Source organism: Suillus paluster (genome assembly GCF_016628075.1).
Source record: "Suillus paluster strain FC165 chromosome Unknown EDB91scaffold_23, whole genome shotgun sequence".
NCBI classification, from domain to species: domain Eukaryota; kingdom Fungi; phylum Basidiomycota; class Agaricomycetes; order Boletales; family Suillaceae; genus Suillus; species Suillus paluster.
Window position 1 is genome coordinate 346,908 of NW_024537583.1, and position 212,002 is coordinate 558,909.

General features: G+C 48.1%; 68 protein-coding genes and 3 non-coding genes across 71 annotated transcripts; 32 read left to right on the plus strand and 39 right to left on the minus strand.

Moving 5' to 3' along the window:
- Positions 1–1,113: 1,113 nt before the first annotated feature.
- Positions 1,114–2,932, minus strand: EDB91DRAFT_1130844 (membrane bound O-acyl transferase family-domain-containing protein). The gene is made up of 5 exons (XM_041318624.1): positions 2,319–2,932; positions 2,075–2,263; positions 1,931–2,025; positions 1,852–1,879; positions 1,114–1,782 (listed from the first exon to the last, which is right to left on the minus strand). Exons 1-5 carry the CDS (start codon positions 2,685–2,687, stop codon positions 1,303–1,305), a joined length of 1,161 nt encoding a protein of 386 aa, XP_041177637.1. The 5' UTR covers positions 2,688–2,932; the 3' UTR covers positions 1,114–1,302.
- Positions 2,933–8,694: 5,762 nt separating this feature from the next.
- On the minus strand, positions 8,695–11,223 carry EDB91DRAFT_1130851 (general substrate transporter). The gene is made up of 10 exons (XM_041318625.1): positions 10,911–11,223; positions 10,827–10,853; positions 10,697–10,774; positions 10,596–10,625; positions 10,373–10,537; positions 10,014–10,321; positions 9,739–9,963; positions 9,583–9,683; positions 9,388–9,525; positions 8,695–9,328 (listed from the first exon to the last, which is right to left on the minus strand). Exons 1-10 carry the CDS (start codon positions 10,920–10,922, stop codon positions 8,871–8,873), a joined length of 1,542 nt encoding a protein of 513 aa, XP_041177638.1. The 5' UTR covers positions 10,923–11,223; the 3' UTR covers positions 8,695–8,870.
- Positions 11,224–12,467: 1,244 nt separating this feature from the next.
- On the minus strand, positions 12,468–15,040 carry EDB91DRAFT_1237155 (uncharacterized protein; the record flags this gene model as incomplete). The annotated part of the gene is made up of 10 exons (XM_041321551.1): positions 12,468–12,498; positions 12,527–12,628; positions 12,700–13,007; positions 13,064–13,683; positions 13,737–13,826; positions 13,877–13,941; positions 13,991–14,126; positions 14,176–14,269; positions 14,322–14,656; positions 14,710–15,040. 10 exons carry the CDS (start codon positions 15,038–15,040, stop codon positions 12,468–12,470), a joined length of 2,112 nt encoding a protein of 703 aa, XP_041177639.1.
- Positions 15,041–15,335: 295 nt separating this feature from the next.
- On the minus strand, positions 15,336–16,515 carry EDB91DRAFT_1130859 (class I glutamine amidotransferase-like protein). Its single transcript, XM_041318626.1, has 7 exons — positions 16,346–16,515; positions 16,118–16,289; positions 15,917–16,052; positions 15,773–15,853; positions 15,648–15,717; positions 15,582–15,592; positions 15,336–15,526 (listed from the first exon to the last, which is right to left on the minus strand). Exons 1-7 carry the CDS (start codon positions 16,393–16,395, stop codon positions 15,414–15,416), a joined length of 633 nt encoding a protein of 210 aa, XP_041177640.1. The 5' UTR covers positions 16,396–16,515; the 3' UTR covers positions 15,336–15,413.
- Positions 16,516–16,708: 193 nt separating this feature from the next.
- EDB91DRAFT_1035948 (uncharacterized protein) lies at positions 16,709–17,068 on the minus strand (the record flags this gene model as incomplete). Its single annotated transcript, XM_041312806.1, has 1 exon — positions 16,709–17,068. A coding segment is annotated over one exon (360 nt), but the record flags the coding sequence as incomplete, so codon positions are not given.
- A 1,142-nt stretch (positions 17,069–18,210) lies between these two features.
- EDB91DRAFT_332418 (Alpha/Beta hydrolase protein) lies at positions 18,211–20,650 on the plus strand. The gene is made up of 13 exons (XM_041326887.1): positions 18,211–18,505; positions 18,560–18,747; positions 18,803–18,867; positions 18,920–18,960; positions 19,024–19,098; positions 19,159–19,166; positions 19,220–19,285; positions 19,341–19,410; positions 19,460–19,727; positions 19,777–19,934; positions 19,987–20,234; positions 20,283–20,320; positions 20,380–20,650. The coding sequence occupies exons 1-13, from the start codon at positions 18,339–18,341 to the stop codon at positions 20,620–20,622; spliced, it is 1,635 nt and encodes a 544-aa protein (XP_041177642.1). The 5' UTR covers positions 18,211–18,338; the 3' UTR covers positions 20,623–20,650.
- A 437-nt stretch (positions 20,651–21,087) lies between these two features.
- Positions 21,088–21,791, minus strand: EDB91DRAFT_1201836 (uncharacterized protein; the record flags this gene model as incomplete). Its single annotated transcript, XM_041320668.1, has 3 exons — positions 21,447–21,791; positions 21,272–21,397; positions 21,088–21,221 (listed from the first exon to the last, which is right to left on the minus strand). Coding segments are annotated over exons 1-3 (264 nt in total), but the record flags the coding sequence as incomplete, so codon positions are not given.
- On the minus strand, positions 21,301–22,106 carry EDB91DRAFT_1222426 (uncharacterized protein; the record flags this gene model as incomplete). The annotated part of the gene is made up of 2 exons (XM_041320923.1): positions 21,301–21,397; positions 21,447–22,106. The coding sequence occupies one exon, from the start codon at positions 22,104–22,106 to the stop codon at positions 21,717–21,719; it is 390 nt and encodes a 129-aa protein (XP_041177644.1). The 3' UTR covers positions 21,301–21,397; positions 21,447–21,716.
- Positions 22,107–22,516: 410 nt separating this feature from the next.
- On the minus strand, positions 22,517–26,745 carry EDB91DRAFT_1201839 (tRNA synthetases class I-domain-containing protein). The gene is made up of 18 exons (XM_041320669.1): positions 26,454–26,745; positions 26,322–26,394; positions 26,203–26,272; positions 26,093–26,156; positions 25,896–26,040; positions 25,790–25,843; positions 25,495–25,730; positions 24,889–25,442; positions 24,746–24,834; positions 24,134–24,693; positions 23,863–24,081; positions 23,728–23,809; positions 23,547–23,677; positions 23,358–23,489; positions 23,199–23,299; positions 23,051–23,145; positions 22,890–23,000; positions 22,517–22,838 (listed from the first exon to the last, which is right to left on the minus strand). Exons 1-18 carry the CDS (start codon positions 26,724–26,726, stop codon positions 22,705–22,707), a joined length of 3,123 nt encoding a protein of 1,040 aa, XP_041177645.1. The 5' UTR covers positions 26,727–26,745; the 3' UTR covers positions 22,517–22,704.
- Positions 26,746–26,847: 102 nt separating this feature from the next.
- Positions 26,848–29,061, plus strand: EDB91DRAFT_1130893 (acid protease). Its single transcript, XM_041318627.1, has 8 exons — positions 26,848–27,577; positions 27,635–27,729; positions 27,786–28,040; positions 28,093–28,130; positions 28,184–28,328; positions 28,385–28,692; positions 28,745–28,785; positions 28,839–29,061. The coding sequence occupies exons 1-8, from the start codon at positions 27,294–27,296 to the stop codon at positions 28,957–28,959; spliced, it is 1,287 nt and encodes a 428-aa protein (XP_041177646.1). The 5' UTR covers positions 26,848–27,293; the 3' UTR covers positions 28,960–29,061.
- Positions 29,062–29,099: 38 nt separating this feature from the next.
- On the minus strand, positions 29,100–30,334 carry EDB91DRAFT_1130896 (uncharacterized protein). Its single transcript, XM_041318628.1, has 8 exons — positions 30,196–30,334; positions 30,067–30,143; positions 29,961–30,018; positions 29,823–29,900; positions 29,651–29,761; positions 29,550–29,599; positions 29,476–29,495; positions 29,100–29,421 (listed from the first exon to the last, which is right to left on the minus strand). Exons 1-8 carry the CDS (start codon positions 30,224–30,226, stop codon positions 29,265–29,267), a joined length of 582 nt encoding a protein of 193 aa, XP_041177647.1. The 5' UTR covers positions 30,227–30,334; the 3' UTR covers positions 29,100–29,264.
- Positions 30,169–31,091, minus strand: EDB91DRAFT_332770 (uncharacterized protein). The gene is made up of 7 exons (XM_041326888.1): positions 31,090–31,091; positions 30,840–31,032; positions 30,774–30,783; positions 30,703–30,722; positions 30,617–30,649; positions 30,464–30,560; positions 30,169–30,410 (listed from the first exon to the last, which is right to left on the minus strand). The coding sequence occupies exons 2-7, from the start codon at positions 30,951–30,953 to the stop codon at positions 30,337–30,339; spliced, it is 348 nt and encodes a 115-aa protein (XP_041177648.1). The 5' UTR covers positions 30,954–31,032; positions 31,090–31,091; the 3' UTR covers positions 30,169–30,336.
- A 1,125-nt stretch (positions 31,092–32,216) lies between these two features.
- EDB91DRAFT_1130907 (uncharacterized protein) lies at positions 32,217–34,099 on the plus strand. The gene is made up of 4 exons (XM_041318629.1): positions 32,217–32,470; positions 32,525–32,970; positions 33,029–33,251; positions 33,315–34,099. Exons 1-4 carry the CDS (start codon positions 32,336–32,338, stop codon positions 33,948–33,950), a joined length of 1,440 nt encoding a protein of 479 aa, XP_041177649.1. The 5' UTR covers positions 32,217–32,335; the 3' UTR covers positions 33,951–34,099.
- Positions 34,100–35,193: 1,094 nt separating this feature from the next.
- Positions 35,194–37,724, minus strand: EDB91DRAFT_332805 (Aspartate/glutamate/uridylate kinase). The gene is made up of 7 exons (XM_041326889.1): positions 37,404–37,724; positions 36,912–37,350; positions 36,744–36,839; positions 36,279–36,692; positions 35,817–36,227; positions 35,526–35,769; positions 35,194–35,472 (listed from the first exon to the last, which is right to left on the minus strand). Exons 1-7 carry the CDS (start codon positions 37,571–37,573, stop codon positions 35,453–35,455), a joined length of 1,794 nt encoding a protein of 597 aa, XP_041177650.1. The 5' UTR covers positions 37,574–37,724; the 3' UTR covers positions 35,194–35,452.
- A 2,276-nt stretch (positions 37,725–40,000) lies between these two features.
- On the plus strand, positions 40,001–42,055 carry EDB91DRAFT_1052546 (G-alpha-domain-containing protein; the record flags this gene model as incomplete). The annotated part of the gene is made up of 11 exons (XM_041313685.1): positions 40,001–40,223; positions 40,278–40,298; positions 40,360–40,930; positions 40,986–41,038; positions 41,093–41,224; positions 41,339–41,365; positions 41,419–41,495; positions 41,549–41,729; positions 41,778–41,860; positions 41,918–41,951; positions 42,006–42,055. The coding sequence occupies 11 exons, from the start codon at positions 40,001–40,003 to the stop codon at positions 42,053–42,055; spliced, it is 1,452 nt and encodes a 483-aa protein (XP_041177651.1).
- Positions 42,056–42,839: 784 nt separating this feature from the next.
- EDB91DRAFT_1346847 (kinase-like domain-containing protein) lies at positions 42,840–44,410 on the minus strand. Its single transcript, XM_041325898.1, has 5 exons — positions 43,957–44,410; positions 43,858–43,898; positions 43,708–43,791; positions 43,420–43,651; positions 42,840–43,372 (listed from the first exon to the last, which is right to left on the minus strand). The coding sequence occupies exons 1-5, from the start codon at positions 44,300–44,302 to the stop codon at positions 42,945–42,947; spliced, it is 1,131 nt and encodes a 376-aa protein (XP_041177652.1). The 5' UTR covers positions 44,303–44,410; the 3' UTR covers positions 42,840–42,944.
- An 8,442-nt stretch (positions 44,411–52,852) lies between these two features.
- EDB91DRAFT_1030826 (uncharacterized protein) lies at positions 52,853–53,179 on the minus strand (the record flags this gene model as incomplete). The annotated part of the gene is made up of 1 exon (XM_041312710.1): positions 52,853–53,179. A coding segment is annotated over one exon (327 nt), but the record flags the coding sequence as incomplete, so codon positions are not given.
- A 1,016-nt stretch (positions 53,180–54,195) lies between these two features.
- Positions 54,196–57,326, minus strand: EDB91DRAFT_1052678 (peptidase M24, structural domain-containing protein; the record flags this gene model as incomplete). Its single annotated transcript, XM_041313692.1, has 23 exons — positions 54,196–54,357; positions 54,414–54,535; positions 54,582–54,626; positions 54,677–54,703; positions 54,753–54,827; positions 54,910–54,950; positions 55,009–55,018; positions 55,075–55,174; positions 55,232–55,272; positions 55,324–55,345; positions 55,394–55,449; positions 55,496–55,557; positions 55,605–55,804; positions 55,852–55,905; positions 55,961–56,136; positions 56,191–56,331; positions 56,377–56,523; positions 56,572–56,623; positions 56,676–56,707; positions 56,761–56,792; positions 56,844–56,925; positions 56,977–57,045; positions 57,101–57,326. The coding sequence occupies 23 exons, from the start codon at positions 57,324–57,326 to the stop codon at positions 54,196–54,198; spliced, it is 1,974 nt and encodes a 657-aa protein (XP_041177654.1).
- A 114-nt stretch (positions 57,327–57,440) lies between these two features.
- On the minus strand, positions 57,441–59,209 carry EDB91DRAFT_1130951 (magnesium transporter NIPA-domain-containing protein). The gene is made up of 7 exons (XM_041318630.1): positions 59,021–59,209; positions 58,865–58,964; positions 58,795–58,809; positions 58,670–58,745; positions 58,462–58,622; positions 58,123–58,414; positions 57,441–58,073 (listed from the first exon to the last, which is right to left on the minus strand). The coding sequence occupies exons 1-7, from the start codon at positions 59,102–59,104 to the stop codon at positions 57,512–57,514; spliced, it is 1,290 nt and encodes a 429-aa protein (XP_041177655.1). The 5' UTR covers positions 59,105–59,209; the 3' UTR covers positions 57,441–57,511.
- Positions 59,210–59,239: 30 nt separating this feature from the next.
- On the minus strand, positions 59,240–63,251 carry EDB91DRAFT_1130956 (RNA helicase). Its single transcript, XM_041318631.1, has 9 exons — positions 62,177–63,251; positions 61,643–62,125; positions 61,533–61,595; positions 61,439–61,485; positions 60,421–61,387; positions 60,086–60,369; positions 59,915–60,033; positions 59,758–59,863; positions 59,240–59,708 (listed from the first exon to the last, which is right to left on the minus strand). The coding sequence occupies exons 1-9, from the start codon at positions 62,794–62,796 to the stop codon at positions 59,383–59,385; spliced, it is 3,015 nt and encodes a 1,004-aa protein (XP_041177656.1). The 5' UTR covers positions 62,797–63,251; the 3' UTR covers positions 59,240–59,382.
- A 971-nt stretch (positions 63,252–64,222) lies between these two features.
- EDB91DRAFT_1328892 (uncharacterized protein) lies at positions 64,223–66,234 on the plus strand. Its single transcript, XM_041325297.1, is given in 9 exon segments — positions 64,223–64,477; positions 64,591–64,709; positions 64,761–64,806; positions 64,859–64,881; positions 64,901–65,002; positions 65,050–65,445; positions 65,501–65,535; positions 65,582–65,821; positions 65,877–66,234. The coding sequence occupies 9 exon segments, from the start codon at positions 64,426–64,428 to the stop codon at positions 66,001–66,003; spliced, it is 1,140 nt and encodes a 379-aa protein (XP_041177657.1). The 5' UTR covers positions 64,223–64,425; the 3' UTR covers positions 66,004–66,234.
- A 1,108-nt stretch (positions 66,235–67,342) lies between these two features.
- On the plus strand, positions 67,343–68,119 carry EDB91DRAFT_1130965 (uncharacterized protein). Its single transcript, XM_041318632.1, has 4 exons — positions 67,343–67,659; positions 67,718–67,814; positions 67,864–67,883; positions 67,943–68,119. Exons 1-2 carry the CDS (start codon positions 67,472–67,474, stop codon positions 67,764–67,766), a joined length of 237 nt encoding a protein of 78 aa, XP_041177658.1. The 5' UTR covers positions 67,343–67,471; the 3' UTR covers positions 67,767–67,814; positions 67,864–67,883; positions 67,943–68,119.
- On the plus strand, positions 67,343–68,474 carry EDB91DRAFT_1130966 (uncharacterized protein; the record flags this gene model as incomplete). The annotated part of the gene is made up of 4 exons (XM_041318633.1): positions 67,343–67,424; positions 67,489–67,659; positions 67,718–68,355; positions 68,411–68,474. A coding segment is annotated over exon 3 (380 nt), but the record flags the coding sequence as incomplete, so codon positions are not given.
- Positions 68,461–69,946, minus strand: EDB91DRAFT_1081800 (Asp-domain-containing protein; the record flags this gene model as incomplete). The annotated part of the gene is made up of 6 exons (XM_041315412.1): positions 68,461–68,537; positions 68,588–68,854; positions 68,907–69,205; positions 69,260–69,505; positions 69,553–69,631; positions 69,682–69,946. 6 exons carry the CDS (start codon positions 69,944–69,946, stop codon positions 68,461–68,463), a joined length of 1,233 nt encoding a protein of 410 aa, XP_041177660.1.
- An 861-nt stretch (positions 69,947–70,807) lies between these two features.
- On the minus strand, positions 70,808–71,384 carry EDB91DRAFT_1130980 (uncharacterized protein). The gene has a single exon (XM_041318634.1). It carries the CDS (start codon positions 71,334–71,336, stop codon positions 70,878–70,880), a length of 459 nt encoding a protein of 152 aa, XP_041177661.1. The 5' UTR covers positions 71,337–71,384; the 3' UTR covers positions 70,808–70,877.
- EDB91DRAFT_333493 (putative aspartyl-proteinase) lies at positions 71,338–72,356 on the minus strand. Its single transcript, XM_041326891.1, has 4 exons — positions 71,883–72,356; positions 71,754–71,832; positions 71,461–71,706; positions 71,338–71,406 (listed from the first exon to the last, which is right to left on the minus strand). The coding sequence occupies exons 1-3, from the start codon at positions 72,151–72,153 to the stop codon at positions 71,550–71,552; spliced, it is 507 nt and encodes a 168-aa protein (XP_041177662.1). The 5' UTR covers positions 72,154–72,356; the 3' UTR covers positions 71,338–71,406; positions 71,461–71,549.
- A 628-nt stretch (positions 72,357–72,984) lies between these two features.
- On the minus strand, positions 72,985–73,312 carry EDB91DRAFT_1052765 (uncharacterized protein; the record flags this gene model as incomplete). Its single annotated transcript, XM_041313695.1, has 2 exons — positions 72,985–73,102; positions 73,158–73,312. The coding sequence occupies 2 exons, from the start codon at positions 73,310–73,312 to the stop codon at positions 72,985–72,987; spliced, it is 273 nt and encodes a 90-aa protein (XP_041177663.1).
- A 450-nt stretch (positions 73,313–73,762) lies between these two features.
- Positions 73,763–75,485, plus strand: EDB91DRAFT_1130985 (uncharacterized protein). Its single transcript, XM_041318635.1, is given in 4 exon segments — positions 73,763–73,807; positions 73,819–74,050; positions 74,109–74,344; positions 74,399–75,485. The coding sequence occupies 3 exon segments, from the start codon at positions 74,032–74,034 to the stop codon at positions 75,356–75,358; spliced, it is 1,215 nt and encodes a 404-aa protein (XP_041177664.1). The 5' UTR covers positions 73,763–73,807; positions 73,819–74,031; the 3' UTR covers positions 75,359–75,485.
- Positions 75,486–76,676: 1,191 nt separating this feature from the next.
- On the minus strand, positions 76,677–78,565 carry EDB91DRAFT_333527 (P-loop containing nucleoside triphosphate hydrolase protein). Its single transcript, XM_041326892.1, has 6 exons — positions 78,292–78,565; positions 78,117–78,236; positions 77,459–78,064; positions 77,292–77,401; positions 77,144–77,237; positions 76,677–77,092 (listed from the first exon to the last, which is right to left on the minus strand). The coding sequence occupies exons 1-6, from the start codon at positions 78,437–78,439 to the stop codon at positions 76,971–76,973; spliced, it is 1,200 nt and encodes a 399-aa protein (XP_041177665.1). The 5' UTR covers positions 78,440–78,565; the 3' UTR covers positions 76,677–76,970.
- Positions 78,566–79,548: 983 nt separating this feature from the next.
- On the minus strand, positions 79,549–80,574 carry EDB91DRAFT_1130993 (uncharacterized protein). The gene is made up of 5 exons (XM_041318636.1): positions 80,414–80,574; positions 80,252–80,361; positions 80,161–80,200; positions 79,976–80,103; positions 79,549–79,925 (listed from the first exon to the last, which is right to left on the minus strand). Exons 1-5 carry the CDS (start codon positions 80,540–80,542, stop codon positions 79,760–79,762), a joined length of 573 nt encoding a protein of 190 aa, XP_041177666.1. The 5' UTR covers positions 80,543–80,574; the 3' UTR covers positions 79,549–79,759.
- A 651-nt stretch (positions 80,575–81,225) lies between these two features.
- On the plus strand, positions 81,226–83,413 carry EDB91DRAFT_333582 (cora-domain-containing protein). The gene is made up of 12 exons (XM_041326893.1): positions 81,226–81,613; positions 81,667–81,687; positions 81,747–81,952; positions 82,005–82,115; positions 82,166–82,209; positions 82,261–82,438; positions 82,500–82,533; positions 82,586–82,728; positions 82,784–82,864; positions 82,913–82,975; positions 83,025–83,122; positions 83,181–83,413. The coding sequence occupies exons 1-12, from the start codon at positions 81,295–81,297 to the stop codon at positions 83,293–83,295; spliced, it is 1,413 nt and encodes a 470-aa protein (XP_041177667.1). The 5' UTR covers positions 81,226–81,294; the 3' UTR covers positions 83,296–83,413.
- Positions 83,414–83,895: 482 nt separating this feature from the next.
- On the minus strand, positions 83,896–85,966 carry EDB91DRAFT_333709 (uncharacterized protein). The gene is made up of 2 exons (XM_041326894.1): positions 85,649–85,966; positions 83,896–85,602 (listed from the first exon to the last, which is right to left on the minus strand). Exon 2 carries the CDS (start codon positions 85,593–85,595, stop codon positions 84,012–84,014), a length of 1,584 nt encoding a protein of 527 aa, XP_041177668.1. The 5' UTR covers positions 85,596–85,602; positions 85,649–85,966; the 3' UTR covers positions 83,896–84,011.
- Positions 85,967–86,055: 89 nt separating this feature from the next.
- EDB91DRAFT_t62 lies at positions 86,056–86,128 on the plus strand. Its single transcript has one exon. It is a non-coding gene; the product is annotated as a tRNA-Val (tRNA).
- Positions 86,129–89,035: 2,907 nt separating this feature from the next.
- Positions 89,036–90,196, plus strand: EDB91DRAFT_333994 (uncharacterized protein). Its single transcript, XM_041326895.1, has 4 exons — positions 89,036–89,164; positions 89,212–89,421; positions 89,476–89,607; positions 89,672–90,196. The coding sequence occupies exons 2-4, from the start codon at positions 89,367–89,369 to the stop codon at positions 90,133–90,135; spliced, it is 651 nt and encodes a 216-aa protein (XP_041177669.1). The 5' UTR covers positions 89,036–89,164; positions 89,212–89,366; the 3' UTR covers positions 90,136–90,196.
- Positions 90,197–91,191, minus strand: EDB91DRAFT_333995 (metallophosphoesterase domain-containing protein 1). Its single transcript, XM_041326896.1, has one exon. The coding sequence runs from the start codon at positions 91,157–91,159 to the stop codon at positions 90,257–90,259; it is 903 nt and encodes a 300-aa protein (XP_041177670.1). The 5' UTR covers positions 91,160–91,191; the 3' UTR covers positions 90,197–90,256.
- Positions 91,192–91,432: 241 nt separating this feature from the next.
- Positions 91,433–92,140, plus strand: EDB91DRAFT_1081807 (uncharacterized protein; the record flags this gene model as incomplete). Its single annotated transcript, XM_041315413.1, has 2 exons — positions 91,433–91,455; positions 91,501–92,140. 2 exons carry the CDS (start codon positions 91,433–91,435, stop codon positions 92,138–92,140), a joined length of 663 nt encoding a protein of 220 aa, XP_041177671.1.
- A 3,399-nt stretch (positions 92,141–95,539) lies between these two features.
- On the plus strand, positions 95,540–98,052 carry EDB91DRAFT_1052608 (MFS general substrate transporter; the record flags this gene model as incomplete). Its single annotated transcript, XM_041313690.1, has 16 exons — positions 95,540–95,676; positions 95,731–95,772; positions 95,884–95,937; positions 95,991–96,017; positions 96,129–96,218; positions 96,270–96,451; positions 96,503–96,520; positions 96,576–96,744; positions 96,801–96,883; positions 96,926–96,974; positions 97,037–97,334; positions 97,399–97,426; positions 97,473–97,546; positions 97,601–97,686; positions 97,749–97,938; positions 97,999–98,052. 16 exons carry the CDS (start codon positions 95,540–95,542, stop codon positions 98,050–98,052), a joined length of 1,581 nt encoding a protein of 526 aa, XP_041177672.1.
- A 1,539-nt stretch (positions 98,053–99,591) lies between these two features.
- Positions 99,592–100,670, plus strand: EDB91DRAFT_1237175 (uncharacterized protein; the record flags this gene model as incomplete). The annotated part of the gene is made up of 3 exons (XM_041321552.1): positions 99,592–99,968; positions 100,040–100,298; positions 100,350–100,670. The coding sequence occupies 3 exons, from the start codon at positions 99,592–99,594 to the stop codon at positions 100,668–100,670; spliced, it is 957 nt and encodes a 318-aa protein (XP_041177673.1).
- Positions 100,671–105,549: 4,879 nt separating this feature from the next.
- On the plus strand, positions 105,550–107,866 carry EDB91DRAFT_1131081 (uncharacterized protein). The gene is made up of 7 exons (XM_041318637.1): positions 105,550–105,870; positions 105,927–106,013; positions 106,075–106,153; positions 106,206–106,462; positions 106,518–106,881; positions 106,944–107,380; positions 107,451–107,866. The coding sequence occupies exons 1-7, from the start codon at positions 105,698–105,700 to the stop codon at positions 107,578–107,580; spliced, it is 1,527 nt and encodes a 508-aa protein (XP_041177674.1). The 5' UTR covers positions 105,550–105,697; the 3' UTR covers positions 107,581–107,866.
- Positions 107,867–108,388: 522 nt separating this feature from the next.
- EDB91DRAFT_334282 (uncharacterized protein) lies at positions 108,389–108,927 on the plus strand. Its single transcript, XM_041326897.1, has one exon. The coding sequence runs from the start codon at positions 108,474–108,476 to the stop codon at positions 108,786–108,788; it is 315 nt and encodes a 104-aa protein (XP_041177675.1). The 5' UTR covers positions 108,389–108,473; the 3' UTR covers positions 108,789–108,927.
- A 3,935-nt stretch (positions 108,928–112,862) lies between these two features.
- EDB91DRAFT_1131092 (uncharacterized protein) lies at positions 112,863–114,247 on the minus strand. Its single transcript, XM_041318638.1, has 5 exons — positions 113,961–114,247; positions 113,695–113,870; positions 113,452–113,640; positions 113,302–113,398; positions 112,863–113,247 (listed from the first exon to the last, which is right to left on the minus strand). The coding sequence occupies exons 1-5, from the start codon at positions 114,085–114,087 to the stop codon at positions 113,105–113,107; spliced, it is 732 nt and encodes a 243-aa protein (XP_041177676.1). The 5' UTR covers positions 114,088–114,247; the 3' UTR covers positions 112,863–113,104.
- Positions 114,248–114,391: 144 nt separating this feature from the next.
- Positions 114,392–115,417, plus strand: EDB91DRAFT_1131097 (uncharacterized protein). Its single transcript, XM_041318639.1, has 3 exons — positions 114,392–114,612; positions 114,682–115,051; positions 115,109–115,417. Exons 2-3 carry the CDS (start codon positions 114,719–114,721, stop codon positions 115,283–115,285), a joined length of 510 nt encoding a protein of 169 aa, XP_041177677.1. The 5' UTR covers positions 114,392–114,612; positions 114,682–114,718; the 3' UTR covers positions 115,286–115,417.
- A 773-nt stretch (positions 115,418–116,190) lies between these two features.
- On the plus strand, positions 116,191–121,407 carry EDB91DRAFT_1081813 (RecF/RecN/SMC; the record flags this gene model as incomplete). The annotated part of the gene is made up of 26 exons (XM_041315414.1): positions 116,191–116,234; positions 116,307–116,627; positions 116,685–117,045; positions 117,099–117,332; positions 117,380–117,551; positions 117,606–117,675; positions 117,708–117,903; positions 117,957–118,045; positions 118,101–118,371; positions 118,427–118,664; positions 118,717–118,818; positions 118,866–119,005; positions 119,068–119,157; positions 119,206–119,338; positions 119,392–119,414; positions 119,442–119,756; positions 119,806–119,922; positions 119,978–120,097; positions 120,145–120,242; positions 120,291–120,398; positions 120,447–120,573; positions 120,629–120,753; positions 120,809–121,025; positions 121,204–121,231; positions 121,254–121,270; positions 121,354–121,407. 26 exons carry the CDS (start codon positions 116,191–116,193, stop codon positions 121,405–121,407), a joined length of 3,810 nt encoding a protein of 1,269 aa, XP_041177678.1.
- An 899-nt stretch (positions 121,408–122,306) lies between these two features.
- Positions 122,307–123,057, minus strand: EDB91DRAFT_1131103 (uncharacterized protein). The gene is made up of 4 exons (XM_041318640.1): positions 122,892–123,057; positions 122,742–122,838; positions 122,605–122,684; positions 122,307–122,509 (listed from the first exon to the last, which is right to left on the minus strand). The coding sequence occupies exons 1-4, from the start codon at positions 122,970–122,972 to the stop codon at positions 122,480–122,482; spliced, it is 288 nt and encodes a 95-aa protein (XP_041177679.1). The 5' UTR covers positions 122,973–123,057; the 3' UTR covers positions 122,307–122,479.
- Positions 123,058–123,497: 440 nt separating this feature from the next.
- Positions 123,498–124,198, plus strand: EDB91DRAFT_1131104 (uncharacterized protein). The gene is made up of 3 exons (XM_041318641.1): positions 123,498–123,686; positions 123,740–123,836; positions 123,894–124,198. The coding sequence occupies exons 1-3, from the start codon at positions 123,606–123,608 to the stop codon at positions 124,025–124,027; spliced, it is 312 nt and encodes a 103-aa protein (XP_041177680.1). The 5' UTR covers positions 123,498–123,605; the 3' UTR covers positions 124,028–124,198.
- A 1,021-nt stretch (positions 124,199–125,219) lies between these two features.
- EDB91DRAFT_t63 lies at positions 125,220–125,292 on the plus strand. Its single transcript has one exon. It is a non-coding gene; the product is annotated as a tRNA-Val (tRNA).
- A 7-nt stretch (positions 125,293–125,299) lies between these two features.
- Positions 125,300–127,268, plus strand: EDB91DRAFT_334521 (glycosyltransferase family 4 protein). Its single transcript, XM_041326898.1, has 9 exons — positions 125,300–125,421; positions 125,472–125,562; positions 125,630–125,997; positions 126,056–126,204; positions 126,260–126,367; positions 126,417–126,523; positions 126,582–126,750; positions 126,813–126,993; positions 127,039–127,268. Exons 1-9 carry the CDS (start codon positions 125,396–125,398, stop codon positions 127,127–127,129), a joined length of 1,290 nt encoding a protein of 429 aa, XP_041177681.1. The 5' UTR covers positions 125,300–125,395; the 3' UTR covers positions 127,130–127,268.
- On the minus strand, positions 127,166–129,515 carry EDB91DRAFT_1131120 (uncharacterized protein). Its single transcript, XM_041318642.1, has 6 exons — positions 129,141–129,515; positions 128,993–129,090; positions 128,657–128,941; positions 128,519–128,605; positions 128,373–128,468; positions 127,166–128,321 (listed from the first exon to the last, which is right to left on the minus strand). Exons 1-6 carry the CDS (start codon positions 129,304–129,306, stop codon positions 127,407–127,409), a joined length of 1,647 nt encoding a protein of 548 aa, XP_041177682.1. The 5' UTR covers positions 129,307–129,515; the 3' UTR covers positions 127,166–127,406.
- On the minus strand, positions 128,874–131,664 carry EDB91DRAFT_334598 (uncharacterized protein). Its single transcript, XM_041326899.1, has 4 exons — positions 130,317–131,664; positions 129,141–130,198; positions 128,993–129,090; positions 128,874–128,941 (listed from the first exon to the last, which is right to left on the minus strand). Exons 1-2 carry the CDS (start codon positions 131,476–131,478, stop codon positions 129,354–129,356), a joined length of 2,007 nt encoding a protein of 668 aa, XP_041177683.1. The 5' UTR covers positions 131,479–131,664; the 3' UTR covers positions 128,874–128,941; positions 128,993–129,090; positions 129,141–129,353.
- Positions 131,665–133,065: 1,401 nt separating this feature from the next.
- On the minus strand, positions 133,066–136,275 carry EDB91DRAFT_1248103 (uncharacterized protein; the record flags this gene model as incomplete). The annotated part of the gene is made up of 10 exons (XM_041322887.1): positions 133,066–133,208; positions 133,263–133,506; positions 133,558–133,752; positions 133,899–134,316; positions 134,377–134,677; positions 134,712–134,995; positions 135,057–135,678; positions 135,731–135,995; positions 136,051–136,148; positions 136,197–136,275. The coding sequence occupies 10 exons, from the start codon at positions 136,273–136,275 to the stop codon at positions 133,066–133,068; spliced, it is 2,649 nt and encodes an 882-aa protein (XP_041177684.1).
- A 760-nt stretch (positions 136,276–137,035) lies between these two features.
- Positions 137,036–138,412, plus strand: EDB91DRAFT_1131129 (UNC-50). The gene is made up of 8 exons (XM_041318643.1): positions 137,036–137,276; positions 137,328–137,383; positions 137,438–137,463; positions 137,514–137,579; positions 137,639–137,759; positions 137,817–138,026; positions 138,085–138,125; positions 138,176–138,412. The coding sequence occupies exons 1-8, from the start codon at positions 137,157–137,159 to the stop codon at positions 138,301–138,303; spliced, it is 768 nt and encodes a 255-aa protein (XP_041177685.1). The 5' UTR covers positions 137,036–137,156; the 3' UTR covers positions 138,304–138,412.
- A 23-nt stretch (positions 138,413–138,435) lies between these two features.
- On the plus strand, positions 138,436–141,329 carry EDB91DRAFT_1131135 (Metallo-dependent phosphatase-like protein). Its single transcript, XM_041318644.1, has 13 exons — positions 138,436–138,667; positions 138,724–138,928; positions 139,000–139,025; positions 139,079–139,177; positions 139,229–139,340; positions 139,391–139,536; positions 139,592–139,731; positions 139,782–139,859; positions 139,911–140,131; positions 140,187–140,364; positions 140,416–140,535; positions 140,589–140,980; positions 141,050–141,329. Exons 1-13 carry the CDS (start codon positions 138,530–138,532, stop codon positions 141,064–141,066), a joined length of 1,872 nt encoding a protein of 623 aa, XP_041177686.1. The 5' UTR covers positions 138,436–138,529; the 3' UTR covers positions 141,067–141,329.
- A 7-nt stretch (positions 141,330–141,336) lies between these two features.
- Positions 141,337–141,908, minus strand: EDB91DRAFT_1131136 (uncharacterized protein). Its single transcript, XM_041318645.1, has 2 exons — positions 141,634–141,908; positions 141,337–141,488 (listed from the first exon to the last, which is right to left on the minus strand). Exons 1-2 carry the CDS (start codon positions 141,769–141,771, stop codon positions 141,402–141,404), a joined length of 225 nt encoding a protein of 74 aa, XP_041177687.1. The 5' UTR covers positions 141,772–141,908; the 3' UTR covers positions 141,337–141,401.
- Positions 141,909–142,468: 560 nt separating this feature from the next.
- On the minus strand, positions 142,469–144,159 carry EDB91DRAFT_334748 (phospholipase C/P1 nuclease domain-containing protein). The gene is made up of 3 exons (XM_041326901.1): positions 143,930–144,159; positions 143,416–143,880; positions 142,469–143,360 (listed from the first exon to the last, which is right to left on the minus strand). Exons 1-3 carry the CDS (start codon positions 144,006–144,008, stop codon positions 142,687–142,689), a joined length of 1,218 nt encoding a protein of 405 aa, XP_041177688.1. The 5' UTR covers positions 144,009–144,159; the 3' UTR covers positions 142,469–142,686.
- Positions 144,160–144,205: 46 nt separating this feature from the next.
- EDB91DRAFT_1131145 (uncharacterized protein) lies at positions 144,206–145,544 on the plus strand. The gene is made up of 4 exons (XM_041318646.1): positions 144,206–144,391; positions 144,451–144,771; positions 144,821–144,971; positions 145,023–145,544. The coding sequence occupies exons 1-4, from the start codon at positions 144,245–144,247 to the stop codon at positions 145,484–145,486; spliced, it is 1,083 nt and encodes a 360-aa protein (XP_041177689.1). The 5' UTR covers positions 144,206–144,244; the 3' UTR covers positions 145,487–145,544.
- Positions 145,545–145,684: 140 nt separating this feature from the next.
- EDB91DRAFT_t64 lies at positions 145,685–145,768 on the minus strand. Its single transcript has one exon. It is a non-coding gene; the product is annotated as a tRNA-Ala (tRNA).
- A 158-nt stretch (positions 145,769–145,926) lies between these two features.
- On the minus strand, positions 145,927–146,379 carry EDB91DRAFT_1052550 (uncharacterized protein; the record flags this gene model as incomplete). Its single annotated transcript, XM_041313686.1, has 1 exon — positions 145,927–146,379. The coding sequence occupies one exon, from the start codon at positions 146,377–146,379 to the stop codon at positions 145,927–145,929; it is 453 nt and encodes a 150-aa protein (XP_041177690.1).
- A 792-nt stretch (positions 146,380–147,171) lies between these two features.
- On the plus strand, positions 147,172–148,176 carry EDB91DRAFT_1131159 (uncharacterized protein). The gene is made up of 4 exons (XM_041318647.1): positions 147,172–147,311; positions 147,360–147,859; positions 147,901–147,918; positions 147,964–148,176. Exon 2 carries the CDS (start codon positions 147,365–147,367, stop codon positions 147,731–147,733), a length of 369 nt encoding a protein of 122 aa, XP_041177691.1. The 5' UTR covers positions 147,172–147,311; positions 147,360–147,364; the 3' UTR covers positions 147,734–147,859; positions 147,901–147,918; positions 147,964–148,176.
- Positions 148,016–150,493, minus strand: EDB91DRAFT_334825 (GH3 auxin-responsive promoter). The gene is made up of 8 exons (XM_041326902.1): positions 149,765–150,493; positions 149,468–149,709; positions 149,270–149,416; positions 149,031–149,216; positions 148,834–148,979; positions 148,605–148,777; positions 148,282–148,550; positions 148,016–148,229 (listed from the first exon to the last, which is right to left on the minus strand). The coding sequence occupies exons 1-7, from the start codon at positions 150,369–150,371 to the stop codon at positions 148,297–148,299; spliced, it is 1,755 nt and encodes a 584-aa protein (XP_041177692.1). The 5' UTR covers positions 150,372–150,493; the 3' UTR covers positions 148,016–148,229; positions 148,282–148,296.
- A 1,686-nt stretch (positions 150,494–152,179) lies between these two features.
- Positions 152,180–156,143, plus strand: EDB91DRAFT_1248111 (uncharacterized protein; the record flags this gene model as incomplete). The annotated part of the gene is made up of 14 exons (XM_041322888.1): positions 152,180–152,210; positions 152,265–152,274; positions 152,330–152,504; positions 152,537–152,885; positions 152,965–153,512; positions 153,830–153,848; positions 153,903–154,088; positions 154,144–154,332; positions 154,382–154,533; positions 154,583–155,191; positions 155,248–155,401; positions 155,453–155,840; positions 155,907–156,057; positions 156,111–156,143. The coding sequence occupies 14 exons, from the start codon at positions 152,180–152,182 to the stop codon at positions 156,141–156,143; spliced, it is 2,994 nt and encodes a 997-aa protein (XP_041177693.1).
- Positions 156,144–160,309: 4,166 nt separating this feature from the next.
- On the plus strand, positions 160,310–162,733 carry EDB91DRAFT_334902 (GH3 auxin-responsive promoter). Its single transcript, XM_041326903.1, has 7 exons — positions 160,310–161,017; positions 161,073–161,314; positions 161,366–161,512; positions 161,566–161,751; positions 161,803–161,948; positions 162,005–162,177; positions 162,232–162,733. The coding sequence occupies exons 1-7, from the start codon at positions 160,411–160,413 to the stop codon at positions 162,483–162,485; spliced, it is 1,755 nt and encodes a 584-aa protein (XP_041177694.1). The 5' UTR covers positions 160,310–160,410; the 3' UTR covers positions 162,486–162,733.
- Positions 162,734–164,360: 1,627 nt separating this feature from the next.
- On the plus strand, positions 164,361–166,174 carry EDB91DRAFT_1081826 (uncharacterized protein; the record flags this gene model as incomplete). The annotated part of the gene is made up of 10 exons (XM_041315415.1): positions 164,361–164,488; positions 164,609–164,631; positions 164,658–164,725; positions 165,087–165,206; positions 165,383–165,429; positions 165,494–165,532; positions 165,603–165,664; positions 165,746–165,802; positions 165,833–166,136; positions 166,159–166,174. The coding sequence occupies 10 exons, from the start codon at positions 164,361–164,363 to the stop codon at positions 166,172–166,174; spliced, it is 864 nt and encodes a 287-aa protein (XP_041177695.1).
- A 9,845-nt stretch (positions 166,175–176,019) lies between these two features.
- EDB91DRAFT_1081827 (uncharacterized protein) lies at positions 176,020–177,043 on the minus strand (the record flags this gene model as incomplete). Its single annotated transcript, XM_041315416.1, has 4 exons — positions 176,020–176,433; positions 176,485–176,637; positions 176,702–176,736; positions 176,818–177,043. The coding sequence occupies 4 exons, from the start codon at positions 177,041–177,043 to the stop codon at positions 176,020–176,022; spliced, it is 828 nt and encodes a 275-aa protein (XP_041177696.1).
- A 140-nt stretch (positions 177,044–177,183) lies between these two features.
- EDB91DRAFT_335040 (kinase-like domain-containing protein) lies at positions 177,184–178,320 on the minus strand. Its single transcript, XM_041326905.1, has 3 exons — positions 177,619–178,320; positions 177,342–177,567; positions 177,184–177,292 (listed from the first exon to the last, which is right to left on the minus strand). The coding sequence occupies exons 1-2, from the start codon at positions 178,018–178,020 to the stop codon at positions 177,373–177,375; spliced, it is 597 nt and encodes a 198-aa protein (XP_041177697.1). The 5' UTR covers positions 178,021–178,320; the 3' UTR covers positions 177,184–177,292; positions 177,342–177,372.
- Positions 178,136–181,169, plus strand: EDB91DRAFT_334997 (Chs5p-Arf1p-binding proteins-domain-containing protein). The gene is made up of 12 exons (XM_041326904.1): positions 178,136–178,297; positions 178,347–178,389; positions 178,444–178,517; positions 178,568–178,716; positions 178,769–178,861; positions 178,917–179,092; positions 179,146–179,331; positions 179,387–179,604; positions 179,653–179,799; positions 179,846–180,472; positions 180,528–180,821; positions 180,871–181,169. The coding sequence occupies exons 1-12, from the start codon at positions 178,250–178,252 to the stop codon at positions 181,036–181,038; spliced, it is 2,223 nt and encodes a 740-aa protein (XP_041177698.1). The 5' UTR covers positions 178,136–178,249; the 3' UTR covers positions 181,039–181,169.
- Positions 181,170–181,321: 152 nt separating this feature from the next.
- On the plus strand, positions 181,322–184,228 carry EDB91DRAFT_1237184 (uncharacterized protein; the record flags this gene model as incomplete). Its single annotated transcript, XM_041321553.1, has 7 exons — positions 181,322–181,456; positions 181,513–181,845; positions 181,906–182,572; positions 183,144–183,356; positions 183,393–183,720; positions 183,773–184,067; positions 184,121–184,228. 7 exons carry the CDS (start codon positions 181,322–181,324, stop codon positions 184,226–184,228), a joined length of 2,079 nt encoding a protein of 692 aa, XP_041177699.1.
- Positions 184,229–185,610: 1,382 nt separating this feature from the next.
- On the minus strand, positions 185,611–188,088 carry EDB91DRAFT_335111 (cytochrome P450). Its single transcript, XM_041326906.1, has 13 exons — positions 187,731–188,088; positions 187,576–187,672; positions 187,390–187,523; positions 187,205–187,330; positions 186,902–187,151; positions 186,724–186,849; positions 186,570–186,672; positions 186,430–186,516; positions 186,340–186,374; positions 186,237–186,283; positions 186,055–186,177; positions 185,976–186,005; positions 185,611–185,922 (listed from the first exon to the last, which is right to left on the minus strand). Exons 1-13 carry the CDS (start codon positions 187,910–187,912, stop codon positions 185,733–185,735), a joined length of 1,530 nt encoding a protein of 509 aa, XP_041177700.1. The 5' UTR covers positions 187,913–188,088; the 3' UTR covers positions 185,611–185,732.
- A 2,750-nt stretch (positions 188,089–190,838) lies between these two features.
- EDB91DRAFT_1346884 (GH3 auxin-responsive promoter) lies at positions 190,839–191,600 on the plus strand (the record flags this gene model as incomplete). Its single annotated transcript, XM_041325899.1, has 5 exons — positions 190,839–190,858; positions 190,924–191,077; positions 191,129–191,311; positions 191,376–191,521; positions 191,578–191,600. 4 exons carry the CDS (start codon positions 190,839–190,841, stop codon positions 191,517–191,519), a joined length of 501 nt encoding a protein of 166 aa, XP_041177701.1. The 3' UTR covers positions 191,520–191,521; positions 191,578–191,600.
- Positions 191,601–194,885: 3,285 nt separating this feature from the next.
- On the minus strand, positions 194,886–197,045 carry EDB91DRAFT_1081832 (uncharacterized protein; the record flags this gene model as incomplete). The annotated part of the gene is made up of 9 exons (XM_041315417.1): positions 194,886–194,935; positions 194,963–195,229; positions 195,283–195,301; positions 195,344–195,419; positions 195,521–195,666; positions 195,750–196,094; positions 196,144–196,239; positions 196,292–196,386; positions 196,439–197,045. 9 exons carry the CDS (start codon positions 197,043–197,045, stop codon positions 194,886–194,888), a joined length of 1,701 nt encoding a protein of 566 aa, XP_041177702.1.
- A 2,443-nt stretch (positions 197,046–199,488) lies between these two features.
- On the minus strand, positions 199,489–202,262 carry EDB91DRAFT_1346886 (GH3 auxin-responsive promoter). Its single transcript, XM_041325900.1, has 10 exons — positions 202,046–202,262; positions 201,365–201,969; positions 201,178–201,310; positions 200,881–201,122; positions 200,683–200,829; positions 200,453–200,632; positions 200,256–200,401; positions 200,027–200,199; positions 199,708–199,973; positions 199,489–199,655 (listed from the first exon to the last, which is right to left on the minus strand). The coding sequence occupies exons 2-9, from the start codon at positions 201,818–201,820 to the stop codon at positions 199,717–199,719; spliced, it is 1,734 nt and encodes a 577-aa protein (XP_041177703.1). The 5' UTR covers positions 201,821–201,969; positions 202,046–202,262; the 3' UTR covers positions 199,489–199,655; positions 199,708–199,716.
- Positions 202,263–204,975: 2,713 nt separating this feature from the next.
- EDB91DRAFT_335401 (uncharacterized protein) lies at positions 204,976–205,583 on the plus strand. The gene is made up of 3 exons (XM_041326907.1): positions 204,976–205,158; positions 205,209–205,429; positions 205,484–205,583. Exons 1-3 carry the CDS (start codon positions 205,108–205,110, stop codon positions 205,500–205,502), a joined length of 291 nt encoding a protein of 96 aa, XP_041177704.1. The 5' UTR covers positions 204,976–205,107; the 3' UTR covers positions 205,503–205,583.
- The last annotated feature ends 6,419 nt before the right edge of the window (positions 205,584–212,002 follow it).

Here is a 212,002-nt window from a genome sequence, read left to right on the forward strand (position 1 = left end):
TCATGTGTTTGAATCCAGAACGCAAACTACTCATACTCACGCATCCATAGTTAGGAACGCAGCCTCGGCAGCTTCTAGAATGCCTGCAAAAGACAGGACATTTCTCACTGGCAGCGTCACTGGCAGATATTGATGCTGTCAAAGCAGCAGCAACGGCGAGGACAAAGGAGAAGCGCATTGTTTGTGAGGATGTAATATGGGATCAAATAAATCTGCAGTAGGAAGACGGCTTGCTTTTATGTGCTGGATATTGTTCTTCATGGCGATGCAGGAAAAACCTTCTTAACCTGAAATCCTCTTTCGAACAGATGGTATCTGCAATGCCAGCGTGCCACTAATCAAGATATTGTAAACTTAGCTCTTACAGACGGTCCGACCATCACCCTGGGAAGTCAGGTCTACTGGTAATTTGGCATGGAACAAAATAACACCTTGCGATACAAGGTCAATGCCAACTCGAATCCGTTGTCGGGAGCCGACAAGAAGAGTGTATAAAATGCTACGTTGATGAGATCTGACAAGGTTTAGGTGATAATCAGCCATTGTATATTGTTTGCTTTTTTCGTCAGTAAAACTATGATTCACAGTGACTTCTGTGCCGACTTCTGCCAATAGCCTCCGACCTACTGTCAGCAATTTCCAGCTCCCATTGCCAGCAGAGGCATTCTGCCAGCAACACGTTGCTGTCAGTTGACTCATCTTCACCTCGTCATTTCCATTGCACGGAACACGGGGATTCTTGTGATAGAAAGCTCGAGGCTTGAAGCTTGAGCACGCGCGGCTATAGCCTCCTTGTTTTGCTTGGCAGAAGATTGTTCGTCACTCGTGCGTCATGTACCAAGCAAAACGTAGAAGGCTGACCATCATTGGACCATCATCGATCATCATCTAGCCTGCCAGACATTACGGCTTGAGGCCATTATCACCGGACCCAGATCCAGCCACGCCTATCATTTCTGCTTTCTAGTTCAGGAGGAAACTCATAATGAGCACTAGTAGGATTAACAATGCTCCGCGCTGAGAGCGCCAACTTGAGCATAAATCTTAATAATTGCAGCAAGGCTAGTGGAGTACGCTGTACTGACAATGTTGTGGTGATCACAGACGAGCGAGAGCGCGGAGAGAGCTGTTAAGACAAATATATTATCTAGTCTTCGATAAGAACTCGACGTTTATCTAGCTTGCAGTATGCCTGGCAACTTTTGCTCTTCTAAGTACCAGCAAGACCATTGCAGACGTGTGCAGGGCGTTCAACGTTCAGAAGCGGTAAACAGAGTTATGAACTCGGCCTTTCATCTCAGTTCATGCCCCAAACCAAGACTGAGCAAACTCTCTGAGATCAAATCCAAAAAATCCCGCCATCGCTTGCACCAAATTAGGGCCCATATCATTCTCATCAACTCCATTGGTAGATTTCCTTATTCCCCCGCCCGCCCTGATCATGTTCTCGACCAATTCAGGTACGCACCACCCAAACCATGCTGCAACCCAGACATACCCCAAGGCTCTTGTCCAGATACTATCCTTGACTCCCAGGTGTCTTGCGATCCTGATGAACGTGTCTTCAAGAGTAATAATGACTGCCTGCGAGAGAAAGAATGACATTGAGAAAAACGTCCGTGATGTAGTGGAGGTGGAAGATCCGGATAGCACGATATCCCCTCCCGTGTGTACGATTCCCGAGAAGAAGAACGCAGTATAGAGCTGTGCATACGATGATCCTGATGTACCGGACTTGTACCCAAGGACAGACGACGTCGCTTTGCCAAGAGGGGCAAGGAACTGTGGCCATGAATAGAATACGAGACGCTTTCAGCTAAGTTATGCGCAGACTTGGTCAAGTGCACTCACCCCTTTCAAGGTCTGATGCCATGTCCTCCTACGTAGAATATCAGGAATGCCGAAACGAACAAGCTTCTTATTTACTTACCCCCAGAGTCGTCGAACAGTATACGCATCTAGCCAAGCCCCGAATAGGTCTGGCCACATTCTCGGTTCATACAATCCTAAGCGCAACACTCCCCGCTGCCATCGCGAAGTAGATGGCGTTCAAGGCAAAGCATGTCAGCCCGACGAATACAGCGGTGTCAGCGCACCGCACAACGTAGGATCGCGTCCTGATCGTAGCAGATGAAAACACAGGGTTGTACCAAACATACAGCCACGCGATTTCAAAGAGGACCGCGTGGCAGGCGGCAAGGAAGGAGGACCGGAGGATGAACAAGTGTCTGGGTTGTCGTGGGGCGGCGGGGATGTTCTTTACCTGAAAATCGAGCATGATCTAAGCCAATCCAACAGTAAGTATTGGAAACACGCACTTGATAATTCCATCCGACCCCTCGTGGGGAGTGTATGACATACACGACGTCGAGGAACCTTTTCCACCAAACTTTGTGCCCTTTTTCGTTCTCCTTCTCTACGAACTTGTAATTCTTTAATGGCCTCCCCAGCAAGAGTAAATAAAAGCCATGCACAGCACAGCTCGCGGTGGCGCATCCAAGCATGTAGTCTACATACCCGACGCCAGTGTCAATGTTCAAGTTCACGAATACGCTCGGGCTGATGATGAAGGAGCAGACTAAGGCGAGGGCGAGGGCACCGAATAAGCTCCATGGAGGTGATGGGTCGAGGAAGACCAAAATCTGCAAGGTAAGGAAGGGAAGTTGTATGTGTGTCGGTAAACGCATTTTCTAATAGGTTGGATGTCGGACAAGAGTACTACTTGTTGTATTATGACATCATTATGTGATAGCAACTCGCCACTCGTGATCATGATCGTACTTCATCTAAAAAGCTGAAGTTCCTCTCAAAGGCAGTTTGTAGTGCCCTGTTAGCATTCCGACGTAGATCGGCTCCCAACAGGGTGGGAAACACAAGTCACTGAATGCATCAATTACATCAGTGGCATCACCGCTCGGTAAGCATATTTCCTCGTCATTCTTAAGTCCAAGTTCACCGCCCTCGCGCATACCCATTCTGCGCTGTTCTGCCACGTTCGCATCACTCCCTTAAACGTCCAGCGCCGAGCTACCCGACCAACACTCGATATCGACATCCCCGACTTCAACTCCCACAGGTGCTACCAGCTCTGACGCCGCCAACAGAAACCACCGCTGCTGCCCCAAACCCCTCCGTGCACTTTCGCTTTCTACAGCCTACGGACATCAGTACCGACGGATAGACCTCGACTGGAGTCACCGCACCGACGCTTATGATTGAGCGCATTCCTTTGGGCAGCGCTTCCCCATACACCGATTAGAGGAGTGATGCCATCAAGTACTCCTCTCAAAGTGCTTTTGAGCAGTTCGCTTTGGTTAGTTCAGGTTTGCGTTCGTAAGCACACATTTTTGGTTATGTGTTCAGCATCTCCACCAATCGCATGAGTGCGCTACTGAAGTCACAAGCGTTCATTTCAGTGGTTTTGCAGTCTCCCATGGGCAGACCCAATTGTAGAAGGAAGATATTCGTTCTTAATTAGTTGTTGGACTCGCGGTCTCGGAGATCTGAGCTAACAATATTAGTGCTGGCCCCTGGGGCGGAATTATTTGCGGGCAAGTCAAAATTGTGACGGCATAACCGGCAGAAGTGGCAGAATCGCTGATCGACTCAGCAACAAATTACTAGTAACTCGCGCCATAAACCATACTGCACCGATGCGAAAGCAGAAACATAACTCACCACACTATGCGTTATCGCAAAAGAACAAGAGCTACCACGCTGGTCAGTCACGTGTTTGAATCCAGAACGCAAACTACTCATACTCACGCATCCATAGTTAGGGGACGCAGCCTCGGCAGCTTCTAGAATGCCTGCAAAAGAAAGGACATTTCTCACTGGCAGCGTCACTGGCAGATATTGATGCTGTCAAAGCAGCAGCAACGGCGAGGACAAAGGAGAAGCGCATTGTTTGTGAGGATGTAATATGGGATCAAATAAATCTGAAGGGGACAGTAGGAAGACGGCTTGCTTTTATGTGCTGGATATTGTTCTTCATGGCGATGCAGGAAAAACCTTCCTAACCTGAAATCCTCTTTCGAACAGATGGTATCTGCAATGCCAGCGTGCCACTAATCAAGATATTGTAAACTTAGTTCTTACAGACGGTCCGACCATCACCCTGGGAAGTCAGGTCTACTGGTAATTTGGCATGGAACAAAATAACTACCTTGCGAAACAAGGTCAATGCCAGCTCGAATCTGTTCGTCGGGAGCCGACGAGAAGAGTGTATAATATACTACGTTGATGAGATCTAACAAGGTTTAGGTCCATCGTATATTGTTTGCTTTTTTCGTCAGTAAAACTATGATTCACGGATGACTTCTGTGCCGACTTCTGCCAATAGCCTCCGACCTACTGCCAGCAATTTCCGGCTCCCATTGCCAGCAGAGGCATTCTGCCAGCAACACGTTGCTGCCAGTTGGACTCATCTTCACCTCGACATTTCCATTGCACGGAACACGGGGATTCTTGTGATAGGAAGCTCTGTTTTGTTTGGCAGAAGATTTTTCGTCACTCGTGCGTCATGTACCAAGCAAAACGTAGAAGGCTGACCATCATTGGACCATCATCGATCATTATCTAGCCTGCCAGACATTACAGTAGGATTACGAATGTGGGCGTTGATTCTCACTCCAAACGCCTGCTACGAGGTACCAATAGCGACAACTAGACACATATATCTTCACGCAAGTAAGGAAGCCCTTGAACCTCTGGCCTATCATAATACCCCTCCCCATAGACCAATGCCTTGCAAGAAGCATCGTCCAATACTATCCGTCCTCAAACATCGCAACAAAAACACAGGATTCCATTTCCTTCTCATGCTCTCACCCAAGAGAGAAACGCGTAACGCTTCCGTCCACGACTGCCACATCTATCACACCATCTCCACCGATCGCATGAGTGCGCTGCTGAAGTCGTAAGCGTTCATTTCAGTGGTTTTACAGATGTTCAGGTTACTCCTAATCTCCCATGGGCAGACCCAATTGTAGAAGGAAGATATTCGTTCTTAATTAGTTATTGGACTCGTGATCTCGGAGATCTGAGCTAACAATATTAGTGCTGGCCCATGGGGTGGAAATATTCGCGGGCAAGTCAAAATTGTGACGGCAGAATCGCCACTTCTACCGCTTGGCAAAACTTTTCAGGCGCTACAAGACTAGTAGATCATAATGTAAGGTAAGGATCAGTAGGAAACACCATTAGACGACATCAGAATATCCACATCCCAGTGTCCCTCATCTTGAGAGGTGTGATCTACTACTATGATCTCGTCGTCAACAGATTTCGGTGCAAGTCCTTGATCAACATGCACCAATTCTGCGAAATCATAAACTGCGCCTTGCAAAACCTTATTTCCATCAACCGTCACTCGTTCCATGGCTTCTTTCTCGCACTCCAGCAGCGCAAATGCTGCATCGATCTCGTCGAGTGATATACATTCCGGACCTGCAAGATCATCGTCGATGTTCTGTGTCTGAGGTGCGAGTGGTGGCGACCAAGCAAATTTAGCTTCTTGATCGGCGGCTACATCGACATCGATGCCTGTCTGGGCAGTGGTGTCCATGTGTGCATGACGTCGACGAACTGGCTTGCCATCAGCTACGGCTCGCTGATGACTATGGTAGCGAAGATTCGCTCGAATCTTCGCCAGTGTTTCAAAGGTATCTACCGAGATTGCAGCGCTTTGGGGACTGAGTACTACCCACATCCGAGAAGAGGCGTTCGACGTCGGCGGCGTGGGGAACGATGGACAACAGGGTGGTTGCAAGGGCCTTCAAAGGATGACCGTCGGCACTGACTGCGAGGCTTTCCCACCATGCCAATCCGTCAGCCTGTCCACCTGCAAATGGTGCACGGCACAGGTTGTATGCTTTGAGGTCATCAACGAGCATTTTAGCCCTTTTCTCCCCCCATCGCCATCGTTTAGCGACGGCCAGTGCAGTTTTAACCATAAACTCGAATGGTCTTCCTTTCGAGGCATCCGTCACAGCAAGTTTGCGACACATTGGATGGAGGAAGAGAGCGAAAGAATGGAGATCAGTGTTGATCGCGTGGAACCGGCGGTTGAAAACAGATTTTGCATGCATCCAGAAACCAATATCATCATGCTCGGGATCGACTTTCAGCTGGAACATCTGCCGTGCGCAACGGATAAGCTCCAACATGCAGTCGGCAAGTGTGACTTCACGCGACTCCAAGTTTTCGATTGCATCAACAAGAAATTTAACCGTCTTCACGAGCTGGTTGAGCTGTTGCCAGTACTGAGCATCATGGAGTACTGTCGAAACCACTACCGCAGCAACTGGTGGCTGATTGTTGGTTCTGTTCTGGGCATCGGGACGCAAACATGTGTGCATCAGTGGACCCCTGTAATTTTTGTAAAGATACAGAGATCGAGTTTTAACCATATAAAATCCACTGACCGGTAGGCAAGAACAGTCATGCTCTGTAACACAAGTGCATAAAATCGAGACTCGCAGTTCTGTTTCATCTTCCGATTGATACCCTGCTTCTTCGCCTCGCCATTGAGTTGCCCACCCCAGTAGTGAGACGAATTGAAAAAGTTCACGATGCGTATTGACTTGGATATAATTTGCTTCATCATCGGGAAGGAGCATATCTCGCCAATGAGGGTATTAAGGCTGTGAAGAAAACACGGGAATGTCTGGATTAATGACACATCAATACACGACGAAGTTTGTAGGCAGAACTTGACCCACGAGAACCCAAAAATAAGATTCCTGGAATTTTCGGCGGAAGGCCTGCATGACGGTCGGATTGTCTGTCGTCACAGCAATTATACGTTTTCCGTCATCTATCTCCAAAGTCTTCATCGCTTTTTTTGATGCAACAAGCAGGTTGTCTGCAGTACCTCGGTTGCCAGTCATGTCCTCAAGAGCGAGGACCACAGGAAGTTGCTTCACCTCAACTGCAACAGACCCGTACAGACTTCTCTTCAGCGAGTCTTCCCAGCCATGAAGCAGAAGCGTGAGCCGCTTTCGCACTTTGAGCCGGTCAATTTCTTCTTGCTGGACTCGCACGGCTTCAGTGTCTAACAGCGTGTGCGACAGCATATATCGGGAAGGCGCAGTATACGAGGGTCGAATCTCGTCAAGAAACTGAAGCAAGTATTCATTCTCGCCCGCAGAAAAAGCAATATTAGCATCGATGATGAACCTAAAACCAATTTTCTAAACTTGAGTAGATCGACTTATAGAGGCCATCATAGTACGTACTGCAACAGCTTGACATTTGCACGAGAATGCTGTTCCTTTGTCAGGGGGCAATCTACAAAACCACTCAAAGCGCGCTTCTTGCGTTTACCAGGCGTGACTAGTTCAGAAATGCCTTCTGCAGTAGAAGAAGAAGCATCAATCTTATCAGAATTAATGAATTCTACGGCATCTGGTCCACCGCCCTTGTCCATGACAAATGTGCGCGCCTGTTTTCGTATCTCCGACGGACATTTTTTACACTTGTAGATAAGGTGGTTTGGGAGTTGGTTATCGCGACCTTGGATGCGAGGAGCATTCGGACAGTGTTTGCACGACCAGTAGTAGCGTCCAGATTTGTTGTCGACCTTGCTGCCACGATTAAAGTTGTCAGTTATGAAGGATGAAACAGGGCGTCCGGCAGATGTAGTAGACATGGTGGCGGCTATGGTGAATGTAGCTGTACAAGTTCAACTGAAAATCGTTTCTGAACTTCGTACTCTACAAGGTGTGGTAGTACAGTTGCTCTGAATCGCAATGAATAAGCCTCGAGAAAGGTTACTTTGAGGTCAAATAAGGTGAAGAAGCGGCTATCAGAAGTTCTTTCGCCCCTGCAGTTTGATATTCTGCCGGATTCTGCTCATATAATTCTACGGGCAGAACCGGTTCTGCCAAGAAGGTTGGCAGAATTGCAGACTTCTGCCTAACTTGAAGCTTGACTCGAGCCCCACAAGTTTTCGTTCGAACCCCTGGCAGTGGGCCATAACAGCCTGACATGCCATTGTACGAGTCACTTCCCAGGTTTCCATCTACCCCACATGCCTGCTTATCACAATTTCCGATCCTTGACTTACGCCCATCCATTCACGAGAGTTTCCGACGACTAGATGAGTACAGGATCGGACTGGTGAGTGTCTGACAGGAACGAACCAGGATGAAACCTACGAGCAAGACGGCATTCAGATGTTCAGATGTTGAAGACATACTGCAGCGAACGGTTCATATGATGATCATTCCAAGAGTACTTATTCACTAGTCACTTGCCACTGACAGGTGAACGTTAACCTTGAAATTACCAACGTCCGAATCCATGCGTCGTGGGGCTAGTGCTATGAAACGTGACAAAACAGATACCGCGTGGCTTTCAGTGTCCATGCGGGAGCATATTGATGGTATCTGTAAATAGGAGGGTAGCCTTCGAACTTGGACGCGATCACGATTGTACCGGTCCACTGCCGCCGGATTGGTAAACTGATGGACCAGCGTGGCAGGGCAATCGAATCACAGGACGGAGGATGAGAGTTTTCCCCTTGTTCGTTTTTCGGAAGTACTTCTGGAATCTGGATGGTAACGTGCACGATGGCCAGTGGATGACTTCCTACAGCCTGATCTGGAATATTTGAATGTGCGGTCAACGGACGCCAAGACTAAGGGGGAGGAGGACACCGAAGCTCGAGAGAAATCATTGCGCACTCGGGCACACGAAATCTGGGGGTCGGGATTCACGTCACTCGCATACGCGCCGTATCTTCGTGAATTGCTCATGATGGTGCTACATGCTTATGCTAATAGCAGTGCGTGACAAGTACAGTAAACTATTAATCATTACCAAGAGTCAGAAAAAATGAGCTGAAATTCAAAAATGCATTTGCCCCCTTAAACATGTTCCTTGTCAATCGATTCCTTTTCATCCGACTTTGCAATTACGTCGGTCAAGTTCTTCTTGCCCACGGATCGCGACACAGCCCAGGCGCTGTACTCGTGGCCCTGTGCGAACACATCCTCGATCTCCTCCAGCGAGCGCTGAGCAGTCTCAGGGAAGCAGAAGAAGAAGTGGATGCAGGCTGCGAAGTTGAACGTCCCGAACACGAAGTATGTCTTCCACTGGATGTGTTGCAACATCGGAGGTGCAGCCCACGCCAATGCGAAGTTGAACAACCAGTTCGTAGCTGTGGAGAGAGAGACGGCCTTGGCGCGTACACGCATGGGGAAGATCTCTGCAGGGTAAGTCCAGGAAGCGGGACCCATCGTAATGGCGAAGGAGGACACGAAACAGTAGGAGCATACAATGATGGCTTTTGTAGCGGCGCCATTGTTTACGACGACCCATGTAGCTGATTAGGAAAAAGGTGGGCATGCCAGCGAGTTACAAAGATTGATATTAGGACATTACCAGCACCGTTGAGAGTTCCCCATTCACCGAAGCGGGCCTGGAGACCACCGACAAGGTAGAGCCAGAAGCCCATGATGAGACAGCCGTAAATAAGCATCGGGCGGCGTCCCCATCTGTCGATGTAGATGATCGCAGGGACTGAAATTCAAAACAGCATTACAATCATCGTCACTGATCAAAGTGAACCAATCTCACCAGTGAAGCTGACGTTAAGGACATATTGCACAGAGTCTGCTATAAGATTCGCGCGACGACCAGTAAGACCAGCACCCTCGAAGACGTAAACGACGTAGTACCTGTTTAGGGGTGTGAATACGAAGCGAGTGACCAAAGGCTAGACAGGGAACTCACATCATTACATTCATACCGGTAAGCTGAGACCACATTTGGAGAGAAGAGCCAAGTACGACACGGCGCAACACACCAGGCTTGAGCAGGTCTGACCAGGCCTTGGCGCCTTCCGTTCGCTCGAAGTAAACTTGTTGCTTGATTTCTTCGAACTCGAGAAGGACGAGCTCGTCCTGCTCGTTACCTCCACCGTGTAGGTCAGCAAGAATTTCCAAAGCCTCTGCCTCGCTGTAAGAAGTATGAGACTGATTTTAGGTATATATAAAGAGAATGCGCACCGGTCGTGATCGACGAGCCAACGGGGGGACTCGGGGAACGCGAGCATACCAAGGGAAAGGATGATGGCGGGGATCATCTGGAGACCCCATGGGATACGGAATGAAGCAGTACCATTGATGTACGAACAACCGAACTGAACGAAGTACTGGAACAAGATACCCCAAGTGATGGACCATTGTTGGAAGGAGACCAGGCGACCGCGGATAGCAGGTGCAGCAATTTCGGATTGATAGACAGGGACAACGGTCGAAGCGAGGCCGACGGCGTAACCAGAGATGATACGGCCAACACAGAGCATACCACGGTCCTGGAGCGACTTATGAGCGGAAAACAATGACACATAAGATGATGCACTTACGACCGACGCGCACTGAAGAATAGAACCAATGACCCAGAAGAGACCAGAAATGATGACCGTCTTTTTGCGCCCAAGCTTGTCACCAAGGTAAGTGACAGAAAGGGCTCCCACTAGAGACCCAGCGGGCATAGAAGCGACGATAGCACCCTGTGCATTGCTACCAGGCTACATGAAAACCGTGTCAATCACGTGCAAAAGGTCCATGTCAAAAAATTAAGCGCACATTGTTGAAAGTGTTCGCGTATGCGGGGTTCTATCCATGGTCAACATATAAGTCATCAGCATCAGTCGGAATGAATTCAGGCAGTGAATGATGATGCTCACGTTCAACACTGTAGACATGGAGGAGATATCCAGGCCGAAGAGGCCTCCGCCGATACATGCGAATGTACCGACGATATACTACAAGAAGATCAGAATTCCGTCCAAGCATCAACACTTTTGGACTACTCACTGGATTCGAGGCGATACGTGCGTTGTACTGTCGAACACATTTAGCACCCAATGCTCAAGGATTTCAAAACAAAGCACAACTTACACCTTTGCCCATGGTGACGGAGAAGGGAGAGGACAAGTGCAATCACTCGAGAGGTCTGTCGGGATGCTGTATTATATAGCGTTAGGCACCGACCGCATGGATCTTGTGGGGCTCAATTTGAACGGCAAATTTTGGAACGTGGGTTCATGAGACCGTAATAATGCTAACGCCATCAACGTGTAGTCACCTGTCAAGGAGGTAACTTGGCATCAAGCATGAACTCAACGAACTAGCGCTCATCAATATACCAATTCGGCCAAATGAATGGTGCGACACCATATGGTACATACCACAGTGCCTCATGAACCGTTGTTCCAAACAATTGTATAAGTAAACACGTCTCCGTCCAGGGCCGGTGACTGTAGCCGAGAGTATCCGGCACCTAAGATATAATGAGATGCGGAGAATGCGGGGTGAGCTGGGGTGAGCCAGAAAAGTTACTGACAGGTTAGTGAAATTTGATGAATTGATGATATGGAGTGCATGGCATGTGCCCTGATTCCAGATCGATGGAATGCAAGCGGTAGAGGCAAATTTAGCCTCCATGCAGCCTGATACTCAGCGTCTCGGGATTAGTACTCGGAACTCAGAATTGGTAGTTGAAAATTTATGCCTTGGCAGTTGTTTGCTGGCCTTCCCATGCAAAATGAGTCATTCTAAATTTGAACCATGGGATCGGACCGTCTCATGGTCAATGGACACTTGGTCACCGCCAGTACTGCCTCGAAGTCATATGCATTCATCATTAATTGCAAGAACAAAAGGTTTACTTCCCGGGACCCGACGCGGAGCCAATTTGCCTCCGTCACGCGTGCTGGCTGTCGGGTGCTTCACCACTGATCCTGTCACGGCTCGGAATAGTACCTAAACGTTACCTCCTCGAAGGCTTCATCTCATTGCCCTTATCGTAGGGCGCGCTTGTTCATTGAATTGTTGATTTAGAAGCTCTAAGGTATCAGAGCGGAAATTACATAGCATAGGAAAAGCGATCGTCCGTTGCCTTGGTTGTCGCACCGAGTGGTCCTATTAAACTTCTTGCTCCGCGCCGCAATCAGATACGAGCAGCGCAGTGATCATCGTGTTGCCCGCATACAGCTAGTCTCCATTGCTTACCCAATTCTCGTATAAGACAATCGATAATGGCCGGTTATTCCCTGATTCCTTGATTTCATTTCAAACTGCCTAGACTGACTGCGAAGTTGGTCTGGTATGCAAAGCATCGCCTTTATCATAAAATTGATGTGTGATACTTTGAACATGCGCAATGATGCATGAAGCCGCATATCCCCAAACGGAAGTCACCAGACCTCCAGTTAATGCCAAACTTGAGACTGAGTACAATGTCACCCTAGTTCTAAGTTTTCCACCTCCAGCGATTGCCAGCAGTTAATACATCACCGTGGGCTCAGTGATTCGATAATTAGCCACAATCTACCACATTGAACCGCCCATTTCCGAAGCGTTTAGGCGAAGTGAAAGAGCAGACAAACCTCTTCGCGCAATTCCATTCTCACGTATTCCAACGATAGAACAACCTACACCATGTAATAATGCCTTTTAATAGGATCTCCCAAACATGGTCCAATCGCTTTGCCTCTTGTCCACAGCCAACGCACTTCGTTTCTCCCGCCTTGAGAGGGGAGAATCGCTCCTGGTCGAACGGAATAGCAAGGGATTTGGCTCCGGCGGACGGAGCACGCTCATCCTGCGGTTCCGCCCTGTAAAAATATGTTAGATGCCGTTCCCAAGAGGTTGGTCGTCCGGATCAGAGCCTGCATAAAACACTCACGCTCTACCACTCCGTTCCTTGATGTCATCCTCGCACGCCTCACGCTCGCACCACGGGATGACGGCGATGCACTTGCTATCCAGTGTGGGGACAAAGTCCTCCCATCGCGTGACTTCTTTTAGGTGTGCATTGTACTCAGCGAGAGCGCGCTGGAACATGTCGTTCTGGATGGTCTCGAGCATCTTCGGGATCGTGGTAACAAGGTCAGCGAGAGCAACGGGGACCTTTGCACCGGTGTCGCGGCGCACAGTCAACGTCTGCTGCTTCGCAAGGTCATTCGGTCCTATCTCCAGACGAAGGGGGACACCCTGATCAGGAACGTGTGTCAGAGGTAAGCGATGGTAGCAGATCGTGGAGAACAAACCTTTTGTTCCCAGTCGTTGAATTTATATCCAGGGGTATAACCCTCTCTAAGATCTGCCTTCGCCCGGACGCCCCCATCTATCAGCGATTTTGCGAGGTCATCGCAGGCATTATTGATCTTCGCTCTGTCTTCGTCGCTCGTTTTTGCAGTAACACCGCACGGAACTACGATAGCCTGGACAGACGCAACTCGCGGAGGAAGAACTAAGCCTTGGTTGTCGCCATGAACCATAGTCATCACACCAATCGTCCGCGTCGACAATCCCCAAGAGTTTTGCCATGCATAAGTCTTTCCTTGACCAGACAGATCGTTCGGGTCCTCCACCATAATGTTGAACATTTCCGGGCGCGAGAAGTTCTGGCCCAGGCAGTGCGACGTAGCAGCCTGGATACCACGGCCCGAGGAAGGAACAAAGCCTTCAATCGTGGTGGTATAGAGAGCGCCGGCGAACTTCTCTTTCTCGGACTTGATGCCAGGAATGACAGGGACGGCAAGAAGTTCCTCATACACGCGGCGGTACAATTCGAGGATCTCTCGGACTTCCTTATCAGCCTCGGCCTTGGTAAGATGGGCGGTATGGCCCTCCTGCCACAGGAACTCGCGAGTACGGAGGAACGGTTCTGAGTAAAAATGAGAAACGACAAACTGACGGGGTTCGAGCACATGAACTCACGCGGATGCTTGAACTCCCATCGGACGACGTTGTTCCATTGGTTCAATTTGAGCGGCAAGTCTCGATGACTCTTTATCCATTTGGCATAATCTGCGAGCAATGTGAGATTCCCTCTCTACGACGGTAGAAGATGGGCTTACAAGGATACATAACAGTCTCAGATGTCGGGCGAATAGCCACCGGCTCCTCAAGATCAGAGCTCCCACTGTCACGTCATTAATATTGAAGGTCCATTCACTGCTTGATTCACTTACGCTCTCGTGACCCATGCGACTTCCGGAGAGAAACCCTCAATGTGATCTTTCTCGCGTTCGAGCACCTTTTGCGACACAAGCATAGGGAAGTATACGTTCTGAACGCCCATGGCCCTGATTTTCTTGTTGAACCAGTCTTTGTCACGCCTTAGCATTCTGAATCAGTCGGGAAATATAGTGCACACCTTGGATCTCCTCCCAGATACTGTACGACCACGGCCTCAAAATATAGCATCCGCTAACACTGTAGTACTCGAGCATTTCTGCTTTTATTAAGACCTAAAACACACGAGTGAGCGCTAGATCGGGGCAATCGGATAAAGATACATACGCTCTGATACCACGTGGAAAAATCAACTTCCTTCTTGACACCGATGGCGATCTGAACGGCACCGTCAATTTTCGCGTCCTCCTTTGCTTTTGCAGCAGGTTTTGAAGGAGCCGCAGCGACGTCAGCCTTTAGGGAAGTGAAGTCGATTTCTTGGACTTTCACGTCATCAGTTTCGAGCTTTCGGAGGTAAGAGATGATATCCTGTCCGGACAAGAAGACAGTTGCACTCGAGGACATTGCGTGTAGCGCAAACGATGATGAGGAGGACGCGATCGATGCATCGATCACAGTAACAACCTTTGGAAATGTCTCACTGGTCAATGAAAGTAGCGACACTGAACGTCCAGGTAAATCAGATTATTTATGCCGCGTCATAAGAAATACGTACAAGAGTTCTTATCGAGCGCGAAAAAATCAGCAAGTAGATCCTCCGATGCCAGCCTCAGCTCCTTCAGGTTGAGCTTCTTGCCGAGCGCTGATGAGCTCGTCTCGGTCTCTTCGCGAGCGATGACAATAACAGGCACTGTAGTTGCAGTCTTTGCAGTCTTTGGCTTGTATACGAGCGTTTTGATCAGCTCGAATGATTTAGGCGCAGATGAGGTTGCAAGCAGCGTTTCTCGCCATGATGCCGGGGAATTTGTTTCAGCATGCGTTATGCTAGCGGACGGGGTGATTGACAGCCCAGCAAGAGACTGGGCTACAGACTCTAGAGAATTCATAGATGCAGATGTGTGATGGCGAGAAGTGGTGGTTAAGGGTCTTTTGACCAATGTGTGGTTTGGGTATGACTCGATAAGATTGGGCCCATACGTTATCCGAGTCAGATGCGAGTCACCCCAGTAACGCGGCTGGACGGCTTTTCTATAGTAAAGTCCATGAATTCGCTGCACGCCGTGCAAGAGAGCTCGCATGCGACAACTAAAAAAATTTACTGGCGGATTGAGAGTAAGAAATGCGCCGTAATCGCCTCTTCAACACTCTCAAGCGACTACGTAACGCGTCTGCGCAAAGTCTTCGACAACTCATAAATTGAACAAGGTCGACTTCAACTACACTACTGCATTTTTTTCCTGGGACTTGGAACCATACCAACTAGAACGGATACCCGGTGTTGGACGGGAAAATCATAGGTCCAATGACTTCGTCACGCTTTTCTTTCCCGCACAAGAGCTCGATCAGCGTGAACGCGAACGTGAACGCCGTTCCTATTCAACATCAAAAAGAGGCAACAAACACACATAGCAGAAGCCTCCAACTCACCTGGTCCGCGGCTGAAGATCAGGACTCAGCAGAGTTGCCAACTAATAAATTATGGTATGGACTCACCTTGTGACAAGTGTCGCCTTGCCTGGGACAGCATCTGACACGACCACACTTTGCTCCTTGTAGTCAAAATCTATTGCAACAGAAAAGCTATACCGATCATCCTAGTCAATTTTCCCGCAACTTACGGTCTGGAAATTCGCTCTGGACGGATGGGTGCGACGTGATCGGTTGACCAGGAAGCTTTGCTGTGATCGCGACCTTGGAACCTTGCAAAACATACATACGTTTCATAAACCATGAATACGATCCAAACAAAATGAAAAGTATACCTGCGCATATCATGCCAACAATCCGTTTCTCTGGGTGGTTGTAGTAAGAACGAACGAGATTTTGCACTTCTGTCGATCCTGCCATCGTCACGGCGCCACCCATGCCACCAGGGATGACGAGAGCATCGTACTTATCCTAAAGAAGTATGCTGCTATCAGCTTTACCTCGGACATGCATCAAGACAGATTGGAAATGCCCACCGGACCGGCATCGAGGGGGTCGAGGGTGACATCAGGAAGGATCTTCACTTGCCTCGAGCAGACTGCAAGTGGAGGACTTGTATCCGAAGATCCGTACATTGAGAGACCCCTGGGGACAAATGCGGATGTGCACTCTATTCCTGCACGGACGAGCGTATCATATGTAATCGTGCTACATGTACGCCCGCCTGATCAATAGCGTTCTAGTTAGGGGATGATGCGTCTTACAACTCCATTTCTTCCGTTCCATCTGCGATGAGGATCAGAGCCTTGACCATGGTTGGCTCAAGTTCGGTACTAGTACGTTAGTGGGAGGTCGCTTGGATTAGTAGCTACTAAGTGCTGCCTGAGCTGTTTTGTGGGTTGAGCTAAGGTGGAGATGACGTATTTGGCTTCGTTGCTGCATAACATAAACGTTCTACTTGTACGGTACACCATTAATATTGCTAGGTAGTCTACATATGCCTGAATTTTGTTGAGGGGGGACGAGTTGAGTGTAGCGGAATTCAAGTCTGTCTTAGGCGTTCTCAGGCGTTGAAGAAAGCGAGGGCACATGCCCTGTAGCGTGGTCAAGTCTCCCTCTGTGAATCGGACATCCAGGTTATACTCCTCAGGCACCAGTATACCTTTGCGGGAACTGTCATCCACCTGGTCAAACCTGATATCTCCCGTGCCACCTTCTCTGTCCATTATCTGGCTAAACAACTGTCTCAACAACGCATAGTTCGGCTTATCTTCGAACTTCAAATCACGGCAGTGGTCAAAGTACGTTGTGAATTCCGCAGGTGAGCGTGCAAGCAGGTCACGGAATGCTGAACCAGCTTTCATCTCGCCAATTCGAAGTAGCTTGGCCTCTTTGTTTGGTGCGTAGATGCCTTGCCAAGGCAGACGTCCATACAAAAGATACAGTAGGACGTTGCCTAATGCTTCAAGATTGTCTCGCTGAGCTAGGATTAGAGCTATGCACGGAGACAAAGCCTAAATCGGACTGTGACCAGGTACAGGCTAAGAATAGCCCATTAGTAATGGCCCATGGCCCATGGGGCACACAAGTGACATACCACTATGGTTTTCTGGGCGAGCCGAGGTACGAGGCGGCGTAGAATTTAGTCTATGTGTTAGTAAGCGATGTGGGCGCAGCGCTCTTTGCTCCCGTCCACATCCGCGGTACCGCTTCGACTCGGCTTGCAGTCTGTACACGCCGCAAAGCCTCGTTCTTGTTTGCACCCGCCCGCCACTCCCTCTCTCAGGGTGCAGACAAATGCTTCGTAGTTCTGTTACTTAATCCAACTACTTACATTCGTCCGACGCACTGCACTCGACACTTGCAATGTCGGTGACTTGATCGGAGCCCGCCCGCCCCGTCACAGCTCACCTTGCTACCCAGTTCGGGTGCATGTTTTGGGCCGAAAAACCCTCCGGGTTTTTTCCCAAAAACTTTCACTAACTTCTGACTGCACTGGTCACGAGTGCACGCCACTTACTTCGTATGAAAAATTGACGGTCCTTTTGGTGGGGTTTGCAGTCCTGGATGTACAGTCCTGAGATGGGTGAAAAGATATATTCATGAAGTATCTCGACTCAATAAAATGTGTCTCGGAGGTCAGGATGACCCGAAGCTGCAGCTGTCAGAATTTCGCGGAGAACCGCACGCTTTGTGCGCGTGGGATCAGCACGTTCGGACTGGAAAATTGACGGTCCTCAGGTGAGAAATTTGCAGTCCTTTCGAATCCCGCTCGGCAACGCTTACCAGGACTCCGCACGGTGGCGAAACGTCGTGCAAGCTCTCTGCTGCGCGATCGCACCGCAGGAGACGCTTCGGAAGCTCAGCGAAACTACATTTTCGACCGCTCTACCTACGCCGACCGTCCCCAGAATTTTCCGTCCACAGCTCGTCCCAGACGCGACTCCTTCGAACCACCACCTCCGCCAGACGCGCCTCCTCCGCTTTTGGCAACGCTTAGGTAATCCAGTGCTGGACCGTCAATTTGCTCGTGATCAGCTCTGCTTCTCGTGCGGCACTTAGCGCCGACACGCATAGACTGCGCTTTGGGTGATATATCATTGCCCTGTGCTTTAACTCAAAGGCAGTGATATATCACGGATTTGATTTGATCGCAGTAATATGATATATATATCATATTGACAGTTTATCCGAAGTGCTGAAATATATAATGACATGGTTCTCAACTGAGATACATATCCTCTCGAGTCATTCATCATGATGTTGCGGCTTTCTCTGTTGTTAACAACCTGCTGGGCTTTTGTGGCCGCCAGCACATCAAACAACCCTGCGACGCCGACAGTGACTCTAGACAACGCTACTATCACAGGTATTGCGTCAGATTCGGTGAATATGTGGTTGGGAATACCCTTCGCACTGCCCCCGTAGGTGCTTAGCGGTCACATTTCGAGATAGCTAATGTAGGTTTCTTTATTCAGGACTGGCAATCTCCGGTTCCAGCTACCTCAACCTATCCCCCCGTATAACACGAACTATTCAGCGACGGCCTATGGGTTGGCTTGTCCTCAACAGGCTCTGACAATACCTAATGTTCAAGGCTTGCCTGCCGAGACCCTTGCCTATTTTGCAGCCGCCACCGACACTAACTATTCCAGTTCCGAAGATTGTACGTCTGATGCTACAGCGGATGTACCAGCATTGAATGGCTTTGTTTTTAAAAGGCTTGACTCTGAACGTCTTCGCACCCGCGGATGCAACTCCACAATCGGGCCTCCCTGTTGTAATAGTGAGTTGAATTTTTGTTAGGATCTTTAGTGCAGATTATGACAGCCGTCTAGTGGATCTTTGGAGGAGGTTTCCAGATAGGTGGTACCAGTACGTCAGTGAAAATTCCTCGCTGTCAGAAGGCTGCGACGGAAAATTCTAATTGTTCCTTATGTAGTTATAATGGATCTGTCATCGTCAATGCATCCATTACCCTGAACGTACCTGCAGTGTACGTGAGCATAAATTACCGGTGAGCCTCAGACTGTATGCGAGTTTCCTGTCAACATGTGTTTGACCGAGGACCATTCAGCTTGACAGGTGAGTGGTCTGGAATCGAGATACGATCATGATGATTGACTAAAGACTGTCAGCTTTTGGATTCCTTGCCTCTCAAGAAGTCAAAGACGCGGGAGTAGGAAACCTCGGACTGCAAGATCGTGAGTGTAATGCGATGTATTTGTGCCAGAGTCCTCATGCAACATCGAATTACAGAGCGACAGGCAATGCGATGGGTCCAAAAGTATATCAGTGCTTTCGGTGGTGATCCCACGAAGGTCACTATGTATGTCGTGTCCTCTCATCACACAAGGATACTAATGACATCACTTCAGTTGGGGCCAAAGCTCCGGCTCCATGTCTGTTGCCCTTCATATGGTCACCAACGGGGGAAACACCGAGGGACTGTTTCGCGCTGCATTCATGGAAAGTGGATCGCCACTTCCAGTCGGCGATATCACTCACGGACAGGGTTACTACGACTTTCTTGTGGACCAAACCGGATGCGCGAACTCTTCAGACACGCTGCAATGTCTGCGAGAGGTTCCCTATAGCGCACTCATGGACGCCATCAACCAGACACCAAATATCTTTTCGTACCCGGTAAGTAAGCTCATGGAAAGTAACACACGACACTGACCTCGGTATGCAGGGCATGTTCCTCATCTGGTTACCTCGAGTGGATGGAGTCTTTTTGACGGCCGATCCACAAGACCTAGTCTTGCAAGGTTCAGTCGCGGATATCCCTTTTATCACAGGGGATTGTGATGACGAAGGAACGCTGTTTTCATTCTCTAGCCTCAATGTCACGTCAGCCTACCGTTATTTCATTCTAATTCACGCTAATCTCCTCAATTTACAGCACGGACTCTCAGTTCGAAGAGTATATTCAGTACTGGTTCCCCGATGCTCCGTCCGCTACAATACAGCAGTTGATGGAGTATTACCCTGGAAATATTACTCAAGGCTCCCCATTTGATACGGGAGATTTAAACGCCTTGACTCCGCAGTTCAAGCGCGTTGCAGCATTCCAGGGTGACATGTCATTCCACGCCCGCCGCCGCTTTTTCCTGGAACAACGCTCCAGCAACCAGAACACTTGGGCATTCCGTGAGTTATATTTGACACCTTCCGCGTAATTTCTTACGTCCTATAAAGTGAGCAAGCGTTTGAAGACGGTTCCTTACTTGGGATCGGTGAGTTGTGGTGGAACGCTCGCTTCTATTTTGTGACGTTGACGTGCTTCGTATCCCAGTTCCACGCATCTGATCTACTCAATATTTACACTGGAGGCGACGTGGTGTCACGTCTCGTTCGCTTTGTGGCTAACCTAGACCCGAATGGTGTAGGAGACCTTGAGTGGCCAATGTGGACTTCATACTCACCAAACCTCCTTACTTTCCTTGACGGCTCGGTCCCTCAGGAGATTACGCAGGATACATACCGTGCTGAGGCAATAGCCTGCATGATTAAATTGGGCCTGGAATACCCAATTTGAAAGGGTACCTTCCATCGTATCAATTATTTTGAAACGAAGATGATCAGTGACGTCTCTATATGATAATCGGTGTAGGCGAAATACATTGAGGTATAATGGAGGTTATATCTAATGTGGATCGATGGATTGCTCTACACGTGCTGTCTGATAGAGACTTTAGCTGTATTCTGCTCATGTAACTGATTATATCATACAACTCTGCACACAAAGAAGTTGCTCGAAATGAGTGGTACAAGATAACCGTGTAGTTTAGCTCACTGGTGATGTGCCCCCAAGTAAGACGAAAAAAGAGAAAGATAGACGGGTCTTTCACCATATACGCCTTACACTCCATTTCGGAAAACATCTACAAGTCCTAAATGGATGTGAGAACGTGGTGAAATATTGCAAGGGAAGACAGCAGAGGAGCTAAAACGATGAAACTGTTAGTGACGGAAGGATGAAAAGACACAAGGAAACCAAGTACTGAGTGAGTCCTGTCGTGAATTCGGGGGTGAAGTCGATCACATTGCCCTGGTCATCTTTGGCGGAAGAAAAATCCACCGTAGCCAACATGGTCGCAATAGCAGACCATATAGGGGCATTAGCAATATACCGGCCTAATTAAAGAGTGTATTGGCTCATATGGCAATGAAATCACTTAACCCACCTAGACATCCACGCCGACCTAAGTCGGAGATGTATCCCGCAGGGTCGTCGTCCGTCAACGCGCCGTTGACATCGATGAACCGCTCTGGCATAAAGCAAGATGCATTAGGGTACCGCTTTTCGTCCCACCTGTAAGATAAGGTCAACATCTCGAAAGCCGAGGAGAAGCTATCTGACCATCTAAACTGGGACAACTTACTGCTTATACAGTAATAAATGGATGGCGGTTCGACAGCGGACAAGTCGAAATTCTGTGGCTCCAGGTGTTCGAAAAAGTAACCGCTTCGTTCATCCCGATGCTCCCTTTGTGACTAGCCACTCCATGTATCCCATTCGTCCCCTACCGGATCGCTCCCACCGGACGAGCGATCATCCTTTGAGTACTTTATTGGACAAACTCGTAATCATCCAAGACCGAACGACAGAAGGTGAGGTAACTATATTCGTCAAGTTGATGCGGGAGATGCAGGTGGAGTGAATGCAGGCGAGTAGCTGAATTTAAATTCCCGATCCTCGAGAAGACTAGGAAATGTGTGGACGTAGAGAGTGCCCCCTTCTGGACACAAGAAGGGTTCAACGTGCAATATCTTCTTACCTTCGTCCAGTGATGATCCCAGGGTGATATAGCATCCGTCATTCACCCCACCTGGCTTCTGGGGTGAGATGACAAACAGGAGTTGACTTTTATCGTCGGATCCAATGTCGCTTCGCGAAATACGCAGTACTAGAAAAGAGCGAGTTGTCAAGGAAGTGGCTTTTTCGACCCAATAATACGATGTCCAAGAAGTCGAACGCCCTTGGGGAATGAATTTTGCAATGACAAAAGAGTGAAGCATTTGACGGAATAACGGAGTCCTAGGATGAGAATTATGACCGGAGATCGTATCTCCCCTATTCCAGGTTTCCAATCTATACGACCTGTTTTTTACTCGAGTATGATGCATGATGCACACACTCTGTACGATTTGTCAACAAGTACTAGCCATGAACCGCCTCCAGATGCGCCGATGTATCCTCACTCATAACCGAGTCGAGTCTGATATGAGGTCCGCCGGGCCCAAAATGTTAACTTTGCTCCTCAAACCCAGTTCCGTGTGGGCTTTGATTGTGACCAAGTACTGCCATGCTGGGCTACTTTTGCGCTAAGGTGGACGCCGACGAATGACGAGTCGGCTGAGCTTTCCAAGTTCAAACTTATTACCGGCGTAAACCGGAATGTCCCAGCGCTCAAGCGCCCAACTTGGCGCTCATGCGACGAATTTAAGTATTACTTAAGTAAGTACTGTTCGGTAGAATTAGTGTACGTCCCAAACGCCATGCTGTTCGCGAAGAACGTTCAACGTACCCAAGTGTCAATCGAGTGAGTGCGAGTGCGAGAGTTGGGATTAGTGGAGTATTATAATCTACATATCTAGTTGTATCTCCGCTAACAATCTAATCCGCACGTCTGACAACATCCTCACAGCGGAGACATAGATCATGATTCTCTTCACGTGTATACGTCCAGCACCGCGGGCACTTACTGGAGGATACGGGTCTCACGCGAATCGCCAGCTCCAAGTCCGAGTCTGTCCAGAAGAAATAAGGTAAATACCAGGCGCAGGTTTCATAAATCATACCGGGTATGTCCATTGAAGAGATATAAGACCATGCAAATGAACTGGTGCCGAGAGAGCCTTCGTCTGTGATGTTGGCATCAGAGACGATGAAAAGGGTCTTCAGAAACGTCTCTGCGAGCAATACCGTTGAGCCACGAAAAAGGGAAGACTGAAGTGCTCACCTTCGCGTTCAATCAACTGTAGAAAGTACGGTTGCACAGATATATCATTGGGCAAGATGATATCAACTTCAGCTTCGAGAGAGCTCTTCAGATGTCTACAACAAAGCACGCTCAAGCTATATCAACACAAAAAGAATAGAGCACTTACTTGTCTCCTCGAGCCTTTTCCAACAAAGATAACACGACGCTGCGCATCCTCAGCAAACTAGCCATGTCTTGTTCAGCTTGAGGGTCATTCCACTCGGCGCTCTACGTTGTTCAAGAGAATGTCAGGGAAAGTCCATGCAGCTCCGACAACAACACTCACGACGGGAGCCCACTTCTTCGTAAATACAGATAGCTGGGACACAGTTTCATCACCGTCATGAAGAGTATTGTGGATTTCCTCCGCCAAATAAGGGAGCACTGGGGCCATTACGGGCGTCATAGAGTCGAGGACCTAGTAGTAACATTAGTTAACTGTAAACACAAGTACATCTCGCTGAATTGCTCTCACTCTGGCTAGGGTAGTCACAACCGCTCGCCTCTCGACACTTTGTATATCATTGGCGTAGAGGCAGTCCTTCGTGATGTCAAAGTAGAGCGATGACAAAGTGATGTTCGCAAAGTTGGTCAGGGAATTCATGACTATTCAAGAGTATGAAGCTTTAAATTCCGTGAACGAGATGAGTTCTCACCTTTCGGGAAATTGAAGTTTGCATATCCCTCTGCAGCAGTCTGGTCAAGCTTGTACAGCTCGTTCATCACAAAGCGCTCTGCCTGTGACAGCAATCAGATTTAGCATGAGATATCTATTGAATGCGTGGACTGACCAAGCCTAGTTCGTTGTGTTCTACCGGAACGAAGTGTTTCCGCTGAGCGGTTGTACCAATATTCCCAAGAATAAACCGAGCAGAGTTACGTATCCTCCTCATGGATTCCGCACACTGGGCAAGAACCGTAGGTCCAATGGACATATCTCGCCAGTACTCAACAGTTGCAACCCATAAACGAAGGACATCGGTACCATACACAGGTTCCTTCTTCTTATCCTATCAACCGCAAACTTCAGCAAACCGTATATACAAAATGGCGATGACCAACCTTGCCACCGTGGATGATGGTCATGGGGCTGACGATGTTCCCGAGGGATTTGCTCATTTTCTTACCCGACTCATCGAGCACCATACCATGCGTAATCAGCGTTCCGTACGGGCTCACCGGCCTTGCATCACTTTGTCCGGAGCCAACGCCCACTGATGTTAACAACTGGCTCTGGAACCACCCGCGATGCTGATCTGTGCCCTCGAGACATACATCTGCGCGATGTTTTCTCCCGCCCGTGGGAGCGCTCAGCGTACTCCAATTCGACCCGCTATCAAACCAGACGTCCATTGTGTCCGTGCCTTTGCGCCAAGCCTCAGGCCCTCCTTCGAACTGGGCCAGTAACTCTGGGGTGAGGAAGTCTTCGACTGGAGCTTCCCACCAATGAGCCACACCTCGCTCAGATAAGACACGTAGAATGTGAGTGAGTGATTCGGATGTGAGGACGGCGGTATCCGTTGGGGTGTGGTATAAAGCCGGGATTGGGACACCCCATACTCGCTGACGAGAGATGCACCATTCGGAACGCGAACGAACGAACGACTCGAGTCGATTGCGAGCTGTGATCAAACAAACTCAATGTATAATCCCAAGGAAAGAAGGGAAACATACACGATGGCGGATAAAACTGGACATCCTTGAGTGCGTTAAGTGCATCATCCTTGATGCCATCCAGGTTAGCAAACCATTGTGAGGTGGCCCTGTTGGTCCATGTAAGCGTTGAAGTGAACCACCTTCCGACAAGTGCCACTCACGTTACAATGATAGGCTCGCCAGTTTTCCAATCATATGGATAACGATGCTTGATCCTCTGCACTTTCAGAAGGTGCCCGGTGGACTCCAGTAGCTTGACAATAGCTTTACCTCCACCCTTGAGAACCTCTTGTCCCACCAGTGTTTGCGCAGCTTCTTCGCCTACGACATGGGCAACATCAGGAGAAAATTTACCGGCGTCGTCAACATGACAAACGATATCCGTGGAGCCTTGCAGAAGACCAAGCGCTCGGAATGCCAGGTAATCCTCTGCGCCATGTGCAGGGGCACAATGCACCAGACCAGATCCAGACTCCGATGTGACATGAGATGCTGCAATGATCTGGGCGCGCATTGATGCTGAAGGATGGATCGGGGAGAAGACTGAGCGGAATCGCCCACCCACCAGATCTGTGCCCTTGATTTCAGCAATAACCTCGTAGGATCCGATGACATGTTCCAACGCGGCAAGGCGATCTTTAGCAACGACGAGGGCATCCTCCTTGACAGATGAGCGCACGAGACTGTAAGTCAATTCGGGATGAACAGCAATGCCCTATCGAAGGATGTCTGTGAGCATGCTCGAATAGAAAGGAAATTGTTCATACCATGTTTGCTGTGAGGGTCCAAGGTGTAGTTGTCCAAACTAACAGGTTTGCCGAAGGTGCCTTGGCTAAGGCTTCTCGGAGAGCAGTGCTTTTGATTTCAGTCTGTGAGTCCAACGGAAAGGTCACATAGACTGAATGCGAAACATGTTCATCATTATAGACAAGCTCTGCTTCCGCAAGAGCGGAATGCGATGAGGGAGAGTAATGTACCGGTCGGTAGTGCCGGTAAATAAGACCTACGTGGTATACGAAACATTGAATAAACCTGGATGTCAGGAGACAAAACAACACGCACCTTGCTCAACCATTCGTTGAAATACCTGAAGCTGACGAATTTCATAGTCGTGGTCTTCAGGAAGAGGTCTGTCAGTCCGAACGTAGCCATAAATATCCAGTCGTACCAAGTGTGCGGAAAGTCGTTTCTGAACTCCAATCAGCCATTATGCAAAACTGCTCGAATTCTTCCTGCTGCGTCTTCATTTCACGCTCTGCTGTCTCTTTGGCTGCTGCACGTATGACATTTGGGGGCAATGAGAGGGCATCTTTCTAGATTTCATACTTATTCGACGCGAGACTCTAGGAGGAACAGACGACGCGCCTTTAACTCTTGTAGAGCCTTATTTTCGATGGGAAGACCATGGCAGTCCCAGCCAGGGTGATAGCTTCGACGAATGAGCGATACTAATTGACAATAAGAAGACAACTCACTGTACTCGATGACCTGTCAAGACATGGTACCTGTTGATGATGTCTTTTATAATTTTATTTAAAGCATGTCCTGGAAATAAGGTGTTGATATGGCAATCTGTATATATTGCTGCACGTACCCATGTGAAGGTGGCCATTTGCATAAGGAGGGCCATCGAGCAGAACAAAGAGCGGTCCGTCCACGTTCTGAGCCTACATACCCGCTGCGTCTGAATCCCAACAGGAAGTAGTGATGACTGTGAGCAACTCACCTGCCGTCGATACAGCTCTTCGCAAGTCTTCCTTTTGAACAACGACTCGGATTTTGCTGAGTCTACCCAGAGCGGAAATGAAGTTTTGGGTAAGAGGAGAGTCTTTGAATAGGCTTTGGAGTCTTCGCTAACATTCTTCAAAGATTGTGAGACATGGCAAGTAGAGAATCCGCGACTTCTGGATAAGTTGAACAGACGGTGGCGAACTGGCCTCGTGGCGATTGGTCCAACCACCAGACACATGAAGCTAGGACCGCCGGTCACTTCAAACATCGGAAAAATAATGGTAAACCCTAACCCTACAACGAGTCTCCAAGGCTGGAAGCAGTTACATAAACTTGACCTTGCGTCCAAGCTTTCTGGACAACGATGATCATGATCAAAAAGAAAATACTTAAAAAGTCTGAATCTGAGTGCTCTGAGTGCTCATATTATCCGATCTCTTGAGCGTCCAGAACCCTGCAGCATTGCTTCGTTGATATCCGCCTATTATTGACTGCGAACATGGCAGGTCTTCTTGATTGTCAATGCATCCGGCGTCGGCTCCGAGCTCGTCTTAATCCATCATTTTGTGGGATGCATCATGCTGGTGCGTTGCTTGCATTTTTGTGTTGGGACTGTAAATCCTATGTTCAGTCAGCTTCCTTCCCCTTTGTGATGAACAAGCTCTGTTGTGAGTTCACATTCCACAGCGGAGTTGTTTTCTGGGACAAGTCGTCTCGCCCTTTATGATGTGGTGTACGTACAGGGTTACCATGTTAGCGCACTGCAGCTCGTCTTTGAGCGCTAATATCGCTTTAAAACTCCTGAACTTGATGGTCTCATGTTCCGCATGCCATCATGAGCTACCTTATACGTTTGCTTATTTTATCTGAAATTTTCTTCTCGTCACCCTCCGCCTCTGCAGTATCTGTTCTCAGTTTTCCCTTGACCAAAGTTGATATCAGACCCACTGACTCGAGAGGCTCGTACGATGTTGTGTCGACTTTAAAGCGCGGCGCTTTCACGAACGTCTCTGTTACCAACATGGGCTACTCTCAGTATGTCATGAACGTCGGTGTCGGGGATCCTCCAACGTATTATTCGCTAGTGGTCGACACAGGCAGCTCTATAACATTCGTCGGGTATCTATGTGCTCAATTGGTCAAGTTAAGTAAGCGGTAGACTAAACATCCCCACAGGAGAAGCAAACCGTACAACAAAACGTCTACTAGTATTGCGACGGGCCAGAACGTGGAGGTGACTTATGGTCTGGGATATCTGGCTGGACCAGAGTGTGCGGTCTTTCCCATTTTTCTCGGAGCATTGTCTAATTGGAGCATGGTATCGCAGACTACGATACGGTTACACTGGCACCCGATATTGTCATCACCAACCAGTCTATCGGGAACGTAGTCGCCTATACTGACTGGCCTGGTGTAGATGGCGTTTTGGGAGTCGGTCCAGTTAACCTTACTGTGGGGTCGTTGTCTCCAAATATCACATCAATTGTCCCTACCGTTATGGACAACGCCCGACTACAGGGTTTGATTCAGCAACAGATTATGAGTGTATCGTTCGCTCCAGCATCCACTGACAATGACACAAGTGAGGACAGTCCCTCTTTTCAGTATGATATCAATTCCAAATCATTTCTCAGACGGAGTCGTCATGTTTGGAGGCGTCGATTCATCATTAGTAAGTCGACAGGGTTTCTTGTTCAATGTCGTTCACTATTTGATGTTATCTAGTTCGTTGGTAATATTACATATGTCCCTGTCACAAGCACCTATCCCGCAGCGTTGTCTTGGGGGATCAATGTAACGAGTTGCTTTTACGGCGAAACGATTATTTTTTTGACTTCGACTGCTGGAACTGTTGATACTGGAAATTCACGTATGTCCTTCCCATGCAAGCAAACTTATGATTTGTCTAAAGCCTACTCCCTCTAGTCGTAGCGCTTGCTGATGACTTTTTTGCCACATACATGGCTGCCATTCCTGGTTCGTATTATGACAACCAGTCATCATTCATTGTTATCCCGTCATCATCAATCGGGAACATGCAACCGCTGAACCTTACGATTGGCGGTGCTGTGTTTACAATGGACGTTGCTGCGCAGCTTGTCCCAATTGGCCAGGACTCTGCTTGGGATGGAAATCCTGGAGTACAGTATGGTACGGTCGGACCCTTGGGACGCCAAAGCGGCCAGGGCTGGGATTTCGTCCTCGGTCAGAAGTTTCTAGAAAGATATTACGCCGTCAGTAATTTTTCGGACATTTCTGCTCGGTCAGACCTGATGCTCTATGTAGGTCTTTGATGGCGAAAAGAACCGTGTGGGTTTAGCATATACGTGAGTGTTGTTGAGTCCGTGTATTACGTCCAAAGTGATCAGGCTGTTCTTAGAAACTACTCCACATCACCTCCGCCCGAAACTTCAAGCGCTTCATCAAATACATTTGGATTCTCTCTACTAGCATTACTATCAATAATTACCCAAGCCTATACCCTGCAACTCATGTTTTGATTTTAACATATCTGGAGGCACGTACATTCACTAGGACTTATATATATAGCATGTATATAGCGTATGTAATCAATACATCGACATGGTAGCGTGTGCACACCGTCCATCCAAAGCACCGACGCAGGATATACTTACTACTGCGACCTGGTCGTTGTTTACCAAGCAATACTATCATTGAAAGCAGTGCCGATGGCGCAGAACTCCAGAAGGGGGTAGCTATACACTGGAGAAGTTGACAGATATTATGTTGCACAGTAGTATAAGTGAAATAGTAATGCCCTGTAAATGATTTACGCTCAACCCCATCACGTACTCACCTCAGGCTCCTGCATGGTATCGCGTCTGTCAGCAAATTCCAAAGATGTCATCTCGTCCGTCGGTGAATTACTCCGTCCGCCGACAGTTTTCCAGAGATGAATTTGCATTCGGGTAGCAAGTAACGCTTGTAGGATGACCTGTGTTCTGAGAGAAGCGCAGTCAAATTTGTAGTAGAGTCAACCTCAAGGAGCGTCTTACACTTCTATCATCGCACGATCCTAATTGTGGTCAATGGTCAATGCTGACCACCAGTTCATTAAAAAGACCCTTACATTGATTGCCATTACTCCGACCGCACTTATCATGTTGATGGCGTTCAATGCTAAAGAAGTCCATTAGATCGTGTCCATCAGCAGTATCCTGCGAAATGCACCAAGACAAGCGGCGAAATATCCAACATTGTGCTGCACAAATAAAACTGCTAGTGTTCCTTCACTTGCACGGTACATTTTGAACGCCTTATAAACAGAAAGCACGAAAACTTCTGATAATGCAAGGAAGACCGAGTCACCGTGCAGTTGGAATGCAGTAGGTATGTAACTTGCCTATCTCTAGTGCGACCAGAAGTATATACCCTGCCATCAGAGGCTGTTGCGTATATGCCGGTAACTCACAGCCTCCGACTGTTAGCATAACATTTTTGGTTTAGTTTGGCGAAGCAACATCGCTCGGGCTGAACTCACACGTCTCAATAGCGACTCCATATAGTGCGTCGCAACTGAATGCCCCTGCAAGAACTATCTGGGGCCTATGTCAGCAGGACGATAATGCAGATGGTGACAAACACACCAGGTAGCTCCCAGTCAGAAAGTAAAGGATCCGTCTCGTTCGACCCCACAACACATATGCTCGAATGATAAATATAGCTAGCATTCTCTGTGAGACAGGATTAAATGGAATTTAGTATGGGGGTCTCACACTCAGCACACACGAGCGCCATAATAAGCATCCCTAGATAATGAGGTTTCAAGCGGAAGTACTTCAGCGCCGGTCATAAGAATACGAAATAGCACATACAGAGATCAATCTGATCAATGATCGTGCATTCCTGAACGAATTCTACAATAGGCATGTAGAATATTGACGCTGACTCACCATTTTATCGAGTTTCTCCATGATAGGGATGAAAACAACTGCAGAGGTTGTCGTGAATACACCGCGGCCATGAAGAGATGAATTGACTTGCTCGGGATTCGGACGCAGCATGTGATAAGGGAGGGTGCACGGCATAACACGTATAATACTTTTGTGAACGACATTTTTTGGCTTGCCCAATAGTCAATCTGGATGCCATTAACAAGTCAGCCTCCCACACTTGTTCCAAATTGATAGAGCCTGCCTCGTTGCTAAGATGGGTCAGAAAGTCATAAACCTGTACTTTTGTGATAAGAATATCACAGATACGTTGCACAATATCTCGCGCACCAAGACCACCATTGTGGCAACTGGATCAGGAGATCATGGGGGTTCTTTGTTCATAGAGGTGATCTACTCACGAAAGATATACTCCAGATCAGATGAAATAAGTCCCGGATTTAGATGCGTATGATAGAAGTACTTACAGTTCCATTGAGAAAACCTATGTACGTTGAAGACGGGAACATAATGGAAGTGCTGGTCATTGTGCAAGGATGCTGATTTACGCATGTCTGGTTGCTGCATCTATTCTTCACCATAGAGACTATGTTGCACTAGTTGACGTGGCACCGGAGCGTCTGGATCATGTGCCACGCAGCAAGTCCTCTTCAAGCGTTTCTAAAATGGGCGCCTGGACGTTTGCATTTCCCCCTTCGTGAAGGGGCGACAACATGCCTTTAAATTGGAATTTTGAGCTGTTGTTATTAGGGTGTGGGGTTGATAACTTGACGATTAAAAAGGGAAGGATGAACCTGTCCATCAAAATGTAGGACGGGGCAGGCCAGGTAAGCGAAACTGACACCGAATCGACCCAGCCAGAATCGAAGGTGGCTCAGTCAACTCCAATTTAGTTGGTATCAGGGGCAATGGTGAAGGTGCAACCTGCAGCCAACTTCCAGACGTACTACTCCTCATCATTATTTTGAGATGGCCTGCACAAATTCTGCAATCAGGTAATCGGGGTAGTAACTGACATTACTAAGTCGACCAACAGGGACAGGAGCTGAGTGCCTCCATGAAACGCTGAGTAATGTTGGCACGTGTTAGAAAGTACACATGATTTGAGGATGCGTACGAAATTTCGTGCCAGACTTGGCGTATCATATCATAGTACCTAGGCGGTTGACCAAATCGGCTTTGGTGTCATACCAATACCATCAGAGAAGAACTTGTTCTCCTTTTCCGGGGTGATGTGCATTGTGTATACAAAGTTCCTTCTCAGTGTCGAACGAGGGTCCATCAAGGAGGCATAGCAAATTTTGTGGAGGGTAGTATCAGAGCCGTTCGAGCCTTACCCGTGCTGCTCTCAGCGGCAGTCTGATCAAGTGCCCTGTGTCTCTTGTCTTGTCGCTTGTGTGATATCTTGCATCTCAATATTCTTGAGCAGAAATTTGGGCGCAGATGTGCTGAACGAGTGAAAGCCCCCACACGCCTACGCCCTCCTCGTTCTCACGCCCACGTTCTCAGCTTGGATTTGTCTAGTTCTTCGTCTTCTTTTTTGCTATCGCCAGATAAGCCGAAAAGACTTTAGTGACTGAGAAGTTCCGCGCCCTCGTAGATTATGTTAGAGTTTGGTTAGAGTCAAGACGTCAAGGGACACTGAGAGGGCAGATCAGACTTTGCTTCGACTATACTACATAGTTCAAGTCCACAGTAAAGTCGCGATTTCGAGAATTTCGAGACCCTCTGGTCAATACTATGATCATGCCTCTTGGTTGCCTCCGAGGATATTGTTTAGGTCAATATGGTTAGAGCAAGCGCTTAACCCGACGCCCCACGTCTTATATATATGTAAGCTCATCTTTGTGAAACATCCACTTGCACTGAAGTCTCGATCAACAATAGGATTTACATACCGTAGTCCCATCTAGTGTTCACTCAAGTCTCATGATACACAACTGCTCCAGCTGGAACTACGGGCATGCCGCACAGGTTGACACGACTTTCCACCCAAAATTCCCTTGCTCCTACGAAAAACATACATCATCTACCTGATGAAGTTCTTTTCATCATTCTCGAGTTCGTCGACGTGCTGGATGTGGTGGTTCTGTACAAGGTGACGTGTCACCTGACATCAGTTCTCTCAGGACACGACTCAACTTGAGATTAGGTGTCAAAATTATTCCACAGGCTTTTGCACGATGAGTGGTATTGGAGAACATCATATAAAAGAAGGCGCATACCCCGTCCCCCTGGACCGTTTGAAGGACAGTCAACAACCTACCTTCGTGAAATCCTCGTACGAAGCGCCAGAGTACAGCACAACTGGCCGCCATTCGCACGGTCGCCAAATCCGACTTCTCGAGTTACATTACAATCTGCGAAGCAGAATCTCAGCATTATCCAAGGACGATGGCTTATCACAGGGGATTCTCCTCTTCTATTGTGCTATGACACTTGTAGCAGCGACCCTGATTGGGATACCTCTCCCCAGGTATTCTACCAGCCACACCTGCAAGCGAATTTCTTTCGCTGTGTTTCGGTGACCGCGGAAGACGGACAAGAGCTGATTTTCGCTGTCAGTGATACGCAGGTTGGAACTGTTCGGCGCAAACTGTGAGTTTTTACACTTGATGAGGATTGGTTTGCAAGTTATCAAAAGAACCTTTGGCAGCAATCTATTTACAATCGAGATAGTTCCTGGCTATGGACCATTTATCTCTGGTCATGTGTTCACGCTCGATCTGCAGCCTCGTTACTCAGGAGTGTGGACTGTCACTACAGGTCCTCGCCTTCTAGTCATTTCTGCCAAGGGTCCTGAGCAGGAAGACCCTCCCGTCATTGTGGATGTCAAGACATTCCAGAGATTTCATGCCGTAATACCTCCGCTTCCTCGAGTAAGTTTTGGGTAGCGAGATCATTGTTTGAATGCTCTAAGTGCTAGATAACCTTCATTGCAGGGTCACCTTGGGATGTTCACATCTTTCATCTCTACTTCATCGCATTTACTCGTGGCACGCCTCCTCAATGGATCGGAGACCTTGCTGCAAGTATTTCCCATTTCCCAGACACAATCAGAGTGGAGCACTGATGACGTGCGAGTGTTGTATCCCTCACATGTCATGAGAACTCCTGAGCTTAGATTTCGTACGTGGCATGTCTTAAGAGGTCCCAAGTACGAGACCTTGACAGCCGGGATACGCATCGCCCTCATGTTGAGTGTCTTCGCGCCAACTTCGGTCGACGTGGCGTCTCTCGATATTGTTGATCTCCTGCTGGACGCTGGAGGGAGCATATCATTCACTTCAGAGATGCTGTGGGCTTTGCCACGCGATGCCACAGTGCTCGCAGATTCCTCACATGACGGCTGCATTCGGGGGTTAATATGCAGCAGGAACGAGAGGCAGTCGATGCCGTTCATGATTGACGACCAGGACAAAAACAGCACAGGCTATGGGCTGTTCATGAGCGACAACAACGACCGCCTGTCTTCCAGGCCAGACCCAGTTTTATTCGATGGGTACAGAGGTGTTTTGTGTTCAGTGGTGGTGACGGAGAGGAGACGTAGTTTCATTGAAGTTATGCGTTTCGGTTAAATTGAGGCCTATGTTACTAGAATTTCATGTTTATATCATATACACCGATCCATGAAGGGACAGCCATATCGAATCCTGGCCCTTCTACTTACTGTGGGCGTGGTGGGAAGAGTACACACGATGAATCCTAACAGAACTTCGTTACGAAGATGGAAGCCAGGCAAGACGCACAGCGACAAATTAGCAATCCCGAAAACCGGGGTTGGTCAGTGATAGCCAGTGCTGCAGGCTTCATCCATGCGTTTACCCCATCAATTTTCCCCGTCTCAGCTGTGCTGTACCATCTCGCCGTTCTCAAGTGGTTTCACAGCACCTAGTAATTCGGAACCCTTCTATCTACTCCTACTCGACTCGATCCTGCAAATTCGAACAAAGAGGGAGAACTACAACTTCAAAATGAATCAGGTATGTTCAACGGATAAGAATTAAAACTGATGATGCACCTTCAAATGCTCATTCGATGTCTGAATCGCTTTCGCAGCTTGCTTCCATTTGCTGCCGAGAGCGGAGCTCCAAAACATCACGCTCGAGACTTGCGATACGGTCCTCCGATGCCTTCATCCGTTTCATATTCTCTTGGGTTGTTGCCCACAGCTCATTGTTCATGTCTGACAGCTCCTCAATCCTGTCTGACAGCCGCTGAACCTCTACAATGAGCTGAGGAAGAGCCGTATGAAGACTCGGGCCTTGATAATCCATCAGCAAGAGGTCATTGTGCCGAAAACTCGACTGAGCCGCCGTCTGTTGATTAAAGGTATTCGGTACTGAATAAACGGCTGATAAGCATCGTGCGAAGTGGTGCCCTTACCACTCTGGATTGCTCTCGGAACTGAATGCCTAGGTGACCGGGTGCGAATTCATCACCGTGCGCAGGCAGCCCGTTGTTTCCGAGGCCAATGAGAGGCGATGGCTGGGGCTGTGAAGCTCTCTGGTTTTGGCCTTCGTAAGCTTCGCCCATGTCTTGCGGCACGTTCTCTTGGCTCATTCGTGCTTGATTGAATACGACGACGACACCGCTTGGTCGTTTCTGGGGCGGGGAGAGGATGATGTGAACGAGGGGGAAAGGCCTGCAGGATGTGGAGAATCCCTAGGATCATACTTCTACCCGCTTCGTGCCCGTGTCGCAATCAAAATCATATCTATTTATACTCAAAACGCGAATCTTCCAATCAGCAACAAAACCGAAGTCTGCTTAAATACCAAGGAAACAAACTCACTTCTGAAAATTTTTCGTGATTCACAGTCGGATTCAAGTAGGATTTGCATCTTGTCCGGCTCGGTGCTGCGCTTTCGCGACTTAGTTGATCGACATCCCCCGGATCTTCGTAGGTGCGCTCTGCATTGTTTTGTGTTATATTGAAGTTATTTCTTTCCAGAATCGTGTAATATGTCCGACGTGCATATATCGTTCGGTATGCTTAAGAGATACTCTACGAAGCTAAGGTCCTATCAACGGTGTTGAACCGGATCACGTAGGACTCTATAGCATTCTACGTCCCGAGCTAGAAAAGCCATGGGCCGACTACCGAATCACGTCAATCTTAGAACGAACATCAAGAATCGAAGCAAACTAACCTCGCCCTCTCGGCCCCTCGGGCTTGATTTGCAAACAACTTTGATGTATGAGATTGAGTGCCTTAGCAGCGTCACGGCTTTCAATCACACATGATATATTGATCTCGCTGGCACCTTGGCTAATCATCTCGATGTTCACATTACCCTGGCCAAGAGAAGTAAACATGCGTCCAGAGATACCAACCAGGTTGCGCATCTGTTGGCCAACAAGGGAGAGGATGGCCATGTCACGATGGACGGACACCTGGGACTCGTGTTAATGGTATATTATCATGGGTATCGGGTACTCACGGTTCCACTCTTTCTTAGTTCCCCCACCAGTCGCTCCATGGTTGTTTTGGACAGATTGTCCTCGATAGCCATACTGACATGCACCTCACTAGTGCTGATGAGGTCTACGACCACTCCAAACCGATCAAGGGTTCCAAATATCCCAGCCAGGAAGCCGTGAGACACGCTCTTTCGATTCGAATTAACGTTGAGCACAACAATGCGTTCTTTGATTGTGACGGCGGTTGGTAGTCGCTTGTTCCTGCGCAATTCGTCGTTGGCCAGAGATTGGTCGAGGAGCGTTGCTATTGGCAGTTCACGGAAACCATTGTCGAGGGGTACCTCAATGTCTGGATCAGGATGAATGACTGTGCCACTTCCCAGGGGGTTCTCCACGTTTTTGATTCTTATTGGAATTTTTCGACGGATAACCTGCAATTTGAGGGTAAGCATAAACTGAGATCACATGAAGGTCCTGCTGACCTGCTCCATCGTGAATGGATGTACGACTTCACTGCCATAATAAGTCAGTTCAGCGGCTTCGTCGGGCGATATAATAGGTATCAATCGTGCCGTCGGCACTTTTCGAGGATCCGCTGTAAATATCCCATCAACCTCCTTCCATATCTGCAATTCTGATGCTTCGAGGCCGACAGCCAGAAGAGCAGAGAGCAAATCTGTGTATCCTCGGCCGACTTGCCGGAGAAGCGAACCCGGTACGGGGCCAAAGAAGCCGGTGACAACGGGTACGCGAGGCATGCATCTTTTGATGCGTTCACCGACAGCGGTGGTCACGCTGTCATAAAAGGCCTGATCGAGGGAGCCTTCCGGGACACTGTCGCCATCCTCGGATACAGGGATGATGTCTTCTAGTGATACATACTCCGCGTCGATCCCCTGTAGACTACAGATCGGTCTCATGGAAGTAATAATGATACCAAAACCTACTCGGTCGCGGAGAACGGCTGTCATCAGTTTACAACCCAATCGCTCGCCAAAACCTATAATGCTATCCCGCGAACGTGGTGATATTTCATCGATCACCTGGTAACCACAGACACACCCACGTTAGGTTAGAAATTGAGCGGCAGCGCAGTCAAATGAAAACGAACGCACCTGAGCGGCAAACAAGAAACTACGTAGCCAGTCGCAGTCTTGATCTATTTCAGCCTCGAGTTCTTGGAGAATCTCTGGATTTTTGATCGATGCTTTAGCAGCACTCATATGCTCCGACCGTATCAGGTCTACGGTGACATTGAATTCCGGTTGAATCTGACCCGTCTGGGGTGCTATCAATTGTATCAATGCACCCGTGGCCGGAGACGAAGGGGATGACGAAGAACTGCGCATCGGAGGGGTGGTGGGGGCAGTTCCTGATAAACTTCCGAAGATACTATTTGTCGACGGAGTCGTGGTACCAATACCATTGAAGAACTTGTGTCGTTGCCGTGCCTCTGAGGCTGCTTTGAGCAGGAGATTAGTGGTTCCCAGAGCTTTGGCGGATCCAGATCGCGCAGAGCAGACGACAGCTATTTTGTGCTGGTCAATATAGCTCCTAGTAAAAGGCCAAGTCGAGATATCCGAAAGTGCAGCATAACGATGACTTACGACACAATATCTCGAGCAATATTGACTGCAAATTTGCCCACACTAGTACCTCCAAACTTCTGGACTATCCATTTCGCTTCTTGATCGGTGTTGTTCTGAAGCAACGCTAGGGGATGCGTAGATGAAGAGGAGGAAGGGAGAGTGACCAGATCTAATTCTAATCCCGGCATCACACGTCAACCCCGAGATAGTCTACGACCACGCGGTGCGAGCACAAGTATAGACCGCTCGAGAGGATGAACACAACAAGCCAAAGATGAAACGTTTCCAGATCCTGGTTATATGGACGATGCCAACGTACAGTTACTTGCTGGCAAAATTTCTCCGTTGAGAAACCAATTTTGCAATTGACTCATTGCACTTGGACCCCTGTCACCCGAGGCTATCAGCCATTATACTGGCAGAACGGCCGCCTTTCAAGTTGTTTTAAATGAAGTACATTCCGTCGTTCAATAATACTTGTACTAGAAGACTATAAGCCTATGAATATGATGACGACAAACGCGATACTTGTACATGCTGTATACTACATACGTTACTTAGTAAGTCCAAAATCACCACTTCAAATTAATGCCAATCCTCTTTCACCATGACATTGCCTGTGCACATCGACATGTCAGGAGGAGGCGCCCTTGTGATCCGATGCAGCTTGACTCAATAGTGGCTTGTACCGTGGAGCCAGTACGGTCTTCCCAACGGCCAATGCAGGTCAAGACTCGCTTAATTTTAAGCCAAGAAAGGGTCGGCCATTCGCGGCGCAGCAAGCACGGCAGAGCAGTCAGTGTAACGTATCACTAGGTCATTCTAAGAATGTTCTGTTTCACCTAATCCGAGGCGCCAGGAACTATATGAAGATAAATGAAGTTGTGTCCCTGGCGCGATGGTTAGCGATAAGCTCAGAAGGAATGATTCGAATCGAGGTGTGTTTCATGTTACTTACCTAAATTTCCGATCTAAGTACGATGGCACTGCCTCACTGGCTGTTGCTACTAGTCAAAAACAGTATGAAGCCTTGTGAAGCCTGCCCACAGCTGCCCACACGATACAGCTATTTCTGGTCAGTCATTTCTGGAACGTCGAAAATTTCGCCAACATATTAGATAACCGCCAGCAGGATGTTGAAGAACGGAAAGAACTAATCGCGGGAGGGGTGCTCGATCTAAGTTGGGCCTTAGAAGCCCTGAATGTTTGAAGTCATGAATCAGAGTTGTACCTGAGAATGATGCCATGGCTGAAGCAATTCAATTGTAGGGCCCAGAAAATAAGGGCTGGGATCTTATATATAAGGTCCAGAGGTACGTCAGGTCTGATTCGAAAGAGCGAACAATCACACTGATCACAAGATGACGGAGCGATGGATCGCCATCGAAAACAATGACAATCAGGACTTGCGCCCTGATAACGTGGAGACCCCCTCGAGGCCCGGACAGCCAAGGTTATTTAATTTGGAATCTCAGAGAATTCCGGTCCGGGATGTGGGGAGAACTGCCCGATGGGTCATAGCAGATCATGGCCTGCTGGACCGGCGGAGATGAGGAGCATGGATGCTGTTTAATGCTGCGGGACCTAAAGCATTGGATATGCCTTTTACGAGGCACGGGATAGTTCATTACCATCCATATCTCATGACTTTGCTTTTGAGCGGTAATCCGACCAAAAAGGGAGTGTTCAAGCGCTCTTACGACGTTGCGGTAGCTTTCAGGGAGGACTCCTATCGAAAGAGTGAGAAGAAACTAGTTAGCTTTACCCACGTTCAGGAACCGGAGAAACAAGGAGCCTCCCTCACCGAGTAAGGTTCTTACAGAGCGGACAATGTGAGATTGCCGTTCAGCTTTCAGCCTTTGACGTCGTGGCACCTTTATACGACAAGGCCCCCTTGGCATGATGGCATTGAAGGAGGTGCCGATAACAGGATGTCAGGGTATGCTAGTTGGGCACCCAATAGTGCACGAGTTGCCTTGTGCAAGGTATGTGCCTTGAAGTATCTGCCTCGCGTTCGGAGACAAACCTATTCCTGGAGGATGATCAGGTACTAAAAGCTCTGCAAAAGCCGCAGTCCTATCAGAAAGTACTCACGAATTGGGAGGATACAGCATATTCAGTTGAGCCGTATGGATTTGCAAGTGGATGGGGGAGAGTCACAGTCGGATGGATCAGCATGATACGATAACGGTAGTGGCAAGTGACTAGTGAGAATCGGATATGAAAGAGCAGGAAAAGGCATGGCCGTGATGCGTTGATGGTAATGCCGCGATAGTCAAGAGCTCAGGGAACCTGCAAGGAACCTGTTACTAGTAGCTGATACGGTTGTTCACGTGTAACATCAAAGCTGAGAAACAGGTACAAAGCTGGTATTTGTCTGGTCCGGTGATTTCTCGATTGGTAGACTATAATAATCCACAGAAGGTACCAACTGCTGGCAAAAGGAGTATGTCCGGCGTCAACCTCCGCCAAGGGTTATAATTTCCAGTACGTCTTGTGCCTGGCAAATTACTGCATTGCTGCCGGACCCAGCTTGCCCAGAGAAACCCTCTTGTTACCACCTTTCATCACTCGCTTTCGTACTCTGGCATCCCTCGGTTTCGTACCAGTTCGCCATGTCTGGGGCAGCCATAAAATCTGCGCATGACTTCGACCCTTTAGACGAAGCTCTCAGGCCACCAATAAACGAGACAGAGGAGGATCGTGTTATCAGACAAGCTCAAGAAGCAGAGGCACGCAGGGTGAGCCAGGCAATAGACGATTCAATAAGAGCGGAGAAGCAGGCGCAGAAGAAGAAGGGTATCGTCAGGCTCTTATTGTTGGGTCAAAGTGAATCTGGTATGTCCGACCTGGTCAATGTCATTTACATTCACTTCAACAATTGGGCGGTAGGTAAATCAACAACACTAAGACGTGCGTCTGAATAGCTCCACCACGGTGGGTGTTTGTCGAGAAACTGAGTAATTCTCCTTAGACTTCCAAAAACTATACACTCCCACTGCCTTTCATGAAGAGCGCATACTCTGGCGCAGCGTCATACAGCTGAACATTGTGCGGTCTGTCCGTACAATCCTCGACGCTTTATCCGACCTTCGACTCCCTCACCTTGATAGTGGAGGTGAAGACAGCGATGACAGCGGAGCCAATTTACCCCAGGAGCTCGAGATGTTACAGATGCGCCTCACTCCATTGCGCCATATTGAGGCGCTACTCATTGCAAAGCTAATACCTCCAAGCGAAGATGAGGCCACTTCTATCATCGGAAGCAGTGCTATAAGCGCATACCACTCTCATCGCAGCCGGAGTAGTGAGCATTCACGGACTCAAGAAGTCTTTGTACGCCCTGGAGCCACATGGAAGGGAGCGCTAGCGAAGACTACTCGTACTCGACCAATCTCATTAGGGAATACGGGCATGCAAACCCGAGACGAAGCTCAAGAAGTTATCCATTCGTGCAGTTATGACATCATGGTTCTCTGGAATGACAGGCTTGTTCGGGAAGTATTGCGACGAAGAAAAATTCGCCTCGAAGAATCCTCCGGCTTGTAAGCATTCAGTCTCATCTCAGGTCCAGTGCTGCTTGAAACATTGTCGTTCTAGCTTCCTCAACGACTTGGACCGAGTCACAGCCCTAAATTACACCCCAAGCGATGGTGAAATACTCTCATGTTTGGCAATGAAGGGACCTGAGTTGACCGTTGATATAGACGATGTACTCCGAGCGCGCCTGAAGACAGTTGGCGTCTCGGAGTATCGGTGTGAAATGGAAGCCGTGGCTGGACGTGAAAGTGGTACTGAATGGAGGATAGTTGACGTTGGCGGTTCCCGGTCGCAGGTACGTACTCTTTGCTTCTCTCATCTCACGCTCAGTCTTCCGACATGTGCTACCCTTCAGAGAGGTGAGAAGTTTATTGGTATTCATTGTTATCTGATACTGAATCCCTTCTTTTTAGCAACATGGGTACCTTTCTTTGATGACGGTTCGTCCTCAGCTTTCTTCACTTGCAGTCTGCTTAATACCTATGACACCTAGTCGACGCCATCATCTTCCTCGCGCCAATATCTAGTTTTGATCAAGTTCTTGCTGAGGATCGCAGCGTGAACCGACTTGTCAGTCACCTGTCATGATATCATTCTTCTTTGAGCTTACTATTTCTGTACAGGAGGACAGCGTGCTATTATGGAAAGCTGTTTGTTCGAACAAACTGCTCGCGAACGTTGATCTTGTTCTGTTCCTGAACAAGTGCGACATACTTGATTCGAAACTCGCGTCAGGAATAAGGTTATCGAAATACGTTCGCAGCTACGGGGACCGTCCTAACGATATGGAGACAGCCTCAAAATGTTAGCCGAACATCTTTACTCGACTCAGCCACTGATCCTTGTTCGCAGACTTCCGAAGCAAGTTTAGCGCGATACATCGAGAATATTCACCGCTCCCACGGAAATTTTATGGATTTTGTACGACTGTTACAGTATGCACATTCATCTTCATTCTATCCATGGTTCCTAAATTTGGCTCTATAACGCAGGACACGACTACGACTGCTGGTATTCTTGCTAGTGGTAAGTCCGGCGTGGTGCTTCCAATCATATTTGCTGACATCACGATGACACTAGTGCGAGACATGGTTGTACGCAGGCACCTCAAGCAATCTAGGCTGCTATAGTAGCATTCATTGGCTTGATCCTAACGACCAGGCTTCTAGAAGAGTCGCCTGAGGCAACTGTTGCCGTGTCCTCTGTTTGCTACCTGCTACCTGCCTCTACGCTTGAAACCACATCACACACATTCCATCCCAATACCCAGATACGCCGCAACATGGCCATCCCCCTTTGCTAACGAAACAGTACCGGCATTTACGCCTATCCACGATTCACGACATTATCTCTTCCCTCCCTCCATCATTTTGCCTGCTCTGGAAGGAGCAGCATCTAGTTTTCACAGCAGCTGTAGCACATAGTTCAGGAGATCCCGCTATCCACTCATCTCACTTTATTTCTGTCCTCGATTTACGTGTTTATCCATTGGTTAGTCCTACTGCACTCATGTTCTCTGGATTTTCAAGGCACCTGTGGATCTGCCCCATAGTTACCACGCATTCGGCATACCTGTTTACTTCGCGGGGGCGAGCGCGTATATGCTCATTCTGTACTGTAAAATTGTACAACTGATGTGCTACCACTCCTCATATACATAACTGTTAAACGTTAAACCTGAATCCCTGCGCGTGGACAACCAAGTGATCCGCAAAATCTTGGCAGATCGTTCGCAGTTCCCCTACCACTTTCTTTCGCGAAATTGCACTTTGGGCGGATTTTTAAAGCAATGTGTTGTGTCAGAGGAAAGCAGAGAAAAGTCAGGGCTGTATGCCTACTCGAAGGCTAGACCCCATTCGCAACGGTAACTTCGATCGAAATCGGTTCTGGATTATTTGTATTCGCGCAAGGTTCCTCTCACAGCTTCGAGATCAAAAGAAAACGGTCTACTTATACAGTACAAGGTAGTCTACATATGCCTGAATTATGTTGATTTGGGCGACTTGAGTGTAGGGGGATTCAAACGGCGTTGAAGGAAGCGAGGCGAATGCCCTGTAGCGTGGTCAAATCTCCCCCTGTGAATCGGACATCTGAGATATATTCATCAGGCACCAGTGTACCTTTGCGGGAACTTTCATCCGCCTGGTCAAACCTGGTATCTCCCATGCCTCCTTCCCTGTCCGTTATCTGGCTGAAAAGCTGTCTCAACAATGCATAGCTCGGCTTTTCTTCAGACTTCAAACCACGGCAGTGGTCGAAGTACGTTGTGAATTCCGTAGATGAGCGCGCAAGCAGGTCACGGAACGCTGAACCGGCTTTCATCTCCCCGATTCGAAGTAGTTTGGCCTCGACACTTGGCGGGTAGATGCCTTGCCAAGGCAGATGTCCATGCAAAAGATATAGTAGGACGTTGCCCAATATCTCAAGGTCGTCTCGCCGTCCTTGTTCTGCCCCTCACTCGTTAGTACCGAGCAAAAATTAGATTAGTGTTCACGAACCTCGTCCAAGATGTGCATATAGCTCATATACCTCGCGGTCCCCACTGGAACGCGGCCTTCACGGAATGTTATATGTGCTCCTGTCGATGGGTCGACGTAAACCTTCGCTAGACCAAAGTCGAATAAGTAGACGATGTGAGACTTCTCCCCGATGCCCATCGCAAAATTTTCAGGCTTGACATCACGCAGGACGACTCCTCGTGAATGTGCGAATTCAATTCTATCCAACTGACAAGAAGCGCACAAATCAATATCAAACTGGCGCAGACATTCAACACACTTACCATTTGCAATCCGAGCATAAATACCTTCTTCAAAGAAAGCTCACCCCTGCATAGTCTTCGGAGCTGTTCGAGATTCGCATACAGCTTCGTAAGGCAGTGCGAAGGGTGTCTGGTGGGACATCCCTATGCAGTCTCCGATTTAATTGCAACCTTCGAGCCGGTGAGAACATGGAAAGTACTCGACACATTTCCTGGTAGGTCATAACACATCAGCGAGTTCGAGACAGAACAGTACGCATGTAAACACACCAAAGCCTCCCATTCCAAGTATGCTTGTCACCTGATATATGCCATAGACGCGGATTTGCAATTGGAAACTCATAGCTTGCTTCAGTGGTGAAGGACAAAGGACAGACGATGACTGTTGTAGCTTCATTGCTAGAGCTTGTAATCCGTCGACCAGTAGGGTGGGATCACATGTCCCGAGGTCAACTTCCGATCCCAAGCATCCAGGACGTTGAACCAGAACGGTTGGGAAACCCGCGATGCTTGCCGGTTCCATCACTCGGTAATGACTAGATGCCACTACAAGAACTTCGCTTTCTTCGACAGTACTGCATGCTAAATGAAAGCGATCCAAGAGGTGTGAAAACATGAAAGAGTTTGGGCCGAAGAGTTCTGAAAGGGGAGCATGTTGATCGGACCGGTTGAAAGTCGGGGAAGCGAAAAGGATTCCGCGTCCGGGATTGAAAGACCGACCAGCAGATAACCCTGTTCGATAAGCATCCTCACAGTCGCTTCTGCATCGTCGTATAAAGCAGGCTGTAGGATAGTCCGGACAGCTTCGCGGAGTACCACTTCACTCGGCAGCGCTCCTAAAGAAGTGCAGACATCTTCCAAAGCGCGCCGCACAATGTCAGGATAAGGTGCGTCAGCGTTGTCTCTGTCTCATGAGTTCGCATTAGAGATACACTTCAGACAGTTAGCGTCTTGTCGCGGATAGCAGACGCATAGCGTTGTTTACAGCACCGTCACGATCCTCATTGCGGGTGAGCAGTTCGAGCGTGTGTGCCAAGACTCGATATCAAACCTGTTCTTGACACGCATTCTCCTGGAGCGCAATGTGGGTTTTCGACACACGCAGGGCTAGAAAAGGGCGGGTTGTCAAAGAAGTCGCATTTTCGACCCCATACTGTGATGTCTAAGAAGCCGTGCGCTGTGGAATAAATTTTGCTATCACGAAAGAGTGAGGCATTTGACGAAACTGCCGCGAATTATGAGTCTGACCAGAACAAGACCAGCAGAACAGTACATCATTGATCCATTACGTAAATTGATGCCCATTGCACGTGAATATTTGAATACTGGTCGCCAATGATCAATCTGCCATGAATTCACGCACCCATACGAGCTAGTTCATGATTAAATCGAAAGATTGCCTGATTTTCAGCAACTCAGCGAGGCAAATTTGGTGTGTGTTGTTTCCAAGTTGTTTCACCCTGGCTAGTCCAAGCGCGTGCTTAATGGCATCACTAATTATCAGGGGAGTAAGAGTGCATGTAAGTGCGAGATGTTGGTCTCGAACTGACATTTTGGGAATTCGGCAAGACGCACAACGCTTCCTAGAACAGCTGTACTTAGAGAGACGAGGAGTGTCAGTGACACCCAGATTTGTCGCAACATATATGATGGCCCTTTCCTTTGCTAAGGACATCAGTGTGTCAAAGTACCGGTATTTACGCCTATCCTCTAACTACTAAGCACTGTAGTGTTTCGTCTCCCACATCAAACAACATGTCTACTTGTTCAGCTCATGTCTATAGGTAATCTACATACGGCTGAATCTTGAAGTGGGTGAGGTGGGTGCAGCACTCAAGTACTTGGCCCGTTGTTACGGTTCTCTTTTCCTTATCTCACCTGCTTACTAAGCAGCTTACTAAGCCTTCTATAACATTCCATCACATTCTATTGTACGATACTCTTTCTCTTTTCTCATTGGCTTATCATATTCCAACTCCACTTTAACTATTCAAACTCCGTTTCAATACTCTTATTTAAACCTTGTCTCTACCACTTGTATTCTTTAACTTGACCTACGCAGACCAGGGCCTGCAATTCTACTGCTTAACTCGCACAACTCGATACTAGGGTATCGCTAGACTTTCGACCGATTGTTTACTAAGACATTTAACCAACGCCAAGCGTAACAAAAGGTCAAGTTAATCTTCAGACCCACCTCTTCTCACAGACAGCAACCTACCAGACCCAGAATGATCTCTAGTTTGAAAGTCAAACTAGACATCACGACCACATAGTCAAGACAGCTACCCACGGAAAGCAGTATCCTGGTTTCACCTGGGACGCACTACTAGAAACTTGGACTGCACCAGATACTGAAGGCAACATATTCACTGTCCATCAGTGGAGAACTTTCAGAAACAGCAAAGCCAAGAAAGGAACGCATTGGGACTTTGACACCCAATCCTACGTCGACAACGACTTCCCAGAAACACCACTCATATCACCTCTCCTCGCACATGCACCACTTCCCCCAGCTCAACAGCCTCCCTTAGAAGAAGAACCCAACCCAGGACCAGAACCAGACTCAGATGACGACGAAGACATGCCCAAACTAATCGGCAACACCCCCTCCATCTTCAACGGTGACACCCACGCCGCTCAAGGATGGCTCCTTCAGGTAGAAGCCTACCTCGATATCAACTCCACCATATACATGATCGACAAACAGAAAATCATCTTCATCCTATCCCTCATGACCAAAGGAGAAGCTGCTAAATGGGCGGAAGGTCAATTCAAAGACGCAGCTGCTACAAAGAATATGGCACCTACGAAAACTTCATTGTTCTTTTCAAGAAGACGTTTCACCCAAAGAACGTTGTGGACACAACTATTTGACGCATCTCCACCTTGAAACAGACGGGTAGTGTACCTGCCTATACATCCATATTCCGCACCATTCTAGCAGACACGGGGATTACCGAAGAAAGTATGAAGATCATGTTCTTCAGGAACGGGTTGAAGAGAGAGATTGTAAATACTATATTAGCCTTTGAAAACTTACCTACTACCATAGACGACTGGCTTATGAAGGCATTAGAAGTAGAATCACGACGTCTCATCATAGCCCCTACCAACTACAGATCCAAAGATCCCTATGCTATGGACATAGATAGGACAGAAGTAGAAGGAGAAGAAGAGGAGCAGCAAGTGAAGAAAGCATACTTGACCCCACAGGAAAGAGAACGCAGGCACAAGAACGGCCTTTGCTTCAAATGCAGCAAGAAAGGCCTCATTAAAGATTGCCCCAACCATCCGGCATTCACTCCTTGCGCTCAAACCACCGCTAAGAAAACTAGCAAGGACGATGACGACAAATATAAGGAGTTCTTAGAGTGGAAGGCGTTTAAAGCGCACCAGGCAAAGAAGTCTGAGGAGAAGGATTTTGCTTAGAGGAGACTGAACTGGCATCAGTATCTCCTAGAATCGGACTAGTAGTACAATCGATTGGTGACTCTAATTCTATGCGTTTGCCTCTGACGTTTGACTCTAGCATTGCCGAAGCCGCAGCACTAATCGACTGTGGAGCAGAAGGGGAATTTATTGATTGGATGTTCATACGACAGAACTCCATCCCCACAGAAAAACTTAGAAAACCAATAAAAGTTAGAAATGTTGACGGGACACTCAACAAACAAGGTCAGATCACACACGCTTGCAACCTATCATTCCGAATCAAAGGAATTCACATGGAAAGACACTTCCTTATAACCTCTTTAGGAGGAGAGGACGTCATCCTGGGAATCTCCTGGCTAAAGAAAGAAAACCCACAGATCAACTGGACAAAAGAAGAAGTAACCTTACGAGAACAAAGTGCATACATAGAAGAGGTCGAAGAAGAAGATCCCTTCTTCGATGCACAGGAAATCCTAGAAGATGAATGGGACCCTGCCATGGAAAGTATTCCGTATTCCTCCGAAATCCCTAAACTCCTTGACCCTGAACCCGCTGATGAAACAGAAGAAGAATTAGACCCTGACGAATTTTTGATCGCCTACTGCAAAGGCAATCACGTCATAGGAACCTATGAAACTTTTGAATCTCCTCTTACTAACGAACATATCCCCACCAACCACAGATATTTCTCGATCCATGGAACCTTAGTCAGGAAAGCCGACAACATCTCTCAAACCCTAGCCCAAGACGCCGCTAAACCAAAGAAAACCTTTGAAGAACTCGTACCCGAGATCTTCTGAAAGTATAAAGACGTATTCGGAGAAGTAGCTAACAGAACCCTCCCCCAGAATGCAAGTTTGATCATAAAATTGATCTCAAAGACACCTTCGAACCACGCAAATGTAAAATCTACCTGCTTAACCCCGCGGAAGAGAAGGCTATGAACGACTTCATTGATGAAAACCTTGCTAAAGGCACCATTATTCCCTCCAAATCACCGCAATCATCTCCATTCTTCTTCGTCGGTAAGAAAGATGGCTCCCTAAGACCCTGTCAAGACTATCGCTATCTAAACGAACACACAGTTAAGAACAATTACCCGCTTCCGCTAATCTCAGACCTTATAGATAAGCTAAAGAACACGAAGATCTTTACCAAGATGGACATCCGATGGGGATACAATAATGTCAGACTCAAGAAAACCGACCAATGGAAAGCTGTGTTCACCACAGCAAGAGGACTCTTTGAACCTATGGTAATGTTCTTCGGCATGTGTAATTCTCCTGCCACCTTCCAATCTATGATGAACGATATGTTCGGAGATATGATCCAAGAAGGATGGCTCATCATTTACATGGACAATATACTAATCTTCTCCGACAACTTCGACACCCATCAGAAACGAACTCACTGTGTCCTAGAAAGACTCCGTGAACACCGCCTATACCTCAAACCAGAGAAATGCACGTTCAACGTAGAAGAAATAGAATACCTCAGCATGATCATCAAACCAGGATCAGTAGCTATGGACCCGGCTAAACTAAAGGGAATCTCCAAATGGGAAACCCTGAAGAAAGTCAAGGAAGTCCGCTCTTTCCTCAGATTCGCTAACTTCTACTGCTGCTTCATCGCTGATTGTTCCACAATCGCTCGTCCCCTGATAGATCTCACAAAGAAAGATATGCCGTTTGAATGGAACGAAGAACGCGACTCTGCGTTTTGAAGATTGAAATCCATCTTCACGTCAGCTCCCATCCTCCAAATCCCTGATCGCTTTTCCCCATTTGCCATCGCCACTGACACCTCCTTATATGCTACCGGTGCAGTACTTCTTCAGAAAGATCCCAACGGCAAATGGCTTCCCTGCTCATATCTCTCCCAATCCTTTGCCCCTGCTGAATGAAACTATCAGATTTATGACCGAGAACTCCTCACCGTCATCCGAGTGCTCAAAGCTTGGTGCCATTATCTTTTAGGATCTCCCTTCCCGGTTGAAGTCCAAACCAACCATAAAAATCTTACCTATTTCCAAGACATACAAGACCTCAATAGATGCCAAGCACACTGGCAAACCTTCCTATCCCAGTTTGATATTCGTTTCAAATTCGTACCAGGCAAAGACCTAACTATTCCAGATGCCCTTTCTCGTAGATCAGATCACTTTCCAGACGATAGTGTCAAAAAGGACAATACTAGTATCCAACTCCTCCCTGATTTCATGTTCATCAACTCTGCTTCTCTTTCTGAACAATTACGTATCTCTTCTTCCATTGACCCAGTAGTACAAATAGCACTTGACGTGCTCCAGAATCCTACTATCCCTCCTCCTATTCATTCCTCTTTAGCTGACTGGAAACTCACAGATGGTATTTTTACTTATAAAGGACTTACTTACATACCCCCAGGCAACCTTCATCGTAGCATTACCTCCCTTCATCATGACTCCCCTACCGCCGGCCATCCAGGATGATATAAAACCCAGGAACTTCTCTCACGAGATTACTGGTGGCCGGGCCTTTCCACCTTTGTCAAGAATTTCGTAGACGGCTGCAGTATCTGCCAACAAAACAAAGTTAACACGCACCCGTCATCTCCCCCTCTATGTCCTATCCCCACCCCTATATCTAACCGACCCTTCGCTTACTGTTCCGCCGACCTCATCACCAACCTACCACCTTCTAACAGCTACGATAGCATCATGGTCGTGGTAGACCATGGCCTTTTGAAGGGGGTAATTCTCACTCCATGTAACAAAATGATAGATGCTGAAGGCATAGCAAACATTTTCTTTTCCAAAGTATTTTCCAGATGTGGACTTTACGATAAGATTATCTCTGACCACGGACCCCAATTTGCCTCTAGATTCCAGATTGAACTCGGAAAACTCCTCGGATACAAGAACTCCCTTTCCACTGCGTTCCATCCCCAAAGTGATGGAGAGACCGAACGAGTCAACCAAGAGCTCGAAGTCTACCTCCAGATCTTCTGTGCTAATGACGCGACTGGCTGGGCATCTATGCTCCCTCTCACCGAATTCATTCATAATTCTTGTCACCACTCCGCTCGCGGTACTTCACCATTCTACCTCATGATGGGATACCACCCTAAACATCTTCCCGACCTCCACCCCAAGAGCGATATCTCAAATGTCGAACAACAACTCATCATTCTCAATAAAGCACGTGATGAAGCATTAGCCGCTCATGAACTAGCGCGCAATACCATGAGACAACAAATCTCATCCAAGTTCACCCCATTCTCCAAAGGCGATAAAGTCTGGCTCGAATCCAAAAACCTTCATCTTGGTTATCCCAATTGTAAACTTGCACCTAAACGAGAAGGACCATTTACCATTTCCGATGTCCTATCCCCAGTCACCTATCACCTTTTACTTCCCGTGCAATGGCGCATTCACCCCGTCTTCCACGCCGCCCTCCTATCTCCCTATAAAGAGAACGATACCCACGGTCCTAACTTCGTCGCACCACCACCTGACCTTGTCAACGGCAAAGAAGAACAAGAGATACAGTGGCTCAAAAAACTGTCCACATGTTTGTGCTATTTTCACTATTTACATTATTGTATATGAATGAACAGGTAGACTGGGGATATGCCAGTGGGGTACTCTGTAGTACTCCTTTGGGGCATGAATTTGAGCCCTTGCCTGTGGGAATTTATGGTAATGTGGTGGCACTATAAGCCTTACAAAATGATGACTCATGTGGACAGTTTTTTGACCCTAGATTAAAATTATATAAATCATTAGTTATGACACCATAAAGTCATGCCACTATTAAATAAATTATGAAGTGGTGTCATTATGACATTATTAAACCTATCTCTAAGTATATAATGAAGTGTGTCCCATATATCATAGTCATAATCACCATGAAAACCATCTCCTCTGCTCAAAGGGATAATATCCTTTCTCTGTCTACTACTGGCCTCTCTACTCGTCAAATAGCCTCTAGAACTGGTTTATGTAAGTCTACTGTAGCTAACCTCATCAAAGAATGTCACCCAGACAAGGAAAACTCCAGTGGAGGTCGTCCATCCAAACTCACCTCTACTGATAGGAGGGTTATTATTTAACATATCACCACAGGAAAGGCTGATAATGCCGTCCAAGTCACTCATCATATCAATTCCATCATTCCTACTCCAGTTTCTTCACAAACAGTGAGGAATGTCCTCAAGGAAGCCAATCTTAGGGTCGTAACAAAGAAGAAAAAGCCTCTTCTTTCCATCACTCATAGGAAGAGAAGACTAGCCTTTGCCCTAGCTCATCAAAACTGGACTGTAGAGGACTGGAAGCAGGTCATATGGTCAGATGAGACTAAAATCAATAGAATTGGGTCAGATGGGAAGGTACATGTGTGGAAAAAGAAGGGGGGCCCTCTTACAGACAGAGAGATTAATGGAACTCTCAAGTTTGGAGGAGGTTCTTTAATGGTATGGGGATGTATGGTGTGGAACTTCTGGTGTGAGAATGCTTGCAGAAGTTGAGGGGAGGATGGATGCTGAGCAGTATATGGATATCCTCCATTATCAGCCTTTCCTGTGGTGATATGTTAAATAATAACCCTCCTATCAGTAGAGGTGAGTTTGGATGGACGACCTCCACTGGAGTTTTCCTTGTCTGGGTGACATTCTTTGATGAGGTTAGCTACAGTAGACTTACATAAACCAGTTCTAGAGGCTATTTGACGAGTAGAGAGGCCAGTAGTAGACAGAGAAAGGATATTATCCCTTTGAGCAGAGGAGATGGTTTTCATGGTGATTATGACTATGATATATGGGACACACTTCATTATATACTTAGAGATAGGTTTAATAATGTCATAATGACACCACTTCATAATTTATTTAATAGTGGCATGACTTTATGGTGTCATAACTAATGATTTATATAATTTTAATCTAGGGTCAAAAAACTGTCCACATGAGTCATCATTTTGTAAGGCTTATAGTGCCACCACATTACCATAAATTCCCACGGGCAAGGGCTCAAATTCATGCCCCAAAGGAGTACTACAGAGTACCCCACTGGCATATCCCCAGTCTACCTGTTCATTCATATACAATAATGTAAATAGTGAAAATAGCACAAACATGTGGACAGTTTTTTGAGCCACTGTAGAGGCCATCGTCGGTCATCGAGGCTCTGCCTCACGCAGATATTATAATGTTAAATGGAAAGGATTCCCGAGTTCTGAGAACGAATGGATGACTGAGAGACAAATGGGTAACACTTCTGACATTCTTACTTCTTATAAAAATGCACATCGCCTTTAAAATTCCTCTTTTTCATTGGTAGTATTCATGGATTACTACCCTTAAAACGGGGGTAATGTTACAGTTCTCTTTTCCTTATCTCACCTGCTTACTAAGCAGCTTACTAAGCCTTCTATAACATTCCATCACATTCTATTGTACGATACTCTTTCTCTTTTCTCATTGGCTTATCATATTCAAACTCCACTTTAACTATTCAAACTCCATTTCAATACTCTTATTTAAACCTCGTCTCTACCACTTGTATTCTTTAACTTGACCTATGCAGACCAGGGCCTGCAATTCTACTGCTTAACTCGCACAACTCAATACTAGGGTATCGCTAGACTTTCGACCGATTGTTTACTAAGACATTTAACCAACGCTGAGCGTAACACCCATAGTGAACGTAAAGGCCCACATACTGCAGCATGGACACATCTCCCGCTGTGAATCGGATATCCAAGTGATAGTTCTTAGGCACCAGTGTACCGTTTTGGGAACTTCCATCCACCCAGTCAAACCTGCTCTCATCCATACACCCTTCCCTTTCCATTATCTGGCTGAACAGCTGTTTCAGCATTGCATAGTTCTCCTTGTCTTCGAACTTCAAACTGCGGCAGTGATCGAAGTACGTCGTGAATTCCACAGGCGAGCACGCAAGCAGGTCACGGAATGCTGAGCCAGCTTTCATCTCCCCTATTCGAAGTAGTTTGGTCTCGATGCTTGGTGCGTAGATGCCTTGCCAAGGCAGGCGTCCATGCAAAAGATATAATAGGAGATAATTAATATCGGACCCATATTGACCCAAAATGCAGATGGTCGAACGCTGGTGGCACCCTGTACATTTTGCCAACACTATAGGCATTCAGATACCTCGAGATGGTCTCGCACGTCAGGCAATCACCGTCATTTTTAACCCCTATGTTCCGAAGCCGGCGTTCATGCCACATTTCAAGCCAAGTTATCTGTGAGTTGCAGATGCCGGAGAATTTGTACCCTTAAATGAGCAACTAGAGTGGGCGAACAATTACTTGAGAATTGATAAGCTGCAACTAGACGTGGTGCGCTCGTGGTGGAGCTATTGTGCGTCTTTTTTTTTGGCTGATGGGCACCAGCTGATAGTATTTGATGATGATTTTTTTAGGTGCCAAACACTGTCCTGCTCCATGGAAGACAATTTCTGAGCCGTAATATATACACTACGAACGGCGGGAAATTCATGGATGAATTGTAACGTGTGCGCTTGAGCCATTTGCTTGTGCTAGTGTCCAGCCGAGCGCTGTGCCGACAACAACCCCCAGTACCCGCTGCAAGGATCCGTCTCCAAGGATGGGGACTCGGAGAGACGGATAAGCAGCGGTTTCGAACCAACATTTCTCAGATCACCCCGACCGCTTCTCTGTACAGGAATGACTACTATCAAAAAACAACCAATAGAAGTGAAAGATATATATTATATGTGCAAATGATACAGGGCCAACAGACTCGAGACTCACAAGCAGAGTAGGATACTGGGGCACGTTAGTGAGCAAACGGAGACTTTCTTCAGGAACCTTCAATTATTGGATATAGGGAGATGCTAGCGCCTTTGAATCCTCAAATATTCCGCTCATTTCATACATGTGCTAATAAGTTACATAGTTTTCCACTCGCTCGTTCTATCTCATGGATAGCTTTCCCCCACTAGTGATAAGTTCCGACTCAGATCGCCCAATCGCCTATCATGAGAGCGTTGATCTACAAAATTGTTTTGGAAGCATTCTTAAAGAGAACGACTGCAATCTGTGAGATGATCTTCTACACAGGAGAGCACTCTCGTTCTAGCCACTGAAGAGCACGCGGGTCGTTGCGGAGCAAAGGTCCTACTTTCTCCAGCGTCTCCGCATGATAGGCATTGAGCCACTCCCTTTCCTGCGCAGTCAGCACTGAGAAATCAATCATCTTCGTTTGAATAGGACACTAGTGCAGCGTTAGCCTATCGAAACCCGCAATTTATCTCATCCAAAGGCGCTCACCATCGTCACACGTTCAAAACAAAGGTACCCATTCCCAAAGTTGTTTGGTGTTTTAGCCTCTCGAACGATAACGATGCTCTCGATGCGGATCCCGTAACATCCGTCGGAGTAGTAGCCCGGTTCTAGCACAAATGTTGGTTCGTTCCTTGCATTATTCAGTCCGCTCACCATTCGACACGGTCATGCCCGCTTTCAAAGAGGTGCTGTTGTACGCTAGGGGTATGAATGAGCAGAATAATCAGGGAGTGCAGCACGAAGCACACCTATGCGGGTGCCGATGCCGTGCGGGCCTTGGCAGCACGTTAATATCTTACGTTCTCTTAAAAGAGTTCATCTTACCTTCATGAACGTTCAGGAAGTGACCTACGCCATGGCCGGTTCCATGCCTACAATCGAGCATCATTGTAACGACGACTATGACTTAAGCGATGAGGAGGTACCTGTAATCTGCAAATTCGATAAGGACATTGTCACAAGGCTGGTCAAACGAACTCACCCCATCCCTCTTGCCATAGAGCTCGTCTCGCAAATGAGTCACTGAGGTAGGGTCAACATGAGCAATATGGTCTGACGGTGCCAGAAGTAGCTCATTTACATAATGTAACCTAAACGGCACATTGTAAGGGAGGCCGAATGGAAGGGAAACGGGAAGCAGCCTCACCTGACGTGCCGGTTGGGAAAACAGCCGTATCGATTGAGATATGACCTTGCAAAACACGCGTGAAAGCTCGTTTCTCCTCCTCAGTAGGAGTGCCAAAATGCTGTGAGGAATTGTTGAGACAAAAACCCTTCTCCTTACCATCGTTGGATAGGCTCACCAATGTCCGTGTTACATCAGTCGTTCCGTCAAGATATTGCCCTGATGATGGTACCGTTAAAAGGGTACAATTATGAACAGGAAGTATCCCACCTCCAGAATCACATAAATACACCTAACGTTCTGTGTAAGAGCATGATTCACATCAATTTGGACAGCATACCTGATCCTTTTTGATGATCGCGCAGTTATCACGTTCCGGTGAATAATGTATGATGGCTGTACGATGATCAATACGTGTTCAGTCTCACCCGAGTTCACGCACCAGCATTGGGTCCAGTAGATGAAATTGTTGTGAATGATAATCCGCGGAACAATTGAAGTTCACTACTAGAAGGTGAGCTGCATGAATGTCACATATCCTCCACACTGACGATCTGAATTCTTCGAGCTTATCTGCGGCTTGACTTTCGTTCAGTTCAACACCGCTATTGAGTTGTTCCTCCAACCAGGCGAAGTAACGGGTTAGGGCGGCACCGTCACGGATGTGACATTGTCGGAAGCCCTCGATCTCTGTCTCGTTCTTTATCGCCTTCATGGCAGCTACAGGTGACGGGACGAGAGAAGCATTGTCCTGTATTTGGTCAGAGCAAAGTTACTGAATATCGCTAGGTGCCGTACTTGTCCAATTGCTTCAACCACAGCGAGACTAGTCTTATCTCCCAGTAACATGGGCTGCGGCGGATAAGATCAGAATCGCTTTGAAGTATACACGTACTAAATGACTCACTTTCTCTTTGCTGGCTCCAAGTGACGTAGTGAGTTGCTTCAAAGATGGCAGGAAAGATTCATATGAACGAATCTCAACATCAGAGCCCAAGAACGTCTTGACACTGTCTTGAAGTTGTGCGCCATTGATGAAGAGCAATGCCTCCGTTGGGGTCACGACAGCATACGCAAAGAAGACTAAAGAACGTTCTTTGAGAGACTAAATCAGCGTGAAAAAGTATCTAAAATTACCGGGGTTGAAGTCGATATCTGTACCACGAAGGTTGAAAAGCCATGCGACTTCGTCAAGAAGCGTAACGACCGAAGCAACGGCATTTTTCTTCGTGATCTCTTCACGTAAGCGCTTCAACTTGCTCTGGGATGTCTCTCCTGCTCGACGTGTTAGTCTCAAACTATGCATGGGCATGCCATGCTAACCGGCGTATTTGACGTCCAAAGGGAAGACACTGTTCTGAGGACGTGTGGGTCGGTCCTTGCCCCAGACGACGTCGACAGGATTTTGCTGGAGAGATACAAGTTCAGAACCCCTAGGCTCAAGAGATTCCTTGAGGCTTTCGGCATCCACTGTCGTCATGTTAGTTAAACAACGAAGCAAACTGGTGACACCCGTACCAGCTGAAATCAATGTCGGATCGATGCCAATTCGAGTTCCTTGCTCGAGGTGCTGCCATCACATTCCGTTAGCGCAGGGTTTCGCAAGGACAGGAAGGACTCACTTTAGAGAGAAAATCCTGCCAAGTAGGCACCTCTTCCTCCGAAGTCAGTCAAAAAAATAGCAACACGATGAACGAACAACTATACCTGGCAGGCCCTGTTTCATAAGCTTCCAGTTGCTGATGACATCTCTTGTGAGAACTCGTAGAATGGAATGAGCTAGACAGTACCTATCAAGCTGCTGGGAGGCTTGCAAGAAGTACCTCCCATCTGTGAAGAGGTAAGCATCCCTGAGGGTGATGATAGCACACCCTACATCTCCCATATCAGATAACGGCGTCACAGATCATAGCATTTTCTCACCGGCTGAACCATTGAAGCCTGAAATAAATCCCCTACGCTCGTCCGAGTGTGCGGGATATTCGCTAAAGTCTTTAAAACAAGGATGGTTCAACCTAGTTCTCCTGAACATGTTCTGTGTGCTTACGCTGGTCCTCGCTAGGAACGACGAAAGCCTTGACGTTGTTCTCCGGCTTCTTCAACAGCTCTCGTAGCTTTGCCAGCCGCTCGGTAGTGTCGACAGTGCGAGTCCCAATTGCGCCCATGGTCGTGGTTGTACCAGAAGAGAATCGGACGGTCTGAGCAAATGCAGGGGTGGTCAGGAGATATCGATGCTCATGTGCACGCAAGGCCCCGAGACATCGAGACCACATGTGTTCGAATTCTACAAGATCTTTCCAGTAAGCCACCTGAACCAGGAACTTATTCTCACATGCCTTGATGAGCGCCTCACTGTTCGGCTTCAGAAGTTCACTCAAGTCTTCAACTTTTCAGGTCCACAAGAAATTGTCATCTATTAAGTATGATAGTCCGTTTAGAGGGTATAACTAAGTTAGTTTCATGATGGTCGAGGAGAATTTCGTGCGCTGCCCTGCAGTACCGGGGAATTGCTATGACTTCGAGAGACACTCGGTCGTATCCGGTGCTCTGAATGCAATCGAGTCCGTTCATCTACATCACTATCATACTCGGACTCTTCTTCACTCTCCCGCAACTGAGATAGCGGCATGTTATCAGCTGTCTCCTCCCCCTCAAAGGCATTGAACAACGTGGTGCTCTGTGAGCGATAGAGCGAAGAACGACGTCCGTGGCCAGAGGACTGCAGGGCCCCATCTGGTCGTACATCAGATACACCACCCCACCCATCAAGAGACATGCGACCCTGCAGGCTGATGCGGGGATTCATGAGACCGCTTTCTAGCGTGGAGTGACCGTTTGGCATGCTCGGGGGCTCAGGTTTCCGTGAGAGATTCAAGAGGTGAACGCCGAGGAAGGTAACAATGAAGCCGGCGAGGAGTGTAACGGTGTTCGTGCCATCTGTCGTATTAAATCCTTGGAACAGTATAAGCGACGCCACTATCGTCGCCGTGGAAAATCCAACGTAGTACATGGGGTTTACACTGCGAAATGGTAAGCGATCTACTGAGAACGACATGCAGGAGGACGTACACATTGGTTGAGAATGTGTCCAATGCTTTATTGAAGAAGTTCATCTGCACGATGATGCACCCAACAACGACGATGCCAAATGCATATGTGCTCGGATGGGTGAACTGGTTATTCCCACCAAATGTGAGCTTAACGGCTACACCAAAACCCTTGATGGCCATGATAGACACGGAACCAACTAAGGAGCATATAGATATGTAAACGAGAGGGTTGGATCGCCCGTAGCGCGGGGCAACGCCGAATATCATCACGAGCGAGAAGACGAAGACCGTGAAACAATACAGCATGAATCCTACAAACCAGTCAGCGTCACACTAATAAGAGAGGAGGAAGACCAACCGGGTTGTATAGCGTATTGCAAAATCTCATCCACGGTCTGAACCTCTTTGTCTGGTGGTGCGTGGAGAACAATGATCAAAGAACCAATAAGGCACAGGGCACATCCCGTCCGTCCCAAGTGCCCAAGCTCCTCGTCGAGTAGGAATGATGCCAGTATGGCACTGAAGATTGTCAGCTGATGGAGTTGTAGCACCTACAACATGCTTACCCGATTAACACGCTAAGTGCGCCTAATGGTGTCACTAATATCGGGGGAGCAAAAGTGTAAGCAGCGAAGTTTGCGACTATAGACGTCATTATCAGCTGGACGGATAAGAAAAAGATGATTATCACTTTCTCCAAGCACCACTATACAACGGTTGAGATGAATTGATATTTCGAAAGCTCGATTAACAAGACTCACGAGTTGAAATCCCGGCCCACCATATTGGATTCCGGAGGTAAGCATAATCATCGGAGGCGGATGCATACGAGGATTTTCGTGCCGCTGCATCAGTAAGTCCCTGTGGCCAAGACCACTGAGTTTCTAGAAAATGCAACCAAGCTCAACGTAGACAACCTTCTTTGTGATGATGAAACTCGTTCCGATGGCTAATGAACTAGAGACTGCCAGAGCCAACCCGATGTACTTGTCTTCAACCATAATGTGTCAGAAGAACCTGAAATTGAAAGAGAGGAGACACGGTCCTGCCTGGCTTCACGAAAAAAGGTCAATGTTGAAGAATTTCAGGTTCAGCCCCACCACGACGACAGGCTGCACGGGACAAAATATCCCAATTCGGTGTAACACCGCCGCATGCACAGGAACGTGAGACAATAGAGTATCATATGTAGAACCTATCTTGCACACCGAATAAACAAGAAACAAACCATTGCAGCAAATTACTATTACAACCATGTAAGTATAAACGTTAAGAAAGTCTACTCCAGCTCCCTCCATGGTCTGTCAAAGTTTGCATCGTCGTCGTCATTACCGTCATTGGTTGCACCAGTCTGCACACTCTCCGCCACGATCCCCTGAATCCTCTGAGCAAGAAGGCTCATATCCATCAACGCAGCCGTTCGAATATGTTGATCGTATTCGCCACTCTCATCCACTATCTCCGTCGTGTCCCATGTTGGTTCAGGACCGGCCCACCCGTCGTTCAAGTGAATATAATTCAGGAACGACCGCCAGAGGGGATCGAGGGACAAGACATTTGGGTCTCCGATCACGATGAGCAGTGCTTGTGCTCGGGTTACAGCCACTGAGAGAGATATGAACATCATGTGTGCAAAAGGCGACGATCGACTAACCATTGAAGCGCCTCGGGTTCGCAACGAAACCAAGGGTGTGTCTGAGGTCAAACTCAATGAAGTTTCGACTACTCCTGACCGTCGAAATAATAATGACTCGTCGTTCCTAGTAGCTAAGGTTGGTCACAGAATGACACACGCATTGAAATTTGCTCACCTGGCCCTGGAACTCTTCCACACTGCCAACTTTGACATCCTCAGCCACGGCCTTGAGCATCTTGCGAATCTTTTGACACTGAGCGTGATAGGGAGCGATCACGCCAATCTCATTGTGAGCTGTTGTGTCGTTGTAAATTGTTAATAGCATCGAGTTCGTGTGTTTACTTACCAACTCTGATCTGTCGATCGTCTCGGAGGAGCTGGATGTATTTGCGAACTTGAGAAACCTCGTCAATGTTGAAAAACGAGGGCGATGAAGCCTCGCGGTCATCCTTGCCAGATATCGAGTGGAAGATAATCGGGAATTTCTTCGAAGGGAGCTTGCTCCAACCTTCGAATGCGCGTATGACATTCTTGCTGCCACACGGCTCAAGTTCATTCGCATAGAATCGCTCGTTAGGAAACTTCAAAATTGCGGGATGCGACCGGAAGTTTTTCACAAGCTTGACGACGCTGCTCACAAGTTAGTGACCTGAACGAAGCAGATAGATAAATTATGATCACCTGAGCCCGTAACCACTTTGGGCTTCATATGCCTCCATCAACATCAGACGTTCGAGGTAGCTTCGCTCCAGCCCAAGCTCCCTTGCAATATTGGACCGGATGATAGGTCCCAACTGCCTCGGATCTCCCGCCAAGACGATGTTAGTCGCGTTGTCAGCCATCGTTTTGATGCCGATCATGACTTCCGGTTCAGTTGCCTGACCAGCTTCGTCGACGAAAATATGGGTGAAATGTCCGCGCGCAATGCCAATACCATACGGAATCGATGCGGAGACACATGTGCACACAATCACTTTATAGCGCTTAAGGATCGGGATGGGTGGAACGGAGAAGCAGCCCTTGAGTTCCCCTTCCGGCGTCTTTCTAAATGTGTAGCGTTGCAACTCATCTGGGACCTGGTCGACGTGCCTTGAGGGTGCATAAAGTCTAAAAAGTTCGTCAGGTCCGAGGGTAGACGCGAGTCGGGAGGCAATGATGTCGGCAGCGGAGTTACTGGGTGCCGTAGCAAGAATGCGCGTATTCGGTTTATGCTTGAGCAGTTGCTTCATAGCTTCTACTATTGTTATAGTCTTGCCAGTGCCCGGGGGACCGAAAACGATAAATGGTGCCGAACCCGGTTGCTGAAAAAGGATAGATGTTACGGCTTGAAGTTGAGGTGGGTTCGTAGCGATCAACGAATTGAATGGTATAATAGGACCCATGCCAGGACGAGCGCCAAGCGGTAGAATGTGCGCTCTTTGAGGGAACAAAAATTTATCAAATGCAAATGCGGTATCGAGGGCCTGGTGTTGACGCTTCATGGGAATGCGGTTGAGCTTGAAACGTACGGTATACCGTTGCTGCGGAGACCAGCCACGAAATGACCTGTCGAATCGCAACCCAACCGACGCCTGTTGAACAACATGGACGTTGCCTTCGTACCAATGGCCTTCAACAGCCCCATGTTTTTGGACAAGGAAACGATCCCCTGAGAGAACGAGTGAATGATGGCAAGAACAAAATTGGTAGACGTCCAAACCTATTAAAACACTTGGGCGTTTTTCCGCCAATCCAGGAACTTCCAAACTAAAACAAAATGAGTGTGAAGTTGCGAGAATCATCAATGTGCTCACTGATAATACTGTTGGTGATATACTAGCTGAGCATCAGAAATGTCATAGTGTTCCAAATCACGCCTTGGAAGCTCATAAGAAGACATAAATGAATATGAAACGCTACTCACTCCATGCGGTGCTCCTCAGTCCAAAGCAGTGTCTTAAAGTAGCGCGAATACGTCGAAGAATCGAAAATCTTTGGGAGGAAGACTCTCCTGAGGTTATCTAGCGCCTTTCCAGACGATGTTTCCGATAATGCGGCTGAAAGTGACTCCGACGGCGTCGCTCTAGGCAGTTTCATGATGTACGGTATGACGTTGTTGGAAGGTGGAGGGACGCCTGGCACTACTTCTGTCTCAGGCTGCGTACGACTTCGCTGGCGAGGTTGGAAGGGAGCGATTGGTTTCAACAACTCATAATCGGCTTGGCTGCCCACAATGGCCTTCAGGACCCTAGCGATGACGAAGGTTACGTGCAGTACTGTGTCTTCGAAGAGAATCTCGAGGCGACTATCCATGCGCCCAGAGTGGGGTGTTAAAAACCGTACCCCAACTGCAGTAGGGCGACGATATGCCAATATTGCCCCCTCCACTGCAGTCGTAATAGCAAAGCTACCAACGAAGTCATTAACATCAAATCGACGAAAAAAGCAAAGAACTCACGGAGTTTTCCCGCCCATGAACGAGGATAAAGATGCCTTCTTAATGGTCACTCGCGATGAGGGCACCGTGGTCTCTATTGTCAGAGTTCGCAATACTCCCCGCGCAGCGTCGGCACTTTCCACAATGCCAAAATCTAGTCCTTCCGAGATAAGGATGCCATGTTTGTCCTTCTCAGCTTCCTCGAGGGCAATTTTGAACGCCATGTAGCCCGCCTTCCTGCGATGTTCGAATGATCGAGGATGGGAATCCCACAAGGCTTGTGAGATCTGACTGTCACATACGCCACAGAATTGGCCAGGGAGCGCCTCAGGAATAGCGGGAGCTACCTCAGCCGATACACCTTTGTTTTCCGCATTTCTGCGGTGCCGTGTGCCTTGGACATGTTGGCCCCAAGACTTCTGACCGAAAATGTGAGTGGCACAAATAGTGCAATGGTACTGACGTCCATCATGACCAGCCAATTTACGGCGATGATTTTTGCTGGCGAGATGCGCTTCGTACCACTTAGTGGATGCGCAGAAAACACCACATAGCTCGCAGAGGTGGACATCATGGTACCCTGTGCACAGGGGATTTGTGCAAGCTCCGTGGGCTTCCAACTGCGGGCAAATTTTGACCATAGCGAGCAACAGGACGACTTGAAGAAGAGAGCGCACGACAAAGGACTTATTCCGGGTCTGCTTGATGATGGCTTTCTTGTATCAGAGCAACGAGGCGAACACGAGGCTAATTAGTGCGAAAAGGGTGCTTCGAGCCTCGAGGATGAGAAGCGCTCGACTAGGTCCAGATAAGTCCAGGCGCCGAGCTTTAAGTCGATACGGAGAACACGGGAATGTTGTAAGCGTGTATAGAGTATAACAGTAGAGTTTCACGAGTCGAAGTGATAGGAATGCGATAATGGTAAAGAACATGGCGAAACTACTCTCTCTTAAATACTGTAACAAAAAGTGTAACAAAGGAACGAGCGGACAAAGGCATCGCAGCCAAGACTGCACCAGCGGCGCGACCCTTGAATGAAATTTAAGGTTGCGAAGACGACAAAGTTCAAATATGTGTGATAAGATAACAGTGTGAATGATCAAAGGAGTGGAAAATGACGCCGTCGTGACGCGGCTGCGCCTGGGTTTGCCTAGGCTTGGGTGGTCATGTGTCTAGGCCTATACATCACCTACCTCTATCACACCACACATAAGGTTTTGTGGTATGTTTTTTCGAATATCTGGTGTTCTTCAGCTGCGATATTGCGTCCAGAGGCGATATATAGTGTATAGAAACGATACACAAGCAAAAAGGAACCATGTACTATGTGTTAAGATACATAAACACAAGAAAAAAGCGGTCATGGTTGTTTTTCTGAGAGACTGTCGTAAAATATATAAAACCCCTGCAATAGCGATTTTATACACTCATATATATTGCAGAAATATTATATACACAGTCTCTGGCTATCATATGTTCGCATTGTTCAATGTTTTCTTATTTTACTATATTTTGTCACAAATTGATGCCCATGAGTATATAAGCGGTCAAAGTCTCTCAAATACTCTCTAGTACATGTTATAAATCATACCAGACTGAAGGATACACCATAGAGGCATGTAAATCTTCCCTTTTTCTCTTGTATGTGAGATACAAAGTACTATGGCTACTATACTCTCCCCCTGGTGACTGGTAGTAAATACAGTGGTCTGGTATGTTCTATGAGGTGTATCATAGCTAAGCTACATTGTATATACAAGCCTACTACACATGCAAGAACAAGGTGAGGCTTGGGGAGGCTAGGAAACATTGATATCGTAGAACTTCCAAATTAGGTTATATTTTGGGCGGTAGTGCTCTGCAATTGCAATTACTGCTTTCGGGCTATAAAATAATATTATACGTGTATAGCTTATATAACAGTAATGTCTTGAGACTTGAAGTACTTGGAGAATGTTTGGGGCAATGTTTAATGCTGGTGTTGGGTATTTTCGTAACTAAGCCTTATAATACTTGGCGAGGTGGATGATCACCCAGTATTGTAAGGCTTACTTATTGGGCAACCCAGGTGCGACACAACTTGCACGTTAAACCTGACGTGTCACAGTGGCCACGTCAGTGCAGCTTCAGGGCTGCGTCAGTGCCACATCACGGCCGCGGGCAGGACCGCATAATAACCATGCCCAAAGGTATTACGAAGGCAGTCCGGCCTTCCTTACACCTCATCCTCCAACTGCTTGGAACCTCCTCAAGAGTAAGTTACTGTAAGTATGGCGCAACCTAACGGTGATAAGCTCAAGGAGATCATCGTTATTGGTGCAGGTGGGTTAATTTATATGTCACTGAAACAATGCGTCTTAAAATACGCTCGGGAAACCGCGTGGGCGCCCCTAGTAGATAGCAAATCAATTGCAAGGACTGACTTTTATGTGTAGGTGTCATCGGCCTCACCACCGCTTTAAAAATACAGGCGCAAGGAGCTTACCGTGTCACGATCGTTTCCGAGACCTTCCCCACAGATCCAAAGTCAAGCAAGTACACCAGTCATTGGGCAGTAAGCAATTATCTTATACCGGACACTGGTTTGCGGCTGATCCACCCATAGGGTGCACAACATGTCAGTGATACTTGCAAGGATCAAAGACAACAAAGTATGTTGCTTCCTGACTGCCTAAACATACGTGTCACACCCTAGTCATCTAGAACTTGATCGAGATACCTTCGATGTATTATGGCAACTGTCAGAACCAGGTGGTGCAGCCGAAGGGTTGTTTCTTGCGACACACTCACATCGAATATCACGAAGAAAATCTCGCTAATGCCGAATGGCTTCATTATACGCCAGATGTATGACACCGACTCAGATTCATGACCGTCATTCTAACTTGTATCAGTTCAAATATCTGGAGATTAACGAACTCCGTGGTCCAGCAAAGATGGGCTTCTCATTCAGCACCGTCAGCATGAACACTCCGGTCTACCTTAATTGGCTTCTGTCCTCATTCCTTGCGAAGAACGGGATCATCGTGCGTGCGTCCCTGCAGCACATCAGTCAGCTTCTCGAGCGAGGAACCAGTCCTTTCACGGGTGCCCAGTTGCATCGTGACGTTGACGCTCTTGTCGTCTGTGCTGGTATTGGCGCCCGTACACTGGGAGGCGTTGAAGATAAGGACGTATTTCCGATTCGTGGGCAAACTGTGCTACTCAGAGCTCCCTGGGTCAAATTCGGGAGGGCCCTGAATGAGGCTAACGGGACGCGCACCTATACGATACCAAGAAGCAATGGCGATGTGCGCTTGCTCAGAAACGTACACGATCAACCCTCTAATTGTTTTACTTATGTAGGTGTTGTGCGGTGGCACAAGAGAGTCCAATGACTGGTATTTTTATCGATTTATCCTGTCGTCGCATTCTCAGTTATTACAGGTACCCAGTTACTCGTCCGGAAACAACTGAGGATATCCTTGTGCGGATCCTGCAGCTTGCACCGGAGCTTGCACCCCCACAGACACGGATTGATCGTGACCCCACTGTCGAAGACCTTCGCCCTATCATTATTGAGACAGGTTGTGGCCTGCGCCCCGGGCGAAAGGGTGGCATCAGGCTCGAAGTTGAGTGGTTGGACGTGCCCACGCGAGGCAAGGTGCCCGTAGTGCACAACTACGGGTGAGTAAAATCGTAGTTGTTCACTGCTGCCCTAACAGTGTGTGTGTGTATCTAGACATGCTGGTTATGGCTTCTTGTCGTCGTGGGGCTCAGCAGACATGGTCCTGGATTTGTTAGAAAGTGCCTTCAAGGCGGGAGCTCCAGCGGATGCGACACCCGCATCTGGTGCTAATTGTATCTGAGAATCCGTGTTGTAAATCGTAAAGGAGCAGATGTAGGTTAGGTATCACCGGAGTCACAAGGGAAGGAATGAATGGAGTTGTAACGAATGACTATGTACGTGAGAGAAGCATGTAAATAATATTGACGATGTGAAGACGTGTCATCTTCTTTGTAGCTGATACAAGTCCATGAAGCAATTCATCATCATATCGCGAATGAATAGTTGACTAAGTCTTATACAAGGCAATGACCATGCGTGGAATCCGCTACTTCGACTCGGAGGGAAGGAATAAGAGCAACGTATTCTGCGCGCTGCTCATGCGTCCCCATCTCTTCAGCACCGGAAATCAAGCTCTGCAGGGGAAAATTTGACCATGCCAAGAATGCCTTGAGCTGCTCATGAGGCCATGTTCGAATACCACAAGCTTCGAGTACCCATAAATTGGGCAGTGAGAGCATCCAACAGGTCAAGTAATTGATGTCTCATAACACGGCAATCAGTGACAGTGATGAACAAGGATTGAAGATTCGTCCAAGAAAAATGCACGAATGATGTACACTCGTCCGGTGGAAACGATCTAGTAGAGAACGGTTGGGGGCACGTCACAGAAGGAGTATCTGAATCCACGAGGCGGTCATATTTTCGAATATTTGAAACCAGAGAGTTTCAACCTGTCTGCTGTTCAACCGACACTGATGTCGACCTCGACTTCGTCCCAGACTACATGCCTCCGGTGTCCGCTCCATCCACCAGAGTTATTGCCTTTGACATCTTTGGCACTATCGTTTGGTGAGTTTGGATATTCGTGCCTCACACACGCTTGAGTGGCTCACCCACAATCAGGATAGTGACGATGCTGTAAATGATGCTATGCGTTTGCTATCACCTACGCATCTTGATAGACGCCGACTCTCTGAAGTATATCTCGAATATGAACTTCTGAGATACAGAGACAACGCCGACATGCTGTATACTGAAATCGTGCGGCATGCTTTATAGGATGTCTGCACAGTCGCGTAAAGGAATTCCGCGTTTCTGACGTGTATCAGGTGACGAATTTGCTTGGACAGGGCAGCTTTGGTATATTTACATACATCCTCTGCTGTGTATAAAACTGGCTGATGCGCTTTCACGTGGCAGGAGATGTGTCGAGTGCTTTTCACGTTCTCGCCGGCTGGGAGGTTGCACCGTTGCAGTCAAAACGAAGACCCCGTCGAACACGAACGCGCCTGTCGTGCTCCCTTAAGAAGCTCTGGTGTATATCCTACTGCATGGATACCTAGGCATACCATCGTGCAAATGGAGTGGTATAAAAGGAGGAGCGTATTTCCTGGTACTCGATCAAGTACTGTCCCTTTGTGTATGGAGGCTTGGTTGCGTTGCTAGTGTAGAATATGTCACACAAACGCACATTTTTTCTATGTCTGCTAAGTTGAAATCCTGCTCCTCCGCAAAACCAAATTTGAGCCAATGCACTCCAACATATCATGTCGACAGTACCTACTATATGCGTTAAATATCGTCCTCTGTCCATGGTGTACGTGAATATATCACGAGGAGTTATCCTGCGGGATATCAAGCCTGAAAATTTCGCGATGGGCATCGGGGAGAAGTCTGACATCGTGCATTTATTCGACCTCGGTTTGGCGAAGATCCATCCACAGGAGTACGCGTCCTGTTCCGTGAAGGCCGCGTTGGACTGAAAACCCCGCGCTACGTGAGCTATAACGTACATTTTGGACGGGGTTGGTGCGGCGCAATCTAATTCCTGCTCGAGGCTGACGAGGAGCAGAAGGACGGCGAGACGATCTTGAAGCACTGCGAATCGTCCTACTATATCTCTTGCATGGTTGTCTGCCTTGGCAAGGCATATACTCACCAAGCATCGAGGCCAAGCTACTTCGAATTAGTGAGACTCAAAGCTGGTTCAGCATTCCGAGACTTGCTTGTACGCTCACCTGTGGAACTCACGACGTACTTCGATCACTGCCGCGGTTTGAAGTTCGAAGACAAGCCGAATTACGCAATGCTGAGACAGTTGTTCGGTCAGATAATGGATAGGGAAGGGTACACCAGGGATACCAGGTTCGACTGGGTGGATGGAAGTTCCCAAAACGGTATACACTGGTGCCTGAGAACTATCACTGGGACATCCGATTCACAGAGGGAGATGTGTCCATGCTACAGTACCTGGAACCTTACTTTTATTGACCGCAAAGTACTTGAATGCTGCACAAATGTCGCCCACTTCGAGGTCCTGGCATTATGCAGACTACCTAGAAATGATGTGCTATATAAGTAGGTCAATTTCTTTGAGGTGAGAGACGAAATATCGGTGACCAATTTGCAACCTTGCATGAACGCAAATCATCTAGATTTCAAAGATCCTGTAGAGGAACCTTGTACATATATACGCAGTGCCGTACCTCGTGGTATACATACCGCTTCGCAATGGTATCAGGTTGCTTTGTAGCCCTCATACAGCTTTGGCGAACCCAACAGCGTTCTGACCGAGGTCATAAACTGTGTAGTATCGGCGGAGGAACACATCACCTGAAGGCACTCAATCAACAGCAAACCCGGGTAACAAATTGATCACATACCAATAATCCACAATGAACCTCCTCCAGGGGATTCGACATCCATACCCTCGAGCGAAGATATGCACGTGCCCTGATTCTCTGCCACATAATCGCTTCCCCTCAGTGTGAAGGGCTTGCCGCCGAAATAGAACGTCAGTTCGGGAAGGGATTGGACTGTGGCACAGTTGACTTGGTAATAGTATCGACCGTGCAAGGATTGTCGGGTGGCGCCAATTTTGGCGTTGAACTTTGCAGCAATGTTGGTGGGGAGTCCAATGACGGAGGCGCCTGTAGGTGATTGGTGAGAAGTTGGAGTCGATCAAAAAAAGAGGGAACTTACCAGTGTCGATAGCAGCGCCTGTCATCTCAAGCTTTAGCTCATCGTCTCCCAATGCGACCTTTTCGAGCTCAACTTCCCAGTGTGCCTTGCTGCGCACAGGGACGTAGGTGATATTACCAGTGTATGCGCTGTAGTTTGTACCACCAAATGTGACTTCACCACCGTCAGCCGCGGAACTACCGAGGCGAAAGGAGAAGACGGGCTCGTCGAGGAGACCTTGGTTGATCATGTTGTAGAAGGGAGGAGTAATGTGGTTGATGGAGATCGAAGTGTAGGCAAGGCCGAGGATACCGTCGAACCTAGTTCACGTGTTAATCGCGGTGCGTTAATGCAATGGAGCGAAATGCACATACTTGCCATGAACAAAAGGGAGGTCGGGCTCTTTGGTGGCCTCTGCAAAGTCTTGGCTACGGACAGAGAGGTCTCCGATGCGGAGGACGTCTTGGGAGACGTAGCCCTCAATAGGGCCACTACCGTACAGGATGGAGAAATCAGAGCCATTCGCCTGGTGGGTGGAGGAAGCGCTGGAGTCGTACTGGGCGTGACGTTCGCACGCGACATATATGCACTCGGAGCTGGGAACCCAGAGGTTACTTGACCTAGACACGGGTGAATCCTCGGTGTGCAACAAAGGCAATTTCCTTACCCAGTATCGAGGATAACCTTGAATACTTGAGGTGGAGTACCAAGTTCGATCTCGGTGTAATATTGAGCATTCTTGAAGTCTGGGAAGTGTGAATACAGCAGTACTGAGGAATGATAGGATGGTACATACTAGCGAGGGGGACACTGTAGCCACCGTTGATGAACTCCGCTTCCTCGATTGGTGCACGAAAGTTACGTCCAGCGCCACCAGCACCCATCAAAGGGTGTTGCTGGTAAGAAGTCTGTGCACCATACTTCTCGACTAAGTAAGCGGTCTCAAGCACATGACCAGACGAGACTTGTGGGGACTTGTTCAGCTTTAGTTTGTGAACACCCGCTGAGGCGAACGGGAGGAAAAGGAGAGTGGTGGTGAGCTTGAACGTGGAGAGCAACATCGTTAAAGAGAAAACAGACACGACAGCAACAGCATCTTAAACGAGGGAAGTATCGAGTGCCCTGGCCCCTGGTCCAACTCGGAGTTTTCCTGGTTCCGACATGTCATAGGTAGGGTCAGTTTCGGGCTCTAGCATGGGGGGAGGAGAGAGGGAGCGTCAAAAAGCCATCCCAGAGACGAGGGGACTCATGGGTAACAAGGGAGACAGGGAGGCGCCAGTAGTTCTAGCGACCGTAAGTACGATGGAAGAGTCAACGACCAAGGGTTTGCTCTTGGCGGGTGGTGCCTTCGGATGTCGTAAAAAGTTTTCATGGCATTCGTAGGGACACCCACCGATGCGGCAATTCAGTCACTTTCAGGTCCTGAGGCGGGAAATCTCAGCGGGGGACCGACAAGCATTGGCCCATCGGGATTCGGGACAGTAGTGTCTGTAAGCGAAGCTTGAGAACTGAGTCAAGGTCGGTCAGTGATAAATAGCTGGGTTTAAACCTTGTTACCCGCTAGTAAGCAAACTTGAACATGTGAGGCAGCGAACGCACAAAGCAGTCTGCGCTCAGAAGACCAAGTCTACATACACGGCGATAGCGGGCGCATTTTGGTTATGTTCTGTGGCCCGCCAGTACTACTGGTGTAAATGACATATTAGATCATCATCATGATAGTCTTAATAAGGCCCCTCTTTCGCCTTGACTCTTGAGTTATGCATATGTAGATCCACTTTTTAATGCTTCGTAGCTAAAGAGAGACGAAATAATGGTGACATATTTGCAACGTGCCTGGCATGAACGCAAATAATAGATTTCAAAGATCCTGCAGAGATATTGGTTCAAATGAGTGGATGGAAGTGCGCTCAGTGCTCGCTGTCCACAATAATATACATAGATTAACGCATCAAGGATTAATTTGACTTTCACGCGCGGGTGTTGTCAGCCTCACAGAACGTATAATACCATGTCATAATTTCTGCCGAGACCTTTCCTGTCGTTCCCAAGTCTAGTCGATACAACAGTCACTGGGTGGTGAGCAGATATCTTGCCTCTAGATAAGTTTGCTGCTGAGCCCACCTGGACCCATAGGCTTATAACGATCAAAGACGGCAGAGTATGCTGTTCCTCCACCTCCAGCCCACTTTGGATTAAATTTATAAAATCACTAAGGGGACCTTGTACATATGTACGCAGTGCCGTACCTAGTGGTATGTATACCCGCTTGTCGTCAACCTTCTCAAGCTTGACTTCCCAGTATGCCTTACGGCTTACAGGGACGTAGGAAATATTGCCAGTGTAGGCCTCGTGGTCGATACCGCCAAATGTGACTTCACCACCGTCAGCCTCGCTGCCACCGAGGCGGAAGGAGAAGACGGGCTCGTCGATGAGACTTTGGTTGATCATGTTGTAGAAGGGAGGAATGATGTGGTTGACGGAGATGGTATTGTAGGCAAGGCCGAGGATACCATCGAACCTAGTTCACGTGTTAATCGCGGTGCGCTAATGCAATGGAGCGAAATACACATACTTGCCGTGAACAAAAGCGAGGCCGGGCTCTTTGGTGGCCTCTGCAAAGTCCTAGCTCCGGACAGAGAGGTCTCCGATGCGGAGGACGTCTTAGGACATGTAACCATCCATGGAGCCACTGCCGTATTGGATGGAGAACTCAGAGCCATTCGCCTTGTAGGTGGAGGAAGCATTGGAGTCGTACTTAGCGTGAGATTCGCACGCGACAGATGTGCACTCGGAGCTGGGGACCCAGAGGTTACTTGACCTAGGGGCGGGTGAATCCTCAGTGTACGGCAAAGGTAATTTTCTTACCCAGTGTCGAGGATAACCTTGAATGATTGAGGTGGGGTACCGAGCTCGATCTCAGTATAATATTGAGCATTCATGAAGTCTGGGAAGTGTGAATACGGCAGTTCTGAGGAAGGATAGGATGGTACATACGAGTGAGGGGGACACTGTGGCCACCGTTAATGGACTCCGCTTCCTCGATTGGTGCACGAAAGTTACGTCCAGCGCCACCAACACCCATCAAAGGGAGTTGTTGAGTCTGTGCACCGTACTTCTTGGCTAGATAAGCCTCAAGCACATGCCCAGGCGAGACTTGTGGAAGTTTGTTGGGCTTTAATTTGTGGACACCCGCTGAGGCGAACGGGATGAGGACAAGAGTGGTGGCGAACGCGGAGAGCAACATCGTTAAAGAGAAAAAAGACATGGCAGTAACAACATCTTATTCCTTCTTAAATGGGGGAAGTATGCGTGCCCTATTCCGACTCGGAGCCTTGCTTGGTTCCGGCATTAGGTCCAATTTTGGTCTCTGGTATGGGGTGCTGGGGGCGGGAGAGAAAGGAGAGGGAGCGTCAGAAAGCCATCCCAGAGGATCATGGATAACAGGCGTGACAGGCGTAGCCAAGACCGGTGAGCGCCACGGGAAGGCCGAAAGGCAAAGGGGCCGAGAATGCACCCTAACAGAAGGTGAAGCCCCAGCCCAAAACACGTCATAGGTTCTCAACATGAAGAGGAGACTGCATCAAGAATCAAGATGTCATCCACAAGCCACGAATGACCTTCCTAGAGGACTTACTTCTCCGAGCCGTAATCGACCCAGAAGGTTGATGCTTGTGATGTTTGAGGATTCGCAGGACACCTCGGATATCATAAGGATCCGCACCTACTAAGGTTAGAGCGCGGTGCATGGTTTGATGTCCAGTCCAATACTCGTCGGAGCCAGGTTCGGCCAACGTGATGCGAGACAGCGACGCAGGTGCAGGTACTCAGTACTCACTAGCAAGACAGCCACGAGCGTGAAGACCCGCTGTATCTCTGTCGCAGAAAAAAAGACCGAGAAAATTCATTTCAATTTCTTCTTCACCACCTACTACTTACGTAGCGGCATGAAGCTCCCAATTGCATGTCTCGATAACACTTGCATTATTATTCGGAATGAGGAACACCATGCATGCTGCTGCCCAGCGCTGGTTCGTTCTGGCCATGTCCAGTTTTCACTGGGCATGATGCTTGGATAAAAGATTCGGAAGACAATTCACTAGAGGGATCTCAATAATGATATTTTTTTGAATGTCAGAGTACCCACCCCAGTTGTTACTTCTGCGCTGGCTCCCCCATCCGACTCGGGACTGAGTTCGGCGGCGACGGTCATAAATCTGAGTATATAGGATAGATCATAAATCAAATGCGAGAACACAAATCGGCACCTACTGTGCAGCATGTGTACCAGCAAGAACTCTCATTGCGTCCAAGTCTGTCTGAAGTTGTTCAAAGAGGTCTGCTGTCTGCCCGACTGCACGCGACATATTCTTGAGATTGGCTGCAAGTTGGCCATATAGTCTGTCTTTTGCTTGAGTAGCATTCATTTAGATACAATTGGCAAGATCTATTTCGCCAGCTTACAACTTCAATACCTGGGCCGCATACACTGGCACATCACATGACCTAGCGTGACATTTCGCTGAATTTACATCTAATTCATTGTACATGAAGTCTTAGTGAAATTCGGCTTATTATGTTGTGCGGAGAGTCTGCAGCAAGCTACACATGCAATTTGGAGAACTGAGAATGAGTAGGCATATAATATAGTAGTGTTTACAATTTCAAAGTGAAGGTGTCACCAGTCACAGATGTGTCACAATAGTAAATTTGCCACGAAAACGCCTACTCCTCCTTCAATTGGCCGAGAGTTAATATTCTGAGTAGACTAGTTTGACACTATAGCACATGCTTACAGGACTATAGAACAGACTTCGCTAATTCTAATCCAAAACAGAGTAACGAGCACAAACGATGTGTTCTGACCTCAAGTCATGTGATGAGCCGGTGTATGAACGCGGCCTATGAGTGACAGCGTGTTGTTCAAATGCCAACGATGATGGCGGGTGTAGAAAATTGGCACAAGATCTTGAATGACTATTCTTAGTTATTCTACATACTACTGGCTACTACTTACTCCGAGTCTTTCCATCATCGTGACGTGTTTTTGATATGATATGTGCTCCAATCGATTGCATGTGGCGTATACGATCCAAAAACTTGGCAAGGGCGTTTTCGGTTCCCATGACACACTAGACTGATACGTATGAACGCTGCACTGCATGGTTTGTTCTTCCGCCTCGTAGTCTCCTCCCTTGAGTGACATGACATTATCCTTGCCAGACCGCCTGCGTCTCCCAACAGCTAGGACACCGCTCACGACAGAGAACTTCGTTTCTGATGTTATTCCGCCAGTCCTATGTTACCTCGTCACAGCTTTTCTTGTCCTGCTGCCCCGAACGCAGCCGGTCCGCATTGCGCTATGGCCCATCACGGCGTTCCTTGCATTCCGCGCTGCTGGATCGTTAGATATGTCAACGGGGAGACCAAAACTTGCGTTCATGAACATCGACCTTCAAGTAAGCTGCCATCGTACCCGCATCAATTGCTACAGCGTTGACCTCGTCCTTCAGTTGTCCATGTTCAGTATTGCAGCGCGCACCCTTGAATGGACGGTACAAACGAAACCTTTTATTCGTACGGCTCAGCGATCGGCAACAGATGTACCAAAGCGAAACTCTATGCTTGACATGCTTGATTTGGCATGCAACCTTCGAGGCTATGGCTGGGACTGGTCCAAGGGGCTCTACGTCCCACCCGAGACGCTCCCTACATCCTCACGACTGGCCTTTGCCACGTCTACCCTCATCTCTGGTCTACAGCACACATTTCTTTGTGGCGCGATTCACTCTGCCGTACAGGCTTTCTCACCACATACCTTTGGCTCTGTGGATGGCGGTACCATCTTCGACGACTCCCTTCCCCCACACCTCCGTTATCTACGATCGAGCATGGTAGCCACGCTATGTGCGTTCGGCGTCTATTCAGTACTCCAAGCCGGCTATGAGCTCACCGCAGGTCTCTGCGTATTGCTATTTAGGCATCATCCAGACCAATGGCCCCCCTCATTCGACTCCCCCTGGGGTTCCACCTCTCTTAGAGAATTCTGGAGCCGACGCTGGCACCAGTGGTTCCGCCGGTCATTCATCTTCCTCGGTGGACGTCCACTTTCCCTGCTCTTCGGGCGCATTGGGGGCGTTATAGGCGCCTTCCTCGCCTCCGGGTTCTTTCACCACCTCGCACTACTCGCCATCGACCCATCCTCGGAGATGTGGCGCATGCTGCTGCCGTTTGGAATGATGGGCACTGGGGTGATTCTCGAGCATGCTGTTGCGGGGAATAAGACGGGTGGCTGGATGGGATGGATGTGGACTATGTGTTGGCTGGTGTTGTGGGGGAACGTGATGGTGGACGGGTGGGCGAGAGCTGGGATGCTTGGGGGGTCGAGCTTTTTGGATAGTGTGACGCCTGTGAGGCAACCGATTGAACGGCTGGTCAGGACGTTTGATGAGTATTTACATGCACGTTGGTAGAAAATTGCAGCGGTAGAAGTATGCGGATATTTATCGAGGTTCTCGGAGGGCTGAACAGCTGATACTAAAATACAACTTGAAGCGCAGCTCGTTATGGGCGTTCCGAGGGGAATGTCCATCAAAATTCCTCATGCGAATGGCAGTATTCGTCAGGCTGTCTAAATCATCTCTGCTCTGGCACACCTCGTAGCGTCAAGGGTAGCAGGTTTAACTTTTAAGCCCATTCGCCCCTTTTTTGAACAACTTTATCATGTCCATCGAATCAGAGTTCCGACAGTTCTTACATTTTAATTATTTTTGCGGAGCTGAACGGCTTCGATGAACATCAATATGCGTAAGCTACATAGCTCAAAGAACGCAGAGCAGGCATCCGCTTAAGGAGCTGTTCGTAGAATGACAAGTCTCTGGATACCCCACAAATGGTTGCATCTGTCACGCTCTCAAGACGAAGTAGGTTGTTAGATGCATCACAAAACGCATTGATGCCTTGGGAGACCTCCATCTCGGCCAGCCGTGTGACTACTGGCGGCGAGCGTAACGTCACAGCCTCCGGTCGTAAACTGATGAAGAGTCGCTGTAGTTTGTGCAGCTGCGCTTTAATCTCTGTTGCATTTTGTGAGAGCAGAATAGAGACAGCCGCGAGGAGGAGAGAGAGCTCGGTTAGGTCCGTGTTCGAGTGGCAAATGAGTGAGTGCCTTCACGCAGGGAGCTCTTATTTACTAAAGCAGGTGAGAGGAGTGCCATACGTGCCCCATTAGCTTGATACTAGTTAGACAGGGCAGGTTGATGATGGGAAAATTAGAAAAGGCAGCGAAAATATGCAGTGAAAGAGTTCGCAGGGATGTCGATTCCTGGAGAATATCGGGGTGATGGCACGCCACTGGCGGCATACTTGGCTGATGGCCCTGATATCGCACATATGTTGTGCTTCGCTGTGGACATAACGCAAGTCATACAGGTCTAGTGGGCGGTTGAGTATACGGAAGATGTGCTCCACAATTGCTGTTGGTAAGGACACAGCAAACTCTGTCTGGCAGTGTGGCGCACTGTCCTAACATTGTTGCGCTGCTGGTTAAAATGCAGTTTATTTTCATTGCTAAGCCTAATTATCCAACATCAGTCAAGGAGGGTAGACTTACATATAGACTGGCCAGCAAACGCTACTTGTAAGTAGACCGACGGAAAATTCCCTTTTCAAAATCGGTCACAGGGCTGTCACGTGCTCGTGGACCTGCTGAACTCGGCGAGTGGGGCCCTGTGGGGCCTCGGCGAGGCGGGTCTCTTTTTCGTCTCTCATGACCCCAAAACATAGAACTCGAATATGTCAGCGATCCGGGCAAGCGTAGCGCTCCGTCTTCAGACCGTACAATTCATGATCGAGTTGTTGATCAATGAACTGTTGATCCATGAATTGATCTGCGTCATGGCAAGAACCCGCGATCCGCTAGCAGATATAGCCGTACCGTGACGACAGGATGGCCGGATGACTGACTGACGGCGCGCAATCGTCGATCATCAATCAACTCGAATCACATACCGCTCCCGAGTCTCAAAAGCCAATCAAGAAGCGCGGATGGAAAAATGGATCATGCAAATACCAAACGCAATACAATCATGAGAACAGCTTATTGACCGACGTATTACCCTCCTGGTTCTTTTTGAGCACCTTCGCAATAGCGAACTCAAAGTCTTCTTGTGTAACATGCTGCCGCCGCTCCCGAAGCGCGTACATACCTGTTTCCCTGATTACAAAACACGTATTCCAAAGACGATCAGAGGACGCACCTGCTTCTGTACATATACCGCGCACTTCAGCGCCCGAGCACTGACCCATTTTCTCGGCAAGTGCTTTGAGGTCAATACCGCGTTGCAGCGACATCTAAGAATCAACATATTTTGAGAATGTGTTAGATCCAGCAAGCTGACAATTCACCTTGCGAGAGTGGATTTTAAGAATGCTGACGCGAGCCTCCGGGCCAGGGGGAGGAAATTCGATTTTTCGGTCAATACGCCCAGGACGAAGCAGTGCAGAATCCAGAATATCTACGGCAGGCACCTTGAGTAACCATCTATGCCTTACGAGAACCCACAAACCTATACGATTCGTAGCCATGATAACCTTGATATTCTTCGTGGCCTCGAAACCATCCAACTGATTGAGAAGCTCCAGCATAGTGCGTTGCACTTCCGAATCGCCACCTCCCGAACCACTGTCTCCTCGCGAACTGCCGATAGAATCGATCTCGTCCATGAAGATGATACTAGGTGCATGCTCCCTGGCCATGACGAACAGCTCCCGGACCATTCTGCTTCCTTCACCAATGTATTTCTGAACAAGCTCGGAGCCTGAAACACGAATGAACTTGCAGTCGGTGTGGTGTGCTACAGCGCGAGCAAGGAGGGTCTTTCCAGTCCCAGGAGGACCATAGAGAAGAACACCCTTGGGTTGGGCGATGCCGAGAGACTCGAAGAGCTCGGGGTGTTTGACGGGTAACTCGATAACTTCCTTGATTTCCTTGATTTGCTTATCCAAGCCTCCAACCATTTCGTACGTGCTGTCTGGGACTTTCTCTACCATCATGAGGGAGACAAGCGGGTCGACTTTGTTCGGCAGTATCTTGTGGATCGTATAAGAGTCGGAACGGAGAGCCACGCGCAGGGAAGCAGAAAGTTGGGACAGCTCAATTGATGGGTCGAAATCAACAACTATGAAATGCATGAGCGAAGCTAGGAGCGTCATTCGAGGCCCAGCACATACTATATTTGCCTTCAGGTTGTACCTTGACGAGAACTTTCTTCTTCCCCATAACTTTGACAATCTCACCAACATAGCTTCCAGGTTCGTGTAAGAGCTGAAGCTCCTCTCGTAGCAGCCGCACTGTGATACCGTCCCATAAAAACCCCCCTTTAGAATCAGAACGATCCAGACGCACCTCGTGCATTCAGTGCATTTCGCTGAGCCTCCAATCGACGCAAGTTCTGCGTTTTCTGATTGATCAGAAGTTCCGCAGCCTCAATCTTGGCCTGGTAGTATGACTGGATACCACCAGGTGTCTTGGTTGTTTGAACGGCGGTAGGCATCGTGAAGGGGAATGACAAGGATCACTTGCAGCTCGCGAACGTATTACGCGTCTTGAGCGTGACACAGGCGCGTCACAGTAACGCTGTCATGGTATCAATCTCTCACGTTTTGATGTTTTTCTTCCGTTCATTCGCTGTCCTTTTGTCAGAAAATCATTATTGTATGGATTTTTTTATATTTCAATTATGATGGAGGCAAATGGCCCTGTTCCTGCAGGCTGCGACACTCCTGCCTATCATTACCGCTCAAATGCCATTGCAATGCTAAGTAGTTTTGAATTGACTTCGCGTTTCGCACCCCTTCATGTCAGACGTTAATTCCAATGCTACACCAGCTTTCATTCATTATCCCCTTTAATAATCGTTCAATTTCTGATAGAACCCCGCAATCGAAACACCAAGGTCGGGTATGGTCGGGTCTATCCCTTCTCCATTCCAGGCTCACAAAAATCGGACATTACATCGATTGCACAAACATCAGCCGATACCATTCGGCTGAATGCGTGAGAGATAGACGATACTATCTCAAAGTTCCAGATTGTATATTCTTCGGCTTGGAGGGTGAAGCCCGGTTACCTGTTCTACCTGTTCTCTGGTTGTTCCCTGGTGATCGATACTGTCGAAGTCCTTCATATATCTCCGCGATTTTGTTACCAATCACCATTCCGACTTTGTGGGGTTAGTATACACATGGTGCGCTGGACCACCGGCCCAGGTCAATGTTCACTCTCCCGCAGATACGATAACGTGAGAAGCCAACAGCCTTCGCGGGCGGAGTGATCCTTTGCTTCGTTGTGACCCATGACTTTAGCAACCTACGACGGGTACAACAACCGTTAAATTCAAATTATGGAGCGTGAACTGCAAGAACCACTGGACAAACCTTGGAAGCGTACGCAATCGCTATCATTCTATTGCCTGAATATCTACACCGCTCCACCGAGGACTTCATAGGCTGCACCTACCCTGAATTACAGCCCCATAGACTAGTTAAGATACCGTCGCTCCTGCCGCCAGCAGAAATTCCCTTACTTGCCGAGAACCGCAGTGCCGCAATCAAACATGAGCGAGTGTACGACGTATGTATGATATCATGGACGAACCAGTTGGTCAGTCTTACGGGAGCAGAAAACTCTGAAAATTGTGTGGCCGCAAGACCAGAATGGACTCAGCGACATAACCGCGTGGAATTGTGCGATTCCGAAGGTACATTACAACATGCTGCACTTCTGGGTGAAAAGCCCCTACCCCTTTGGACCCATTTTGCAATTAGTATTAATCCGATAGGCGCACATTCTGACTCGTGCTTCCCCGGCGCCCTCACAAACCATATTTTCTTTTCAGCGCTGCCCAGGATAGAGCCGCAGGGCGATGGCAAGTTACGAAGTGGTTCATATCTTGCTCAGGAACGCGATTGATATCCAATCGATTCCAGTAACGACACAATGCGTAAATGATATCTTGAGCATCACGGTCTGAACCGCGTCTGTGGAGAGTAAGTTGAATCTACCAAACTGTGGGACAGTAGTTACTTGCATTGTCCAAGCCTTTAGTTTTGCCCGAACAAACTCGGACAGAGTTAGAAAGGGGATGCCTTGTAATTGCATGATAGTGGAACTATCTAGTCGTCGGGGTCCATGCTCGCCAGCGGGCAGGATCTCAATCTCCAATGCCGCCGTCATTAACAACGTCGTCGAAAAACGCGTGAAAGACAGGCTCACCTCGATAGCTGGGATGAGCCGACGATACGTGGCATGGAGGCTAGATAGACTCGGTTACAAGAGGGACCATATTAGTAGGAGACTCCTGTACCGGTTGCTCCACGGCGAATGTGTGGTTGTGAAGTGTTCACTCCCCACAACGGCTTGCCTGACTCGACGGAAGGGGTGTGTGGAACCACCCTCAACGATACAGAATATTTCCTGGAGGGACGTCACTATGAAGGCGTGTGGGCACAAGACGTAGTTCACTCACATCGCAACGGGGATTGTCAGCGAGCACGGCAGTGACAATGCTACCATGGAAGGCGTGAGCAATGGAGTGCTGACGCAGAAGGAGAGAAAGCGCGTTTGCTGCTTCCAAAAGCCTACGGGAATCAGACATAATGGTGCGGGGTGGGTGGGTGGGTAATAGAATGGGGTATCAGAGGGAGACCATGGTATAAAATATAGAGGCGAAAACAGAGGCGAGGCAAAGGCAAACCGAATGGGTATGTAATAGATCCGTGACCCAAGAGAAATCCTGAAAAAGAACAACAGATGACGGTCTGATCTTCATCTGATTTGTGCTGCCTCATCTCAAGGTGATGTGGGACTGTGCGATCTGCCCAGAATGGCGAGAGCACATGTCGAGAATAAGTTTGCACGATGATTTAGAGGCCACTCGGTAGGTCTGAAATAACCTGAAGCAGACCCAGGAAAACGTAAAAGACTATAGGACGTCAGGTACCTGGACGTGGTCGATCGGTTAATTTTGTTTAAAACAGAGTTGATCTACTGGTCTTGAACTCGCAACAAAAATGTCTGCAAATAATGCGACGGTACTGGCGCATCTCAATAGTGAAATATTCACGGAAAATGGGTCAACCTGGGGCAAGAATGCGGGGTCAAATATTGGGGTCAGATGGGGGAAACCTGCAGGGGGCCCCGGACCTGACTAGTGACCAAATTTGTCAGAGCTTGTTGTCACATTTGGCGTGACTGAAGAACGTTGTAAAATTTCAAATTGACATCAAATTATAATAATGTAAATATCTAATTGATTATCGGACAAATTTCTTTATGACTATTTTGTCTGAATCCGTTTCTAGGTCTTTGACACAAATCTGCACTCGTCTCCTCCAATTGCGTCTGTGAATGCATACAGCTCTTAGGCGTGTGCACACCAGCAATGTGATGCTATTGAGCCGAACATCTCCTCATACAAAGCTCATTCCTCCTCGATGCGGAGGGTACGCGCTCTTAGGCTCCACTTATCCTTCTCCATCACAGCAGCGGTCAATTCCTACCTCACTTTTACGCGTCAGACATTTTCATCTCGCGTCATGGAAGAATTTCTTTCGGCAGAAAGATAATGAGTCGTCTGGAATGTCCGACACTCAGGAGGAAATAGCCAAAGCTGCCATCCTCGAGAAAGTCATGAAAGGCAGGCAGCTTACAGACCTTATGCTACGCTGTACGTTCTCCTGCATTCAATTATCTGTTTTTTTGCGGCTTACAGAAGCACAGGCACTATCCTGGATCACGCGGGTAACCTTGTCATTTTCTCAGCTCATCCTTCCGATTCATGCCCACATTTATCGCTTTAGGCAATATCAAGAACATTTCTGGTCAATTCAAACGGTCTGACCTGTGCAACGAGCATCGCTTAAACGTAAGGAGGATTATGTCTGCAGCCTGGGATTCGGGTTGGACCCTTGCTGAAACTTTAATGAAGCCTCGTGATTTACGGAAGATTGATTCACGAATACCCAACCTTGTTCCTACAATTCTCATTCGCAAAGGAGCTGTTCTAGTGCGTCGCTACGTGTACATATCTGTGACCTGGTTATAACATCGACGTCTAGATCAATATGCTCCATATACGGGCGTTAGTCAAGGCTGATACTGTGGTATTGTTTGATTCTTATGGGTCCAACGATTCCCGTCTTCACTCTGTGTTTCTGTACCATCTCGAGGTGAATGTCTTCCATCAGATATTTTACGTGTATTGACTGACCCCATTCAGCATAACCTGAAAGCCCGAGGTAGCGGCGCTCCTTACGAATTTAGGTAGGCTGCTCGCACCTTCGTCATTTCCGCGCTGCATCCAGGGTTTCATAGAGCAATCGAGTCCATTCTTCTCTCCGTTCTCAGCGCATTAGAAGCCGAGATGGTGTTCATCCGTAACCTCGTTGGCGGTCTCTTGGCAGAGCTCGAGGACGATATCAATCATGACAAATTCAAACGCCTGCTACACTACTCAAGACGTCTGGTAGCGTTCAAAAATCGCGCTAAGCTGGTATGATTTTTTCAAATTTATTGGTCGTCCCCATGGGATCTTTGTTTTATTCCCATGCTAGGTCCAAGAGGCGCTGGAAGAAGTGCTCGAACAAGGTTAGCACTTGGACTATTGTAATAGTTTGAGGGTTTGAACTCGTCATTCAAGACGATGATTTGGATGCTATGTATCTCACTGACAAGAAAAATGGTGTTGCGCGCAACATGCATGAACATGAGGAACTTGAGGTGCTTCTGGAGTTTTTCTCCAAACAAGTAGAAGAAATCGCCAATGAAGCTGAAAACATTGAGGTGGATTTCATTTTTGGCGCATACCTTTGAGTGAAAACCTCACCGTCCTCAACAGGCCAACGTTCAATCCACTCAAGAGATTGTTGAACTCATCTTAGACTCGAACCGTAACGCACTTCTCGCGTTGGACCTTAAAGTGAGCATTTTCGTCCCATCCGAGTGATGTGAAGCTGAGATATGTCAGGTATCCATCGGAACTATGGGAATTGGTACGGGAGCTCTGATAGCAGGTTTATTCGGTATGAACGTCAGTCACTCGTCACAAGATCCCTCATACCCGCATTGACAAGACTCAGTTGAAAAGCCACATGGAAGAGATGCCCTATGCCTTCATGACGTTGTGCACCCTCTCATCAGCTGTTGCACTGTTCGTAGCATGGGCCGGCCTTAGAAGGTATCGTATCCGATCGCTGTTGCGGACCGCAATTGACCTTCGTTCTGACATCATTCAGACTCGCTCAGATACGAAAAGTCGGACTTTCTAATCCCAAACGAGTACAAGATTTGGAAGTGCGTCCACGAATACCACTGCCCTTGCGCCGGCGAAGCTCGAATGGATGGTCATGATGATCAACGAAACCCATAGAATGCTATCGACGCTATCGCTGCCTCGCGCACAACTACCATAGACGCATCAACACTAGCCGTTCAAGATGCCCGCATTTGAAGGATCAAACCGTAAATTAATCTATCTACATCATGTCGCCCATCTCCGTACCTGCGTGTTTGCGCCACATACCTAGACGACGTCATCTATGTATGTCTTGTGATTAGATTATAGAACCCAAAGAAATTTCGGGGTACTAATCCTCTTGCCACTGAGTCCGATGCCTCGATGCAAACCATCCCGGTGATCTCACAGTTCTTTTGCCTGATTCCGCAAATCTTATCGGTTGTTCCCAGCCCGTGTTCCTATTGAAACCCTGGTGACATCAGCAACCCATTCTGCACGCATCGAGGATAGCAAAATGCCCTCATCCCTTCCTCCCGATAAGTGACGTCGAAGCCAACATGAATATTGGCCCTGGTCGGGCGGTAAGATTAGCAACATACATCCATACAACCTGTAGATCGGGCAATTGAAATTAAAGATAACGACGTAACATCCTAGATCTCGAAGCGGCAAAACACAGCTACATCATCCCCCAGGTGTATGCGTACATGAAGTGTCCCGCGTAACATGTGTGTGATAGATAGGCGATGCGGCTGCGTCCGTGAAGTATATGCAAATTCTACATACTTGGAAAACGAAAGATGACGCATGCGAATGGGAGAGGCACAGCCTACTCCTGCTCATTACTTGGTGGGGGCATGTCAGGGATCAGATAATGCATGCGGCGAGGGCTTCCAAAGCTAGCATCATGAGACAGCCCTGGGATGCCATGTGGTGGGGGCAGTGGCTCTGTGCTGTGCGAATGGGACGATCCACCGGCGGTGAACGTTGACTGCGTGTCTACCGCGCTGCGATAGTCATCGCGAAGCTCCGACGGATCATAGTGCGGCACCGGTTTGCGAGAGGTGCGGTGAGTGTTGGACGAAGCACCTGCCGAGGGCTCACGCCCGCTGGAGGTTGCAGCTTCAGGTGAAGGTGGGTACTCGTCCCGCCCTCGGGTTGCAAACGTGGGTGTTCGCGGAGTGGTGGGGGTAACTATAACCGGCATTGACAAGCGCTCGGCACGCAGGTACATGGAAGTTTCCATGGATGAACGTATTCTAGCTGCTTGCGACTCGAGGTTTTGTTCGGAGTTGCGCACAGAGGTGACACGGGCGCGACTAACGTCGCTACGGAATGACGGATCTTGATAGGAGTAAACAGACGTGCGGCGATTGTAGTGTGACAAAGGGGTGTCAAGAGGATCCAAAGGGATCACTTCCCTGGGCGAGTGAGGGGGTACTACTTTCTCCTCCCCATGGTATTCGTCTGAACCAGGTGTTGTGGTGGTTTCTGACGATTTGCCACTATCAGCGACAACGAGTATTTCACCCGTCGACTCCGAATGACCGTGGGAGTGGGAAGCGAGGTCACAAGCATTGCTTCCTGCCAGTGACCTGGCAGCTTCAGAGTCATTGGATTTCAACGAACCCCACCTCCTCCCTACTTTCTGCTTAGGCTGGCGCTTTCCGCCACGAGAGCGACGTCGGCGGTGAAGGTAATATAGGACAAGCGAGCCAAGAATAATCAGTCCTGCTACACCACCGACCACAATCCCCACGATTTCACCGATACTGGGTGACTTTGTGTAGTTTTCGACTGCGGTCAATGAAGATGAGGGCAAGCAAGATGTGTCGGATCCGTTGCTAATGAAAAACGATGTGGAAGGAACGTTGAAGCCAGCTACGGAGCACTGTAGGTTATACCATCCCTGTGACTGATTCACTTTAGGCCACGTCCAGGAGTGTAAGGTGGCACTAATGTTCGCCAGAGTTACAGAGACGTTCTGCCCAGCGCTGTTTTGACGGCGGGAGAGATGCTGTGTATAGGGATCAAAGACGTTGATGTTCGTGATAGAGAGCAAGAGATCAGCCGATGGACCGGTGTAGGTCCAGGTGATGATGCCTGGAGTACACGTTGTCATGTTGTTGACGACATTGATTGAAAACAGGCTTGAGGTTGAAGAAGGGGTCACTGCGCTAGCCATCGATGTCATAACATGTGAAGAGGTAGACGAGGACGAATTGGACAAGGTTGAACTTGTATGCGATGAAGTGGACTGCAAAGATAGAATGGAGCCTACGATCTGGCGAGGATCCGGATGTGTAAGTGGCGATACTTGCCGTTCGGCATGCTGAGCAGACTCAGCGATAACACCTGCCCACTGAGCTGCGATGGCGTAGAGCCAGCAGAGCACCAGCACAGTTGACAGCATTCTTGCACTTGTGAGAACATACGAATATGAGATAGTCGGTCCGAAGTACTCACCAGCTGATGATGGAGGCTTTTATGCACTAGTACTTGATCCTGGCACGAGATTAGCAACAGGACGATCTGAACAGGCTGCACTACGAAGCCCTCGTCTGGGGCTCTTGAGAGGAACAGAATGAGTGGGGCCGCTTGAGACGTACAACGTGGAGATTGTTGCCGAGTTCTACACAATAAAATTTGCCTGGGATAGATTCGGGTCCGTCCACGGGGATACCAGTGTAATGGTGGTTCCCTTTTTCTCAAGCGGATCTGTGTCTCCGTTCCAACGGGTCTAATATATAAGGACACCCCTGGACCTGCAGATGCCCACACGCCGTCGTTCTTAAAAGACTACGCTGAATAGTGCTCAATGATTTATCAAAGTCATTAACTACTTGAAGGCGTTCCTTCGCTCTATGTTCGTCGGTTCAATGGTCTAGTGGTTATGATTTCTGTCTTACACACAGAAGGTCCTGAGTTCGACCCTCAGTTGAACCATCATTTTTGTCAGAAAGTCTCACGACTGAGTTTTTCGCCCCACAAGTCACGCACCGTTATTTTTTCGGTGAAATACTAGACTAGTCGTGGACAAGTAGACCAAGGAGAACTCTCGTTTGGGTGGTCACTTTTTCATTCAAGAAACTCTGCTACTTATAATTACGAAGGGCAGTCTGCCGCGGCCGCATGTTTAGAAGGTGGAACAGCCAAAATAGATTCAAAAAGTATATACACTATACGAGACATCATTTATCTTTGCGTTTGGTCAAGCATACAGACTTGCCATACTGCTGTGCCAGCCCATTCGATTTGGACCAAACTCAGGTTACCTAGGCGAGTATGTACTTATAAATTACAAAGCGAAATGTCCCGCCTGGGATAAACTTCGGCTTACGATGCCTCCCGCGAACCACATACACGAGTTCCAGACTTCGGGCGTCGTTCTCACCCAAAGTTTCTCACCCCCTGACTGTCGCTATTCAGTTGGGATGCCGAAGTTTGACTACCGCGGAGAGTTTGGCCTTTGACATTGACATGCGCAGCGTTTTTGGTGACATGCTTATCCTGAAAGGGAGTAGTGAGTGAATTGTAATCCTCGATGGGGATGACAGGGTAAGGGGAGAATTTTACTGCTCACATGGTCACGGAGCCAAGGAGAACTTTATGCGGCAATAATGTCAGGCAATAGTGCTACCCATAATTGAAGAGTATAAGGGAACTTGACATATTCGTTGATGAGATGGACATCGTTATCACATCAGCTGGCATACTTGTCGTTCACGGGACCGCGGAAGAAGCATCGATGTGTGCATGAAATATGTGAATATTCTAGCGCCCCGGTCCCTCTCGCAAGGAAGGTGATTATGAATGCGGTCCGAGTTTCAGTGGAACGGAACCAGACAAAGCCCAGTCATGGCCAAGGTTTCATCCCAGACATAGAATGACGGCGTCTGGGGAATTTCAATGGTCCCAACACGAGAGCACTGAAAACAGCAAGGTCAGTAGGGAATTAACGAGGTGAACGAATGACATGAATAGCACGTGCCTGAGACCAGCGCAAAATCTAGTATCGCAAATTGCAAATCAAATGAACGTCATTGTACATCTATCTGGGTTCGAAGGTCGTTTCGAGGATTAACCGTCATCGTGGAGTCCTTGCTTACACTCTGCCCAACTGAGAGTTTCCAGAGGGAGCCGAGATGAGGCCCTTGATGCTCCCGTGGTGTTTCCCACCGCTTGAGACTAATCCTGAGGACCGTTTTTCTGCATTGTCCGTTCGAATTGCAAATCCATTAATACCCTGCGCTGGGCGCGAAGGTCGGATCCTAGTGGACAAGGATGGGCGTTGCCACGTTTATCTGCACGGTGTATGATTCAAGGAGTAGATCATCCATAACTAGAAAAATGGTCTGTAATTGGAAACTTGATGTGGCCATACTGTGGAAACTCTAAACCATCATCAAGGTACGATGACGACCTCGTTGTAAATGACAATACTCACTGCAAGATCATCTACAAGGTGAGTCAAACGAGGCTCAGATCGGCGACTGGGTTGCGCTGATGAGAAATCAGTAGTACAGTAGGTCGGAATCGTCCACAGCGGTCACCTTGTGATCAAGCCACAATTGATACCGAAAAAGTATGAGTCGCCGTTCGTATTTCAATTATGTTCGATCATAAACCTCCGACACTGCCGCCAGAGACGGAGAGAAGACGTATCCCCACATGGGGAGAGAAAGTTTTAAAGTGTCTCGTGAGCTGCGAGAAGGCCTGGGCATGGAAGAAAGACTACTTTCCTTGTATATTCTAGTCTGCACGACAAGCCTAACCAAAAATTTGCACACACCCAAGGAAGCACGCATCTCGTGACAGGTTGAATTCAGCTGGCAACCTCACAAAAGAAACGACCGTTTCCCTCCCGAGTTCTACATTAGTCCACCTACAGGAAATTAGTTTACAACACGCGTGAGTGCATAATCCTCCCGTCTTAGGTTGTGCTCAAAAGTTTCACTCACCACAATTCCATGTCACAACTGAACGTTGAACGTTCAATCACCGCACACTCAAGAGCCCTTGGTCACGACTAAGAACGACGCTGAAGTGAAGAACTTTGTTCCATGCACTGTGCCCCCACAGCGCAGTGCTTGCGACAGAGCTTTCACGGGTGCTCGAGAGTTGCCAAGAGACTTCAAGTTTGGATGCCACGTGCACGTTTTCTACCACTGCCCGAACGAAGCCTCCGGGGATGCGACTCTTTTCCACGGAGTAGAATCTTGTGATCTACGTACACGATAAAGAATCGCATCCTCACTGGACGGCAGAGCACTCCGTAATAATGCTCCTTCCATCTCATCACTACTGTGACACGCTCGTCAGACAGCAAAATGACAGTGCGTCAAACATCCTAGATGTGGTCAGTTAAACCTTCGCAAAAGCTCATGACGAACTTGAACGTCGTTCCTCTGGTCTTCCGTTCGATGATTAGGTCGCTCCATCGAAATCTGCTGGTATCATCACCGACTTCTTTAAAATAAAACATTAGTCCCTATACAAGCATTACTTGTGAGCTCAATAGCTTTTCGCCCACCGTGAAAGCTCGAAAGCAGAATCGCCGACAGATAGGCTCATGGCGTCGAATCGCTCCGATTAGGTTATCGAATGTGGCGGAGATGCCCAGCTATCGGTATTGGCGCCTCGGGTTTGACGAGCACAATGAGGATAGCCAAATCGGTGACATCGTCATGCACATTCTTCAAGCCCAGAATTGAGTGAATACACGCAGTATTTGTCGAGATAAAATTCAAAACTGTCGAAAGTTGAAACACTGGAAAGGCGCTGTGAATCAATATGTTGCAAACAACAATAAATATAGTAAACATACCTTAACAATCAACAACAACGCGCACCCCTTAGTGTTACCACAGGCTGAATATTGCAACTGAACTTTGAAGTAACTTTAATGGTCAGATTATCTCGATCTCTCGAGTCGACATGCCCTGTAGTTGTAAAGGATTTGAGGCATGCATTGACAGAAAGGTGCGGCATGATTGAATCACTCTGCATCCTTATTCAATTGTAATCAGCATTCCAGTTCTACTTAGGGTAGGCAGGCGCCTCGCACCATCCCTTCTCAGAACCATATATATATGAAGGGTACTCCACACCCTCGCCTTTGAAATTTGAGCGCTCAAAGACATCTATCTTGCTCTTCAAATATATTCCACCGAATCCAATCACAATGGGCCAGTGTTTCAGCGACACAGCAAGTCTCACCGATTTCGTCAACAGGCCAGGTTAGAAATATATTATATGACGTACCTCACGAGAGATCAAACAATACTCGTCAGGTGAGGAAGACAAGCAACTCACGGCTCAGGATCTTGAGCGTGGCTTCAACCTAACGGCCGAGGCGCTCAAGAAGGAGAAGAAACAGATCACTATCGTTGCTGTTGGGGGCGCTATCAATACGATGTTCCTCCGTGCGTATTCGGTGGTCTCCCTATATCCCATTGACATAATAATGCAATTGAATATCTCGCTCAGGCTCCCGCGCCTCTACAGGAGATGTAGATTTCTTTAGCGTTGATAGGACAAACCACAAGGTCTTGCAAGGTGCAATCGAAAGCACCGCCAAGACCATGCAGCTTGGTAAAGGCTGGATGAACAACCACACCGCCATTTTCATCCCCGCCGACACTATGAACAACATTTATAATGAAGCGATTCGCAATAATGTAGTCGTCTTCAATAAGCCTGGGCTCAAGGTGGTCGCCGCGCCCTGGATGTACTGTCTGGTAGCGAAACTGGAGAAAGCCGGGAAGGCTGGGAATTCGAAGAGCTATGATATGTCGGATGCAGCACAGTACCTGATGCAAGAATCCAGGAGGTGCAATGCAAAAATAAAGGTGGCAAACATTCACGCCAAGGCGGTAGAGTATGGAGTCAAAATACAGGCAGCAAAGGTGGTCGAGTTAAAGGCTATGTGTGGAGCGTACATGGAAGGATGAGTCGGGGTAGTATGGTAGTATAAGACATGTATGATATTGTTTGACCAAAACTCGTGAGTGGGTATCGCTGCAACATAAGTGTGCTTTTAGTATGAGATAGTGCGAAATACGTCGAGATATCTTATATATCAACGACTACAGGAGGCCGTACATCTCGGTCTCGCGGACCTCCTATCACAGAGGCATTGACAGCAACTGTCCTCACACGGCTATTCTGGCCACCCCAAAGCATCGCCCATAGCAAACGCATGGTATAGAGCCAGCCCCCTGTTTTGCGCACAACGTCCTCCCAAATTGACTGAGCCGGGTTCCAATGCATATTCTCGATCCCACGACCACCGTGGATGTGTCCAAATACATGAAGCGCTGGGGGCTGTCTCCTACAAAGTTCCCACATACGTGCAAGTAGGGCTCTGCAACCAAGACCGTTGAGGTCGAGATGACCGTGTGGAGGACCGTGAGTGACAAGAATGTCTGTGTCATCGGGAATGACAGACCAACGGCTGGGACTGTCAGTGGTACCGGTACGTGGGTATTGGAAGGCACCATTGCCGTGCTTCGGAGTGAACGGACTACCAAAGATTTTGAATATGCGACTGCGCACTTGAATGGTGTGTGCCTCGTCCTCCAGATAAATAATTCCACGCTCTCGCCATGATTGAGCCCATGAGCGACCTTCTTCTGTCTGTAGGAATGTATCGTGATTACCGGCTATGACGATTTTGTGCTCGTGTGGAAGGGAGACTAGCCAGTCGAAGGTGACTTGGAGCTCACGAGGAGTGCCAGAATGGGTAAGATCACCTGCGTGAATGAGGATATCACCAGGTGGTATCAGGGAAGATATGTCGGTATTGTGAGTGTCTGAGATGCATATGGTTCGGACGGAAGAAAATGAACATGGCGGACTTGGTTGTCGGCTGAGACGGCTATATAGCTTGGAGGCCAGATAAAGGCTAGGGTTCGACTTGAACAGCTCCCATGTACTTGGAGCCTTGCGATAAATGATTTCATCCAAGCTAGACATGAACAAGTCAGTACTGCAATCAAGTACTGCGTAGGAACTAACAATAAGCGCTCTGAATCAGACTCTAAATTCCCAACCCACGTTACATAACCGCCCGACACCTTGGTCTCTTCTGAATTCGACGTCTCAACGTTCAACGTTCAATACCTAGTGAGTAGTTCATGATGCTGGCGTAACGTTGCAGGCACTTTAGCCTAGTTCTTCCATCAAATAGGAGATTCGACACGTGTAATTTGCTCGAATCCGACCGGCTTCAGAAGTTCAGCTTCATCCATGCCACACGAACAGATACAGAGGTAGGTCAATCGATTCACTTCAATAAACATTAAATTTATGTTCAGTCTGCGCGAACCTATCCCTCCAACCCCTTCAAAACTCCTCGCAGATCGCACCGCAGTTCTCCAGAAATATCCACTTCGAAGACCCATGTCATGGCGACACTCCCTCATTCCTCGACCTCTTGTTCACCGACTTTTCCCACTCATTTCTCCTTTACCTAGCGATACACCATCTGCGTCTTTCTATCGCCTTTATCAATTCTTCGTCATAGACTGGACAGTCCAATTCCGCAACGAGCTCGAATATTTCTGGACGCAGTCTCAACCCGATTGGGCGCTCTCAGCTCTACCCGATCCATATCCCCATAATAAATCCACCACAGGCTTTGCAACTGACGCAGACGAGGCACTTCAATACGCCATCATGGCTGGATTATGTTATATCATGGAGAAGGCATACAACCGCCTGATTATGAAAGGGCTACCCCGCGATGCACCTGCTGTTGTGGATGACTTTGAGGAGCTGCGGACACGCCCGAAACACCCAGAGAAGGTCCCAGCATGGGCAGAAGCGGTCGTTCCACTCGGTGAGATTATGGATATCCCTGACTCGGAGGGGAACGTGCCTACGGATGAGGATGCTGATGAAGATTTTCTCCGTTTTGGAGTACGGGTGGCGACGCCTCATTGGGTTTTTGTTTGAATGGTGATCGATGTTTTGGAGGTGTCATGGAGGTGCGTTCATGGTCATAGCAACTTTATCAGACACTAGTACCTCCTGATGTCTGTCCTTCACGATTCAGCATGACTCGGTTTTCATTTCATGGCAGTGTATGTCTCGTCGAAAAGTTCGACATTCATTGGGTGCCGTCTGTTTAATATCTCTAGGTCGTACACGACTGATGTACCTGACTCCAGTAAGGGCTTATCGGAGTCCGTCACCTCAATCGTGTGCGACAATTTTTGATGTGACTCCCTTGCGTGCTACCTTTCACATACCGCTATCATTTGGCTTGTTATGACCTGGGACTTTCGAACCTCTGAAACTTTCTCCCAACCACCTGCCTAGCCTCACAGGTGTTGTGTCTTTATTTGAGTCTTGTATCTTCTAAGACTCATTTGAGGATTTTCTCTGCCGTTGGCGGGATCCCAACCCGCGTCGAGCAAACAACCTCCCTCGAAACGTCCCGTTTGCGCATTCCCCGCACCCAATCCACTCGCGTCCTAGTACGCTACTTGGTAACTTTATAATGGGGAAATTTCGCGCCTACGCGTACAAAAACGGTGGGAGGCCACCTTCGGAAATATTAATGTTACATGTCCGCAAGTTCAATGGAAGTTGGAGCGGGACTAGAGAAACCAGTGCTTTCAACTTTGGAGCGTAGAATTCAAACAGTCCCAGTCAACGATGCAACAGCGATGAGTAGTTGTAATGAGACAATAGCACAGGACCGATACCGTGCTCATGAACATAGGACGGCACAAACTGTGAGATACTCCGCAAGCGAGAGGGAAGAGAGAAATTAATGAGTGACAGAGAGCCTGCTAGATGACCACGTGGCTCCCGAGGAGGAGAACGACGACGACCGCAGAAAAATCCACAGCAGCTCACTCCTTCATAGACAACTTCTCCTGCCCCGTCAGTCGCGCCTTGTGGTAGCCCTTGTGAACCTTGTAACCCCACTGCAGGGTGAACTGGTTGCGTTGAACTGTCGGGCTCGTTGCCATCCAGACGTCGCATAGCTGCAGCCGCTTCCGCGTCAGATTCAGGGGCAATACCATATCTCTTCAACTATATTTCAATAATATCAGATGAACAATGGGGAACCACTTACATCTTCATCGCGACAAGGAGCAATATTTACGGGATGCGTGGATATTCCTACAGGAAATAAGCTGAAATTCCGACCCCGGGGCTGGAGCGGTATTGATTATAGCGTATTTACAAGTCTGGCGCTGAAACGCAGAAAACTGAACAAACTGCAGGAGATGACGGGCTCTGGAGCGGAGCGGAGCCGCACGGTGAGGCGTGCGGTTTGTATCGTTGCCCCAGAAATCATCGCTTTGTATCAGCGTCAGGCTAGGAGTTCAGGAACGAAAAGCTATACTGAAAAGCCTCTGTTGTTGACCTGCAGTTTAAAAAGAAGACGGACGTTAAAGATCTAACGAGATAAATGAGTAAATGATGAGGTTACTCACACCAGATTGATGCACGCCTCTAGACGGAGCTGCACGCTCCTGGAAAAGAAGTGAGATGTAGTGTGAACGAGAAGCAGAGATTATTTGCCTGGGGCTTCGTGTCGAGCTTTGCATCCTTGTCATGCGCCTAAACGACAACTACATTCCTTAGACAATAAACCAACAACAGCAGTGTGCATACGCACGCCAATCTGCTGTTGGAGCACTGCCTCCATGCTCCATACATAAACATTTGCGTCCTATCCAGCACTAGCAATGTATTTTCCATGAGGTAACATGGCCACAGTGAAGACTTCGTCGTCGTGCAAGAGTGGGTCACCGACTGGCTGATTGGTTTAGAGGTCCCAGATGCGAACTGAGTAATCCCACGACGCGCTGACAAGATGACATTCATCCGGAGAGAGACAGAATGATTTGACGCCAATGGCATGACCCCTAAGAACGACGAGCTCCTCCCCATCAATCAACCGCCATTCTCGGATGGTGCTATCGAACGACGAGGACAAGATGTGGGCGCCGTCATTGAACCAAGATAACGACGTCACGTCGCGGTCATGTCCCTTGATCTCGACGAGCAAGGTCCATCCTATCTCCCAACGTGTGGACGTACAGGTCGAACGTCCTGAACGGATCACTCTCTGAGGTGAATATGACAGGGAAGCTCGGTGCCGATACCGCAGCATATCAGTCTCAGCTGGGCGTTATGGTGCGAAACTAGCTTCGACAAGGGCTCTGAACGCCTCGAGGATTGTGAGCGTTTCTGAGCCATCATCGTCTTCTCTAGGTTCAGGGAGTAAGGGGAAGCGAACATTTGCGGAGACTTGGTGAATGATGCATGGAAGGGCTACCACTCATAGTTGGATTGGGAGGGGAGAGTCGAACGGTTCAAAGTAGGCAATGACGCTGGGCCGGGGAACGTACGAGTGAATATTTTGACCGAGAGACGGACGCCGGGAGGGACATTGATCGAAGATAACGATAATTTGCACGAGTGGATTAGATGATAGTACTCAAGTTCGAAAAAATCAATTTACATAATAACACTGACGTCCGGTATGTGACTGTATATACTGACCAGCGCGAACTCCTGGCGCCAAACTCCGGGCGATAATACTGGGTGTGGACGAGGTTTATAAGTTGTCCAGGTTGTTCTTCTGCTCGGGGTTCCACAGACAGGGACCACACACTCGGGGTCTCCACGGCCCTTTCCATAGCTTAGGTCAGCATGTAGAGTAGATTCCAGTGTGTCCGTAGAGTAGCACCATCACCATTCGAGGCTGTTGCCATTGCTCTAGGCTGAGACCGCCGGCCCTGCTCCAACGGACTTGACTTTCTTTTGATAACTTGGCTTGGATAAGTCTTCAGATAAGTAAGGGAAGTACGAGGTGCAGGGACTTTGATTCACCCATAACTTGCACCCATGGGAATTTGTAACAAAACCTTGCTTATATCCGCTATAGAACCGAAATTCGAGTAACACACAAACCGCTGTTCTTGAAGCGCTTTGAAGGAGATGAAGAATATTGTCAAAGCCGCATCTCATTATCTCCCAATGACCGCATCTCAAGGCATCATCCGTCAAGACAGCGTGACTTTGGCCTATCGGACCACCCCTCCCACTCAACACCAGCCACGGGAATACAACCCGCCGTGCGCACTCCGAACGGATAAACGAAATTGCTATCGTGTAGGTTTGCTCTCGCTGCATCCTTTTAGGCAGATTTAATTCGGTCAGAATCACTACTATCACCAGCACGGTGCACCGGTCCTAGTACATAGCTGTGGAATTCTTATCGGTCCGCAAGATGCGTAAGAAGACGATATAAAAGAGGCGAATTAACTGCACCTGCAACTTGAAGTTGCAAGAACTAGACGCTTCTACACCTCTTCACGTCCTCTCAGAATGAGTTTGAGATCCGTTGTACTCAGGGACGAGAAACATACAGGGGTCCTTTTGTCGACCAAGGACGTCGACGCTGGCGCTCAGCTCGTGGCTGGTTCAACTTCAGCTCTTGATCCAGATGAGGCTTTGAAAATAAGGTGCGCTGTGAAAATTGCACACACATCAACATTGTTCGGAAGCTTTCGTTTCAGGAGGAAGATCGATAGACATATCATGCCTCTCATGTGTGGTGAGTCGACCGCTGTACTCGATCATTTAAATCTATCACGTCTGAGGATCACCGTTCAGTTGTTTACTGGTAGGTAGACTGTATTCACCACAAATCAGTGCTTACATGCGCATAGTATCCAAGCTATGGACAAGACAACCTTGGGTTCTGCGGCCATACTTGGAATTCAGTAAGGATTGTATGTCGAAACCAGCCAAAACCGGTACTGACGCGTGTCGTCAGGCAGGCGACGCACCTGACCACGAATGAGTAAGCTGTTCTCGTTCTTGTTCCTGGTGTTCAAATTCTGAAGGTCAACTTTAGGTACAATTGGTGAGAATATATATATTACTCGAGCTGTATATTCATACTATCTTCGAGGCTTGGCACAGTGTTCTATCTCGGTTTTTTTGTCTTCGAGTATCCCCAGAACCTTGCCCTTCAGAGATTCCCGGTCGGGAAATGGATGAGGTAGGCCTTACAGGCATTATCAATTTGAATATCGATCACAGCATCTATCAGTATCAATATCTTCGTCTGGGCAATTGCACTTGCATGTCATGCAGCATGCAAAAGCTTTACTGGGCTTGTTGTTGTGCGCTTCTTGCTGGGCGCATGCGAGGGGTCGGTCACTGCTGGATTCTTGATTGTTAGCTCCATGTTCTACACACGGACGGAACAGACACTGCGGGTTGGTTATTGGTGTAAGGTCCAGTTCGCAAATGATCGGCGAAGTCGACTAATTAAAAACCCAGTTCTGATGATTGGCACTGGTGCGCTTACTGAAATACGATGCTTGATGTTGCCGCCTAAGCCAGCGAACTCTAGGACAAATCATCTCTGGTTTCATCAGCTTCGGTACTTTGCACATGAATACCAAAGGGTTCGAACCATGGCAATGGTCTGACATTTATTTATGTTACTCCATATTCTCAATAGATCGCAGGCTCATGATCATAACCGGTGTAATGACGTTGATCATTGCCGTCTCATTCTGGTGAGTCCATTCCAAGTGCCTAGTATCATTAACCAAGAGATCTCCGCGTGATGGAGGTTATTTTTCCCCGATTCACCTACGAACGCTTGGTTCCTCACTCCCAATGAGCGGGTCAAAGCTGTACAGCGCATCAAGGCGCGTCTGTCAAAATAACTGATATCATTTGTTATCTTACAATTAGTACAGGAAAACCAAACAGGTGTAGAAAACAAACACTTTAAGACGGAACAGTACGTATCAGATGCATTTCTTCTTCTTTTCTTTTCATTCTTCCTCACATACTCATCTCTAGGATGGTCGAAGCCTTGACTGATCCCAAGACATGGCTCTTCGCCCTCTTCTCGGCTCTAATCAATGTGGTTAACTCACTGACAATCCAGCAATCTCTCATCATCGCTTCGTTCGGATTCACTGATGTACAGACGACTCTCTTGTCTTGTGTTATTGGCGTGGTTTTTATCTTGGCAATCTTCACTGCTATTAGGCTTGCTACACGATGGCCTAATTCCAGAGCATATATTGGCGCTATTTCATTCATCCCGGCGTGGTCGGGCATCCTGCTGGTAAACCTACTTCCTTGGTCAGATCGGGTATGTGGCTTGCTTCTGCAAGTCTACCGAGTCGTCTTTAATATCACATATCTCACGGTATTAGGCTGGACTCCTTGTCGGCCAGTACATGAGTACGTGTGATGCCCACAGTGTGCTTGTATGCTCATTGCTCCATAGTCGCTATCTCCGTAGCTTCATTTGCACTGGCGTTGTCGTGGCTTAATAACGTGACTGCTGGCCACACGAAAAGGGTAGGTACTCAGCCAGTTATTAACGTCGCTTCTCAAGTGAACATCGACCTCCAGATTGTTACTAACGCCATCATGCTTTCATCTTCCTGCATAGGAAACCTAGCTGGCCCCTTCTTGTGGAAGGCACAATACAAACCCCGGTAGGTCATTCTTCGGCTGACTCTAGGAAGGAAAGTTCGAAGTAATTATGATTTATGTGCAGTTACCACATCCCATGGGCTGTCATCGGCGCATGTACCATCACCTGTTCGATACTTCTCCTTGTCATCCGTGTCGTTCTCGCCCGAGAGAACCGAATCCGCGACACAGAGCATCTTGATGTTATTGAAGAAGAATACATTATTGAGCGAATCACAGAGGATGGGAGGCGTGTAGAAGTTAAGGTCGAGAAGGTGCGTCCTTCCAATAGATGGTTTCTTTTCGTGTGCGATATCAATATTTCACCTGCATAGGGATTCCTGGATTTGACAGATAGGGTGAACAGGGACTTCAGATATGTTTTGTAACATTAAGCATACCCGATGCTTACTCCGATTCGTATTGCCACATGACAATCATCGTGTTCACTGATGACATGACCTATGTAGCTGTTACTGTGAAAGTACACAGTTATGTATCGATGTAATGTTGTACAGGAGTTTTTGCACGAATAGTATCCACCTGTGGCGAAGTCTGAGTCAAGGTTGATCTAGAGCGAAAGACTGCACAAAAAATCTAGCGTGCATCAAATGTGTAGTGCCGAAGCCGTAAGTCACATTTTTGGAAAATCGCGATTAATGTGGCTGAGGCGCTGACATTTCACCTTTCAAAGGGCCTTTCTTCTGAAGTTCCCCTCTGTGTACCAAACCTGTTCTCGTTTCTGCTCCACGGTACACAGCGAGAAATATTTTTGTTTGCCTATTGTAGTTTAAAACCAGCCTTCACTGAGGCTACATGATAGTATATCTCGCACATAAATGCGTAGTGGCAAATTTCTGACCTGAAACTATTGTGTAGAATATCTGTCCATCAACTTTCGCCCGCAAATACTTGATGTGAAGGTCTCTTCTCTGGTACACAGCGTCTGGTTTATTCACGATGTTGATGTCCAACGTGTGGCTGGCTTATATAAGCATCATGGTTTGTTAGCGAGCATTGCCCACCACCCTGTTGTACAGGACAATTCTTCTTGATGTCACACCCTTGCATGCTACCTGTCGCATGCCTTCTCTGTTTTGGAGTACGGGTACCGGTGGCGACGCCTCATCGAGTTTTTGTTTGAATGGTGATCGATGTTTTGGAGGAGCTGCGGGAGGCTACGTTGTAGCCAGAACATCCTCATCGACACTTGCTGATTTCACGATCTCAGCATGACCCATCCTATGTCTCGCAAAGCGTGGTCTCGTCAACAACTTCGAAATCGGTTTATATTCGTTGGGGTGATGTCGTTCAATGTCTCTAGGTCGTAGCAACAGTGGCACAGGACCTGTCCCAGCGTCGCGATGCGCTGCTACGAGTCCAGTTCCACTCTTGCGTACGACAATTCTTTTTGACGGACTCCCTTGCATGCTACCTTTCACATGGCTTCTCCATTTTGGAGTACGCTGATGGTTTTTGTTGAATGGTGATCGATCTTTTGAAGTTGTGGAGGTGCGTTCATTGTCAGAGCATCTATATCGACGCTGCTGACGTGTCCTTCCGATTCCTTTCATTCATGGCAGTGTTACACGGAAATCCTAGGTCTCATCAAAAAGTTCGAAATCGGATTATATTATATTCCTTGTGTACAATATTTTCAGGTCGTATACGACAGACATACTAGATTGCATGAATTCATATCATGATATCTAGTATCTCTGTCGTGTACGATGATACTCCCTTGCATGCTACCTTTCACATATCCACTATCATTTAGCTCGTTATTCATACGTACCTAGTTCTACAATAGCCATCTTAGCATGAGTGTTGTATGTACCGCGAAACACTAGTGTTAGCATCTGTCGCATCCGAATTCCGAACTGCTTCCGACGAAAGCGCGTGTTGTTGAGCACTTGTCAAAACTTGTAATGAGTCTCTTGAATCCTGCTATCGATACACTCTTGTTCACGTCCCTCCTCATAGCTATAGGATGGCTCATCGTATACCACCAATTTCATGACCTATACAAACGCGCCTCCGCAAGCTTCTTCCCAGGCGTCGTGCTCCTACACTCATTGTACTCTCTGTACGGTCTCATCCAGCGTTCACCCAACCTTTTCACGCGCCTAGGAATCCCTCTCACTCTCCCCGTTGAGCGTATCCATGCGTTACTATTATCAGAGGCTGGATTTGGGGCGGGTGGAGGAGGAGACGGAGGACTTGCTGTGCCAGTGCCAATGCCACCTGATCTTGAACTTTTACTAAGTCGACTTAGGACTGATGAATCGAGGGGATGGTTTGTACGGTGCGTTTATTTCCATCACGTATCGATATTGCAAAGTCTAACCACTTCTCATCTACGTTCTATATATACAGGTTTGGTCAAAGGGCACTCCAGACCTGCGCCCCATGCACCTCCGCGAGTGATTACGCACTCTTTGTCTTTGCAAGCGCGATTCTCGCGTATATCCGTACTGCGGCGGCGTTGTTGTTGCTTACATCCAGCGCAAATGGGAGGGATAGATGGAGGGGGTATGTTTTAGGCGTGTTAGTGTGTGCAGCCCTTGCGGAAGGTTATGTCGTGACGAGCGCGAGTGCGATGCCGCTTCCCAGGGATGGAATGAGGGTGTTCATGGTACTTATTTCTCGTTTCCAGTGTAATAGTGGACTAAGTTTGTATGAATAGTGGCACGACAATATCCAGTCCGCACGCCAAGCACTGTTCCTCTTACTCCCGCTTCTTACACAGTTCCTTCCTGTATCACAGCAGCCAGGACCACCCAGTACATCCCTCGCACCCGCTCTCGCACACCTCGAGCGTTCCCTCCCACGCGCACACCTACTGAATTCCACGCGCGCTGCCATTATGCGCCAGCCTGAGCTGCGGGAGCGGGCGGTGCGGTGGTGGGCGCAGGAAAAGATGGAAGGGGATGCAGGGAGGGAAGATGAGGGGGTGCGGAAAGCGGCGGAGAAGATGGGGCTTGGGTATGCGGATGGGGGATGGTGAGGAGGGGAAGTTGAGAATGAGCGCGAGGATAGCGATCGAGTCTATAAAGGGGTTGTATGTTACTCCTGTGGGTCCATGATGAGAATATGAGTTTCTGTTTTGGATTAGGGTGTTGCTTTGCACTGCTGGATGGCGTCCGCGCGGTTTGTGGTATTGGTGGGTCCCGTTTCTGGTGTCTTTATTCAGCTGACGCAGTGGTTCCAGGTGAGTTAGCATGATGCAGGTGTTCTTGGTATCTAGCCTGAGTGATATAACGTTGCTCCAACACTCTTAGAATACGACCTCAAACTTAAGGCCTGTCATATTGCAAATACCACTTCACTGGGCGTCATAGGGCATCAATGAACTGCGCTTCCATCCTCGAACAAAATTTCTGATGGAGAATTTCTAGAACATGTGGGGACCCTCTTCTCCATGTTGTAAACAGGTGTTTATACATGAGCTCAACCCATCGATCACTTTGGACAGGGTAATGTGATATTGATAGTCGTTGGCCAGGGGTCCGCTGTTACCATTAACTAGCACTCCGTACGCAGGGATACTCCCACTTCCACGGAGCCAATGCCTCCATTCACATCAGATACCATTGCTGTTGCGAGTTTCCACAGAGACCACTTGTTATAGACTTGAGGCGCGGGTGGTGAATATCTACGGTCCCGTTGGTTTTGACGTGCTACGTTGGCATATGTGGTGTACAGCTAACTAAAACGTATGAATCGTCCTAACGCACATATATTTCAAGTGGGAGGGCGTACATTATGGAAGCAATGCCTTGTCTGATGACCTCGATTCCGTATGATCTACTGCAACCAGAGAAAAAAAATCGCATCAACGCTAGGTAGATACTCAGGCAATATCAAATAAAGAAATGATAACAAGACAGCGTGACATGTTGCGTAAAACCGACAGCTTCAGACTATTGACTGAGATGATCCTGGAGTTTGGAGGAGATGGTCCTATGTTTGCAAAATCAGGTACTGAGCCGCGGAAAGCATCTGAAAAACACACCTTCGCAAATTTCTGTCCTTCGGATAAAACTACGAGACAAGACTACAGACCCTTCAAACTCCACTGGGCTTCGAGCCAGGAGAGGGGATGGCGATTCCAGAAAGCCTTGAATATATGGTCTAGCGTTTTGTCCCATGGATTCGGGACTCTTGACAAATGGAAGGCCCAATTTTGACATGCATACTTGAATGCATCGGAAGCTGATCGACTTCGTTCCCGTGCGTCGTTTGCGAAAAGCGCAAATGCCATCATGGCATGGATTATCTCCATGTCTGGTAGAACGTCATCTTGCGAGAACGTAGAGGTGAAACGATCCTGAGGCTTTACCGCAAGGAATGCTGGAAACATCAAAAATCCGGTAAGTTCCTGAACTGCTGGACGGCTTCAAAAGTTGACAGTAAAGCCGATTCTGGGATGATTGTGTACTCCTCGATTGCTTCCAAAGTGCTGGAGAAGTCCTCCATTGTCAGCCAGACAGACGCAGCAGGAATCGACTGCCATGCTTGACCATGGGGCTGTCTGCAGCCACTCTCGCCCACTCTGAGTTTGCAGCCATTCCCGCCCGCTGCTGGTCTGCAGCCATTCTCGCCCGATCTGGGCCTGCAGCCACTGAGAAAGTCCGAGCCAACTAAATACCCCTAGCCATTTTCAGTCCATCCATCTGCAGTCCAACTGGGGGAAAAAAAAAGTCTGTAGCCAACCTTGCCCGCCCGAGGTATGCAACCAAATTCGTCCACTCTGAATCTGCAGTCACTTTCGCCCGCTGCTGATCGTTAGCCACGTCCTCTCGCGCCAGATATGCGGCCAATCCCACCTTTGGTAAGTTTCCAGCCACATTCGCATCTTACTCTCCACCAATCTTCGCCGGCTATGGGACACCTGCCACTCTCGGCCACCAAGGGCCACCAGCCATTCTCGCCCGCTCGAGGTCCGCAGCCACTCGCGTCTGCCGGTGGTGTGCAACCACTCTTGCACATTCTGGGTGCGCAGCCACTCTCGCCCGTTGTGGGTATTCAGCCAGTCCTCACTCTGGGCGTGTAGCCAACTTTGCTCGTCAGGGTCACCAGTTACATTTCGCGGTCTCTAAGTCCACAGCCATCCTCGCCCGGTCTGCAGCCATCCTTGCCCACTCTCAGTTTGCAGCCATATTTCTCCCCCTTTGGTCTGCAGCCAGTCCTCCCCCGTACGGGTGGGCAACCAGTCCTCACCCTCCTGGGTCCACAGCCAGTCTTTCCCCCCTTGGGTTTGCAGCCATGCACGCCCGTCCGGGGTCCGCAGCCAGGATTGTAAACCCGAACCGCGACCTCCACCAGACCTTTGAGAATATGCAGTGGCTCCGGTGGCTCCACAACGAAGGCTAACGATTGTTGTAAGCTCCGGGGATTGTGGGGTGGCATAGCTTGACTGTGTCCCTTCAATTCTGAGAGTGCATCCAGGAGGGCTGTGCTTGCTGGAATGTCATGGATCGTGAGGCGGAGAGAGGAATAAGCGAGTAGGGAGTGGGTCGATGAGATGGGCTGTACTTGAGGGAGGCTGCAGTTTGAGGGGTCTGAGACATAGTCGCGCACTGACGAGTGATAGATATTCATGGGGAGACTGCTGTCGGTAGGAATATCTATTACAGACCGTAGCTGCATCAGTGCTGTCTCGACATCGCTGCCCTTACCAGGGCCAAGAAGTTTCGAGATTTGCGAGATGGGCAGAGGGTCCGCAAGTGCAACCACAACAGACAAGTACATGTGTGCCCGCAAGGGATCAGCACATGTGGAGAGAATACAGTCATATAACTTGTACACCTCTGTCCCTGGTAGCAGATCATTTATAAGCTCGAGCATGAGCTGAAGCCGATCGCGGGGATCGTTGTCTCGATCGTCGATAAAGTTGACCATCGTGGTCGCCACGATGAAACGTCTCCCCGCTCGGCTCGCCAGCCGCGCAAGTTGATCGCTTGGTGGCTGTGGGAAATCGGGACGGCGACTTGCAGTTCTCGGAAGGAATGCTGCAGGAAAACGTAAATGTCATGGTCGACATCTACGCCGTCTAACGAGATGGTGGTAGCAACGCCCTTCCCGGAAGTGTTAACTGGTATCTCGCACACTAGCAGGCGCATCTCTTCTGTCTGAATGACTTTCCGGATATGGTCTTCCAAGTGACTCGTGAGCAGAATGTGGATCACAGGTAGCTCAGGATCACGAAGAGCCTGGCCGAGAAGGGAGAGAAGATGCGCAACAGTTTCAGGTTTACATTCATCAAGGGCATCGATAACAAACATCAGAGGTAGACACTCGCGCAGTCGGAATCGAAGGGCCCGGAGAGGTTTGAGAAACAAGGCGTTCATCTGGTCGTGAAGAGACTTGTCGGGGTCTAGAACCGCAGGACTCTCGCGGATAGCTTCGTTCACATCCTTCCGGACGCTGGGAAAATTGCTGGCAAGCTGACAGGCAAGCGTCGCAAAGAAATAACCAGGTGCGCTGCGTTTCGTGTGCTTGCGCGAGAAAAAGAATGTCCCCGCGAGCCGAGTTTCGATGTGTCTGCTCTGTCACTTTCAGAGCTCTCATCCTTTGAGCCATAGTGAACGCAACGGCAGATTTTCCGACACCTGCCGTGCCATGCAGCCAAATGATTCGACTCTTCTCTCGGTTGTCTAATAATCCATGGATGTACTTGAGAAGGTCTACCCGGGTCCCTTCCAAACATTTTGGATGAGGCAGGCGCTCAGGAGTCATGTTCAGCACCCTTAACAGCAACGCGGGACAGCTTCTCCCAGGTTCCTTCAGATAATTGAGAAACTGTTGATGGGGTCAGACAGAGAGATGTGAGGTAAGAGATGGGGATACTGACATTGGTCCCATTCACTCATTGATAGAGGTTGATTATACACCGAGGCACAATTGCGAGATGAACACATAGCTAGGCTTGACGACGTAGTAGGAGTAAGAAATTATACGGGCGATGGCTATCTTAAGGAACGACGTACGAAAACGTCAATGGAATGTTCAAGGTCTAGATTTTCTGGGCCAAAGGTAAGTGTGGAGAGACAAGTGATAATTTCCAGGAACTGCTTGGGTTAGGATGGATGCTTCAATCGGTTTCAGGAAGCTCGTTGGATGGTGGTAGTATGCAGTTGCCGAACGAGTAGGCGTTCACTGAAACAAGCATATAAAAGGAACGACTGTTATCTTCATTAGAGTGGAAACAAGCGCCCGGGCGGCAATGCCCACAGCTAGATATGATGATGAGGTAAATAAACACGCAATTCTGCTCCATTTCGATTAGTTCGCTGTGACTACAGCCCACGCGGCCATCTTCCTTTCTTCGAACCAGTGATTGAGCTTGACGGCACTCGTCCAAATATTCGACCTTGGGTCCCTGCTTCTTAGTAGCACAAGGGTATGAAGGGGTCGTATGTTAATCCTGTGGTATGAGTTTCTGATTTGGATTAGGGTTTTGTACTGCATTGCTGATTCCTGAATGGGGCGTTTGTGGTATCTGAGTGATGGCAACGTTGCTCCAACACTCTGCCGTATTGCAAATATCCTTACATGGGCGTCATAGAACTGCAGTTTCAGAATGGAGAATCTCGAGGACATGTGGAGGCCCTCCTCCCCATATTGCAAATAGGTGCCTATACACGAACTGACGTGGTAATATGATATTTTGGTTTACCAGACGAAGCCCAGTACCCTAGAAGCAGCATTGCGTGCTCAAGTTCTCGCGGCATCTCACGCGCACTGAATGAATTCATCTTGTTCGGTTCCCTTGATAAGAGTTTGCTGCGCCATGGAGAGTACTTGGAGCGAGAGTGACCATAGTAGGCTGCGTATGGAACTGCCTTGCGTAGCCTTGCAATTGAGTGCTGGATTTGCGATTGAGGGTTGCTACTGTAAATAAGCGCCCATATTATTGTACTCATACTGGCGCACGTGTTTGCTCTTTGCAACACTCGTGTGGTTCTCCCGATTCTAATTCCTTGTTTTCTTTTTTTCTTTCCTACTCTACTTACATCCGAATTCTCAATCATGGTTGATGAAGCAGTTATCAAGATACCCTCCGGAGAGGTCTTGGAAGACGACGAACCATCCGAGCCAACCATCTCCTTGCCTGACTCTGGAGACACCGGTGAAGGCGGAAAGCTCAGTATGATAGTCCAGCTAGTTAAGAAGTGTTTGGGTGTAAAGGACATCGCTGCAATGTCTGTCTCACTTTCTGCTCCTTTCATCCGCGCCACTGACTGACAGTTTCGTCAAGGCGCCTATCGCTCCCTGCATCCCTCCTCGAGCCTCTTCCTAACCTCGAGTACTGGCATTACCTCGATAGACCAGATCTTTTCGCCGCGTAAGTACAATGAATCTTTGTTGTGGCTGTGGGTGGGCGCTGACGTCCTCGTGCGCCATAGAATCAACGATTCCAACGATCCCTTTGAGCGCATACTAGCCGTCGTCCGTTTCATATTCACAAAGGACCTCAAATTCGTCGTATGTATAATTCATCCGCTGCGTATTCTAATAACTGATTCCTGTCTTGCAGCACGGCAAAGTATGCAAGCCCTACAACAGCGTCCTCGGCGAGCACTTCCGTGCCCACTGGGACGTACCCCCAGTCTCATACTCCTCCGACCCGACCCAACCCCCAATCCTCCGCGTACACACCACCGTCACCCCACCCCCTACTCTAAGCGAGACTGTCAGCGTCAAGAGCAATCGCAGTGGCAAGAGCTCAAAGAGCACACTCAGCGGCCTCAGCCTCACTTCCAAAGGCAAAGCCTCTCCAAGCACAGCTCCCACGTCCCTCGGCGACGCCGCACTTTCCTACTCTATCCCTCTCCCCCCCAAACGTAAGAAACGATGAAAATATTCGAATCGCATACGTCACCGAGCAGGTCTCTCATCACCCTCCAGTAAGCGCATACTACGCCTCATGCCCATCGCGAGGGGTGGAAATGGCAGGTATCGACCAGATCAGTGCCAAGGTAAGCGGTACTGCCGTACGAGTCGCACCAGGGTCCTTCAACAAGGGCATTTACATCGACCTCACCTCTGGCCCGGGCAAGGGGGAGAAGTACCACATCACGCACCCCGTGGCTAGTGTGAACGGCATCTTGCGAGGGAGCTTCTATATCACTGTGGGTGATAGCACCATCGTGACGTGTTCTGGGAGTAAGGGTGGAGTGGCATACCGTGCTGTGATCGAGTATAAGGAAGAGGTGTGTTATTTTCTTCTTTGTGAGGTGTGCTCTTTTATAGGAATGCTCACATGGCGTGGTAGTCATGGTTAGGCCGCGCGCACTTCCTGGTCGAGGGCGTGATACATACGTACGACGAAGAATCCATAGAACACGACGAGTGGACGAAAGTGAAGCACGTCCCTACATCCCGCGTCGTAGCCGTCTTTGATGGATGTTGGCGGAACCAAATACGATGGCGGCGGACCGCTGCAACACCGTCTGCTTCATCGCCATCGGTATCCTCTCCTTCGTTATCAGAAACAGAATACGCGACTCTCGTAGACCTTTCTACGTTGTTTGTGGTCCCGAAGCAGGTTCGCCCGCTAGAGCAACAACTTCCTATCGAGAGCCGAAAGCTCTGGGATCCGGTGACGACTCGATTGCTTGCGAAGGAGTATGGGGAAGCTACGAAAGCGAAGCTTGCTATTGAACAGAAGCAGCGGGATGAGGCGGGAGAACGAAAGAAGAAAGGCATCCAGTGAGTCTCTTATTCTTCTTCCTCTTCTCCGAGTCTTTGTTTGGTGCTGATCTGACCGAACGATATACAGATTTATACCCCAATACTTTGAGAAAGATATCAGTTCCGGAATTCCCATTCTAACAGCTACAGGCCGAAAAGCTGTGGAAGAAGAGCTTAACGAGTCATCGTGTTCTGACGCGTCGTCGTTGTCTTCGTAGAATCGGGGACTGGCCTCGCTGCTAGACCTGCCGGCTCGTTGCCCACGGAGGTCATAGAGGCCTTGGTCCTTGGGTAGGGGTGCTCATATTAATGACAGAAGGAGTGGACGCGTACATGCGATCGCGAGAGAGTAGATTTGGAGGTGCGGGTCACGATATCATGCATGGATGGTTTAATGTTTTTTTTTGAGTGTTGATGCTTTATGCTTTCTTTTACTTGATGATTTTCGTCTGTCATTTGTGTTTTTGTGTTTTGATTCAATTCATGGACTGTTTATGATGAGAATCTCTGGTCGATCACCGGCGCTTTTGATTCCGCAACTTGGAAGCCGCCAGAATGACACAGCTGAATGCGGTCACCTCCTGCTTAACACCGCCATATTCATCTGGATCCTTGGCAAAACATGCAGAAAGCCAACTCACGAGTCAATCTCTCCCCGGCCTCGGATATCACTGGTGCACTGCAGAACATCGTAAGTAGCAAGTTTTATTAGGTACTTGCGTATGAGGCTTGTAACTATTCGCTTCAGCTACGTTCACAAGCAATTGTATGTCTATGCGGATGCTATCAGATCTTATCAGATGCGATATTGACGATCACCAGATGCCAGAACTCGAAACACCGTACTCCCGAGCCAAATTCCCCAGTACCAACTGATCTGTCATCAAGCTCAAGGATCGGCCCCTCAGCGCCATCATCAGTGAACGGCAGCAGCAGCTGGATGTAGTGTCTGGTGAGATCTCGGGCCTGAAAACAGTCATGGATAGTATTCAAATTCTTCACGGGAAACTCGTCAAGCAGGAAAAAAATATCATCAAGTCCATCATCACTGGACGCCAGCAGCAGTTGGATGTAGTGTCTGGTGAGATCTCGGGCGTGGAAATAGTCATGGATGATATCGAAATTCTTCACGGGAAACTCGTCCAGCAGGAAAAAAATCATCAAGTCCGTCAATCTGTACATGCGATTTGGATCGGCTCTCTGGCGCTTGCCAACTAAAATCCTAACCTTAATTTTTTACTGTTGTTTCTATCACTCGTTCCCATCAAGGTTCAGAGCTCCCATATTGTTGACCAGAATATGCCGATTGTGGAGGGAGGTTGCTATAGGCGAACCCAATCTGTGGTGCAGGCTGATTGTGCAATCCGGCATGTACGGGAACTGGGACGCCAACTGGGAGCGGAGAGCTTTCTCTTGGGACGCGTGATCACAAGGACTTCCACTCTCGTTAGTGATCTGGTGCCAAGGACTTGATTACACGCAGATCTTGAAGCTACGACACTAGGTCTTCAGCCTTAGCATCAATCAAACCTCGTCTCTCTACATTGGTTTTTCCCACCACGCCTCCAGACCCGAACTTCTGTTAGCAGACCTCATATCACTTACGGAGCTGGCCACAAACATACCTGATCCTTATACTTGTCCAGCTCTTGCACAAACAATATCTCAACTGTCCACTCTGCGGACTCTCTATAAGAGATCCGTGGTTAACGTTTAAGTACCACTTACCTCCCCTCAATGCCATATGGGCCCAACTCACAAATGTCAACATGACAATGCTTCATTCGAATGTAATCCCCCGCTTGCTCCAACTATGTCCCAACCTCTCCTCGTTGAACATATACGCACGATTCTACGACGCACAGGTCTTGAAGCCATTCAAGCACACGACTTCCGCATCATTTGTGACCCCAAGTCAGTGGACACAAACGTCTGATCTCACGCGTTCAATGTTGTATCACTCCCCAAATTACACTTGCCCCCAGCTAAATAGTTAAAGCACTGCATATCGATTAAATAACGCTGTGGCCTCATGAGGAGTGGTAGGCTTTTTTCACGGTCGAATTGCCTCCTGGAGACACTTGGTCTTCGGCGTCGGAGTGACAATGACAGATAAGCAGCGAGCGGAGTACCGTACCCTTATTTCTTCCCTCAAAAAAATACTAGCGCTACGACCCCAAGAGTCTTGATAATTTGCACAGGTCTAGCAATACTTCGGGCTTCATGGACTTGTATCATCAGCCTCGTAGGATATCTCTCTTCGCACCTCCAAGTATTACAATGTTCTTCACATCTCTGACAGCAGTCTGTAGATATTATCATCCAGCGGCCAACACTTGCAATATTCAACCTTGAGGTCTTGGATACACTACTACCACTACTATGTTACCATCGTCAGCGCCTTCATTATTGGACATGGGGGCCAAGCTTCATCAGTACCAACATCACAGAGCGCCAGCAGCAGTTGGATGTAGTGTTACACGAGATCTCAGATCTCAGGCCTGGAAAATGTGATGGATAGTAAGTATGAAGAATCTCCATTAGCGAGATCACGTGGTCCATGAATTTGCCGAAAATTTCATTTGGGACCTTGCCAGTAAGTAGTAGCTAGGACTAGTATAAGCTGCAGCAAATTTTGACGCATAATTATAAACTTTGAACGCACAGGTGTTTCGATTACGCCAACCGTCACAGAGCTGTGATTGAAAGCTACATACTACATACATATACTTGTACATGTCTCTACAACTTAAGTACACCGCGGAGTGCTGCACACCCTGGCATACCGTGTTCCACATCGGGGAGGCGCTACTAGTAGTACACCACATCTAAAACAAGAAGGAAAAAAGGGGAAACTGCTGGGGGTATGTAGATCAACGTGATTTATTTGCATACTTCCACACAAATTCCATCAATATCTCCCAATGTTAACAACGTATGGGACCAGCCAAAGCGTAGTGATGGTGCGGCAGAACGCGCATTGGGAGTAAAAGCCTGCTATCAATATCGCTGGGGATGAAATACATGAGAGCCCAGAAAGAATACCAAATTACTGGAGCGACTCACTAAACATGAAACAATTCAAGGACAAGCCAACGAAGAACATGGGGGTGAGCATTGATGACAGGTAGGACAAGACGAAGTAGCCGCCTAGCTTGAGTTACTGATAATATGTGGGTTAGCTGGTGCAATAGAGCAAGAATAACCCTTACTTCTCGAGTCCACTGCCGGTCGGTGTGAAGCCAATGTAGCATATTTAGACCAGATGTCAACACTGCAATCATGGACAGCATGAGGGATATAAAGGGCAGGAAATAGGGGGCAGGAGATGTACAGTTGAAGTATGGCACAGGAGAGCCTGTAGTGACGAAAACGCCCACCTTTTAGGTGGAAGTATGTTAGCGCCTGTCTCAACTCGCAGGGAGTTGAATAGCTTGCTGCGGCGACAGTGTTAGCCGGAATAGAGCACAGCCTAGCCCTAACAATTTCGAATGCTTCCTCGGAGTGCAGCGACTTCCAATGGTCTTCAAGATCAGGGCGCTCCAGTGCGAAAAACAGAGTACTCTCATTACAAGGGACATGTCGCGAAGGGCTTCGGGGAGGGAATGCTCTTCGGCAAGTGCTCTTTGTTCAGCTAGTCCCATAGAACTTGAAAGCCCAGATCATATCAGTCATGCAGCAGGTTTTTCTACGTTTTCAAAGCGCACCTCCGGGGAATAGCATGCGGCCATTGGGTGAAAGAGAAGAATACAGATAGATTAGCGCACCAGCCATTCTGACTTAAAAACTGGAGACGCGATATACGGTACTATGCATAGTTTCCGTTACTCCATGGTCTCAGTAAACGTTGGTCAATGATTGGCTGATTCGGTACTGGACGGTGTGATGGACGGAGTACTTGACGTCGGACCGACGTCAAGCGTCTGGAACTGGAACTAGACACCTTCGGACGTTTTCCATCGTCAACGTCGACATCGCACTCTCGATAGTGCTGTGTATAGCTGTCCGTGTGCGAACGAATCTGTGCGCAAGTCAAGCACGGCTTTCTCTAGCGTCAGCCCTTGACATATGTTGAATGTCGTCGCATAGGCAGGTCGCAGAGGAAACTGTTTGCGAATTACAGTCCGGTCTGAACGTGCTGGATTGAACGTGAACGTGATCCGAGGCAAGCAATGTATCTCTCCGGTATGAGGAATCTGAACTTCGACAAATCTGCGATGAAGAGCGGTGATGCGAACACGCACATTTCGCCCAAGCCGATGAGTGGAATTCCACCGAAAGGTTTGTCGTAGACACTGCCATGCAGCTTTATTTGCCATCGGCAATTCATCCCATATGATTGCACTTGCATTTCGAATGAGATCAGCTCGTGCGGAAAAGGGATGGATGTTGGAATGTAGGTCCGCGCTGTCTTCGGTTACAGGTATTCCGAACATATAATGAGCAGTCCGTCCGCGTGTATATGCAGTTGCACACAGTGCACTGCTTCTGACGATGAGTATGAGAGATACGTAGATGGGAAGAAAGGCATGGACATACATCTACGCAATAAAGTTCTAACGTGGTGTCTTCATCTAGAGTGGCGGTAACACGGAGACAGGAAGATCACCAACGCCGTCTTCTTAATCATAAGACACGGGTACAAAGCCATCCATTTTCCAAAACATTTTTTTCGGCTCCAAAGCATAACGAGTAGCATTTTGAATACCAACGACGCCGTGAAATGAGCATGCAGACGCCATCGTGGTAAAAGCAGAGGAATACAGTTAGGAGAGAAACGTACGATTGCATGTAGAGTTCAGTAGCATGCAATTGCAAAAGGAGGAGTAGAGATAGAGCGCTCAAGCAAATCGGACAGCATTTGGAGCTCATGTGGAGCACAGACAGCCTGAGAGTCACGCGAATTGGTTCCGCGGGATCAAACGTTTTGTCCTTACATATATTAGAAAAGAGGACAGGCGGGGCTTTTCTGTCCTCTTTACTAATTATTATGGGAAGTATAGGTGGAACTAGAAAAGTGCTGTAAAACCTTGACAAGCTGGTCTCCCACAGCCAGACCAATCGAAGGATAGAAGGCAGAAATATTGATATTGTCAGCGTTCGTCCGTGATTATGATTTCATTTAGATTTCATGCTGTTCAGTTTGCGCAATAGAAGGAACGACTGTCTTCCTTCTATATAGTCTGACTAGGGGAGACTAAGTTTGTGCAGGGTTTGATGCCTGATGGTCTATTGGTAGGCTGGCTTACGAACAGAAAACCGGTCATTGTAGCTAGCAGGACCTGCGTCGAGAATCACGCCAAGATTGAGAACGACGCCGAATCGATCGTACACTAAGTTCTAATTACACCAAGTTTTGTGGTCGCACTGAGTACTTCTCGGGCCGAGTCGTAGGATTACCAGTGGAGTTTGAAGTTAACTCGGAGTGTTCCCGCGGCCAAGACGGCTCTCTTCGATACTTATCTGATCTGATTAGCTTCGCGCCAAGCACCAGGTCAAAGTCAAAGATCCAATGGGAGTTCTGCGATTCGGAAGCTGACTGATTTATACCATATACTGTAATACGTACATACTTATCTACAACTCGCCTCTGCCAAAAAATCGTGCACAGTATCTGCCGGAGTGTCGTACCCGGGATGCTGTGTGCACCACATCAGGAGGGCTGTAACAAGGTGTGTATCTACAAGCGCCAGTACAGTGCTGTTAAAACAAGAAGGAAAAAACTGGTGGAATGTATGTAGATCAGCGTGATTTATGACTTTTCGCATGCTTCCACAGAAATTCCATTGATATCATCCCCACATTGACGACATACGTGATCAGCCAGAGCGCGGTGACAGTGCGGCAGACCATGCTTTGGGAGCAAAATCCTGTTACTAACATTGCTGGGGATGAACGACATGAGGGCCCAGAGAAAGCATTGAAGTACTGGACCTCACCAAATATTAAAAAATTGAAGGACAAACCAATGAATAACATGGGGGTGAATATTGACAATAGGTAGGACCAGACGAAGTAGCCCCCTGGCTTGAGTTGCTGGTAATACTTGGGTTAGATGGTGTAATCGATAGAACGAGGATGATGCTTACTTCTTGAGTCAACTGCCAGTCCATGTGTTGCCAGCGTATCATGCTCAGGCCAGATGTCGAAATTGCGATCATGGATAGCATGAGTGACATCAAGAGCATGAGGTAGGGAACAGGTGATGTATAATCAAAGAATGGCACAGGAGAACCTGTGGTTATGAAAGCAACGCTTGTAGCGAGAAGAACACTTGCCTTTTAGAGGTATGTCAGCACAGGCTTCAGCTCATATGGAGTCGGGTAGCTTACAGTGGTGATAGTATTGACGAGGATAGAACACGACCTAGCCCGAATGGTTTCGAATGCTTCGTCAGATTGCAGCAACTTCCAATCGTCCTCAAGATCGGGGCGCCCCAGTGTGAAAACACAGAGCACTCTCATTAAAAGGGGCATGTTACGAAGGGCTTCTGGGAAGAGATGCTCTTCTGGGAGTGCTCTTTGATCAGTTACAGTGATCCCATATAGTAATAGAGGGGGAGCTTTTTCCAGTCAGGACAATCGCAAATTGCACTCACCATAGCTGGAGAGGGTAATATTTGGATTGGGGAGGACGACAGGTAATGATGAAGGCGAACGATAGAAATTTGGAGTCAACGAGAATGTCAACGCAGAAGAGGGATCCGGAGTTGCTGCGTCCATCATTTTGTATATGATTCAAAAAGGCGGTAAGATAGTTAGACCGCGAGAGGAAGAGGAAGAACAAAAAGGTACAATATAGCCTGTGGAGGAGGTAATGGGTCTCTTGCCCTCCCCCTTTTTATATGGAGGACCTTGTCATGTTATGTCGCTTAGAGAAAATAGTGAACTGAAATAGTTGCATTGCACGCTCATAATGGCATATTCGCGGGAACTTGACAAGTATAGGATCGAGATCTGGTAATTTGGATGGCGTAATGTCAGACGACTGGACTAGCGCAGTGCAAACACTAATAGTACAGTTATGGATGCCTCATTGAACCACAACATTGGAATTTGAAATTTGACCTCTCGAGCCACAACAACTGCATAAATTTGTTTCAAAATAATTTTGCCCCATACATAGACATCTGGTTGAGGTCTTCATACGTTTTGAAGAAAAAAAGTGAGCTGTTCGAGGAAGGCATCAACAACAGTACTGTACGTCACATCGCCTCACGTAACTCCGATACGTGCCTCCATCAATATTTGGACCTGTCGTGGTCAACACCAAGCAATTATATGCAGTGAGATTTAATAAATAAACAACGTGATTGCGCTGACATTCTCAAAGGTTCCAAAAGGCACTCAACAAGCCATGCAAGGCAAGCGCCCAAGAGTGGCCAAAAAAGCGATTGCCAACACTAATGAGGGTGCTGAGAGCAAGTCTACTGACGCAACTGTAAATGGAAGTAACAAAGAATCCACGCAGGAGAGTGCCATAACGACGAACACATTCTACGAGCCTACTGTGCTCCCAGATTACGGAGGAGACCTGTTTCAGCATGTCAACGCCAAACTCCGTCAGCTCGATATCAGGAATGTGGAGAATATCTTGATCCCACCTCAGGAGTGGTACATTAACCTCAAGCACGGCACTCTCGTCATGATCAGGGCGACTCTGCATGCTTTCAATTGGAAGGAACGCCGGGTAAGAACTACCGAATCCAAAACTAGAAAGAAAAATAAAAGCTGAACAACGATGTAGATTTACCAACTAAACGCACACACTATTCGCGTTATGGATCCCTCCAAGTTAGAGGTTGAGCCATTTAGCTCTCAACCCAACGGATTTGATTATGACGGAAGCGCTTCATCCTCCAAATCACGGGCTGCAGACGCCATGGCTGGTGTCCAATTGGGCAAAAGGACGAGGGAAGCTTGAACAGCAGAACACGGTTTCTCTGAGGTTTAGGCGATCAGGTAACATTGTAAGATAAATTATGCGATGAGGTTGTATGTATTATTAGCGGCTGGCAAATGCAGAGTTCGAGACTGAGTGGCAACGTTCATTAATTGAGAGTGAGAACAAATTTCTTGAAATGCGAAGAAAAAAAAGGGTAGCGGGTTTTGCCACTTTAGCTGGCGCTACCAGCTTATGTAATCAAGTAGCGGCGAAATATGATATACATAGATCCGTTGTAGCGGGGCGTGCCGGCGGGACGTTCCATAGGATCGATCAGCTGGATTAGGCAGGCGGAGGATAGACCAGCAGATAGGAGGCAGAGCTGGCCGGTCCACCGTACACGACTCGACTAGCGCAGTGCAAACGCTAAGTACGTCGCATCGCCTCACGTAACTCCGATACGTGCCTCTCTCACACGCACGAAGCCCTTCAAGTTGTTATGGTAAGGTGTCCCTATCGAACTTAAGCTTCAATTTTGACACCCAAGCGTGCGGCAGCATCTCAATAGACTAGTCTTAAACTCCATAACCGTTACTGAGTGGCAATTCATTCTACCCGAGTATTTTCTGTATTTTATAAAGCTGTTCTTACAGAGCTATTGTACAGTATAGTTTCAGTGAGTCATTGACGTATCTAACTTCCGTCAAACGGTTTGTAAAGTTCCTGTCTTCAGTGACGAGAGCTTGTTGCGTCGTCGCTCCATACTGTTGTTCCTCTCGTTTATACATATGGCGCCTGCTCGAAATGGTTGTTTGTTTCTAAAGATTTTGACAAATAACGCCTTAGTGTCACACGTGACAGACGCGTTTGTCGTGTTCCCTAGGGATTTTAATTACTGGCACTTGTAAGACCAAACCAATTAATTCCGACTTGGCTTAGCCAATATGCCTCTCATCCGCATAGAATTGAGCGATTTCAAGTCATATCGGTGCGTTTATATATTTTGTCGAAAAAAAACCAATTGGCATATCTAATCACTTGTCTACTCGTCCCATTCCAGGGGCCACCAGGTTATCGGACCATTCAAGAACTTCACATCCGTTATCGGCCCAAATGGCGCTGGAAAATCCAATCTCATGGATGCAATCTCTTTCGTGCTCGGTGTAAAAAGTGCACAACTGCGCAGTAGCCAACTTAAAGATCTCGTCTACCGCGGGCGCAGGCTCGCCAAAGGCCCCTCCGATGCCTCTGAGACCACACAAGATCAGGAGGACAACGATGATAGCGACGGCGACGGTGAAGGTGAGGGCACAGCGAAGAAGGCATGGGTGCTTGCAGTGTTCCAGGATGAAAAGAGAAAGGAGTGGTTATTCCAGCGAACGTGTGTGCTACCTGGTCTCACTTCCCTAACTCTTCTGACTGTGTTTTTGTCATGTAGAATATCGACCACCGGAGCATCCGAATACCGTCTCAATAACAAAGTTGTCACCTACTCCGCGTACAACGCCGCCCTGACGTCCCATAATATCCTCGTCAAAGCCAAGAACTTCCTCGTCTTCCAGGGTGATGTCGAGGCTGTCGCGTCTCAGTCTCCAAGAGAGCTTTCCCGCCTCATCGAACAAATTTCAGGCTCTCTGGAGCTCGCCCAAGAATATGAGAAAGCCAAAGAAGCTCAGGATCGCGCAACAGAGAACGCAACCTTCAACTTCACAAAGAGGAGAGGCATTGCCGGTGAGATAAAGCAGTATAAGGAACAAAAGGGCGAGGCAGAGCGATTTGAAAGTTTGTGTGACCAGAAGGTGCGCCTGCATTACCATTCGTTTCAATCCAATACTCATGCGCCTCTCTCTAGGACGACCTTATCTTGAAGCGCATCCTTTATAAACTATTCCACATCGAAGAGGCACTGGAAGCGAACGCGCGAGACATTCAGACAAAGTCTAGAGCACTCGCTGGCCTACGTGCAGAGCATGGAGAACACGATAGAGCTCTTGAGGATGCGCGCGCAGAGCAAGCAAGGGCTCGCACAGCTGTCGTACGAGATGAGAAGAAAGTCAAGAAGGCCGAAAAGGCGTTGGAAGCCAAGGTCAGCTGAGCTTATCTGACTACCCAACCGACTCTAATGGGCTGCAGGAACCTGAGCTGGTGGAAGTCGACGCCCAGATCAAGCACTCGTCCCGAAAGCTGCAAAATTCCCAGAAGATGCAGGAGCAGGTCGGCAATGATGCTGAGCGTCAGCAAGCTAAGCTCGACTCACTCACACGAGATCTTGCAAATGCTCGACAGGCAGCAGACGAGGCTGCAGGTAAGCCATTTGTAGATCCATTGTCGTCCTTGGTCTCATACTTGTTATATCCAGAGGCTCAGAGACGTGCATCTCAGAATAATACATCGCTCAGCGAGACCAGTCTAGCTGAATATCGCTCACTGTGAGTTATACCCGTCAACATATATGTTTTAGTATTAACGCCACGCATAGAAAAGCATCCGCCAGCGTCCTTGCCGTTTCGGAGCGTCAAGCCCTGGAGACGCTCAGCCGAGACGAGAAGACGGCGTCCCGAACACTCACACAAGTGAGGGCCAAACATGAAGAGTTTGAGCGGAACAAAGAAAAACTTCAAGGCGACGAGAAAACTCAGCAAGCCAACAAGTCAGAGGTATGCGTTTTTCAGAGTTCAACATGTCCTAGCTTTTTATTGTATTCTCAAAGCTCGAGCAAAGGCTCGCTACCCTCCAGGGGGATCACGCACGCTCAAAGCAAGAGTACGAAAACCAGCAAAGCGAACGGACGAGGATCAGGTATATATTTGTTCTCTAAACAATTATCACGCATCGTTTCACCATTATTGCACAGCCGTCTCGAGACCGAGACAAACGAAAAACTCGCAGATGTCTATCAGCGGTTGCTCCAAGCAGGCGTCGACAGGACCGAATCCGAGCGCGAAGCAAAGCTAAAGGAGACGCTCTCAAGCCTGCAGCGCATATTCCCAGGTGTTCGAGGGCGCGTGGTCGACCTCTGCAAACCCACACAGCGCAAGTACGAGACAGCAGTATCCGTCATCCTGGGGCGCAACATTGATGCTGTCGTCGTGGATGAAGAGAAGACTGCTATTGAATGCATCGACGTGCGCTTCTTTGCCTTCTGTCATCGTCTTTTAAGCTAATTCCAAAACACGGTAGTATATGCGCACCCAGCGCGCCGGCCAAGCGACCTTCCTCCCCCTCGATACGATCAGCACGAAACCAATCAACGACAAGTTCCGCTCCTTCGCCAGAGGCGCGCGTCTCGCGGTCGACGTGATCCAGTATGAGGCTGCCGTGGAACGCGCAATGCACCATGCGTGTGGGAATGCGCTTGTATGTGACACGATGGACGTGGCGAGGTACGTGTGTTGGGAGCGGGGGCAGGAGGTGAAAGGTAAGTTAATATTCGTTGCGGGGGGTGGGATGCCGTGCTGAGAGTTGGGCAGCTGTTACATTGGAGGGCACCGTCATCCATAAGAGTGGGCTTATTACTGGTGGTCGAAGTACGCACGGGGGAGGGAAGAAGTGGGAGGAGAAGGACGTGCAAGGTATGCAGCTCACCTAGCATGATGCTCCCGCCCTCAATTATCTGCAGGTCTTACGCGTCTTCGCGACAGTCTCGTGGCACAGCTTCAGGAACTGAATCGCTCGAAACCGAGGGGTAAGGCAGATGAAAATGTCATCGCTGAAATTACACGACTAGAGAGTGCTATAACTGTTGTACGAGACGATCTGGTGCGTTCTTGGGATGGTTGTCTGGTTTACAGCAGTCTTATCATTTCATCGGTGATATCTAGAGCGCCTGCAGATCCCGGTACACCGGGATCAAAGAGGAGCTTAAACACGTCGACCGGGAACTCAAGAAGCTCTCTCCCGATCTAAAAAAGGTTCGCGCAACGTGCAGTAGACTCAGAGGAAACTGACCCGAGATACAGGCTCAAACTTCACACTCGAAACTATCCTCTCAAATCGCAGAACTCCAATCTGTGATCGACTCAGCCGAAGACGGCGTGTTCGCCTCATTTTGCGACGAGATCGGCGTCGAAAATGTTCGAGAGTATGAGGAACGTCAGTTGAAAGTGGCCGAGGAGGAGAGTCAGGCACGACTTAGGTTTGATCAGCAAGTTGCGAGGTTAACACACCAGTGAGTTTTCTTTCTCGCGCTTTCGAGGTTGAGGGACGAGATCGACACGTGCGTAGGTCTCAGTTCGAAGAGGAGCAGTTGAGGATGACACAATCGCGTCTGGCGACGCTGCGAAACGCGGCTGAAGATGAGCAGCGGAAGGTGGCGGAGCTGGAAGAAAAGAAGCGCACCATTCAAGTTGAGATTGCGGAGGCGCAAGAGGGCATCGCACAACTTCGAGAAACGCTGCAGGGTCTCAACGACGTGCTCGACGAGAAGAATAAGCATGTCGATCAAGCGAAAAAGACGCACGCGAAAGCTGCCAAGGTGCTTGACCAGGCTCTCAAGGAGATTGGTCTGAAGGTATGTTGGTTGTTCGTTTGGATGCGCTCGACCGCTTATGTTCACTTAGAACGACGAGATTGAGAAGCTGGCACTGGAACGATCGGCGACCTACAGGAAATGTAGGCTTGAGGACATCAAACTACCTCTGTTGGAAGGGAATGTGAAGAATGTTCCGATGGAAGAGGTAAGACCGTCCTTTTGGGTAGATAAAACATGCATTGATGTCCATTTCTGTGTAGAACCTGCGAGAGGAGGTAGCTATGGATGTTGACGATGACGATGGTACCCAACGACCACGACAAGTCCATGATTATGGGATCGAGGTTGACTTTGACTCCTTGACTGAGGAGGAGCGTGCGGTACGTGATTTTTGACGGAACAGAATTGTATCTCACTTCTATTGTAGGACAACTCTCCTGAGACCGCCGCCGAGTTCGATGCTCAAATTGCGAAACTCAACGGAGAGATTGAGAGAATGGCACCCAACTTGAAGGCTATTGAAAAGTATGTCAACTCCCGCTCTGCAATTATTTGATAGTGACTGTCGGACAGGCTAGACGATGTCGAGGCCAAGCTCGCAGACACGGAGAAAGAAGCTGATAAGGCACGGAAAGACTCAAAAAATGCACGTGATCAGTTCAACGACGTCAAGAGAAGAAGGTACGCGAATAGTATCAACTGTACTTCCATTCTCATCACATTAATCAGATGCGAGTCATTCAATAAGGCGTACAATCATATTTCGGATTGTATCGATCAGGTGTACAAAGACCTCACGAAGGGGAAAGCGTCGCCGATGGGAGGCGTCGCATATCTTAGTTTGGAGGACAGTGAGGTAAGTCTTTCGCCCTGTGAGTCCAGGAAGTCTTCACTTCCATTGCTAATCACAGGAACCTTATAACGCTGGTATCAAATATCATGCCATGCCACCGATGAAACGATTCCGTGACATGGAACAACTCTCGGGTGGGGAAAAGACCGTGGCCGCCCTGGCTCTTCTCTTCGCTATACACAGGTTTGTTTATTTTTATCTTTCCCCCTGAAAACCTCTGTTCTCACTATGGCTCAAGTTACCAACCTGCACCATTCTTCGTCCTTGATGAAGTAGACGCTGCTCTGGACAATACTAACGTTGCCAAGATCGCCAACTATATCCGGAGCCAGGCGTCCGACTCCTTCCAGTTCATCGTCATCAGCTTGAAGGGTTCATTGTATGAGCGTGGTAACTCCCTTGTCGGAATCTACCGTGATCAAGATGTGAACAGCTCTCGCACGCTGACGTTGGATGTAAGTTATTGGTATTCGGGTGCGCCGGATCAAGTACTCACAGACCCACAGCTTACCCAATACGATGAATAGCGGAGCTTGTTGTCAGATCCTCTGTTTTCATTGCTATTTTGCTATCGTGAGCTGCATGTGTTTTACCTCTGAATTTTTATTGGCCGCATTTGGGCGAACCATATAGCCTTGTAATTTTGATCCGACAACTACTTGTTTGTGACGTCTTTGCTACAGCAATACTGATAACCAAGGTGAGCGATCACGTTATGTACCTCTGTGTTCCCCTATGGTAGCACTGCTTATAGATAGCGGGACTTGAAGTATATTTATACAGCCTCCTACATCATCCCCTGATATTCGCCGCAGTATCTGGGGCGATTTCCACTGATTACAGACTTGTGCTTCACGTTCTTGCGGGTTCGAGCCGTTGCAGACATATAGAATTTGCTGCTCGACAGTTGAACTGAGTGCCTTTCTTGCCTGCGCGCTAGACCGTCAGCTGACGGCGCGAATTCTCATCCAGGTGTAACACACAATTGAACTTCTTGCCTGGCAAGCAAGGCTTCTGCCGACGGCAATCGGCGCTTCGAAGGTGATTTGTATTGGCCGTGACCACAGGTGGCCACTCGCCTCACAACCACTGTTTCTTTGAGGTGTTGAGGTGGAAATAGCCTTGCGAAGCCATTTCAAATACGACTCCCGATTCTGAGATGCTGAGTCTTTCGATACATACAGTCACGTAAACCCATGGGACCGGTTCTGGGCCTATGAGGGAGGTGACGCCGTCGGATCAGAGATCGATGCGACGCGCCTTAGCACTAAGTACTGTGATCCTCATGGCACAGTCTTCAAAACGCCGATTTGGCGACAATGTTGAAAATATCACACCGTACACCCCGACAGAGCACTCGGCGAAATGCATACGTCGCACCGTTCTCAAACTCACACCATACTGCTCGTCCTGCGAGGAGGAGCAGGTGACTAACATCCAAGAAAGGCTGTTTGTCAAAAATGATTCTCAATGAAGTTCTACTTACTTATCAGAGTTGTTATGGTTCGAACAGGTTCGCGACGGTTCACATAACTTGCTCAAGCCCCGAACCATGAACCTGTCCGATGCTTGACTGGCTTTGGAGCAGTCACGTGACCTCTAGCCAGTCTAGAACCGAACCTAGACTGCACTGCTGCACTGCACCAACAGTGCGGTTCAGAACCGCACCCGGCAACTTTTGTCGAACGTTTTACTTTACACCGATTTACGGCCACGTGACGCGTTCACGTGACTTTCGGGTTCCGCCGGATTTCCTCCCCTTTGGTTGAAACGAGTCCACACCTGTCCACACCCGTTGTGCCTTCGGCACAGGAAGCAAGCAGGGCACGAAGTGCTCTGCTGGGGGCACCTTTGGTGCCTTGCTTCACTGTGTCTACATATTATTTACTTGTATCAAATCAATAATGACTTACATCTTACATTTACAAAATACTATATACTTTTGTTTTAGTTGAGAGAAAATAGGAAACAGGAGAATTTTTGGGGAAGGGCAAGAGTCAACAGCAAGACACAAACAGTGAGACTGAAGTTTACCTGGGACACTGGGACCAGCCAGAGCGCAGTGACGGCGCGGCAGATCATGCTTTGGGAGCCAAAGCCTGCTATCAACATCTCTGTGGATGAAATATATGAGGGCCCAGAAAAAGCAACAAATTACTGAAGCAACTCACCAAATATAAAACAATTCAGGGACCAGCCGACAAAGAATATAGGCGTGACGATGGACAACAGGTAGGACAAGACGAAGTAGCCGCCTTGTTGGAGTCTCTGAGGAAACTTGGGTCAGCTGGTGTAATCAGTAGAGGGAGAATAATGCTTACTTCTCGAGCCAACTGCCGGTCGGTGTGTAGCCAGCGCATCATGCTAAAGCCAGATCTCAACATTGCGAACATGGCCAGCATGTGCGATATGAAGAGCAGGTGATAGGGAGCAGGTGATGTATAATCAAAGAATGGCACAGAAGAACCTGTGGTAACGAAAGCACCGGGTGCAGACCTTGGTTGATAGTACATGGCTATGCCGCATCTCATGTTTTTAAGTCAGAATAGAATGGCAAGTGTGTTAATTCATCCACCTTCACCCAATGGCTGCATTTCATTCCACGGAGGTGCGCTTTGAAATCACAGAGATTTGCTGTATGACTGACCTGCACTGGGCTTTCAAGTTACATGGAACTACTCAAAGAGCACTTGCCGAAGAGCATCCCCTCCCTGAAGCCCTTCGCGACATGTCTCTTTTAATGAGAGTACTTTGTTTTTTCGCATTGGGGCACCCCGATCTTGAAGACCATTGGAAGTCACTGCAATCCGATGAAGCATTCGAAACCGTTAGGACTAGGTTGTGCTCTATCCTTTCCAACACTATTACCGCAGTAAGCTATCCAACTCCCGAGTTGAAGCACATACTGACAGACTCCCACCCAATAGGCAAGTGTTCTTCTCGCTACAAGCGGTGCTTTCGTTACCACAGGTTCTTCTGTGCCATTCTTTGATTATACATCACCTGCTCCCTATCACCTGCTCTTCATATCGCACATGCTGGCCATGTTCGCAATGTTGAGATCTGGCTTTAGCATGATGCGCTGGCTACACACCGACCGGCAGTTGGCTCGAGAAGTAAGCATTATTCTCCCTCTACTGATTACACCAGCTGACCCAAGTTTCCTCAGAGACTCCAACAAGGCGGCTACTTCGTCTTGTCCTACCTGTTGTCCATCGTCACGCCTATGTTCTTTGTCGGCTGGTCCCTGAATTGTTTTATATTTGGTGAGTTGCTTCAGTAATTTGTTGCTTCTTCTGGGCCCTCATATATTTCATCCACAGCGATGTTGATAGCAGGCTTTGGCTCCCAAAGCATGATCTGCCGCGCCGTCGCTGCACTCTGGCTGGTCGTGTATCTCGTCAACATGGGGACGATATTGATGGAACTTATGTGGAAGTATGCGAAAGACTTCTGATCTACATGCTGGGGTGTACGACACTGGCAGAAATGTACTATTAAAATGTGGAACAAATATGTATGCGGTATGCAGTATGCAGTATCTCAATCATTTCATTGAATTCCAAGGGGATAGGCGGACCATAGGTTTATGTTTTGCCACCCTTCTTCCCCATTATCAAAACAGAATGACCGTCTCCCTTCTACTGATTTGCGGCAAGCGTCGGATGAGGAACTGTAACGGGCGTTACACGCTCCACATTTATATTACGCATCTAAACTTTGAGGACAATTTATTTAAAGGTATATGGTTGGGTAGAATGTCATAACTGACAGGTTCTGCCTCATCATGCTTCATTTCACTCGCACCAGGCACCTATATCCTGCAATGTTCGTTTTTCAAACGTTGCGCGCTTCAGTCCCTTTAAAATTTCTTGGTACACGAATATACTCGTCGATAAACGTGATCACAGGCTTTCTGCTTCACGCTCATGCAGATTACAACCGTAGTGGCCTACAGCTCGACAGTTGAGCTGAGTGTCTTGCCTTGACTGCTCGCACGACGATGACGACGCGGCAGCATGCCAGAAATAGGCAAACACGGCTGAAAGCTTTAGTGGTCCTAACGGTTTCGAATACTTCAGCGACTTCCAATGGTCTTCAGGATCGGGGCACTCTAGCGCGAAAAAACAGAGCACTCTCATTAAACGGGACATGTCACGAAGAACTTCAGGGAGGCCCTTCGGCAAGTGCTCTCTGAGTAGTCCCATGTAACTTAAAAGCCCAGTGCAGGTCAGTCATACAGCAAATCTCTGTATGATTTCAAAGCGCACCTCCGTGGAATAAAATGCAGCCATTGAGATTGAGTGAAAGAGAAGAGTACAGATGCATTAGCGCACTTTTAATAGCGACTTTATCATATAGCATGGAGACGCGACATAGCGAAGTTTCCGTTACCCCGTAGGGCTGACTCGATACTTGACGGCGTGATGCGACCGAGTATGACCATCTGACGTCAAGGACCCCGACGTCAAGCCGCAAGCGTGAACCGAAACTAGAGAAGCGCTGACTCATGAAATCTTAATAAGCAATAGCCCGACCAATCGAAGCAAGATAGTCGTATTCCTTCGAAGCAACTTTGAACTTGGTACTTATGATTATATGATTGTCGGCGCACGATTATCATTCCATGCTACGCTCGATTTGTGTCAGGTTCGATGGTCTAATGGTTATGATTTCTGTCTCACACACAGAAGGTTCCCAGTTCGATCCTGGGTCGAGCCACTTTTTGCTCTTTTAATTTGGGAGAAAGCAAAGTCCGCGACTTCCAAGTTACACCTCCTTCAAGTTGTACGTGTGTCACCGCCATTGTGCAGAACCCTTGGAAATGAAGAATGAGCCTCTCGCCGTTGCGTATGTATTCTGTACTTTGGGGAACACGTGCTGAACACTGCACCGTTCAGGATGATATCTGATTTCTTCCACCCGAACGTGGGAGGAGTGGAAAACCACATATTCATGCTCAGTGCAAACCTCATCCGTCGTGGTCACAAGGCACGAATTTTCAAACTTCCTTCGTCGTTCTCAGCAATGTAACTTAACTCAAACCCAAAATTCGCAGGTGATCGTAATCACCCACAGTCATCCTCCAGACAGAGTGGGCGTTCGCTGGCTTCTACCAGGCTTGAAGGTATACTACATACCATTTCCTACCATCGCCTCTTCCGCCACTCTTCCAAATTATTTTACGTTTTTGCCTTATTTCCGCGTGATCATTGCACGCGAGCATATTCACCTGATTCATGCGCACGCGAGTTTATCGTCTCTGGGCCAGGAAGCCATTCTACACGCGCACCATCTCGGCGTCCGCACGGTGTTCACCGATCACAGTCTTTTTGGGTTTGAAGATGCTGCGAGTATATTAACCAACAAACTCCTTGCGGCTGCTCTCAAAAATGTGGACGCTGTGATTTGTGTCTCGCATACTGGGTAAGTAGTTCTACCTTACAATTGATATTGCCCTTATTCTCTTGTGACCATGAATAAGGAGGGAAAATACCGTCCTTCGAGGACAGTTGTTTGAGAAGTCTGAAGACTCTTCCGCGCTTGTCGTACGGCCAAATGTTTATGTGATTCCAAACGCTTTGGTTGCGGAGCAGTTTACACCAGCTACCGAGGCGGTTTCGTCAGAAACGAGTGAGTTATCCCATGTCGGTGTGGTCGAAGTAGACGACTGATTATTTTTTTCTAGTTTACATCGTGGTTTTGTCTCGTCTGGCGTATCGTAAGGGCATTGACTTGCTGGTCGCTACTGCGCCCCGAATATGCGCCGCCTTTCCTAACGTCAATTTCATAGTAGGTAAGTCGCTCCATCCCCAGTATCGTCGAAATCTAATTCGCTGGTCCAGGGGGAGACGGACCCAAGCTGAACGATCTATTGCAAGTACGAGAACGGCATCTCCTGCAGGATCGCATAGAGCTCCTTGGCCCGGTTCGACATCGCGACGTGCGAGACGTAAGTGGAGAGCAACCAAATTCACTCTCGTGATCATGATTTACACTTGTCTCTGCAGGTTCTCGTACGAGGATCTATATTTCTGAACACATCGCTGACAGAATCGTTTGGGATCGCCATTTTGGAAGCTGCATGCGCGGGGCTTTATGTGGTCTCGACACGAGTAGGCGGAGTGCCGGAAATTCTCCCTCATGACATGATATCATTTGCGAAGCCAGAGGAGGATGGTACGTATGGGACAAAACACATACATTCCGAGAACCCCTTTTTGACCGTACAATTTTCTCAGATTTGTTCCGCGCGCTGTCTGAGGCGGTAGCAATCGTTTCGAAAGGCCAGCATGACCCTATAGAAGCTCATCAGAGGGTAAAAAACTTCTACAACTGGGCAGACGTCGCAGAACGAACCGAGATTGTGTATGACGCTGTCGTCAAGTCCGAGGAGAAGGACCTCTGGACTCGAATGAAAAGGTAGCTTTTTGCTTGTGCTGAGAGACCCTGACTGAAATGTCGTAGAACTATGGAGCTGGGACCGTTTGCAGGACCGATCTACACAATCATCCTTGTGGTGGATTGCCTGTGTTCTTCCTGTTTCTTGAATGGTTGATGCCGCGACACGATTTGGACTTTGTTCAAATGCACTGGGAGCACGACAAATTTGTACAGGTACGTAAAAGCTTCATATTGACCAACTAGCACGCATCTCATATCTAGAGGATAGCTTGCAAAAGACACAGAACCAAAAGATGATTAACCATAATCACTAGAAGACATGACAAGATGAAATTGTACTGCTAATACTTTGTCCAATGGAAGATGCATCACCGAAAGCAGACCCAAGAGGTTGAACAAAAAGAATAAAATCGGATACTGATACTAGGATATTATACCACACGCCTCGGCTTCTTAGGCTTCCCTCCTCGCCTCCTGCTCCGCTTGGCTTCATACCCATCGTCTATATCCATCGCCGCTTCATTCGGAGTCATGTCATCCAAAGGTCGCTTCATAGGCACCTTCACGCGATCTCTCAAGGAAAAGGATGGAGGTCCGCCATCGACAGCCAATCGATCGATGAGAGAGTTTCCGCGGTTGCTAGAAGATCGATCGAGGCGGTCACCAGTGAAGTGAATATCCTCGAAAGGCTGGTTGGAGCGTGAACCAGAGGATGCCCAAGGCGTAGAGTCATGACGGGGACGAGTTGAACGTGGACGTCTTGGTTCTGTCTCAGGGCGAGGAGGCAGAGAGTGGGGAAGGGTACCGTGCTGCAGGAGTCTTGCACGCTCTGGATGCATAGCAAGCGGAAGCGATTGCTGGACCTGCGACCCTTCTCCGTTTGCAGCATGCTGACCGGAGGGTAAGGACACCACATCGGCATGTTGGCGCGAGGAGTCGCGGGGAGGCGAGTCGCGGGGAGGCAAATCTCGTGATCTAGACCACTGAGATTCGTCTGCACGCCTTTCTGTAGTATGATCCAGTGAAGAGGGACCATGGTCATAATGATCTTTGCGACCGCTGCTACGCGGGTGATCAGGCAGATCTTTTTCCTCATTTCTCTCAGGGGCATGCGACCGAGGTTCAGGCAGCCGATGATCGCGAGGGGAGATTTCCCCATGATGCTTCGATTGTTGTGACGGATGAGCACCATCGCGAAGCGACGTCATGGAAGAGTCCCTGGAAAGTGGAGGAGGGGTGGCGCGATCGTCATAATGGTGGGACTGCGGACTCTCAGGTGTCTGTCCACGTCTGTTAGTGGGATCTAGTTTCTCCTCAACTCGAGCAACCGGAGGTCCAAAGCGAGTCTAAAATGATAGAATCAGCCAAGCTCCAACGACTTTGCTCAATAGACCCACTCTTGACGGGCGTCCGCCTGATCGTGATTGTAAATCAGTGTTGATAGGCACATTCACAGGTGCATCAGGCATATCCAGAGGCTTGCGTGGAAGGTGCTATGAGAATCGTCATCTTCTATAACCAGTTCATTTCAAAAAGGACGTACAGGTGAGACCACGCGCTCGTTTTGCCGACGTGGTTCAGCGGGAATTTGGGTTGAACGCTCTCTGTCACGGACATCATCCAGATGGGGCTGAGTGTGAGTAAGTAACAGCTGGCACAGTTATACTCGTATGAAACAGACCGGTCGCTCATGGCTCTCCTTGGCACCAGTAGGTGGACGGACTGGGCGGGAAACCACAAGTTGCGCATGACTTCCAGATACATGGGTGCCTCGCCGTGAAGCGGAAGTGACCGACGGCGGGAAAGGCGCAGATGGCGGCGGCGGCGGATGCGGTGAGATTGACGCAGAACCGGCAAAACGATTGCTCCGACCACCAATTGGCATGCTGTTTGTTCCAGAGAGCTTCGGCGTTGGAGCACTAGGAGGCGGCCTTGACATATCAACCTGACGACGGGTAGTTTCGCGCTATAGATTCGAACTTAGGGAGTCGATAGAAGGAATCCAAAAGATACTAACAGAAGTCCGAGTCGATGGTTCAGCACGAGCACGAGGCTCGTCCCGCCCTCGAGACACATCGTCATGTGATGGGCGATAGGGCTCTTTCCATGGGCGATCTGTTCCCAGGTTATTTCACGTGGGTAAATGAAGCGGTGCCAGTGCCTACCTGGAGATCTCCGTCGTGCGGACGTCTCAGTATCGTCCATCATCGCCCGAGGGCGTTTAGGGGCAGAGCCATCGCGATCCTCTCGATAGCGCTGACTGGTCGCAAGCTGTCGAGAAGGTTCATTGGACTTGGCGAGACTAGCTGGAGGAGGGTCATCAACATCCATATGATCTTTGTCTCGTTTGTCCCTAGACTCATGATGAGCGTGGGAATCTATCTGAGAGTTCGAGTGAGGCGCAGAACTGGAAGGCGCTTGCCGAGAGCCTCTACTAAGGTCGGAGGATCTGTGTTCTCTTGACGTCTCCAAAGGAGACAGGCGCGGACCTGAAGGAATGCGTGCATCGTTGATGACCAACCGAGAAGCCGGACCACTGTCACGAGTGGTAGATGGTGGCGAGCGGTATTCAGCGTCCGCTTTGCCACGCGAACCCTCCTGAAAACTGTCACGTTGCGGTGGCAAAGGCACCCGTTTTCGAGAGCCTGAACAAGCGAGAGATGCACGCGAATGGCAGACGACGTTGGCATGAGGAAGGAAGAGCGGATGGGTGAAGAATACGTACGTTCGATTGGAGGGGATGGGGGTGGGGGTACCAACTGCTCCTGCGAAGCTTGGGGCAACGGCTGAGGCGTCATGTCGGGGCTTTCGTGAGCTCTTGCATCAGCTTTATGGCGATCACTTGTTCGATAACGAGAGCGAGTGCCATCTGTGCTAAGCGACCTGGCTTGAGGTCGCGAGGGCTTGTCGGGCAAATCTAGTGGTCGTTGGTCCGTCTGGGCAGAAGGCGCTTGAGCAAAGCGACTTTTCTGCCTCGCTGCGGATGACAACCCAGTGCGCGCAATGTCGGAATCATTCGAAGACGGTAATATAGGCGGATACTGAGTGTCACGGTTGTGACTGATGGGCGATCTGAGTCCTAGAGAATAACAAATAGGAAAAGAAAAAAGCGGAGGATAGATATAAGGATAGGGGGAAAAGGAGGAAGAAGATAGGGATCCATGATGAGCGACCGTGTGTCCATGCGAGGAAGAAGTCGAATAAGAAAGAACGAAATATGGTACTGCGCAGCTCAACTCTCGAGGTTGCGTAGGACGCTGCCAAGGCATTGCGCCCTGTAACCCAGGAGGAGCAGACACGCCGACGAGGGATGAGGATAGGGGATGATGTAGATAACGTACTTGTTGTCGACATTCTGTCGGCATCGCGAGGGGACTCGCGACGCTCGCGCTCTTTGTGAGGAGGTTGCTCAGCTTCACGATGTTTGCCTTCGTGCAGCGCTGGCCGATCGACAGGTGACGGAACTCGAGGTGCTACCCACACGCGGTCTGCATCTGCTATAGGTGAGTCAGGGCGCGCAGTGTCCTTTGTGGAGGGTCTGCCCCTATTCTGTTCCCCGTTAGCTGAAGGTGACCGCAGACGACGAGAAGACGGAACACGGTCATCTGCGCGGTGACGTGGAGGCGACGAAAGGGACCGTTCTCCGTTGGCTCTGTTGGATGCCAAAAAAGAATCATTTTGACTGTCGTAAGATTGCATAGGCGGTCGCTCATCCCGCCGAGTACTTTCTCCAGGACGGTAATGACGATCGTCATAGGACAAAATGGTAACAGCCTCCGACCGACCTATACGGGAAGTCAGGGAATCATCAGGCTTGCTGATGATAGCGATATCCCGGGTGTCGTCAGGAACGCGCCGATCACGAGCAGACGTTGAGCTGCCAGGACGCGTCCAGGTCGATTCCTTGGTACGAGAATTATAATAATAGACGCCGCGGCCATTTCTAGGATGTCTAACCTCCCAATCTGGGGGAAGTGCATCCCCTGATTCAAAGGTCGCGGGTTTGGAGACAATGCCATTTTTCTTGTCCCGGTCGACGCGAGCCGCCATGGCTGTAGCTTCAATGATGGACGGATGAGAAGGATGCATAAATGGAACCGAAGACACTATTGGTTTTGGAGGAAGAGCATGAGTAAGTTTCCCAAACGATAGCTGGCGATTGAGGGCTGGAGATGGCTCAGGAACTGTCTGTGTTTCCTGAAGCCTTGCCGGCGTCTTGGGTCTGTCATGCTCAGGAGCCTTGGCCCGAGCGTCAGCACCAGTAGCTGCAATCTCTTGATGCTTTTCGGGATGATGCACAGTCTTTGAAGGAGACTGTGTACGCTGGGTAGTAGTGTCCTGTGAAACGCGAGACTGGTAAGTCAAAAATTCGTCGTCCTCATCGCCTCCAAGCGACACAGCATCTTCTGCGTCCTCGGCGGCAAGGCTTGGATCCTGCTCCCCAAAGCTCCGGTCTTCTTCCTCATTTCCCCAGTCTAAAACTTCAGTTTCATCTTCCAGCATGGCGCGGACGACAAGAGTGATGAACAGGCAAGAGTGACAGAAATGCGTTCCTAATTGGCCGAGGAGAATGTCCCAGCTCCGACCCAATATTCGATTCCCGCCCGCTTCTCGCCGAATCCCCGAACTTAGCGGCGTTGTATTCTATACTAGTAAAGCAACTTTAGAGCCTATAACTCAGCTAAGTCTATAAGCGCCGCAAGGATATTAAAATCCGATGGTGCTAGGTATCATAAGGGAGTCCACCTGAAAGGATGCAGAGACTAAAAATTTGCCACCAAAGAGTCAAGATGTTTGGCATCCTTCAACGTTTTGCCTTTGATCACAATTCTGGCAATGACGTGCCGTATATGTATGACGGCATGATTTTTTTGAGCTGCGGAGATCTGATAACTTAGTTTGCCTACTCTAGTTTGCACGACGTGTCACGTCCTCGGGACACTGGATTCATGGAAATGATAAGCTCCAGCATATCATGCGTGGCGGCTGCTCGCGCATTGAACGCTGGACAGTCACGACTGCATATTTCACCCGTGATGACGAAGCTTTGACTTCCGATTCTCCAACAGATTCATTTACCACTAGCAATATGACAAGCGCGATGCAACTCATCACGCTGTGCTTCCCACATCTTGGGGACTGTATGGCTCTGCGGGGCAATTCCCTGCCATAGTACCTAGCGTCACGACGCTATATAATAGTATACCGATGATGTTCTCCGCTAGCGCTCTCTGGCCTACTATATTGGACGTGTGCTCTGCCCACACAAGACGAAAGGCAAGGTAAAGGTACCCGGCATGAGCGTACTCGCCGCTGATGCTTACAGCTCGTAATAGCCATTTCCTTGTGAAATAGCTTCATAAATAATTGACAATTACGAGTGTAAGTTGCTTTGTTCTCCTCCTTTCGTCACCGATCGGAGGTATCCCCGTATACTAACCCTTTGGTAAAAATCTTGGAACATCCGCAGTGCACATTCGCTGCCGCTGAGGGACGCAAGAAAAGGTTTTGTTCTACGGGTTCATGGAACCTTGATATCCATGTTAAAGTTTCTAGGATGTTAGCAGTACTTACTTGCGGGGGCTGTTGCCTCGCAAGCAGATTGTGCTAGATACGCCAGTATGTCGAAAGGCATTGTCTCTCACTATTAAGCACGCCGGATGTCGTCCAGACCAAATTAAACACTAGTGGATAGTTGATCTTTGGCAATCTCAATCTGTCGAGGTCGTCATACTGTGAGGACACTTATGACGTGCCAGCCTCGGTACCATCTTCTATATTCTTCGTGGTTTTCCCCATCACAGTGGCTTCTTGTGACACACCATCCAGACAGTGACATGGTTGTCTTGGCTTACACGGTCGGGGGGAACAATGCACAGCATTTGCTTCATTGACACGCCCGTACGTCCGTGCATTCACTTCTGACGCTTTCGAAGCTGAGACGAAGAAAAAGACAGCGAATAACTTAATTCTATAAATTACACATCGTTCCGTCCGAAGGGGAATCATAGAGATATTAAACGCAAATTGCCACGAAGCCAACCCAACATGCCGATGAAACTACACACCAATATGAACGAAACTGATTCTCTACTCGAGCGGCACCTTCTTCTTCACCGCATACATAGCCGCATTGAGTGCGGAGGCCGCCTTCGCACAGTCCATGACACCATCCTTCAAATCCTTGAACATATTCTCATAGAACGCTTCAACGACATGTTTTGCGACAGCGTCTTCGACCGGTCACAGAGTACCGACGACGCTCTTGAATCCATAGAACTGTAGACCAGCTGCGAGGTGGACCACTTCGTCAGGCGTCTGCTCATCCCCAACGGCGGTATGACACGCCGATAAGAATGCAAATTCAGCTTGTGGAGCATCGTTCTCCATGATATCAAGCAATGTGAGCGGTTTATCTCTCATCGCGAAATGCGAATAATAAGGCTGGTTGTGGTCCTGCTTGCCATGACAAGCGAGGTGCACCCACGTATTGTGTCGCAAAGCTTCGAGCGCACCCCCCTGTGTGGCTTCCTCTCCAAAAAGATGAGTGAACTCGACCTACGCGGGAACAAGTTCACGAACGAGCTCGAGCTCGCTGTCGACAACATTGAGCGGCTTGCATTGTCCTGCCCCCGGTACCCCTTGTCCGATCGCCACGAAGGATGCCTTGGGATCCGCCTTCATCGTCTGTTGAGCTCTGATTAGAGCTGAAAGTGTTGGGGTGTAGGAGCAGATATAGATATCCTCGAGACATGGTTCCCGCTCAGAGGGATCGGCCTTCGTTCAGGAGGGGTGAGCTGCATGGAGAGGAATGGACACGAAAGTTGCAGTCGGACACAGCCAGACTCGAGAGCGGTGCTGTAATTTGAGGTCGCGCTGGAGTACCTTACGATGGGTTGCATTCAAGTTGTTTCGTCCCATACCCTCCGCAAGAGTACTCGCAACTCTGTCCTCGGCTCCGTTGGGCCCATAAGAGCTGTCTGCCGCATCTCTCTGGCAAAGTCGTTCTTGAGCATCTCGAGATCTACGAGAGCGAAGGGGAAGGGAACGTGGCAGGGCTTCCCTGACGTTGGGACAATAATAGCGTCACACGAGTATATACTCGTAATGAGGATGATGACTGGCCCATGACGTGCTGCCGCCTGCAAGTCTTCGTACGACGGTGGGAGCAAGAAACGCGAGAAATCGTCAAGATTTCGAGTTTCGGCCAATGCAGCTTCCCATTGCGTCATAAGTATCTTGTACTCTGTTGCAGTAGTAGCCAAGTCTGTATTGACAACAGAACCCTGAGCATCAGACAGGCACTCGCTGAGCGCCAAGAGTTTCTGAGCTAGTGGAAGGCTTGCGGACTTGAGGTCGTCCAGCGGAGTCCTGAGTCGAGAGGCCAGCAACCAATATTACTGGCCGCGACCCCACTCCTCGAGTTCAATCGCTCGTTGCAGATCATGACAACGAATGGCGCATGATGCGGCATTTACTGGCAGTGATTGTGAACCATGAAAAGCGGTTATAGCATTGCGCCGTGCGATAATCGAGGGTTGTGCTATCGCATAGTGGTCAAAAATATTTAAGCATGTGTGGTACGCTTCCAGGGCAGATTCGTGTTGATATTTCTCAGCTTGGTTAACCCGGTCCAAGGCTGTTCGCATGCGGTAGTATGGAAAGCCTTGAGTGTGTGTTGATGCAAGTCTGAAGTTTTCCACTGTAAGCGAAAAATCAGCTGGGTTGCGTTGTACCCGGTAACGACACAAATAGGCGTCCCATAGCCAATCGTAGCAGAACCATCTGTTTTTGGTGCAGTGCAGGTAAATCCTCCAGGGTTTCTGTGCAGAGATCAACAAGCTCCTCGATATGTTCATTATTCTGAGTTCGTATGAAGCGAAAGCAAAGAGCCGAGCCAAAACTAGCGAGAGTTAAATGTCGTCGTGAATTGACAGACTGTTTCAACTTGAGTGATTCGCGGTAGAGATGGATGGCCTCGTTAAGATCCTCCTCGGCTTGCAAATCGCCATATCTGTTACTGAGGGCGAGGGCAAGGTTATTAAGCGTAGTGTCACGTTTCGGATGCGCAGGTAGGGCACAATGTCAGTGCTTCGCAATGGAGGCTGATGGCTTTGTTGATATCATGTATGTCATGGTATGCTTGAAAACGGTCGAGGAGGGTGGTCCCTAGATTATCCAATGCTACACCATGATATTCGTAACCTGCATGGCATGGCAGGCGCAGCGCATCTTCATACAGAGAGATGGCCTCGTTAAGGTCATGAAAATTGTGTTGCTGTGAAAAGCGGCATGCAAGTGAATAGGCCAAATCATTCAAGTAGTCTCCACGAGAAGGATGTCCCTCAGAGCACAGAGAAACGGTTTCACGACGAAGACATATGCTCTCGTCTATATCAACAATGCTGCCGCTGCGTTGGAAGCGTACACAGAGTCCCCACGAAAGGTTGTCGAGGGCACTGCGACGGTGTTTGTAGCCCAGAGGACAGAGTTTGAGCACGATTCGCCCAATGTGGATGCCTTCATCATATGAGTCCACTGGAAGTTTGTTGCATTTGCGGACCACACAATTGATAGCAGTGTCTACACCAACGCTACGAAGGGAGGTGCCTCCTGGACAGAGGGGCAGTAGCTCGCAGCATAGTTGTGCAGATTCGTGGATATCGATAACAATACCTTCATTGATGTAGCACCAGTTCAATGCTCTAATAAGATGATAGAGAGATGATGGATAATCGGGGTGGCCCTAGCGGACGCAATGCAAGGGCGTTACGGAATAGAGAGATTATAGAGTCGATGTATTGGAGATCCTTGCTAATATAACCTTGAAGGCGTGCCCATGCGAGGTCGGTGACAGCGGCAGCGCGGTCAGGATGACCGACCGGACACTGGGCCAGGACCCACTGAAAATAGTTCACAGCATCATTCAGGTGGGAGACACCACTCGTGCTCTTCATGTACTTGGAAAGTCGTGTGTGGCCTGCATCTGTGCACCGAGCAATCTCGGATTCAATGATTGGCTGCAGTTTGCGTTCTTTCAGATAAGCCAAAAACATGGGGTTTCGCGTCACTCACATTAAGTAGCACACTGTCGTCGTGTCCACAAGGATGTACGAGAGTGACCTTCAGTGTAAGAGAAGGGCAGAAATCCTCAAAAGGTGGTAAGGACAGGTCTACGAAAAGTTAGTGGGCGCATGAACACGGGGAGGAAGATCACTCACCGAAGGGTTCATTATCATGGTCGAGCAGCTCATCCCATGATTTTTCAAGTTTTCCGATGACTGAACCTTGGCCTGACATTCGACCGAGTTCAAAAGACGCCCTGATTTCCATTAATAACTGAGGCCTCGGATCTGGTAATCTGCAATCTGATGATAAGTCCTAGAATCACATCTGCAAGTCTCTATAGAAGTTTTTACACCGTCAGAGCTTCGTCCCACACTACTGCGCCGTCGGATGACAGGACTCGGATGGCTGATTTCTAGCGTCTCTTGGAGTTGAGCTTGATGGACACGTAAAAGCCTGCGGGTATGCGGAAGAAGGGGACTTGAATATTTTGTCCGCTGATGACTGTAGTAGAACGTGAAGAACGAAACGAATACTAACACGAAGTGACCTACCTTCAATTCTGATAGATCGGCATTCTGGCAAGCTAGTACCGGACATGTTGGCGTGAACCAGTCGGGTGAGCAACACGAAGGATTTGAGAATGGGCTGCCTGCAAGTCGTGCGACAAGGAGTGACGCAGGGAATCGGATACGGGGACTAGCACTGCGAATGTAAGTTTAAAGGGAGAGGAGAAATGGGTGAGGGTGCAGTGCATGCTATGCTATGCTTGTCGGTATGATGATAGACGCTGGCACTGATTCCACCGAGTACTGAAACCAAAATATGAGCCCATACAATGCCTAGTCTTTCAGCACAACACAATTTAGAATCTAATGTACAGTGCATACTTCAACTTTGCGACAAATTCATTATGAGTTTGATAACTTGAGCACTCAGTCTAGTGGGAGACCGCTTACAAATCATCAGGACCCGATTCCGATTCCGATCACCCTTGTAGTCTCTTGGTCGTCACCAATTCCGCGGTAAAAGCTTCTGCAGTTCCATTTAACAAATTTCTGGCCAAAGTGTCTTCGTCTCGCACTCTTTTTCGTCGTCCTCGAGTTGGTACAGACATGTCCATCCTGCCTCTAACCTCCCCGTCGTATCCTAACCACAATATATCTGGCGCTCCCATGTCTGTCTCAAATCGCGTGCCATTAATGTTTCGACGGTTGCATAGGTTCCAGCAAATGGTGCGAAGTGCATGCTAGTCTAGAAAGATGTACTGAGTTTTGGCTCCCCAGGACTTTGAACTTGCCTTTTGGCAGCTGTCTTATCTCTGTCTGGCACCCAAGAGAGTGTGAGTCAACTTCTCAAATATGTACATAGCTATGGTCCATTGACGCCTATCTAGTTACCGAAACGTGTACTACCACAAGCGTACGTCAATATATTGCACCTTGTGAAGCCGATGTTTATATCTATTGTAGAAACCAAGAACACCTGGGCGAGAGATGACCCAGCAATCTTAATCCTGCTATTTGCAAGCCTTTTCGGTGAGAATCATCCATGCAATTCAGAACCTAGCTTACTCAACGAATTCAATCTCGCTCAGTGGCTGCAATAGCATGGTCTATTGTGTACTCGTATTCCCTGCTAGAGGCGGTGCGATTAGCTTTCGTAATGATACTGCGAGATTACATCCTTGTTGGCGCACTAAGTGCGACGTTCATTTGGTTTGTCTCTCCTCTTCTGATGCGCCAGGTTGACTCATTGGTCATGACCCCCCTTAGGTTCTTCGCCAACCGAGTGTTGGTATCACCTTCCTCTCATTCATCACCTACAGACTCTTCAGTCGAATGGGCGTATGCCTTTGACGTTCATACGAACTCCTTTTTCCCGTTGTATTTGACACTTTATCTAGCGCAACTGTTCCTTCTTCCCGTAGTGTTAAAGGACAATTGGGTTTGCCTCCTTCTTGGCAACACCTTATATCTTGCAGGGCAAGTTTTGGAGTCAACACCATCAAATCTGTTAGTTCCATACTGATTTCACCAACAGGTTTGCCCAGTATATCTATGGAGTGTACCTCGGACTAAGTGGTATGCAAGTTTTGTTGTCTGTCTCACAGCTAATTCATTTTCACATTCAGCTCTGCCGTTCTTGATACGATCCGAAATATTGCTTGCCCCACTGTTACCGTTGTTTGCGAGCTATATTGTCTCGTTGTTGGGTTTCCACATTGCAAAACATGTACTAAGCGTGTACTTTGGTTCATAATACACTGCATTATACAGGAGAGGGACGATTACTCTAGCTGTATTGCATTGCAGTGCTTGTGCAGTAGCTTGATCGTAATAATAATAATAGACATTTTTATGTTAAAAAACTTTGAAGCTGTGGGCCAGGGGTGTTCCATTCACACCGCCACTACCGCCACCGAGCGTCTCTTGCACTCCCTTCTCTCCGTGTGCGACCGATAATATCTTCTTCAATTCCTGTTATCATGCACATCGCCCAAGCTCATGTCGACCGTGCCATTGAGCAGATCCAACACAAGAAGCCACCGCCCGATATCGACTTCACCCAGCACTTACTTGAAGATGGCAACACAATCAGCACACAAGAGCGGGTCGTCAAAGATGTACGCTCGCGCCGTCGGTTCCTCATATTAACCGCCTGCTAAGGCAAGAATTGCAGGTGCAAGCACCAGCTATGAACGTCCCGACAGATGCCCAGTTTTTTTCCAGACAAGATCCCACCAAACCTGACGTAGCATTCCTCAAGAATCACTTTTACCGCGAAGGCCGTGTGACCGAGGATCAGGCATTGTGGATTTTGGAAAAGGCAACTGCTGTCCTTCGTGCGGAGCCCAACGTCTTGCAGGTTGACGCGCCAATCACAGGTGAGTGTGCTTGTCGTCTGTTGTGGTCGTCTGCCCTCCACATGCCAACTAACGTTCTCGCCACTTTTCAGTTTGTGGCGATATCCATGGTCAATATGTATGCGCTCCCCATTGCTCATCAGGTCGACGCATTGCTGATTATCTGTCCAGTACGACCTCATGAAACTGTTTGAAGTCGGGGGCAGTCCAGCAGACACACGTTACCTTTTCCTTGGGGATTACGTTGATCGGGGATACTTCAGTATAGAGGTGTGCCTCGCATTAATGTTTTTGACTTCGACAGCTCATTCCTTCATGCAGTGCGTGCTGTATCTATGGTGTCTGAAGATCTGGTATCCCGATACCCTCTTCCTTCTCCGTGGCAATCACGAATGCCGGCATCTCACGGATTACTTTACCTTCAAGCTTGAATGTATGTTCCGGTCCCGTATTCTCAACGATATCACCACTAACACCACCTAGGCAAGCACAAATATTCAGAGCGCATCTATGACGCTTGCATGGAATCATTTTGCGCCCTCCCCCTTGCTGCCGTCATGAACAAGCAATTCCTATGCATCCACGGCGGTCTTTCACCAGAGCTTAACACTTTGGATGATATCAGAGCGGTACGTCCATTCCTGGACCGCTCATGACGCAATCTTTCATTTATATCGCGTCTAGATCGACCGGTTCCGCGAGCCTCCGACGCATGGGCTGATGTGTGATATTCTATGGTCGGATCCTGTGGAAGATTTTGGGCAAGAGAAGATGAATGAAAGCTTCGTCCACAATCACGTCCGAGGTTGCTCCTACTTCTTCACGTGAGTCGTCGCATGCGCCTGATGTATCGCGATTGATCGTCGAGATGCAGTTACCAAGCTGCCTGTCAGTTCTTAGAGCGAAATAATCTTCTCTCAATCATTCGTGCACACGAAGCGCAAGATGCGGGGTATGTTTTGATTGCTCAGCTGTTCATTATACTCATGTAGTTTATCGAAAGATATCGCATGTACCGGAAGACGAAAAGCACGGGCTTTCCTTCTGTCATGACCATCTTTTCTGCTCCCAACTACCTCGACGTGTATAACAACAAAGCTGCCGTCTTGAAGTACGAGAGCAACGTGATGAACATTCGCCAGTTCAACTGCACGCCTCATCCATACTGGCTACCGAACTTCATGGACGTGTTTACATGGAGTTTGCCGTTTGTGGGAGAGAAAAGTACGTTCACTGAGCCCATCTACAGCGTTTGCTCGGAACTGAGTGATGCATATAGTCACGGATATGCTTGTCGCTGTGCTAAACACTTGCAGCAAAGAAGAGCTTGAAGAGTCTGATGAGGAGAATATCGTTTCACCGGCGTCTCATCCTGGAGAGTCGTTGGAGAGGCGAAAGGTCATCAAAAACAAGATTCTTGCAGTTGGACGGATGGCGCGTGTATTCGCTCTGCTTCGGTACGGATCTTTGTGTATTCACGCTGAGCCAATCTGACAAATCACTCGCAGGGAGGAGTCGGAGAAGGTATCAGAGCTGAAGAGCATATCTGGTTCTGGAAAGCTACCATATGGAACACTGGTGTTGGGTACAGAAGGCATTAAAGATGCCATTTCCGGCTTTGAGGACGCGTACGTACCAGTTATCTTCCTCATTCTCTCGGTGTTCACCCCATCATCCGCAGACGGAAGTCAGACATCGAAAACGAACGCCTCCCTCCAGAACTTTTCGACGCCGACGAAGCAAAGGCCTACCTAGCTCAAGCACAATCTGGGTCATTACCAACGACTCCAGCAGACAACATCGAATCACCCGTGTCTCCGACTGGTGTCAGCGCGGGAATAGACCCTACCATGTCATCTGGATCGCTGACGTCTATACCCAGTCTCCCGAGCAGCGGACAGATGATGACGCCGTCACGTACCCCGTTCAAGGGCAGACACGGTCGGCAGGCTTCGCTTGGGACGACGATGACGAGTCCCTCGACGAGGCGTCGGAGTTTGGAGAGTACGATTTCGATGATTCAGGAGGCTCTCGATGGGACGGACTTGGAGACTCATGGGCTCATTGGAAACGGTGCATCCTATCATACTTAATTGTTTGGGAGCGAAGCAATACTGTGTATTCATAGTTTCATTTTTCTAGTCGCTGCAACGTCGTGATACTTAAAGAGAGCCAATATGATTATTAATGGGAACATTGTTAGTGACCATCAGCTGAGCGCTGAATGCTGAACGTTCTTGGGTGAGTAGGCTCAGAGGCAAGTGTAGAAGTAGAACCCAGGGAGAGGAAATAGTTGGAGGGCAATATAATATTAATGACGCGAAGCCCGTAGACATCAGACTTACATTCGATCAACAGGGATCTTCATTATGTAATCATTCCAGACCAGCGTCCTGGCAAACTTTGGTCTTGCAATCTCACAGGAGTGTCGATGATTCAACAAAAATGATCTCAACAGGACACGACTCTGGCGTTGATCAAGAACTAGAATGCTTCAATTTCGCCCACGAAGGGAGTCGCTACATGGAGAAGTAATGATACAGAAAGTACTACCCAAGACTAGGCCACTAAGTGCATACACCTAGAAAATGATATGTCAGCTATGATCCAACAACAATGAGATGTGTTCCCTCAGGAAGAACATGTTGTCCATCATAAAAAATCGGACATATGCTTGTATATCTTAAAGCATCTCGGGGAAGGGGGGACGATAGCAAAATACTCACTAGTATTGCATCACACCCGCAGCAGCACTTAAGACAACCTGTTAAAAAAAGAGGAAACGAAAAGTTAGTAAGTGAAAATGAACATGGACGAATAAAGACGAAGATCAGTTGGTGATGCATGTTACGAGTGAGGCTCATTGGAGACCGTCGCCGACTCGAGGATGGAAAGTATCGTCATTTCAAAAGAGAGGCGCTGAGGCTTACCTTGGTGATGCGCTACACGGTGTACGATGGTGAAAGTTTACAAAAAATGTGCTCGCTTGCCGAGTTCTAGGCGTCTGAATCGGAGTCTGGCGGAGATTTAAAAACACCTATACAGTTCTTGCTCTGCGATTTATTCTTTCATGTTCATGGTTTACTCTCCCGTCTCCCGGTCGTCTGGATGAAGCGCATCAAGGTGAGCAAAGAAATTTTTTAGACGTCGGTGCTCTAGGGCACCTTTTATGATGATCCCAATCAGTTCTGCTTCCGAAAGAGACAAGTCTCTTGTGGACAACCTTTTACCAAAACTCTCAATTCTGACCAACTCTTCTCATTTTAACGATGAGGATAACACGCTGACAACTGCTTCTATAGTTGAACTCTTCGACCGGCAATCCGTGACGCGCTTTTCGTAGAAGAGAGTGAGTATCCACTATAATCATGTATACACTTCTTTTGCAAGACGAAACCAAGTTCATCCATTCTTTGAGTCTCCCGTTTTGGCGCGTTTGCTTTGACCACTCTTGTTCGCAAGAGCATTGCGTCTATGTCTCGTTTTGATTCGTAGGCGTCGGTCTAGCGTTCGTTGCTCTACGGGGGACAAGAAAACATCGGCTTTTCTGATTTACGTTGGAGTGCTATGTCAAACACCTTACTTACTCTTATGCTTTAGGTTGACTGCAACTCCGGTCTCCTCAATCGTTATGACTAGTCATGTACTTATGCACAAATCATGTTTATTTTGCCAATGCAATATGTTTACGCATGACTGAGTACGGTGCGAACTCGGGCTTTGATATATAACGAAGCCATGATCTACATATATGTACAAGTGCGAGGTGTGCTTCACGATTACAGGGTATACGTTCTATTTGAAAGAGTGGAGTCTTGCACGTCCGCGAAGAGCCAATTCAACACAGCTGCAAGCCTAATGCCACCTTGAGACATCAGCTTTTCAACAATCCATTCATCCTCAATAACCCCGGAATACACGGGCGTGTCCAGCTCGAGGTACGGGTTCTTCCTCGGTGCAGAAAGCCAGTGGACTTCGTGAGCTTTATTGGATGAGTTGCAGGCGTGATCATTGGTTCCAGAGAAGGAAACATGGTTGTACGGCGGTTTATCCAAGGCCGCCGGGAAGACGATCTGGCAGTTCAGAGCGTGAATGGGAGTTGCCCAATAGTAGGGACACAAGGTGTCGTCATCGGTGTTTAAGCCTCCATCTGTGAGACGCGAACCCAAAATCCAAGACCCTATGCGACGCCCAAACGTCCAAGATACCCATTGCTCCAAGTAACTTTGTACGGGTTGCACGGAGGGTTCGGTAGGACATGTAAGCCACGATTCGAGCTCATCTTCATACTTGCCCATGATGCCTTCCCAGACGATACGACGGATGTAAGGGTCATAAATGGTGCCCCGAAGGTAACTCTCGACTTCGGGAAGTGGAAGAGGGCGGGTATAGTTGGAGGGGATTGTGCGGATTCGTTTGGCTATCAGAAGGCCATCCCACAGAGAGTGAAGGTCTATCGGAACAGATTATGATAAGAAAAAGAAGAGATAAGAGTGAGAACAACTGACTTGTTACACGATGGTCAAATGAGACCTTGATTCCGTTCCCTCCTCGATCACGTCCAGTGAGGTGCAGCGGCATGTGCATATCCCCCACGAAGTGAATGAGAAACTTGAGGGCGACTTGCGCTTCGTCGTCATCACTCGTAGTGGTCAAGCCTGCTTTGCGCAGGTCCATGTAATCCTCCAGAACACCTGTGACGTTCCTTATGCCACTAAGGACGTTGATATTCCTTCTACCCTCCCAACCTTTCTCTCCTGGGAAAGCGCAAGTTTCGCTGGGATAGTCATCCGTTGCGCCGATATAATGCAGTGGGCCTGTCCACCTATACTTCGCTTGGCCGCGTATCTTGTCTGCCCAGGTAGAGACCGGAGCGAGGTGGCAATCGCCTTTGTAGTTCAAGATGTCGCATAGTATGGGCATGACTGAAGGATGCAGATGCATCTGAGCGACTGTCGCGACTACTTCATGACCTACAAGAGGATTGAACTCTTCCGAAACGCAAAGCTCGACCGTACTCACCTACGGCTCCCCATGCACTGACGTATGGTACGATAGTAGACCCTGCTGCGAGAACGAACGATACCTGCGGAAAGCGCATCGTGGTGGTGTAGTTACAACCGATACCGGGTGTGAATGACAATTACTGAGAGTACTTATACCAAGAAATACCGAACACACAGCCAGACAGGAACGCCTCCACAAACAAGAAAGACAAATTGGGAAAACAGACTCCAGAGCCGAATTACAAGGATAAGGAAATACAATAATAGCCACACAGCCACCTATTGCTGTCATTGATGATTGATCCCTTCTTGAAAGATCTCAGATCGCAAAATGTTCAAGTTCAATTTCGACGTCGAGGACGATGGTGAACAAGGTATAGGTAGTCTTGGTGAAAATAGTACAACGCAAAATCGCGGCCCCGCTTCTGCGCAGACAGTTGTTCCAGACGCATTTACCGAGCTTTCTCTTGTAAACGCGGTACGTATAAATACTGCTCATATCCGTTCTGTAAAAACTGATCTGGGCGCAAGGATTAGCTAGACAGCCTACCATCCAAAATCTCTTATTCTCCAATCACGATCCCACTCGCTAGCGGAGGTGAACTTTCACTTCCACGTCGTGATCTGTTCGATGCGAGGTTTCAATTGATCTCACAAAATGCCGATGACCCGGATGCGTCGGAGCAACCATCCGTTGTCAATGCACGGTCTGCACTGCAGTTTTTAGATGCACCTTCCGACCTTGTACCCCTCGTCTATGAAGGTGGCTTGAAGACTTGGGAATGTAGCCTTGATCTTGCTAGCTATCTGGACAGCATAAGCTCGCAGTTCGATGTACGGGGCAAGCGCGTGCTAGAGGCGAGCATCCAATTGTTCTGACAGTAAAATGTAGCTAATGACCCTCAAGATCGGCTGTGGTACATCGATCCCGTCGCTATACATCCTTCATCGAATATTCTCCTCTCCGCCTTCTCAGAATCAGACACATATTCACCTTCAGGACTATAACGCCTCCGTTTTGGAGCTGGTGACCATTCCCAATATTATTCTGACCTGGTGTTCGTAATATTCGGATTTTTTACTTTCTTCACGTCTCACCCGAGATGCAGATCTGTCAGAGGCAGCGGAGACATACCGCAAGTCGGAGGAGGAACAAACAGACTCTGCGTCCTTGGAATTGAACATGTCGGACAATCTTAAAGACACTTTCCATCAGTCTTTGATAACCTACGGAGTCCACTTACGTTTCTTCTCTGGATCATGGGATACATTCGACCTTCGAAAACTAGGCGGGAGCTACAACCTGGTGCTGACATCCGAGACGATATACTGCATGGAGTCTCTCCCGAGCCTTGCTGCTGTTATGCGCGGCGCTTGCAACGCTGAAGGTCCTACAGACACATATCAGTACCTCTGTCTAGTAGCTGCGAAGGTGCTCTACTTCGGCGTGGGTGGCGGGGTAGCAGAGTTTGTGCGATGTGTACGAGATCTAGATACGGGAGGGACGGTCGAGACTGTATGGGAGAAAACACAGGGCGTCGAAAGGAGAGTAATGAGTGTTAGATGGAATTAGGCAATGTTAATGATGATGAATATTTTTACTCGCGATATGAGCAAAATATACAAGTCGATAAGAACACGATTGAGATGTGGTGCGGGTGGTACAGTGGCTATAGTCAGTATCGTACAACATAGGGGAGATTACCCCAGTGGACAAAAATTCGAAAAACAACTCTTAGGGGACTCATGGTCGTTACCAACGACAAAAATGTGGACAAATCCGGACTCGAACCGGAGACCCCCCGCAGTCAGCTCCATGCTAAGCGGATGTGATAACCAGCTACACCATATGCCCGACGATGATTTAGCCACTTAGGGAGCTCAATTCCGTGTTAGCCTTATATACTACATATATTACATAGGAATGGTAATCCATTTTCGTGGTCTAATGGCTAATACTCGAGTTGACATGCGAACTACATAGTGCATTTATAGGTGGTATCGTTGAGTTCCTCAGCGACGACGTTTTCCTTTCTCTCCTAACGCACGCTTGGCTACTTTTTCAAAAGCTTCCTCTAAATCCTCCGCCGTCTCCCAGCCTGCTCCACCCGCACTCGGTGCTCGCCTCCCACTAGCGCTGTAACAGTAGTATTTCACGCCAAGCACAAGTATAGCCACGAATTCATCATGGGGATCCTTCTTGGCCAGGACCTCGATATAATCATGTAACTGGGATGTCGCTGCCGTACATGACTCTCCTTCCTTCTTCACCTCAATGCACACCAATGGAATATCTCGGTCATCAGCCACAAGGACAATAATGAAGTCCGGTTCGAAGACGGTGTCACGGACAACTGGAGCACCCATAGAGTCGATAGAGAATCCTTCATCTTCGAACAGCTGGTCATTGTCGTTGTGTTCATCGCCAGGAGCGGTGTGTCGAAGTTTTGGCTGCGGCTTCACCATGAAACAATCTGCCGCAAAGACTTGATTGGCAAGCTTATCTAGAGGACCATACCAAGACGCCTCATAATGAGGAGGATTGAGATGCAAATGGTGTAAACGCTGTTTCCAGGCAGGAACTTGCGACATAGTGGCTGAGAATATTTGACATTCACGGTCAAAATTTAGAGCAAATGGTACGCCAACTCACCAGTAGTAATTGCGAGTAAGGGGACGATGCGTTGGATGGCTGTTCAATAGGTACGAACAATATGTCTGTTAAATACTCAGCTGGGAGCTATTCGGAGTGAAAAAAAACAAGCACAACAGGCAGTTGTGATCACAATCAGTAACCAGGATTACAAGAAGCATGAATGATGGTCCACCGCAGTTTGCAAACACGCTGTGAACGATTCTACGAAAGTTGGCTACCCACTGATGATAAGGTAGACAATTAATTAATATGAATGGAACCCATCTATCAGAAAAATTAGGCACCCACTGATGCAAATAGGCTGTGTCACGATTAGAGCCCGATTGTACTCGAAAAATAATGCCCACCGGTTGGAAAACATACGAAGTTGGCCACCTTCTGATCAGTGGCCGGGTAAGTAATGCGATAAGCGGATCAGAGTTCACAAAGGACCCTGGGCTGGAAGAAGAACTACTTAAAGAACAATGCCCTCGCCGGCTGGGAAATTCCGAGAAGAACCTCATAGTGATCCACCAATAATTAATGATCACTGACCAATGATGCAGAACTTAACAGTCAAGTAACTCAGCTGTAATTGACATTTCACGCACGTGACCTTCATGATTTGGTTTAATAAGGTTCGCGTTGCAGTCACCATACAGCTAAAGACACCAAAGTTCCCCCAACATCTTGTATTTCCTTTGTACCCTAGCTAAAGGCATCTAAACCAAAGTTCCCCCCAACATTTCCTTTCTGACAAGTAGTACGTTCATGCAGTCTCTTGTTGCGTGCAAAGGTTTACGTTGTGCAGTCAGGATGGTGTTCAAAATAGCCGGTTGGGCGCTCAGCTTCCAGCAAGTGCGCACATGGTTAGAGAAGCAAGGTCAGAAACACCAGCACTTGGGGGACGAATTCCTCGCTACCGATCTCAATTACTGGTTCGACGAGAGAAACATCGATTACCTCTGGGCTGTTTGCACCGACTATCCTCGAGGGAGCCTGCAACCAGTCATCGTATTGGTTCGGAGGCGCAGAGAAGATCCCAAGTCGACGGTCTCCCACTACTATCGTGTCAGAGAGTTGGACGGAGACCGTGAAATAAAGAAGCAGCTGTTGGAAGAGAGTGGGCTGGCTGATGAGGATTTGCCTTGGATCACTGTTGCGGACCCGTTCTTCCAATGCTGATGTTGTCGTCGCGAGATGAATGGAATTGAAATAGAAAGTTTTACGGGTCCCAATCTGGGGCTTGAAGAACAACGCTCCACAATTCGAGTACGAAAGCCCCCTGATGCCGAATAGGTACAATCCTCTCTGCTCGAAGAAGGACATGGTGAACACCATGAACACCATGAACACCATGAACAGAATAGGTTACCACAATTTCGCACGTGATCTTCAAGGTGATGGTTTTGCAGTCCCACAGTTGCAAATTTTGCAACATTTTGTATTGCGTTGGTATTTCGGAGTCCTTCCGCATCTGACAAACAGTACGTTCACACCGCCATCCTGTGCATCAAAGGTTCACACCCCCTACCACTAGCTACGATGGTGTTCAAAATAGCCGGTTGGACGCTCAGCGCTCAGCTTCGAACAAGTGCGCACTTGGTTAGAGAAACAGGACCAGAAACGAACACGCGAGCAAGCTGGACAAGCCAGGAGGGGTACCATACAGCACACTCATCTGGATTACATCTGATCTAAGTACACTGCGATTGCTCGTGGAATGGACGAACTTGGACTAGACTCTTTTACAGCTCCATTATAACTTTCTTGAGGAGCCATTCCTTATATCTTGGATCGGATAGGACAACAGGAACTTTCACCTGCCCAATTGAGACGTTCTTGTCGCTTTTCTGCCTGCGATATTCTGAGAAGGTGCCTTTCTCCACGAGACGGATGGTTGGCTTTCTGGACCTGCCTTGCCAAAAAGCAGTGCGATACTCATGGTTTGCCGCCATGAGGTCTTCAAAAGTCTGCTGCGGCGCCATTCTGGCGTCATTTCCTGTGAATATCAATTAACACAGTCGCGGAAAAGAGCTGCCAAGCAAGCGCTAACCTATTTCTCCTACAATTTCTATCAAGTACCCATAGGTAATAGGCGTATCTCGCTCGTCGCCCACGATAGTGAAATCCATGATTTGGCCAATCCATCGGTTAGCGGCAAAAACGATCGCGTTCGTCAATTGCGACTCTGTACACGTTGTTCCAAATGCCAGCCCAAGCGAGCCACTTCCTCAGCAGGCATGTCAATTGCTAAGTCTAAGTTTGATGACATCACAACTCACTCTCGCCTGTGAAGGTAATTGATGATAGGCAACCCGTCATCTGGATCGAAGCCTTTGACAGCGACGACATCACCAATGCGGTATCTCCACAGGCCATTGCGGGTCGTCACGACGGGTTCGTAATGCCCTCCAGCTACAAGCTCCCACTAAGGCAGGGACTTAGTAGACGAAGGGGAGATGCAGTGGATGGTTCTTACAGCGGACAAGACATGCTCAGAAGGCTCACAGGAACGCACGTCCAGAAACTCGGACATCCCATCTACGAACATTACCTTGAAGTCGGTATTAGGATTGCCTTTGTAGTATGTCATGGCGATACCACATTCTGAACCGCCATACGCAAGAGCCTCGATGGAAACAGAAGGTCCGAGGACGTGATTAATCTTTGTGTCGCTGACTGTTAGTTGGGTAGTAAAACCTTCCACGATTAACGTGCCTTTGGAACAGAAGCAGCAGCGGGACCGCCAGTGATCCCAATGAACTTATTCAAGTCAGGCCACACACGGACCGCCCAGCCCTGAATTCCAGGAGGCCCAATTTCGCGAAGTTCGGCAGCGCGAAGAGGGTTTGGAGTGAGATGTTTCTGAGAGAAGTCGTCAGCTAAATGGAATCTAATAGTCAACAAAAATATGACCTGTAAAGGTGCACGCAAATGGTCTAAGTCTTCGATGTCCGGGATGACACCCTTCTCGATACAGTCGACAAGTAGAGGCCATTCATCCTCTACGTATTGCAAAAAATTGACGAATACATTGGCAAAGAAGAAGCGGACGGTGGTCACCCCACGGTCTGCCAGTGCAAATAGCGCATTCAGGACAAAGTAACCGCGATAGCTGTTGATTAAGGACATCGCATATGGATCCGTTTGCCCCGGAACTGAAAGTCGCCAAGAGATCAGCATGCGCAAGGTATAGTAGCGCGATGAGCTTACGCCACAAATCGAGTCTATCATTATCGCCCTCGACGTCCCAGTTCATTGCCATTCGCAGATAACCGACGCTCAACGAGCAGACCGTCACCTTCTTGGAGCTCTGACCGTCCTCGCACTCTATTTCCAGGACTTGCTGATACTTCAAAGAAGATGGTGATAACGTGGTACCCTCTGACGGGGGAAGTGCCAGAAACAAAGGGTGCTGCAAGAGGTGTGGGGGAGGCCGATACTTTGGGAATATCTTCGCCGTTGTCCCAGTTGTCATACTGGACATGGCGAAGAAGTAGGGCAGTCCAGGGGCGAACATGTTTTCGACATCAGCCTCCTTGCAAGGGGTAGCCAAGAATTTTGCTATGAATGGCCTGTACGGTTCGTAGTTTGTAGTGGGAACAAATTCTCGGAAGCTACGTAGGAAGTCGATATCATCCTTCGAGTCGCTCTGCGCGATAGCTTCGCGAAATTTTGCCAACTCGGGGGCATGTTGAGAGAATTGAGACGTATAATTTGGCCGTATGAATTCGAGCAGGGCTTGATCTACGTGATCCTTGAGCTGCTGAGAGAGTTCGGTGGACAATGAGTCCAGGAGATCTATTTCAGGACGAGACATTGCCGTAGCATGGTATGAAGTTGGAACACGACATTATATACCGTGACGTGGAGTTCATCGTTTTGTGAGATTTCTCTGCAGTTAATGTATAGCGTGACGTGGAGTGTATAGCCTGTTGAATTTCCCTGCAACTATTTGTCGTTCGGGTACAAGTTTCGCGCTGTGCTGGCATCCCTCACGGTCAGTCTGCATGACAAGTCATCACCGCATGCTTTGGTTCGTAGCCAATGATTCTGCGTGGCAACTTATGATTGCACAATTTGCACCAGTGGTTTGTGGCGGATGACGGGGTGCACCAGTGGGCGTGGGCATATGTAGGGCCTCGTCTGGGCGTGCACGTGGTTCACAAGCAGTCGACCCATAAGACAGTAGTCGCGCGCGGTGACCTCGGAGTACAGATCATGATGTACTGGTGCTTTAACCCGGGCGTGCGCCTGGTTCACAAACACAGTCGACTGTAATGGGTGCATTATCAAAGTAGCCGCGCGTGATGGTTGCGGAGTACAAATCATGGCGCACTCGTGCTTTAAGATCCTGCAGTGCACCGCAACTGGCAGGGCTATTAGAAAGTCATTACAATGTGCTTACCTGAGAACCCTGAGAGGCCGCTTGATCGGCACCAAATGTGGATGATATGATATGAGGATCTCCCCTGCCAGTGTGCATACTTATCAGGAAGGAAAACTGGTTCTTCTTTTTAGGTAGTGCGTACTACATATCACTGTGAGAAGGGGAGCCGGTGAATGGTAAAAAATGTTGAAAGTCGATAGGGAGAGCCACTGAAACAATAATTCCCGCTACAGCAGTAGTGGGTTTTGGTGTGTCATGCTCGAAAAAACCTCATTTTTCAACTTTTGGCAGAGAAATCCATTAAGTCCGGCCCTAAACATGTTTCTCATGTCTGTTTGTGGTGTTTGATTCGTGCGGTTCTGAAGGACTGTTTCTAATTGTTGCGTCTGCGTACATCGATCTTATCTGTTAGTCTTCGACTACTTATTCATATGTCTCCTTACACAGTTCTCGGATCTTTTTCTGATATCCCTGCTGTTATTCGTGTTGATGATGTGAGTCTTGATTCGACCGTGTTATTGACTTTTCTGCATGATTGCAATGTGCTGCGTGTTGAAGTCCGGATCGAAGACAGACATTGCGAGCGCTAACTGATTGAGGAACCTACAACCAAGTGACGTCAGTCACAGAATCTAATAAGCAACCATTTATTTCCTATGTTACAGTTTATTACCTATCACTATGCTAACTACCTTAAAACTACGAGTTGTCAGACCGAACATCTCAGTCCGTTTCCCGAGACTGAGATGTAAGTCGAAGTTCCCGCTTTACGTTACAACTAGAGCTAACATACCCTTAGATATATTTCTTATCAGGTACACTGCATGTTGTCCAAAAATTCCGACGGCTTAGAATTGGCTGAGAATCTGGGGGGTACCTAAGGTTTCAGCCACGTCGAAGCCATCAAATATCAGACGACTACTACAATGTCCGAAATCTTAACCTCTAAATTATCACTGGCGTTAACAAAGGCGCAAACTTAGAGGTATTCTCACCCACGTTTTATCTACGTTTTAGTGGCTTCTACCTGAGGTGTGTTTTGCGTGCCGCACATAGCAGCATTGCAAAATATAATATAATATATATATAGACTAACCTATTTCTAGGGTTACGCTCTTATACATGCCACCGCCTGCATGCAAACACGCACTGTGATTTCTCCAACAACCATTTACCAGTAACTTAACGACTCGGGACAGTGAGCGAACAACTTATAGCCAGTCGTACCAGCTATCGACATGATTGATGACTACCAATCAGCAAAGCACTGTAAGAACATTATAGCATTATTTGGCTCTGAACTTGCTGACTTTTGTACACTAGCAGTGTCTGTGTGCGTGCTTGCTATGCGAGCCATTGGGTCTTTTTCAGACCGAAAGAACCGCCAGAAATCACCTCAAGAAGCATGGCTATGCATGCAGGCAGCATGTTGGCAGTAGCGCAGACTACGAGCTACCAAGGAATATTGGTGTCGAGGACGAACTTACACTGGATGATAGCCCACTCCCTGATCATGTCACCAAGCTTGAACAGCTTGACATTTCTGCTGATGATGCACATTCTGTATCCGATCATCGAAGCGGTTCTGCTGACAGGAGTTCCCCCCACTATATTTCCCTTCCTCTGATGACGATAATACTGAGTTCAATCAACGACACACCCCTCTGCTGAGCAGTTCTCCCCCACTATATTTCTGCACTTCAGATTATGATAATGCTGCTCCTAGTGACGATGACTGTAGTGTCCTATCACTTACCTTTAACTCGGCTACTCACAATCACACTGCTGATGAAGAATCATGTATTAATGCCTCCGACAAGGAGCTATCGTACACTGAACATCTCGACGATGAAGATCACTGGGTTCCTGAGAATGATCCACAGTTCCTTCCCAATGATGCACTATTTGAGGAAAATACTCATGTCGACTCAGATGAACCTGATAGTGTTGTACCGCCCGTGTTATCGGAACATTGAGCACTGCTAAATGGCTATGTGCACATTTTTGCCAATGCTGCATGCAGATGCAGAAGAGACCCTCAATTTACTCCATTTGACGATCATAAGCTGCTATCCTGGCAGAATTTCCCCTGAGCTTCAGGGTGACTTAGACAGCATGGCACGAACTCTTCGCACTGTCGAGAAACGTCTCGGTGTTGATACGGAGAAAATTGTTACTACATACATTCTTTGCCCATCTTGCTGGCAAATGTACCATCCTTCCGAGCTACCAACAATGCAGTCTCGACTGTGCACGGCACCTGGATGCTCCGCAGTGCTATTTCGCCTGAAACGAATGAGTTCAAATGTGCAAAAATGTATCCCATACAAAGTGATGCCTGTGGCATCCTTTACAGCTGCTCTCGCACGTCTTCTTATGCGTCCTGGTAAATGGGAGGAACTTCAACATTGGCGGAAGGACGGGGACCATGAACCAGCACCACCTATCACACGAGAGGAGTGGTACACCGAGAAGGATGTGAACGAGCCACTCACAGACATATATGACGGGTGGATGTGGCATTCACTCCGTACAGGCATAGTGCGCCAGTGGGACTCGAAGCATCTCAAAGTAAATGACATTGATGTATGAAAACTCAACCAATGGTTCGTGTCCTTGAAATGTGGCCTCGTTGTGCATATTAACATCGATTGGTATGTTTTAAACAAGTCTTAATTGTCATTTCCTGACATTGCCATTGACGGAACAGGTTCCGTTCACTCAAACATGCTAATTATTCCACTGGCACGGTTTGGCTGACTATTGACAACCTACCGTGATTGATATGATTTTTGCGGGAGAACACATTTTTACTCTTTGTAATTCCAGGGCCAACGGAACCAAATACAGAGCAGCTCAACAGACTACTTGAACCTTTTGTTTGAGAGATTGAGCAGCTTGCACAAGGTGAATAAATACTCTTGTCTGCTACATAACTTGACTCTGAATACATTTGTCAAGGGGTGCTTTTCAAGGTTTTCGGGCATGACACAATGGAAATGGTGCATGTCGCACTCCCCTTTGGTCCAATGGATACTCCAGCGAGACTCAAGACAGCTGGCTTTGTATCTCAGAACTCTGAGGACCATATGTGCCCATGCTGCAATGCTCTGTTTTGCTCGTTGGTTGATCCTACATGCTTCGATCGTACATGTATGATTTTCTGATGTTTCATGGTGGCATACTGATTTAAAGTTTCTAGAATTCCACTATCGAGACTCTGCAAAGCAACTTAAGTGGAAATTCATTCATGGACACTCCAATGATCCTGAAGTTCAAGCAAGCATTGCAGAAACCAAGGGTGTCCGCATGTCAATTCCGGATCGCCTTCCAACGTGGAACGGGTCATCAAGCATTCCGACGGAGATCATGCATTTGTTCTGGGGTCCGGGTGAGTTGTTCGTTCAAGGCATTATCTCATAATTCACTCATTGTACTAGGCACGTCTGGTCAAATACACCGAGTCATTTTGATAGAAGGATCAATGTTCACCAGGACAGGGAAACGCTCCGATGTCACACCAATGGATCGACTTACAGAATTTCTTGAGTCCATATGGTGGACGAATAACTCAGGACATTTTCAGATCAAGGTAACATTGTTTTGAACCTTGAAAGGGGGAGTACTGATCTGTACATGAGATTGCGAGTGGGGGAGAATGTCCTAAAGCAGACGAGTGGCAAAATTTCATGCAAGTATACCCTGTCACAATTTCAGTTGCATGGCAAACGTGGTCTCGCCATGCTGACGATGAGGCCCCCCTGCCAAAGAAACGCAGCAAGATCCAACAGGCCATCGTGAAATCAAGGAAGCTCTTACACAAACATCGAATCAAGAATGTGTCTCGCGACGAAGACACTGAGGCAGAAGATTATTTGGCGCTTGAAGACATCGAACCATCTCGCAACTATCATTCTCACTACGAAAACATCCTGCGATACTGTGCCACGACCCAAATCTTTGCCTCGCGAGAGATCACACCTCAGGAGGCCACTCGAGCTGAAAACTTCATATCGGAGGCTTTTCAGTCATGGGCACAATTGAATTGTCATCTCACACCAAATTTTCACTTCGCCAGTCATCTAGTTGAGTACATTCATACCTATGGCCCTGCATATGCCTGGTGGGTATTTCCCTACGAGCGTGCAATTGGTGTGTTAGGAAAGGCCAACCACAATGGCCACAGCAGCGGCGAAGTGGAAGGGACCTACATGCGAGCGTGGTGGAAGACCATGCTGATTCAAGAACTCGTGGGTTACAGTACTCGTCTGCCATTGTTCTCACTGTTTGCTGACTCGAAACCCAGTTGACACATCTGCAGGAACGATGTGATCAAACCGAGCAGGACCAGCTAGCTATTTGTGCACTACTCAAGGCTGTCAAAGGCGGTGCCAAAGCCGATTGGCAAAGAGGGACCCTTATGAATTATATTGCGCTCCTGTCCAACCCACACGATTCAGGTACATTTTTATCACCTTGTCCATTACTAGTGATAATCGACCCGACAACAGTGAGGATTGTATTTCCGAAACAATTCAAGTTAATCAGCTTGCAGCCACTGGGTGTCTATGCCATTGTTTTGCAATTCCTACGTCTTCATTTTCCGGAATTCAACTTAACGTCAGACGCAGATGAAGCATCCAATGGTATTCCATTTGACTCACAAGGTGTCCAGTCATATGCGAATGTGACCATTGGTGCTGCAAAGTATGGCTCATTCCATCATCATCGTGGAAAGGGGTTTTGCTATGGCTATACAAAGGGACGACACGCTGCACGTATTGAGTATATATTGTCAGTCAACATCCCTCGACAAGACCCTCCAATATCTGTCAATGTTGCTCTCATCCGATGTTTTGAACATCACCCACAGGATGCCAACCACCCGTGGTCTCTATGGTAAGCCTATCCTTTGTTACCATGTGAAATCGTACTAGTAGTACAATGACTCAACCATGATATCAGGGCAACTGACCTCGGGATTGCAACCTGGAAGTATAATGTCCTTGGGAGCCTCGAGGCATGTCATCTTGATGATCTTAGTGGTCAATTTGCATTCACACCAGTTCACGCACCGAGAATGGGTCGCTTATGGGTGACTTTCTCGTTAGACACAGTAAGTGTTTTGTATGTTCTGATTGTACTATTATCTTAATGAGAGCATTTCAGACCTCCCAAGAACCAGATAACAGCAACCCTTAGAGTCCCTCTCATACCATTAAAGTGCTGCTGTAGTATACATTCCATACCTATGCTATTGTACAAGTGGGATCTATTTACACTGGATCATAACTAATTTCTTCTTGCTCCGAGTCGTCGATGTTAGGATCTGTGGAACTCTCACTATCACCAATGACATGGTCCTCAGTCATTAGAGCCTCTTGCTTGTTACGCTCCTCTAGAGAAAGAGAGTGAAACCACTTTGTGGAGACGGCCCATCGTGGGGTCTTCATCGAATCATGAACCGGCAACGATTTCGCCATCCTCGGTGGGCTGTCACGAATTCCTAATATGAACCATTTTTCATTTCTCGGTTTTCCTTTGGCTACTTCCAGTACCCGAGCCGGTCACGTGACTCCTCGTCATAGGTCACCCGTTGCTTCTCCGATTGGCTCCCCTACTCCACGGGCTAGAACAATCTCACTTCCTAAAGAAGAACCAGTTGGATCTTGGGTTTCTATTTAGTAACCGTCTTACTCAGTCGCTTATATATCATGATGTCATACTTACTCATCCGCAGTATTGTACGACTCTTTTCTTATTGGCTGATTTCTTTCAGACTCCTACTCAATGTTATGTATAAAAGTAGGGTAGTTAGCGTAAGAGCTCCTTAGACTTAACCTCTTTGTTTCCTACTGTTGTAGTGACCTAGATGTTTACGCTCAATCTATCCTGTTGCTCATTATCATCTCTGACTGAGTCCTAGTGGTCATGAACTCTCCTTCATCATTATTGGTGAACGTGGGTCATAACATTAGGTTAAGTCTATTCTACCACTCCAACTTGAACTTTGTCTTGGATGTCACCGTTCTCGACGAACTTCATCGTGCTATTCTGCTTGAGAATATTCTCACGGATTACATTTTTTGTTCACTCATCATTTCCCCGACACATTTTTCTATCTCAATCTCTTTATGTTAGTCTTTAGTAGAAGTGGACCAGGCCCTCGTCTTACACGAGCCGCCAGTTCATAAGGATCAGTGACTTTAGGTCCTGTTTCCACACGTCTGCAGTTAGGCCCAAAACCCTGCCAACTGTACGCTACTACAGTGGCTCAAAAAACTGTCCGCATGTTTTCACATTTTTCACTATCTATGATATTTTATGAGAATGTACAAACACATCAAGTACATGCTGGTACCATATTGGAGTACTACTTCAGGGCTTCCAATTGAGCCCTATGGCGTGGGAATCAGCTGAGATATGGTGGAGATATGAGGCTTACAAAATGATGACTCATGCGGACAGTTTTTTGACTCAAATATTTTACAGTGATAATCAGGTATTCTAGTATATTGTGTGACCTCTCTTGGCTTTAATTACTGCCTCTATCCTTCTAGGCATACTCTTAAAACTATATCTAACTATATAAATCAGAATGTCTCATGTGTCATAGCCATAATCACCATGAAAGCCATCTCCTCTGCCCAAAGGGATAATATCCTCTCTTTGTCCTATGCTGGCCTCTCTGCTTATCAAAATTTCTCTAGAACTAAAGTATGCAAGTCTACTGTGGCCAAGTGTATCAAAGAAAGCCATCTGGACAAGGAAAACTCTTGTGGAGGATGTCCACCTCTGCTAATAAGAAGGCTATCATCCAACATATCACTACAGGAAAGGCTAATGATGCCGTCCAAGCCACCCATTATATCAATTCCACCATCACCACCACTGTCTCTTCACAAACTGTGAGGAATGTTCTCAAGGCAGTTCATCTCAAGGCAGTAACAAGAAGAAATGCCTCTTCTCTCTATCAAACATAGACAGAGAAGACTACCTTTGGCTTGGCCCATCAAAACTGAACTGTAGAGGACTGGAAGCATGTTATATGGTCAGATGAGACCAAAATCAATAGGATTGGGTCAGATGGGAAGGTATATGTGTGGAAAAAGAAGAGGGATTTTCTAACAGACAGAGAGGTTAGTGAGACTGTCAAATTTGGAGGAGGTTCTCTAATGGTATGGGGCTGTATGGGATGGAATGGTGTGGATATACTTGCTGAAGTTGAGGGGAGGATGGATGCTGAGCAGTATGTGGACATTCTAAATGACCACTTGCTGTCTAGCATAGCTGAATTAGGGATTGATGAAAAAGACATCATTTCCCAATAGGATAATGATCCCCAGCACATATCTAGAAGAGCCAGACAATGGTTTCAAGAACATAATATCAATGTTCTTGACTGACCAGCACAGTCCCCTGATGTCAGTGTCATTGAACATCTCTGGGGAACACTCAAGAAGAAGCTTCAAGCCTATGAAACCCCCCTTAAAGTAGTATAGGAGCTATGGGAGAGAGTAGCAGTGGAATGAGCAAGGATTACAGCAGAATATTGCCAGAAATTGATTGAGAGTATGCCTAGAAGGATAGAGGCAGTAATTAAAGCCAAGGGAGGTCACACAATGTACTAGAATACCTGATTATCACTGTAAAATATTTGAGTCAAAAAACTATCCACATGAGTCATATTTTGTAAGCCTCATGACTGGGGGCAAGACTAGAAGCTTGAAGGAAAAATCATCAAAGGTGCCCTGAAATCGCTCCCAATAATGTTGACTTCCTGTTCACACCTGTTTCGCACACTACTATACGTGTAACGTGAACGCTACCTCCTGGAGGACATATCCTGTCACCTGTGGAGTTGTCAACGGCTGTGACTCTAGAGCCTGCTATCAAAACCATCATCGCGCGTTCTGTGCACATCTCTTCCCCCAGGCACTATATCCTTCCCGGCATCAATGTGGCTCACATCGATACGTGCTGAATTCACGGTGAGTTCATGCGCTTTGTTAATGTTCTATGTAATTGAATCTACTCATTTGTCGGGTGCTCATGCACATCATAGACAAAATGTATCAACCCTCTCCTCTCTGAAGCTGCGCGGCCACTTCGAGCGAGCTGCATTTCCCTCGATTACGATATTATTGCCATTACAGACTGTGATTCACAGGTTTCCACAATGACTGTTCTGACTGCTCGGTCGCAGTGGACTTCAAGTTGGGGTGCGGGGTGATAAATATGACTATTGATGGTGCACGCTAACTTGGAACGAGCTGCAGGTGCCATTGGTGTTGGTATGTCCTAGGTTGGCACATGTCATGTATAGATGAGAGGGGGCTGCATCCTCCCATCAGGCTTATTAGGGTGTCGCTCGCACATACGAGTTGTCCTAACATATTTCATCTTTCAAGTGTGAGGGATGAAAGTAGTCCCTGTATTCCTTCCGTCTGATGATTTGGAAGCTGTATCTGACCACTTCTCATCATTTCCATAATCTTATCTTCCGTGGGACTCGGAGTTATTCATACTTTCTTGCCCGTGCAGATGTTTGCGCTGGGACCACGCCTCATTCTTTAGCGTTCGAGAATATCACGCTACCTCCCAACTCTTGGCTAATATTTATTGGAGTTTCCGATGGACCTGATTTGGTAGATTTGAAAGAGAGAAATTAGTCTTGGTAACCAATATCAAATCGCATTATTACTAGAACTAATTGCCCGCTGCTTCCCACCCCCACTTGCACGGGGAAAAAGTTTTGGCCACGACATCTCGACATTTGGCTTCGGACGGGGTCCTTTGGAACTATGCTCGGGATATCGATGCATGATCGGCGTGAAACGTATGTTCGGTTGCAGCTTTGAAATCGGATTACTCACCAAGCGACCACATGTGGTACGCACCACCTAAAAAGAAGCAGCTTTTCTTCCTGATATGCACAGGGGAGTCCCTTATCATCCACATTTGGTGCTAATCAAGCGGCCTGTCAGGTTTCTCAAGTAAGTACATCGTAATGACTTTCTAATAGGCCTGGTTGCGGTGCACTGCAGGACTTAAAGGGTCATGATCTGTACTCCGCAATCATCGCGCGCGGCTACTATGATCTTGCATCCATTACGGTCGACTGTGCTTGCGAACCATGTGCACACCCGGACGAGGCCCTACACATGCCAACACCCAGGTGCACTCCGTTGTGCGCCGCAAACCAATTGTGCAATGATAAGTTGCCACGCAGAATCATTGGCTAGGAACCAAAAGATACGGGGATAAGTTGTCATTCAGACTGACCGTGAGGGATGCCAGCACAACGCGAAACTTATGCCCGAACGACAGATAGTTGCGGGGAAATCCAACTGGCTACACACTCCACGTCACGCTAGACATTAGCTGCGGAGAAATCCGACAAGCTATACGATGAACTCCGCGCCACGGTATATAATGTCGTGTTCCAACCTCATACCATACTACGGCAATGTCTCGCCCTGAAACAGATCTCCTGGACTCATTGTCCACCGAACTCTCTCAACAGCTCAAGGATCACGTAGATCAAACCCTACTCGAATCCATACGGCCAAATTATACGTCTCAGTTCTCTCAACATGCCCCCGAGTTGGCAAAATTTCGCGAAGCTATCGCGCAGAGCGACTCGAAGGATGATATCGACTTCCTACGTAGCTTCCGAGAATTTGTTCCCACTACAAACTACGAACCGTACAGGCCATTCATAGCAAAATTCTTGGCTACCCCTTGCAAGGAGGCTGATGTCGAAAACATGTTCGCCCCTGGACTGCCCTACTTCTTCGCCATGTCCAGTATGACAACTGGGACAACGGTGAAGATATTCCCAAAGTATCGACCTCCCCCGCACCTCTTGCAGCACCCTTTATTTCTGGCGCTTCCCCCGTCAGAGGGTACCGCGTTATCGCCATCTTCTTTGAAGTATCGGCAAGTCCTGGAAATAGAGTGCGAGGACGGTCAGAGCTCCAAGAAGGTGACGGTCTGCTCGTTGAGTGCCGGTTATCTGCGAATGGCAATGAACTGGGACGTCGAGGGCGATAATGATAGACTCGATTTGTGGCGTAAGCTCATCGCGCTACTATCCCTTGCGCATGCTGATCTCTAGGCGACTTTCAGTTCCGGGGCAAACGGATCCATATGCGATGTCCTTAATCAACAGCTATCGCGGTTACTTTGTTCTGAATGCGCTATTTGCATTGGCAAACCGTGGAGTGACCACCGTCCGCTTCTTCTTTGCCAATATATTCGTCACTTTTTTGCAATACGTAGAGGATGAATGGCCTCTGCTGGTCGACTGTATCGAGAAGGGTGTCATCCCGGACATTGAAAACTTAGACCATTTGCGTGCACCTTTACAGGTCATATTTTTGTTGACTATTAGATTCCATTTAGCTGACGACTTCTCTCAGAAACATCTCACTCCAAACCCTCTTCGTGCTGCCGAACTTCGCGAAATTGGGCCTCCTGGAATTCAGGGCTGGGCGGTCCGTGTGTGGCCTGACTTGAATAAGTTCATTGGGATCACTGGCGGTCCCGCTGCTGCTTCTGTTCCAAAGGCACGTTAATCGTGGAAGGTTTTACTACCCAACTGACAGTTAGAGACACAAAGATCAATCACGTCCTCGGACCTTCTGTTTCCATCCAGGCTCCTGCGTATGGCGGCACAGAATGTGTCATCGGCGTGACATACCACAAAGGCAATCCTAATACCGACTTCAAGGTAGTGTTCGTAGATGGGATGTCCGAGTTTCTGGACGTGCGTTCCCGTGAGCCGTCGGAGCGTGTATTGTCCGCTGTAAGAACCATCCACTGCATCTCCCCTTCGTCTACTAAATCCCTGCCTTAGTGGGAGCTTGTAACTGGAGGGCATTACGAGCCCGTCGTGACGACCCGCAATGGCCTGTGGAGATACCGCATTGGTGATGTCGTCGCTGTCAAAGGCTTCGATCCAGATGACGGGTTGCCTATCATCAATTACCTTCACAGGCGAGAGTGAGTTGTGATGTCGTCAAACTTAGACTTAGCAATTGACATGCCTGCTGAGGAAGTGGCTCCCTTGGGCTGGCATTTGGAACAACGTGTACAGAGTCGCAATTGACGAACGCGATCGTTTCTGCCGCTAACAGATGGATTGGTCAAATCATGGATTTCACTATCGTAGGCGACGAGCGAGATACGCCTATTACCTATGGGTACTTGGTAGAAATTGTAGGAGAAATAGGTCCGCGCTTGCTCGGCAGCTCTTTCCCGCGACTGTGTTAATTGATATTCACAGGAAATGACGCCAGAATGGCGCCGCAGCAGACTTTTGAAGACCTCATGGTGGCAAACCTTGAGTATTATGCTGCTTTTTGGCAAGGCAGGGCCAGAAAGCCAACCATTCGTCTCGTGGAGAAAGGCACCTTTTCAGAATATCGCAGGCAGAAAAGCGATAAGAGCGTCTCGATTGGTCAGGTGAAAGTCCCCGTTGTCCTATCCGATTCAACATATACGGAATGGCTCCTGAAGAGAGTGATAATGGAGCTGTAAAAGAGTCTAGTCCAAATTCGTACATTCCTCGAGAGATGTCAGACGAGATTTCATGGCATTAGTTTCTGTGGATGGTATACAGATTACTTTCGATGTTCATGGCGCCGATGAAATCTCGAGGAGTATGCCAGCTGGCCGGGGAACTAGGTCGAGCCGATACGCTCACCGTGCGCCAGTGAATCATGATGAATCAATGACATATAGACGATTGCCAATCCCACAGGATCGGTACATTGTGCACACCAGCACGAAGATGCCTGGTCATGCTGAAAATTGCTGTGTTTGGAAGGTAGGAATGGGGGACTGGCGCGGTCGAGCGCAGTTACGATTATTTAAGGACAAGTCGACGTTCATCGATGCCATATGCCGGCTGTTGCGGAAGGCTGACACTGCAGGCCCTTACCCACACACCTGAAGGCGGCCACGGGTTAACCACAGACAAAGAGCACCCTCCTTGAAAACTTGCAGGTCCCGGGACGGGTACCCGAGTCGTCACTATGCGCCATCGCATTCAAGGTAGTTTCCCCAGTGGTAAGACTTAGAGGGAAGCTTCACCTCGACAGCCGTTGAGTCATCAGAGGAAATCCGCTCTCCCAATTGGCTTCAATTCGATCGGATTCTATTAAACCAGGTGATAATCTCTCGAATGCGCGAAGAAATGATCCAATTGATTCAGAAACTCGTCGTGTAACGAGAAACACTAAAATCGGATAGATGGAACTAGTGCTGCTGACACAGCGGGGAAACTGACATTTTACCACCTTTTGCCGCCAGTGAAATTACATTCGAAAGGTAATCTAGAGTGCTCTGGAACGCTCTAGGCTAGGTCTGGAATGCTCTAGCCAGGTCTAGATCTGCTTTTGATTGAAATCTTGCAAAAGGGAAAGTGTTGAAACCCCCGATGTGTGAAGTCCGGTTCGGTCAGGTTCATCGCCCTATATCGCGAACCCCGAACTCAACAATCGGTCAGGTTCAGGCAAGATGGCTGAACCTTGGACCGGACGCCTTCGAACGCGTTCGCAAGGGTTCAGTTCAGGTTCAGAACACATTCGAACCCTCGAACCGTTGTTTCGATTTGCAAAAAAAATCACAAAATCACCACCAAAATGACAACAAATTTGTACAGTATGAATAGCTACCAGAACTCTTCATTCACGACGCGGTTGAATGACAAACTCAGCCTGGGCTGTTGCAGAAATATGGCCTTGACAGTATGCACTCTTGAGCAATTGAAGAGCCTCAAATGTTGTCAGCTGAAAACAGCTGCAATGTGCGGTCCTAGTAATGCTCGCTCAGACGCAAGTAACGTGATGATCGGCGACAGTTCACGGTCTCGCGATGAGAGGCTTAGAGTGAGCGAGAAACGGGAGCTGATAAGAAATATATATCTCAGTCTCGGGAAATGGACTCGGTAATACGACTATAGTAGTACCACTGCGTGTTATCAAAAATTTCCGACGGTAGATACCTGGCTGGAATGTGACCCCAGGGTCAAGTTTTAGCCATTTCTGGACCTATGGTATAAACCGGCTTCGAAATGGTTGATTTTCCGGATTTCAACCACCTCGAAGACATGGTTTGGCCATCAAGTTCCAGTCAGCTCAAAGCCAGCTACTACCATGGGTCCAGAACGATACTGTATATACATGATAAACCACCTATATCCATTATATATAAATATAAATATATTATATTATATGATATTCCAGATCAGACAATTAATGAGCAAAATGCATTATATATATTGCAGCGAATACAGCCGCGCATTATCAGCTATAGCAGACATTATAATACATGCTGCTACGTAGCCCATATTCATATATACTGAACTCCAGAAGCGCTTGACAATAAGCGAAGCGGCGATGGACACTAAACATGGGCTTAGAAGGTGATAGGGGATGCCAGACTCGGATGGGGTTGCAGGTAGTGGTGCATATATGCTCAATGCTGCAAAAAGATAAGTCAGGAGTAGATACCACAAGATTAAACACATACCTCCTTGGGTAAGGGTGCTGGAGGGCGCAGCTGGGCGTGGTTGGACGGGGAGAATATGAGAGATGCACTGGGGCCTGGTGTATTGAAGGATCAACCACAAATGAAAATAGGTTATGAAACATCGGCAGGCATCGAGGCACAGAGTTGAGGCGTGAGTAGTACTTGAGTTGCTAACAGACAAGGTAGCAACGAAACCACAAGCCTTGGAGGAAGAGGGCAGCGAGAAGCAGCAGGTGCAGATGTGTGTGAGTGAGCACAGACGAGTGGTGGCATGCGGAAACAACCAAATGCGAGTAAAAGCCCAAAGACAAGCAGAGACAAGTGCAGAGGCAGGGTGCAGACCAGTGCAGGCAAGCACAAACATTAGCAGACAAGCAGGAAGCATAAACAAATGATCAGTTATAGCCTAGTTATAAACGTGAAAAAGCGGTACCTATCGTTCAAGACGCCAGATGCAGACATGTCAAACATGCAAACAAGGGTGGACTGTAGAAGTTGACCTTGCGAGTGAATCAGCAAATGAATGACACACATGATCGCACGTGCAGTTTTAGGACTTACAGAGTGATGTTATTAGTCACAGTGCAGAGGGTCTGCATCTCACAGGCACACCATGGACCTACATGGATGTTCAAGAAGGCGGGACACGATGTTGTGGATGATCATGTGTTATCCAGAGGGTACTGGGAGGCGCTGCAAGAGCATCCAGGAGGAAGCAAGATCATAGTGTGTCAGCGCAGGTGTACATACACAGCACAACATTAATGAGTTGCTATAGTCTTAGACACACCCCTAGCTAATACACATGCCCACTGTGCAACCCAAAATCCTCCTGTAGTGCTAGCATTAACCCCCGCTAGCATGAAAACTAGGTACATACCTGTTGAAAATATCATTATCAGTTTGGGGTTCGGGACGGTTCGCTGTCGTTGAGATTGTTGTTGAAGGGGTAAGGAACAAGGTGAATTAAAACTCTGCGCACCTTGCTCTGAACAACTTACCTTGTGACACAGCCTCAAGCATAGTACGACTGCATACATCCAAGCTCAAAGGTAAGTAATTCTACTGAAACTATCGGAAGCTGATCAAATCTTGTAGTTAACATTATACATGATTATTCAGTGTGCTGGACGTAGGCCACCCCTGGCCACCAGCTGACTTGCGCATGTACATGTGTGCTGCTAGTTAATCATACCAGCGCTTGATCAGTAAGTCATATTCTTGATCAATGTATATGCTAGCTAATGCAACATATCATTTATAAGTGCGAGTATTTAACCCAGTGCCTTACGAGGAATTGCAGTTTGTTTTCGGTGCAACAGGTACTGAATCTGCATATACCATGTCTGCAGAGGCATCATCTTCTGCTGCCGAAGGTGGCCGTAGTACACCACCAACAGAATACACCCCCGAACTTGAGACTTCAGAGCTTCCATACTTTGCTGTCGATCCTACGCTCCTTGACAATGGGCATGATCCTACGTCGAAGAAGCGTAAGCGTGATTCACTTAGCTCAGAGCTGGAGGACCACAATATGAACATGCCCACATTGACGGGTACTCATGGACGTGCGGGGCACCCTCCAACTCGACATTTCCAGTCCCCATTCCTTCCAGCATCTGAGAAGATTTGTACATCAAATCAAAAGACTTCGAAGTACGTGCAACCTTGGTTACAGCGTCAATTGTTACTAAATCTGCTTGGACATTTCAGGATTCCAATTCCCTTGAGATTAAAAGTCTCCACTGAAATTGCTGCACCAATTCGTTCCTCTGTGCCATCGTCAATGCATTCTTCTGCGCTGTCATCAATTCATTCTACTGCACCGTCGTCAATTCGTTCTTCTGCCACATAATGCAGTAACATATACCCGTCTCAGACGGGCAGCCGGGCGTGACAATGTGCCGATAGAGACAGGCCACCCGGTGCCGGCCCATGGCAATAATTGTACCATGTTAGACGAGTGGGCCGAGGGGGTGGAGTGTCCAAGGCAAACGGATGGGCTGGGTGTATATAGTATAGATGGTAGTATAGCAATGTGCTATATAGGAAATTATGAATAGTAGTAGTGAATCCAGTGTGTGATAGATGAGTGGGCCGGAGGAATGGAGTGCAATATAGATGAGTGGGCCAGGGAACTGGGGTGTGATGGAGACGAGTGGGCCGGTAAATGAGGTGCAATGGAGACGAGTGGGCCGGTACATAAGGTGCAATGAAGACGAGGGAGCTGGAGAATAGGGTGCAATTGAGACGAGTGGGCTGGTATAGCAGGTGCAATGGAGACGGGTGGGCCAGTATAGCAGGTGCAATGGAGATGGGTGGGCCGGTAAAGGAGGTGCAATGAGGACGAGTCGGCTGGTGATATGGGGTGCAATGAAGACGAGCCGGCTGGTGATATGGGGTGCAATGAAGATGAGTGGGCCGGTGATATGGGGTGCAATGAAGACGGGTGGGCCGGCATCATAGGGCGCAATGGAGATGGGTGGGCCGGTGATATAGGGTGCAATGAAGACGAGTGGGCCGGTGATATGGGGTGCAATGAAGACGGGTGGGCCGGCATTATAGGGTGCAATGGAGACGGGTGGGCCGGTATTATGGGGTGCAACAACGACCGGTATTTATGTAACCGGTTGCTTGTGGTAACATAGCACTCAATCCGGCGATTCCACCGGTGGTCTGATCATGTAAAATGGTTAATATTTGACAAAGTTAGGAGCGCTACAAGAAAAAGTCACAAATTCACTGGCAGAGGATATATGATATCTAGACCATTGTGACCGGGATTTTTCAACCGGTAGTTATGTGACCAGTTGCTTGTGGTAGCATAGCACTCAATCCGGTGATTCCACCAGTGGTCTGACCATGTAAAATGGTTGATATTTGACAATGTTAGGAGCCTTACAAGAGAAAGTCACAAAGTCAGAGCATATGTGATATCTAGACCATTGTGACCGGTATTTTTCGACCAGTAGTTATGTGACCGGTTGCTTGTGGTAACATAGCACTCAATCCGGCGATTTTACCAGTGGTCTGATCATGTACAATGGTCAAGATTTGACAAAGTTATGAGCCTTACAAGAGAAAGCCACACATTCAGAGGATATGTTATATCTAGACCAGAGTGTCTCCAGCTCTACCTTAGGGTAGTTTACCTCTGTTCCATTTCTACTCCAGACTTGTCCACAGCAGTCTTACTCTGGGTTTCCTTGAACCTCTGGAGTTCCGCCAAACTCTCCTAGTGTCTGACCTCCGGAAACCTCTGGACTTTGTTGGACTTCCCTCCTGCCTCTCATAAATTAAGGGCACATACTCGGGTAAGGGGTGCAGCACACAAGCTGAAGTCAAGCCCTTTGAGTTCTCCTTCCTTTGAGCATGACCTTAACATCCACAGACAAAACCTTGTGATGCTGTGTACTCACCCTCTCCTGGTGGTCCATCCTCTGGGAAAGGTTTTCCTATAGGAACACAGCTGCAGAATGATATGGGGACCATTCCTAGACAGATTTAGAGTATGTACACCAGGTTGGTACATCAGGATACCTACAGAATCCTTCTATACAGGCTAAAACTTCTAAGATTGCAGTTGTCACATTTTTGGTGTTTTCCCCTACTTTACCATTGCATAAGTGATCCAGACTACTCATATATTATCCTTACTATATATATACCTACTTCTCATCCCAAGGATCAGTTAGAAATATGGTATAATATTGTTATGTAAGGGAAAGGGGGTATGTGTACTGATAAGGGGCCTACATTCTCCAATGGACACAATCTAGTAATCAGATGCTTGCAATATATTCTAAGCATGGTCAATATCATGGTCTCAGATATATAAAAGGATCCACTAACAGTTGAGAGCTAGGGCAGTGAAATATCTCTGAAATAGAGTGTGGGAAAGTCCAAAAGCCCAAAACATCGAAACTCACCAGTTTGGTGTATATGTAGTGGTTGGACTTTTACTTACCAATCATAATATTTCCTCACCACACTCTTCTACAAAGACTTTACCTTCAGGGCAATGTGTATTTTAGGTTCATTATGTAGTCTACTATACATACTACTGCATGTTTAATAAAATCTTTGGTGTGTGTGATATATGTCAGTGACTTTCAGTGACAGGGGTAAATTGTCATATGTCAAGCCTATGTTGTTTTACTTATCTTACCGTCAATACTTGAGGGATCTTTCCAGAATTTTAGGACCATGACTAGGGATATACATAGGACATATCCCAAGTGTCTGATTACCAATAACATCCTTGATAGTGTTGGAGGGTTCTTATCAGTTATGTTTTCATGTATATATGCTATATTGTTTGATGTAGCCCTTCAGGGGGTCAACTAAGTGGTGGAATATGTTAATATATACTCCTAAATATGTTTTGACAGTGCTAGAACACTCTCCTATCAAAGGGGCAAAATGGAATCCCCTGATTGAGTGCTACATTACCACAAGCAACCAGTTGCAAAAATACTGATTACAATGGTCCAGATATAAGCTGATACAACACTGTATCCTTTGAATTTATGACTTGGTCTTATAAGGCTCAGAACTTTGTCAAATCTTAACCATTTTACATGATCAGACTACCGGTGGAATCACCAGATTGAGTACTATATTACTGCAAGCAACTGTTCACAAAAATACCGGTCACAATGGTCTAGATATAACATCCTCTAAATCTGTGGCTTTATCTTGTAAGGCTCATAACTTTGTCAAATCTTGACCATTTTACATGATCAGACCACCGGTAAAATCGCCGGATTGAGTGCTATGTTACCACAAGCAACCGGTTACATAAATACCGGTCATTGTTGCACCCCATAATACCGGCCCACCTGTCTCCATTGCACCCTATCATGCTGGCCCACCCATCTTCATTGCACCCCATATCACCGGCCCACTCGTCTTCATTGCACCCTATATCACCGGCCCACCCATCTCCATTGCGCCCTATAATGCCGGCCCACCCGTCTTCATTGCACCCCATATCACCAGCCGACTCATCTTCATTGCACCCAATAACACCGGCCGACTCGTCCTCATTGCACCTCCTTTACCGGCCCACCCGTCTCCATTGCACCTGCTATACCAGCCCACCCGTCTCCATTGCACCTGCTATACCGGCCCACTCGTCTTAATTGCACCTTATTTACCGGCCCACCCATCTCCATTGCACCTGCTATACCGGCCCACTCGTCTCAATTGCACCCTATTCTCCGGCCCCCTCGTCTTCATTGCACCTTATGTACCGCCCCACTCGTCTCCATTGCACCTCATTTACCGGCCCACTCGTCTCCATCACACCCCAGTTCCCTGGCCCACTCGTCTATATTGCACTCCATTCCTCCGGCCCATTCATCTATCACACACTGGATTCACTACTACTATTCATAATTTCCTATATAGTACATTGCTATACTACCATCTATACTATATACACCCGGCCCATCCGTTTGCCTTGGACACTCCACCCCCTCGGCCCACTCGTCTAACACGGTACAATTATTGCCATGGGCCGGCACCGGGTGGCCCGTCTCTATCGGCACATTGTCACGCCCGGCTGCCCATCTGAGACGGGTATATGTTACTGCATTATGTGGTCCTGGGTAAATGATCACTTCCTCCCTCACTTGAGGGTTGTGATTCGAGGCATCTTCAATATCGACGACTTGTGTATTGTAAGGATATGTGGTCGGTCAGCCCGCCTATCTCGGTCATTAAACAAGGTGACAACTTTCGGCAGGTCGCACAGCCACATACGTTATTTGGTAACAGCTTTAGGAACAAATCAAGAACAACATCACCAAAATTACACAACCTAGAGATGGGTATATATGGCAATGTCGGAGCCACTATACCTGACTTAAGTATCTGGCAAACGTCCTCAATGTCAGACAATGTTAGGAAACTCAATTCTGCCATTCCGACTGTCATATGACAATACCCTGGCATTAGGCTGGTGTCCCGATATATCAGACATTGCTCAGTATATCAAGCATTTCAGTTTTGCTCAGATTGATCAGACATCACAACCTCGTTCTGATGCAGCATTGCATTGCATTGAATTGATAATAGTACAATACATCATCCCAAACCTATGTATGCGAATGCGGGAAATCAAGAGCAAATACCAGAACCAGGAGATGTGTGATCCATCGCACAAATATATCGAGAAAGACGGTCAATCCGCTACCTAAAAAATTAAGCGATTAGTCAATTGCATGTAATATACATAAGTCACGAGCAAATGCCTGCTAGCCAGCTTGCATATAATCTGCGTCGCGAGATGTAGCAATAATAGACAATGTGTATGTCGTGTTTCCCAGGATAGAGAAGACAAATAATACTCGTTCTCGTACTGGCACTTCTTCCGAACCTATGAGTTCTGCTTCATCAGCTGCGACGGCTCTATGTGAAACCTACGCCAAAATTCTGAGGTTCGAACCCGTTCGAACCTATTCACTGTCAGCCGAACCCCGGACCTCTGGAGAGGTTCGGTTCTGAGTCTTGGCTGAACCTGGGACCGGACCATGCGTCTGGTTCGGAAAGGTTCAGGTTTGAACGGAACCAGACTGTGGCAGCACTAAATGTGATGGTTGTTGGCCTGGCCCACAGCGTGAAGTCGAGCCGCGCACATCACTAAGAGCAAGTAACTGATATAGTAGTAGCATCTGACAGATGGTTTAGGTGCATAATACACGCATATATGCACATATACTTACCATATCTTGAGTTGCAAAGATTTCCAAGGGTTGGTGGCAGTTGCAGAGTACAGGTTTCAAGCTTCCAGCCTTCCACTGATAACGCTCATGAGCTCGAGTAACAGGATGGTGACGAGGAAGAAGAAGAAGAAGAGGAGGAGGAAATAGAGCATTCACGACGCCCCATGCATAATGATAGGACTCATGGGAGAGAGACTCAGAGAGATGTGACGAGTTGATGCAACACATTATGTAATATTGTGCACATGAAATTGATTGTCCTTGTTTGTTCGTTTATGGTAGGAAAATTGAAAGTAAGGTCAAAGTGTGTATAAGAGCCTGTTCAGCAACCGTTATTTGAGAAAAATGTGAGAATATGTGGCGGCGGCACAGAAGCCGCCGATAGCGGAGTTTGAAACCTCTTTCTTTCCGACCATGACTACATTTAGTGATGACGGTGGTATTAATATCTTGCAATGGCAGCAGGTCTTCACTGCAGTATCTGCTATAATCCTGTGTACACAATTCCAAATCATGCAGATTGCTCAAGAAAATCAGGCTGACAGCAACAGTGGATCAAAGGAGAACACCAAGTGGAATGACCAAGAGATCAATGCCCTCCTGGATTACCTTATCACAAACAGATCGAGAATGGGAGGTGCAACATCCTTCAGGCTCGATACATTCAACCAAGCTGCTAGTGATATGGAGGCCAAGAATATCAAGACACAGGGCCCCACCAAGACTGGAGTGCACTGTAGAAACAAGTTCACATTGGTATGTCATCACCTCCTTTTCCGCCACTCTCATACTGATCTTTTAAACTTAGCTCAAAAGTTCATTCAACCAGATCAATAAATACCGCAATAGATCTAGCATTTACTGGGACCCTGATATCGGTGCCAACATTCAAGGGCCTGCTGCCAAAGACGCTTGGTCATCTTATGTCGTCAACCCAGTATGTGATTATTGCTGGGCGATCAAACACAATACTCACTTTCAGTACAGATCAATTCAGGCATGAAGCAGTTCAAGAATGGATGGAGATTTTACGCTAAGATGGAACAACTTCTGACACGGGTCAGCGCTGCCCATGGGGCAGCAGCATATAACCCATTAGCCGATGCTATTGCTGACATGGGCTCAGAGGACATGCTGGCAGGTCCCTCTACTAGCAATGCCCCAGCGGGTGCTGGTCCAAGCATGGCAGATGGGATTGGTGATGAGATCACCTCTGAACCCCTCACTTGGAACCTACCACATCTTAACACTGGGGCACCAGTAGCTTCAAGCTCCATGGCAGTTACCACTCCTATCTCATCGACATCTAGTTCAGGAAAGCGCTCTTATTCCAACATGTTGTCTGATCACTCCCCTCCTGCTCCCACCTCCGTGTCGCAGATGTCCGATACATTATCGGACAAGAAACTCAAGCTTTCAACCCAGGGCAGTAGCAGGTCGCACACGAGCACTAGCAAGAAGGCTGGCAAGGAAGCTGCCAGCACCGCTGCGCTAATGAATCTTCAAGGCACCATCAACCGCCTGACGGACTCTCTCACTACAGCATTTGGGACCACCGATGAGAGTCGCATGGCAGATGACCGATCGTGTGCCTTGCAGGCCATGCAAGAGGAGGAGAGTTTGACGAATGACGACAAGCTTGTCCTTGTTCATGCATTTATGAGGAGCTCAACGATCTGTAGCACATACATCCAAATCGTCCAGAATGATCTGCTGCTTACCCTTTTTACGAAGTATCATTGAGCAGACAAAAGAAGGTTGCAATTTGTAGCTCCCTGTGTACAAATTACTATGTTTTCATGCTTCGTTCGTATTATTTTCACGCTTCGTATTCTCAACCAAATTGTAGTATGTCAATCATGTAGGATACAACACAAATGTGTTGCTAGACGTCCTCGTCTTCTGCCTCATGCTCGAAATCATCCTCCTCATCAACATCAAGCTCATCGACATCACCAACATCAATAATGCAAGCATCCTCTACAAAACCATGTTCCCGGATATACCTCTCGTAGTCCTCCCACATTTGTGTCGCTATGCGATCACGGAACGCGTTTGAACTTGCATATGCGTCTGTGTCTGCACCCGCACCCACATTCTCACCAGTATTAGTATCATTAGGCAGTCCTTGATTCACAGGATTGTCATTGATGGTGACAGCGCGTGGGATAGACCCCTCGTCCGGATCATGAATGCGTATAAAGTTATGGATGGCGCAGAGTGCGGTGGGGATGTGCGCCTGTATTTGAATCTTGTATTCTGGGGATATTAATAGAATGCGAAAGCATCTCTTTAGGACACCAAAAATTCGTTCAATGACATTGTGTGCGGATGCATGACGAAGGTTGAAAAGTTCTTCTTTGTTGACCGGCCTGAAAAACAACATTAATTGAGTGCATGTTCAAAAAAAATCAAAACTTACCTGACACTCGCGCGCCCCCATTCTGCAAGATGATAACGAACTCCCCGATAAGGCACCACAAGCTCTGGACGAGAGGGAAACCCAGCATCTGCAAGAAAATACTTGCCAGGTGGAAGTTTTAAGCCCCCGCCAAGGGCTTCATCCCATAGACGCGCATCAGTTGCGGATCCTTCCCAACCAGTAAGTGCAAAGGTAAATTTGAGGTCAAAATCGCAGCTAAAGAGACAATTTTGCGATACGAAGCCTTTGCGATTGTGGTAGAGGTGACGTTGAGATGTGGGAGGGAAGGCATGGATATGGCTCCCATCAATCGCTCCGACGGTGTCCTTGAAATAGGGCCAGCGCTTCGGGTTGTCACGAATTTCGGTGGAGACCGGTGTGTCGGCAGCAGGAAGGCGGACATATCTCGTATAGAAAGGGCAGCTCAAGAAAATACAAAGCATCTTTCGAAAGTAGCTATGACAGAGTTAGCATCGAAGTTGAAACATAGAGAGTGGACTTACCAAGAAATTGTGCCATTTGATCGTTGGAATCGCTCTCCGACATGTCGTACTGTGAGCCCTGTCACGCATGAGTATAAAAATATTGCCAGCTGCTCCTCTAGTGAGACATGGCATGAGTCTGTGTGACCAAGAGCACGAAGCTCATTGATAAAACGCTCAAATACATGCGCATTGACGCCAAGCTCGCAACGAATTTGTTCCGGATGGCCAATGATAAGTTCAATAACCCATTCTTGGCCAGATAAGGCGGAGGTGTGGTAAGGTTCTGGTTCATTGGGTATCTGTAAGATGAGTATGTGCGCAGTTGCAGCAAGAAGTATGTTAACGAGCAGTGTGATATAACGAAGAATGCGCTGGCGGACTGCTGCTCACACCAGCCTTGTTTGATCTGGTGGTCAGATAAGCTGCGGAGGTATAAGGTGATCCTGTGGGATCAATAATGGTTGAGCGAACATCGAGATTCGACGGTTGCAACGTTGAAGATCTGGTACTCTATATATGTATGATACTTGATCTTATCATATTACTATCGCTTACCTGTCACTTTCAGACTCCATTTGCATTCCGACATCCTTGCGCCACACCAAAATTGTGTTGTTGGCAATTTGAGTTCAAATGACAGTTACCGAACAGGCTCTAAGTAAATATCAAGATTAGACAAGTATAAGAAGTAAATCTTCGGTTCCAGCGGGTCACCTCAGTGAAAGTACGGTCACAGACCTACGAAATTTCAGATTGGTGACGAAGTTGTCGGACGAGGTCCGAGGAACTGAAGTTGTTATTTGACACATGCAGTTTTCGTTCATTTTCGTATTGCATCACTCTATATAATACATTGATGTATCTGACAGCTACACTACTGGATGAACTATGTCTGACAGACAGTGTATTTGTCCCGACAATATTTCAAATGTCAGATATGACATATGTGTGTCTTTGGTGGCGTCAGAAAATTGATCATATCATGTGATGTCTGGATTCGGTAATTTTGGTGATGAAATATCGAGCCTCGATATCCGATGATGATAACATTCAACGTCCAACGTTCAACCTCGTGTGCTCTTGGAGCCAGACGAACACCCATATATCCTTCAACTGCATTCACCACTACCAAGCGATGAAGGCAGCCGGTCATCATTTTGGTTCGAAGACGGAGGGAAGATCCCAAATCGACGGTGTCCTATTACCAACCTATCACATACTATCGTGTCAGAGAGTTTGATGCAGGCCGTGAGGTGAAGAAGCAGGTGTTGGCAACGACTGGGCTGAGTAACCTTGGGTCACTGTTTCGGACCTGTCCTTCCAATGTTGATGTTGTCATCACAGCGTGAATAACGGAAACTTTTTCAAACTTTGCGTGTGTTCGTTTACCCCCCGGTGTCCGTCAGAATTATGTAAAACGATTTGAAAACGAATCCGATGATGCTGTCTTCATGAAGTGGCAGGACGCAAGTTGGAATCGAGCTCTTGTTGTACCCTCTTATACCGCGCTGGGGCCCTGTTCGTGCTAAATACCGTTGCAGTTTTTTCTCGTCACTAATCAGGAGCGCGTTTCACAGCATACGAACCATTCTACAATTATTGCAGGCGTAATATCGGATCTAAAAACTTCAAGAAACGACTCGGACTGTGACTGTCTTGCTTCAAGTACTACATAATGTGTCTGACTTAGGAAGTGCGATGGCGCATAGTCATTGTGCAATATTGTTGCCAGGAACTTAAGGTGCTTTTCAATCAGAAACATCCAGGTTACGACTGTCTGAGTTAAGTGACTGTAGTACACGATGAGTGATTTCCAGTCTACTAAGAACATAGGTTAAGTCTGTTCTACTCGATCGCCAATATGACATGTAGATGGGCGTCCAACATACTGCGGTCTACGGAACCTAGGGTTTGGGATGGGTCCCGTTCTTTCCGGGCGTGGCATTCACTGATGTCAGGATCGAAATGACTGTCCGAAAAGCACGCCGCATCGATACCACGAGTTTGTCCACTATCCAGAAACCTCCGCCGATACCCTTTATCAGCATCACGTCTCTTGATATTGGGATGAGCTCGTCAAACCATCCCTGTTCTGACTCCCAGTGAACTGCTTGTCCGCTAGCGGTGTATGATAGGGTATCTGAACCCAACGAGTGCACTTTGATGTAAACGTAAGGACAAGAATCATTCACCGTGAAAGTCAAGCGCTTGCTGGATTCTTCGTTCGCTGTGCCAGTGTTCTGTCCGGTATGAAGACGAGAACGGAGGGCATTGAGAGTATCATCCCCAATTTTCCAATGCGACGGAACTATTTCGCGCTATATAAGGATGAGATCGGATGGATTCCGTCCGGAGCAGGTAGGTCTCACTTGATCAGGGTCAAAAAGGAATGGATTCGTATGCGTAACAGAGTAGCACCAAGTGGGATCCTGGAGCCAGCCCGAACCTAATACAATGGCGATATCAAGTTCTCTAGACTCCTCGTCAGTCGTGAGTAGAACTTTGGGCGTTGATGCGCCAGTCTGTCGACGAGTGATGGGTGCTAATTTAACAACAGATCTGCCACGCAAGTCTGTCCGGACTTACAGGACTACCGCGGGTAGCGGAACAGTAGGCCACGTCTGGTTAGAGAGCGAAGGGCCCTAAAAAGATGAATCCCCTTGACGGATGGTGTAACCTTCAATCGTTATTCTTGGGAGTACTTGTGCATAGATGAGCTGGCCGGGCTGGACGATGTAGGATGGTGGGTCGGGTGGTCGGGGTCTCGTGAGCCCGCGCAAGATGTGGCAAGCTGTCATCGACACGGTGAACTTTCAAGAGCCCGACCAGACACGACAGCTTGCCTTCGTTATCGTTAGCTCCAACGTCAAATGGTAAAGATGCTCCTTGTCGCTCCGAATACTGGCGAACACTAGTTTCCATCGCCATCGATCATAACACAGTGCTTCATTGAATCCAAGATGACGTGTTCCGTCGAGAAACTGCCCGAATGCAGCGTCATTGCCTCCTGCCAACCCCGCACCTGAGCAAGATTGCTTTGTTGCGAAGACTTGACGCCTGACACCAAGATGCGAGCTCGTGGAAACGTATGGTCTATCCTAGGGCAGGCGTCTCCGCAGGATCTCGAAAAGAGTGTAAGCCAACGATTCAAAGTTGTCTCGTCGGGTCAAAGCTGCCCTTTCACAATTCTTTTCAGTGTCACAATTGCAAGAATGAAGTGACTAACCCAAGCCTCGGTACGTGTGTAAACTCGCGTACTATAAAGTTCCCAAAACGCAGTCGGGCTCCTTCCCGGGGCCGATTATAGGGGCAGGTTGCCCGAGGTACTGATGCGTTATGCCAAAATTAATCAAGCGAATGCGGTGATGATCTGTAGGACAGAGTAGGATGTTATCTAGCTTTATGTCACCATGGATGATACCATGAGAGTGAACGTGCTTCAATGCCGAAAGCTGGTATGCAGAAGATTAGGCCTATATGCGACACAGTAAGGGAGCATGCACCATTTGTACAGCCAGTCGAGGAGCGATCCTCTTTCGCACTGCCTCGGCTTTCTCCACGATAGCACGGATATTCGGTCCCAACAGCTCCATCGAAAGATATTCGAAATGTTCGAATCGCTCGACGGCGCACACCAATGGGATGGTTGGATGACCGCACAACATTTGGAGGACGCGGGCTTCATGTTGAATAACCGTACGTTTGAACCGCAGCGGGACACGGGACTTCTTGACAGCTACCACTTGTCCAGTTATTTGGTCTGTGGCTTTGAAAACTCGGGCCTGTATTGTAGCGCAATTGTTGAGTGACAATAATATCGTAGCGATGACTCGGATTGGAAAAGTGCACACACAGCCCCCTGACAGATGATGATGGTACCAGAAATGTTCGGTCCGCTCTTCCATATAAATATTGCCTCCAACGTCTTAACCACAGCTATATCGTATTTTTGTGCAGCGTGGTTCCCTGCTGGTACGAGCAGCGTGATGATGCAAGCGCACAGCCACGGGCGTTGTTTGGCAGCAGCCTTAGGAACAAACATGGCGCGTCTTCAACAACATCTTCCTCGATATTGCCCAGGTGGCAGGCACATCAGTTTATAGCATAACTTACTCTGAATAGACGTTAACCATCATGGCGGACGCAACTGCGTCCTTCAAAGACGTCCCAGAGCTGTTCGAGGTTGGCATACATTCTGACGACTGCGGCTGAAGGGCTTACTGTGTTTCAGGTTGAACTTGGAGAAGCCTTGACAGCAAGGACCGAAAGTCTTGGTCAGTCAAGCACATTTCGACCTTGCCTATTGAAACACTGACGATGCAAAATAGCAACATTTCGTGAACTTGGCCCGCCAGACCTCTGCCATATCGTTAAAAGTACAGGACGCACTGGACAGCGCGATGTGAGTTCTAGCATCTTGAATCTGCGGTGCACGCGTTGACCGTTGATTAGATTGGCTCATATCACTATGTATCCGGAGTAGATGCATCCTCTTCAGCATCCCTTGCCGCGTATATTAACTCTCTCACATATTCCATCGAGGACAATTCTGCCTGGTTTTCGAAGAGTACAGTGTGGAAAGTCAAGAGTGGTTGCTATTGGTTTGTTTACAATTCCTTGATACATCCATATATGCTGAACGCTTCGTCAAAGTTGCTTCAACGCGTTCTCTCGCGTAGACATTCGTGTAGATGTGAAGATCCCTGGAGGTGTCAATGCCTATGTCGTAGATCTTCGCGGCGAGCGGTGCGTATTACCTTGTGGCACATGTCGAGTTATTGATCGTGTTTATGGGCTCTAGACACGAAGCGACCCCAGAAATATGGCAAGAAACGTTCCTCTCTGCGCTGCTTCGAGCTATCCTCTACTCCGACGACCCGACTTACTGGTTGGAAGCTTACCGAAAACTCGATCCTATCACTGGAATTGAAGGCGAACTCCGTTTTTTGCAGGCGGCTGAGGCCTTGTTTATGAAGGGTGAGTGCTTCACTTTTCAGCTTTGCTTGTCCAAGAATCTGATGGCAGCGTAGGATGGCAGGTTGGATCGGATCCCGAGATCCAGGTTGCTACTGTGGTTTCTAACCACTTGACTGCGGGTATAATGAAGTACTTCGGCGATAGCGGTCGCTGCCAGCCAGCAGCAAACTTATTCGAGAAGCTGTCTGCACGAGAGCCGGAGATTGCCTCGCTCCTGGCAAGGAGTTATATTGGAATGAGTGCGCTAGGTTCTTCCTCTCATCGAGATACCGTCTGACTTTTTTTTATGACAAGATGAGGAAGTAAAGGCGGTCCAGATCATGTCTGCTGCCATGAAGCACACCCCACATTCGTACACCCTTCTTCACGTACAAAGTGATTTCCTACGGTCCAAGGGCAGGTCAGACTGGGCATTAAAACTCGCGAGAGAGGCTGTTAACTGTGCACCGAGTGAGTTTGTCACTTGGGAGAAACTCACCGAGCTGTACATGGACACGAAAGACTACGAATCGGTATGGGACTTTTCTGAATACAGTTGATTTCACTGACCGCCACCACAGGCGCTGCTAACGTTGAACTCGTGTCCGATGTTCACCTTCAATGGACGTGATGCTCACCGTGTTCTCGCGCCTGCAAAAGTCCATTTGCCCTTCAAGCGCCAGATTGGCGACATCCTCCCCGAAAAAACGAAAAGTGAAGACGATGTGGTTCGTGGGATTATTCCATCACTATTTGTATCTCATATCCCCTCAGGCCGACCCTGCCCTCCTTCGCCTTCCTGCGCCTGGTCTTCGTGGAACATGGGCGAGGGCTTATTCCTTGCTTACACGTCTTGTCTCTGATATAGGCTGGGACGAGTTGCTGAAGACACGGAGTGCAGTGTTTGTGATGGAAGAAGAGTACCGGATGCAGAAGGCCCATGCAGACATCCACAAAGTGGTAACCAACAACAGCGCACGAGATGTGAACGGAAGTGCAACAATGATCCACGAGGATGGCTCTTTGACCGAGGGGAGCACAATGCTCGCAGATGATGATGCGTCTACTCGTGGGGTGTCTAGTCCCCTCTCGGAATCAGAGGGTAAGCCTGAAATTGAGAATGGGCTCAGTGCTTCCGCCATTCCAATCATCCGTGTGTCCTCAGAGTATGACACGGAACGCGAAATTGCAGAGTCTACTCGTAATGGCATTGCAGAACAGGACGAGGCGAAAGAGTCTGCAGACGTGCAGAACCCGGCACTCGAGAAGCCAATGCAAGCTGCTGCCGGAGAGGAGCCCGAGCCGTTGCAATCACTAAACTCCAATCAGGAGGCGTTCTCATTCACGAATAAGCGCCTGTGTGAGCGGTGGCTAGATAACCTCTTTATGGTTCTCTACGAGGTAAGAATCACTCCATAACTGGTAGGCCATTCTCGAATATGACGTGCCTTCCCAGGACTTGCGGGTGTGGACAATCTTCCGAGCAGAAGTTGCACATTTTAAGACACAGCACGTTGCGTACCGGAAAACTGGGCTTGAATGGGAGATCCTCGGAGACCTAGGCATGCGCTTGCACCACAAAGAGGAGGCTAAAGAGGCTTATCAGCGATGCCTCGACACTTCGCGCTACTCTCAGAAGCCATGGGCGAAGCTACTAGAAATGTACGCCGAGGAAGGAGATATTACGCGCACCATCCAGGCTGCCATACGGGTAGCAGCATACCAATATGCTGATTACACGGAGATGACCGTACGTGCCGTCCCCTGGTACCTGGGGAAATAGCTCACCTTGTCTACAGTATCCAACGCTGATTGCGCGGTGCTTCTTCAAGCTTGGCCAGATCCATGGCCATGCCAAGATCTCCTTTACCCTTCTGAGCATGGGTTTACCCGAACCGATCCTGAAAATCATGGATAGCTACCTTCAATATGGGAAGACGTTTAAGGTGGAGGGATATGACTTTTAATCACTTAATCTTCTTCTTGTCCTTTGTCCGTTCCCATACCTACATCTTTCATGTCAATACTTCTTCGCTTGAGATTGTAATGATGTGAAGCGAAAAATAGTGAGGGAGGTAATTCCACCAGGTTCATGATTGCCTTTCTGAGCATCGGGAGGATAGGTTTCTCCTTTGGCTGTCAGTCCACAACCGTTTCTTTCGACAACGCCCATCATCTATCACCCCTGAAAAGCTGACGTGCCAGAGGTCGTCAGTGGCTAGGTATCTGATGTATAGTGAGCTCGACATCATGGCGGACTCTCCTATCCGACGACTTTCCACCGCTAGCTCAAACAGCAGCTTCAAGCGAGAAGAGGATCTCATCAATGCCTATGAAGCAGAGGAAGAAAGGATCATTAATGTCTTGTCTCGTAAACTCGAGCAGGTATGTATGAGGATACTATTCTCTTTGAAGAGATGCTTATTCCATGTGGTGTACAGCTTCGTGAGGAGAAAATCCAACTCGAAAACGCTCTCGAGGCAGAGTCAGAATCTCATGTGAATAGGCTTAGTCGGGAACTGTCTGCATTGCGGCAGCAGCAGCAGCAATCTGGAACGAATGGGATCACCACTTCACCAGACAACAGGGTGGGACTTCCAACGTTTATGGCTGGTCGAGACCCTATGATCCCAAGTGCAGAAGTCATGCTGGAAGCCATGAGACGGGAAAACGAGCAATTGCGCAACCGCCTAGTTGATACAGAAAGAGACTATGTGCGGGTGTCACGATTAAATGAAGTGTATCGTGAAGAACTACTTGAACATAGGAGACGGGTGAGCACCGGGTTTTGAACTGTCTTAATTGTATCTTAATCATGCCCATTGATATTCTAGCTCGGTTTGTCAGTAGACAACCTAGTCGGCCTGTCCTCTGCAGATCCGTATTCGCAGCCTACACATCGACGATCTATGTCTAATCTATCATCGCCTAATACATCTGTGCCCCAGACTTCGCACGCAATCCATGGTGTCCCTATTCCCCGGCCTTCGTCCTCGATACGGCGCCCATCGAACAATATGTCAGAAAGTAATACACCATTGTCGCATTCTCCATCCTCAACAGAGTCACCATTCCCATTCTCGCCTATTGTTGGAACAAATCCTGCAAGTTTTGTCAGTAATGGGACGCATATGACGACGCCACCATCGTCCGCTTCATTAACATCAAATCCCCCATCAACATTCACTATTCCTCATATGTTGTCTTATCCCTCGGTACCACCGCCGTCGCTGTCTTCTTCGTATGGATCACCTAATGTGTCTTACGTACCGCATCGCGATCACTCAATGTCTCCTGTGGTACCTTTAAGTAGGCGCAGTTCGAACGCACGAGGAAGCATTGAACGTCGCTTCGCGGAGCCAGTGACCGGTCGGAGTCAGAGCAGGCACGGGAGTGTCGAGAGGGGCGCACGCGTCGCGGAGACAGGGACATTGATTCCCCGCTCCCGTCGTGACAGCCAAAATGTTTCAGTCACCGCAGAGGCGTCTACTGCGGCGGAGGGTATGATAGGACGGTCGAGATGAAAGTTCGTGGCTTCGTTTTCTGATTTTTCTACGCTACCCTACGTTGCTTTCGAACAATATGCTATCTCTGCTACTGGAAGACTGATGTATGTATAATATAATGCTCAACAGCCATTGTTGCCCCGTCACAGCCAACCCGCATGTGTAGAACAATGTGCTACCACATATGGTACATGGATACACCGCCTTTCGGCGCCCCGTGCCAGGACCCCGCACACCGGTGGAGATGAGCAGCTGTGTTCACGAATACCTTCAAAACTATACCTAAGAGCAGACCTCAACTATTGCTCAGATGTCTCTATTATCCTCAATGTGGTGTTTGGTGGCTCGGCTGTCCAAAATATGTAGGCGACAGAGGCCCATCTCCATTACATACATAAAATGGGCTAACCGTTATGGAATCTTAATTTCGGGGTCCTCCAGACGCGATTCGGATCCGCGGAAGCTTTTGAGTCACGCGATGGCGCGGTATAAAAACGCGTCGGGGGAGCTAAGCGGCTAGCATCGCCCCTTTTTTTCAATGTCTTACCAGTACCAATTCACCCAAGGAAACGTATCAATGCCACCAACACCCCCAACACCGTATTCATGGGAGACGACGGAACTCAACAATAATCTTCCAGAACAACTTGATCATCATCATCATCAGCCCGCTCAACACGCTTTGAATCCACAGCACCAACCTCAAAATGTATATGCCACGTCACCGTCTGTCATTGAGCTTCAAGAACACGTACCCGTTGTCCCAAGTCAACACCGAAGTGAGGTCCCACAGCACTTGCATCATATGTCATCAGCGCCAGGGACTTCCACGAGAAGACAAAATGTCGTGTCTCAAGATATGAGACCTCATATACGCGTTGATACGACACGTCATATGACGCATAGCACTAGCCCACCGTCTGGCCCACCCTCTGCTGGCGATGTGCATTCAGTAGGACCAGTGCGGGCGAGAACATCGTCCGCGCACAACATGGTACACCCATATCGTCGCCCCCATAGTGCGAACCCAAGTCGAGATAATCTACCTGTGAGACAGTCAAGTAGCAGTTATGCAGCAAGTTTGTCTATGCCGGCTCCTTCAAGAACTGCAGCCCAAACACCCATTCCTGCCTCATTACACAGGTGAGTGGTCGTGCACTGATATTAATTCAGGGGTATATTAATATGGTTGTAGGACCGCCATCATCAGCCCATCCCATGTCATCCCACCTATATCATCCAACGCGACTTTTATACCTAGAGCCGATTACTTCTTTTGCAGCGAGAGCAGAGTGTCAACAGCATTGTTTGAACTTCCAGGAGTGAAGAAGAGCGATTTGAAGATCGAGTTATCAATGTGCCAGAACGGTGTGAAACAATTGTCAATCTCAGGAGAAACACGGCAACCACTTCTAGACGGCCTAATAGCACTCAAAGAACGCAAGTATGGCAAGTTTCGCAGGATACTTCCCGTTCGTCATGATACCAAGGCGAGTAAGCTAAGTTTTCCTACCGTCTTGCGGCTCAAGCAGGCATTTTTCAGAAGGAAGACATCTCCGTCAATTTAGAAGACGGCGTTCTCATTCTTCGCATAAACCTGGGGCCACCGCTCGAGTCTGAGCAGGAATCAGAAATTATCCCTATACCATGAGTGAGCCTGACTTCAAGTAAAGTCATTCATTGTGCGCCATCTGTTCCGGCAAGAGCAATACGACGTCTGATACCCTTTCCTCTCTACCTCGCTAACGTGTCTAGCCCTCCAAAATATGCACAAAGTTGCGCTATCGGCTTGCTTTGATCGTGTCGCTGTCGTCGTTCGACCTCTTCTTGTATCCTCAACAATTTTGTCTCGCACCTCGGCTTCCGTAGTCCAGTATAATATATACATACACATACATATTCCAGAATTGCACACCACTGTAGCACCATAGTAGTATTGTCGTTGTGATACCATATCATGATATCTTTATATCGATGTTTTATGTACCACTTGATGATTTAATGTAGATACTTGCTAGACCCCTGGAATTTGCGGTGAAACGTTCACTATGTTGTCCGATACCGTCATCGACACAGTAATGTTCTAGGCCGTTTCAAAATTTCACGGCGTGTTACATTGACGTTTTGCTGCGTGTTCTGCTGAAGTTCTGCATGGGATGACTTGATAGTGTTAGCTTTTCTCCTCACCTCGACAACTTGTCAAGGTCAAATCTCGGGTGCCGATTTGTGATTGAGCATCTGACCGGTTACCACTCCTTCATTTCCATAGGTCTTAATATTTTCCGGAGTTGTTGTTTGCCGTGCGCGATACTCCCTCGCCCGTGCAGATGTCTGTGCTTACGCCTCATCCTTGGCGTTCGAGAATATCCGAACACCAACTGCTAACTCTTGGCCAACTCTGACACAGGAACTTGAAGTTTCGGGTAGATTTGAACACAAAGTTTCGATCTTGGAATATCCGGGGCCTCGGATCATATTAGACTCGTGACCAGCCCCTCTATGAGGCAAGCCGTCGATAGAGGGACTGGTAAAACTGGCTTTGAATTTGGATGCTGAGCGGATTCCCAGGGTAACGTGATGTCTGGCCAATGAGAAAACCAGGTTTTTTCAAGCTGTGCATAGAATACAAAATAAACAATAATATTTCCACTATTGACGCGACGCGACGCGACGTACACTTGCAAAATCAATGGGCCAATCCTCCATCATCCAAGCTTTTCGTGATGCTTCCCCTCTATCGACGGCTTGCCTCATAGAGGGGCTGGTCACGAGTCTAGGATCATATCGCATCACTTGTGATCACTTTCTGATAGCTCTGGTTGCAGCGCACTGCGGGCCCTTACTACAGCATGAGTGCGTCATGATCGTGCAAGCTGCTCTATATACAGCTACCTTTTAGTGACCACTACAATCTGATGACGTAGTGGGCCTTGCCGCCACTAGGAGTCGTAACGCAATAGACCTAACTGAATCTCCGAAAACGAGGAAGAGCTCATCAATCAACGACAAATGCATACATTTGAATGTATATATGTTATTACACAACTGGAGCTCGTAACCAAGCTAAAAATAGACATACTGCGAGGGCTAGATGGATGAACGAAATAGTGATTCGTTCCAATTGTTCGTTGATGCCACCTAGGCGTCGAAGCTTCTCATTCAACCCCAGGATAATTCTGCATCATACACCTGAGCTCCGCGTCCGGAACCCTCAGCTTAAATTCGATAGGGCACTGGACATCTGGCATCGCCGCACGCATGAATCCCACGTCATCCAACGGTTTTGTAGGATCCAGAGTGAGCTGGAAGGCCCAAAGAATAAGGAGCGAGTTTATGAACACCGATCTGATCAATCGAAATGAGGTCGGAGGATCATGTGTGTGAAAGGAAACCTTTACCTGTCCGCAAGGTGTCGTCCGGGGCAAACGCTGGAAGGAAGGATAGTCAAAGAGAGTTATCCTGATAGACAGTGCTTACCGCCGACCAAATCCGTAGAAAAAGTATGTGAGATCGTCTCTCAGGCGACCTTGCTCGTTAATCCAACGCTGAGGCCTGAATGCGTGAGGTTCAGGGTAGACTTCTGGATCTCGCGAGATAGCCCTGACGCAGCAATTGTCAAGAGTCCCCGGGACATTCGCAATTCGAAGGACGATGCTTACCAATGGCTGCCGAGTACAGTGGTCCCGGCGGGAATGCAATAGTTTTCCTGCCAGTGGATGTCAGATTATCCTTCGCACGACATATTGTTCAAAGAACACTTACCCAAACTACGTCCCCAGTCGTCCGATGAGGAAATCCTACAGTGTGAATGATGTAAACTTCAGGTATAGGGCCGACTATGAAGACACCCACCATTAGGGCCCAGGGGTCGCCATCTCTCAGCCTCAGAGATAAAGGCGTCCAACAAAGGAAGGAATTTTTGGTCAGCAAAGGTCGGTGCTTTGGTGGAGAAACCCATGAATTGACAGAACTACAATAGGAAACCGAGCTACCTCGATGCCTTCCAATGACCGCATCAAGCTCGGCCTGAACTTTAGCTTGCTCCTCGGGGAAACATGCAGCTGCCATTAGCACTGTGCATATTGCTGCAGCAGACTGACTGATTCAGCCACATATTATTGGAACCAATAAACTAAGACACCCCACCGAATCGATTCCACCTGCAAAGAAGGCGCCAGAAAGATAATGCATCTCCATCTCTGTCAAGCCATAGAGATTTTCATTTTCTAGCAAATATTTCCCGAACGAAGGGCCGACGTCTACATTGTTCTGCTGTGGAACGGTTGAGGCATCATGCGAAGACTAGCATATCAGAGACGCGTACTAATTGTTGTTTCAGGCGGTTCATCTGACCAGCGAAGAGTTTCTGGCCGCTCTCAAACTCCCGTCTTAATTTTTGGCCGTACCAAGGAAGGTATTCGAGCCAGGGGATTGTATCCACCAGGTAAGTACCAGGGCGGAATACTGTACGAAATACCCCCAAGAACTGGCGAACCACTCTGACTTCAGGATCAGTCGCAGACGTGGGTGTGGTCATCCCATATGTGATTTTCATAAGCGTCGTCACAGCATAACTCCAAAATATCCGTAAGTAAATATCATGGTCCGAACCTAGGAAAGCGCTTACGTTACCGTGTGGTTCTGGAAGTTGTGTGGATCATCAAGAATGTTAAGGACCGTGTTCTTCGCGAATGACATCTGTAAAGTCTGATACTCTTCAGCTGCCTTAGGCTGGAGATGTGTATGAAGTGCTCTGCATCACGTTGCAGAGTCAGATATGGGCTGCTCTTTCACAGCAAGTAGACTACGAACCTACGCATCCGACGAAACCTATCCCCAGTACGTGCAAAAGCGATGAGAAGTCCATCGGTAAGCATTTGTGCAGCACTCATGCGAGGACGATCAGCTAGCAATGTGCCGCGCTTCTCCATAATATCCACCGCGGCCTGCAACAGAACGTTCAGCCTGGATATGACAACTCAGCGTGAAGGGACTGACTTTGTGACGGCCGATAATAACGACGTTCTCAGTTCCTGCGCGAACGGTAATCAGAGGACCGTACTCGTCGAACCATTTCTCTACAGTGAGAAATCCGCTGACCAGCGATGGAACACAAATTAGCATTCAAAAAAACGGTCAACGTGAAACTTTACTTGCGAGGGGGAATAAAGTGTCCCAGAAGTCTCCGATTGGGAGGGGAAGGTGGGAGAGGAAAATGACTCTTTGATCTAGGAAGATAAGTCCGAACAATGACTCCTACCGCCCAAAAACAAGCGACAACACCAAGAAGGAGCTGCGCGTTGTGAGAAATGGGCAGGTCCGGCAGCTGTAGCATGACTGATTGGAAGAGTCGGAAGGCTGGTAGGACAGACCCCACCAAAAATGCATTTAAATCATGGACGAAGTGTACTTATTACTACCCTGTGCCAATAGCAGCTACCTCACATGTAGCGTGCATACGATGTATCAACGTGTTGGCGTGTGCTGGCGTACGATGGTTCGCTGATAATCTGGAAGTTCGTTTAGCAGCCGCTAACCAGCAAGAGAACCGGATTCAGAGAGACCGGAACCTTGACTCTTTGGGATCATGGCGCTAACTTTACGCTGTAAAGGGTGATTAAGGACAATCCCTGAACCATTTGGGCCTTGGCAGATACGGCCTGTGATAGGCCCATATGGATATGCGCAATGAAATGTTCAAGTTGCATAGCCAAATCTACCGTGCCACGCGCAGCCCGCTGGCTGCTGCTGGCTGATCCGGGGCCCCGTGAAATTTTGTGTTCGCGATACCGTGGCTGCCGGTATATCCATTCTTCCGGGCTCAAATTCGTGTCCGCCCGTCAGAAAAGTGCTTCGTTCTGTACAGCACCACAATGCGCAACCACGGTTTGGTCCGAACTGGACAGTCTCATGACAGACAAACCGCTCTTGCACAAAGTTGTACAGCCTCAGAGCTCGAGCGCTCACAACCGCACCTGCCTTCGAGCAATAGCTTTCTGATTTTAATACAAGTCAAGTTTTAGACATTTGGAAAGAAGGGAAATCAATGAATTGCTTTCACTTGTCTGAACATGAACTAATTTAAATCAAAAACTAAAAGAGACCAGAGAAGCGTGTGCTGCGAGGTTGAGGGTATCGCGAGAGGGTACGAGAAGGCGTTGCGAGGGTTGTGGGTGCCACGAGAAGGTGCTGCAAGGTTTTGCAAGAGGGTGAAGAAGGTATTGTGAGGGTGCAGGAGAGTGCCGGCAGCTGAAGGTGGGTGGCAGAACGTGAGAAAGGATGGCTTTCAGACATTCAATGAGCAAGGAAAAAGAAAGAGAGAAAAAGTTACTAAACTGGAGGGTGTGGCAGGTAATAATACGAGGCGGAGGTTCTAGGGTGATTCTAGGGTGTAGGAGGGTGTGGTGGTGCGTGGTTGGTGGAGCTATGGTTGTTGGAGAGAGTGCAAGGGTGCGACAAAAGGTGGCTCAGAACCAGGGAGTCGAATAAGTAGTAAGAAGAAGCTTACAAGGCGGCGGGGGAGGGTTTAGGGCATATAGTAGGTGAGGAGGCAGAGGTGTAGCATAGATACACTGGTACAAATAACGAGTTGAACGTGACTTATTACATAAGCAGTGTGATGAGTCTAAGCGTGGACCTGGCAAACGATGCTTTAAATTTTAAACTTTTAGTAGTTCACTGATCAGTGTATGCTGTGAGCTAACTATCATCACTTTATAGCTTATTGCTCTAGATAGTTAGATCTTCCAAAAGTACCCTTTCGGCAAAGTACTGCTGAGGCCAGGTAACTCTTGGAGCTTTCGCACAGCTTGATTTTCTCTGGCAATGAGCACAGCGTTCTCGAAGTTGTCCCAGCTCAAGTGCCTATCATCACTTGCCGCAAGACGTGTACTCAGAGCTGCAATAAGTTTGGGTCGCAAGGATTACTATCCAAGCCAAAGGTTCGGGTGACTGATTGGCATAATATTGTGGCATCATATCACTGATCAACATGCAGGAAACTTGAATGATATCATTCTGAATTTCTGACGTGGCGGTTCTATTTTAATTTTAGTACCACCGTTCATAGTTCAATGCGCTCTTGTCTGCGAGAGAAATAATACGATAGTTTTCACGGTACGAACGAAAGACTGCAATACTACTAACATACCTAGCGCGAAGACGAGCAAGCGAGAAGAGGTGAGGACCTCCTATATGAATCCACCCGGGTATGAATTAGACTTTCCCGCGAAAAACGCCAGCATGAGTGACATGCCAAGAGCGCCCGGAGCGCGCGTTTCAGGAGGTTAGACCGACCGTGTGGCTCGGCGAAGCTTTCCAAGGGGTTGACTTTCGGAGAAAGAGCTTCGGGGGTTGTCTTCTTTCTTTGGTAAGAACCTGGCGGCAAAGGCAGTAACTGACGCAGCTATGGTAGGCCCGCACGTGGCTAAGCTACATTGGGAAATTTAAAACTTCGATACCCAAAGCGAGCCTGACGGCCCTGGCCTGCCAAGCCACTCCGTCTTCCAACTATGCTAACAATCCCCTATCTCAACTGAATCAGACTGCTTGCAGACCACGCGCATGCCCGGGCGAGGCCCTACATATGACTTATCCGAGTCACGCAGGCCGATTGATCGTGAGGGACACCAGCTCAGCAGCTCAAGGATCACGTAGATCAAGCCCTGCTCGAATTTTTGCCGCCAAATACTACATCTCAGTTCGCTCAGCATGCTCCCGAGTTGGCAAACTTCCGCGAAGCTATCGCACGGAACGAACTACGAAACTTATAGGTCATTCATAGCAAGGAGGCTGACGTCAAGGACATGTTCGCCCCTGGACTGCCCTACTTCTTTGCCATGTCCTTTATGACATCTGGGAATGCAGCAAAGACATTCCCAAGTATCTGACTCCCCCGCATTCTTTGCAACATCCTTCACATCTGGTGCTTCCCCCGCACGAGGGTACAGCATTATCACCATCTTCTTTGGAATATCATAAAATCGTGGAAATAGAGCGCGAGGACAGTCAGAGGTGTCTGCTCGTTGAGCGTCGGTTTTCTGCGAATGACAATGAACTAGGACGATATGGATAGACTCGATTTGTGACGCGAGCTCGTCGCGCTACTTTCCCTTGTGCATGCTGATCTCTAGGCAACTTTTAGTTCCGGGGAAAACGGATCCATATGCGATCTCTTTGGTTAAAACTTTGTTCTGAATGCACTATTTGTGCTCGCAGACCGTCGGGTGACAATCGTCCGCTTCTTGTTTGCCAGTGTATGAATGGCCTCTACTCGTCGACTGTATTGAGAAGGGTATCATCCAGGACCAGAGGTTATATTTTTGTTGATCATTACATTACATTCAGCTCACTGTTCTCTCAGAAACATCTTACTCCAAACCCTCTTCGTGCTGCCGAACTTCGCGAAATTGGGCCTCCTGGCATTCAGGGCTGGGCGGTCCGTGTATGGCCTAACTTGAACACATTCATTGGGATCACTGGAAGTCCTGCTGCTGCTTCTGTTCCAAAGGCACGTCAATTGTGGAAGGTTTACTACTCAACTGACAGCTAGCGACTCAAGATTACTCATGTCCTCGGACCTTCTGTTTCCATCCAAGCTGCTGGGTATGGCGGTACGGAATGTGACATCGACATACCATACCTCGAAGGCAACCCTAATACCGACTTCAAGGTAATGTTTGTAGATGGGATGAGCGAGTTTTTTTGGACGCCCGTTCCGATGAGTCTTCGGAGTGTATATTGTCCGTTGTAAGACCCATTCACTGCATCTCACCTTTGTCTGCTCATCTCTGCCTTAGTGGGAGCTTGTAACTGGAAGGCATTATGAGCCTGTCTTGACGATCCGCAATGGCCTGTGGAGATATCGCCTTGGTGATGTTGTCACTGTTAAAGGCTTCGATCCAGATGACGGATTGCCTATCATCAATTATCTACACAGGTGAGAGTGAGTTGCAATGTCGTCGATTTTAGGCTTAGCGGCTGAAATGCCTGTCGAGGAAGCGGCTTGCTTTGGACTGGCATTTGGAACAACGTGTACAGAGTCGCAATTGACGAACGCAATCGTTTCTGCCGCTAACTGATGGATTGGCCAAAGCATGGTTTTCACTATCGTGGGCGAATTATCGTGGGCGACAAGCGAGATACACCTATCACCTATGGGTACTCGGTAGAAATTGTAGGAGAAATAGGTTCGTGCTTTCTTGGTAGCTCTTTCCTGCGACTGTGCTGATTGATCTTCACAGGAAAGGACGCAGAAATGGCACCGCACCAAACCTTTGATAACCTCTGTGCGGTAAACGATGAGTATCGCCTTGCTTTTTGGAAAGGCAGATCAAGGAAGCCACCCATTTGTCTCGTGGCGAAAGGCACCTTCTCAGATATCGCAGGCAGAAAAGCGACGAGAACGTCTCGATTGGTCAGGTGAAAGTTCCCGTCGTCCTACCCGATCCAACATATACGGAATGGTTCCTGAAGAGAGTTATAATGGAGCTGTAAAAGAGTCTAGTCTAAGTTTCTCCATTCCTCAAGAAATCACAGCGTATATAGATTTACCCTCGCCTCGTGAGACCCTAGGGATCTAGCAGAGGGATGGAATGAATTTATGTGTTGAGCACGTCAACCTGAAATTGGTTTGAAGTCTGACGAGCGCAATTTTGACCTGATCGCGTTCCTTCGCGGTCCCTTTCTTCCCGCAATCAAAGACGTGTCCCTGGCACCAAGAGGATCTGTGTCCTTGGCTTCCGGATTCGAGCTCGGAACCACCGGACCGCACAAGGGGCCTCACCAACTTGAGGCCAGTCCTCCTGTGACCACGCCTTCTACGCCACTATCTCTAATCTGACGTCAACTCCACGAACATGCATTCGACTATGTGACCAGGTGAACTACACAATTAATCGATCTGAAGTCGATAATATTTTGTACTACTCAGTTGTGCCGCGGAATGCTGGGTAACTCATATATACTGACGCCGCGCTCTATATGCCAATTCCTCGATTCAAACCGGTACGTCCTCGGACCCTACATGCATTGACTGGCATCCTCCGACCCACCCGCTCCGAGTAGCCCACTGGAAGGAAGAAAATTACTGACAAATAGCATGCCAGTATACTGTACTAATGATCTGCCGAGTGTTTCTGTTCTTGGCGGTATTGGTGAGTTCATGTGACTACTAGAGCAGTCATCTCACTCACAAAGGTCATATAGAAGTTCAACTCAAGTTGAGCTGGTCGGGGTGAGTCACTGGCGAGTTCTAAACGTAAGACGGAAGTTGATTATGAGTCATGTTATTGGCAGGGGCAACGTGTACACTGAGATATAGAACAGTCATCTCATGACTGTTCTATATATCAGTGTCGTGACCTATGGGGATTATTTTATGATACACGCCACGGGTAAGGTGGGGCAGGTTGGTGCTTTATAGCTGTCAGCCTGTCGGTCATCCACGGCTGCGGCTGTGTGAGCTGTTACCGAGAGAACGGCAGCGAGAGTTGCGAACACATACGTTCATCGTCCCGATGATAACGGATACGGTGGTAATGAGTCAACGACGTAAGACTCCAACCGGGATTCCGGGCTTCACATACTTATCGCTCGTTTCTTCTGATCAGCAACATGCAGCAAGAGGTTTATCGATCCGGAAATCTCGATGTGGCAGATATAGTGAGTATTTTGCGTTCATCCTCCCAAGAAGCTGCGTTCTTACTTGCAAATTGGCTACTAGCAATTAAACTGCACTTCTAGGTAATGATGAGTGGGATTCTCAGCCATATTTTCGGTTCAATATAACGACAAAAACACTGGCGAGTTTGCTTGGGGCCTTCCTCCGAGGCTTGTCGGTAACTGTGTTGTGCACCGGCAGGCACAACCAGCTTTTCGGTTCAATATAATGACTAAAACAGCTGTGAGTTCGCATGAAATATCCGATTTTCCGAGGCTGGTCGATAACTGTTTTTTTTTCCTTTCTGTGGACGACTTCCGGCATAGCTGAACATTCAGCTACCCAGAGCATCTCGGCGGTGTTGACTCGACCGAAAATATCATGCAAGTCATTACAACCACACGATGCCAAGTTCAACGATCGTCGCAACAGAAAGCAGCTATATTTCAGGGGGTAAACTCGGGTAAACCTATGAAAGACCTTGGCCCATCAGACTCATGGGATGAATATTACCACTGACAGATGGGCTCGAACATGCCAGCACACATGGCTACTGCGGGCAGTTTATGAATTAAGCAAGACTTGGATACTGTATCATAGGTCCTCGTCCTGTGTCTTGTAGTGTAGTAAAACACCTCCGTGGATCGCAGCGTGAACTCGTAACGTGAATGTGATACGTATTGGGCCGCTGGAGTTCCGCGTCGGTGTTTCTTGTTCGACCCTTAACGTCTCCAATATCTGTGACTGATCAGGACTGGTTTTCTGCGGGAGCTGAGATTTATTGCTGCATGAGGAAAGTGGTGTCTCAGGTTGCGGTAGCAAATCCGAGTCCGCTCCGACTCCGCGTCTGGAAGTCCAACTTGCCAGAAAAGTGCATTACTACAATGTGACGGAAAAGTGCTGATTTTGCCTGGTGATGGTGCGGTCCAATTAGAAAAAAAAACAAGCACGAGGGAAAGCGTTTTTTTTTGACCATGACCATACATAGGAAATCGCGACTGGCTGACCACATTGCTTTGCTCGGGGTCAGGGTGGAGGGGGAACTGAAAAAGTAGCGTGTAATGCAACGCCAGGTTTTTCGGCAACGTTTTAAGCTGCTTTGGAGCTCCTCGTAGGATAGCGCATGGCAATCAGCTTCTCTTCACACGTCAACTGCACCTGTAATTATAAGGGGGACGTACTTATGATATGATGTGTACGTCAATGAACCCCAAGACTTCCGATGTTTCCGTATTGATGCCATGGGTAAAGGGCTGGACAAACGAAAAGCCTCGATGCAGTCCGACGATGTTGTCATTGCAAAAACAAACATCATGTCTCTCACTTCGTCATTCGTGTCGTGTCGACGTCGTGATCAAAAAAACGACCTACTATAATATATCAGCATGGTTATGAATCGGGTGCTTTGGCAACATTCCTAGCTACTTGCACGACAGTCTTCGCACGACATCTGTGCAAGAGGAACACGAACTTGAAAGAATCACTAGTTCTCTGTACAAAATTGGGTTTATTTGTGTTAAACGGGGACGGAGAGCAATGTCAAAAGTTGATCTGACGAATTTTCCCAAGACTACAATCCCTGTCAAGCTTCGGCGTTATGATCCATTCGGTCTCAAGTGTCGGGACACATCTTCATTTCCTCCCTCTGCTAGATCACTAAGGTCTGATTATCGCTAAGAGTCGAGAGTAAATCCAGTTCTGTATGTATAGTCCAAAAATACAGACCAGACTCTTTTACAGCTCCATCACAACTCTCTTGAGGAAGCCACTCCTTAAACGTTGGGTCGGATAGGACGACGGGAACCTTCACCTGACCAATGGAGACGTTCGTCTTGTCGCTTCTCTGCCTGCGATATTCTGAAAAGGTGCCTTTCTCCACAAGACGAATGGTTGGCTTTCTTGATTTGGCTTCCCAAACAGCAGCGCAATATTCATCGTTTGCCGCTATGAGGTGCTCAAAGGTCTGCTGTATCGCCATTCCCGCGTCCTTTCCTGTAGATATTAATTAGCACAACCGCGTGAAGAGCTCTGAAGTATGTACGAACCTATTTGCCCTACGATTTCCTACCAAATACCCATAAGTAATAGGCATTTCTCGCTCGTCACCCACAATAGTGAAGTCTGCGATTGGGCCGATACATTGTTCAGCAGCAGAAACGATCCGCGTTCGTCAATTGCGACTCTGTACACGTGGTTCCGAATGCCAGTCCAAGTGCCAGTGAGCCACTTCATCAGTGGGACGTTTCAGCTGCTAAGCCTAAAATTGGTGACATTGCAACTCACTCTCGCCTGTGAAGGTAATTGATGATAGGCAATCCGTCATCTGGATCAAAACCTTTAATGGCGACGACATCACCAAGGCGGTACCTCCACAAGCCATTGCGGGTCGTCAAGACGGGCTCGTAATGCCCTCCAGTTACAAGCTCCCACTAAGGCAGGGATGAGTGGACAAAGGTGAGACGCAGTGAATGGTTCCCACCGCGGATAATACACGCTCCGAGGGCCCACGTACGTTCAGAAACTCGGTGACCCCATCTCCTAACAATACCTTGAAGTCAATATTAGGGTTGCCTTTGTGGTATGGTACGGCGACACTGCATTCTGAACCGCCATAATCCAGAAGACTGCATGCGGACAGAAGGTCCGAGGACGTGAGTGACCTTGTGTCGCTAACTGTCAGCTGGGTAGCGAACCATAACACTTGACGTGCCTTTGGAACAGAAGCAGCAGCAGGACCTCCAGTGATCCCAATGAACTCTCTCAAGTCAGGCCACACACGAACCGCCCAACCCTGAGGGCCAGGAGGCCCAATTTCGCGAAGTTCAGCAGCACGAAGAGGGTTTGGAGTAAGATGTTTCTGTGAACATGTGAGCTGAATGAAATGTAATAGTCAACAAAAATAGGACCTCTAGAGGTGCGCGCAAATGACCGAGGTCTTCGACGTCTGGGATGATACCCTTCTCGATACAGTCGACAAGTAGAGTCCACTCGTCCTCTACATACTGCAAAAAATTGACGAATACATTGGCGAAGAAGAAGCGGACTGATTGTCACCCGACGGTCTGCGAGCGCAAATAGTGCATTCAGAACAAAGTAAGCGCGATAACTTCCAACCAAAGAGATTGCAAATGGATCCGTTTGCCCCGGAACTGAAAGTTCCCCAGATAAGCAGCACAAGGGAAAGTGGAGCAACGGTCTTACCCCATAAATCGAGTCTATCCTTATCGTTTTCGACATCCCAGTTCATTGCCATTCGCAGAAAACCGACGCTCAATGAGCAGACCGTCACCTTCTTGGAGCTCCGACCGTCCTCGCACTCTATTTTCAGGATTTGCTGATATTTCAAAGTAGATGGTGATAAGGTGGTACCCTCTGACGGGGGAAGCACCAGATATAGACGGTGTTCCAAAAGGTATGGGGGAGGCCGGTATCTCGGGAACGTCTTTGCTTCTGCTCGAGATGTCATGCTGGACATGGAAAAGAAGTAGGGCAGTCCAGGGGCGAGCATGTCCTTGACATCAGCTTCCCTGCAAGGGGTAGCAAAAAACTTTGCTATGAATGGCCTGTACGGTTCGTAGTTTGTGGTAGGTATGAATTCTCGGAAGCTACGTAGGAAGACGTTATCATCCTTCGAATCGCTCTGCGCGATGGCCTTGCGGAAGTGCGCCAACTCGGGAGCATGCTGAGCAAACTGAGATGCAGAATTTGGCCGTATAAATTCGAGCAGGGCTTGATCTACGTGATTCTTGAGCTGCTGAGAGAGCTCTGTGGATAATGAGTCCAGGATATCTGTTTCAAGACGAGACATTGGTAGATGATAGTCACCATGAAGTTAGATAGCGACATCATATAGGGTGATGCGGCGTTGATTGTATAGCCTGATAGATAGTGTTGTGGGTAGAACTGGCAGAACCCGGCAAAATTAGGGTTTGCCATGGCAGAACAAGATACCGTTAGTCGACATTGATGATGCAACATTCCAACACCCTCCCTCGCCGTTCGCCATGATCAATTACCGAGAGCTCCTCATCAGCAATTTTTTGCACCGGCATCGACACGCTCTAGCTCGTCGAAGTTGTACATCTTACCTTCCAATAAGTATCTCATGAAGTACTTGATCATTGAGGGTAGTTTCTTGACGGCAACCAATGAGGTTGATGCAGAACTTAGCTTCACCCGAAGCAGGAGTCGCCATGAGAGCCCGGCCTTTGGTCTTGCTCATGAGAAAGATACGTGTGGCTTCGCGTTCTTCAGGTGAACACTTAGGGCATCGTATGGCATCAGTAAGGCGTTTCGGGAGATTATTGTCGCGGTTCGCGATATTAGCGCCAGGGGAATTGAGTGGACAATGTTTACGCTTGAAGTAGAATCTATTAGTGAGTTGGCGACATCTTCGAGGCAGATGAAATTGTAAGTTCAACGACCTTGGGGAGAGGGCGTCCTCCCTTCTTAGACATGGTTCTAATGTTCATTTATTGGTAGAGACAGACTGGATTTGCTTTGACAACTATACCGCCGGGGGACTTTATCCAGATCTGAGAAATAACAGTCAAATTGATCATGGACCCAGAATTGAGAGGATGCACTTACCCACTCGATGTGTAGACGCACCATCCGATGTGGTGATCCGTCATTAATATTCTCCGGAGCCGCTTCTAAGTTCTTTTGCTATTCCAGACCCTCTCTTAGCAAGGTGCAAGTACAATTCGTACCACTTACCTACCATTGGTGTATCGTGAGGGAGGGTGTTCACCCGGCGTTGCGGTGAGCTGCGAGGCCACAGGAACAAGATTTTGGAAGCACTGGACTGTTGCTAGAAAACGGTATGCGTGTAGATGACTTTTGCGCCCTCATCATGATCTACTTGCAACTCATCCGAGAAAGACTTCGCGACACATACTATGCCATGTCTTCACCGACAGTATGACGAAAGGGAGAGCGTGTCGTGAAGGTGATGTCGTGCATGTGGGTCTTGCTATCATAGCTGACAACAGGAAGTCAAACGCCAAGTTTGCGGTGCAAAGTCGAAACCAACAATTTGTCCAGCACGGGCCCCGAATACCCTTGACAATGATAAAGAAGAAACGACTGTCTTCCTTCTATCATCAAAGGTCTGACTATGGGACCGGGGAGACTACCAAATACCTGAATCCAACATCGTGCAAATTTTCGCGAAAGCTCCCGAGTCCCGGGCCGGAACAGCACATGTGTCATGCATGTACAAGACCAAGATCCTTTTCCGATTCAGATGCTCTTACCATCCGTGGTTGTCTACGTCACGAGCCTACCTCAGAGTCCGAGTGTCCCTTTTTGACTTGCAACCACAGCCATCTCCATCTCCTCCATCAATTTAGCTAAAGTTGACCATGTCACGATAAAGCTAGTACGTGGGAAGGGTCGCAATCATGTCCGTTCGAATTTCGGTGAAGACTCAAGGCGACTAATGTATTAGCAGTCCTAATTCCCAGTGCCCTCCTCAAGCTCGCGACGACACGAAAGCATCCAGTACTGGCAGATCGTTAGCCGAAACGAAGTGCGGCCACATCCAAGGTATGTAACCCGCACAAAGCCATGAATTTGAGCTCAGAACTTCTATTAGAACGTTGTGCAATTTGCTAAGACGCGCATATATTCTGCATCATATTGTGGGTGAACGTAGCATACAACGCCAGGGATGTGAAGGTTTGTCATCGTTTATGAGTTTTCGTGCCACCATTGATTTTACCGCAACCCGTTCTTTGGGAGGTTGAATGGGAGCGATTAGCACGGTAGGAACCCATTATTTCAATCCAATTGACTTGACCGATGATGTTGTGACTAGTAGGGCATATGGTACATGGGCCCCGAGGCACCACCTAGACGTTCCCCTGAGCTGTATGTTGTGGTGGTGAGGGGCAGGGCAGCCTCCAACAGGGGGATCAACAACGGGGACAGATATCCATATGTAGGGGAGCATACAGACTTCTCATGCATTTGTATTCCGATAGTGATTCAACACAATTCCTATTATATTCCGAGTTTGAAAAGCAGACGCACGATATAAACCAGACAGAACCAGACTATATTTCACTCGTTAGTTTAGAGAGTGATTCCCGTATTCAACACTCAGCCGCCAGCTTTCCTCGTCTCGGATTGGGATGTGAAACAAGGCACTTACTTCTCACTACTCTGGCTCATCGGAATTTGTGTGATTTGCCATGTCTGATTACATACTGTTTATGAGCTCTTTTTGTATCCTGTCCGGGTTTGATCAAATTCTCGTTTCCGCAGTGAATGTCAAAGGGCATGATCTGACGAAAATTCCCAAGACTACAATCTCGAGGCCTGTCAGCGGCGAGCGGTATGATCCATTCAGCCTCAAGTATCAACACACATGTTCATTTCCTCCCTCTGCTAGATCACTAGGGTCTGATTATCACTAAGAGGCGAGAATAAATCTCGTTCTGTATGTATAGTCGAGAAATACAGACCAGACTCTCTTACAGCTCCATTACAACTCTCTTGAGGAACCACTCCTTAAACGTTGGGTCGGATAGGACGACGGGAACCTTCACCTGACCAATGGAGACGTTCGTCTTGTCGCTTCTCTGCCTGCGATATTCCGAGAAGGTGCCTTTCTCCACAAGACGAATGGTAGGCTTCCTTGATCTGCCTTGCCAAAAAGCAGTGCGATACTCATGGTTTGCCGCCATGAGGTCTTCAAAAGTCTGCTGTGTTACCATTCTCACGTCCTTTCCTGTGGATATTAATCAGCACAGCCACGTGAAGAATTCTGCAGCATGTACAAACCTATTTGCCCTACGATTTCTACCAAATACCCATAAGTAATGGGCATTTCTCGCTCGTCACCCACAATAGTGAAGTCTGCGATTGGGCCGATACATCGTTCAGCAGCAGAAACGATCGCGTTCGTCAATTGCGACTCTGTACATGTTGTTCCAAATGCCAGCCCAAGTGAGCCACTTCATCAGTAGGATATTTCAGCTGCTAAGCCTAAATCGATGACATTGTAACTCACTCTCGCCTGCCAAGGTAATTGATGATAGGCAATCCGTCATCTGGATCGAAGCCTTTAATGGCGACGACATCACCAAGGCGGTACCTCCACAAGCCATTGCGGGTCGTCAAGACGGGCTCGTAATGCCCTCCAGTTACAAGCTCCCACTAAGGCAGGGATGAGTAGGACAAAGTTGAGACGCAGTGAATGGCACTTACTGCGGACAATATACGCTCCGAAGGCTCACGTACGTTCAGAAACTCGGTGACCCCATCTCCAAAGAATATCTTGAAGTCAGTGTTAGGGTTGCCTTTGTGGTATGGTACGGCGACGCTGCATTCTGAACCGCCATATCCAGAAGACTGCATGTGGACAGAAGGTCCGAGGACGTGAGTAACCTTGTGTCACCAACTGTCAGCTGGGTAGCGAACCATAACACTTGACGTGCCTTTGGAACAGAAGCAGCAGCAGGACCTCCAGTGATCCCAATGAACTCTCTCAAGTCAGGCCACACACGAACCGCCCAGCCCTGAGGGCCAGGAGGCCCAATTTCGCGAAGTTTAGCAGCACGAAGAGGATTTGGAGGAAGATGTTTCTGAGAGAAGACGTGAGCTAAATGGAATTTCATAGTCAATAAAAATATGACCTCTAGCGGTGCGCGCAAATAGCCTAGGTCTTCGACATCCGGGATGATACCCTTCTCGATACAGTCGATAAGTAGAGGCCATTCATCCTCTACATACTGCAAAAAATTGACGAATACATTGGCGAAGAAGAAGCGGACGATTGTCACCCGACGGTCTGCGAGCGCAAATAGTGCATTCAGAACAAAGTAAGCGCGATAACTTTTAACCAATGAGATCGCATATGGATCCGTTTGCCCTGGAACTGAAAGTTACCTAGAGATCAGTATGCACAAGGGGAAGTAGCGCGACTGTCTCACCCCATAAATCGAGTCTATCCATATCGTCCTCGACGTCCCAGTTCATTTCCATTCGCAGAAAACCGATGCTTAACGAGCAGACCGTCACCTTCTTGGAGCTTTGACCATCCTCGCACTCTATTTTCAGGATTTGCTGATATTTCAAAGAAGATGGTGATCAGGTAGTACCCTCCGACGGGGGAAGCACCAGATATAGACGGTGTTCCAAAAGGTACGGTGGAGGTCGGTATCTCGGGAACGTCTTTGCTTCTCCCCCAGATGTCATGCTGGACATGGCAAAGAAGTATGGCAGTCCAGGGGCGAACATGTCCTTGACGTCAGCCTCCCTGCAAGGGGTAGCAAAAAACTTTGCTATGAATGGCCTGTACGGTTCGTAGTTTGTGGTGGGGATGAATTCTCGGAAGCTACGCAGGAAGTCGATATCATCCTTCGAGTCGCTCTGCGCGACGGCCTCGCGAAAATTTGCCAACTCGGGAGCATGCCGAGCGAACTGAGATGCAGAATTTGGCCGTATAAATTCGAGCAGGGTCTGATCTACGTGATCCTTGAGCTGTTGAGAGAGTTCGGTGGACAATGAGTCCAGGCAACCTGTTTCAGGACGAGACATTGGGGGTAGGATGAGAAAGTTAGATAACGACATCATATATGGTGACGAATTGATTGTGTAGCTTGATAGGGATGCTGTGCGACATTGTATCACCTGATGTCGGGCTGGTTCCCGACATACTTAGTATTTGAGAATCGAGATTGCCCTGCAAGTCGGCAAATTGCCGTGCAACATCGTACTATCACCTGATTGGCAACCGCAGAAGTGCGGTTATCACATCAAGTTTTCGGTGGAGCTATAGGTATAGTTTATGTAACTCACTCTAGGTGTTCACGGGCGCATTTATCAGCAGGAGATTTGGCAAGAGTCACCCAACTTTCTTGGCCGTCCAACAAGATTAGCAATTTGTCCTACGTCCAGCTTGTTAATTATATCACCTCTCGGATCTAGTTCTTGCCGCTCATTCGCACCTGTAGGGACGTCATCCCATTTTGAGACTGGCACTCACCGTCCGATAATGTTAAGAGCAAGTCGGGCCGTAGGTGTTAAAGTACCAACAGTACATTGTGTTCCTTAAGAGCTCAGTGTTCGGTCTTTTCCGAGCAACGCCTATAAGCGCCCACTTAATCCAGCGTCACACATGCCCGTCGCTCGATGTCACCATACATATATTGAAGAATGGCATCTCTCCCTGTTGTATATGAACAGCGGGGCATGTTTGGATATTACGTTTCGAGGATGGGTGGAACGATTACACTACGGACTTGGACAACTCATGCTACATCCAGGTTGCTCCCTGTTGCTATTTATCCGGTCCAAATATTAATATCACATCCCCGTGATTGGTTCCTCCACGAATGAATACATAGAAGCTTGCTGGCAGTTCTCTACCCACCACTGCAGCTCTCAGCCCACCAGCTTAGTGAGAAATTCGTCAACCTGCTTCTGAGTAGGGCGGCAACGATAACTATAAGGCTGGTCGGTGCAGATGTACAAAACATAAACAAATACGTTGTGCATGCATTCTGCTGGAACGACCCGTCCGGAAGGTAGATATGCCAAACCTGTACCTAGCGAATGAATGCGGAAGGTTTTTTTGAAGCTGTAGCTGGAGTTTGAGTAGGCGTTACTCCAGGCCGAGACGGGATGAAGGTCGGGATGTAGCCTGGTGACGAACTGAAGTGCGATCTCATGAACCCACTTCTCAGATACGTACATAGTAGCCGTACATCCAATGGGACATCAACAAACAATATTTGCACATACCTGCATGCTGTACATGGCTCCCTCGAGGCTTTGAAATTATTCAGACATTTGTTAGAGCTTGGTTGGTTGGCAGCCCTGGCGATATGCTGGCTGAGTTTAAAACACAGCTTGAATCATGCTCCCACTAGCAGCTCGAGTTGGACAAGAGTCCTATCGCGAGGTGTAGTTCACGACTATCGGCGGTGTCACCAATGATCTTGAACCACACCGCACCCTTAACATCGGATACCTCAAGTACTCCCAACAGCAGCACTGCAAGAACGAGTGAGTACTGTGGGATTGTCGTATCATCTCACCGTAATCACTCGTTCGCAGTCATGACTCTGCCTACCCTCCGCGAACTAGTAGCTTGACTTGTGAATGCTGGTTCATAGTAGTTGTACATTTTATCGATTCATCACCTGGTTAGAACGTAAAAATGCTTTGGATGGTGACGTACGTGTTGCATACCTGGATTCCCATCATTTTGCATTAAGTTTCGAGGAACTTTCGACCGTCATCGCTTCAAGCCTAGCGCGAGTCTTTGTTGGGAGGAGCGACTGTCTTCCTTATAGGTCACCTGGCTAGTGCGAGTCAGATTTTCGAGACATCATTGGAAGTTTCAAGCTAAGTCTCGCCTTACTTGCGATTTGTTCTGAACGAATCCGTAAATCCGTACAGCAGCGCTCGGCGACAACAACATTCCTCCAGATTCGGTACTTCAGTGCCAGAAATCTTGACCATGTCCACACACCACCGGTGAACCAACCAGCACATCATCCTCATGGCACACCATCCGTCCCTGGATGCCCCACGTCATCCTCTCAGTCCGCGACGTCACTTCCATATCTGCAACTTTCACTCTTCCTCACTCTCTCCATAACATCTGATCCCACACCCCCAAACGACCCGGACACTTCACCACAAACACCGCAGAGCAGCCCCTGATAAGTTCGGATGCAGATACCGAAGTAGATATAGACACAAAAGCCCTAAACCCCACGCGAGGAATCGCAGCAACGCGCTTTCAGCAGGCCTTTCAGTATCCGTCAACAGTCATTGCAAAACATCATCCTTTGACGTCTCTCACCTCGTCAATTGAGTCGTGTCATGAACAAAAAAACGACCTGCTAGAATGAATCAGCAGATTTGAATCGAATGACAAAAAATGTTCCGAGCCGCTCATGTCACGGCGGATAGCAATCAGACTCCCTTCGTGCAGTGACTCCTGGATCGTGTAAAAGGGACATATAAATGACCTGTTCCACGTGAACGTCAACGGTGCGTTGAACGAGAGTTTTGACAAGAAGGATGTCTGCTTTCCCCGCCGATTCCGTTTCACAGGACCTTGTTACGCCACTGAAGGCATGATGGATGGAACAGAGCACCTCAGAACCAGGGTCAAGTAAGACAGACAACCAAAAAAGTTCTTCTGTGTTTTCTACTTCACTTGTCGTGGCCGCTATTGGGGAAACGCACGGGTACGGGTAACACCGCGGTTCATTGCTGACGGGTTTGGCGGGTACGGGTACGGTGTTGGATATTCATACCCGTGACCATACCGCGACCCTTTACCGCGGGTTGGCGGTGTTTAACGGGTATGACTTACCAAATCGGGAACCTTGACAGCCACTGAACACCGTACTATAATTCTCTGTGTCGGCTTACTCTGAGTGCTTGAGGATCACAACCCAATGCTATACTGATTTCTGTCATGTCTTTCGTGCCCCTGTGAATCATTAATCTAGCAATTTATCGAGCTGACACTTTGCTACAGAGAAGCTCGAGTCACTACCATAAAGCCAAGGCAAAAACTCGAGACCAGTAAGTCTACCAAATCGTCTCCATGAAAACCAAGCTCGCAAAGAAGGCATATGATGCCTCGTCTACCCACTCATCGTCTAAGTCTATCTCGTCGTCCATCTCTGAGAAGGCCAAGTCACTCAAAAAGGCTGTCGCAAAGGGTGCTAAGGCTCTGGCCCGCCCCTTGAAAAAGGTCAAACAGTCATTTGTGTCTCGGTCTGCTCGATCGAAACCCACAGACACTGTTGATCTCACACTTACACTTCGCCACCAGGCCATATCAAATGCTCCACCAATCTTTACATGATATATCTTAGTCACATACTGGTGCTGCGATGGCAAAATTCTTTCAAGCAATGCTTGAATGCTTTGGGCTAACAAAGAGAGCAAGCTGATTCTGAATATTGCAGAAATCACGCTAACTTGAAGATCATAGATTCTTGCAGTTAATGCTGATAATGCGACCGCAAATGATTCTCAAACAACAAAGCTCGCGAGCCTCGATAACTCATTTGAGTCTGTCAACTGTGTTCGATGTTTTAACCATACTCTCCAGCTTGCTGCAAAAGCTTTGCTGAAGCCATTCAACTCCGAGTCATTGTCAGCATCTGAAGCCGATGATGATGTGGATGGCATTAGACTATCTCTCCGTCCCAGGTATGCCACCCTCAAATCCTTTTTCAATCAATCAGTGCTTATTATCTCGCTCAGTAACATCAACTGCGGTTGAACGTGTCTTCTCGCAGGGCCGGCAGCTCCTTCATTTTACTCGCAACCGGCTCGCACCATCAACAATTCCTGCTTTTCTCTGCCTCGGAGCCTGGGGCAGAAGTGATCTTCTGGCGATGGAGGACCTTCTAGCCTCTGTAAAGAGTCGAAAACGGAAGCGAAATGAAGTCGAAGCTAAGGAGGACGACGAGGAAAAGTAGTAATATCTATTCAGTTGTTGTTAATACACTCTTCTTGGTAATGTACCCGCGGTGTTTTTCATCTAACCGCGGTGTTGACGGGTCGGTGTGTACCCGTACCCGTGACGGGTACGGTGTCAGCTTTCCGACCCGCGGTGTTACCCGTGCGGAACCCTAGCCGCTATTATGCAGAAGTAAGGAGAAGCACGAACGAGATTGAGAAAAACGGAGATGATCCTTACATCAAGATATACCACAATACTTTTCACGAATCCATCCGGCAGGTTCATGGAAGAGCACATGGAGGTCACTGTGACCACAGTATTGAGCTAGGGTAATTACCGGCAGGAAATGATCGATCACGGATGTATACCATACTACTCTTGATGGTTTTTACCGAGCCATGCTTGTCTCGGAGTGATAAGGCATGACTAGCATGAGCTCGAGGATGAGGGTCTTAGTAATAGTAGTCAATCGATGCAAGTTGAAGTGAACAAATTTGTAAACAAGCAACAATAAAAACGCCAGATCAGCTCCTTCCTCTTGAGCTCATGCCCGATGACCATTCTGGCAAGCCGTGCGTTGAATAATGGTGTTCCTCTGTTCTATAGGAACCGCGGACACGTTCAAGACATTGGAAGGTCCTACGGAAAGGCAGCCATTTGTTCAGCTGACATGTCGTATGCTCAGTGATCTTCCAACTGTATCCTATAGAAGACAAGACAGCCGTGCTCGTCTTTCAGTCGGCTATCCTGTCTTCCATAGTATCCATTTGTTCATCATTCAGGCCTCAGGCGGTACTGCTGTCTAATCATGCACAAAATATTCAAATTCAGGCCCTGTATGCATGATACCTTGTCGTCTGAATGGTATATTTGTAGCTGCCAATGGTATGTACATACCCGCACCTATATCGATTGCAAGGATGCTGGGCAACCCGTGGCACGCAGCCATGACTGCGGCAAGCTTCTGCTACTTATCCGACGGAATCAGTGCCCATTTGTCACCTTATGTTATGGCTGTGCTTATCGTGCTTCTTTTTCCCTTGATCCACGCTTACTACACATGTCTCTTATCATGCTATATTTAGTTCGGTATTACTCAGACGCCTCATTGCTTATGCATGTGCTTACTGATACATACCTATTATTATGTCACACCCTGTACCCAGTATACTATATAAACCCTGGCTAGGTGACGCTGATTCTTCAGCTTAACCTACGCTGGTTTTCCTCTGAACATCTGACTTGACTCTAAGTTACCTCTTCGGTACTTAGTCTTTACTTGAACTTGGACTGTTCTTTAGACTGTTGTCTAGAACGTATCAATAGACCTTTGGTCTTATTGGTTATTGTTTGCCTACGTTATACTTTGGTGTAACAAAAGGTTAAGCTCTATCACAAGACGACGCTACCTTCGTAGTCGTCACGAAACATCGTGGCTTATAGAGAACAATGACAGTACTCTTTGGAGTCGGAACAAGAAACAGAACACTTTTCTGAACCAGGATCTCCTGTCCAACAAGAAAACTGAATACATAACAGGATACAGGACCTGATCAACCAGGACCATTCGAACCCACCACCCAGATTCCCGACTCCGCCTCCCCTATCTGAACCCAGACCACTTAAAGAAATGGGTGAACTCAACTTGAACCGACCGCCTAACTTTGACGGATCACAGAAACAGGCAAAGGCCTGGTGGACAACCGTCTCCACATACATTACCGTAAACAAGGCAGTCTACGACAACCATGAAAAATGCATCGCATTCGCAACGTCATTTATGACTAAAGGACACGCTCAACAATGGGCCACAGGATGGATTAACAGGAAACACGATACCGCGACCCCTATGGGAAAATGGGACGAATTCATTGATGAATTCCAATCAGTGTTCTATCCTAAGAACGACACACTCACCGCTGTGAACATAATGATGAGAGCGAAACAAACCTCGACCATCTCGGCATACATCACTTACTTCAAGCGAATCTCGGCAGAAGCCCGATGCATAGACGCAGACGTCGAAAACAACATGTTTCAGACAAGGACTTAAGAAGGAAGTCCAAGAAGCGATTCTCATGAGAGAAAAGATGCCCGCCACTATCAAAGAATGGATCGAAGCCACAAGAGAGTATGAATCTAGAAGACTCCTCATGAACTCCGGAGGAAGCTTCTCAAAGAAGAATGACCCATACGCGATGGACATAGACAAGGTCGACATCGACGAAGAAGAAGAAACAACTCCAGTTCGCAACACACGACTTTCTCGATCTGAACAAGACAGATGTCGCAAATTAGGACTCTGTTTCAAGTGTGGAAAGAAAGGGCTTATGAAGGATTGCCCTAACCACAGAGAATCTGCCCCCTGGTTGGCAGAAACCAGCCGGACGACCGGTCCATGAAACCAAGATCGAACAAGACGATCAAGACGCAGAGTATCAGGAATTCCTCGCTTGGAAAGCTTGGAAAGTGTCGAAAGTACCTTCTTCTTCTAAGAAGGATTTCTAAATGGGGAGACCGGACCGGCGTCGGAAACCCCTAGTACATCTATCGGACTCATTGTATCTTCTGTAGGCGATTCAAATTCTATGCACATTCCTATTTCGATCGAATCCTGCAAGTCCGATAAAACCGCCGAAGCAGCTGCCCTAATTGACTCGGGCGCCACTGGAACGTTCATTGACTGGAAATATGTACGAAAGAACAATTTCTCAACTCACAATCTCTCTTCACAAATCGAAGTCCGAAATGTGGATGGAACGAAGAACAAAGCAGGGACCATTAGTAAAGCCTGCAATCTATTCTTCTCAGCAGGTGGCCGAACTATGTTCGCTACCTTCCTTATTACCTCCCTAGGAGGTGAAGACATCATCCTCGGACTTCCCTGGCTCAAAAACGAAAATCCAACAATAGACTGGGCTAAAAGCGAAATCTCGCTAGAAGAAGACCCAATCATGATTCAGACCCTTATCTCAGACAGAAACAAACATGCTTCTATGCAACCAAGAATAGAAGAAATCGAAGACGAAGAAGCATATATATCCTCGAAAGAAAACCCCGAGGAACAACCGGAACTTCTACCCGAAGAAGAAGACCAAGAAGAAATAATAGAAGAACTGCAAGATGACGAAGTTCTTATCGCTTACGTTAAAGGAGAAGCATTCGTGGGAATGTATGAGAAAATCGATTTTGACTCGCCACTCACACAAGAACACATCCCCACTACTTTCTCTTTCGTGTCCCGAACCAACAGAATCTCTAAAGTTCCTAACTCTGCTCGATTCATGTTTTCTCCTCTTCCCGTACAAAAGGCTGCAAATGTCGCTCAACAACTGGCACAAGAAGCATATGCAAAAGAAAAGCCAAAGATGTTTGAAGAACTCGTGCCCGAAGTCTTCCACATGTACAAGGACGTCTTTGACAAAGCAGCCATGGATACCCTACCACCATCTCGACCCTTCAACCATAAGATAAAACTAAAACCCGACTTCGAACCACGCTCTTGCAAGATCTATCCATTGTCTGCACTGGAAGAAAAGGTGATGAACGAATTCGTAGACGAACATCTGGCGAAAGGAACTATCGTACCGTCTCAATCTCCACAAGCATCTCCTTTCTTCTTCATAGGAAAGAAAGACGGATCCCTTCGCCCATGCCAAGACTATAGAAGACTCAACGATGCAACCATAAAAGACGCATACCCACTTCCTCGCATTCCCGACCTCATCGACAAGTTGAAAGGTGCAACTATCTTCACTAAAATGGATGTTCGCGCCGGATACAACAATGTCAGAATTCATGGCCCAGATAGATGGAAAGCAGCATTCAAGACATCAAGAGGACTCTTCGAACCAACGGTCATGTTCTTTGGTCTGTGCAACGCCCCTGCAACATTCCAAGCAATGATGAACGACATCTTCTCCGACATGATAGACGAAGGTTGGATGGTCATCTATATGGACGATATCTTAATCTTTTCCAAAGACCTCGAATCCCATCATCAGCAGTACAATGAGAGTACTACAACGACTTCGTGATCACCAACTCTCCCTAAAACCCGAAAAATGTGTCTTCAACACCACCAAAGTCGAATACCTTGGCCTCCTCATCCGTCCCGGACAAATCTGTATGGACAAAGTCAAACTAGACAGAGTAGTCAAATGGGAACAACCTACTGACTGTCAAGCATGTTCGATCGTTTTTGGGATTCGCCAACTTCTACCACCGATTCATTGCCGACTATTCAACCATCGCGCGACCACTCATTGACCTTATGAAGAAAGATATTATCTTTGATTGGTCACCAGCTTGCGACAAGGCGTTTACCGACTTGAAGAACTGATTCCTTTCTGCTCTCGTACTTTCCATTCCTGACAAAGACACCCCATTTGCAATCGCCGTCGATGCATCTCTCTATGCCACCGGTGGCGTTCTCCTTCAAAAGGACTCAAATGGTGACTGGCACCCCTGCTCTTACCTTTCACAAACCTTCTCCCCAGCAGAACGGAACTATCAAATCTTTGACCGAGAACTATTAGCTATCATACGAGCATTGGAAGCTTGGCGTCACTACCTTAAAGGGTCCCCATTCCCAGTTCTCGTCATGACCGACCACAAGAATTTGACCTATTTCCTGCCAAGCCCAACAACTTAATCGTCAACAAGCTCGTTGGCTCCTATTCCTCTCTCGATTTGACCTTCAACTCCAACACGTACCCAGCAAAGACCTTTCTGTTCCAGACTCCTTGTCCCGCAGACCTGATCATATCCCCCTTGACACTGAGGACAATTCTGATGTCACTGTACTCCCAGATGGACTGTTCATCAACCTCATCGACAGCTTGTCATGAATTCCTAACACGAATCATTTTTCATTTCTCGGTTTTCCTTCGGCTATGTCCCATACCCAAACCGGTCACGTGACACCATTACCTTTCACATTATCACATCATCACCATGTCACACCTTCACCACTTCATATTTCATCAGTCACATCTCCGATCGGATCCCCTACGCCCAGGGCTAGAACCATATGTCTTCCTGTCACTTAATCTCCGTCTCTGACATCATTGCTTATATATCACGACGTCATACTACATCATCCGCAGTTATCGTACGATTCTTTCTCATTGGCTGATTACTTACAGACTCAGATATCTCCGACTCAATGTTATGTATATAGACAGGGTAGTTAACGTAGTTTCTCTTTAGACTTAACCTCTTCGTTTCTACCCAGTGTAAACTCAGACGTTCACTCTCAATTCTATCTTTGCTTTTATCCTTGACGAGTCCTAGTGGTTGTGTTAGGCCTTTACCATTTGGTGAACGCTGATCATAACATTAGGTTAAGTCTTCTTACCACTCCGACTCGAACTTTGTCCTGGACGCCTCGTCCTCGATAAACTTCACCCAGTGCTATTCTGCTGAGAATATTCTCAGCGGATTACATTTTCAAAATCATCTCTCCCAGACGCGCACTATACCATTTTCTTTTACGCTAGTCTTTTGTAGAAGTAGACCAGGCCCTTGCCCTACGCGAGCCGCCAGTCTACAAGGAGCAGCGACACTTAGGTCCTGTTTCCGCACAGCCTGCAGTTAGGTCCAAAACCCTACCAACTGCACACTACCTACTTTTCTTTCGTACTATAAAGAACGGCACTCGCGGGTCTTACAACCCTAGTTACATTACCTTAGGAGGTTGTGGGTATTAAGAAGACCCAGACTTCACCACGTCGCTCCCGAACTCCTCTCTGAGTTCTACTTAGGTTGAAGAACCGCTACACGCGCTGTATTCACACCTATAGTCATCATAGCTCCCCCTTGGAGATCTCGTCTCGTCAGAGACCAGTGCCCTACAGATCCACAACAACGATACCTGTCGGGAAAATAACTGTCCCTTCCTTCATGTCCGAGCAAGATTGGAGAACAATCCAATCCCCCGCCCTGCACCACACAACAACTCAAGGATGGCAGACACTAGGAGCAGGGCCATCGGTATCTGCAGAAAGCTTCACACCGACCCCTGTCGAGGCCAGGCTCTGTGGTAGCGGAAGGCATCTTAGGCCCAGAAGGGACCTACCATCACCCACCAGAACATTTCGAACGCCATCTTCACCGTAACCAGCAGCAGAAAGAGATCTAAACCAAAGCCGGTACAACGAGTTGAAAGACCATCTCACACTCTTAGCTGAGAACCTGAACAGAGTAGAGACAGAGAAGAACGAGCTAGCACAGAGGCTAGTGGCAGCAGAGCAAACTGATCATGGCTTTGCAAGCCTTTCGTACGACAACGCCAACAACACCGGCGTTTACCTCTG

What these genes read in the sequence shown, in the direction of transcription:
- EDB91DRAFT_1130844 (XM_041318624.1), bottom strand. Translation starts at nt 2,687, where the DNA reads ATGCGTTTACCGACACACATACAACTTCCCTTCCTTACCTTGCAGATT. An exon ending in GCGCTGACACCGCTGTATTC is followed by an intron (nt 2,026 to 2,074) that starts GTCGGGCTGACA and finishes TCGCGATGGCAG; the next exon opens with CGGGGAGTGTTGCGCTTAGG. An exon ending in ACTGTTCGACGACTCTGGGG is followed by an intron (nt 1,880 to 1,930) that starts GTAAGTAAATAA and finishes TATTCTACGTAG; the next exon opens with GAGGACATGGCATCAGACCT.
- EDB91DRAFT_1130851 (XM_041318625.1), bottom strand. An exon ending in TGGCTCGTCGATCACGACCG is followed by an intron (nt 9,964 to 10,013) that starts GTGCGCATTCTC and finishes TACTTCTTACAG; the next exon opens with CGAGGCAGAGGCTTTGGAAA. An exon ending in GGGAACTCTCAACGGTGCTG is followed by an intron (nt 9,329 to 9,387) that starts GTAATGTCCTAA and finishes TTTCCTAATCAG; the next exon opens with CTACATGGGTCGTCGTAAAC.
- EDB91DRAFT_1130859 (XM_041318626.1), bottom strand. Translation starts at nt 16,395, where the DNA reads ATGGTCAAGGCTCTGATCCTCATCGCAGATGGAACGGAAGAAATGGAG. An exon ending in GGAACGGAAGAAATGGAGTT is followed by an intron (nt 16,290 to 16,345) that starts GTAAGACGCATC and finishes GCGTACATGTAG; the next exon opens with CACGATTACATATGATACGC. An exon ending in CCAGAGCGAATTTCCAGACC is followed by an intron (nt 15,718 to 15,772) that starts GTAAGTTGCGGG and finishes CTGTTGCAATAG; the next exon opens with ATTTTGACTACAAGGAGCAA.
- EDB91DRAFT_332418 (XM_041326887.1), top strand. Translation starts at nt 18,339, where the DNA reads ATGATGTTGCGGCTTTCTCTGTTGTTAACAACCTGCTGGGCTTTTGTG. An exon ending in CTATTCCAGTTCCGAAGATT is followed by an intron (nt 18,748 to 18,802) that starts GTACGTCTGATG and finishes TGTTTTTAAAAG; the next exon opens with GCTTGACTCTGAACGTCTTC. An exon ending in CCAGAACACTTGGGCATTCC is followed by an intron (nt 20,235 to 20,282) that starts GTGAGTTATATT and finishes CGTCCTATAAAG; the next exon opens with TGAGCAAGCGTTTGAAGACG.
- EDB91DRAFT_1201839 (XM_041320669.1), bottom strand. Translation starts at nt 26,726, where the DNA reads ATGTTTGAAGTGACCGGCGGTCCTAGCTTCATGTGTCTGGTGGTTGGA. An exon ending in CGAAGAAGTGGGCTCCCGTC is followed by an intron (nt 23,300 to 23,357) that starts GTGAGTGTTGTT and finishes TGAACAACGTAG; the next exon opens with AGCGCCGAGTGGAATGACCC. An exon ending in GAAAAGGCTCGAGGAGACAA is followed by an intron (nt 23,146 to 23,198) that starts GTAAGTGCTCTA and finishes GCTTTGTTGTAG; the next exon opens with ACATCTGAAGAGCTCTCTCG.
- EDB91DRAFT_1130893 (XM_041318627.1), top strand. Translation starts at nt 27,294, where the DNA reads ATGAGCTACCTTATACGTTTGCTTATTTTATCTGAAATTTTCTTCTCG. An exon ending in ATATCTGGCTGGACCAGAGT is followed by an intron (nt 27,730 to 27,785) that starts GTGCGGTCTTTC and finishes ATGGTATCGCAG; the next exon opens with ACTACGATACGGTTACACTG. An exon ending in CGTGTGGGTTTAGCATATAC is followed by an intron (nt 28,786 to 28,838) that starts GTGAGTGTTGTT and finishes GGCTGTTCTTAG; the next exon opens with AAACTACTCCACATCACCTC.
- EDB91DRAFT_1130896 (XM_041318628.1), bottom strand. Translation starts at nt 30,226, where the DNA reads ATGCTTATTATGGCGCTCGTGTGTGCTGAGT. An exon ending in TGGAGTCGCTATTGAGACGT is followed by an intron (nt 29,901 to 29,960) that starts GTGAGTTCAGCC and finishes TTATGCTAACAG; the next exon opens with TCGGAGGCTGTGAGTTACCG. An exon ending in TCTGGTCGCACTAGAGATAG is followed by an intron (nt 29,762 to 29,822) that starts GCAAGTTACATA and finishes TTGCATTATCAG; the next exon opens with AAGTTTTCGTGCTTTCTGTT.
- EDB91DRAFT_332770 (XM_041326888.1), bottom strand. Translation starts at nt 30,953, where the DNA reads ATGGTGAAGAATAGATGCAGCAACCAGACATGCGTAAATCAGCATCCT. An exon ending in TTGCCACAATGGTGGTCTTG is followed by an intron (nt 30,650 to 30,702) that starts GTGCGCGAGATA and finishes ACAAAAGTACAG; the next exon opens with GTTTATGACTTTCTGACCCA. An exon ending in TGACCCATCTTAGCAACGAG is followed by an intron (nt 30,561 to 30,616) that starts GCAGGCTCTATC and finishes AATGGCATCCAG; the next exon opens with ATTGACTATTGGGCAAGCCA.
- EDB91DRAFT_1130907 (XM_041318629.1), top strand. Translation starts at nt 32,336, where the DNA reads ATGCCGCACAGGTTGACACGACTTTCCACCCAAAATTCCCTTGCTCCT. An exon ending in ATGTGGTGGTTCTGTACAAG is followed by an intron (nt 32,471 to 32,524) that starts GTGACGTGTCAC and finishes ACTTGAGATTAG; the next exon opens with GTGTCAAAATTATTCCACAG. An exon ending in TAATACCTCCGCTTCCTCGA is followed by an intron (nt 33,252 to 33,314) that starts GTAAGTTTTGGG and finishes CCTTCATTGCAG; the next exon opens with GGTCACCTTGGGATGTTCAC.
- EDB91DRAFT_332805 (XM_041326889.1), bottom strand. Translation starts at nt 37,573, where the DNA reads ATGCCGGGATTAGAATTAGATCTGGTCACTCTCCCTTCCTCCTCTTCA. An exon ending in ATCCATTCACGATGGAGCAG is followed by an intron (nt 36,228 to 36,278) that starts GTCAGCAGGACC and finishes CTCAAATTGCAG; the next exon opens with GTTATCCGTCGAAAAATTCC. An exon ending in AACTAAGAAAGAGTGGAACC is followed by an intron (nt 35,770 to 35,816) that starts GTGAGTACCCGA and finishes CACGAGTCCCAG; the next exon opens with GTGTCCGTCCATCGTGACAT.
- EDB91DRAFT_1346847 (XM_041325898.1), bottom strand. Translation starts at nt 44,302, where the DNA reads ATGTTTTCACACCTCTTGGATCGCTTTCATTTAGCATGCAGTACTGTC. An exon ending in ACTTGGAATGGGAGGCTTTG is followed by an intron (nt 43,899 to 43,956) that starts GTGTGTTTACAT and finishes ATGACCTACCAG; the next exon opens with GAAATGTGTCGAGTACTTTC. An exon ending in TTATGCTCGGATTGCAAATG is followed by an intron (nt 43,652 to 43,707) that starts GTAAGTGTGTTG and finishes GCTTCTTGTCAG; the next exon opens with TTGGATAGAATTGAATTCGC.
- EDB91DRAFT_1130951 (XM_041318630.1), bottom strand. Translation starts at nt 59,104, where the DNA reads ATGGTTGAAGACAAGTACATCGGGTTGGCTCTGGCAGTCTCTAGTTCA. An exon ending in GCAATACGCTATACAACCCG is followed by an intron (nt 58,415 to 58,461) that starts GTTGGTCTTCCT and finishes ACTGGTTTGTAG; the next exon opens with GATTCATGCTGTATTGTTTC. An exon ending in GACACATTCTCAACCAATGT is followed by an intron (nt 58,074 to 58,122) that starts GTACGTCCTCCT and finishes ACCATTTCGCAG; the next exon opens with TGTAAACCCCATGTACTACG.
- EDB91DRAFT_1130956 (XM_041318631.1), bottom strand. Translation starts at nt 62,796, where the DNA reads ATGGTCAAAATTTGCCCGCAGTTGGAAGCCCACGGAGCTTGCACAAAT. An exon ending in ACTGAGGAGCACCGCATGGA is followed by an intron (nt 61,596 to 61,642) that starts GTGAGTAGCGTT and finishes TGAGCTTCCAAG; the next exon opens with GCGTGATTTGGAACACTATG. An exon ending in CAAAGTGGTTACGGGCTCAG is followed by an intron (nt 60,370 to 60,420) that starts GTGATCATAATT and finishes ACTTGTGAGCAG; the next exon opens with CGTCGTCAAGCTTGTGAAAA.
- EDB91DRAFT_1328892 (XM_041325297.1), top strand. Translation starts at nt 64,426, where the DNA reads ATGGCGCAACCTAACGGTGATAAGCTCAAGGAGATCATCGTTATTGGT. An exon ending in TACCAAGAAGCAATGGCGAT is followed by an intron (nt 65,446 to 65,500) that starts GTGCGCTTGCTC and finishes TTACTTATGTAG; the next exon opens with GTGTTGTGCGGTGGCACAAG. An exon ending in ACAAGAGAGTCCAATGACTG is followed by an intron (nt 65,536 to 65,581) that starts GTATTTTTATCG and finishes CAGTTATTACAG; the next exon opens with GTACCCAGTTACTCGTCCGG.
- EDB91DRAFT_1130965 (XM_041318632.1), top strand. Translation starts at nt 67,472, where the DNA reads ATGTCGACAGTACCTACTATATGCGTTAAATATCGTCCTCTGTCCATG. An exon ending in CATCCACAGGAGTACGCGTC is followed by an intron (nt 67,660 to 67,717) that starts CTGTTCCGTGAA and finishes GCTATAACGTAC; the next exon opens with ATTTTGGACGGGGTTGGTGC.
- EDB91DRAFT_1130980 (XM_041318634.1), bottom strand. Translation starts at nt 71,336, where the DNA reads ATGATCAACCAAAGTCTCATCGACGAGCCCGTCTTCTCCTTCCGCCTC.
- EDB91DRAFT_333493 (XM_041326891.1), bottom strand. Translation starts at nt 72,153, where the DNA reads ATGTCTTTTTTCTCTTTAACGATGTTGCTCTCCGCGTTCGCCACCACT. An exon ending in CCACAGTGTCCCCCTCACTC is followed by an intron (nt 71,833 to 71,882) that starts GTATGTACCATC and finishes CACACTTCCCAG; the next exon opens with ACTTCATGAATGCTCAATAT. An exon ending in AAGGTTATCCTCGACACTGG is followed by an intron (nt 71,707 to 71,753) that starts GTAAGAAAATTA and finishes ACCCGCCCCTAG; the next exon opens with GTCAAGTAACCTCTGGGTCC.
- EDB91DRAFT_1130985 (XM_041318635.1), top strand. An exon ending in TCATGAACATCGACCTTCAA is followed by an intron (nt 74,345 to 74,398) that starts GTAAGCTGCCAT and finishes CTCGTCCTTCAG; the next exon opens with TTGTCCATGTTCAGTATTGC.
- EDB91DRAFT_333527 (XM_041326892.1), bottom strand. Translation starts at nt 78,439, where the DNA reads ATGCCTACCGCCGTTCAAACAACCAAGACACCTGGTGGTATCCAGTCA. An exon ending in TTAAAATCCACTCTCGCAAG is followed by an intron (nt 77,238 to 77,291) that starts GTGAATTGTCAG and finishes GTTGATTCTTAG; the next exon opens with ATGTCGCTGCAACGCGGTAT. An exon ending in CGGTATATGTACAGAAGCAG is followed by an intron (nt 77,093 to 77,143) that starts GTGCGTCCTCTG and finishes TCAGGGAAACAG; the next exon opens with GTATGTACGCGCTTCGGGAG.
- EDB91DRAFT_1130993 (XM_041318636.1), bottom strand. Translation starts at nt 80,542, where the DNA reads ATGTCTGATTCCCGTAGGCTTTTGGAAGCAGCAAACGCGCTTTCTCTC. An exon ending in CATTCGCCGTGGAGCAACCG is followed by an intron (nt 80,201 to 80,251) that starts GTACAGGAGTCT and finishes GAGTCTATCTAG; the next exon opens with CCTCCATGCCACGTATCGTC. An exon ending in AAACTAAAGGCTTGGACAAT is followed by an intron (nt 79,926 to 79,975) that starts GCAAGTAACTAC and finishes TACTCTCCACAG; the next exon opens with ACGCGGTTCAGACCGTGATG.
- EDB91DRAFT_333582 (XM_041326893.1), top strand. Translation starts at nt 81,295, where the DNA reads ATGCATACAGCTCTTAGGCGTGTGCACACCAGCAATGTGATGCTATTG. An exon ending in ATGAAGCTGAAAACATTGAG is followed by an intron (nt 82,729 to 82,783) that starts GTGGATTTCATT and finishes CGTCCTCAACAG; the next exon opens with GCCAACGTTCAATCCACTCA. An exon ending in CAGGTTTATTCGGTATGAAC is followed by an intron (nt 82,976 to 83,024) that starts GTCAGTCACTCG and finishes GACAAGACTCAG; the next exon opens with TTGAAAAGCCACATGGAAGA.
- EDB91DRAFT_333709 (XM_041326894.1), bottom strand. Translation starts at nt 85,595, where the DNA reads ATGCTGTCAACTGTGCTGGTGCTCTGCTGGCTCTACGCCATCGCAGCT.
- EDB91DRAFT_333994 (XM_041326895.1), top strand. Translation starts at nt 89,367, where the DNA reads ATGGGCCAGTGTTTCAGCGACACAGCAAGTCTCACCGATTTCGTCAAC. An exon ending in CGATTTCGTCAACAGGCCAG is followed by an intron (nt 89,422 to 89,475) that starts GTTAGAAATATA and finishes AATACTCGTCAG; the next exon opens with GTGAGGAAGACAAGCAACTC. An exon ending in TATCAATACGATGTTCCTCC is followed by an intron (nt 89,608 to 89,671) that starts GTGCGTATTCGG and finishes TATCTCGCTCAG; the next exon opens with GCTCCCGCGCCTCTACAGGA.
- EDB91DRAFT_333995 (XM_041326896.1), bottom strand. Translation starts at nt 91,159, where the DNA reads ATGTCTAGCTTGGATGAAATCATTTATCGCAAGGCTCCAAGTACATGG.
- EDB91DRAFT_1131081 (XM_041318637.1), top strand. Translation starts at nt 105,698, where the DNA reads ATGGTTGATGAAGCAGTTATCAAGATACCCTCCGGAGAGGTCTTGGAA. An exon ending in CAAAGGACCTCAAATTCGTC is followed by an intron (nt 106,154 to 106,205) that starts GTATGTATAATT and finishes CCTGTCTTGCAG; the next exon opens with CACGGCAAAGTATGCAAGCC. An exon ending in TCTCCAAGCACAGCTCCCAC is followed by an intron (nt 106,463 to 106,517) that starts GTCCCTCGGCGA and finishes CCCAAACGTAAG; the next exon opens with AAACGATGAAAATATTCGAA.
- EDB91DRAFT_334282 (XM_041326897.1), top strand. Translation starts at nt 108,474, where the DNA reads ATGATATCGAAATTCTTCACGGGAAACTCGTCCAGCAGGAAAAAAATC.
- EDB91DRAFT_1131092 (XM_041318638.1), bottom strand. Translation starts at nt 114,087, where the DNA reads ATGATGGACGCAGCAACTCCGGATCCCTCTTCTGCGTTGACATTCTCG. An exon ending in TATTACCCTCTCCAGCTATG is followed by an intron (nt 113,871 to 113,960) that starts GTGAGTGCAATT and finishes GAGCACTCCCAG; the next exon opens with AAGAGCATCTCTTCCCAGAA. An exon ending in TCGTCAATACTATCACCACT is followed by an intron (nt 113,641 to 113,694) that starts GTAAGCTACCCG and finishes TACCTCTAAAAG; the next exon opens with GCAAGTGTTCTTCTCGCTAC.
- EDB91DRAFT_1131097 (XM_041318639.1), top strand. Translation starts at nt 114,719, where the DNA reads ATGCAAGGCAAGCGCCCAAGAGTGGCCAAAAAAGCGATTGCCAACACT. An exon ending in TCAATTGGAAGGAACGCCGG is followed by an intron (nt 115,052 to 115,108) that starts GTAAGAACTACC and finishes ACAACGATGTAG; the next exon opens with ATTTACCAACTAAACGCACA.
- EDB91DRAFT_1131103 (XM_041318640.1), bottom strand. Translation starts at nt 122,972, where the DNA reads ATGCTGGCCATGTTCGCAATGTTGAGATCTGGCTTTAGCATGATGCGC. An exon ending in ACCGGCAGTTGGCTCGAGAA is followed by an intron (nt 122,839 to 122,891) that starts GTAAGCATTATT and finishes AAGTTTCCTCAG; the next exon opens with AGACTCCAACAAGGCGGCTA. An exon ending in CCTGAATTGTTTTATATTTG is followed by an intron (nt 122,685 to 122,741) that starts GTGAGTTGCTTC and finishes TTTCATCCACAG; the next exon opens with AGATGTTGATAGCAGGCTTT.
- EDB91DRAFT_1131104 (XM_041318641.1), top strand. Translation starts at nt 123,606, where the DNA reads ATGCTGGCCATGTTCGCAATGTTGAGATCTGGCTTTAGCATGATGCGC. An exon ending in ACCGGCAGTTGGCTCGAGAA is followed by an intron (nt 123,687 to 123,739) that starts GTAAGCATTATT and finishes AAGTTTCCTCAG; the next exon opens with AGACTCCAACAAGGCGGCTA. An exon ending in CCTGAATTGTTTTATATTTG is followed by an intron (nt 123,837 to 123,893) that starts GTGAGTTGCTTC and finishes TTTCATCCACAG; the next exon opens with CGATGTTGATAGCAGGCTTT.
- EDB91DRAFT_334521 (XM_041326898.1), top strand. Translation starts at nt 125,396, where the DNA reads ATGAAGAATGAGCCTCTCGCCGTTGC. An exon ending in GGCGGTTTCGTCAGAAACGA is followed by an intron (nt 126,205 to 126,259) that starts GTGAGTTATCCC and finishes ATTTTTTTCTAG; the next exon opens with TTTACATCGTGGTTTTGTCT. An exon ending in CTCTGGACTCGAATGAAAAG is followed by an intron (nt 126,994 to 127,038) that starts GTAGCTTTTTGC and finishes GAAATGTCGTAG; the next exon opens with AACTATGGAGCTGGGACCGT.
- EDB91DRAFT_1131120 (XM_041318642.1), bottom strand. Translation starts at nt 129,306, where the DNA reads ATGGATGTTGATGACCCTCCTCCAGCTAGTCTCGCCAAGTCCAATGAA. An exon ending in AACCATCGACTCGGACTTCT is followed by an intron (nt 128,942 to 128,992) that starts GTTAGTATCTTT and finishes TCGAATCTATAG; the next exon opens with CGCGAAACTACCCGTCGTCA. An exon ending in AGGAGAGCCATGAGCGACCG is followed by an intron (nt 128,606 to 128,656) that starts GTCTGTTTCATA and finishes ACTCACACTCAG; the next exon opens with CCCCATCTGGATGATGTCCG.
- EDB91DRAFT_334598 (XM_041326899.1), bottom strand. Translation starts at nt 131,478, where the DNA reads ATGCTGGAAGATGAAACTGAAGTTTTAGACTGGGGAAATGAGGAAGAA. An exon ending in CGACAGAATGTCGACAACAA is followed by an intron (nt 130,199 to 130,316) that starts GTACGTTATCTA and finishes TGAGCTGCGCAG; the next exon opens with TACCATATTTCGTTCTTTCT.
- EDB91DRAFT_1131129 (XM_041318643.1), top strand. Translation starts at nt 137,157, where the DNA reads ATGTCCATCCTGCCTCTAACCTCCCCGTCGTATCCTAACCACAATATA. An exon ending in TGTCTGGCACCCAAGAGAGT is followed by an intron (nt 137,384 to 137,437) that starts GTGAGTCAACTT and finishes ACGCCTATCTAG; the next exon opens with TTACCGAAACGTGTACTACC. An exon ending in AGTGTACCTCGGACTAAGTG is followed by an intron (nt 138,126 to 138,175) that starts GTATGCAAGTTT and finishes TTTCACATTCAG; the next exon opens with CTCTGCCGTTCTTGATACGA.
- EDB91DRAFT_1131135 (XM_041318644.1), top strand. Translation starts at nt 138,530, where the DNA reads ATGCACATCGCCCAAGCTCATGTCGACCGTGCCATTGAGCAGATCCAA. An exon ending in CTTTGGATGATATCAGAGCG is followed by an intron (nt 139,537 to 139,591) that starts GTACGTCCATTC and finishes TATCGCGTCTAG; the next exon opens with ATCGACCGGTTCCGCGAGCC. An exon ending in CGTGTATTCGCTCTGCTTCG is followed by an intron (nt 140,365 to 140,415) that starts GTACGGATCTTT and finishes AATCACTCGCAG; the next exon opens with GGAGGAGTCGGAGAAGGTAT.
- EDB91DRAFT_1131136 (XM_041318645.1), bottom strand. Translation starts at nt 141,771, where the DNA reads ATGAGCCTCACTCGTAACATGCATCACCAACTGATCTTCGTCTTTATT. An exon ending in GCGGGTGTGATGCAATACTA is followed by an intron (nt 141,489 to 141,633) that starts GTGAGTATTTTG and finishes ATCATTTTCTAG; the next exon opens with GTGTATGCACTTAGTGGCCT.
- EDB91DRAFT_334748 (XM_041326901.1), bottom strand. Translation starts at nt 144,008, where the DNA reads ATGCGCTTTCCGCAGGTATCGTTCGTTCTCGCAGCAGGGTCTACTATC. An exon ending in CAGTGCATGGGGAGCCGTAG is followed by an intron (nt 143,881 to 143,929) that starts GTGAGTACGGTC and finishes ATCCTCTTGTAG; the next exon opens with GTCATGAAGTAGTCGCGACA. An exon ending in ATTTGACCATCGTGTAACAA is followed by an intron (nt 143,361 to 143,415) that starts GTCAGTTGTTCT and finishes CTGTTCCGATAG; the next exon opens with ACCTTCACTCTCTGTGGGAT.
- EDB91DRAFT_1131145 (XM_041318646.1), top strand. Translation starts at nt 144,245, where the DNA reads ATGTTCAAGTTCAATTTCGACGTCGAGGACGATGGTGAACAAGGTATA. An exon ending in AGCTTTCTCTTGTAAACGCG is followed by an intron (nt 144,392 to 144,450) that starts GTACGTATAAAT and finishes CGCAAGGATTAG; the next exon opens with CTAGACAGCCTACCATCCAA. An exon ending in GGGGCAAGCGCGTGCTAGAG is followed by an intron (nt 144,772 to 144,820) that starts GCGAGCATCCAA and finishes ATGACCCTCAAG; the next exon opens with ATCGGCTGTGGTACATCGAT.
- EDB91DRAFT_1131159 (XM_041318647.1), top strand. Translation starts at nt 147,365, where the DNA reads ATGGTGTTCAAAATAGCCGGTTGGGCGCTCAGCTTCCAGCAAGTGCGC.
- EDB91DRAFT_334825 (XM_041326902.1), bottom strand. Translation starts at nt 150,371, where the DNA reads ATGTCTCGTCCTGAAATAGATCTCCTGGACTCATTGTCCACCGAACTC. An exon ending in CTGCTGCTTCTGTTCCAAAG is followed by an intron (nt 149,217 to 149,269) that starts GCACGTTAATCG and finishes AGCGACACAAAG; the next exon opens with ATTAATCACGTCCTCGGACC. An exon ending in AGAAATTGTAGGAGAAATAG is followed by an intron (nt 148,551 to 148,604) that starts GTTAGCGCTTGC and finishes TGATATTCACAG; the next exon opens with GAAATGACGCCAGAATGGCG.
- EDB91DRAFT_334902 (XM_041326903.1), top strand. Translation starts at nt 160,411, where the DNA reads ATGTCTCGCCCTGAAACAGATCTCCTGGACTCATTGTCCACCGAACTC. An exon ending in TGATAGACTCGATTTGTGGC is followed by an intron (nt 161,018 to 161,072) that starts GTAAGCTCATCG and finishes GGCGACTTTCAG; the next exon opens with TTCCGGGGCAAACGGATCCA. An exon ending in CGGAGCGTGTATTGTCCGCT is followed by an intron (nt 161,752 to 161,802) that starts GTAAGAACCATC and finishes TCCCTGCCTTAG; the next exon opens with TGGGAGCTTGTAACTGGAGG.
- EDB91DRAFT_335040 (XM_041326905.1), bottom strand. Translation starts at nt 178,020, where the DNA reads ATGGAAGAGCGGACCGAACATTTCTGGTACCATCATCATCTGTCAGGG. An exon ending in CTCGACTGGCTGTACAAATG is followed by an intron (nt 177,568 to 177,618) that starts GTGCATGCTCCC and finishes TCTGCATACCAG; the next exon opens with CTTTCGGCATTGAAGCACGT.
- EDB91DRAFT_334997 (XM_041326904.1), top strand. Translation starts at nt 178,250, where the DNA reads ATGGCGGACGCAACTGCGTCCTTCAAAGACGTCCCAGAGCTGTTCGAG. An exon ending in AAGGAGTTATATTGGAATGA is followed by an intron (nt 179,332 to 179,386) that starts GTGCGCTAGGTT and finishes TTTTATGACAAG; the next exon opens with ATGAGGAAGTAAAGGCGGTC. An exon ending in CTGATTACACGGAGATGACC is followed by an intron (nt 180,822 to 180,870) that starts GTACGTGCCGTC and finishes CCTTGTCTACAG; the next exon opens with TATCCAACGCTGATTGCGCG.
- EDB91DRAFT_335111 (XM_041326906.1), bottom strand. Translation starts at nt 187,912, where the DNA reads ATGCTACAGCTGCCGGACCTGCCCATTTCTCACAACGCGCAGCTCCTT. An exon ending in CGACTGGGGACGTAGTTTGG is followed by an intron (nt 186,284 to 186,339) that starts GTAAGTGTTCTT and finishes ATCCACTGGCAG; the next exon opens with GAAAACTATTGCATTCCCGC. An exon ending in TTCTACGGATTTGGTCGGCG is followed by an intron (nt 186,006 to 186,054) that starts GTAAGCACTGTC and finishes CCTTCCTTCCAG; the next exon opens with CGTTTGCCCCGGACGACACC.
- EDB91DRAFT_1346886 (XM_041325900.1), bottom strand. Translation starts at nt 201,820, where the DNA reads ATGATGTCGTTATCTAACTTTCTCATCCTACCCCCAATGTCTCGTCCT. An exon ending in ATTTGCGCGCACCGCTAGAG is followed by an intron (nt 200,830 to 200,880) that starts GTCATATTTTTA and finishes GTCTTCTCTCAG; the next exon opens with AAACATCTTCCTCCAAATCC. An exon ending in AATTACCTTGGCAGGCGAGA is followed by an intron (nt 200,200 to 200,255) that starts GTGAGTTACAAT and finishes CTACTGATGAAG; the next exon opens with TGGCTCACTTGGGCTGGCAT.
- EDB91DRAFT_335401 (XM_041326907.1), top strand. Translation starts at nt 205,108, where the DNA reads ATGGCAAAATTCTTTCAAGCAATGCTTGAATGCTTTGGGCTAACAAAG. An exon ending in GCTTTGGGCTAACAAAGAGA is followed by an intron (nt 205,159 to 205,208) that starts GCAAGCTGATTC and finishes TGAAGATCATAG; the next exon opens with ATTCTTGCAGTTAATGCTGA.